At 41.8% G+C, this 212,500-nt stretch overlaps 2 protein-coding genes across 2 annotated transcripts; both read right to left on the bottom strand.

Moving 5' to 3' along the window:
* Positions 1 to 77,709: 77,709 nt before the first annotated feature.
* On the bottom strand, positions 77,710 to 185,251 carry LOC310737433 (uncharacterized protein). The gene is made up of 224 exons (XM_083561761.1): positions 185,238 to 185,251; positions 184,403 to 184,536; positions 184,171 to 184,304; positions 183,915 to 184,009; positions 183,623 to 183,792; positions 183,448 to 183,532; positions 183,205 to 183,351; positions 181,688 to 181,896; positions 181,486 to 181,589; positions 181,206 to 181,324; positions 180,844 to 181,020; positions 180,506 to 180,711; positions 180,313 to 180,413; positions 180,031 to 180,149; positions 179,789 to 179,914; positions 179,494 to 179,687; positions 179,272 to 179,366; positions 179,025 to 179,155; positions 178,737 to 178,861; positions 178,465 to 178,582; positions 178,168 to 178,380; positions 177,765 to 177,935; positions 177,475 to 177,612; positions 177,269 to 177,318; positions 176,953 to 177,079; positions 176,747 to 176,829; positions 176,479 to 176,605; positions 176,042 to 176,232; positions 175,788 to 175,878; positions 175,590 to 175,689; positions 175,319 to 175,491; positions 174,910 to 175,065; positions 174,079 to 174,212; positions 173,847 to 173,980; positions 173,593 to 173,687; positions 173,327 to 173,496; positions 173,152 to 173,236; positions 172,909 to 173,055; positions 171,392 to 171,600; positions 171,190 to 171,293; positions 170,910 to 171,028; positions 170,548 to 170,724; positions 170,210 to 170,415; positions 170,017 to 170,117; positions 169,735 to 169,853; positions 169,493 to 169,618; positions 169,198 to 169,391; positions 168,976 to 169,070; positions 168,729 to 168,859; positions 168,439 to 168,563; positions 168,167 to 168,284; positions 167,870 to 168,082; positions 167,467 to 167,637; positions 167,153 to 167,290; positions 166,947 to 166,996; positions 166,649 to 166,775; positions 166,443 to 166,525; positions 166,157 to 166,283; positions 165,719 to 165,909; positions 165,465 to 165,555; positions 165,267 to 165,366; positions 164,996 to 165,168; positions 164,587 to 164,742; positions 163,744 to 163,877; positions 163,512 to 163,645; positions 163,259 to 163,353; positions 162,967 to 163,136; positions 162,792 to 162,876; positions 162,549 to 162,695; positions 161,032 to 161,240; positions 160,830 to 160,933; positions 160,550 to 160,668; positions 160,188 to 160,364; positions 159,850 to 160,055; positions 159,657 to 159,757; positions 159,375 to 159,493; positions 159,133 to 159,258; positions 158,838 to 159,031; positions 158,616 to 158,710; positions 158,369 to 158,499; positions 158,079 to 158,203; positions 157,807 to 157,924; positions 157,510 to 157,722; positions 157,107 to 157,277; positions 156,781 to 156,918; positions 156,575 to 156,624; positions 156,277 to 156,403; positions 156,071 to 156,153; positions 155,789 to 155,915; positions 155,351 to 155,541; positions 155,097 to 155,187; positions 154,899 to 154,998; positions 154,628 to 154,800; positions 154,219 to 154,374; positions 153,388 to 153,521; positions 153,156 to 153,289; positions 152,901 to 152,995; positions 152,609 to 152,778; positions 152,434 to 152,518; positions 152,191 to 152,337; positions 150,673 to 150,881; positions 150,471 to 150,574; positions 150,191 to 150,309; positions 149,829 to 150,005; positions 149,491 to 149,696; positions 149,298 to 149,398; positions 149,016 to 149,134; positions 148,774 to 148,899; positions 148,479 to 148,672; positions 148,257 to 148,351; positions 148,010 to 148,140; positions 147,722 to 147,846; positions 147,450 to 147,567; positions 147,153 to 147,365; positions 146,750 to 146,920; positions 146,434 to 146,571; positions 146,228 to 146,277; positions 145,932 to 146,058; positions 145,726 to 145,808; positions 145,456 to 145,582; positions 145,019 to 145,209; positions 144,765 to 144,855; positions 144,567 to 144,666; positions 144,296 to 144,468; positions 143,887 to 144,042; positions 143,058 to 143,191; positions 142,826 to 142,959; positions 142,571 to 142,665; positions 142,279 to 142,448; positions 142,104 to 142,188; positions 141,861 to 142,007; positions 140,344 to 140,552; positions 140,142 to 140,245; positions 139,862 to 139,980; positions 139,500 to 139,676; positions 139,162 to 139,367; positions 138,969 to 139,069; positions 138,687 to 138,805; positions 138,445 to 138,570; positions 138,150 to 138,343; positions 137,928 to 138,022; positions 137,681 to 137,811; positions 137,399 to 137,523; positions 137,127 to 137,244; positions 136,830 to 137,042; positions 136,427 to 136,597; positions 136,124 to 136,261; positions 135,918 to 135,967; positions 135,625 to 135,751; positions 135,419 to 135,501; positions 135,149 to 135,275; positions 134,711 to 134,901; positions 134,457 to 134,547; positions 134,259 to 134,358; positions 133,988 to 134,160; positions 133,579 to 133,734; positions 132,734 to 132,867; positions 132,502 to 132,635; positions 132,251 to 132,345; positions 131,959 to 132,128; positions 131,784 to 131,868; positions 131,541 to 131,687; positions 130,023 to 130,231; positions 129,821 to 129,924; positions 129,541 to 129,659; positions 129,179 to 129,355; positions 128,841 to 129,046; positions 128,648 to 128,748; positions 128,366 to 128,484; positions 128,124 to 128,249; positions 127,829 to 128,022; positions 127,607 to 127,701; positions 127,360 to 127,490; positions 127,070 to 127,194; positions 126,798 to 126,915; positions 126,501 to 126,713; positions 126,098 to 126,268; positions 125,816 to 125,953; positions 125,610 to 125,659; positions 125,300 to 125,426; positions 125,094 to 125,176; positions 124,818 to 124,944; positions 124,382 to 124,572; positions 124,128 to 124,218; positions 123,930 to 124,029; positions 123,659 to 123,831; positions 123,250 to 123,405; positions 122,743 to 122,876; positions 122,529 to 122,662; positions 121,400 to 121,494; positions 119,645 to 121,242; positions 116,120 to 116,329; positions 115,955 to 116,039; positions 115,711 to 115,857; positions 112,635 to 112,843; positions 112,432 to 112,535; positions 112,218 to 112,336; positions 111,856 to 112,032; positions 111,518 to 111,723; positions 111,325 to 111,425; positions 111,056 to 111,174; positions 110,814 to 110,939; positions 110,519 to 110,712; positions 110,297 to 110,391; positions 110,050 to 110,180; positions 102,324 to 102,448; positions 100,339 to 100,456; positions 100,037 to 100,249; positions 99,521 to 99,691; positions 95,588 to 95,725; positions 95,395 to 95,444; positions 86,397 to 86,529; positions 85,691 to 85,770; positions 85,444 to 85,570; positions 84,867 to 85,057; positions 84,291 to 84,381; positions 84,047 to 84,173; positions 83,718 to 83,899; positions 83,425 to 83,580; positions 83,118 to 83,251; positions 82,507 to 82,628; positions 82,210 to 82,304; positions 80,955 to 81,192; positions 77,710 to 77,912 (listed from the first exon to the last, which is right to left on the bottom strand). The coding sequence occupies exons 2-224, from the start codon at positions 184,519 to 184,521 to the stop codon at positions 77,833 to 77,835; spliced, it is 31,794 nt and encodes a 10,597-aa protein (XP_083417887.1). The 5' UTR covers positions 184,522 to 184,536; positions 185,238 to 185,251; the 3' UTR covers positions 77,710 to 77,832.
* Positions 185,252 to 185,259: 8 nt separating this feature from the next.
* LOC310737424 (uncharacterized protein) lies at positions 185,260 to 212,491 on the bottom strand (the record flags this gene model as incomplete). The annotated part of the gene is made up of 86 exons (XM_083561753.1): positions 212,478 to 212,491; positions 212,198 to 212,316; positions 211,836 to 212,012; positions 211,498 to 211,703; positions 211,305 to 211,405; positions 211,023 to 211,141; positions 210,781 to 210,906; positions 210,486 to 210,679; positions 210,264 to 210,358; positions 210,017 to 210,147; positions 209,735 to 209,859; positions 209,463 to 209,580; positions 209,166 to 209,378; positions 208,763 to 208,933; positions 208,455 to 208,592; positions 208,249 to 208,298; positions 207,942 to 208,068; positions 207,736 to 207,818; positions 207,465 to 207,591; positions 207,027 to 207,217; positions 206,773 to 206,863; positions 206,575 to 206,674; positions 206,304 to 206,476; positions 205,895 to 206,050; positions 205,064 to 205,197; positions 204,832 to 204,965; positions 204,575 to 204,669; positions 204,283 to 204,452; positions 204,108 to 204,192; positions 203,865 to 204,011; positions 202,348 to 202,556; positions 202,146 to 202,249; positions 201,866 to 201,984; positions 201,504 to 201,680; positions 201,166 to 201,371; positions 200,973 to 201,073; positions 200,691 to 200,809; positions 200,449 to 200,574; positions 200,154 to 200,347; positions 199,932 to 200,026; positions 199,685 to 199,815; positions 199,403 to 199,527; positions 199,131 to 199,248; positions 198,834 to 199,046; positions 198,431 to 198,601; positions 198,123 to 198,260; positions 197,917 to 197,966; positions 197,613 to 197,739; positions 197,407 to 197,489; positions 197,129 to 197,255; positions 196,692 to 196,882; positions 196,438 to 196,528; positions 196,240 to 196,339; positions 195,969 to 196,141; positions 195,560 to 195,715; positions 194,727 to 194,860; positions 194,495 to 194,628; positions 194,240 to 194,334; positions 193,948 to 194,117; positions 193,773 to 193,857; positions 193,530 to 193,676; positions 192,013 to 192,221; positions 191,811 to 191,914; positions 191,531 to 191,649; positions 191,169 to 191,345; positions 190,831 to 191,036; positions 190,638 to 190,738; positions 190,356 to 190,474; positions 190,114 to 190,239; positions 189,819 to 190,012; positions 189,597 to 189,691; positions 189,350 to 189,480; positions 189,064 to 189,188; positions 188,792 to 188,909; positions 188,495 to 188,707; positions 188,092 to 188,262; positions 187,794 to 187,931; positions 187,588 to 187,637; positions 187,281 to 187,407; positions 187,075 to 187,157; positions 186,806 to 186,932; positions 186,368 to 186,558; positions 186,114 to 186,204; positions 185,916 to 186,015; positions 185,645 to 185,817; positions 185,260 to 185,391 (listed from the first exon to the last, which is right to left on the bottom strand). Exons 3-86 carry the CDS (start codon positions 211,902 to 211,904, stop codon positions 185,260 to 185,262), a joined length of 11,298 nt encoding a protein of 3,765 aa, XP_083417879.1. The 5' UTR covers positions 211,905 to 212,012; positions 212,198 to 212,316; positions 212,478 to 212,491.
* Positions 212,492 to 212,500: the final 9 nt, after the last annotated feature.

Here is a 212,500-nt window from a genome sequence, read left to right as displayed (position 1 = left end):
CGCCTCTTTACACTATATAAGAGGCTGCTCAGAGGACTGAATCTTCCCCACTTCTTCCAGCTCGATTAGAGACACACTCAAGCTTTATTTTGATCCTGAATCTATTTTATTTTCAAAGAAAGAATATTTTTTGCAAATACTCTGAACAAGCCTGCCTGAAGAAGGTTCTAAAGGAACCGAAACGTTGCAACGGCTTGTTCCATTTTTATTTGAATCTTGTGAAAAAAAACATTTATTTTGAGAATATTTCTATTTTGTTTTATTTTATTATATTATATTTTCCTCATTTAAACTGAGGCAACTGCTCAGTTTATTTTCAAGCTCTCAGAGAGAATTTGTTTTTCAGGAAAATATTTCTTTGAAAGCACATTTTATTATTTTTATTTAAAATCAGGCAACTGCTTGATTTGATTTTCAAATTCTCAGAGAGAATTATTTTTGAAAAATTAAAAAAAACAAAGATCCTTGATTTCAGTTCTATTTCATTTTATTTCAATACACAAAAGCATTCCAAGTAAATATTTTGTTTAAAACGCAATAGAAAAGCCTTTTGAAAAAATGATTCTGCCAGACAGAGATGGTTGGATGGTTGTCACCCGTGGACGCAGGCGTGCTGTCCAAAACACACCTATGCACCGTCCTCACCACCATACGGGACACCATTCACAAGGAGAGAGGTCATTCTCTTATGCAGATGTGGTTAAATATGGCAATAACCAAAACCTACGTCATGCACAGGGACAAAGGGCCCTCTCCTATGCAAATGCAGTAAAATTTTCAGGCCACACGAGGGCACCAAATACTTACCGTACTGCATCACGTCAGCGGTCTTTCAGACCACAATTTTTTGAACCTCAGGTCCATTGGGGACCTGTCACAATGATTACACAAAAACCAAATCAAACATGGGCAACTCGTCCACAACACCAAAAAAAGCACACACGGCAGAGACAAAATGTGGTTCAAAAGCAATCAGATGACCCGGATTTTGTCATAAAAACCCGTACCATGTTTAAAATTATTAAACTGGTGCATCACAAAAACAATGTGAGCCAAGAACAACCTCCTGCATTGACCAAGATGGAGAAAAATCTATCTGAGGTCATCAAACCAGCTCTGCCAAACCCCACAACACAAGCCCTTATAGATGGTAATGCTAAAAACTGGGCCTATACCACCATGTTGATCCTTAAAAACCATTATGAGGACACATTGGTGGAAGAAATTGCCAAGCTGCAGCACTATCCTTCCCGGGGCTGGGAAGAATGTTTTAACACTGCTGTGTTATGGGCAAAACGAGGGATTGGTAAAAGACTGAGGTATAGATCAATACAGGATGCTCACACACTGATAGGGGACAAATATAAGTTCCCTACACCCACTGCTGATGTGGAGGAGGCGAGAGAGGAAGCAGAGACGCAAAGTGTCCCTGCTGCTTCTTCTCTATCACCTGAAGCAGCTGACGGTGCCATCGCGGTGCAGGCCTCGGTGCATGCCGAGGCCGAGGCACACTCCCTACCAGATCTGTCCACCCAACCAGAACCAATATCTTCCAGAACCACTTCCACCATGACAGATCCACCAAACGATTGGTCGCCTTATAGGGAAGAAGATTCGGACAGTCAGTCCGAAATCGCCCCAGATCCTCCTGCCTCCCCAAAAGCACAACGCACTCCTTGCCCGAGTTCCAATCCCTGTGTTAGATGGGAAGAGGAACTCGTTATTATCGAGGACCAGGGAGAGTGCGAGCAGAATAATGACGGCAGCTCACAAAGGGTGACCCTAAGCCCAGACAAAATCGGCAGCCTTAGAACAGCCACACAGGCCCGTATTAATATGGAGCTCAAGGTGCCTTCTGCAACACCATGTGACTCCAGTGAGGGTGTTCCAAATAGGCACATAAACACACCCAGAAAAATGATAGAGTGGAAACTGACTGTCCGTAAGAAATACCTGGTCATTGGGGATTCCAACCTCTCCAGGATTCCCCCCTTTAAGAACCCAGACCTCCAAATAGAAAGCTATCCGGGGGCCACGTTCAGACACATGGAGGCCGTGATAAACAAAATCCCGGTCTCCAATGATGTTGAGCACCTTATTTTAGCACTGGGCATCAACAGTCGGACTCAAAACGCCAAAGACACTGCCATTAAACAAATGCAGGCGGCGGTAAGAGCGGCGAAAGAAAAATTCCCGGTTGCGCAGATTTGGGTTCCGGAACTGAACTATTCGGGGATGCTCCCAACAAAGGAGCAAACACAACTTAACATCCTGAGTGGTTACATCACGGCCAACCTAAATCATATTCCGGCCCTGCCCAGATCAGAATTCCACACTGAAAGTGACAATATTCATTGGACAGTGAATACAGCCGGAAAAATGCTGGAACATTGGCTTCAACATTTAAATTAAATCTCCCCATAAGCCTACATACACAGGAGGGGAACAAAAATGTGGTTGTTTTAGCCAAAAAAAACAAAATCACTCACCCACAATTCAGCCTGCTTAATAGAGGCCTAACCTTTATTCCAGCATGGAAAATCAGTAAACAATATAACAGGAAGCAAATGCGATATGATCTGCAACAATACCACCGAAGACTAAAATTGGCATCTTATTTTCAAAATGACAAAGATCAAACTCCCCCACCTTTCACACCTAAATCAGACTGGGTCCCACCCATGGATAAACTGCCCACTGAGCTTCTCACCTTGTTTGATACAGACCTTGGATCCTTCAAGAGACACTGCAGACCATGTTGGGAACAACTTAACCTCACTCCTGAGGAAATCAGTGCGCTTGAGGAGTTAAAGGGCAACCAAAACATCGTTATCAAGCCGGCTGACAAGGGCAGTGCAACGGTTATTATGGACCGTGAACAATATCTATGGGAGGGAAACAGACAATTACAGGATAAAAATTATTACAAAAAATTAGACAAACCCATCTATCCAGACACCGTACCCCTAGTCAAAGAAATAGTTCAGATCCTGTATACAAAAAAGCATATAAATGCCAAACAGAAGTCCTATCTCTTGGGTGACACAGAGCCCAGGAGCAGGAGATTCTACATGCTCCCTAAAATACACAAGGATCCGGCCAAATGGAGCAAACCCCATGAAATTCCTCCAGGAAGGCCTATAGTGTCGGATTGCGGAAGCGAAACGTACTATACGGCCGAATTCCTGGACTTTTATTTAAATCCCCTTTCCACGGGCCACCCTAGCTATTTAAAAGACACATATGACTTCATTCAAAAAGTTAAAGGACTTGAAATTCCCCAAGAGGCTGTCCTGTTCACTATGGACATTGACAGCCTTTACACAAATATCGACATCCAGGAAGGAATACAGGCCGTAAAAAATATCTTTAAAAAATACCCAGACAAATCCAGGCCTGATAAAGAACTCATCCAATTATTAGAAATAAATCTAAAAAGGAACGACTTTGAGTTCAATGGGGAATTCTTCCTTCAGATTAAGGGAACAGCGATGGGGAAGAAGTTTGCTCCGGCCTACGCCAACATATTTATGGCAGAATGGGAGACCTCGGCCCTATCCCGAAGCCATAAACGGCCTCTTTATTATTTTAGATATCTTGATGATATTTGGGGAGTTTGGACACACACAGAGAGGGAGTTTGAAGAATTTCTGACAACACTTAACAACCACAACCCATCCATAAAACTGAAATCCTCCATTAGTCAGCTCTCGGTGGATTTTTTGGACACCACGACATACAAAGGCCCGGATTTTAGTTCCACACACAAATTGGACATCAAGGTATTTTTTAAGGAAACAGACACACACGCTCTACTGCACAAGGAGAGCTTTCACCCTAAACACACTTACTCTGGCCTGGTGAAATCACAACTCCTGAGGTTTCGTCGCATATGTACCCGAGAACGGGACTTCGTGGAAGCGACACGAATCCTCTTTAGAGCACTCAGGAACAGAGGTTATAAAAGGTCCTTTTTGAGAAGGATTTTTAAATCCTACCTCACAATAGGAACCCGGGCGGAAGGCACCAGCGTGCCGCTCGTCCTGACATATTCCTCTGTCTCTGTGAAGCTCATCAGGGAGATAAGGTACAATTTTATGCAAATATTGGGACAAACACCAAGATTCAGAGACCACAAAGTCATTGCAGCTTTCAGGAAAAGCAAAAACCTGCAAGACTATTTGGTCAGGGCCAAACTCAATCCTCTCCAGCAGGGAAAACCTAAACATCAGGGACAATACCTGGAACAAAAACAACACATTCAAAACAGATTTACCAAGGAAGTCTTCACCACTCATCGCTCAAGTACAGTGCACAGCAAAAATTGTGTTTACCTAATTTCCTGTAATCAATGTGGAGCCCAATATGTTGGAGAGACGGGAAACACTATCTTGATCAGGATGACACAACACAAACACAACATATTAAAAGAAAAACAAATGGATACTTACCTGGTCAAACACTTCCGGGAGCATGGATGGGAAGCTCTCAGGGTCATGGTCCTACAGGCAAACCCACAATGGTCTGTGCCCCTGAGGAAAAGAGCAGAGAGAATTTGGATTCAGAAACTAAGTACTGTTTATCCCCAAGGCCTCAATGAGAGGTGAATAAAATATTCTTAGGGGGCATTGATGGCCTGTGCAAACAGGTTAGCACCTTCCTCTGACTCTAAACCTAACCCTAACCCTAATTTCTATCCCTAACCCTAAATCCTAACCCTAATTCCTATCCCTAACCCTAAGCCCTAACCTTAACCTAAACCTAACCCTAATTCTAAAACCTAACCCTAACCCTGAATTGTATCCCTAACCACAACCCTAACCCTAACCTTAACCCTAATTTCTATCCCTAACCCTAATTTCTAACCATAACCCTACATCCTAATCCTAACCCCAAAACCTAAACCCAACCCTAACCCTAAACCTAACCCTAATTTCTATCCCTAACCCTAAAACCTAACCTTAACCTTTATTTCTATCTCTAACCCTAACCCTAATTTCTAGGCCTAACCCTAAAACCTAACCCTAACTTCTAACCCTAACCCCAAAACCTAACCCTAACCCTAACCCTAAAACCTAACCTTAACCCTAATTTCTGTCCCTAACCCTAACCCTAAAACCTAACCTTAACCCTAATTTCTATCCCTAACCCTAATCCTAATTTCTAGCCCTAACCCTAAATCCTATCCCTAAACCCTAACCCCAACCCTAACCCTAATTTCTATCCCTAACTCTAAAACCTAACCTTAACCCTAATTTCCATCCCTAACCCTAACCCTAATTTCTATCCCTAACCCTAAATCTAACCTTAACCCTAATTTCTATCCCTAACCCTAAATCCTAATCCTAACCCTAATTTCTAACCCTAACCCTAAAACCTAACCTTAACCCTTAACTCTAACCCTAACTCTAATTTCTAGCCCTAACCATAAATCCTAATCCTAACCCTAAATCCTAACACTTACCCTAATTTCTAGCCCTAACCCTAAAACCTAACCGTAACCCTAATCTCTATCCCTAACCCTAATTTCTAACCCTAATCCTAAATCCTAATCCTAACCCTAACCCCCAATTTCTATCCCTAACCCTTAATCCTAACCTTAACCCTAAACCTAACCGCTAACCTTAACCCCAACCCTAACCGGCCCGTGCCTCATGCCTGTTAAAAACCTAGGGTCATGCAAAATTCTTTAATTCATTAATTATTAATTTAATTATTATTAAATAATTCATTTAATTCATTAATCCTCATCAAATTTCAAAAAATGCCTTTTCTCAATACACTGAAATACAGGTGTATTCTATTGGCTGAGAACTATTTCTTTTTGAAATTGAGCTGGGAAATGGTTCTCATTGGCTCATTTGAATTGGACCCGCCTCTTTACACTATATAAGAGGCTGCTCAGAGGACTGAATCTTCCCCACTTCTTCCAGCTCGATTAGAGACACACTCAAGCTTTATTTTGATCCTGAATCTATTTTATTTTCAAAGAAAGAATATTTTTTGCAAATACTCTGAACAAGCCTGCCTGAAGAAGGTTCTAAAGGAACCGAAACGTTGCAACGGCTTGTTCCATTTTTATTTGAATCTTGTGAAAAAAAACATTTATTTTGAGAATATTTCTATTTTGTTTTATTTTATTATATTATATTTTCCTCATTTAAACTGAGGCAACTGCTCAGTTTATTTTCAAGCTCTCAGAGAGAATTTGTTTTTCAGGAAAATATTTCTTTGAAAGCACATTTTATTATTTTTATTTAAAATCAGGCAACTGCTTGATTTGATTTTCAAATTCTCAGAGAGAATTATTTTTGAAAAATTAAAAAAAACAAAGATCCTTGATTTCAGTTCTATTTCATTTTATTTCAATACACAAAAGCATTCCAAGTAAATATTTTGTTTAAAACGCAATAGAAAAGCCTTTTGAAAAAATGATTCTGCCAGACAGAGATGGTTGGATGGTTGTCACCCGTGGACGCAGGCGTGCTGTCCAAAACACACCTATGCACCGTCCTCACCACCATACGGGACACCATTCACAAGGAGAGAGGTCATTCTCTTATGCAGATGTGGTTAAATATGGCAATAACCAAAACCTACGTCATGCACAGGGACAAAGGGCCCTCTCCTATGCAAATGCAGTAAAATTTTCAGGCCACACGAGGGCACCAAATACTTACCGTACTGCATCACGTCAGCGGTCTTTCAGACCACAATTTTTTGAACCTCAGGTCCATTGGGGACCTGTCACAATGATTACACAAAAACCAAATCAAACATGGGCAACTCGTCCACAACACCAAAAAAAGCACACACGGCAGAGACAAAATGTGGTTCAAAAGCAATCAGATGACCCGGATTTTGTCATAAAAACCCGTACCATGTTTAAAATTATTAAACTGGTGCATCACAAAAACAATGTGAGCCAAGAACAACCTCCTGCATTGACCAAGATGGAGAAAAATCTATCTGAGGTCATCAAACCAGCTCTGCCAAACCCCACAACACAAGCCCTTATAGATGGTAATGCTAAAAACTGGGCCTATACCACCATGTTGATCCTTAAAAACCATTATGAGGACACATTGGTGGAAGAAATTGCCAAGCTGCAGCACTATCCTTCCCGGGGCTGGGAAGAATGTTTTAACACTGCTGTGTTATGGGCAAAACGAGGGATTGGTAAAAGACTGAGGTATAGATCAATACAGGATGCTCACACACTGATAGGGGACAAATATAAGTTCCCTACACCCACTGCTGATGTGGAGGAGGCGAGAGAGGAAGCAGAGACGCAAAGTGTCCCTGCTGCTTCTTCTCTATCACCTGAAGCAGCTGACGGTGCCATCGCGGTGCAGGCCTCGGTGCATGCCGAGGCCGAGGCACACTCCCTACCAGATCTGTCCACCCAACCAGAACCAATATCTTCCAGAACCACTTCCACCATGACAGATCCACCAAACGATTGGTCGCCTTATAGGGAAGAAGATTCGGACAGTCAGTCCGAAATCGCCCCAGATCCTCCTGCCTCCCCAAAAGCACAACGCACTCCTTGCCCGAGTTCCAATCCCTGTGTTAGATGGGAAGAGGAACTCGTTATTATCGAGGACCAGGGAGAGTGCGAGCAGAATAATGACGGCAGCTCACAAAGGGTGACCCTAAGCCCAGACAAAATCGGCAGCCTTAGAACAGCCACACAGGCCCGTATTAATATGGAGCTCAAGGTGCCTTCTGCAACACCATGTGACTCCAGTGAGGGTGTTCCAAATAGGCACATAAACACACCCAGAAAAATGATAGAGTGGAAACTGACTGTCCGTAAGAAATACCTGGTCATTGGGGATTCCAACCTCTCCAGGATTCCCCCCTTTAAGAACCCAGACCTCCAAATAGAAAGCTATCCGGGGGCCACGTTCAGACACATGGAGGCCGTGATAAACAAAATCCCGGTCTCCAATGATGTTGAGCACCTTATTTTAGCACTGGGCATCAACAGTCGGACTCAAAACGCCAAAGACACTGCCATTAAACAAATGCAGGCGGCGGTAAGAGCGGCGAAAGAAAAATTCCCGGTTGCGCAGATTTGGGTTCCGGAACTGAACTATTCGGGGATGCTCCCAACAAAGGAGCAAACACAACTTAACATCCTGAGTGGTTACATCACGGCCAACCTAAATCATATTCCGGCCCTGCCCAGATCAGAATTCCACACTGAAAGTGACAATATTCATTGGACAGTGAATACAGCCGGAAAAATGCTGGAACATTGGCTTCAACATTTAAATTAAATCTCCCCATAAGCCTACATACACAGGAGGGGAACAAAAATGTGGTTGTTTTAGCCAAAAAAAACAAAATCACTCACCCACAATTCAGCCTGCTTAATAGAGGCCTAACCTTTATTCCAGCATGGAAAATCAGTAAACAATATAACAGGAAGCAAATGCGATATGATCTGCAACAATACCACCGAAGACTAAAATTGGCATCTTATTTTCAAAATGACAAAGATCAAACTCCCCCACCTTTCACACCTAAATCAGACTGGGTCCCACCCATGGATAAACTGCCCACTGAGCTTCTCACCTTGTTTGATACAGACCTTGGATCCTTCAAGAGACACTGCAGACCATGTTGGGAACAACTTAACCTCACTCCTGAGGAAATCAGTGCGCTTGAGGAGTTAAAGGGCAACCAAAACATCGTTATCAAGCCGGCTGACAAGGGCAGTGCAACGGTTATTATGGACCGTGAACAATATCTATGGGAGGGAAACAGACAATTACAGGATAAAAATTATTACAAAAAATTAGACAAACCCATCTATCCAGACACCGTACCCCTAGTCAAAGAAATAGTTCAGATCCTGTATACAAAAAAGCATATAAATGCCAAACAGAAGTCCTATCTCTTGGGTGACACAGAGCCCAGGAGCAGGAGATTCTACATGCTCCCTAAAATACACAAGGATCCGGCCAAATGGAGCAAACCCCATGAAATTCCTCCAGGAAGGCCTATAGTGTCGGATTGCGGAAGCGAAACGTACTATACGGCCGAATTCCTGGACTTTTATTTAAATCCCCTTTCCACGGGCCACCCTAGCTATTTAAAAGACACATATGACTTCATTCAAAAAGTTAAAGGACTTGAAATTCCCCAAGAGGCTGTCCTGTTCACTATGGACATTGACAGCCTTTACACAAATATCGACATCCAGGAAGGAATACAGGCCGTAAAATATATCTTTAAAAAATACCCAGACAAATCCAGGCCTGATAAAGAACTCATCCAATTATTAGAAATAAATCTAAAAAGGAACGACTTTGAGTTCAATGGGGAATTCTTCCTTCAGATTAAGGGAACAGCGATGGGGAAGAAGTTTGCTCCGGCCTACGCCAACATATTTATGGCAGAATGGGAGACCTCGGCCCTATCCCGAAGCCATAAACGGCCTCTTTATTATTTTAGATATCTTGATGATATTTGGGGAGTTTGGACACACACAGAGAGGGAGTTTGAAGAATTTCTGACAACACTTAACAACCACAACCCATCCATAAAACTGAAATCCTCCATTAGTCAGCTCTCGGTGGATTTTTTGGACACCACGACATACAAAGGCCCGGATTTTAGTTCCACACACAAATTGGACATCAAGGTATTTTTTAAGGAAACAGACACACACGCTCTACTGCACAAGGAGAGCTTTCACCCTAAACACACTTACTCTGGCCTGGTGAAATCACAACTCCTGAGGTTTCGTCGCATATGTACCCGAGAACGGGACTTCGTGGAAGCGACACGAATCCTCTTTAGAGCACTCAGGAACAGAGGTTATAAAAGGTCCTTTTTGAGAAGGATTTTTAAATCCTACCTCACAATAGGAACCCGGGCGGAAGGCACCAGCGTGCCGCTCGTCCTGACATATTCCTCTGTCTCTGTGAAGCTCATCAGGGAGATAAGGTACAATTTTATGCAAATATTGGGACAAACACCAAGATTCAGAGACCACAAAGTCATTGCAGCTTTCAGGAAAAGCAAAAACCTGCAAGACTATTTGGTCAGGGCCAAACTCAATCCTCTCCAGCAGGGAAAACCTAAACATCAGGGACAATACCTGGAACAAAAACAACACATTCAAAACAGATTTACCAAGGAAGTCTTCACCACTCATCGCTCAAGTACAGTGCACAGCAAAAATTGTGTTTACCTAATTTCCTGTAATCAATGTGGAGCCCAATATGTTGGAGAGACGGGAAACACTATCTTGATCAGGATGACACAACACAAACACAACATATTAAAAGAAAAACAAATGGATACTTACCTGGTCAAACACTTCCGGGAGCATGGATGGGAAGCTCTCAGGGTCATGGTCCTACAGGCAAACCCACAATGGTCTGTGCCCCTGAGGAAAAGAGCAGAGAGAATTTGGATTCAGAAACTAAGTACTGTTTATCCCCAAGGCCTCAATGAGAGGTGAATAAAATATTCTTAGGGGGCATTGATGGCCTGTGCAAACAGGTTAGCACCTTCCTCTGACTCTAAACCTAACCCTAACCCTAATTTCTATCCCTAACCCTAAATCCTAACCCTAATTCCTATCCCTAACCCTAAGCCCTAACCTTAACCTAAACCTAACCCTAATTCTAAAACCTAACCCTAACCCTGAATTGTATCCCTAACCACAACCCTAACCCTAACCTTAACCCTAATTTCTATCCCTAACCCTAATTTCTAACCATAACCCTACATCCTAATCCTAACCCCAAAACCTAAACCCAACCCTAACCCTAAACCTAACCCTAATTTCTATCCCTAACCCTAAAACCTAACCTTAACCTTTATTTCTATCTCTAACCCTAACCCTAATTTCTAGGCCTAACCCTAAAACCTAACCCTAACTTCTAACCCTAACCCCAAAACCTAACCCTAACCCTAACCCTAAAACCTAACCTTAACCCTAATTTCTGTCCCTAACCCTAACCCTAAAACCTAACCTTAACCCTAATTTCTATCCCTAACCCTAATCCTAATTTCTAGCCCTAACCCTAAATCCTATCCCTAAACCCTAACCCCAACCCTAACCCTAATTTCTATCCCTAACTCTAAAACCTAACCTTAACCCTAATTTCCATCCCTAACCCTAACCCTAATTTCTATCCCTAACCCTAAATCTAACCTTAACCCTAATTTCTATCCCTAACCCTAAATCCTAATCCTAACCCTAATTTCTAACCCTAACCCTAAAACCTAACCTTAACCCTTAACTCTAACCCTAACTCTAATTTCTAGCCCTAACCATAAATCCTAATCCTAACCCTAAATCCTAACACTTACCCTAATTTCTAGCCCTAACCCTAAAACCTAACCGTAACCCTAATCTCTATCCCTAACCCTAATTTCTAACCCTAATCCTAAATCCTAATCCTAACCCTAACCCCCAATTTCTATCCCTAACCCTTAATCCTAACCTTAACCCTAAACCTAACCGCTAACCTTAACCCCAACCCTAACCGGCCCGTGCCTCATGCCTGTTAAAAACCTAGGGTCATGCAAAATTCTTTAATTCATTAATTATTAATTTAATTATTATTAAATAATTCATTTAATTCATTAATCCTCATCAAATTTCAAAAAATGCCTTTTCTCAATACACTGAAATACAGGTGTATTCTATTGGCTGAGAACTATTTCTTTTTGAAATTGAGCTGGGAAATGGTTCTCATTGGCTCATTTGAATTGGACCCGCCTCTTTACACTATATAAGAGGCTGCTCAGAGGACTGAATCTTCCCCACTTCTTCCAGCTCGATTAGAGACACACTCAAGCTTTATTTTGATCCTGAATCTATTTTATTTTCAAAGAAAGAATATTTTTTGCAAATACTCTGAACAAGCCTGCCTGAAGAAGGTTCTAAAGGAACCGAAACGTTGCAACGGCTTGTTCCATTTTTATTTGAATCTTGTGAAAAAAAACATTTATTTTGAGAATATTTCTATTTTGTTTTATTTTATTATATTATATTTTCCTCATTTAAACTGAGGCAACTGCTCAGTTTATTTTCAAGCTCTCAGAGAGAATTTGTTTTTCAGGAAAATATTTCTTTGAAAGCACATTTTATTATTTTTATTTAAAATCAGGCAACTGCTTGATTTGATTTTCAAATTCTCAGAGAGAATTATTTTTGAAAAATTAAAAAAAACAAAGATCCTTGATTTCAGTTCTATTTCATTTTATTTCAATACACAAAAGCATTCCAAGTAAATATTTTGTTTAAAACGCAATAGAAAAGCCTTTTGAAAAAATGATTCTGCCAGACAGAGATGGTTGGATGGTTGTCACCCGTGGACGCAGGCGTGCTGTCCAAAACACACCTATGCACCGTCCTCACCACCATACGGGACACCATTCACAAGGAGAGAGGTCATTCTCTTATGCAGATGTGGTTAAATATGGCAATAACCAAAACCTACGTCATGCACAGGGACAAAGGGCCCTCTCCTATGCAAATGCAGTAAAATTTTCAGGCCACACGAGGGCACCAAATACTTACCGTACTGCATCACGTCAGCGGTCTTTCAGACCACAATTTTTTGAACCTCAGGTCCATTGGGGACCTGTCACAATGATTACACAAAAACCAAATCAAACATGGGCAACTCGTCCACAACACCAAAAAAAGCACACACGGCAGAGACAAAATGTGGTTCAAAAGCAATCAGATGACCCGGATTTTGTCATAAAAACCCGTACCATGTTTAAAATTATTAAACTGGTGCATCACAAAAACAATGTGAGCCAAGAACAACCTCCTGCATTGACCAAGATGGAGAAAAATCTATCTGAGGTCATCAAACCAGCTCTGCCAAACCCCACAACACAAGCCCTTATAGATGGTAATGCTAAAAACTGGGCCTATACCACCATGTTGATCCTTAAAAACCATTATGAGGACACATTGGTGGAAGAAATTGCCAAGCTGCAGCACTATCCTTCCCGGGGCTGGGAAGAATGTTTTAACACTGCTGTGTTATGGGCAAAACGAGGGATTGGTAAAAGACTGAGGTATAGATCAATACAGGATGCTCACACACTGATAGGGGACAAATATAAGTTCCCTACACCCACTGCTGATGTGGAGGAGGCGAGAGAGGAAGCAGAGACGCAAAGTGTCCCTGCTGCTTCTTCTCTATCACCTGAAGCAGCTGACGGTGCCATCGCGGTGCAGGCCTCGGTGCATGCCGAGGCCGAGGCACACTCCCTACCAGATCTGTCCACCCAACCAGAACCAATATCTTCCAGAACCACTTCCACCATGACAGATCCACCAAACGATTGGTCGCCTTATAGGGAAGAAGATTCGGACAGTCAGTCCGAAATCGCCCCAGATCCTCCTGCCTCCCCAAAAGCACAACGCACTCCTTGCCCGAGTTCCAATCCCTGTGTTAGATGGGAAGAGGAACTCGTTATTATCGAGGACCAGGGAGAGTGCGAGCAGAATAATGACGGCAGCTCACAAAGGGTGACCCTAAGCCCAGACAAAATCGGCAGCCTTAGAACAGCCACACAGGCCCGTATTAATATGGAGCTCAAGGTGCCTTCTGCAACACCATGTGACTCCAGTGAGGGTGTTCCAAATAGGCACATAAACACACCCAGAAAAATGATAGAGTGGAAACTGACTGTCCGTAAGAAATACCTGGTCATTGGGGATTCCAACCTCTCCAGGATTCCCCCCTTTAAGAACCCAGACCTCCAAATAGAAAGCTATCCGGGGGCCACGTTCAGACACATGGAGGCCGTGATAAACAAAATCCCGGTCTCCAATGATGTTGAGCACCTTATTTTAGCACTGGGCATCAACAGTCGGACTCAAAACGCCAAAGACACTGCCATTAAACAAATGCAGGCGGCGGTAAGAGCGGCGAAAGAAAAATTCCCGGTTGCGCAGATTTGGGTTCCGGAACTGAACTATTCGGGGATGCTCCCAACAAAGGAGCAAACACAACTTAACATCCTGAGTGGTTACATCACGGCCAACCTAAATCATATTCCGGCCCTGCCCAGATCAGAATTCCACACTGAAAGTGACAATATTCATTGGACAGTGAATACAGCCGGAAAAATGCTGGAACATTGGCTTCAACATTTAAATTAAATCTCCCCATAAGCCTACATACACAGGAGGGGAACAAAAATGTGGTTGTTTTAGCCAAAAAAAACAAAATCACTCACCCACAATTCAGCCTGCTTAATAGAGGCCTAACCTTTATTCCAGCATGGAAAATCAGTAAACAATATAACAGGAAGCAAATGCGATATGATCTGCAACAATACCACCGAAGACTAAAATTGGCATCTTATTTTCAAAATGACAAAGATCAAACTCCCCCACCTTTCACACCTAAATCAGACTGGGTCCCACCCATGGATAAACTGCCCACTGAGCTTCTCACCTTGTTTGATACAGACCTTGGATCCTTCAAGAGACACTGCAGACCATGTTGGGAACAACTTAACCTCACTCCTGAGGAAATCAGTGCGCTTGAGGAGTTAAAGGGCAACCAAAACATCGTTATCAAGCCGGCTGACAAGGGCAGTGCAACGGTTATTATGGACCGTGAACAATATCTATGGGAGGGAAACAGACAATTACAGGATAAAAATTATTACAAAAAATTAGACAAACCCATCTATCCAGACACCGTACCCCTAGTCAAAGAAATAGTTCAGATCCTGTATACAAAAAAGCATATAAATGCCAAACAGAAGTCCTATCTCTTGGGTGACACAGAGCCCAGGAGCAGGAGATTCTACATGCTCCCTAAAATACACAAGGATCCGGCCAAATGGAGCAAACCCCATGAAATTCCTCCAGGAAGGCCTATAGTGTCGGATTGCGGAAGCGAAACGTACTATACGGCCGAATTCCTGGACTTTTATTTAAATCCCCTTTCCACGGGCCACCCTAGCTATTTAAAAGACACATATGACTTCATTCAAAAAGTTAAAGGACTTGAAATTCCCCAAGAGGCTGTCCTGTTCACTATGGACATTGACAGCCTTTACACAAATATCGACATCCAGGAAGGAATACAGGCCGTAAAAAATATCTTTAAAAAATACCCAGACAAATCCAGGCCTGATAAAGAACTCATCCAATTATTAGAAATAAATCTAAAAAGGAACGACTTTGAGTTCAATGGGGAATTCTTCCTTCAGATTAAGGGAACAGCGATGGGGAAGAAGTTTGCTCCGGCCTACGCCAACATATTTATGGCAGAATGGGAGACCTCGGCCCTATCCCGAAGCCATAAACGGCCTCTTTATTATTTTAGATATCTTGATGATATTTGGGGAGTTTGGACACACACAGAGAGGGAGTTTGAAGAATTTCTGACAACACTTAACAACCACAACCCATCCATAAAACTGAAATCCTCCATTAGTCAGCTCTCGGTGGATTTTTTGGACACCACGACATACAAAGGCCCGGATTTTAGTTCCACACACAAATTGGACATCAAGGTATTTTTTAAGGAAACAGACACACACGCTCTACTGCACAAGGAGAGCTTTCACCCTAAACACACTTACTCTGGCCTGGTGAAATCACAACTCCTGAGGTTTCGTCGCATATGTACCCGAGAACGGGACTTCGTGGAAGCGACACGAATCCTCTTTAGAGCACTCAGGAACAGAGGTTATAAAAGGTCCTTTTTGAGAAGGATTTTTAAATCCTACCTCACAATAGGAACCCGGGCGGAAGGCACCAGCGTGCCGCTCGTCCTGACATATTCCTCTGTCTCTGTGAAGCTCATCAGGGAGATAAGGTACAATTTTATGCAAATATTGGGACAAACACCAAGATTCAGAGACCACAAAGTCATTGCAGCTTTCAGGAAAAGCAAAAACCTGCAAGACTATTTGGTCAGGGCCAAACTCAATCCTCTCCAGCAGGGAAAACCTAAACATCAGGGACAATACCTGGAACAAAAACAACACATTCAAAACAGATTTACCAAGGAAGTCTTCACCACTCATCGCTCAAGTACAGTGCACAGCAAAAATTGTGTTTACCTAATTTCCTGTAATCAATGTGGAGCCCAATATGTTGGAGAGACGGGAAACACTATCTTGATCAGGATGACACAACACAAACACAACATATTAAAAGAAAAACTAATGGATACTTACCTGGTCAAACACTTCCGGGAGCATGGATGGGAAGCTCTCAGGGTCATGGTCCTACAGGCAAACCCACAATGGTCTGTGCCCCTGAGGAAAAGAGCAGAGAGAATTTGGATTCAGAAACTAAGTACTGTTTATCCCCAAGGCCTCAATGAGAGGTGAATAAAATATTCTTAGGGGGCATTGATGGCCTGTGCAAACAGGTTAGCACCTTCCTCTGACTCTAAACCTAACCCTAACCCTAATTTCTATCCCTAACCCTAAATCCTAACCCTAATTCCTATCCCTAACCCTAAGCCCTAACCTTAACCTAAACCTAACCCTAATTCTAAAACCTAACCCTAACCCTGAATTGTATCCCTAACCACAACCCTAACCCTAACCTTAACCCTAATTTCTATCCCTAACCCTAATTTCTAACCATAACCCTACATCCTAATCCTAACCCCAAAACCTAAACCCAACCCTAACCCTAAACCTAACCCTAATTTCTATCCCTAACCCTAAAACCTAACCTTAACCTTTATTTCTATCTCTAACCCTAACCCTAATTTCTAGGCCTAACCCTAAAACCTAACCCTAACTTCTAACCCTAACCCCAAAACCTAACCCTAACCCTAACCCTAAAACCTAACCTTAACCCTAATTTCTGTCCCTAACCCTAACCCTAAAACCTAACCTTAACCCTAATTTCTATCCCTAACCCTAATCCTAATTTCTAGCCCTAACCCTAAATCCTATCCCTAAACCCTAACCCCAACCCTAACCCTAATTTCTATCCCTAACTCTAAAACCTAACCTTAACCCTAATTTCCATCCCTAACCCTAACCCTAATTTCTATCCCTAACCCTAAATCTAACCTTAACCCTAATTTCTATCCCTAACCCTAAATCCTAATCCTAACCCTAATTTCTAACCCTAACCCTAAAACCTAACCTTAACCCTTAACTCTAACCCTAACTCTAATTTCTAGCCCTAACCATAAATCCTAATCCTAACCCTAAATCCTAACACTTACCCTAATTTCTAGCCCTAACCCTAAAACCTAACCGTAACCCTAATCTCTATCCCTAACCCTAATTTCTAACCCTAATCCTAAATCCTAATCCTAACCCTAACCCCCAATTTCTATCCCTAACCCTTAATCCTAACCTTAACCCTAAACCTAACCGCTAACCTTAACCCCAACCCTAACCCTAACCCTAACCCTAACCCTAACCCTAACCCTAACCCTAACCCTAACCCCAACCCCTCCCTAACCCTAACCCTAACCCCAACCCCTCCCTAACCCTAACCCCAACCCCACCCTAACCCTAACCCCAACCCCACCCTAACCCCAACCCCTCCCTAACCCTAACCCTAACCCCTAACCCTAACCCTAAACCCAACCCTAATCCCCACTCGGATTTTGACATGGTTCCTGGAGCTGCGTCTATTTCCCCTAACCTAACCCTAACCCTAACCCTAACCCTAACCCTAACCCTAACCCTAAACCTAACCCTAACCCTAACCCTAAACCTAACCCTAATTTCTATCCCTTACCCTAAAACCTAACCTTAACCTTTATTTCTATCTCTAACCCTAACCCTAACCCTAACCCTAAACTTAACCCTAATTTCTATCCCTAACCCTAACCCTAAAACCTAACCTTAACCCTAATTTCTGTCCCTAACCCTAACCCTAAAACCTAACCTTAACCCTAATTTCTATCCCTAACCCTAATCCTAATTTCTAGCCCTAACCCTAAATCCTATCCCTAAACCCTAACCCCAACCCTAACCCTAATTTCTATCCCTAACTCTAAAACCTAACCTTAACCCTAATTTCCATCCCTAACCCTAACCCTAATTTCTATCCCTAACCCTAAATCTAACCTTAACCCTAATTTCTATCCCTAACCCTAAATCCTAATCCTAACCCTAATTTCTAACCCTAACCCTAAAACGTAACCTTAACCCTTAACTCTAACCCTAACTCTAATTTCTAGCCCTAACCATAAATCCTAATCCTAACCCTAAATCCTAACACTTACCCTAATTTCTAGCCCTAACCCTAAAACCTAACCTTAACCCTAATCTCTATCCCTAACCCTAATTTCTAACCCTAATCCTAAATCCTAATCCTAACCCTAACCCCCAATTTCTATCCCTAACCCTTAATCCTAACCTTAACCCTAAACCTAACCGCTAACCTTAACCCCAACCCTAACCGGCCCGTGCCTCATGCCTGTTAAAAACCTAGGGTCATGCAAAATTCTTTAATTCATTAATTATTAATTTAATTATTATTAAATAATTCATTTAATTCATTAATCCTCATCAAATTTCAAAAAATGCCTTTTCTCAATACACTGAAATACAGGTGTATTCTATTGGCTGAGAACTATTTCTTTTTGAAATTGAGCTGGGAAATGGTTCTCATTGGCTCATTTGAATTGGACCCGCCCCTTTACACTATATAAGAGGCTGCTCAGAGGACTGAATCTTCCCCACTTCTTCCAGCTCGATTAGAGACACACTCAAGCTTTATTTTGATCCTGAATCTATTTTATTTTCAAAGAAAGAATATTTTTTGCAAATACTCTGAACAAGCCTGCCTGAAGAAGGTTCTAAAGGAACCGAAACGTTGCAACGGCTTGTTCCATTTTTATTTGAATCTTTTGAAAAAAAACATTTCTTTTGAGAATATTTCTATTTTGTTTTATTTTATTATATTATATTTTCCTCATTTAAACTGAGGCAACTGCTCAGTTTATTTTCAAGCTCTCAGAGAGAATTTGTTTTTCAGGAAAAAATTTCTTTGAAAGCACATTTTATTATTTTTATTTAAAATCAGGCAACTGCTTGATTTTATTTTCAAATTCTCAGAGAGAATTATTTTTGAAAAATTAAAAAAAACAAAGATCCTTGATTTCAGTTCTATTTCATTTTATTTCAATACACAAAAGCATTCCAAGTAAATATTTTGTTTAAAAAGCAATAGAAAAGCCTTTTGAAAAAATGATTCTGCCAGACAGAGATGGTTGGATGGTTGTCACCCGTGGACGCAGGCGTGCTGTCCAAAACACACCTATGCACCGTCCTCACCACCATACGGGACACCATTCACAAGGAGAGAGGTCATTCTCTTATGCAGATGTGGTTAAATATGGCAATAACCAAAACCTACGTCATGCACAGGGACAAAGGGCCCTCTCCTATGCAAATGCAGTAAAATTTTCAGGCCACACGAGGGCACCAAATACTTACCGTACTGCATCACGTCAGCGGTCTTTCAGACCACAATTTTTTGAACCTCAGGTCCATTGGGGACCTGTCACAATGATCACACAAAAACCAAATCAAACATGGGCAACTCGTCCACAACACCAAAAACAGCACACACGGCAGAGACAAAATGTGGTTCAAAAGCAATCAGATGACCCGGATTTTGTCATAAAAACCCGTACCATGTTTAAAATTATTAAACTGGTGCATCACAAAAACAATGTGAGCCAAGAACAACCTCCTGCATTGACCAAGATGGAGAAAAATCTATCTGAGGTCATCAAACCAGCTCTGCCAAACCCCACAACACAAGCCCTTATAGATGGTAATGCTAAAAACTGGGCCTATACCACCATGTTGATCCTTAAAAACCATTATGAGGACACATTGGTGGAAGAAATGGCCAAGCTGCAGCACTATCCTTCCCGGGGCTGGGAAGAATGTTTTAACACTGCTGTGTTATGGGCAAAACGAGGGATTGGTAAAAGACTGAGGTATAGATCAATACAGGATGCTCACACACTGATAGGGGACAAATATAAGATCCCTACACCCACTGCTGATGTGGAGGAGGCGAGAGAGGAAGCAGAGACGCAAAGTGTCCCTGCTACTTCTTCTTTATCACCTGAAGCAGCTGACGGTGCCATCGCGGTGCAGGCCTCGGTGCATGCCGAGGCCGAGGCACACTCCCTACCAGATCTGTCCACCCAACCAGAACCATTATCTTCCAGAACCACTTCCACCATGACAGATCCACCAAACGATTGGTCGCCTTATAGGGAAGAAGATTCGGACAGTCAGTCCGAAATCGCCCCAGATCCTCCTGCCTCCCCAAAAGCACAACGCACTCCTTGCCCGAGTTCCAATCCCTGTGTTAGATGGGAAGAGGAACTCGTTATTATCAAGGACCAGGGAGAGTGCGAGCAGAATAATGACGGCAGCTCACAAAGGGTGACCCTAAGCCCAGAAAAAATCGGCAGCCTTAGAACAGCCACACAGGCCCGTATTAATATGGAGCTCAAGGTGCCTTCTGCAACACCATGTGACTCCAGTGAGGGTGTTCCAAACAGGCACATAAACACTTCCAGAAAAATGATAGAGTGGAAACTGACTGTCCGTAAGAAATACCTGGTCATTGGGGATTCCAACCTCTCCAGGATTCCCCCCTTTAAGAACCCAGACCTCCAAATAGAAAGCTATCCGGGGGCCACGTTCAGACACATGGAGGCCGTGATAAACAAAATCCCGGTCTCCAATGATGTTGAGCACCTTATTTTAGCACTGGGCATCAACAGTCGGACTCAAAACGCCAAAGACACTGCCATTAAACAAATGCAGGCGGCGGTAAGAGCGGCGAAAGAAAAATTCCCGGTTGCGCAGATTTGGGTTCCGGAACTGAACTATTCGGGGATGCTCCCAACAAAGGAGCAAACACAACTTAACATCCTGAGTGGTTACATCACGGCCAACCTAAATCATATTCCGGCCCTGCCCAGATCAGAATTCCACACTGAAAGTGACAATATTCATTGGACAGTGAATACAGCCGGAAAAATGCTGGAACATTGGCTTCAACATTTAAATTAAATCTCCCCATAAGCCTACATACACAGGAGGGGAACAAAAATGTGGTTGTTTTAGCCAAAAAAAACAAAATCACTCACCCACAATTCAGCCTGCTTAATAGAGGCCTAACCTTTATTCCAGCATGGAAAATCAGTAAACAATATAACAGGAAGCAAATGCGGTATGATCTGCAACAATACCACCGAAGACTAAAATTGGCATCTTATTTTCAAAATGACAAAGATCAAACTCCCCCACCTTTCACACCTAAATCAGACTGGGTCCCACCCATGGATAAACTGCCCACTGAGCTTCTCACCTTGTTTGATACAGACCTTGGATCCTTCAAGAGACACTGCAGACCATGTTGGGAACAACTTAACCTCACTCCTGAGGAAATCAGTGCGCTTGAGGAGTTAAAGGGCAACCAAAACATCGTTATCAAGCCGGCTGACAAGGGCAGTGCAACGGTTATTATGGACCGTGAACAATATCTATGGGAGGGATACAGACAATTACAGGATAAAAATTATTACAAAAAATTAGACAAACCCATCTATCCAGACACCGTACCCCTAGTCAAAGAAATAGTTCAGATCCTGTATACAAAAAAGCATATAAATGCCAAACAGAAGTCCTATCTCTTGGGTGACACAGAGCCCAGGAGCAGGAGATTCTACATGCTCCCTAAAATACACAAGGATCCGGCCAAATGGAGCAAACCCCACGAAATTCCTCCAGGAAGGCCTATAGTGTCGGATTGCGGAAGCGAAACGTACTATACGGCCGAATTCCTGGACTTTTATTTAAATCCCCTTTCCACGGGCCACCCTAGCTATTTAAAAGACACATATGACTTCATTCAAAAAGTTAAAGGACTTGAAATTCCCCAAGAGGCTGTCCTGTTCACTATGGACATTGACAGCCTTTACACAAATATCGACATCCAGGAAGGAATACAGGCCGTAAAAAATATCTTTAAAAAATACCCAGACAAATCCAGGCCTGATAAAGAACTCATCCAATTATTAGAAATAAATCTAAAAAGGAACGACTTTGAGTTCAATGGGGAATTCTTCCTTCAGATTAAGGGAACAGCGATGGGGAAGAAGTTTGCTCCGGCCTACGCCAACATATTTATGGCAGAATGGGAGACCTCGGCCCTATCCCGGTGCCATAAACGGCCTCTTTATTATTTTAGATATCTTGATGATATTTGGGGAGTTTGGACACACACAGAGAGGGAGTTTGAAGAATTTCTGACAACACTTAACAACCACAACCCATCCATAAAACTGAAATCCTCCATTAGTCAGCTCTCGGTGGATTTTTTGGACACCACGACATACAAAGGCCCGGATTTTAGTTCCACACACAAATTGGACATCAAGGTATTTTTTAAGGAAACAGACACACACGCTCTACTGCACAAGGAGAGCTTTCACCCTAAACACACTTACTCTGGCCTGGTGAAATCACAACTCCTGAGGTTTCGTCGCATATGTACCCGAGAACGGGACTTCGTGGAAGCGACACGAATCCTCTTTAGAGCACTCAGGAACAGAGGTTATAAAAGGTCCTTTTTGAGAAGGATTTTTAAATCCTACCTCACAATAGGAACCCGGGCGGAAGGCACCAGCGTGCCGCTCGTCCTGACATATTCCTCTGTCTCTGTGAAGCTCATCAGGGAGATAAGGTCCAATTTTATGCAAATATTGGGACAAACACCAAGATTCAGAGACCACAAAGTCATTGCAGCTTTCAGGAAAAGCAAAAACCTGCAAGACTATTTGGTCAGGGCCAAACTCAATCCTCTCCAGCAGGGAAAACCTAAACATCAGGGACAATACCTGGAACAAAAACAACACATTCAAAACAGATTTACCAAGGAAGTCTTCACCACTCATCGCTCAAGTACAGTGCACAGCAAAAATTGTGTTTACCTCATTTCCTGTAATCAATGTGGAGCCCAATATGTTGGAGAGACGGGCAACACTATCTTGATCAGGATGACACAACACAAACACAACATATTAAAAGAAAAACAAATGGATACTTACCTGGTCAAACACTTCCGGGAGCATGGATGGGAAGCTCTCAGGGTCATGGTCCTACAGGCAAACCCACAATGGTCTGTGCCCCTGAGGAAAAGAGCAGAGAGAATTTGGATTCAGAAACTAAGTACTGTTTATCCCCAAGGCCTCAATGAGAGGTGAATAAAATATTCTTAGGGGGCATTGATGGCCTGTGCAAACAGGTTAGCACCTTCCTCTGACTCTAAACCTAACCCTAACCCTAATTTCTATCCCTAACCCTAAATCCTAACCCTAATTCCTATCCCTAACCCTAAGCCCTAACCTTAACCTAAACCTAACCCTAATTCTAAAACCTAACCCTAACCCTGAATTGTATCCCTAACCACAACCCTAACCCTAACCTTAACCTAATCCTAACCTTAACCCTAATTTCTATCCCTAACCCTAATTTCTAACCATAACCCTACATCCTAATCCTAACCCCAAAACCTAAACCCAACCCTAACCCTAAACCTAACCCTAATTTCTATCCCTAACCCTAAAACCTAACCTTAACCTTTATTTCTATCTCTAACCCTAACCCTAATTTCTAGGCCTAACCCTAAAACCTAACCCTAACTTCTAACCCTAACCCCAAAACCTAACCCCAACCCTAACCCTAAACTTAACCCTAATTTCTATCCCTAACCCTAACCCTAAAACCTAACCTTAACCCTAATTTCTGTCCCTAACCCTAACCCTAAAACCTAACCTTAACCCTAATTTCTATCCCTAACCCTAATCCTAATTTCTAGCCCTAACCCTAAATCCTATCCCTAAACCCTAACCCCAACCCTAACCCTAATTTCTATCCCTAACTCTAAAACCTAACCTTAACCCTAATTTCCATCCCTAACCCTAACCCTAATTTCTATCCCTAACCCTAAATCTAACCTTAACCCTAATTTCTATCCCTAACCCTAAATCCTAATCCTAACCCTAATTTCTAACCCTAACCCTAAAACCTAACCTTAACCCTTAACTCTAACCCTAACTCTAATTTCTAGCCCTAACCATAAATCCTAATCCTAACCCTAAATCCTAACACTTACCCTAATTTCTAGCCCTAACCCTAAAACCTAACCTTAACCCTAATCTCTATCCCTAACCCTAATTTCTAACCCTAATCCTAAATCCTAATCCTAACCCTAACCCCCAATTTCTATCCCTAACCCTTAATCCTAACCTTAACCCTAAACCTAACCGCTAACCTTAACCCCAACCCTAACCCTAACCCTAACCCCTAACCCTAACCCTAAACCCAACCCTAATCCCCACTCGGATTTTGACATGGTTCCTGGAGCTGCGTCTATTTCCCCTAACCTAACCCAGCCCGTGCCACCCCGAGTTGCTGCACTTGCATGGCCTTCTGCATATTTCCTGAACTGGCTAACTTACCTGATAAGAGAGTGCCAATAATTCTAATTTCATGACCTGAGTGGCCAATTTTGAAAAACACTTATAGAGAATGGAATGTTCGATGAGCACTGTGTTTTTTGGGGGTGCCAGTTAAACCAGTGCCATTTGGGGGTGCCAGCTTATATAAGAAATGTGTAAAACTGTGCAAGAAGGCCGGATGGCTAAGCACTAAATAGCATAATGTAAAACCGTGCTAGAAGGCCGGATGGCTAAGCACTAAATAGCAGAAATACTTATAGACAATGGAATGTTCGATGAGCACTGTGTTTTTTGGGGGTGCCAGTTAAACCAGTGCCATTTGGGGGTGCCAGTTTATAAAAAATTTGTAAAACTGTGCAGGAAGGCCGGATGGCTAAGCACTAAATAGCATAATGTAAAACTGTGCTAGAAGGCCGGATGGCTAAGCACTAAATAGCAGAAATACTTATAGACAATGGAATGTTCGATGAGCACTGTGTTTTTTGGGGGTGCCAGTTAAACCAGTGCCATTTGGGGGTGCCAGTTTGTGAAAAATTTGTAAAACTGTGCAGGAAGGCCGGATGGCTAAGCACTAAATAGCAGAGTGTAAAACTGTGCAAGAAGGCCGGATGGCTAAGCACTAAATAGCAGAGGCCCAATTACTTGGCAAACAGAGTAGCTTGAAGGAAGATTTAAAGCCAGCTTTCGGGAAAGGTAGGGCCAGTTTGGGAAAAAGGAAAAGATATTGCCGCCTGAGAAGTGGGGGGAAAGAGAATGACGAAAGTACTTAGATGGGAAGCTGGTGGGCTAAGTGCTAAATAGCAGAGGCCCACTCACTTGGAAAACAGAGCAGCTGGGAGGATGTTTAAAGCCAGAATGGGGATAAGTAAAGCCAGCTTGGAAAAAGGAAAGGAAAATGGAAAAAGGAAAAGAAAATGGAGAGGCTAAGCCTGATTATGGACCAACAAAAACAAGATACAAACAAACAATGACGCATGAAACTGAATAACTTACCTGATGAGAGCGTTTGGAGCAGCACTGAGTGTGGGGGTGCCAATGTTTTCGAGCAGTGGGGGTGCCAATAGTCCAAATTTCAGGACATGAGTGGCCATTTTTTGAAAAATAATCTAAACAAAACTGAATGTTTAATTAACACTTTTTTTGGGGGGTGCAATTTTAACCAGTGCCATTTGGGGGTGCCATTTGACAAATTCTGTCTTTATCCACTGCCTGGACAAAGGAGGGAAAGAGAAGAAGAAAAAACTGAGAAAGGAAGCTAATGGGCTAAGCGCTAAATATCAAAGACCCAATCACCTGGAAAACAGAGCATCTCGTGAAAAAGGATTAAAGCCAACATGGAAAAATGCAAAGCCTGTTTGGAAAATGGAAAAAGGAAAAGAAAATGGAAGGAAAGAGAAGAAGAAAAAACTGAGAAAGGAAGCTAATGGGCTAAGCGCTAATTAGCAAAGACCCAATCACCTGGAAAACAGAGCATCTCGTGAAAAAGGATTAAAGCCAACATGGAAAAATGCAAAGCCAGTTTGGAAAATGGAAAAAGGAAAAGAGAATGGAAGGAAAGAGAAGAAGAAAAAACTGAGAAAGGAAGCTAATGGGCTAAGCGCTAAATAGCAAAGACCCAATCACCTGGTGAACAGAACATCTCGTGAAAAAGGATTAAAGCCAACATGGAAAAATGTGCAGCCAGTTTGGAAAATGGAAAAAGGAAGAGAAAATGGTAAGTCTATGCCTGATGAAGGTTTATATTAACCGAAACGTTGCAACAGACTTACCGTTAAAAATGACGTCATGGGGATCTGTGAAAAGGCAAATGTCCTGCATTAATGAATGAAATCGAATGTCCTGCATTAATGAATGAAATCAGAAGTCACTGGCTAAAATGAAAAAAGGGGAAACACCCTCCATTTAAAAGGTCAAAAAGGGAAAGGGTTGCTAACAAGGGAAAGAGAGAGTGGGCAAATGTCCACTTCTCGCTAGCAAGAGAAAGAGAGAGTGGGCAAATGTCCAGTTCTCATCCGTAAAACAAAAAAACACACGTTTAAGGGCAATTTTCCTGCCACTTGTCACCGGCGGCGGAGGAGATGTGAGTGCTTAGTGACTTGGAGTAGGCCAGTGCACAACGTGGGCTCCGGGCTTGTCTATATCTGAGTTTCCTTACCAATCCATAGCCCTAACCCTAACCCCAACCCCTCCCTAACCCTAACCCTAACCCTAACCCCAACCCCTCCCTAACCCTAACCCTAACCCCTCCCTGACCCTAACCCCAACCCCTCCCCAACCCTAACCCCTAACCCTAACCCCAACCCCTCCCTAACCCTAACCCTAACCCCAACCCCTCCCTAACCCTAACCCCAACCCCACCCTAACCCTAACCCCAACCCCACCCTAACCCCAACCCCTCCCTAACCCTAACCCTAACCCCTAACCCTAACCCTAAACCCAACCCTAATCCCCACTCGGATTTTGACATGGTTCCTGGAGCTGCGTCTATTTCCCCTAACCTAACCCAGCCCGTGCCACCCCGAGTTGCTGCACTTGCATGGCCTTCTGCATATTTCCTGAACTGGCTAACTTACCTGATAAGAGAGTGCCAATAATTCTAATTTCATGACCTGAGTGGCCAATTTTGAAAAACACTTATAGAGAATGGAATGTTCGATGAGCACTGTGTTTTTTGGGGGTGCCAGTTAAACCAGTGCCATTTGGGGGTGCCAGCTTATATAAGAAATGTGTAAAACTGTGCAAGAAGGCCGGATGGCTAAGCACTAAATAGCATAATGTAAAACCGTGCTAGAAGGCCGGATGGCTAAGCACTAAATAGCAGAAATACTTATAGACAATGGAATGTTCGATGAGCACTGTGTTTTTTGGGGGTGCCAGTTAAACCAGTGCCATTTGGGGGTGCCAGTTTATAAAAAATTTGTAAAACTGTGCAGGAAGGCCGGATGGCTAAGCACTAAATAGCATAATGTAAAACTGTGCTAGAAGGCCGGATGGCTAAGCACTAAATAGCAGAAATACTTATAGACAATGGAATGTTCGATGAGCACTGTGTTTTTTGGGGGTGCCAGTTAAACCAGTGCCATTTGGGGGTGCCAGTTTGTGAAAAATTTGTAAAACTGTGCAGGAAGGCCGGATGGCTAAGCACTAAATAGCAGAGTGTAAAACTGTGCAAGAAGGCCGGATGGCTAAGCACTAAATAGCAGAGGCCCAATTACTTGGCAAACAGAGTAGCTTGAAGGAAGATTTAAAGCCAGCTTTCGGGAAAGGTAGGGCCAGTTTGGGAAAAAGGAAAAGATATTGCCGCCTGAGAAGTGGGGGGAAAGAGAATGACGAAAGTACTTAGATGGGAAGCTGGTGGGCTAAGTGCTAAATAGCAGAGGCCCACTCACTTGGAAAACAGAGCAGCTGGGAGGATGTTTAAAGCCAGAATGGGGATAAGTAAAGCCAGCTTGGAAAAAGGAAAGGAAAATGGAAAAAGGAAAAGAAAATGGAGAGGCTAAGCCTGATTATGGACCAACAAAAACAAGATACAAACAAACAATGACGCATGAAACTGAATAACTTACCTGATGAGAGCGTTTGGAGCAGCACTGAGTGTGGGGGTGCCAATGTTTTCGAGCAGTGGGGGTGCCAATAGTCCAAATTTCAGGACATGAGTGGCCATTTTTTGAAAAATAATCTAAACAAAACTGAATGTTTAATTAACACTTTTTTTGGGGGGTGCAATTTTAACCAGTGCCATTTGGGGGTGCCATTTGACAAATTCTGTCTTTATCCACTGCCTGGACAAAGGAGGGAAAGAGAAGAAGAAAAAACTGAGAAAGGAAGCTAATGGGCTAAGCGCTAAATATCAAAGACCCAATCACCTGGAAAACAGAGCATCTCGTGAAAAAGGATTAAAGCCAACATGGAAAAATGCAAAGCCTGTTTGGAAAATGGAAAAAGGAAAAGAAAATGGAAGGAAAGAGAAGAAGAAAAAACTGAGAAAGGAAGCTAATGGGCTAAGCGCTAATTAGCAAAGACCCAATCACCTGGAAAACAGAGCATCTCGTGAAAAAGGATTAAAGCCAACATGGAAAAATGCAAAGCCAGTTTGGAAAATGGAAAAAGGAAAAGAGAATGGAAGGAAAGAGAAGAAGAAAAAACTGAGAAAGGAAGCTAATGGGCTAAGCGCTAAATAGCAAAGACCCAATCACCTGGTGAACAGAACATCTCGTGAAAAAGGATTAAAGCCAACATGGAAAAATGTGCAGCCAGTTTGGAAAATGGAAAAAGGAAGAGAAAATGGTAAGTCTATGCCTGATGAAGGTTTATATTAACCGAAACGTTGCAACAGACTTACCGTTAAAAATGACGTCATGGGGATCTGTGAAAAGGCAAATGTCCTGCATTAATGAATGAAATCGAATGTCCTGCATTAATGAATGAAATCAGAAGTCACTGGCTAAAATGAAAAAAGGGGAAACACCCTCCATTTAAAAGGTCAAAAAGGGAAAGGGTTGCTAACAAGGGAAAGAGAGAGTGGGCAAATGTCCACTTCTCGCTAGCAAGAGAAAGAGAGAGTGGGCAAATGTCCAGTTCTCATCCGTAAAACAAAAAAACACACGTTTAAGGGCAATTTTCCTGCCACTTGTCACCGGCGGCGGAGGAGATGTGAGTGCTTAGTGACTTGGAGTAGGCCAGTGCACAACGTGGGCTCCGGGCTTGTCTATATCTGAGTTTCCTTACCAATCCATAGCCCTAACCCTAACCCCAACCCCTCCCTAACCCTAACCCTAACCCTAACCCCAACCCCTCCCTAACCCTAACCCTAACCCCTCCCTGACCCTAACCCCAACCCCTCCCCAACCCTAACCCCTAACCCTAACCCCAACCCCTCCCTAACCCTAACCCTAACCCCAACCCCTCCCTAACCCTAACCCCAACCCCACCCTAACCCTAACCCCAACCCCACCCTAACCCCAACCCCTCCCTAACCCTAACCCTAACCCCTAACCCTAACCCTAAACCCAACCCTAATCCCCACTCGGATTTTGACATGGTTCCTGGAGCTGCGTCTATTTCCCCTAACCTAACCCAGCCCGTGCCACCCCGAGTTGCTGCACTTGCATGGCCTTCTGCATATTTCCTGAACTGGCTAACTTACCTGATAAGAGAGTGCCAATAATTCTAATTTCATGACCTGAGTGGCCAATTTTGAAAAACACTTATAGAGAATGGAATGTTCGATGAGCACTGTGTTTTTTGGGGGTGCCAGTTAAACCAGTGCCATTTGGGGGTGCCAGCTTATATAAGAAATGTGTAAAACTGTGCAAGAAGGCCGGATGGCTAAGCACTAAATAGCATAATGTAAAACCGTGCTAGAAGGCCGGATGGCTAAGCACTAAATAGCAGAAATACTTATAGACAATGGAATGTTCGATGAGCACTGTGTTTTTTGGGGGTGCCAGTTAAACCAGTGCCATTTGGGGGTGCCAGTTTATAAAAAATTTGTAAAACTGTGCAGGAAGGCCGGATGGCTAAGCACTAAATAGCATAATGTAAAACTGTGCTAGAAGGCCGGATGGCTAAGCACTAAATAGCAGAAATACTTATAGACAATGGAATGTTCGATGAGCACTGTGTTTTTTGGGGGTGCCAGTTAAACCAGTGCCATTTGGGGGTGCCAGTTTGTGAAAAATTTGTAAAACTGTGCAGGAAGGCCGGATGGCTAAGCACTAAATAGCAGAGTGTAAAACTGTGCAAGAAGGCCGGATGGCTAAGCACTAAATAGCAGAGGCCCAATTACTTGGCAAACAGAGTAGCTTGAAGGAAGATTTAAAGCCAGCTTTCGGGAAAGGTAGGGCCAGTTTGGGAAAAAGGAAAAGATATTGCCGCCTGAGAAGTGGGGGGAAAGAGAATGACGAAAGTACTTAGATGGGAAGCTGGTGGGCTAAGTGCTAAATAGCAGAGGCCCACTCACTTGGAAAACAGAGCAGCTGGGAGGATGTTTAAAGCCAGAATGGGGATAAGTAAAGCCAGCTTGGAAAAAGGAAAGGAAAATGGAAAAAGGAAAAGAAAATGGAGAGGCTAAGCCTGATTATGGACCAACAAAAACAAGATACAAACAAACAATGACGCATGAAACTGAATAACTTACCTGATGAGAGCGTTTGGAGCAGCACTGAGTGTGGGGGTGCCAATGTTTTCGAGCAGTGGGGGTGCCAATAGTCCAAATTTCAGGACATGAGTGGCCATTTTTTGAAAAATAATCTAAACAAAACTGAATGTTTAATTAACACTTTTTTTGGGGGGTGCAATTTTAACCAGTGCCATTTGGGGGTGCCATTTGACAAATTCTGTCTTTATCCACTGCCTGGACAAAGGAGGGAAAGAGAAGAAGAAAAAACTGAGAAAGGAAGCTAATGGGCTAAGCGCTAAATATCAAAGACCCAATCACCTGGAAAACAGAGCATCTCGTGAAAAAGGATTAAAGCCAACATGGAAAAATGCAAAGCCTGTTTGGAAAATGGAAAAAGGAAAAGAAAATGGAAGGAAAGAGAAGAAGAAAAAACTGAGAAAGGAAGCTAATGGGCTAAGCGCTAATTAGCAAAGACCCAATCACCTGGAAAACAGAGCATCTCGTGAAAAAGGATTAAAGCCAACATGGAAAAATGCAAAGCCAGTTTGGAAAATGGAAAAAGGAAAAGAGAATGGAAGGAAAGAGAAGAAGAAAAAACTGAGAAAGGAAGCTAATGGGCTAAGCGCTAAATAGCAAAGACCCAATCACCTGGTGAACAGAACATCTCGTGAAAAAGGATTAAAGCCAACATGGAAAAATGTGCAGCCAGTTTGGAAAATGGAAAAAGGAAGAGAAAATGGTAAGTCTATGCCTGATGAAGGTTTATATTAACCGAAACGTTGCAACAGACTTACCGTTAAAAATGACGTCATGGGGATCTGTGAAAAGGCAAATGTCCTGCATTAATGAATGAAATCGAATGTCCTGCATTAATGAATGAAATCAGAAGTCACTGGCTAAAATGAAAAAAGGGGAAACACCCTCCATTTAAAAGGTCAAAAAGGGAAAGGGTTGCTAACAAGGGAAAGAGAGAGTGGGCAAATGTCCACTTCTCGCTAGCAAGAGAAAGAGAGAGTGGGCAAATGTCCAGTTCTCATCCGTAAAACAAAAAAACACACGTTTAAGGGCAATTTTCCTGCCACTTGTCACCGGCGGCGGAGGAGATGTGAGTGCTTAGTGACTTGGAGTAGGCCAGTGCACAACGTGGGCTCCGGGCTTGTCTATATCTGAGTTTCCTTACCAATCCATAGCCCTAACCCTAACCCCAACCCCTCCCTAACCCTAACCCTAACCCTAACCCCAACCCCTCCCTAACCCTAACCCTAACCCCTCCCTGACCCTAACCCCAACCCCTCCCCAACCCTAACCCCTAACCCTAACCCCAACCCCTCCCTAACCCTAACCCTAACCCCAACCCCTCCCTAACCCTAACCCCAACCCCACCCTAACCCTAACCCCAACCCCACCCTAACCCCAACCCCTCCCTAACCCTAACCCTAACCCCTAACCCTAACCCTAAACCCAACCCTAATCCCCACTCGGATTTTGACATGGTTCCTGGAGCTGCGTCTATTTCCCCTAACCTAACCCAGCCCGTGCCACCCCGAGTTGCTGCACTTGCATGGCCTTCTGCATATTTCCTGAACTGGCTAACTTACCTGATAAGAGAGTGCCAATAATTCTAATTTCATGACCTGAGTGGCCAATTTTGAAAAACACTTATAGAGAATGGAATGTTCGATGAGCACTGTGTTTTTTGGGGGTGCCAGTTAAACCAGTGCCATTTGGGGGTGCCAGCTTATATAAGAAATGTGTAAAACTGTGCAAGAAGGCCGGATGGCTAAGCACTAAATAGCATAATGTAAAACCGTGCTAGAAGGCCGGATGGCTAAGCACTAAATAGCAGAAATACTTATAGACAATGGAATGTTCGATGAGCACTGTGTTTTTTGGGGGTGCCAGTTAAACCAGTGCCATTTGGGGGTGCCAGTTTATAAAAAATTTGTAAAACTGTGCAGGAAGGCCGGATGGCTAAGCACTAAATAGCATAATGTAAAACTGTGCTAGAAGGCCGGATGGCTAAGCACTAAATAGCAGAAATACTTATAGACAATGGAATGTTCGATGAGCACTGTGTTTTTTGGGGGTGCCAGTTAAACCAGTGCCATTTGGGGGTGCCAGTTTGTGAAAAATTTGTAAAACTGTGCAGGAAGGCCGGATGGCTAAGCACTAAATAGCAGAGTGTAAAACTGTGCAAGAAGGCCGGATGGCTAAGCACTAAATAGCAGAGGCCCAATTACTTGGCAAACAGAGTAGCTTGAAGGAAGATTTAAAGCCAGCTTTCGGGAAAGGTAGGGCCAGTTTGGGAAAAAGGAAAAGATATTGCCGCCTGAGAAGTGGGGGGAAAGAGAATGACGAAAGTACTTAGATGGGAAGCTGGTGGGCTAAGTGCTAAATAGCAGAGGCCCACTCACTTGGAAAACAGAGCAGCTGGGAGGATGTTTAAAGCCAGAATGGGGATAAGTAAAGCCAGCTTGGAAAAAGGAAAGGAAAATGGAAAAAGGAAAAGAAAATGGAGAGGCTAAGCCTGATTATGGACCAACAAAAACAAGATACAAACAAACAATGACGCATGAAACTGAATAACTTACCTGATGAGAGCGTTTGGAGCAGCACTGAGTGTGGGGGTGCCAATGTTTTCGAGCAGTGGGGGTGCCAATAGTCCAAATTTCAGGACATGAGTGGCCATTTTTTGAAAAATAATCTAAACAAAACTGAATGTTTAATTAACACTTTTTTTGGGGGGTGCAATTTTAACCAGTGCCATTTGGGGGTGCCATTTGACAAATTCTGTCTTTATCCACTGCCTGGACAAAGGAGGGAAAGAGAAGAAGAAAAAACTGAGAAAGGAAGCTAATGGGCTAAGCGCTAAATATCAAAGACCCAATCACCTGGAAAACAGAGCATCTCGTGAAAAAGGATTAAAGCCAACATGGAAAAATGCAAAGCCTGTTTGGAAAATGGAAAAAGGAAAAGAAAATGGAAGGAAAGAGAAGAAGAAAAAACTGAGAAAGGAAGCTAATGGGCTAAGCGCTAATTAGCAAAGACCCAATCACCTGGAAAACAGAGCATCTCGTGAAAAAGGATTAAAGCCAACATGGAAAAATGCAAAGCCAGTTTGGAAAATGGAAAAAGGAAAAGAGAATGGAAGGAAAGAGAAGAAGAAAAAACTGAGAAAGGAAGCTAATGGGCTAAGCGCTAAATAGCAAAGACCCAATCACCTGGTGAACAGAACATCTCGTGAAAAAGGATTAAAGCCAACATGGAAAAATGTGCAGCCAGTTTGGAAAATGGAAAAAGGAAGAGAAAATGGTAAGTCTATGCCTGATGAAGGTTTATATTAACCGAAACGTTGCAACAGACTTACCGTTAAAAATGACGTCATGGGGATCTGTGAAAAGGCAAATGTCCTGCATTAATGAATGAAATCGAATGTCCTGCATTAATGAATGAAATCAGAAGTCACTGGCTAAAATGAAAAAAGGGGAAACACCCTCCATTTAAAAGGTCAAAAAGGGAAAGGGTTGCTAACAAGGGAAAGAGAGAGTGGGCAAATGTCCACTTCTCGCTAGCAAGAGAAAGAGAGAGTGGGCAAATGTCCAGTTCTCATCCGTAAAACAAAAAAACACACGTTTAAGGGCAATTTTCCTGCCACTTGTCACCGGCGGCGGAGGAGATGTGAGTGCTTAGTGACTTGGAGTAGGCCAGTGCACAACGTGGGCTCCGGGCTTGTCTATATCTGAGTTTCCTTACCAATCCATAGCCCTAACCCTAACCCCAACCCCTCCCTAACCCTAACCCTAACCCTAACCCCAACCCCTCCCTAACCCTAACCCTAACCCCTCCCTGACCCTAACCCCAACCCCTCCCCAACCCTAACCCCTAACCCTAACCCCAACCCCTCCCTAACCCTAACCCTAACCCCAACCCCTCCCTAACCCTAACCCCCACCCTAACCCTAACCCCAACCCCACCCTAACCCCAACCCCTCCCTAACCCTAACCCTAACCCCTAACCCTAACCCTAAACCCAACCCTAATCCCCACTCGGATTTTGACATGGTTCCTGGAGCTGCGTCTATTTCCCCTAACCTAACCCTAACCCTAACCCTAACCCTAACCCTAACCCTAAACCTAAAACCTAACCTTAACCCTAATTTCTATCCCTAACCCTAATTTCTAACCCTAATCCTAAATCCTAACCCCCAATTTCTATCCCTAACCCTTAATCCTAACCTTAACCCTAAACCTAACCGCTAACCTTAACCCCAACCCTAACCCTAACCCTAACCCTAACCATAACCCTAACCCTCTAACCCTAACCCTAACCCTAACCCTAACCCTAACCCTAGAGCAGAGAGAATTTGGATTCAGAAACTAAGTACTGTTTATCCCCAAGGCCTCAATGAGAGGTGAATAAAATATTCTTAGGGGGCATTGATGGCCTGTGCAAACAGGTTAGCACCTTCCTCTGACTCTAAACCTAACCCTAACCCTAATTTCTATCCCTAACCCTAAATCCTAACCCTAATTCCTATCCCTAACCCTAAGCCCTAACCTTAACCTAAACCTAACCCTAATTCTAAAACCTAACCCTAACCCTGAATTGTATCCCTAACCACAACCATAACCCTAACCTTAACCTAATCCTAACCTTAACCCTAATTTCTATCCCTAACCCTAATTTCTAACCATAACCCTACATCCTAATCCTAACCCCAAAACCTAAACCCAACCCTAACCCTAAACCTAACCCTAATTTCTATCCCTAACCCTAAAACCTAACCTTAACCTTTATTTCTATCCCTAACCCTAACCCTAATTTCTAGGCCTAACCCTAAAACCTAACCCTAACTTCTAACCCTAACCCCAAAACCTAACCCCAACCCTAACCCTAAACTTAACCCTAATTTCTATCCCTAACCCTAAAACCTAACCTTAACCCTAATTTCTATCCCTAACCCTAATCCTAATTTCTAGCCCTAACCGTAAATCCTATCCCTAAAACCTAACCCCAACCCTAACCCTAATTTCTATCCCTAACTCTAAAACCTAACCTTAACCCTAATTTCCATCCCTAACCCTAACCCTAATTCCTATCCCTAACCCTAAATCTAACCTTGACCCTAATTTCTATCCCTAACCCTAAATCCTAATCCTAACCCTAATTTCTAACCCTAACCCTAAAACCTAACCTTAACCCTTAACTCTAACCCTAACTCTAATTTCTAGCCCTAACCATAAATCCTAATCCTAACCCTAAATCCTAACCCTAACCCTAATTTCTAGCCCTAAACCTAAAACCTAACCTTAACCCTAATTTCTATCCCTAACCCTAATTTCTAACCCTAATCCTAAATCCTAACCCTAACCCCCCATTTCTATCCCTAACCCTTAATCCTAACCTTAACCCTAAACCTAACCGCTAACCTTAACCCCAACCCTAACCCTAACCCTAACCCTAACCCTAACCCTAATTTCTATCCCTAACCCTAATTTCTAACCATAACCCTACATCCTAATCCTAACCCCAAAACCTAAACCCAACCCTAACCCTAAACCTAACCCTAATTTCTATCCCTTACCCTAAAACCTAACCTTAACCTTTATTTCTATCTCTAACCCTAACCCTAACCCTAACCCTAACCTAAACTTAACCCTAATTTCTATCCCTAACCCTAACCCTAAAACCTAACCTTAACCCTAATTTCTGTCCCTAACCCTAACCCTAAAACCTAACCTTAACCCTAATTTCTATCCCTAACCCTAATCCTAATTTCTAGCCCTAACCCTAAATCCTATCCCTAAACCCTAACCCCAACCCTAACCCTAATTTCTATCCCTAACTCTAAAACCTAACCTTAACCCTAATTTCCATCCCTAACCCTAACCCTAATTTCTATCCCTAACCCTAAATCTAACCTTAACCCTAATTTCTATCCCTAACCCTAAATCCTAATCCTAACCCTAATTTCTAACCCTAACCCTAAAACGTAACCTTAACCCTTAACTCTAACCCTAACTCTAATTTCTAGCCCTAACCATAAATCCTAATCCTAACCCTAAATCCTAACACTTACCCTAATTTCTAGCCCTAACCCTAAAACCTAACCTTAACCCTAATCTCTATCCCTAACCCTAATTTCTAACCCTAATCCTAAATCCTAATCCTAACCCTAACCCCCAATTTCTATCCCTAACCCTTAATCCTAACCTTAACCCTAAACCTAACCGCTAACCTTAACCCCAACCCTAACCGGCCCGTGCCTCATGCCTGTTAAAAACCTAGGGTCATGCAAAATTCTTTAATTCATTAATTATTAATTTAATTATTATTAAATAATTCATTTAATTCATTAATCCTCATCAAATTTCAAAAAATGCCTTTTCTCAATACACTGAAATACAGGTGTATTCTATTGGCTGAGAACTATTTCTTTTTGAAATTGAGCTGGGAAATGGTTCTCATTGGCTCATTTGAATTGGACCCGCCCCTTTACACTATATAAGAGGCTGCTCAGAGGACTGAATCTTCCCCACTTCTTCCAGCTCGATTAGAGACACACTCAAGCTTTATTTTGATCCTGAATCTATTTTATTTTCAAAGAAAGAATATTTTTTGCAAATACTCTGAACAAGCCTGCCTGAAGAAGGTTCTAAAGGAACCGAAACGTTGCAACGGCTTGTTCCATTTTTATTTGAATCTTTTGAAAAAAAACATTTCTTTTGAGAATATTTCTATTTTGTTTTATTTTATTATATTATATTTTCCTCATTTAAACTGAGGCAACTGCTCAGTTTATTTTCAAGCTCTCAGAGAGAATTTGTTTTTCAGGAAAAAATTTCTTTGAAAGCACATTTTATTATTTTTATTTAAAATCAGGCAACTGCTTGATTTTATTTTCAAATTCTCAGAGAGAATTATTTTTGAAAAATTAAAAAAAACAAAGATCCTTGATTTCAGTTCTATTTCATTTTATTTCAATACACAAAAGCATTCCAAGTAAATATTTTGTTTAAAAAGCAATAGAAAAGCCTTTTGAAAAAATGATTCTGCCAGACAGAGATGGTTGGATGGTTGTCACCCGTGGACGCAGGCGTGCTGTCCAAAACACACCTATGCACCGTCCTCACCACCATACGGGACACCATTCACAAGGAGAGAGGTCATTCTCTTATGCAGATGTGGTTAAATATGGCAATAACCAAAACCTACGTCATGCACAGGGACAAAGGGCCCTCTCCTATGCAAATGCAGTAAAATTTTCAGGCCACACGAGGGCACCAAATACTTACCGTACTGCATCACGTCAGCGGTCTTTCAGACCACAATTTTTTGAACCTCAGGTCCATTGGGGACCTGTCACAATGATCACACAAAAACCAAATCAAACATGGGCAACTCGTCCACAACACCAAAAACAGCACACACGGCAGAGACAAAATGTGGTTCAAAAGCAATCAGATGACCCGGATTTTGTCATAAAAACCCGTACCATGTTTAAAATTATTAAACTGGTGCATCACAAAAACAATGTGAGCCAAGAACAACCTCCTGCATTGACCAAGATGGAGAAAAATCTATCTGAGGTCATCAAACCAGCTCTGCCAAACCCCACAACACAAGCCCTTATAGATGGTAATGCTAAAAACTGGGCCTATACCACCATGTTGATCCTTAAAAACCATTATGAGGACACATTGGTGGAAGAAATGGCCAAGCTGCAGCACTATCCTTCCCGGGGCTGGGAAGAATGTTTTAACACTGCTGTGTTATGGGCAAAACGAGGGATTGGTAAAAGACTGAGGTATAGATCAATACAGGATGCTCACACACTGATAGGGGACAAATATAAGATCCCTACACCCACTGCTGATGTGGAGGAGGCGAGAGAGGAAGCAGAGACGCAAAGTGTCCCTGCTACTTCTTCTTTATCACCTGAAGCAGCTGACGGTGCCATCGCGGTGCAGGCCTCGGTGCATGCCGAGGCCGAGGCACACTCCCTACCAGATCTGTCCACCCAACCAGAACCATTATCTTCCAGAACCACTTCCACCATGACAGATCCACCAAACGATTGGTCGCCTTATAGGGAAGAAGATTCGGACAGTCAGTCCGAAATCGCCCCAGATCCTCCTGCCTCCCCAAAAGCACAACGCACTCCTTGCCCGAGTTCCAATCCCTGTGTTAGATGGGAAGAGGAACTCGTTATTATCAAGGACCAGGGAGAGTGCGAGCAGAATAATGACGGCAGCTCACAAAGGGTGACCCTAAGCCCAGAAAAAATCGGCAGCCTTAGAACAGCCACACAGGCCCGTATTAATATGGAGCTCAAGGTGCCTTCTGCAACACCATGTGACTCCAGTGAGGGTGTTCCAAACAGGCACATAAACACTTCCAGAAAAATGATAGAGTGGAAACTGACTGTCCGTAAGAAATACCTGGTCATTGGGGATTCCAACCTCTCCAGGATTCCCCCCTTTAAGAACCCAGACCTCCAAATAGAAAGCTATCCGGGGGCCACGTTCAGACACATGGAGGCCGTGATAAACAAAATCCCGGTCTCCAATGATGTTGAGCACCTTATTTTAGCACTGGGCATCAACAGTCGGACTCAAAACGCCAAAGACACTGCCATTAAACAAATGCAGGCGGCGGTAAGAGCGGCGAAAGAAAAATTCCCGGTTGCGCAGATTTGGGTTCCGGAACTGAACTATTCGGGGATGCTCCCAACAAAGGAGCAAACACAACTTAACATCCTGAGTGGTTACATCACGGCCAACCTAAATCATATTCCGGCCCTGCCCAGATCAGAATTCCACACTGAAAGTGACAATATTCATTGGACAGTGAATACAGCCGGAAAAATGCTGGAACATTGGCTTCAACATTTAAATTAAATCTCCCCATAAGCCTACATACACAGGAGGGGAACAAAAATGTGGTTGTTTTAGCCAAAAAAAACAAAATCACTCACCCACAATTCAGCCTGCTTAATAGAGGCCTAACCTTTATTCCAGCATGGAAAATCAGTAAACAATATAACAGGAAGCAAATGCGGTATGATCTGCAACAATACCACCGAAGACTAAAATTGGCATCTTATTTTCAAAATGACAAAGATCAAACTCCCCCACCTTTCACACCTAAATCAGACTGGGTCCCACCCATGGATAAACTGCCCACTGAGCTTCTCACCTTGTTTGATACAGACCTTGGATCCTTCAAGAGACACTGCAGACCATGTTGGGAACAACTTAACCTCACTCCTGAGGAAATCAGTGCGCTTGAGGAGTTAAAGGGCAACCAAAACATCGTTATCAAGCCGGCTGACAAGGGCAGTGCAACGGTTATTATGGACCGTGAACAATATCTATGGGAGGGATACAGACAATTACAGGATAAAAATTATTACAAAAAATTAGACAAACCCATCTATCCAGACACCGTACCCCTAGTCAAAGAAATAGTTCAGATCCTGTATACAAAAAAGCATATAAATGCCAAACAGAAGTCCTATCTCTTGGGTGACACAGAGCCCAGGAGCAGGAGATTCTACATGCTCCCTAAAATACACAAGGATCCGGCCAAATGGAGCAAACCCCACGAAATTCCTCCAGGAAGGCCTATAGTGTCGGATTGCGGAAGCGAAACGTACTATACGGCCGAATTCCTGGACTTTTATTTAAATCCCCTTTCCACGGGCCACCCTAGCTATTTAAAAGACACATATGACTTCATTCAAAAAGTTAAAGGACTTGAAATTCCCCAAGAGGCTGTCCTGTTCACTATGGACATTGACAGCCTTTACACAAATATCGACATCCAGGAAGGAATACAGGCCGTAAAAAATATCTTTAAAAAATACCCAGACAAATCCAGGCCTGATAAAGAACTCATCCAATTATTAGAAATAAATCTAAAAAGGAACGACTTTGAGTTCAATGGGGAATTCTTCCTTCAGATTAAGGGAACAGCGATGGGGAAGAAGTTTGCTCCGGCCTACGCCAACATATTTATGGCAGAATGGGAGACCTCGGCCCTATCCCGGTGCCATAAACGGCCTCTTTATTATTTTAGATATCTTGATGATATTTGGGGAGTTTGGACACACACAGAGAGGGAGTTTGAAGAATTTCTGACAACACTTAACAACCACAACCCATCCATAAAACTGAAATCCTCCATTAGTCAGCTCTCGGTGGATTTTTTGGACACCACGACATACAAAGGCCCGGATTTTAGTTCCACACACAAATTGGACATCAAGGTATTTTTTAAGGAAACAGACACACACGCTCTACTGCACAAGGAGAGCTTTCACCCTAAACACACTTACTCTGGCCTGGTGAAATCACAACTCCTGAGGTTTCGTCGCATATGTACCCGAGAACGGGACTTCGTGGAAGCGACACGAATCCTCTTTAGAGCACTCAGGAACAGAGGTTATAAAAGGTCCTTTTTGAGAAGGATTTTTAAATCCTACCTCACAATAGGAACCCGGGCGGAAGGCACCAGCGTGCCGCTCGTCCTGACATATTCCTCTGTCTCTGTGAAGCTCATCAGGGAGATAAGGTCCAATTTTATGCAAATATTGGGACAAACACCAAGATTCAGAGACCACAAAGTCATTGCAGCTTTCAGGAAAAGCAAAAACCTGCAAGACTATTTGGTCAGGGCCAAACTCAATCCTCTCCAGCAGGGAAAACCTAAACATCAGGGACAATACCTGGAACAAAAACAACACATTCAAAACAGATTTACCAAGGAAGTCTTCACCACTCATCGCTCAAGTACAGTGCACAGCAAAAATTGTGTTTACCTCATTTCCTGTAATCAATGTGGAGCCCAATATGTTGGAGAGACGGGCAACACTATCTTGATCAGGATGACACAACACAAACACAACATATTAAAAGAAAAACAAATGGATACTTACCTGGTCAAACACTTCCGGGAGCATGGATGGGAAGCTCTCAGGGTCATGGTCCTACAGGCAAACCCACAATGGTCTGTGCCCCTGAGGAAAAGAGCAGAGAGAATTTGGATTCAGAAACTAAGTACTGTTTATCCCCAAGGCCTCAATGAGAGGTGAATAAAATATTCTTAGGGGGCATTGATGGCCTGTGCAAACAGGTTAGCACCTTCCTCTGACTCTAAACCTAACCCTAACCCTAATTTCTATCCCTAACCCTAAATCCTAACCCTAATTCCTATCCCTAACCCTAAGCCCTAACCTTAACCTAAACCTAACCCTAATTCTAAAACCTAACCCTAACCCTGAATTGTATCCCTAACCACAACCCTAACCCTAACCTTAACCTAATCCTAACCTTAACCCTAATTTCTATCCCTAACCCTAATTTCTAACCATAACCCTACATCCTAATCCTAACCCCAAAACCTAAACCCAACCCTAACCCTAAACCTAACCCTAATTTCTATCCCTAACCCTAAAACCTAACCTTAACCTTTATTTCTATCTCTAACCCTAACCCTAATTTCTAGGCCTAACCCTAAAACCTAACCCTAACTTCTAACCCTAACCCCAAAACCTAACCCCAACCCTAACCCTAAACTTAACCCTAATTTCTATCCCTAACCCTAACCCTAAAACCTAACCTTAACCCTAATTTCTGTCCCTAACCCTAACCCTAAAACCTAACCTTAACCCTAATTTCTATCCCTAACCCTAATCCTAATTTCTAGCCCTAACCCTAAATCCTATCCCTAAACCCTAACCCCAACCCTAACCCTAATTTCTATCCCTAACTCTAAAACCTAACCTTAACCCTAATTTCCATCCCTAACCCTAACCCTAATTTCTATCCCTAACCCTAAATCTAACCTTAACCCTAATTTCTATCCCTAACCCTAAATCCTAATCCTAACCCTAATTTCTAACCCTAACCCTAAAACCTAACCTTAACCCTTAACTCTAACCCTAACTCTAATTTCTAGCCCTAACCATAAATCCTAATCCTAACCCTAAATCCTAACACTTACCCTAATTTCTAGCCCTAACCCTAAAACCTAACCTTAACCCTAATCTCTATCCCTAACCCTAATTTCTAACCCTAATCCTAAATCCTAATCCTAACCCTAACCCCCAATTTCTATCCCTAACCCTTAATCCTAACCTTAACCCTAAACCTAACCGCTAACCTTAACCCCAACCCTAACCCTAACCCTAACCCCTAACCCTAACCCTAAACCCAACCCTAATCCCCACTCGGATTTTGACATGGTTCCTGGAGCTGCGTCTATTTCCCCTAACCTAACCCAGCCCGTGCCACCCCGAGTTGCTGCACTTGCATGGCCTTCTGCATATTTCCTGAACTGGCTAACTTACCTGATAAGAGAGTGCCAATAATTCTAATTTCATGACCTGAGTGGCCAATTTTGAAAAACACTTATAGAGAATGGAATGTTCGATGAGCACTGTGTTTTTTGGGGGTGCCAGTTAAACCAGTGCCATTTGGGGGTGCCAGCTTATATAAGAAATGTGTAAAACTGTGCAAGAAGGCCGGATGGCTAAGCACTAAATAGCATAATGTAAAACCGTGCTAGAAGGCCGGATGGCTAAGCACTAAATAGCAGAAATACTTATAGACAATGGAATGTTCGATGAGCACTGTGTTTTTTTGGGGGTGCCAGTTAAACCAGTGCCATTTGGGGGTGCCAGTTTATAAAAAATTTGTAAAACTGTGCAGGAAGGCCGGATGGCTAAGCACTAAATAGCATAATGTAAAACTGTGCTAGAAGGCCGGATGGCTAAGCACTAAATAGCAGAAATACTTATAGACAATGGAATGTTCGATGAGCACTGTGTTTTTTGGGGGTGCCAGTTAAACCAGTGCCATTTGGGGGTGCCAGTTTATAAAAAATTTGTAAAACTGTGCAAGAAGGCCGGATGGCTAAGCACTAAATAGCAGAGTGTAAAACTGTGCAAGAAGGCCGGATGGCTAAGCACTAAATAGCAGAGGCCCAATTACTTGGCAAACAGAGTAGCTTGAAGGAAGATTTAAAGCCAGCTTTCGGGAAAGGTAAGGCCAGTTTGGGAAAAAGGAAAAGATATTGCCGCCTGAGAAGTGGGGGGAAAGAGAATAACGAAAGTACTTAGATGGGAAGCTGGTGGGCTAAGTGCTAAATAGCAGAGGCCCACTCACTTGGAAAACAGAGCAGCTGGGAGGATGTTTAAAGCCAGAATGGGGATAAGTAAAGCCAGCTTGGAAAAAGGAAAAGAAAATGGAAAAAGGAAAAGAAAATGGAGAGGCTAAGCCTGATTATGGACCAACAAAAACAAGATACAAACAAACAATGACGCATGAAACTGAATAACTTACCTGATGAGAGCGTTTGGAACAGCACTGAGTATGGGGGTGCCAATGTTTTCGAGCAGTGGGGGTGCCAATAGTCCAAATTTCAGGACATGAGTGGCCATTTTTTGAAAAATAATCTAAACAAAACTGAATGTTTAATTAACACTTTTTTTTGGGGGTGCAATTTTAACCAGTGCCATTTGGGGGTGCCATTTGACAAATTCTGTCTTTATCCACTGCCTGGACAAAGGAGGGAAAGAGAAGAAGAAAAAACTGAGAAAGGAAGCTAATGGGCTAAGCGCTAAATATCAAAGACCCAATCACCTGGAAAACAGAGCATCTCGTGAAAAAGGATTAAAGCCAACATGGAAAAATGCAAAGCCAGTTTGGAAAATGGAAAAAGGAAAAGAAAATGGAAGGAAAGAGAAGAAGAAAAAACTGAGAAAGGAAGCTAATGGGCTAAGCGCTAATTAGCAAAGACCCAATCACCTGGAAAACAGAGCATCTCGTGAAAAAGGATTAAAGCCAACATGGAAAAATGCAAAGCCAGTTTGGAAAATGGAAAAAGGAAAAGAAGATGGAAGCTAATGGGCTAAGCGCTAAAGCTAATGGGCTAAGCGCTAAATAGCAAAGACCCAATCACCTGGTGAACAGAACATCTCGTGAAAAAGGATTAAAGCCAACATGGAAAAATGTGCAGCCAGTTTGGAAAATGGAAAAAGGAAGAGAAAATGGTAAGTCTAAGCCTGATGAAGGTTTATATTAACCGAAACGTTGCAACAGACTTACCGTTAAAAATGACGTCATGGGGATCTGTGAAAAGGCAAATGTCCTGCATTAATGAATGAAATCGAATGTCCTGCATTAATGAATGAAATCAGAAGTCACTGGCTAAAATGAAAAAAGGGGAAACACCCTCCATTTAAAAGGTCAAAAAGGGAAAGGGTTGCTAACAAGGGAAAGAGAGAGTGGGCAAATGTCCACTTCTCGCTAGCAAGAGAAAGAGAGAGTGGGCAAATGTCCAGTTCTCATCCGTAAAACAAAAAAAACACACGTTTAAGGGCAATTTTCCTGCCACTTGTCACCGGCGGCGGAGGAGATGTGAGTGCTTAGTGACTTGGAGTAGGCCAGTGCACAACGTGGGCTCCGGGCTTGTCTATATCTGAGTTTCCTTACCAATCCATAGCCCTAACCCTAACCCCAACCCCTCCCTAACCCTAACCCTAACCCCAACCCCTCCCTAACCCTAACCCTAACCCCTCCCTAACCCTAACCCCAACCCCTCCCTAACCCTAACCCCTAACCCCAACCCCTCCCTAACCCTAACCCCAACCCCTCCCTAACCCTAACCCCAACCCCACCCTAACCCTAACCCCAACCCCACCCTAACCCCAACCCCTCCCTAACCCTAACCCTAAACCCTAACCCTAAACCCAACCCTAATCCCCACTCGGATTTTGACATGGTTCCTGGAGCTGCGTCTATTTCCCCTAACCCTAACCCTAACCCTAACCCCTAACCCCTAACCCTAACCCTAACCCTAACCCTAAACCCAACCCTAACCCTAACCTAACCCTATCCCTAACCCAACCCCAAACCTAACCAGAAACCTAACCCTAACCCTAACCCAACCCTAATCAAAACCTATACCTAATCCTAACCCCTAACCCTAACCTCAACCCCTAACCCTACCCTAAACCCTCAACCCTAACCCTAACCCTAACCCAACCCCAAACCTAACCAAAAACCTAACCCTACCCCTAAACTCAAACCCCTAACCCTAACCCCATCCCTAAACCCGAACCTCTAACCTAACCCCTAACCCAAACCTTAACCCATAACCCTATAACCCTAACCCTAACCCCTAACCCTAACCCTAAATCCTAACTCTAAACAAACCCTAACCTAAATCCTAACCGCTAACCCTAATCTCTCTCCCTAACCCTAAATCCTAACCCTAACCACTAACTTAAACCCTAACCCCAAACCCCAATGAGAATTAACTCCACATAAAAATGATTTTTCAAGGAGTGGAAAAATCCTCTCTCTGTGTGCCTCTCTGAAAACTAGGGCAGGGGGCGGAGCTTGCTTTGTGTGTGTGTGTGTGTGTGTGTGTGTGTGTGTGTGTGTGTGTGTGTGTGTGTGAGAGTGAGAACTAATCGAGTCAGAGAGCTATAGGATCAACATTGTGGATTTGGTGCTGTTTTTAGAGATTTTTTGGAGAAAATTTAGTTTAGAGTTGGTTAACCTCTTGTGCTCACGCAACCCAGAAGCCTAACTAATAGCTAATTGTTCTCAGGTATTAATGTTTAGCAATAGATAAAATAAAAAGAGAGAAGAGTAACATGACTAACTATACATCATTCTAAAGCTCTAAGTCTCAAGCAGCGATGTTAGATCAGTGTTTTTCAATGGAAAACGTATAACGAATGTATTTGCTGAATGTGTGTAAGCAGTACACAACAACAACATGCATAAAAAAAGTGTTGGACAACCACAAAATAAATTCGGCCTACCAGAAAAATAAAAATTTGAAGGATATGCCAGTCCGAAGCAGGTTACCATCCTCTGAAGAGGATAAAAAGCAACCTACCTCGCCAGTGAAATTTAGGCTAAAACAATGTTTCACAAATCCACAGACCAAAATGATCCATGAGGCCTCACCTGCCTTAAAGCAGGACATGGCCAACTGTGTTTATCTAATCTAGTGCTCAAAGTGCAGTAAACAGAATAGGGGAGACTAGCAACACTTTGACAACTAGGCTGACACAACACCTATACAATGTCAAACATAAGAAAGAGGCCTATACTTTGATTGTCCAACACTTTATTCAGCATGGTATTGGATCCCTGAAGATCATGGGACTTCAACTTAATAAATGGTGGTCTGACAACATAAGGACAAAAACAGAACGATCATTTATTAATAAATTGAGTTCCATGCACCCATGGGGTTTGAATGAACAGTCTAGAGTAATTAAGAGCTCATGTTTATGACTGACAAAACACGAGTTATGAGTGCTTGGTGACTGGGAGGTGGGCCAGCGCACAAAATGGACACTGGGCTTGGCCGGCTCTGTGCCACTTATCCCACTAAACCCCAACCCAAACCCTAATCCAAATCCTAAACCCTAACCCCAACCCCAACTCTAACCAAATCGCTAAACCCAACCCAACTCTAACCAAAACCTAACCCTTACCATAAACCCTAACTCTAACCCCTAAACCCTAACTTTAACCCCTATCCCTAAACCCAACCACAACCCTAACCAAAACCTAGTCCAGCCAGTGCCGTCTAGAGCATTTTCTGGACATGAGAGAGTTTACTAAAAACAATGATAACAACTTAGTAAAACACTAGAAGATGATTACACCCCGATCTGGATAGAATCCTCTGTAAAAATATTTCCATACAATAGGAAAGAAAAAATATTTAATAATTCTTTTGTTAAAATGTAATTATATATTTGTAATATGTTATATATTCATTTTCTTTTCTTTTTTGTGCATTATAAATGTCACATACTCAACCCAGCCATTAGGGAGGCACAAGCCAGTGCACTCTTAGTGCCGGTCCCAAGCCCGGATAAATGGGGAGGGTTGCGTTAGGAAGGGCATCCAGTGTAAAACGTGCAAAATTGAATATGCGGATCACAAATAAGAATTTCATACTGGATCGGTCAAGCCCCAGGTTAACAAAGATCACCACAGGTATCATTAGCCGACAGGGTACCGGTGGAAATTGGGCTACTGTTTGCTGAAGGAGGAGAAGGACAGGAGGAAGACGTCCACAGAGACAGCAGGAAAAGAAGAAGTCTAGGAGAGTGGAGGTTCGTGTTGGTACTTTAAATGTTGGTACTATGACTGGTAAAGGGAGAGAGATAGCTGATATGATGGAGAGGAGTAAGCTAGATATGTTGTGTGTTTAGGAGACCAAGTGAAAAGGGAGTAAGGCTAGGAGCATTGGAGGGGGGTTTAAACTGTTCTATAATGGTGTGGATGGAAAGAGAAATGGTGCAGGGGTGATTCTGAAGGACGAGTACAGTAAAAGTGTAGTGGAGGTGAAGAGAGTTCATGATAGGGTGATGAACGTGAAGCTGGATGTTGAAGGGATGATGATGATAAATGTCATCAGTGCCTATGCTCCACATGTCGGCTGGATAAGATGGAGGGGAAGAAAAGATTCTGTTTCAGAATCTTCAGAAATTCAGAAAAGAGTATGTTTGTCCCTGATGAGCATCTGTGGCAAGGAAAAACTCCCCGAGATGGCATAAGGAAGAAACCTTGAGAGGAACCAGACTCAAGCGGGAACCCATCCTCATCTGGGTTGCACCAAATTTCAATTTGAAGCAGATATACAATGTTGCGGGGTACAGTGATGACGATCAGAAGCAAACTGCACTCCCGAGTCAGTGCAGCAGACCACTGACACCAACTACACTCCAATCCATCCTCAAAGCACCTGTTCTACTCCGGAATTACATGGAACCACCCAAGGTGTTGATGAGAGACCGTCCCAAGCTGCACAGAAGTGTGAAGATCCACGGAGGGGAGAGGGGCAGGAACAGTGGTCACTGGAGCCTCAGGAGCATGTTTAACTCGACCGAGAGAGAGAGAGAGAGAGAGAGAGAGAGAGAGAGAGAGAGAGAGAGAGAGAGAGAGAAGAGGGTGATGGGAAGAGAAGGATATGGATTATTAAGTGTCCCTATTGGTATATGAAAGCTAATGTCACTGTGCAGTTTGGACTCCGGCAAGACTCGCTATGGCAGCATAACTAAAAGGGAGAACCAGAAGGTAACACAGACACGAGGGATCTCTGGACGACAGCATACAAATATACCAGTTTACCAAACACTCTATATCCATGATCCCTCCAGATCTGAGCCTTTACCTAAGAAAAATCTACTGATAAAAGGCTTGACTAAACAAACACCACATTTCCGAAAAATGAAGGACTCCTAACACAAATCAAATCAAAAATCTAATTTTATTTGTCACATACCCATACATACAGGGTACGACATGCAGTGAAATGCTTTTTACAACGGTTCGGCATTAGGGAATAAAATGGGGTGAAAAAAAAAATATAAAAACAAAGAAAAGGAAGGCAGATAAATAAAGTATAAAAACAAAAAAAATATATATGAGGATATAAAGATTAGCAGTTAAACAGTAAACAACAGTAAACAAGTTAAGCATGGTTTTTGATTGATCATAAAGTGTCCGTGTCCAGTCTGGTGTGGTGTAAAGTGTCCATAAGTGTCCGTGTGCAGTAAGGTGTGGTGTATAGTGTCCTTGTGCGAAATAGTGTGGTATAAAAAATAAGAATATAATAAATATGAAAAAAAAGAAAAGAAATGTAAAGTGCACTGTGCCGTGCGAGTCCAGTGTCTAAAGTGTTGTAGCACGAAAAGTGAGATATGTGCAGGGAAAAAGGTCTGATAATGGAGAGAGTGGGCCAGCTTTTTAGATCCTGGGTGTTTCCTGGTTCAAACTCCGAATGGCCTGCAGGAAGAAGCTCCTCCTCATTCTCTCTGTGTTCGCTTTCAGGGAGCGGAAGCGTTTCCCCGAATGCAACACAGAAAAGAGTCCATTGTTGGGATGGCTGAGGTCCTTCACAATCTTCCTGGCTCTGGTCCGGCACCGCGTGCTGTAGATGTCCTGCAGGTTAGGGAGCTCGGTGTGGATTGTACGTTCAGCTGAACGCACCACCCTCTGGAGGGCTCGCCTGTCCTGCATGGTGCTGTTCCTGAACCAGGAAGTAATGCTACCCGTCAGAACGCTCGCAATGGTGCAGGTGTAGAAAGTCTTTAGCACCTGAGAGGGTAGTTTAAAGTCCCTTAAGCGTCTCAGATGGTACAGACGCTGCCGGGCCTTCTTCACCAGGGTGTTGATGTGACAGGACCAAGACAGGTCCTGTGTGATGTGAACACCAAGGTACTGGAAACTGTCCACTCTCTCCACTGGGGTCCCGTTGATGTTTAGCGATTGGTATGACCGCTCCTGCTTCATGCTGAAGTCCACGATCAACTCTTTAGTCTTGCTGACATTCAGGAGAAGGTTGTTCACCTGGCATCATCTCTCCAGGTTTTTAACCTCCTGTAGGTAGGCCGTCTCGTTGTTGTTGGAGATCAGGCCCACCACAACAGTGTCGTCAGCAAACTTGATGATGGTGGTGGAGTTGGAAGTGGCCACACAGTCATATGTGTACAGTGAGTACAGCAGGGGGCTCGGAACACAACCCTGGGGAGCTCCAGTGCTGAGGGTGAGGGTGGATGAAATGTGTTTTCCCACCCATATGGCTTGTGGTCTGTTAGTCAGGAAGTTAGAGATCCTTTGACACAGCGGCAGGCTGAGTCCCAGGACCCAAAACTTAGAGGTGAGTGTGGAGGGAATTATAGTGTTAAATGCTGAACTGTAGTCCACAGCATTTTTTGTGTAATTCCCATATATTTGGTCCAGGTGGCTGATTGTAGTGTGGAGAAGATGTGCAAGAAGATGGTTCTGACGGTACGCAAACTGTAGTGGGTCCAGTGTGTCTGGTAGTGAGGCAGTGATGAAGTCTCTGACCAGTCTCTCAAAGCACTTCATCACTACTGAGGTCAGAGCTACAGGGAGGTAGTCTTTGGCAGGCGGGCTGGGGTTTCTTCGGGACAGGAACAATGGTGGACTGTTTGAAACATGAGAGGACTACAGATTGTTCCAGTAAGAGGTTGAATATCTCAGTGAATACCGGTGCTAGCTGGTCAGCACAGGCTTTCAGAACCCGACCTGTGATGCCATCTGGTCCTGCTGCCTTCCTGGTATTTACTCTTTTGAGCAAAAAAGGTCTTATTGACCTTTCCGGCTCTCTCGGCATGCACGCTGGTTGTGCCACTAGCGGCGCTAGCATGGTTAGCTGCAGCCTCGAAACGAGCGTAAAAGGTGTTTAGCTCATCTCCCAGAGAAGCGTCCGCATTCACCATTCTGGAAGATTTGTATTCATCCATGTTCCCGGTGGCGGGCCCCGTGTTGTAGGCAGCGGAGCGGGATCTTAGAGCGTCGCAGATGGTTTTATCCACCCACAGCTTCTGGTTGGAAAATGTTCTGATAGTCTTTTTTGCACCATATCATCCGCTAGTTTCCCCATGAATCCCACAACGGCTTCCGTAAACATGTTGACGTCATCAGAGCTGCGCCGGAACAGTCTGCGTCATCCAAAGCGTCCTGCTGAGCGGCCACCAATTGGTCAGTCCAGCGCGCGAACTCCCTCTGTACCGGAGCTTCCTGCTTCAGCCTTTGTTTGTAAACAGGCATGAGGAAGATGGCGGCATGGTCTAATTTCCCAAACGGTGGACGTGGTTGTGCCTTGTAGCTGTCCTTGAATGTTGTATAGCAGTGGTCCAGTGTTCTTTTGCCCCTGGTGGGGCAGGTGATGTGCTGATAAAAGTTCGGTAGTGCGCGCTTGAGGTTGGCACTGTTGAAATCTCCTACCACAATGCTGTGTTTGGTGTTGCGTTAGTGTCTCATGTAAGTCCTATACTGCAGTGTCCGTGTCCGCTTGAGGTGGTATATAAACAGCACTGACTATGACCAAACTGAATTCCCGATGTAGATAAAAGGGCCAACATTTGATGGTCAGTAGTTCCAGATTTGGTGTGCAGGAGCGTGAAAGAGGAATGATGCTTGCGCTGTCGCACCAGTGGTTGTTCACCATCAGAAACACTCCACCTCCTCTTGACTTCCCCGACTCCAGTGTTCTGTCCATGCAGTAAACCGAGAAAAACTCGGCCGGCTGGATGGCGTGGTCTGGTACCGCTGGGTTCAGCCATGTCTCGGTGAAGCAGAGAAGGTTGCAGTCCCGAATGTGTCTCTGGAACTTGACCCTTGCCCTGAGGTCATCAAGCTTGTTCTCCAGTGACTGGACGTTGGCTAACAGGATACTAGGTAAGGGAGCGCGGTGTGCGCGTGCCCTCAGCCTGTTCCTGACGCCGGTACGGGTCGCGTCCTTTGTTTATAGAAACACATAAAAGTTCAGAATTTGAAGACTGAAGTGATCGTGAAGGAACATAGGATGAGAGAATATCGGAAAGATAAGGGGGAAAAGAGCATTTAGTGCCTTATAAGTGAGCAGTATGATTTTATATTTTATGTGAGATGAGACTGGCAGCCAGTGAAGATCAAATAATATAGGGGTAATGTGGGCAGATTTTTTATTGGAGGTTAACATTCTGGCAAATGAGTTTTGTATGTACTGTAAATGTGAGATTGAGTGAGCTGATAGACCAGAGAAGAGTGAATTGCAGTAGTCGAGACGGGACCTAATCAGAGCATGCACTAATGTTTCGTGCATCATTTCTGCAGATGAAAGGTGGAGGAAGTATTTTGAGCAGCTGATGAATGAGGAAAATGAGAGAGAGAGAGAGAGAGAGAGAGAGAGAGAGAGAGAGAAGGTTGGATGATGTGGAGTTAGTGAAGCAGGATGTGGATAGGATTAGTAAGGAGGAAGTGAGAGCAGCAATTAGGAGAATAAAGAGTGATGACATACCTGTAAAAGCGTGGAGATGTTTAGGAGAGATGGCAGTGGAGTTTTTAACCAGATTGCTTAACAAGATTCTGGAAGGTGAGAGGATGCCTGAGGAATGGAGAAGGAGTATGCTGGTACCAATCTTTAAGCATAAGGAAGATGTGCAGACCTTGAGTAACTACAGGGGAATTAAATTGGTCAGTCACACCATGAAGTTATGGGAAAGAGTAGTGGAAGCCAGGCTGAGAGAAGAGGTGACCATCTGTGAGCAACAGTTTGGTTTCATGCCGAGGGGGAGTGGTGGCTCCAGTGGTTAAGGCGCTGGATTACTGATCGGAAGGTCGGGGGTTCAAGCCCCGGTATTGCCAAGCTGCCACTCTTGGGCCCTTGAGCAAGGCCCTTAACCCTCTGTGTGCTCCAGGGGCGCTATATCATGGCTGACCCTGCGCTCTGACCCCAGCTTCCAAGCAAGCTGGGATATGCGAAGAACAACATTTCACTGTGCTGTAATGTATATGTGACAAATAAAGGCTATTCTATTCTGGCTATTCCATTATTATTATTAGGAAGAGCACCACAGATGCCTTATTTGCTTATTTGCAAATGTTGATGGAGAAGTATAGAGAAGGACAGAAGCAATTGCATTGTGTGTTTGTGGATTTAGAAAAAGCGTACAACAGAGTGCCAGGAGAGAGTTGTGGTATTGAATGAGGAAGTCAGGTGTATCAGAGAAGTATGTGAGGGTGGTACAGGACATGTATGAGGACAGTGTGACAGCAATGAAGTGTGCAGTAGGAAAGACAGACTGGTTCAGGGTGAAGGTTGGACTGCATCAAGGATCAGCCCTGAGCCTTTTCCTTTTTGCAGTGGTGATGGACAGGTTGACGGACGAGGTCAGACAGGAGTCTCCCTGGACTATGATGCCTGCAGATGATATTGTGATTTGTGGTGAGAGTAGTGAGCAGGTTGAGAAGAGCATGGAGAGGTGGAGGTACATGCTGGAGAGAAGGGGAATAAAAGTCAGTAAGAGTAAGACAGAGTACATGTGTGTGAATGAGAGGTAGGGCAGTGGAGGGGTACGGTTACAGGGAGAAGAGGCGGTGGAGGAGTTCAGGTACCTGGGGTCAACAGTGCAAAGTAATGGAGAGTGTGTTAGAGAAGTGAAGAAAAGAGTGCAGGCAGGGTGGAGTGGGTGGAGAAAAGTGATGGGAGTTATTTGTGATTGTAGGGTATCTGCAAGAATGAAAGGGAAAGTTTATAGGACTGTGGTGAGACCTGCGATTTTGTATGGTTTAGAGACAGTGGCATTGAGTAAAAGACAGGAGGTGGAGCTGGAGGTAGCAGAGCTAAAGTTGTTAAGATTTTCATTGGGAGTGACGAGGATAGACCAGATTAGAAATGAGTTTATTAGAGGGACAGCCCATGTAGGACATTTTGGTGACAAGGTGAGGGAGGCGAGATTGAGATGGTTTGAACATGTGCAGAGGAGGGACATGAGTTATATTAGTAGAAGAATGGAGGATGGAGCCACCATGAAGGAGGAAAAGAGGAAGGCCAAGGAGGAGGTTCATGGATGTGGTGAGGGAAGACATGCAGGTAGTTGGTGTGAAAGAGGCAGATGTAGAGGACAGAGTGGTATGAAGACATCATTTACATTTACATTTGCGGCATTTAGCAGACGCCCTTATCCAGAGCGACGTACAAAAGTGCTTTGAGTCTCTAGTAATGAAAAAATCTACACTGGTACGCAAGATTACAAACTTAATATAAATATAACCCTTGAATTCTACAAGCTTGGAAGTGCTAATATAAGTACTTCAGGAATAGGTAGGTCTTCAGTCATCGCTTGAAAATAGTCAGGGACTATTTCATTCCACCACCTCGGTGCCAGAACAGAGAAGAGCCTTGAAGTGTACTTACCTCTCATTCTGAAAGAAGGAGGTACCAGTTGAGCAGTGCTGGAGGATCTCAGACTGAGCGTCACTGAGGTAAGAGGGTGCTGGTCCATTTTTGGCCTTGTAGGCAAGCATCAGTATTTTGAATCTGATACGTGCAGCTACTGGAAGCCAGTGAAGGGAGCGCAGCAGTGGGGTGGTGTGGGAGAACTTGAGCTGATTGAACACAAGTCGTGCAGTCGTGGATCATTTGCAGTGGACGAATAGCGTTCAGGGGAAGACCTGCCAGCAGAGAGTTGCAGTAGTCAAGTCTTGAAATGACAGGAGACTGAACAAGCACCTGGCCAGCCTGTATGGACAGAAATGTTATATAGAAGAAATCAACAAGAACGAGCATCATTAGCAACATGTGGGAAGAAGGACAGTTCATTGTCTATAGTTACCCCAAGGTTATGAGCAGTGGCTGAAAGGGAGAGCAGAGAGTTATGAAGTGTTATTTGGAGATCTTGACCTGGAGATGAATCACCTGGGATGACCAGCAGTTCTGTTTTGCTGGGGTTGAGTTTTAGCTGATGAGCACTCATCCATGAAGATATGTCTGTCAAGCATGCTGATATCCGAGCGGAAGCTGTGGTATCTGATGGAGGGAAAGAAAAGATTATTTGAGTGTCATCTGCATAGCTTTAATAACAAAACCCATGTGAGGATATGACTTCACCAATGGAGTGGGTATAGAGGGAGAAAAAGAGGGGACCAAGTATTGAGCCTTGTGGGACACCAGTGGTGAGTCTGCCCGGGGCAGATGTGGATCCCCTCCATGTTACCTGGTATGAGCGATCTTCCAGGTAGGAAGCAAACCATTCCCATGCTGTTCCGCAGATACCAAGGCTCTTGAGGTTTGACAAAAGTGTCTTGTGGTTGACTGTGTCAAATGGTGCTGAAAGCACAGATGACACCTTGGCTGACCGAGCAGCATGCAGTTTCTCAGAAACAGCCAAAAGTGCTGTCTCTGTGGAATGTGCTGTTTTGAACCCAGACTGATTAGGATCATGGAGGTTGCGTTACAGAGATTTAGAAAAAAAGGAGAGAAGTGATACTGGTCTGTAATTGTTGATGTCTGATGGATCCAAAGCAGGTTTCTTTAAGATGGGAATGACCCTTGCTTGCTTGAAGGTAGTTGGTTCGTTGCCAGATGACCCATTGATGATTGTGGAGATGAAGGGCAGGAGATCTTGTGTGATGGTCTGAAACATAGTTGAAGGGATTGGATCCAGAGGACAGGTGGTGGGATTGCAAGATTGGATGACTTGCAGTATCTCATCTTCTGTTAAAGTTGAGAAGCTTGACAGAGACGTAGTGGATTGTCGGCTGTGTTGTGTAGTCGTTGTTGGGTAGGAAGTGAAGATCTGGCAGATTTTCTTAATCTTCTTATCATAGAAGAAGGCAAAGTCATTAGCAGTCAGGGAGGATGGAGCAGGTATAGCAGGGGGGTAGAGTAGTTAGGGGGAAGATGTTGTGAAGCTTACAAGGATCATGTGCAGAGGCCTCAAGCTTTTCCTTGTAGAAGGCAGTTTTGGCAGATGTCACCTCGAATGAAAATGTAGTCAGGAGTGCGCGGTAAGATGCGAGGTCTACATCGAGTTGTGATTTTTTTCACTTCCTCTCTGCAGATCTGAGCTCTCATTGATTGCTGCGCAAAACTTCTGACAGCCACGGTGTGGGACAAGAAGTCTTCTTAGGTTTTGTAGTCAAGGGGCAAAGGAGGTCCATGGTTGAGGAAAGAGATGAGAGGAAGGAGTCCGTAGCAACATCTAAGGGTAGAGAGGAAAAGGAGTCAGGGTCAGGAAGAGATGAAAGAGTACAGGAAGCTACAGAGGAGGGAGAGATAGAATTAAGGTTAGAAAGGATAAGAGAGACATGTAAATACTTTTTAAGTTGAATAGGAAGAGTGATTAAAAAGGAAACCAGGTGATGATCAGAGATTGGAAGTGGAGTGGCAGTCATGTCTGTAGCTGGAGTAGGGCGGGTGAAAACCAGGTCTAGGACATTTCCTCCCTAGAAACAGATGATCCGCTGTGGCGACCCCTAATGGAAGCAGCAAGAAGAAGAAGATTTACTTAGTTACCATTCCAGCTACACAAGATGGACATCATTAGATATGACAGAGACACTCATATCTATTGGTGTACAATGCACTCACCTTTCATGGTTCTTAAACCCGGACCCATGCTGGCTGAGCGAGATCCCGAGGGAGAACAAAGGATGCGGCCTGTACCGGCGTCCGCAAGGGAAAGGAGCCGGCGTCAGGAACAGGCTGAGGGAACTCGCACACCATGCTCCCTTATTTAGTATCCTGTTAGCCAACATCAAGTATCTGGAAACAAGCTCGACGACCTCAGGGCAAGGGTCAAGTTCCAGAGGGACATTCGAGACTGCAACCTTCTCTGCTTCACCGAGACATGGCTGAACTCAGCGGTCCCAGACCACGTCATCCAGCCGGCCGAGTTTTTCTCGGTTTACCTCATGGACAGAACACTGGTGTCGGAGAAGTCAAGAGGAGGTGGAGTGTGTCTGATGGTAAACAACCACTTGTGCGACAGCGCGAGCATCGTTCCCCTTTCACACTCTTGCACACCAAATCTGAAACTACTGACCATCAAATGTCGGCTCTTTTATCTACCTCGGGAATTCAGCTCGGTCATAGTCAGTGCCGTTTATATCCCACCTCAAGCGGACACGGACACTGCAGTATGGGATTTACATGAGACACTAACACTTCACCAAACGCAGCATCGGGATGCTGCACTCATTGTGGTAGGAGATTTCAACAGTGCCAAACTTAAGCGCGCACTACCGAACTTTCATCAGCACATCACCTGCCCCACCAGGGGCGAAAGGACACTGGACCACTGTTACACACCATTCAAGAACAGCTACAAGGTACAATCACGTCCATCATTTGGGAAATCGGACCATGCTGCCATCTTCCTCATGCCTGTTTACAAACAAAGGCTAAAACAGGAAGCTCCGGTTCAGAGGGAGTTCACAATGTGGAGTTAAAAGGACAATTTAAAGTATGTTTAAACGTTATTTTGGTTGCCTGAAAAGAAAACGGGAATCCTGAATGCTGAACTGATGACATTTGAGGAAACGGTTTACGGAAAGCCACGAAGAGCACCGGAAAAAGCAGAAGTTGCACCAGAAGGTTGGTGAGCTTGTGATGCGAGCATGCACAGAAAGCGGTAAAGCCATTCATTAAAAAAATTACCTTGACTAAAGAGTTACGGGAGGATGAGGACATTGTGAACCGGAAAGCATGTTAACGATCGGTCAACTCAGGACCCTAATGGTAGGATGGAGGTGCTTTGGAAAAAGTTTGATGCAATTTGTGTGCTAGGAAGACTGTTTGAATTGTTACTGTTTGGTAATTCATATAATCATGTCTGTGTATTTAAAGTGTACAGATTATGTATCATCATGTCTGTGTATTTAAAGTGTACGGATTGGGTATATTTGTGTTAATGCACAGGATGAGATTTGTTTGTAATTATGTATATCTTTCTGTTTTCAACCTAACCTAACCGAAGCTAACCTAATCAAAGCTAAGCTAACATAAGCTAACCCAAGCTAACCTAACATAACTCAATCTAAGCTAAGCTAACCCAAGCTAAAATAACTTAAGCTAACCTAAGCTAAGCTAAATGAAGTTGGATGGAATTAAGCTAAGCTAAACTAAGATAAACTTTGACGCTGAATGTGTTGCTTGTTGGACAACTTAAGTGATTAACTCAGGTTCATCATCCAGCATTGTTTAATGTGATTGAAGTTCATCTTTTGGAAAACTGGCTGCAGCTGTCCAGTGGTTATCAACTGTCAAGTTATCTTAGATTCAGCAGCTGTCCAGTGGTTATCAACTGTCAAGTTTTCTTAGATTCAGCAGCTGTCCAGTGGTTATCTTAGATTCAGCAGCTGCCCAGTGGTTATCAACTGTCAAGTTATCTTAGATTTTGCATGTCAATACTTCCTCTAACTCGAAAAAAAGGACAGTCAACCACAGACACATATCTTGTAATCTACAATTAAACCAGCGGTCTTCACATCTTTGGAAGTGTTGAATAGATAAGCACAGACGGTGTAAAAGCAACAGAAATTGGTGATGTTGGAGTGTCGAGTGGACGAATTAAAGATGGCTGAAGAAGCAGTGGGGAAACCAATTGAGCAGCTTAAAAAGGAAGGACTTCTGCTAAAATTGGTTTTACTAGACAAGTTAACTTCCTCAGGAGGGAAGCTAATGGACTAGTGGAAAAGGAGCTCAGGGAAGAGTTCAATATACTTTCACTTGCTGCAAGGAAAGGTCTTTGAGACTAATGATGACTACAGAGCTGGAATTCTTGCTGACATAGAGGCTGATGAAAGCAAAGATGAGAAAGCAGTACTTTCAGTGCAACAGAACTTCGATATTGGAAAGACAGCAAGTGAGTGCGGTGTTAAGTTCAATGAGGTTAAAGGAGTCGTTCAAGAAAATCTTTGGTTAAGATAAGAACTGCATGAACTGACTGGTGCAATCCACGTGCTGGACTGACCAATCAGTGGCCGCTCTGCAGGATGCCTTGGATGACACAGACTGAGACATGTTAAGGCGCAGCTCTGAGGACGTCAACATGTTTATGGAAGCAGTTGTGGGATTCATCCGGACACTAGCTTTTTGCTCAACCTTAGTGCAGCTTTTGACACCATTGATCATCATCTCCTGCTTGCTAGACTTGAGAACGTTGTTGGAATAAAGGTACCAGCTCTCTCTTGGCTCAGGTCTTATTTGACTGATCGCTATCAGTTTGTTGATGTAAATGGTGAGTTCTCCACACTCTATGAGGTAAAGTTTGGTGTTCCTCGAGGATCTGTCTTAGGCCCACTGCTTTTCTCTTTATATATGCTGCCTCTTGGTGAAATCATTCATAAACATGGGATTCGCTTCCATTGCTATGCTGATGACACACAGCTGTAAATTTCAGCAAAGCCAGATGAGCGAGATCAGCTTAACAATGTTGAGAAGTGTGTAAAGGACATTAGACAGTGGATGCTTAATAACTTTCTTCTGCTCAACTCAGATAAGACGGAAGTACTTTTACTAGGACCACATGCAGCTAGAAGTAAACTTTCCGATTACGTAGCATGGTGTTGGATGGTGTTTCTGATTCAGCGTGTACGGCTGTCAAAGACATTGGTGTGATTATTGACCCGAGTCTTTCCTTTGAGTCTCACGTGTATAATATCACCAGGATCGCCTTCTTTCACCTTAGAAATATTGCTAAAATTAGAAATATGATGTCGTTACAGGATGCAGAAAAACTAGTTCATGCTTTTGTTACATCTAGATTAGACTACTGTAACGCTTTACTGTCTGGGTGTGCGAGTAAGTGCATAAATAAGCTTCAGTTAGTTCAGAATGCAGCAGCAAGAGTCCTCACTAGATCTAGGAAATATGACCACATCACCCCTGTTTTAATCAGTCTACACTGGCTCCCAATTAAATCTCGCATTGATTATAAAATACTACTACTGACGTATAAAGCACTTAATGGTCTAACACCGCAGTATCTGAGTAAACTTCTGTACCAGCATGATCCTCCACACCTACTTAGATCAAAAGGTGCTGGCTATCTGTTGGTTCCTCAAATAATGAAGACTACAGCAGGGGGCAGATCTTTCTCTTATAAAGCCCCACAGTTATGGAACAGCCTTCCAACCAGTGTTCGGGACTTAGACACAGTCTCAGTGTTCAAGTCGAGGTTAAAAACGTATTTATTTAGTCAAGCCTTTTATCAGTAGATTTTTCTTAGGTTAAGGCTCAGATCTGGAGGGAGCATGGATATAGAGTGTTTGGTGAACTGGTATATTTGTATGCTGTCGTCCCCTCACATTCACACGTTTACTCGGGTTTGTTGACGGTCGTGTGGTGGGTCGTCTCTTATCCCAGAGATCCCTCATGTCTGTGTTACCTTCTGGTTCTCCCTTTTAGTTATGCTGCCATAGCGAGTCTTGCCGGAGTCCAAACTGCACAGTGACATTAACTTTTATACAACAATAGGGACACTTAATAATCCATATCCTTCTCTTCCCGTCACTCTCTCTCTCTCTCTCTCTCTCTCTCTCTCTCGGTCGAGTTAAACATGCTCCTGAGGCTTCAGTGACCACTGTTCCTGCCCCTCTCCCCTCCGTGGATCTTCACACTTCTGTGCAGCTTGGGACGGTCTCTCATCAACACCTTGGGTGGTTCCATGTAATTCTGGAGTAGAACAGGTGCTTTGAGGATGGATTGGACTGTAGTTAATGTCAACAGTCTGCTACACTGACTCAGGAATACAGTTTGCTTCTGATCATCATCATCACTGTACCCCGCAACATTGTATATCTGCTTCAAATGGAAATTTGGTGCAACCCAGATGAGGATGGGTTTCCTCTTGAGTCTGGTTCCTCTCAAGGTTTCTTCTTTATGCCATCTCCGGGAGTTTTTCCTTGCCACAGTTGCTCATCAGGGACAAACATACTTACAAAGGACATATATATGTTTAATCACCACATTTTCTGTGTAAAGCTGCTTTGAGACAATGTTCATTGTTAAAAGCGCTATACAAATAAAAATGAATTGAATTGAATTGAACTAGCGGATGATACGGTGCATAAAAACACCATCAGAACGTTTCCCAACTAGAAGCCGTGGGTGGACAAAACCATCCGCGACGCTCTGAGATCCCGCTCCGCTGCCTCCAACACAGGGCTCACCACCGGGGATATGGACGATTACAAGGCTGCGTTCTACAGTGTTTGCAATGTGGTGAAGGATGCAAAGTGGCGCTACTGGAGGAAACTAGAGTCACAGTTCCAACATGGTGGATCTAGGAGCCTGTGGCAGGGACTAAGAACAATCATGGCCTACAGAACACCATCTTCTACAATGGTGAATGCTCTGTCAGACGAAACATCTTTTATGCTCGTTTCCCATTCCATTTTCCGACTGAGGACCATGGCCTCGGATTTGGAGGTGCTGATTTTCATCCCAGCCGCTTCACACTCGGCTGCAAACCGTCCCAGTGCATGCTGAAGGTCCTGGTCTGATGAAGCCAACACGACAACATCATCTGCAAAGAGCAGAGACGAAATCGTTTTGTCACCAAACCGGACACCCTCCGGCCCCTGGCTGCGCCTAGAAATTCTGTCCATAAAAATTATGAACAGAACCGGTGACAAAGGGCAGCCCTGCCGGAGTCCAACATGCACCGGGAACAAGTCTGACTTACTGCCGGCAATGCGAACCAAGCTCCTGCTTTGGTCGAACAGGGACCGGACAGCCCTTAGTAAAGGGCCCTGGAACCCGTACTCCCAGAGCACCCTCCACAGGCCACCGCGAGGGACACAGTCGAATGCCTTTTCCAAATCCACAAAACACGTAAACTGGTTGGGCAAACTCCCATGAACCCTCCAGCACCCTGTAGAGGGTATAGAGCTGGTCCAGTGTTCCACGGCCTGGACGAAAACCACACTGTTCCTCCTTAATCCGAGGTTCTACTATCGGCCGTATTCTCCTCTCCAGTACCCTGGCATAGACTTTCCCAGGTAGGCTGAGAAGTGTGATCCCTCCCAGGCCCGAGTTTTTGCCTCGACAACCACCCGGGCTGCAGTTCGCTTGGCCTGCCGGTACCCGTCAGCTGCCTCAGGAGTCCCACAAGCCAACCAGGCCCGATAGGACTCCTTCTTCAGCTTGACGGCATCCCATACTTCCGGTTTCCACCGCCGGGTTCGGGGATTGCCGCTTTGAAAGGCACCGGAGACCTTACGGCCACAGTTGACAGCTCCGCCCCTCTCTTTACCCGAGTGTTTTTTTACCGTATTCCAAAATGCTTTTGGATTCGCACCACAAAGTGTCAGCCGTTTAAAAAAAAAAACTGCTTTGGGGAGTTTTTCCTTGCCACAGTCGCCACCGGCTTGCTCATCAGGGACAAACTTACTCATAAAGAACATATTCATTTTTAATCACCGCATTGTCTGTGTAAAGCTGCTTTGAGACAATGTTCATTGTTAAAAGCGCTATACAAATAAAAATTAATTGAATTGAATTGAACTTTAGCCTCCTTCACCGCATGTGTGGCCTTGTTCCTGATTTCACTAAATAAAATGTTGTCTTTAACAGAATGTGTCTTCATGCTCTGCGCCAGGCTGTATTTTTTTGCTGAAGCAGAACCACTAGATGACGATTAATCCACGAGCTGTTGCGGTTTTTTAATATGCATCTTTTTGATTGGGGCATGTTTGTTGATCACAGCAGTTAAAAGATCTTTAAACAACAACCATGCATCATTCACTGTAGGAATCAGACTGACTCTATACAAACTTACATGATTCAAATCATGTAAGAAGGCTTGAGTATCAAAATTCTTCAGAATACGTTTAGTAGTGATTGCGACAGGCTGTTTGACAGAAAGTTGTTTTCTAACACAGGCAATGAAACAGTGGTCGCTGAGATTATTGCAAAAAACACCCGATAGGTACATATGTGGGGCGTTTGTAAACACAACATCTGGGCCAGGGTGGACATGAACATTACCAGATATCATAACCAGTAATAGGTACTACAGTAATGTTGTTTTGACAATTCAGTTGTATGCAGTTTATTGGGTAATGCAATAATATTAATGAGCTTTCTCATAATAAAACATGACAGCAGAGCCGGAGTGATGGAAAATCTGTCAGGCATTAACCCAAGGTCTGTAATATCATTAAAGATGCAGAGTCTCTATCATTTGAATAGACTTTGTCTGTTTTACTGCCTAAATAAGCAAGGCCATTTTGTTTGATTGCATATGAAGTAACGCAAGGAACTGAGAGACGTGAAAAAATTGCGGAGAGAATGCAAAATAGTTTGAGTATATCCATAGTTCAATAGAGAACAGAAAAAGTCAAAATGCTAACGAAAAGACCTTATTCCAGAGTGGCATGCACTTACTTCAATGCTATGAACTGACAATTTTCCAGGTAAAGCCACACAACTAACCAGCTAGGCATCCATATTAGCACGCAGTTAGCTAAAGTCCTTAGCTCCCGTCAGCCATCTGCTGGTGATGACTCCTGATGGCGAAGCGGTTCACGTGCACTGGGATGGGAACTACAATCTTTGGATTGCGCACGGGCTCGTCGGAGCGGCTGTTCACGTTCCATGCTTTGATGCGCTTCCACTTGGCATGCCGGTGGTGAAGCTGCCTCCAGATAAATGCGGGGAAAACCGAAGAACTGGTGGTGGATTTGCGTAGGCACAAACACACTTCATAATTTCCATTGGTAAACATTCAGGGAAAGGACATTGTGAGAGTGGACTCTTACAAATACCTGGGTGTTCACCTAAACAACAAACTGGACTGGACAGACAACACTGAGGCAATCTATAAGAAAGGGCAAAGCAGATTCTTGCTGAGAATATGAATATGGCTGAGGAGACTAAGGTCTTTTGGAGTGCAGGGAGAGCTACTGAAGACCTTTTTTGACTCTGTTGTGGCATCAGCCATATTCTATGGTGTGGTCTGCTGGGGTAGCAGCATCTCTAGTGCAGACAGGAAGAGACTGGACAAGCTGATCAGGAAGGCCAGCTCAGTCCTGGGGATTTCTCCTGGACACTGTACAGAAGGTGGGAGAAATGAGGATGGTAGCAAAACTATCATCATTAATGCAGAACGCTTCTCACCCCCTGTATGAAACAGTTACCTCGTATCTTAAGTGTCTGAAGGAGCGATACAGAAGGTTTTTTCTCCCTGCTGCTATTAGAATTTACAATCAAACTGCTCCCAGTGAACCATTAACCATAATACACACTGTTATTACTGTTCAATGGTGTAATAGTTAGTGTTATTACTGTTTTACTGTGTAATAATACTACCCGTGTGCAATATTACCTGCAATTCGTGCAATATTACCTGCAATAATTGCAATACCACCTGTGTGCAATACTACCTGCAGTATGTACTTTTTCCTCATTTGTATTTATACATTGTGTTGTGTATTTACTTGTATACTATAGTATGTCTATTTGTCTATTCTTTTATATATTTGCATTTATTATTTTTTTTTTATGCTGCTGTAACAAAGAAATTTCCCCACTGTGAGACGAATAAATGTTTATCTTATCTTCTCTTCCCTTATCCTATCTTATCTTATCTTATCTTATATCCCTTTATTCGTCCCACAGTGGGGAAATTTCTTTGTTACAGCAGCAAAGGAAATAAATAAAAATAAATGCAAATATATAAAAAGAATATACACATACTATAATATACAGTATATATGTAACCGGTGGCTTGCGCAACCGGTTACAAAATCACTTTTCTGCGTTGTGTAGTGTAGTGGAGACAGACATGGGACAACAGGCGGCGGTTTCACTGGCTTTTATCTGATGTAAAAGAAATAAAAGCAGCCTCTGAGTACAATCACCCTTATTTTGCTCTATAAAACAAATGTGATGTAGATTTAATTACCATGTGCTTTTCATCTCCACATCGGTCAAAGACACAAATATAACTTAAATTGGGCAAAATGACAAAAATAACCACACAGGTAAGTAAAGTAACATAATACACATAATTTGCAATAAAGATATAGACATAAAAGCAACAATTAAAATAAAGATTAATGAGGATTAGCAGGAGCCAAAAATAACCCACCTCTTCCATGCATTAACAAAGCCAAGAGGAAGAGGAGGAGACAAAACAGGAAATTATGTAGGCTCATGATGACATCACAGCAATTAAAGGGGAAAGGTGCTCATTCAGGCAGGTACACCAGATATATGAAAAACCATTTTGTGAGAATTATAATAATCAATACACATGTTTTAACAGAACACTTTCTATACCTGTTACATATACACAGTACAATGTGTTAATAAAATAATGGAAGAAAAAAAGTATGCATTGCAGGTAGTATTTCACACAGGTGGTATTGCACATATTGCAGGTAATATTGCACATATTGCAGGTCATTTTGCACACAGGTAATGTTATTGCACAGCTAAAAAGTAATAACGCTGTTGTATTTTGGTGACTGGTTTTACTGGGAGCAGCTTTGATTGTAAAGTCTAATAGCAGCAGGGAGAAAGGGGGGGGGGGAGTTAGGTGTGTTGTGTATTGACTGTGAGCTGATAGCAGTACAGAGAGAGGTGGGGCTGCAGCTGCTTGCTGTGTAAGCAGAGAGGGGGAATTGCAACAGGGGGGACTGGATGGGGGCAGGGGAGGGTAGCTGATAGAATCTGTTAAAGAATAGATTAAGATCATTCACCCACTTCTGGTTACCCTTAGCCTGAAAGCTGGGCTCCTTATGACCAGTGATGGTTTTGAGCCCCTTCCACACACCGCTGATCCTCCATCTTTCTCCTGTAGCATGATTTTCCTACTTCTTTCTCAATTTTCTCTGGACAGTTTTCAGCTTTTCCTTGTTTCCTGATTTAAACACCCTCTTCTTCTCTTTAAGGAGAGTCTTTATATCAGGGTTGATCCACGGTTTGTTGTTGGGAAAACACTGTACAGTCCTGGTGGGTACAGTATTCTCCACACAGAAGTTGATGTAGTCAGTAATACAGTCTGTTAAACTGTCAATATCCTCCCCATGTGGATTGCACAATTCTTCCCACATAGTTGTTTCTAAACAGTCTTTCAGAGCCTCACTGGTCTCATCAGACCATGTTGTCACTGTGCGGGAGATAGCTGGTTGCCTGCATACAAGGGGTTTGTACACAGGTAGGAGATGAACCAGGTTGTGATTCGATCTTCCCAAGGGGGGGAGGGGTGCTGATGTATAAGCCTCCTTTGAGTTTGTATAGAATAAATCCAGTGTTTTATTGTCTTTGGTGTGGCATGAAACATACTGTGTGAATGTGGGCATAGTGGAGGATGGAGGGGCATGATTAAAATCTCCAGAGATAATGAGAAGAGCATTTGGGCTCTGTGTTAACAGTCTGTTAACAACAGAATGCAGGACATCGCATGCCAATTCACCGTCAGCAGAGGGGGGAATATACGCAGCTATCGCGATAACGTGCGAGAATTCCCCCAGCAGATAGTACGGCCTCATGCTAGCGGCTAACAGCTTATTGTCTTTACAGCAGATCTGCTCTTTAATAGTGATGTGGCCAGTTTTACACCATCTATAATTCACAAACACTGCCAGTCCTCCTCCCCTTCGCTTACCACTCTCCATCGTTCTGTCTGCGTGCAGTAAAGCAAATCCATTCAGAGCCATGGTTGTATCCGGTTTTAGCTTGGTTAGCCATGACTCTGTGAACAGCATGATGCTACATTCCTGGAATTCCCTTTGATGCCGGGTAAGAGCCGCTAGCTCGTCCATCTTGTTGGGTAAAGATCTTACATTTCCCATGACGATGGACGGGAGAGTTGGTCTGTAACGTCTCTTTTTAGTCCGACACATAGCTCCAGCACGGTTTCCCCGTCTTCTCCTTCTTAGCTCATGGGGAATATCCGTTTTTTCTTCGAGTAGCATCGGCGTGTTTTGGAATGCTAACAGCCGATCCCTGGTGTAAACAATAGGACTGTGGCTGTGAACAAAGTTTCCAGATGCGACTGTGAACAAAGTCCAAAGAAGCAGGAAAAGTAGAGAAGGTTGTAGCACAGCAGTTCTACTCACATCTACTGAGAAATAACATTTTTAAAATGTATCAGTCAGGATTTAGGCCTCATTATAGCACAGAGACGTTGCTAGTTAGGGTGGTAAATGACACCATTGCTCATACTATACTGCTTGCTGGACTTGAGAACGTTGTTGGAATAAAGGAAACAGCTCTCTCCTGGCTCAGTTCTTATTTGACTGATCGCGATCAGTTTGTTGATGTAAATGGTGGGTTTTCCACACTCTCTTTTCTCTCTATATGTGCTGCCTCTGCGTGAAATTATTCATAAACATGGTATTCGCGTCCATTGCTATGCTGATGATACACAGCTGTATATTTCAGCAAAGCCAGATAAGAGAGATCAGCTTAACAATGTTAAGGAGTGTGTAAAGAACATTAAAAACTGGATGCTTGATAACTTTCTTCTGTTCAACTCAGAAAAGACAGAAGTACTTTTACTAGGACCATATGCAGCTAGAAGCAAATTTTCCGATTATGTTGAATCTCTGAATGGTGTTTCTGTTTCAGCGTATACTGCAGTCAAAGGCCTTGGTGTGATTATTAACCCGAGTCTTTCCTTTGAGGCTCACGTAATAATATCACCAGGATCACCTTCTTTCACCTCAGAAATATTGCTAAAATTAGATATATGATGTCATTACATGATGCAGAAAAACTAGTTGATGCTTCTGTAACATCTAGATTAGACTACTGTAATGCTTTACTGTCTGGGTGTTGGAGTAAGTGCATAAATAAGCTTCAGTTAGTTCAGAATGCAGCAGCAAGAGTCCTCACTAGATCTAGAAGATATGACCACATCACTCCTGTTTTAATCATCTACACTGCTCCCAATTACATCTCACACTGATTATAAAATACTACTACTGACATATAAAGCATTTAACGTTCTTACACCGCAGTATCTGAGTGAACTTCTGTACCACTATGATCCTCCATGCCTACTTAGATCAAAAGGTGCAGGCTATTTGTTGGTACCTATTATAATGAAGACTACAGCAGGGGGCAGATATTTCTCTTATAAAGCCCCACAGTTATGGAACAACCTTCCAATCAGTGTTCGGGACTCAGACACAGTCTCAGTGTTCAAGTTGAGGTTGAAAACTTATTTATTTAGTCAAGTCTTTTATCAGTACATTTTTCTTAAGTAAAGAAGCAGATCTGGAGGGATCATGGATATGGAGTGTTTGGTGAACTGGGATATTTTGTATGCTGTCGTCCCCTCACTCTCACATGTTCACTCAGGTTTGTAGACGGTGGTGTGGGGGGGTCGTCTCTCATCCCATAAAATCCTTTGCTGGCATAGCGAATCTTGCCAGAGTCCAAACTGCACAGTGACATTAACTTTCATACAACAATAAGGACACATAATAATCCATATCCTTCCTGTCACCCCAATTCTCTCTCTCTCTCTCTCTCTCTCTTTCTCTCTTGGTCGAGTTAAACATGCTCCTGAGGTTCCCATTAACGCCTTCGGTGGTTCCATGAAATTCCATGAGTAAGAGCGGGAGACTCCGGAGTTTTAAGCAATATCAACTTTTAATAAAGGACAGTAAAGCTTATAGTGTATCCTTTCTCAATATATTTGAATTGTTTAATTCAATTCAATTCATTTTTATTTGTATAGCGCTTTTAACAATGAACATTGTCTCAAAGCAGCTTTACACAAATAATGTGGTGATTAAAAGTAAATATGTTCTTTGTAAGTAAGTTTGTCCTTGATGAGCAACTGTGGCAAGGAAAAACTCCCCGAGATGGCATAAGGAAGAAACCTTGAGAGGAACCAGACTCAAGAGGGAACCCATCCTCATCTGGGTTACACCGAATGTCCATTTGAAGCAGATATACAATTTTGCGGGGTACAGTGATGGTGATCAGAAGCAAACTGTAGTCCTGAGTCAGTGTAGGAGACTGTTGACATTAACTACAGTCCAACCTATCCTCAAAGCGCCCGTTCTTACTCCGGATTTTCATGGAACCACCCAAGGCGTTGATGACAAACCGTCCCAAGCTGCACAGAGTGGCCTCCAGTCGAAGAGAACACTATCCAGAGACAGGCCTGGACAAAGTGGGAAGATCCACGGAGGGGAGAGGGGCAGGAACAATGGTCACTGGAGCCTCAGAAACAAGTTTAACTCGACCGAGAGAAAGAGAGAGAGAGAGAGAGAGAGAGAGAGAGAGAGAGAGAGAGAGAGAGAGAGAGAAGAGGGTGACAGGAAGAGAAGGATATGGATTATTAAGTGTCCTTATTGTTGTATGAAAGTTAATGTCTGTGCAGTTTGGACTCCGGCAAGACTCGCTATGGCAGCATAACTAAAATGGTCTGTAGTTGGACAGCTGACATGGGTCAAGGTCAGGTTTCTTAATTAGGGGGTGGATAACTGCCAGTTTGAAGGATTTTGGTACATAACCAGTGCTAATTGAAGAGTTAATTATTTTTAAAACAGGTTCAATTACCTCTGGAGTTATCTGTTCAAAGAAACTTGTAGGCAAGAGATCGAGAATGCAGGTTGATGATTTTGATGAGGAAATTAATTAAATTAAGTCATTCTTATGAATAGGAGTGAAGCTTTGTAATTGATTGTCTGCTATAGTTACACTGCTGTCTACATGGTTACTTGTAAAATATTTGGATTTATATTAACCGTCTGGAGGCTTATTTTTACCAGGTACTGTTAACATTTAAAATTAGGTAGGGCATTTTCAAAATCTGTGGCAGGTTAACACCTCCAAACAATGGGATATGGCACTGAAGGCTAAGGGGTTAAACCAATATGACATATGTAGCTTCCAGAAACAAGCCATACATATCCACAGACACTTTGATTTGATACTAAAATTTAGATTAAATATTAAAATATAGTCATAATTCCACAATCTTAATTTATTACAAATGTAATGTCTGGCACAGGTCATTTAGATTGCATGTCCCAGGCATTCCTTTTAACTCTTGATATCTGCTTTTCAATCAAAGGATGAGCACCACAGCTTACACTTTTATTGAAAGCTTGTATACCACAGTGTCATACCCCCACCCCGGAAGACACAAAGCAGGAAAAAGCAGCATTCAAATGATAACACAAGCCAGTCTCTATAACTTACACAGAACACACACACACACACACACACACACACACACACACACACACACACACACACACACACACACACACACACCACCCCGAAAGCCAGATAACCCCCTGGCCTCTTTGGTTGACTTCACAGGGACCCTCAAACCATAAAACAATTCACTCTCGAAACTTGGCCCCAGTACATCCGTTTGTGACACACACACATATACAGACGCACACACACACACACACACACACACACACCAAAAGGGAGCATTTTTTATTAATTAAATAATAAATAAAATGTCCCACATTACATGGCACAAACATACATCTTGAAGGTATCTTCTCCTTCAAATAAACCGAGTGTTTAACTCTACCTTAATAATAGTTATACTTTAAAAGTTTTAGTAATGTACCACTGTCTTAATGTTGTCTCTTCCTTTTGATGTCAAAGTTGATTTAAAATTATCTTCTCTTTATTTTTATTTTCCTAACAAGGGTGCATTGTATACACCAGAATCTGATGTTGTATTAACATAAGTTATACCTTAAATACTGATATGTCAATAGTATGTTAAATGTTAACTGGTATGTAACGTAACTCTGTTTTAATGCTGTCCTTGCTTTCCATGTCTAATATCAAAATGATCACAAAATGATCTGTTCCTTATTTAACCGTAACCCTAACCCTAGATATATTTTGCAAACAATGGTGCATTTTATTTGATCATGAAATGTACCATACTGTCTTAATACACTTTGGATAAAACTCAAAGTTCTCCAAAGCAAGTATAAACCGGAAACCATGCCCACAAACGCACAAACAAAGGAATTTTCTCCCTCCAGAATTTCAGGCAATAGCATTGGCCATTCCCCCAAAGATGGGTGCGGTTCAGGTCCTTTAAAACATCTTGAACCCAACTAATCAGTCATTCAAGTCAAGCAAGCTCGCTCGCTCACTCGGCTCGATCGGAAATGCTCAGACGCCCGGGGCCCGAAGGCCCGGGGGCCCAAAGGCCTGGAGAGTCGGACGCATAGAACAGCCCAGCAGCGACTCTTCGCGACGAGATCTCAAATCCTTTTTGAGATCTTCCAGCAAGCTTTATCTTCAAGAACAACACCTGCTCTGCTCTTCAGGAGAACCTGTAAGAACATCTGACTCCCTCCTAACCGAATCTTCAAAGATTCCTTTGTCTACCGCATCTGGAATTTTGTGCAAACAAGCCAATGCAAGTAATTGTTTTACCAACCAATTTAGATGCGTGTTTAAGTTTGAGCCCCTTAATTTTAAGGTGAATTTGAATTCTTTTGATGAGTTCTCATTTAGAAATTGATGAATTTTTAAGTTTAAGCCTACCATTCCTTTCCTTTCTTTCTCTCTGTCCTTCTTTTCCATTTCTCTTCCTCCTTTTTCCTAATTTTAACTTTTAGATAATTATTTTTAATTGTACTTTTTTTTTATTATTTATTTATTTTGTATGTTTGTGTATTTAGTTTTATGTTGTGTTTTGTCTCATTCATTAAACACTGTATTTTACATAAGTGATTGTCTTTGAGTACCGCTCACATTTTAAGGTTTCTGCAACATTCGATCTGAACTACATGCTCTATTAATTGTACGGTATAAAGTAAAGGGGGGGTCGCGTCTTTCTTGGCCGGGGAGATACGTATTTTATAGAATTAATAAAATATTATAATTATAACGTTTATTCCTTTACTGTCAATTTAACAACTTAATTAAAATATTTAGGAGTACTTATAACCCGTTATAATTGCTCATGGATATTTCCCTTTTTTCGAGCGAAATTCGCTACACAGATCATTACAGCACCTCCTTTAAAATATTTTCCTGTCAAAGCAAATGTACCTCGACACGTTACTGTGTTACATGTACATTGTCAACTACTGCAGAAAATTTTTGCAAAAATCTACCAGAGTTATCAAAATTAATCAGATCATCATCTGAACCCGCAGAGCTCGATTGGGCTCCGGAAAGTCTAAATTCAACTTTTCGTTACACTCTAGATGATGTAGCTTCCATTAAAATTAAAATGATTTAGAGAAGAAAATTCACACTGTGGTATAATGCTCACACCTGTTTGGAAATAACATTGATGAGGACTCATCATAGCACAGAAACCTTGGTAGTTAAAGTGGTAAATTACCTGCTATCGGCCTCTAATCACTCTTGATATCTTCCTTCTGCTTAACTCTGATAGGACGGAAGTACTTTTACTAGGACCACATGTAGATAAAAGTAAACTTTCCAATTCCCTTTCAGGAACTCAAGCTGCGTTGCAATGCTTCGGGAACACTTCCGCATTGTCTACGCTAGGAATCACGTGTAATCTGTCCAATGGAAGGTGAAGCGTCACCGGCGGGGTGATGTCACAACCAAGAAGCTATAAAAAGCACATGGAGTGAAGCCAGCACCAGCTTTCGTTTGTTCATTGAGCTCTGTGTGTATTTTATGCCTATTGTTTGCCAAATATATAAGGCATCGGAAAGGCTAAGCATACTTTCCGGTTGTGTGTTTCTCCCTGCCTCGGCCATATCACGGGGGCACTCTTTGAGAAGGGTACTCCTTGTGGTTCTGGTCCCACTCTCGCTGAGGCAGAGCCGTGCACCAGCTCCTGGGGTTCACAAATGGACCTCACAGAGGCTTTTGAAACAGGCTTGTCCCTTTTTAAAACCTCACTTGCCCAGTCCAGCTCCCATTTAAAGGCTTTGAAAGCATGCCTTCCAGTGGTTTCTTCCCCCTGCGATGAGAGCATGCAGCTCCACCTCTCTTCCCCCGAAGAGGAGGGGAGGGAGGCAGCGGTTAGCGAGATTAAGGAGCTCATGGCGGTTGTGACACATGAAGCTGGATCTAGCTTGGCTGGCTGATGAGCGTTTTTTGCTTCTGGCTTCACAACCTCTATGTTGAGGTCTACCGTTCTTCCCCGACCTGCACACGAGGTGTCCAGGTCCTGGGCCAAGCCTTTCTCGGCCCGCCCATTTAGTCCCATAAATGGCGTTATATGCTAACATCATGGGGCTGAAAAATCATGGTTGTAGAGGTTGAAGGATGTTCTGGGGAAGTGGCCGTTGTGTAGCTCTATGTCTTTTTATAGAGCCCAGCCCCGGGTCTCTCAGGAACCTGGTACATTAACTCTGCCGCAAAATGTTTTAGGGCATGGCCAGTTTCCTCCTTGGTCTCCGCCCTGCATCGTAGTGGACTAGGAGGACTCGCCTCCTTCAAGGTCACTAGAATTGCACCAGCAAGCCCCATCTCTAGGCATACCGGAGGTCAGTCTGGAGTCCGTCTCCTCCTGGTGGCCCAAAGGAGGCCGGGCAGATCATTGTTTGCAGACCTGGGATCTCCTCTCCTAAACAGGGTGCGCAATAGTCCACTCCCACCTAGAATTATGGAGGTTGTGGATGTGGCCTCTGAGGGGGCACATCTCCGATGGTCCGGTCTCTCCACCAAGGTGGTAGAGACCATTCTCCATTCCAGAGCTCCCTCTACGAGGAGGTCATGTGCCAGAAGATGGTGTCTGTTCACTGTGTGGTGTGTTCAGCACCAATTGGACCCAGTCCACTGCCTGGTTGGTCCAGTGGCGAAGTTCTTTCAGAAACAGTTCTCAAAAGGGTTTGCTCCGTCCACCCTCAAAGTCTACATGTCTGCCATTATGGCATATCATGCCCCTATGGCGGGGCAATCACTTGGCAAAGACTCGTTTTTCACGTTTTTTCTGCAACACCAGGAGGCAGAGGCCCCCGGGCGACCTACAGTGCCTGGGTGGGACCTGGTCATTGTGTTGGAGGCTCTATCTAAGCCCCCATTTGAGCCACTGGCCGAGGCTCCATGGAGAAATCTCACAGTCAAGACTGTGTTTCCAATGGCTATCTGCTAACTGAGGAGAGTAGATGATCTACAGGCCCTCTCAGTGGCCAGCTGTGTCTGGTGCGAGCAATGGACACTTACGTCCATAGGACAAGTCCCTGGAGCAAGTCAGAACAACTGCTTGTCTGCTACGGCCCGCCAAGGAGAGGCCTCCCTGCTAATAAGCAGACTCTCAGCAGGTGGGTTATTGGCGCCATCACGTCTTCCTATGAGTCATCTGTTTGGGGTCAGAGCGCACTCAACCAGGAGTGTGGCCATTCCTGGCTCCTCTGTCCTTCGACCTAGTTGTGCCCATACACACTAGTCAGGGACTGTTAGTCTGGTGGTATTGGAATGTCTCTAGGTTAACGTATGTAACCCTAGTTCCCTGAGGGAATGAGTCGCTGCATCCTCTTGAAACACTGCCGGCTCCATGTGCTTTATATAGCTTCCTGGTTGTGATGTCACCCCCCCTACAGTGACCCTGTGCCTTCCGTTGGACAGATTAAATACGTGATTCAAAGCATGGACAATGCGAAAGCGTTCCCAAAGCATTGCGATGCAGCATCTCGTTCCCTCAGGGAAATAGGGTTACATTTGGTCAGTGTAACCCTAAGCATAGCTGCTGATCATAATATTAACAAGCAGAAGTATTAATTCAATTCAATTCAATTCATTTTTATTTGTATAGCGCTTTTAACAATGAACATTGTCTCAAAGCAGCTTTACACAGATAATGTGGTGATTGAATGTAAATATGTTTGTCTTTGTCCCTGATGAGCAACTGTGGCAAGGAAAAACTCCCCGAGATGGCATAAGGAAGAAACCTTGAGAGGAACCAGACTCAAGAGGGAACCCATCCTCATCTGGGTTGCACCGAATGCCCATTTGAAGCAGATATACAATGTTGTGGGGTACAGTGATGGTGATCAGAAGCAAACATTTCTTCTTGCAAAAGCACAAAAATTAAGAAACAAAAAAATCGATAAACTCAAATCACTTAGTCTCTAAAGAATGCAAATGAAATCAAACAAACTAGCTTTCAGTCCACCACAGTCCACCATTGTTCCTGTCCCGAAGAAACCCCAGCTTGCCTGCCTCAATGACTATTGCCCTGTAGCCTTGACCTCAGTAGTGATGAAGTTCTTCGAGAGACTGGTCAGAGACTTCATCACTGCATCACTACCAGACACACTGGACCCTCTACCGTTCGCTTACCGCCCGAACCATTCTACTGAGGACGCCATTGCTCATCTCCTCCACACTACAACATTTACATTTACATTTGCGGCATTTAGCTCTTGTAATGAATAAATCTACACTGGTATGCAAGATTACAAACTCAATATAAATATAACTTGAATTCTACAAACTTGGAAAGTGCTAATTTAGGTATTTCAGGAAGAGGTAGGTCTTCAGTCGTCGCTTAAAGATAATCAGGGACTCTGCTGTACAGACATCTAGGGGAAGTTCATTCCACCACCTCGGTGCCAGAACAGAGAAGAGCCTTGACGTGTACTTACCTCTCATTCTGAGAGAAGGTGGTACAACGAGCCACCTGGACTACAGAAATAAGAATTATACAAAGATGCTGTTTGTGGACTACAGTTCAGCGTTTAATACCATAATTCCCTCCACACTCACCTCTAAATTGGAGGTCCTGGGACTCAGCCTGCCACTGTTTTAATGGACCTCTAACTTCCTGACAGACAGACAGACCACAAGCCGTACAGGTGGGAAAACACACTTCATCCACCCTCACCCTTAGCACTGGAGTTTCCCAGGGTTGTGTTCTGAGCCCCTGTACTCACTGTACACATATGACTGTGTGGCCACTTCTAACTCCACAACCATCATCAAGTTTGCTGACAACACTGTTGTTGTTGATCTCCAAAAACGACAAGATGGACTACCAACAGGAGGTTAAAAACCTGGAGAGATGGTGACAGGAGAACAACCTTCTCCTGAACATCAGCAAGACTAAGGAGTTGATAGTTGATAGTAGGCGTTCTCACTCTCCAGTGTTCTTTATTGTTGAAAAATGTATGATCAAACTCTTGATGTCACCCAAATGAGGATGGGTTCCCCTTTTGAGTCTGGTTCCTCTCAAGGTTTCTTCCTCATAACATCTAAGGGAGTTTTTCCTTGCCACAGTCGCCACGGCTTGCTCATCAGGGATAAATGCACACCATTCACCTTGACTGTTGATTTATGTAAAGCTGCTTTGAGACAATGTCTGTTGTGAAAAGCGCTATAGAAATAAACTTGACTTGACTTGACTTGATAGTGGACTTCAGCACGAAGCAGGAACGGTCATACCAACTTCTAAACATCAACGGGACCCCAGTGGAGAGCGTGGACAGTTTCCGGTACTTAGGTGTTCACATCACACAGGACCTGTCTTGGTCCTGTCACACTAACACCCTGGTGAAGAACACTACAACACTTTAATCTTTGGACTGTCACTCTAGCTCTGGACTTGCACATCACATTTTTTTCCCCATCCTATTCCCTCATGCCGAACCGTCATTAAAAGCATTTCACTGCATGCCGTACACTGTATGTATGTGTATGTGACAAATAAAAATTTATATATTTGATTTGATATATTCATTTCTCTTTTGTATTTATGTTAATAGTGATACTCTTTTTTTTTTTATCTATTTATTATTTTTTTCTTGCTAATTTGGATTTCAGCTGGAACTTATTTATTTTCAATGTTTTAACCTCTTACTTGAACTAATCATAGGATTAGGTTTCTCATTTGAAATCCTTTCTAGTTTAATTACGCCTTTTATGTACTCAATTTCGAGAATTGTTTTGCCTATTTGAATGTTATAGTCAAGTTTAGAGCTATTGGGTACATAAAAGGCGTAATTAAACTAGAAATAGTTCTGCATATAACAGCCATTAGTGAACAGTTTACTGAATAGTAAACTTTAACAATGATAAAACTATAATAAATGGTGCATTAGGTGCCACCCAGATAAAGGTGGGTTCCCTTTTGAGTCTAGTTTCTCTCAAGGTTTGCTCAACTGGGCCCACCATCATTCAGGGTAAGAGGTAGGTATACATCAAGACTTTTCTGTGTTCATCTCAGGGAGATATTTCTTGCACCAGTCACCACTGGCATGCTCATTAGAGACAAATGTACAATTTATAAGGAACAAGGATTACTCTCCTCATTATTATGTGACACCTAGGAATTTTAATAAAATGTTAAAAAGTTAATAAATTATATAATTCTCCTGGAATAATTTTGAGGTTAAATATATAAAATGAAAATAAAGATTTTAGTGAGATTTAAATGCTTACCTGTGATGCACAAGAGACCCAAAATAGCAATAATTATCTTAAAGATTACAAAAATGCAGCCAAAATATGGGACTAATCAAGACCACTGGAGGAATTAATTGTGGAGAAAACATGGAACAAAAGTAATAAAGGTGAAAAGAAAAATTGTAAACAGGAAATATTAGATGTGTAATGGGACAAAGGTTTCATATAAAGAACAAACCTTATTAAACCTAAAAATGACAGAATACTGGAACAATATTTTTATTTTTAGAAAATAAAATTTATATTAAAATTAAATTAATGTAATTAACTATTAAAAAATGGTAATGTTAATGACATGACAATGATTAGTTATACCCCACACCTTTATTAGATTTATAGACTTAATCGGGTCTACAAACATCTACAGAAAATATATTACAATAATGTTTATGATAAAATCAATTAATTTATTAAAATGTGAGATAATACATTAATATATTCCACTAGAAGTATTGCAAAAAGTTGTATATGTTGAATAACAGCGATTAGATGTATTATAATAATTATTATTAGTAATTAATGAAGTAAATGTTAAGTCATGTGGAACGTTAGGATTCCTGCACACAGGATCAGGAACCATGCTCCAGCATAAAACATAGGTGCATGTGATGCTGAAACACAGAAAGAGAGAAAGAGAGAGAGAGAGAGAGAGAGAGAGAGAGAGAGAGAGAGAGAGAGAGAGAGAGAGAGAGAGTTAGAGCAGTGCAGTGCAGTGCAGTAAAAAAAAATCAGTTTGGGTAACATACACTTCTTTTTATTACACTTTCAGTACTTCAATTCATTCATTCAATCATTTAACTTTTTTTTGGTGTGGAGTATAAAAGCAACAGGATGAGAATTTTAGCCCAGATTTCCCAGTCTAGCTTCTACACAAATATTCAATTTACATTAGATTTATAGCATAGGCAGATGCTCTTATTCAGAGCAAAGTGCAAAGTGCTTTAAGTCTCTATCAATAAATATTTTAACACTGATTTCTTGGGACACAGCCTAAAACTCTGTTAAAAACAATTATTAAAAAGCATTTTTATCCTCAACTCCATCAGATTCTGCAGTGGCTGTAAACTAAACAACCCATTCTTTGTTAAATTCTTTCATTCTTTGAGAATGCCCCGCAATGTCCACGCTCAGAATCACGTGTAATATGTCACCAATAGGCAAGTCGTGACATCATCGGCGGTCGACGTTGCATAAACCAGGAAGCTACAAAACCGGCTGAGCGATGGTAGCGACATTATCTTCTGTTGTTCAGGTAAGCGCTTTGTATGTAAATCTGTGCAGTTATGAGCTTTAAATGCAAGCAGAATTCTGACTGTGTATTCCTTCTTGCCGCGTTTTATTCAGGGGGGATACACACAGCCGATGTGTTGTTTGCTTGCTTAGGAAAATGCTTAGTCAACTGTCAGCATTTTTAGCCGTGCGGCTAGGCAAAGCGGCGCAGAAGGTCACTGGGCTCGCAAGTTTCTTCTTCTGGCGCGTGTAACGCGCTGCTCCGGATTTCTTCCTTTGAGGAGGGAGATTTTTTGGATGCTAGCAAACCCAGGGACTCCTCACATCCTGTGCTGTTTGGGGAGCTCCTAAAGGTAGTGACACGGGCTGTTGCTAAGCTCGAGATAGCTTGGCCTGATGAGAAGCGGAAGCATCCCATTCCCAGCAAGCTGAATGAGCATTTTCTGCATCCCCCAGCACAGCTTTCACCCGGAGCCTACCGTATTTCTTGACCTCCACACCGAGGGGTCTAGGTCCTTGGAGACCCATATGCGGCGCGTACCTTCCCCCACATTCCTAATATGCAACAATAGTAGAGTTAGGGTAGTGCGGCTCTGGGAAGATGCCCAGGGTTGAAGAAATGCTAGCAATGGAAAGCTCTCCCCAGGTGATTTATTGCGAAATGTTCCAGTTAGGTACGGCGCGGGCTGTAGGTCAGTCGTTGTTAGCTCTAGTGGCCACAGAAAGGCTTCTGTGGCTCACCCTGTAAGCGGAGATCCTGACAGGGACAGGGCTTTCCTTCTGAATGCCCCGGGGGCTCCTCCTGGCCTGTTCGGGCAACACTGTAGGTAAGGGCGATCACCAACAGGCTTAGGTGACCACGGCAGGGTTTCAGTGCTAGTTCCCCGCTGCTCTCATGGGGCTGCTCGACGGGCACAGCCCCAGCCCGGCATGGCCAGGCATTGTGAAGCCCAGAAACAGACACTCTAGGCCCAAATAGAAGGAGTCAGCCAACCTGAGGGTGGTCCTCTCCTCAAACAAACGGGCGGTAATGAAGCGGCCCTGACAACCAGAGTGCCCTGCATCAAGGGGGACAGTCTACACCTTGTGCGGTGCCCGTACCTCCTCGTCACCACCAGGAGGCCAGGCTGTTAGCTCCGCCATGGGATGTGCCTTAGAGCGCAGCCTTCCTCTGGCGGGTGCTTCCCCCCCATCTTCGCCTGAAAGATTGCTGCGGATGGCTCATGCTGTAAGCCCTGCCACAGGATGTGCTTTGGGGTGCACCCTACCTCCAGTGGGTATCTCCAGAGATCGCTGCCGATGGACTAGACCCGCAACCTCTCAGAAGGTTCCAACAGCTGCAGGGCACTGCTCCAGCTACTTTGCAAGGCTCAGAGGCCAGCCTTGAGAGGCTGGTTCCTCTGAGGGATTTCTTGGCAGCTTGGGAAGAGCTGCCAGACGTGTCTCTGTCAGTCCTGCGTACGATAGAGAGGGACTACTCGATGCAATTCAGGTCCTCTCCTTCACAGTTGGATGGGTTGTGTCGGCTGGAACCCAAGCAGACTCTGGTCCTGGAGCAAGAAGTACGCACACTCCTGAGGAAAGGGGCCATCTAATTGGTTCCTCCCTCAGTCAGAGAGTCAGGGTAAAACGGGGTCAGGGTAGTACTTCGTTGTTCCGGAGTCGAGGCTCATTTAACCCGGAGTATGGCGGCCTCTACGGCCTGGTCCGCGGGTGTGCCTCTGCTAGACATATGTAACGCTGGCCCGCCCCTTTGTCAGGTATTACGAGTTTGACATCAGAGCCACACCTCGCTCCTCTGTCCTGCATGCTGGTGGTGCCCAGACACACCAGGCAGGGACTGTTCACTACAGTATAATGGTATGCTCGTTCCAAAATTGTTTTGATGCAGCTCGAGTTCCTGAAAGGGAACGTCTCTAGGTTACATATTTAACCCTAGTTCCCTGAGGAAACAAGACGCTGCATCTCGAGCTATACTTCCTGCATCCTTACGCTTACCTTCTCTTTCCTCAGAAGCTAATGTTGCTACCATTGCTCAGCCGTTTTGTAGCTTCCTGGTTTAAGCGACGTCATCCGCCGATGACTTGCCTATTGGCCAGATTTTACACGTGATTCAGAGTGTAGACAACGCAGTGTCTCGTTCCCTCAGGGAGCTAGGGTTACATACATAACCTAGAGATGTTTTTTTTTATGTTCTAATAAAGAGCATGCATCATGTACTATAGTGTTGCTTCAGGCCACTGCCATCTATATTCTAAATACTTATATGTCTGTTGCATCAAACTTTCCAGGAGAATCAACTAAACATTAATATTGTTTTGAGATTGCTGGCAAACAGAAAAAATAATGAAAATACATTATTATGGATCCAATGCAGCAAATTTGGAAAAAGCTTACTGTGTGTGTCAGGTAAACATTCTTACCCTGAGCTGTGATATTGCCAGATGTTGTTTGGTTTGTCTGACTGTTGGTGACAGTAGTGATTGTGGATTGAGATGACTCAGAAGGTATTTTGCCTCCAAAAAGGTTAATATTCAGAGTGTTCAATTCATACTGGTACTGCTGAGCCACCCAAGACCGAACCACAGAGGAGTTTTCAAACAGCTTCAGATCAGCCAAGTTCACTCCGAGTAGACCTTGCACTGTGCTCACATTTATGGCCTAAGATATGAAAATAAACAAAGCAAATTGATATTTAAGGCATATATGATATTCATATGAAATATGAAGCGCTAAAAACACAAACTACAGATCCCATAATGAAGCGCTTCAGCTGCCTTGCCGACTGCTGGGCTACCTGGGAACATTCCCTATGTGTACAACCCTATTGTAAAGTTATTGTGAAGCTGGAGTCTCACAGTGGCGAAGAGAAAGTTGATTCTAAAAACAGAGCCTTTCAAAACCGATGGGAGGCCAAATATATATTTACTGACATTGCCGGTAAACCTATGTGTCTTAATTACAGCGAATGTGGCTGTAATTAAGGAATTGAATCTAAGAAGGAACTACAAGAAAAAACATCAGGAGAAGCTGAGGAACCTGAATGCAGATCAGAAGATACAGAAAGTATAAAAGTTAAAGAAGAATCTGACATTTCAGCAGACGTTTTTCACCAGAGCAATATCACAAAGTGAAGCTGGTGTGAAACAGAGTAGAAATCAGACTCTCATCAGCCGGTTATTTTCTGAGGAAGAGTTTCTGAAGAGCTGCATGATGAAGGTGTGCAATGTCTTGTGTTTGACAGGAGATATTTTTAAGGAGAATAAAATATTTTAAGTTATTTAAAGTTTAAGTTTATATTTTTTGAATGGCATAAGAGTAAAAAAAATCTGATTGTTTTGAATTTTTAACTTTTACTTAAAAGCACAATTTATATATATTTTTTCAGGGTTTTTTGCAGCATGTTCATATTTCTTACTTGTATAATTTTGACAGGAGATATTTTTATGGAGTGCAAAATATTTTATGTTATTTAAAGGTTAAGTTGATTAATTCTGGAATAATATTCCTGTCTTTTTTTATTCATATTTATGTCAAAAAACATAAACTATAAAAATAATTTTTAGTGTGTTCAATAAATGTTCATCCTGTTCTGCCCACAACCTAGTGTGCTTTGAGTTTTAGCAACCTCAGCAATTAAGTTTGACTCCATGCATTAGATGTATTGGTATTTCATACCATAATAACAGCAGGGTTTAGATTCATGAAGGTGGTAATGTCCATGCTGACATTCTTGGACGAAAGAGATTGCAGGTCTTGTACAGGAGCACCTCCTGTAAACACAAACACTCTCCTATATTAGATTTGGAAAGTTTGTGTAACAGCTTGCCTTTATTGCTCTGTAATGAGCATCAGTAAGGATTTTCATTCACAATACTTCAGTTTATTACATTACATGTTTTTAATAATTATTATTAAACCCTTTTCCTCCAAATTTATTCATGGTGTTTGGCTTCGTGTGTGGAGGCTTGTTACCCATGTAAGGTCTCATGAGCTGGTAAGTGTTGGGTTGTCCGCTGAATGAGGAGTTACTGATGATGTACAGAGCAGATTTTTGTTGAATGGAGCATGAGGACAAATCCAGAGTGTTTGCTTTCCTACACAGTAAAAAAGAACTTTAGAATGCAAAAAATAAATAATTCACTTCTGTGTCTGGCTACAAATAAACAGAGGTAGTGATCTGGCAATAATCTCATTTTATTTTTGATCTTTGCTTTTAAGAATATTTTTCAAAATTCCTGAACATGCACTTAAAATAATTTGCCTATAAAGGAAACATATTATTAATGAAAATAATAATATGCACTTCCCAGAGTTTACAATTATGTGGCAGCATGTGTGTGGTAAAGTTTATTAAAGGAGAATAGATGGGCTAAATCTGTACGTAATGTTTAATGATTCTCACATGTGGGTAATCACAGCAACTTTATCTATGCATAGCTTGTTTGTCTTTTCGTGGTTAGTGTGTAAGTGTTTTGCCTGGTGTACAACTTGGTCTCCAAACTGAAGGCAGATTTTTAAATAGGAATCTGTGTATATTGTATATCTACATTTGTCAATGGCTGTACATATACAGGTGAACTTACTTTAGGCTCTCAGCAGTGATATTTTCCAGTAAACTGACATCCAAAGAACATATGCTGGCACCAATTGCATTTATTTCAGCAGTTCCCAGAGTGTGATTAGCCATGCTCAAATACCTCATAATCACTGCTTTACTCTACAACATACAACATTGTGTAATTACTTCATTATTTTACAAACACATGCAAATTATAATTTTATCAAAAACATCCATATATGAGTAGTATTATGTATTTAATGTGTTTCTCTATGTCCTTCTTTCACTCTCAGTCCCTTACACACACACAGAAATTATCACACTATTATTACCATCCCTGGTGCCCAGTTTCCATTATTAGAATTCATCAAAGAGGACAGCGTGTCGATTATAATAATGTTCCACTTGCTAATATCATCAGTAGTTGCCACACGAGATGTTGGGCCTAGTAGCTGTAGCACACTGTCATTAAGGCCTGATGGGTAGATCTACAACACACACACACACACACACACACACACACACACACGCAAACACACAAACACAAACATCATATTTAAATACTTCATGTTCTTAATCTCCTTTGTATACAGCATTTATAAGTCCAGTGTGCAGTGCTACTGACCTGGTTTAGCTTGTTTAGAATGATAGTCTGGAAACTGGTGTCCACTACCTTCTCAGTGATGGCAGCCAGATTTTCTTGCAGGACAGTGGTATTCAAACACAAATCAAACTGAATGGTGTCATATCCCACAGGAAATGATGAGTCTGCAATTGTTATGGGTGTGATGCTGCCTGAGGTGCAGTCTGTTACAGCCAAAAATATGGAAGTAATTCACGTTCAGCAGTGAGATAAATGAAACATGCACTGTAATCCTACACCTGTCCCTGACCACCATTAATAACAAAATAATGTTGTGTCTGAGTTTGTCTTTGTGCTTTAACCACTGTTACCTGCAGCACGATGGGCTCTGGACACTTTGAAGTTGCATTCTATAAAAAACGTTCTCAGTTTATGTATTGGGGTCTTTTGATTCTTCAGAAAGGGCATAAATGACTTTAAAAATGTCCTTTTAATATCCTAAAAGGCAGACAAATAAAAAAAAAAAATCAAATAAATAATCGATAAGCAGAATCTTATGTTTCTTAAAGTACATTAATGATTTATTTTGAAAACATTATGAAAATATTCACATACAGTGCTGAACTGTCCCCAAAATTCTGATTTGAAATAGAGAGGCAGGATGCCCAGCTGCTGCAGAGTCTGTACATTCCACTTTATAGGATTACTGATTGATGATAAACAATATTAATGAGTTTTTATACAATATTATACAATATTTTGTTAAAAATATACATACAATGTTAAATAATGCAACTATTTATATGCCCAGACCACTTTATTTTAGGTTTGGACTACAGTAAATGTTAATCAAAGTTAATTGTTTGCAACAGTGAAAGAGTTAGGGTTATAAGTACCATCAAAGCCTAATTTTAACTAATTTTAAATGACCAAAGTCTGGGTACAAATAATTTTTTTTAAAGTACATATTTTAACATATTTTAACATATACTTAAATTATAACATAAATCTTATATTCCAATCTTTGGTATAATAAAATTTCAAAGGTATCTTTGGTGCTCTTAACTAAGGTTTAGAATCTACCTTGACATACCAAACATCTTAAGCTGGTATAAATGGTCCCTGATTTTTTATTTTATTTCTGGTCTATATTAAAATTTTATATTATTAATATTTAACTCTTAATCTCACCCATAAGCAGTCTTTCCACTGAGGAGCAGTGACTGTACAGCAATGATCTGAGAATCAGAAAGATCTCCACAGTTCTTTAGTTTCTCCAAAATGAAAGGGTCAGAGTTCTGGATGTAGGAGGAGTCCAGTGTGCAGGCCATATTCCCCAGAACCTCCACCTGATCCCTTGTTAGACTCATACCAGATATACCCTAGAACATCACAAATCATTTAGGAAAGACTTACAGGGCCAGAGAGTGATTGTAATGGGCAGGAACATGCAAGGAAAAATACATTAGCCTTATGTGCTATCATTCTGTGCTATCGCTTCCTCTTTATCTAAAAGTAAAATACCAGTAAAATTGAATTGAATTGAATTGAATTGAATTGAATTGAATTAAGTTGAATTGAATTGAACAATGCACAAAAAATTTATGCAAAGTTTTGGGTATTTTTATTCCTTTTTTATGCTCTTAGGTTTCTACGTTAAGAGAGCTATGTTATTAAGAGCTTATAAGTTATTTAGTCACTTTTTTATTTTAATATATTATTTTTTTATATTATAAATAATTTTACAGTTTATATATGTGCTTATTACCAGGCAGGCCTGTGCATTGTTGAACAGGGTGGCTGGTTTGTTGAGGATGGTTGAAGGAACAGAGAAATCTGCACCTCCCAAAGCAGCAAAATATGATCTGCAATGCCCATGCTGCACTTTGTCATAGCTATGTTAACACATAACACACACAAGAAAAAGCTTAACGAACAATGAAACTATTCAGAAAAAAGCAAAGTTTCTATATAGCAACAAAAATAGGTGAAAACAGTGTACACTTTTTACGCACCTGTAGTAGAGTAGCATGTCAAAAGGAACATCGGTAAAGTTCAAAGAGTCTTCTTTCATGATGTTATACATGCATGTCAGCTAAAACAGAGCATAGCTTAAATTATATTCTCTAACATTGAGGATTATTTTATGTAAAGTTATCACACCAATTTAATTGAACAGAAAATAAACTATTAACTGGATATAAAATTACCGAGCATATTTAACTTGGATTTTAGTTTGTCTGCAGGAAACACATTCTAACTCGTAATACAAAATACAATTTTACTGTTACTTCCCTGGAGCTTCTCATCCCTAAATATATTTTATATCTCTTAATGTATTGGAACTTGCCATTGGAATTTTATTTTTTTATTAAAGACAGAGCAAACTTTTATTAATTCTGGTTACAATTAATATTGTGTAATGGTTGTGAAAAAAGTAAGCTCCTGTTTTTACTTGCATACAATTTATTATATAGTGCATGATATACAGATCCCTTTGAATGAGCTGTTACAATAAAAACAATAACATCAATTAAAACAAATTAATTTAGACCTCCTGGTCAGATTGTGAGATTGTAGTACAACTGTGGTGTATTATTATGCCAAATAAAACATAAATATCATAAACAACCTAATAGATAACAGGTGCATAAAATGCTCCACTGTTAACATTCATGATTAAAATGAACAACATCCATAAGAATATCAAAGTGTATTCACCTGAGCCTCTTTTAGGGAGACCTTGTCTCTGCCTGAACGTGGTCTACAGGCTTTCACCAGATCTTGAATTTTTTGCCATGGGAGAGTCTGAACTGAGCTGCATGAGAATCCCTGCAGTACTGATGCTGACAAACTGGGATGATTAACACACACATAGACAAATTTGAACACCCTGGTTTTAAATACCAAACACGTATGCAATAAACTAGTAGCTAAGATGGACAATATGTCTAAAATTTTAGAAAAGGTTTTAGGCACCGCAATAGCATAGCACAGAAACTGCTCTAGTTAAAATCACAAATTACCTGTTTTTAGCTTCAGACCAACGCTCTGTTAGTTTTACTGAATCTTAGTGCTGCATTCGACACTATAGATCGTTATCTTCTTCTAAATCACTTACAGAATTACATCGGCAGGGACAGGCATTAAGATGGTTTAAATCCTAATCCTGGTCATCCTCGTCACTGCCAATGAAAACCTCAACATCTTTAGCTCTGCTACCTCCAGCTCCACCTCCTGTCTTTTACTCAATGCCACTGTCTCTAAACCATACAACATCTCAGATCTCACCACAGTCCTATAAACTTTCCCTTTCACTCGTACTATCTTCTATCACAAATCAATCCTGCTATTACTTTTCTCCACTCACTCCACCCTGCCTGCATTCATTTCTTAACTACTCTAACACACTCTCCATTCCTCTTCTCCCTGCAACCGCACCCCTCCATTTCCCTCTAACAGACTGTATAACTGACTACATTAACTTCTGTGTGAAGAATACTGTACCCACCAAACAAACCGTGGCTCAACCATAATATAATGATATTAAAGAGAAGAAGAGGGTTTTTAAATCAGGAAACAAAGAAGAGCTAAAAACTGTCCAGAGAGAACTGAGAAAGAAAATCAGGAAAGGAAAAGCTTGTTACAGGAGGAAGATGGAAGATCAGCTGCAGCAGAACAATGTCAGCGATGTGTGGAAGAGGCTCAAAACCATCACTGGTCATAAGGAGCCCAGCTCTCAGGCTGAGGGTGACCAGAAGTGGGTGAATGATCCTAATCTATTTATTAACATATTTGATCAGCTACCATCCCCTGCCTTCATCCAGTCCCCCTGCTGCAATCCCCCTTCTCTGCTTCCACAGCAAGGAGCTCCAGCCCCAACTCTCTCTGCACTGCTATCAGCTCACAGTCAACACACAACACACCTAACTTCCCCCTCTCTGCCGATTCCCTTCAGTTATCACACCAACCAATACACACTGCCGCTCACAGACGCCTAGGTAAGATTGGAGCTCAGGAAGATAAAAAAGCAAGGAAGGCTTCGGGCCCAGACAGCATCAGCTCCAGGCTCCTTAAGACCTGTGCAGACCAGCTGTGTGGCATATTGCTGTACATGTTTGACTTGAGCCTAAAGCTGGGAAAGTTGCCACAGCTATGGAAAACATCCTGCATGGTGCCTGTTCCAAAGATGTTCCACCCAAAAGACTTTGGGGACTACCGACCAGTAGCACTGGCCTCGCATCTGATGAAGACATTGGAGAGGCTGGAGCTCACTCATCTCCTACCTCTGGTGAGCCCATCAATAGATACACTTCAGTTTGCCTACCAACCTGGCATTGGAGTGGAAGACGCAGTCATCTTCCTCCTAAATTGGGCTATTTCACAAGTGGAAAAAGCTCGAAGCACTGTGAGAGTCATGTTTTTTGACTTCTCTAGTGCTTTTAACACCATCCAACCTGCGCTCCTGAAGAATAAGACGGTGTACATGGGAGTGGACCATCATCTGTCTGCCTTGATACTGGACAACCTCACAGAGTGACCACAGTATGTGAGGACTCATGACTGTGAGTCTGACATTATTGTCTGCAACACTGGAGCCCCGCAGGGAACGGTTCTAGCCCCGTTTCTCTTTACCGTCTACACTGCAGACTTCAGCTCAGCAACCTGTCACCTGCAGAAGTTTTCTGATGACTCTGCCATCGTTGGTCTGATCACGGATGATGATGACAGGGAGTACAGAGGATTTATACAGAACTTTGTGGACTGGTGCCAACGGAACTGCCTCCAGATTAATGTGGGGAAATCCAAATAACTGGTGTCGGATTTCCGTAGGCACAAACACACTTCATCATTACCACTGGTGAACACTTAGGGTAAGGACATTGTGAGAGTGGACTCTTACAAATACCTGGGTGTTCACCTAAACAACAAACTGGACTGGACAGACAACACTGAGGCAATTTATAAGGCTATCTGTTGGTTCCTCCAATAATGAAGATTACAGCAGGGGGCAGACCTTTCTCTTATAAAGCCCCGCAGTTATGGAACAGCCTTCCTATCAGTGTTCGGGACTCAGACACAGTCTCAGTGTTTAAGTCGAGGTTGAAAACATATTTATTCAGTCAAGCCTTTAATCAGTAGATTTTTTCTCAGGTAAAGGCTCAGATCTGGAGGGAACATTGATATAGAGTGTTTGGTGAACTGGGATATTTGTACGCTGTCGTCCCCTCACATTCACGTGTTCACTCAGGTTTGTTGATGGTGGTGTGGTGGGTCGTCTCTTATCCCAGAGATCCCTCATGTCTGTGTTGCCTTCTGGTTCTCCTTTTTAGTTATGCTGCCATAGCGAGTCTTGCCGGAGTCCAAACTGCACAGTGACTTTAACTCTCATGCAACAATAGGTACACTTAATCCATATCCTTCTCTTCCTGTCACCCTCTTCTCTCTCTCTCTCTCTCTCTCTCTCTCTCTCTCTCTCTCTCTCTCTCTCTCTCTCTCTCTCTCGGTCGAGTTAAACAAGCTCCTAAGGCTCCAGTGACCACTGTTCCTGCCCTTCTCCCCTCCGTGGATCTTCCCACTTCATCCAGGCCTGCCTCTGGATAGTGTTCTCTTTGACTGGAGGCCACTCTGTGCAGCTGGGGAAGGTTTGTCATCAACGCCTTGGGTGGTTCCATGAAATTCCGGAGTAAGAACAGGAGCTTTGAGGATGGATTGGACTGTAGTTGATGTCAACCGTCTCCTACACTGACTCAGGAATACATTTCGCTTTTGATCATCATCACTGCACCCCGCAACATTGTATACCTGCCACAAATGGACATTCGGTGTAACCCAGATGAGGATGGGTTCCCTCTTGAGTCTGGTTCCTCTCAAGGTTTCTTCCTTATGCCATCTCGGGAAGTTTTTCCTTGCCACAGTCGCCAGTCGCCACCGGCTTGCTCATCAGGGACAAACTTACTCATAAAGAACATATTCATTTTTAATCACCGCATTATCTGTGTAAAGCTGCTTTGAGACAATGTTCATTGTTAAAAGCGCTATACAAATAAAAATGAATTGAATTGAATTGAATAAGAAGGGGCAGAGCAGACTCTTTCTGCTGAGGAGACTAATGTCTTTTGGAGTGCAGGGAGAGCTACTGAAGACCTTTTTTGACTCTGTGGTGGCCTCAGCCATATTCTATGGTGTGATCTGCTGGGGCAGCAGCATCTCTACTGCAGACAGGAAGAGACTGGACAAGCTGATCAGGAAGGCCAGCTTAGTCCTGGGGATTCCCCTGGACACGGTACAGGAGGTGGGAGAAATGAGGATGGTAGCAAAACTATCATCATTGCTGTAGAATATCTCCCACCCGCTCTATGAAACCGTTTCATCGTTGAGCAGCTCCTTCAGTGACAGGAGCGTTACAGGTCTTTTCTCCCTGCTGCTATTAGACTTCACAATCAAAGCTGCTCCCAGTAAACCAATCACCATAATTTATAACACAATTTATTTTATAACACAATTTATACCGTAATAACACACTGTTATTACGGTATAACTGTGTAATAATACTACCTGTGTGCAATATTACCTGCAATATGTGCAATACTACCTGCAATACGTGCAATACCACCTGTGTGCAATACTACCTGCAATACGTACATTTTTTTCCTTATTTGTATTTATACATTGTGTTGTGTATATACTGTATATTATAGTATGTGTCTATTCTTTTATATATTTGCATTTATTTTATTTTTTTTCCTTTGCTGCTGTAACAAAGACATTTCCCCACTGTGGGACGAATAAAGGTATATATCTTATCTCCACAGCTTCACGGCAGTCACCGCAGCTTGCTCATCAAGGATAAATGCACACCATTCACCTTGACTGTTGATTTCTGTAAAGCTGCTTTGAGACAATGTCTGTTGTGAAAAGCACTATAGAAATAAACTTGACTTGACTTGAATTATCTTATATTATCTTAAGTAGATGCTGAGACCACAAACATCCCGCACCATTAAGAGACATAGAGGTTTTGGCATGGAGGAGTTGGTGTTGGATCTATGACGATCTTAAATGTTGAGCTATATATATGAGTTGCTCAGTAGCTACTGGTTCAATAATTTCAACTGGCTGTATAAGACCGTAGAAATTACATTACTTACAATCTTACATTCCGTTGCTCATGTTAGTTCTCACTTTTTGTGTTTTGTATTGTTTTTAAGATTTAAAATCACACTCGTGTTCCCCTTCAGGAACTCGAGTTAACCCTAACCCTAACCCTAACCCTATGGGAACGCCCCTGTGTGACCATGCTCTGAACCACGTGTGAAATCTAGCCAATAGGCAAGCCGTGATGTCATAGACAGGCGACGTCGCGTAAACCAGGAAGCTACAAGATGGCTGTGCGGTGGTAGCGACATTAGCTTCTGCTCGTTCAGGTAAGCGCTTTGAGTGTGTTATCTGTGCAGTCATGAGCTTATATGCAGGCAGAATTCTGTCTGCGTGTTTCCTGCTTGCCCCGAATTCATTTCGGGGGGGTGCTTAGCTTGGGAGCGTGCTTAGTCGGCTCTCGAGGGTATCGGTTGTTAGCATTTTAGCCGTGTGGCTATGCGCTTCCGGCTGCGAGGCGAGCTCATGTTCCCCGGGGATTGCACTCGTTTGGCAGTTCCTTCTCTGGTGTGTGTGACGCGGTGTTCCCTATTCTTCCTCCGAGGTGGGGGAATTTTCGGAGAGCACTCTCCGATGTGAGCGCTCTCCCTCGTGGCTTTGGCTCTCGAAGGTATCGGCTGTTAGCATTTTAGCCTTGTGGCTATGCGCTCCCAGTTGCTAGCCGAGCTCCCGTTCCCCGGGAAAAGCGCGTTTGGAAACGGTTCTTTTCCCGGTGTGTGTGATGCGGTGCTCCATATTTCTTCCTCCGAGGTGGAAGAAATTTCGGGAAATTCGGGGAAGCATGCCTGGCGGTTGCTTCTTCTCCCGGTGCGGGCGGCGCAGCATTGCTTGTCTCTCTCTCCAAGGAGGATGAGTTGATGGATGCTGGCGAGCCTGCGGACTCCTTACAGCCTGTGCTGTACATGGAGCTTCTTGAGGTCGTGGCACGGGCCGGGTCTGAGCTGGATCTAGCCGGTCGTGTAGCAGAAGCAGCACGCACCCAGTGAGCTAGATGAGCATTTCCTGCGGCATGTGTCACAGCCTCAGCGCCTTCCCTGATCTGCGCACCGAGGTGTCTGGGTCCTGGGAGGCCCGTGTGCGTGCGTGCTTTTCCGATATTTCTCGCTGTGCGCGAATGTTATTGGAGCTAAGTAGCGCAGCTACGGGACGATGCCGCTTGTGGTAGAGACGCTAGCTAGCTGTCTCTCCCCGAGTGATGCATCTGTGACGGCTATCGGTTTGCCTATGAAGAGCCGCTTGGCTCTGGTGGGTAGGGCTATGCGGCAGGTCAGGCTGCAGGTTGCTTCCACATGATGTGTGTGTTGCAGGCATACCAGGCTGGCCTGCTATGGGGGATGATGCGAGCTTCCTTCTGAGCGCCATGGTGACCCCTCCTGGCCTGACCTGGTGACGCTGTAGGTGAGGGCGATTGCTGGCGGGTTCAGGAGACCGCGGTGGCGTTTCAGTGGTAGTTCCTCCCTGCGCCACAGGGGGTGGCAGCCTCACCCTGGTATGTCCAGGCACAGGGAAATAGCCCAGTGAGAGAGTGTTGCCACCCGATTCCCGCGGGGAGGTCCTAGGGGCCCCTGGTGACACTCTAAGCCTAAGGATGGGCTGGACGACCTGAGGTTCGTCCTTGCCTCTAGTGTACGGACTGTGGTGCATAAGCCTGATGGCTTGCATCTTGGAGGGCGGTGTGCACCTCATGCTACGGTGCTACGGCACTGCCGCGGTTGGTCTCTCGGCCCTGCCACAGGGTGTTCAGGACCCTGCCTCCCTCCAGCGGTTAACTCCCTTATTCCACCCGAAAGTTCGTTGCAGATCCGCCGCCTCTCTGGAGGCTTCAACGGCCGCAGTATGCTGCTCCTGCCGTTCGGGTTCAGGAGGACTGTCTGCTAGCCCTGCCATGGGTCATGTTCAGGGTGCAGCTTTCTCCAGCGGTTTGCTCCCCGTATTCCGCCCGTATGATCGCTGCGGATGGGAAGGATCCGCCACCTCTCAGGAGGTGTGGTCGGCTGCAGAGCACTGCTCCAGCCGCTCTAAATGGGTCAGGGGCCAGCCCTGAGGGGTTGGTTCTCCCTGTGGAGACTTTCTGTCAGTCTAGAGGGCTGCCAGGAGTCTCTCGTGAGTCCTGTGTACTGTGGAGAAGGGCTGCGCAATTCAGTTCGCGTCTTCTCCTCCCCGGTTCAACGGGGTGTGTCCCACCCTGGTGGGACCCGTGCAGGCTTTGATCCTGGGACAGGAATCACGTGCTCTCCTGAGGAAACGGGCCATCGAGGTGGTTCTCTCCTCCTTGTTTAGAGAGTCAGGCTGCTACAGCCTGTGCTTCATTGTTCCGAAGAAGGACGGTGGGTTGCATCCCATTCTGGATCTTCACTCATTGAACCACTCACTTTTGAGGCTCGGCTTCAGGTTTCTCGTTTAGGAAGGTCGTGTCTCAGGTCAAGTCCAAGGACTGATTTGTCATATGTTAGATCTGGAGGTTGCATGCTTCCATGCAGCCGTCCTTCACCGCACACAGGAGGTTCCTGAGGTTGCTTTCGGGGTAAAGCTTACCAATATCGGTCCTTCCATTCGGCCTAGCGCTCTCACCCCGTGCCTTCACAGAGTGCGTGAATGCGGCACTGACCCCACTGCGGCTTTAGGGCATCCGCATTTTGTATTATATCGACGATTGGTTGATGTTGGCTCGTTAGAGCACCAGGCAGTTCGGCATTGAGATGCTGTTCTCGCCTGCATGAAGGTACTGGGGTTCAGACTGAAACGCCGGGTAGAGTGTACTTTCCCCAGCGCGGAGAACCACTTTCTCGGCGTGGTGTGGGACTCGCCGAGTTGCGGGCACGGTTGTCTCCCACCTGGTTTGTAGTCATCCTCATTGCTGTCAGGAGGGTAGGAGCAGGCCAGCCAGTCACTGTGAGGCAGTTCCAGAGGCTGCTGGGTCTCATGTCGGCAGCGTCCAGTGTATTTCCACTCGGCCTTCTCCGCATGTGGCCCCTCCATTGGTGGCTCCGGGGCAGGAGGATTCTCCCCCAGAGGGAGTCTGTATCGTACCATCAAGGTCTCGCGGTGTGCCCTTTGAGCCTTGGTTGCATGGTAGGACCCTACGTTCTGTCCCGAGGCCTCGTTTTAGGGACTCCTTGTCGTCGCATAAAGCTAACGACGGATGCTTCCCTCACGGGGTGGGGAGCGGTCATCAGTGGCCACTCCACCCAGGGTCTGTGGAGCGGCCCACATCTCTTGTGGCACATAGGTTGCCGGAAGATGCTGGCAGTGTTGTTGGGGTTACAACACTTCCTCCCAGTCCTTAGAGATCGCTATGAGTTGGTCCGCACGGACAATACTGCGGTGGTCTCGTACATCAACCACCAGGGGGGCCTCCGGTCTCGCCCTTGCAAACAACTGGCACGGGAGGTCCTCTTGTGGGATGTCTGAGCAGACGCCCTGTCGAGACAGTGGCTGCAATGGGACGGTCTTGGCTGAGGCTACGCCTGTACGCCTTTCCCCTGATTGCGCTGCTCTCGGGAGTTCTGGAATGAGTTCGCCGGGAGGGAGTCTGTCTCCTCCTGGTAGCACCTCGATGGTGGGCGGAACCCTGGTTCACCCCTGCCCGGAGTTGTGGAGGCTGTGGCCCCTGAGGCCGCACGGTTCATAGCGGCTGTTCTCCCTACCGAGGTAGTAGAGGCCCTTCTCCACTCCAGAGCTCCCTCCACGAGGAGGTCGTATGCCGCACGATGGCGACTGTTCACGTCACGGTGTGAGCACCATAACTTGGACCCAGTTAACTGCCCGGTCGGTTAAGTTCTGGAGTTTTTGCAGGTACAGTTTGCCACAGGGGTAACCCCTTCGACCCTGAGGGTTTCCGTGTTCACTGGGTAGGTCCCATTGGTGACACGTTTCCTCCACGGCGCCCGGAGGCTGAGGCCCGGGACGCGACTCAGAGTGCCTGTCTGGGACTTGGCAGTTGCCTTGTCCTGCCTGGAGTTGCCCCCTGGCATGGCCAGGGTGTTTCTTTCCCCGAGGAACGAGACGCTGCGTCTCCATGCCACACTCCCTGCATCCCTGCAGCGCTTACCTTCTCTCTTTGCAGAAGCTAATGTCGCTACCACCCCACAGCCATCTTGTAGCTTCCTGGTTACGCGACGTCGCCTGTCTATGACGTCATGGCTTGCCTTTTGGCTAGATTTCACACGTGGTTCAGAGCGTGGTCACGCAGGGGCGTTCCCATAGCGTTTCGACGCAGTGTCTCGTTCCTTCGGGGAACTATGGTAACGTTCGTAACCTAGAGACGATATCACCCAAATAAGGATGGGTTCCCCTTTTAAGTCTGGTTCCTCTCAAGGTTTCTTTGTTATGAGAGGTTTTTCCTTGCCGCAGTCATCTCAGACTACATCATTAGGGATAAATACCGTCAATCACCTTAATTCTTAAAATTTGTGAAGCTGTCCATTGTGAACAGTGCTATAGAAATAAACCTGAGTTGACGTGACACTAAGATGTTGGTTTCACTGGTTACTTATTCTGGCATGATACATTTATGAAATGAAATAAAAAATGTGTATAGAATTGTATGTTTTTGACATACTCATCTGGATTATCAATGGCACTGGTCACAGCACCAAACAGCATCATAGCCTTGTAAAAGGAAAAATTCAACATTTACTTATTTTTACACATATCCACACACAACAACCTTTATACATCGTAATGTAATACTTTCCATGTTTTGATGTTCGAATTCCTCTCTAAAGTATTTAACTCTGCATGTGTTTTGTTACCTGCTCATGGCTCCAGCTCTTGTTATTAATTAGTGAAACCTCAATAGAGCTCACTGTTGAAAGGAGAACAAGTGGGATATGCATAACTAGTGCATCTGGGACATTCTTGATCACTTTTGTCTGGTCTACAGAGATGACCTGGAGGAAAAATCATAAAATAAAAATAAGTGAACACATATGAACACATATATTCACCTCTATATATATATATATATATATATATATATATATATATGTGTGTGTGTGTGTGTGTGTGTGTGTATATATTTTCATACATACACTATACCAGTCAAAGCTTGGACACAACTTATCAGTGCTTTTTCTTTATTTGTATAGTATATTATATATATATTTATTTTCTTTCACCTGCTTCCATTAGGGGTCTCCACAGCAGATTATCCGCATAAACTTTTCCTTTCACTCGTACAGATACTCTTCTATCACATATCACTCCTGCAATCACTTTTCTCCACTCACTCCACCCTGCCTGCATTCTTTTCTTCGCTTCTCTAACACACTCTCCATTACTTTGCACTGTTAACTTCAGGTAGCCTAACTCCTCCACTTTCTCCACCTCTCACAGAGAGACATCGTGCCTCACCCTGTCCGAAATTTCCGGCCATGCTGCTGGAAGCCTCACTTTTGCCCTCAAGCTTTTTTCGGCGACGCCGTTACTTCGGTAGTCAAAAGGTTTCAGGAAACCTAAAGACAATCAGCGGCGTTCCAGCGCTACCTCCCTCGCCCCAACCTTATGTTTGGCAGATGCAGCCCCAACCTTAACCCAGAGACAGAGTGTCGTGATGCGCTCTCCCCCTGTACAGGTCCCCACATGGCACCCTGGGCCAAAGCCTCATGAGGTGACAGATCTGAGGACTGTAGCACCACTTTCTCTGCACCCGTTTTCCTCCGGCCCCAGGGACCTGGCTCATCTACCCTGCCATGAAATGTGCTTCAGCTCCCTCTCTCCTAGGTTTCCGCCCAGCATCGTTGCGGACCAGGAGGCCTTGTCACTAGAGCTGCATCAAGGCGCTGCCCCGGCTCTAGGCGGACTGGAGGTTAGTCTTGAGAGACTGATACTCTTAAGATAACACCTGGCAGCCTGGATAGCTCTGCCAGACGTGTCCAGATGGGTCGTGCTTCATGACACTTCGACACTTCATGTTTCTCTGCTCTCTCCTTTAGCCACTGTTTGCAACCTTGGGATAACTATGGACAATGAACTGTCCTTCTTCCCACATGTCGTTAATGTGGCTCGTTCTTGTCGATTTCTTCTCTACAACATAAGAAAGATTCGACCATTTCTGTCCACACAGGCTGCCCAGGTGCTTGTTCAGTCTCTTGTCATTTCAAGACTCGACTACTGCAGCTTTCTGCTGGCAGGTCTTCCCCTGAACGCTATTCGCCCACTGCAAATGATCCAAAACGCAGCTGCACGGCTTGCGTTCAATCAGCCCAAGTTCTCCCACACCACCCCACTGCTGCGTTCCCTTTACTGGCTTCCAGTAGCTGCATGTATCAGATTCAAATCACTGATGCTTGCCTACAAGGCCAAAAATGGGCCAGCGCCATCTTTCCTCAAAGACCTCATCACATCTCGCACTGCACCATGCTGTCTGAGATACTCCAGCACTGCTTGACTGGTACTACCTTCTCTCAAAATGAGAGGTAAGTACACTTCAAGGCTCTTCTATGTTCTGGCACCGAGGTGGTGATATGAACTTCCCCTAGATGTCCGTACAGCGGAGTCCCTGACTATTTCAAGCGATGACTGAAGACCTACCTCTTCCTAAAACACTTAAATTAGCACTTTCCAAGTTACATTTATGTTAAGTTTGCAATCTTGCGTACCAGTGTAGATTTATTCATTACTAGTGACTCAAAGCCCTTTTGTACATCGGTCTGGATAAGAGCATCTGCTAAATGCCGCAAATGTAAATGTAAATATCATGCGCACTGTAGAGACTTCAGGGCATCCGTATCCTCAACTATATCGACGATTGGTTATTATTAGCTCGATCAGAACAGTAGAGGTCTGGCATCAAAATGTTGTTCTTGCTCACATGAAGAAACTGGGGTTCGGCTGAATGCCAGGAAGAGTGTTCTTTCTCCATCACAGAGAACCACCTATCTCAGCGTTATATGGGATTCGACAACTATGCACACGCAGCTTTCTTCTGCCCGCATTGCGTCCATCCTTTCGGCGGTCAGGAAGGTGAAAGAGGAGGCCCCCTGTACAGGCTGGTGCACCAGATCCTCCTGTGGGCCCAACTTACATCCCAGGTCGTTTAAATGAATCAGCAGACTCCCTGTCAAGGCAGGTGTCTAGACCCGGGGAGTGGTGCCTCCACCCTCAGGTAATGGAGCAGATCTGGGAGAAGCTTGGCAAAGCCCAAATAGACTTGTTTGCGTCTCTAAAAACATTGCACTGTCCCCTGTGGTTCTCCCTATATCCTCCAGCCCCACTGGGACTGGATGCATTGGCACACCTGTGGAGGAGGCGGCTCCTGTACGCTCCTGTACGGCCCCCCCGTGCTGCTTTTAGGAGTTCTGGAGACAGTTCGCTACAGCAGTACAGTCAGTACAGGAGCAGTCAGGACAGTACGCGTACAGGAGGCGCCTCTGCCACATATATATATATATATATATATATATATACTGAACAAAATTATAAACGCAACACTTTTGTTTTTGCCCCCATTTTTCATGAACTAAACTCAAGGGTCTAAGACTTTATCTAGGTACACAAAAGGCCTATTTCTCTCAAATATTGATCACGAATCTGTCTAAATCAGTGTTAGTGAGCACTTCTCCTTTGCCGAGGTAATCAATCCACCTTACAGGTGTGGCAGATCAAGATGGTGATTAGACAGCATGATTATTGCACAGGTGTGACTTAAGCTGGCCAAATTTAAAGGCCACCCTAAAATGTGCAGTTTTATCACACATCACAATGTCACAAGTTTTGAGAGAGTGCAATTGGCATGCTGTCTGTAGAAATGTCCACCAGAGCTCGTGAATTAAATGGTAATTTCTCCACCATAAGCTGTCTCCAAAGGCGTAACAAACACAGACCATGTGTAACCACACCAGTCCAGGACCTCCACATCCAGCATCTTCACCTCCAAAATTGTCTGAGAGGAGCCACCCGGACACCTGCTGCAACAATTGGTTTGTATAACCAAAATTTGGAAATTTTGGTTTTTACTGTACAGTTCAAAATGCGTGATGCAAATAGTGGTCACACCAGATACTGACTGGTTTTCGGACCCCCCCCCCGGAGCCCCCAAAACAGTAAAACTGCACATTTTTGTTGCGTTTATAATTTTGTTCAAAGTAATATATATATATATATATATATATATATATATATATATATATATATATATATATATATATATATATATATATATATATATAATACATACAGTGGCGATCAAAATTAGAGAACAATTTATAAACAATTGAACAATTCTGAAATTGTTAAATTGCTGCTAATCTGTTTTCAATTGCTGCTAATCTGTTTTCTGCAAAATAATGTTTTTTTTTAAATGCTTAGTTAATTTGTGGAAAAGGTGTTCTGGTAGCATGGTATAGCCAGGACAAAAACTCGTTCAACTGTTGAGCAGTGAAGATGACATTATTTCAGAATTGTTCAATTGTTTATAAATTGTTCTCTAATTTTGATCGCCACTGTGTGTATATATATATATATATAAAATGTATGTTTATATACACAAAATCATTGTGATTTTGGCATCATTGACTGTCTCTGTGTTAGCAAACAGATTTTCCTAGGACAACCTGCAAAAGCTGCCATATTAAGGATGCTCTGTCTGAGATTTTTAATTATGAAGTCATCCTGCCATGAGCAGGGAAAGCATCCTATATATTTTTGCATTATTATAATAAAATGTAATAGATTATAGAATGCACCTGCTGGACATAGGTTTCCTGTAGAATTACTCGAGCTGACTGAATGTTATTGATGAATGTTGGATTCTGGGACAAAGAAAGAACCTCAAAAGATGGGATGCTGAACATGGTTGCAGAGGAAACTCCTTCAATTAGTGTTCCCAAAGATAACAGAGAGGATGAACTGCTAATCTGTTAAACAAAACAATAGCCAATCAGATCAAAACTCAACATGAAGATCACATATTCTCTTTTAATTATATATATCACACATTTTAATGGGTTAACACTACACTTTATAAACAACTACTAAGTTTCGTGGTCATCTATGCAGGTCTGCATCATTATGAACATTTCTGAACATATGTGCTAAGAAATCCAGTGTAATTTGCCTTGTGAAATTTGAAGTTTGTCATGACGGCCCTCAATTATTGTATGTCAAGTAGTTCAATTTGATAATTATTTACTCAAATACAAGGCAATACTCCACTCAATGCAAAAAGACATCATTTTTGTTAGATAATAGTGTACACTCACATCAAAGCCTGAACCAATGATGCTCTGGATGAGGGCATTTGCTTGCCCTTGGTCCCAGCCACTGATGCTACACAGCATAGGCAGAGCACTTTTTATTACATTGGAGGAGGTGGCGCTTATCTGACCAACAGTAAGGCCCACACTCTGTCTGCTAAGCAACTCAATTGTAGTTGCAGACAAAGTAGAAAACTTTGTCACGAGTGTTGCTGTAATCTGAAAGAAAAGGAGGATGGGTAACATAATGTAACAAAATGAATCAATTGTCATGTTATTGGAACTCGTATTAAAAATTAACTGAATACCTCTGGATTGGTTTTACTGCAGAATTTGTTGATGCTTGACAGAATGGTCTGACTCTCTTCAATTCCAAGAGGAGCAAAAACAGAGCCAGGTGATTCACAGAGAAGTATACCTGGTAATCTATAAATAACACACACACACACACACACACACACACACACACACACACACACACACAGAAAGTTTGATGAACATCTGCCACCATATACAGTACATAAATAAAGAACTCATATCTCAGTGGCAACTGCCACTCAAACCTCAACTGATTAGTTGTATAAATTAGATAATTGTAAGATGCTCTGGATAATGGTGTCTGCCAAATATATATATTCTATATATTAATATTCTTACATTTTATTAGTTCAGGGGAGTCCTAATTTTGATGAGTGGAAATAATATGTTTTGTATTTTTTTATTTAGTTTTATTGCAGTGATTTAAATAAATTTTATGAATTTACAAATTAAAATAATGATAATACAAACGTGAAAAGCAGATGTAATTAATCAATGTGTGTTTGAGCTGCATACACTCTATACATTTTTATATAACCTGATAATCCAATTTAGACCAAATCATCTGTCTCCATACCACCCTGTCCTCTACATCTGCCTCTTTCACACAAACTACCTGCATGTTTTCCTTCACCACATCCATGGACCTCCTTCTTGGCCTTCCTCTTTTCCTCCTTCCTGGTAGCTCCATCATCAGCATTCTCATACCGATATAACCCATGTCCCTTCTCTGCACATGTCCAAACCATCTCAATCTTGCCTCCCTCACCTTGTCTCCAAAACATCCTACATGTGCTGTCCCTCTAATAAACTAATTTTTAATCCTGTCCATCGTCGTCACTCCCAACGAAAACCTTAACATCTCCAACTCTGCTACCTCCAGCTCCACCTCCTGTCTTTTACTCAATGCCACTGTCTCTAAACCATACAACATCTCAAGTCTCACCACAGTCTCTCAACTCACAGATACTCTTCTATCACAAATCACTCCTGCTATCACTCTTCTCCACCCACTCCACCCTGCCTGCACTCTTTTCTTCACTTCTCTAACACACTCTCCATTACTTTGCACTGTTGACCCCAGGTACCTGAACTCCTCCACCTTCTCCACCTCTTCTCCCTGCAACCGCACCCCTCCACTGCCCTCCCTCTCATTCACACACATGTACACAACCCCTGACATCTAAAATAGAACCATTTACTATCCTATAAAATCACTTGATTTTACAACAAAATTAAGTTCCTAATTTATAAATTAGTTTTGGCATTGAGTCTCCAAGAATGCACACATTATCTGTGATATATATTTTGTTGTCCACATTGGATTTGCTGACACTGTTGCTTACATTGAATTGGGCTGTAATTTTTTTTTTAAATATACCCATTCCTCATTTTGATGATCAACTTTTGTCAAAGTCTAGGGGCAGCTAAATGTATAGTAAATTCACATTAAATAAATACTTAATTCATAGAGAATCAAACTTAAATCTCCAAAATAGCCCTGGATAAAAATATGAAGATGTAAAAATACTCTTGTTACATGTACTAAAGCTGATATTGTAAACATTGTAAAAGCCTTTCCATTCTTAACTGTTATAACCCCTGACATCTCAAATAGAACCATTTACTATCCCATAAATTCAAAGCAGTTGACCTACCTTAATATTTTTGTACTATAATCCTGAATTGTCACACTATAAAATCTTAAAACAATTACAAAACTTACAAAATTGTTATTTAAGAAGCAATTGCCAACTAAATATTGGGCATATTTAGTATACACTTGAACTAGGCGGGACTTTGATCAGGAATTTGTCAGAACTAAATTAACCTGAAAAATATTTTCCGCAGTGTTATGTCACTCAATTACTTTCATTTGGTGCTAAGTGGTGATTACATTTTGTACTTAGATAGTAGATTAGTAGAAGTAATCGATACTAGATTAGTATTATATAGTGCATGTACAGTGTTTTACCTTAAGGGATTAAACGAGGGATTCTGGGTATATAATCGAGTTGTGTAGTACTCTGTGACGCTGACTGCAATTTTTGAGTTATTGAACAATTGAAGATTTTTTGAATTCTCCAGGAACAGACCAATCTACAGGAAAAGATAAAAACACAATAAACAAACAATTAATGTGTTTACATTTACATTTATTAGTGGTGAGCTGTCAGGGCCAGCAAGGCCTTCTCTGCTGGCCTAAAAACTATCAGAAGCACTGGCCATCATTTACAACCTAAATTCTAATATTTGTTCCTTGAAATTGTATTAATTTATTCTCAACAGTTTATTTTCTTCATTTTGTAGCGTTTCTCTTGGCTGCACTGCTTCCAGTATGTGTATGTGGATGTTAGATTTTTGTCCAATCAGATTTCAGCCTCTATGTGCTGCCATGTCAATCTAATCCACCCAGGGCCTTCAGAATCAGTAGTGCTGGCCAATGTACCTTAAACTATATTAGCAATTGATCTGTTTCTTTAACCAATCTAAACTTCACCTTACAGGGCCACCTAGCCAAGAATAGTGTCAGCATTTTTCTGTCATCTAATTCGTTGGTCAGAAACTTTTACAGCCCAGAGTTAGACTTTTTTATGCCCACAATGGCTGACGGAGGATGAGAAATTTATTTGGTCTCGGACATAGTTAAAAATCCATTTTTAAGGCGGACATTTTCAGAAAAGCTAGACATCGTGATGAGAGGCCAGCCAACCATTAGGGTTGCACAAACCAGTGCACTTTTAGTGCCTGTCCCAAGCCCGGATAAATGGGGAGGGTTGCGTTAGGAAGGGCATCCAGCATAAAACATGTGCCAAATCAAATATGCTGAACACGAAAGAGAAATTCATACCGGATCGGTCAAGGCCCGGGTTACCAACGACCGCCACAGGTATCGTTAGCCAACAGGGTACTGGTGGAAATTGGGCTACTGATGGCTAAAAGGGGAGAAGGAGAAGAGGCAGATGTCTACAGAGACAGCAGTGAAAGGAGAAGTTGAGGAGAGTAGAGGTTCAGGTTGGTAGATATGTTGTGTGTTCAGGAGACCAAGTGGAAAGGGAGTAAGGCCAGGAACATTTGAGGTAGGTTTAAACTGTTCTTTCATGGTGTGGATGGAAAGAGAAATGGTGTAGGGGGAAGAGTACAGTAGTGGAGGTAAAGAGAATTTCTGATAGGATGATGAACGTGAAGCTGGAAGTTGAAGGGGTGATGATAAATGTCTAGATAGATGTCTAGATAGATAGATGTCTAGATGTCTAGATAGATGTCTAGATAGATTGATCATCATCACTGCACCCCGCAACATTGTATACCCGCCACAAATGGACATTCGGTGTAACCCAGATGAGGATGGGTTCCCTCTTGAGTCTGGTTCCTCTCAAGGTTTCTTCCTTATGCCATCTCGGGGAGTTTTTCCTTGCCACAGTCGCCAGTCGCCACCGGCTTGCTCATCAGGGACAAACTTACTCATAAAGAACATATTTACGTTTAATCACCACATTATCTGTGTAAAGCTGCTTTGAGACAATGTTCATTGTTAAAAGCGCTATACAAATAAAAATGAATTGAATTGAATTGAATTGAATAGATAGATAGATAGATAGATAGATAGATAGATAGATAGATAGATAGATAGATAGATAGATAGATAGATAGATAGATAGATAGATAGATAGATAGATAGATAGATTGATTGATTGATTGATTGATTGCAGGTCTACAGTTTTGTTTCTGGTGTCCTTTGACAACTCTTTGGTCTTGGCCATAGTGGAGTTTGGAGTCTGACCTTTTGAGGTTGTGGACAGGTGATTTTTATACTGATAACGAGTTCAAACAGGTGCCATTAATACAGATAACAAGTGGAGGACAGAGGAGCCTTTTAAAGAAGTTGTTACAGGTCTGTGAGAGACAGAAATCTTGCTTTTTTGTAGGTAACCAAATACTTATTTTCCATTTTTTTTTTCAGTTAGTCTCTAATAGTTGAAGTGTGCCTATGATGAAAATTACAGGTCTCTCTCATCTTTCTAAGTGGGAGAACTTGCATGGCGTCTTTCAAAACAAACTTTGCTATCTATCCATCCGTTTTTCCTCTTTTAATAATCCTTAATTGTTTTTGTCTTCCTGACTTGTGCCTGTAGTTAGTTAACTCGACTATAACTAGTGTTGTTTATATTTATTTTCTCTCACTCACATCTCTGTATAATAAATCTGTTCGTGACGATAAGCACTATGCCGGTTGTTTGTCTGCATTCCAGCACAGGTGAGGACTCGTTCGAGTTGCAAACGGTGGCGTTGAGACAAGCCAAGCCCCGATCGAGGACGTCTCCACCTCCACCACCGGCCTTCGAGATCTCGACCGAGAACCGCTTCGTCCCCCTCCCCGAGACGGAACGCGACACTGTTATTCTCGGAGATTCCATCGTCCGGCATGTCCGCGCTACCCGAGCTAAAGGTAAGGTGCACACTCGCTGTTTTCCTGGTGCTCGTGTTCTGGATGTCGCTGCGCAGGTACCCGCGATCCTGAACGAGAACTTCGGAGCGGTTGTTCTCCATGCCGGATCAAACGACACCAGGCTGCGGCAAACGGAGATCTTAAAGAGGGACTTCAGGATCCTGGTGGAGACGGTACGCAGCACATCACCCACAACGAGGATCATTGTGTCAGGACCTCTTCCCACTTACCAGCGAGGGGCTGAGAAGTTTAGTAGACTTTTAGCTCTAAATGAATGGTTACAGTCATGGTGTCGAGAACATAAACTTCTCTTTGTTAATAACTGGAACTGTTTCTGGGAGCGTCCTAGGTTCTTCCGCCCTGATGGCCTGCACCCCAGCAGAGTTGGAGCAGCAGTGCTATCAGATAACATCTCTAGGATACTTCACAACATCTGACTGGTAAGACATCAAGAAATCTTCAACTATAAGAACACGCATACTACAGACCAAATAGTTACAAGTTTACACACAGCCCAGTTTATAGAAACCGTATCTATTCCTCGGGTAGTAAAACCAAGAATTACATACACAAGATCCAGAAATAATCTTATTGCAGTTAAAACTGAAAAATGCCAGATAAACAAACACAACAAAGTTCTAAAGTTCGGTCTTTTAAACATTAGATCACTTGCACCCAAAGCACTGATTGTAAATGAGATGATCACAGATAATAATCTCTCAGCACTCTGTCTCACTGAGACCTGGATTAAACCAGGTGATTATATGGGTCTAAACGAGTCGACACCGTCAGGATATGTTTATAAGCATGAGCCCCGTCAGACTGGTCGTGGGGGGGGTGTAGGAACCATTTATAGTGCTTCTCTTAATGTTAGTCAGAGATTAGGATTCAGCTTTAAATCATTTGAAGTGCTCGTTCTTAAAATTGCACTTTCAGACATGCATAGAAAACTCGCTCTGGTCACCGTGTACAGACCCCCAGGACCCTACGCTGATTTTCTTCATGAGTTTGCTTGTTTTCTCTCAGACCTCTTGATCAGTTTTGATAAAGTGCTGCTTGTAGGATATTTTAATATTCATGTAGATGATGCAAACGATGCCCTAGGATTATCATTTGTCGATTTACTAAACTCTTTTGGAGTTAAACAAAACGTCACCAGACCAACCCACCGTTTTAACCACACACTAGACTTAATAATATCCTACGGAGCAGACGTCACTGATATAGATATTTTACCCCAGAGTGATGACATCACAGACCATTATCTCCTACTGTACACACTACCGGTAGAGCAGATTAACCGTGTTTCACCACGGTATCGACTTGGTAGGACTATTATTCCAACCACTAAGGACAGATTTATAAATAACCTGCCTGATTTATCTCAGTTTCACATTAAACCCATAACTGCTGATCATCTTGATGAGATGGCGAACAACATAGACCTTATCCTGACTAGCACTTTAGACACTGTTGCCCCCATCCGGTTAAAAAAGGTTCGAGAACAAGCACCTGCACCTTGGTATAATAGTCATACGCATGCCCTAAAGAGAACAACACGTAATCTGGAGAGAAAATGGAGGAAAACTAAATTGGAGGTATTTAGAATTGCGTATAAAGACAGTATGCTTAGCTACAGACAGGCGCTAAAAGCTGCTAGAGCTAAACACCTGAGCAAACTCATAGAAAATAACAAAAACAATCCCAGGTTCCTTTTCAGTACAGTCGCTAAATTAACAACAAATCAGGGATCTGAAAAATGTGTTCCATCAAAGTTTAGTAGTGAAGACTTTATGAATTTCTTCACTGAAAAAATAGATATCATTAGAAAAACAATTGTGGCAGTTCAACCTCTGACAGCATCTCCCGACACAATCGTACTTACAACCCCACAACTACACTGTTTTACATGTATAGGACAGGAAGAGCTGTATGATGCTATAATGAAAGCTAAATCAACAACATGTCAGTTAGATCCAATTCCCACTAAACTACTGAAGGAAGTGTTATATACAGTTGGTGAGCCTCTTCTCAATATTATTAACTCCTCACTATCGTTAGGTCATGTCCCTAAATCCCTCAAGTAAGCAGTTATTAAGCCCCTCATTAAAAAACCTAATCTGGATCCAAGCACGCTATCGAATTACAGACCAATTTCAAATCTCCCATTTATGTCTAAGATTTTAGAAAAGATTGTCGCTGCCCAGTTATGTAACCACTTGCAGGAGAACAATATCTTTGAAGAGTTTCAGTCAGGTTTTAGGCCCCATCATAGCACAGAAACTGCTCTAGTTAAAATCACTAATGACCTGTTTTTAGCTTCAGACCAAGGCTACATCTCCCTATTAGTTTTACTAGATCTTAGTGCTGCGTTCGACACTATAGATCATGATCTTCTCCTCGATCGCTTACAGAATTACATTGGTATTCAGGGACAGGAATTAAGCTGGTTTAAATCCTACCTGTCCAATCGTTACCATTTCGTAGATTTAAATGGAGAGCTATCCAGGATAATGCTAGTAAATTATGGCGTGCCACAAGGGTCAGTTCTAGGACCCATGCTTTTTACAATATACATGCTTCCATTAGGAAATATTATTAGAAGGCATGGAATTAGCTTCCATTGTTATGCTGATGATACCCAGCTATATATTTCATCCAAACCAGGCGATACAGCTCAATTAGCTCGCATAACTGAGTGTGTTGAAGAAATAAGAGATTGGATGACCCATAACTTTCTGCTATTAAATTCTGATAAAACGGAGATTTTGCTCATCAGCCCAAAAAATAGTACACAGAAGCTCCAGCATCTCAGCCTGCATTTAGACGGTTGTTCTGTAACTACTAGTTCAACGGTAAAAGACCTGGGAGTTATTTTAGACAGCAACTTATCTTTTAAAAATCACATCAATCAAGTTACAAAAACAGCCTTCTTTCACCTTAGAAATATTTCTAAGCTAAGAAATATGTTATCTATATCTGATGCAGAGAAGCTCGTCCATGCGTTTATGACCACTAGAATAGACAACTGTAATGCATTACTAGGTGGATGTCCTGCATCATTAATAAACAAGCTTCAGTTAGTTCAGAATGCCGCAGCAAGAGTTCTTACTAGGTCAAGAAAATACGATCATATAACCCCAATCTTATCGTCCCTACATTGGCTTCCTATTAAGTTTCGAATAGACTACAAACTACTGCTACTCACTTATAAAGCACTAAATGGTTTGGCTCCCATGTATCTATCCAGTCTCTTAACACGCTACAATCCTTCATGCTCCCTGAGATCTCAAAACTCTGGGCTTCTAGTAGTTCCTAGAATAGCAAAGTCCACTAAAGGTGGTAGAGCATTTTCACATTTAGCTCCTAAACTCTGGAATAGTCTTCCTGACAGTGTTCGGGGTTCAGATACACTCTCCCAGTTTAAGTGTAGATTAAAAACATATCTTTTTAGCAAAGCCTACACATAACACACATCACACACATCACATCACAACCTTGTGCTCCAGAATATATGATCACATGCACATTATCAACTTGTGCTGTTAATATCATGAACAGCAGCTACGCTAATTCCTCTCCACTGCTTCTCTTTCTCTCCCCATCCCGAGGCATCCTGAGGTTTGGCCAGCTCCAGTCACGTCCCACCTCGTGAAGATTATGGACCTATGGATGATCATGGAGAAGTAGATGCCGAGTGTTTAAAGGCCCTGGCATGGAGAAGCTGATGCTGGATCTATGATGATCACAAATTGTTCTGTATTGTTGAAAGATTTATGACCAAACTCTTGATGTCACCCATATGAGGATGGGTTCCCCTTTGAGTCTGGTTCCTCTCAAGGTTTCTTCCTCATATCATCTAAGGGAGTTTTTCCTTGCCACTGTCACCACGGCTGCTCATCAGGGACAAACGCACACCATTCACCTTCACTGTTGTTTTCTGTAAAGCTGCTTTGAGACAATGTCTGTTGTGAAAAGCGCTATACAAATAAACTTGACTTGACTTGACTTGACAATTGGTGGCTGACTAAATACTTTTTTTGCCCCACTGTATGTAAGCATATGTACAGTGAATAAATATAAAGGCTATAACAGTGCAGAGACGTGTGGACATAATTAAGAAGTACAGATAAATTATTCTAAGGCTATGGCATTGAAGACGAATGTGCAGAAGTTAAAGGTTATAAGATTATAGCATTTAAGATGTGCAAGCTGTATATATATATATATATATATATATATATATATATATATATATATATATATATATATATATATATATAATTAAATATATTAAAAAAGTATATTATTAAATAGGGTTAGGGTAAGTTAGGGTTAGGGTTAGTGTAAGGGTTAGGGTAACCCTAACCCTAACCATAACCCTCGCGTTGTGCACGCGCCCCCATCTTGGTCTATGTGTGCTTATCAGTAGGTCATCACAGTGCTTATGCTCCACAAGTGGGTTGTGAGATGGAGGAGAAGGAAAAATTCTGGAGTAAGGTAGATGAAGTGGTAGAAGGTGTACCTAGGAATGTAAGATTGGTGATTGGGGCAGACTTTAATAAGCATGTAGGAGAAAGGAACAGAGGGGATGAGGAGGTGATTGGTAGGTATGGCTTTTAGGAGAGGATTGTGGAAGAGCAGATGGTGGTAGATTTTGCTAAAAGGATGGTAATGGAAGTGGTGAACACTTATTTTAAGGAAAAGAAGGATCACAGGGTGATGTATAGGAGTGGAGGAAGGTGCACACAGATGGACTATGTTACATGTAGGAGATGCAACCTGAAGGAGATTGGGGACTGTAACGTGTTGGTAGGGGACAGTGTAGCTAGACAGTATCAGGAAGTGGTCTGTAGGATTGTTTTGGAGGTAAAGAAGAAGAGAAGGAGAGTGAGGACTGAAAGAAGAATAAGATGGAGGAAAATAAAGGCAGAAATCTGTAGTATGAGATTCAGGGAAGAGGTCAGACAGGGGCTCAGTGGTGGTGGATGATTTGGCAACTACAGCAGAAGTTTTAATTTGGGTAGGTCATTTACAGAGTCTCAAAAGGGGGCACCTAGTAACAGGTTAAGTGCACTTCATCTTTAATGTGTTAGCATAGTGGCAAACATATTACAGTACTGATTGGAAGATTGTAAATGGGGACATGCATACTGTATCCCACTTTTCACTTAAGTTGTTCTCAATAATATAATTAGCAATAAAACTAAAAAAGAAATTGCCTGTTCGTACCCCACTCTGTGTGTGTTACCTTGTTATCTGATATAAATGATTGCAGATCACTGAGGGTGATAAAGGTAATGAAAAATCCAATGTTGTCTGCAAACCAGGCAGTGGAGTTCAGAAAAGGATCTGAGGAGTTATAGCAGCGGGGGCTGGCATCTGCAAAATACACAATCACATGTTGAGACACACATGTAGTGCACACACAAACAAACGGAAATGCTTGTACAGAGAGAACTAGAAAAAAGAAACAAGAAAAATTTAGTTATTCTTACCACCACTGCTCAGATACACTTTTATAGAGCTGTACACATCAGCTTGGGAGAAATCAGCTGCAGAAAAATTGAAGTTGTCCCCCAGGATAGACACCCTGCTCACAAACACATACGTACAGGAGATTTCTTTACTATATGACCTCAGTTTTTTTTCGCCACCAGACATGTGGCAGTGTTTATGATGAAAACCCTGTTTAATGAAACATCCAATAAAGAACTTACAGTTTCCTGTATGACAGACAAGAGGCACCACTGAGCTGGGTGGAGCTGATGAGCTGAGAACTGAGGTAGGGCAGGTAGTGAACCAGTATAACATTAAACCACTGTTCTACATCAGCCTGAGTTGAGGCACTGAGAGCACGAGGCCACACACACTCCAATGTTTGGCTGGCCAGAACTGAGGACAAAACAGGCTCCTGTAGAGAGAAACAGTGATTACTCTATCAGCCATTCCTGGCAGAATAAAGGCAAGTAGTCTACATGGACAAAAATCTAGGTGAAATAAAAACTGGCCTACCATCTCCAGGTACTGATTGGTTCTATTGTAGTTGTCAAGTAGTGTGCAGAGCTCAGAACCATTAACAACTGTGTTTGGTCTGTTCAGGAACTCACTAAGTTCTTCCAGAGAGATGGAGCTCAAGAGCTAGAAAAGACAGAAGAAAGACAAAGCATTAACTACAGATAGTGATGTGCTTAACTCATTGGCTTTCCTACAGTGAGCGAAGCACTGAAGCAATTGATGTTATAGAGCAAACACACCTCTGTCTGTCGGTCATCTGGGATAAGAGACAGGAAGTCTATTAGGTCAGGGAATCCAAAACTGAGGAACAACTGTTTCAGGAACATGTAAAAGCTTCCACCACCATAGCAACTCAGGCCTGCGAAGCAACAGAGGACACTGATGTAAAAGGTCTGTGGTGCATCTAGGACACTCCTGACTTACCCTAACCCTAACATTATCAGCCTGAAATCACATCTTCTTATCACTGCCTACCTAGTAGCCTGAAACAGCAAATAAACACACAAACCTTGGCTGGACTGGTACTTGAGATAGTCTTGTATGTAATTGAAAACAGTGTTGGACTGTGTTGCAGAGAGGTCACTGTACACATTATCAAGTCCGTTCACTCTGTAAATACAGCAAAAGTGGGAAACAAATTCAAATTCTAAAAAGTAACAAAATAATCATTTGCTGTGTTTGTGTTATGAAGAGATGCTCACATCTCTCTGTAGGAGTCACAGCCGATGGTCATGGGGATGATCGACAGGGTGTTTGAACCAATACCAGGAAGTAAGATGGAAAGGTAATTCTGGAACCACAGGGCAAAGTCCTCTGGGCTGAAACGTTGGAAGTGAGGCACCAGATCTAAGAGCGTTATGTTCAGAATGGTGTCTGAAATTGCTGAAGGAATGCTAGTGAGGTTCATCTGCAATCACAAGGTATCATCCATCAATTAGTATGCACAGAATAATGTCTTTTTTGATAAAAAAAAACAAAAACAAAAAAAAACACAAGAAAATAATTTGTGATCTGGTCTTTAGGCAACAGAGATGCTCACTTGTATTGCAGTCTGGCTGAAGTTTGTGAAGAACATGCCAAGTTGATTGAGATCAAAAGATGCGATCATACTGCTAAACACCTCTCTAATCACTAAGTCATTTCCCAACACTCCTGTATCCGCCTGCAGGATGAACTGAGCCTTCTGCTCAATGGACAGTAAACCAAACACTGCAACCTGCAGGAGAAAAAAAACATTCATATCACATTATGTTTACACCAGGTCTTCAAGTAAAACAAATGGACACTGCTTGCAGCAGCTGTCTGTTCTCTTCATCAAAACCCAGAAACCAACTGTTACTACTACAGTCAGCTGCAACTCCACAAGAAACATAAAGTTGGTGCAATTGGGATGTTACTCACACTAGAGAAATTTGCATTTAAAATTTTCAGCTCTGTCAAGGTGGCATAATTGAAGAAACTGCCAAGGTTCGTTAAAAGCCAGTCATTGCTGCCTGAAGTTGTGGAAACACAGCCAGGATCTAGATGGAACCAAGATCATTAGTTCAAGCACGTAAAGACAAGTTAAAAAACTGTCAGTTTTCTGTATTAGAACAACTAAAAGGGGAGTACTTACCTGGTGAGCCATCTTTTGAGAGGAAAGGAAAGATGAATGAAGAAAAGACCAGCTGCTTCTGTTCCTCTGTCATGAGTGATTCTTGACTACTGAGAGCTTCCACACTATGTTGGGTGAGAATAGATAGATTTTTTTTTAACAATTATTTCTTCATGTCCTATATAACACATCTGAAATAAAAAAATTTCATTGTCCATACTTACACAATTTGGTAGGTCTCACAGCTGAATTTTGTGAAACTGAGGCTGGATAGAAAGTCTGTGGACACTGATGAAAACAATGGTCTGAGCCTCATCTGGAACCACTTTGTAACAAAAGTGATATTCTTCAGCTGTGCTGTAGTGAAGTTCTTGATTATCACTTCCGCAAGAGCATTAAGTATACTTGGGTCAGGCTTGGCACTGCTGAGGTTCTACAAAAAAAAAAAAAAAAAAAAAAAAAAAAAGGATATATATATATATATATATATATATATATATATATATATATATATATATATATATATATATATATATATATATATATATATTTTATATATATATATATATATATATATATATATATATATATATATATATATATATATATATATATATCCTTTTTTTTTTTTTTTTTGTGAGAAAGAGAGAGAGAGAGAATTATAGAGAATTGTAGATTGATTGATCTATAAATTACATACATGCATATATACATTGAGCATTATCTTGTATTAAAACGTAGGAGGTAGTGAGTAGAGGCCAGCTCAGTGAAAATATGTAAACATGTAGGATGTTTTGCAGACAAGGTGAGGGAGGCTAGATTAAGACGGTTTGGACTTAATCTTAAACCTGTTGACCGCAGGTACCTGAACTCCTCCACCTTCTCCACCTCTTCTCCCTGCAACCGCACCCCTCCACTGCCCGCCCTCTCATTCACACACATGTACTCTGTCTTACTCCTACTGACTTTCATTCCCCTGTTTTCCAGCACATACCTCCACCTCTCCAGGCTCTTCTCAACCTGCTCCCTACTCTCACCACAAATCACAATATCATCCACAAACATATTCCATGGAGACTCCTGTCTGACCTCGTCTGTCAACCTGTCCATCACCACTGCAAACAGGAAAGGGCTCAGTGCCAGTCCTTGATCAGAATCAGAATTAGAATCAGGTTTATTGGCCAAGTGTGTTGACACACACAAGTAATTTGGTTCCAGCTGTTTGTTACTCTCAAAAGTACAGACATAAATAAAACCTATACATGACAAAACAGACACGACAAGACAAAACAGACTATACAAGACAATACAGACAATGTGAGACAGTATAGACAGTTTGGGTAATACATAGGGATACAGACCAGTAATGTACATAAAGTGTGGGAGTGCATGGTAGTGCAAATGACAGTATTGTGTGCCAGGTATGATTAGAGAGTTTACTATAAAACTTTGTACAGTATATAGCAGCAATAGTGTGTGCAACATATACAGATAGTGTGATGAGTGACACTTCTGTGCAGTACTCATAGATGCGAAGCAGGGAATATAATTATGGTCAGTCGTTAGTGAGGGTGATTGCTTGGGGAAAGAAACTGTTCCTGTGTCTGGCAGTTTTAGTGAACAAAGTTCTGTAGCGCCTGCCAGAAGGGAGGAGCTGAAAGCTGTTGTGTCCAGGGTGTGAAGGGTCATTAATGATTTTTTCTGCCCTGTTTCTGGTTCTTGTATGGTACAAGTCCTGGAGAGTAGTGCCCAGAAACTTGAAGTTCTCCACAGATGACACAGGGATGTTGGATATTGTGACGGGGAGTAGTGTTGAAGGGTGTTTCCTAAAGTCCACTATCATCTCCACAGTTTTGAGTGAGTTTAGCTCAAGGTTGCAGCCATTCTCACCTTGAACCAGTCTGTTGTTCCTACTGCACACTTCACTGCTGTCACACTGTCCTCATACATGTCCTGCACCACCCTCACATACTTCTCTAACACACCAGATTTTCTCATACAGTACCACAACTCCTCTCTCCACCCTGTCGTACGCTTTCTCTAAATCCACAAACACACAATGCAACTCCTTCTGACCTTCTCTATACTTCTCCATCAACAATCTCAAAGTAAATAAGGCATCTGTGGTGCTCTTCCTCTGCATGAAACCATACTGTTGCTCACAGATGGTCACCTCTTCTCTCAGCCTGGCTTCCACTACTCTTTCCCACAACTTCATGGTGTGACTGATTAACTTAATTCTCCTGTAGTTACTCAAGGTCTGCACATCTCCCTTATTTTTAAAGATCAGTCAGTACCAGCATACTCCTTCTCCATTCCTCAGGCATCCTCTAACCTTCCAGAATATTGTTAAACAAACTGGTTAAAAACTCCACTGTCATCTCTCCTAAACATCTCCACGCTTCTACCGGTATGTCATCTGGTCCTACTGACTTTCCACTCTTCATCCTCTTAATCGCTGCTCTCACTTCCCCCTTACTGATCCTATCCACTTTCTGCTTTACATCTCTACACCATCCAACCTTCTCTCTCTCTCATTTTCCTCGTTCATCAGCTGCTCAAAATACTCCCTTCATCTTCTCAACACACATTTTCCTCACTAGTCAACACACCTATCTCCACCACCATGTCTCTTTGTCTTCCTTTCTATTTCCAGATGTCACACCAAATACTTACTCTCCTCCTCTTCTTCTTTACCTCCAAAACCATCCTACAGACCACTATCCGATGCTGTCTAGATACACTGTCACCTGCCAACACCTTGCAATCGCCAATCTCCTTCAGGTTGCATCTCCTGCATAGAACATTGTCCACCTCTGTGCACCTTCCTCCACTCTTATACGTCACCCTATGCTCATCCTCCTTCCTAAAATAAGTGTTCACCACTGCCATTTCCATCCTTTTAGCAAAATCTACCACCATCTGCCCTTCCACATTCCTCTCCTTAAGGCCATACCTACCATTACCTCCTCATCACCTCTGTTCCCTTCACCTACAAGCCCATTAAAGTCTGCCCAATCACCAATCTTTCATTCCTAGGTACACATTCTACCACTTCATCTAATTCACTTCAGAATTTTTCCTTCTCCTCCATCTCACAGCCAACTTGTGGAGCATAAGCACAGATGACATTTATCATCATCCTTTCAACTTCCAGCTTCACGTTCATCACTCTATCAGAAACTCTCTTCACCTCCACTACACTGTACTTTTCTTTTAGAATCACCACCATTTCCCTTTCCATCCACACCATGATAGAACAAAAAATGTGTACTTAAGTACCACAAAAAAAATTCATACCATGTTGTAAACCTTGTCCAGTGCTTCATCCAAAGGCACAGCCAAATTGTGGAAAAAAAGTTTCCAAACTTTTTGTGCGTACTTTATGCTGTCTGTAAATTTACATATTAGCAGTTTTGCTATATCATCAGTAGACAGAACAGAAACCTTGAAACACAACAACATAAACAAAGAAAAAAAAAAAAAGAATTAGAAAAAAATCTATTACAACATGGCTAAAATTCAGAAATTGAATTTGGCTTACTAATGAACAGGCATAGTCAGGGATGCTGAAGTTGCATAGTATCGCAGAAGCATTTCCATACAAGAGCATAGTCTTAATTGCTTGACTGTGGAGAAAAAAATATGAAGCATTATTCTTATATTACTACTCACTTAATTACACTCATTCTTGGTTAACAAAGCTCACCTGTCTACACCTTGACATGGGTTAACTGTAACAAATGAAGTGGTGATGTTGACACTTGATGTAGGAACAGTAGAGGTGGTGTTAATAGCATTACCAGGGGCAGCTGTGCTGATACTGACACTGAAATTGTTTTCAGCAACATTTGCTCCAGGAGAAGTGCTGATATCAAAGCTTGTAGATGGGGCTGCAGTAGTGGTAAGGACTATGTCACTATTAGCAGTTTTGACAGTTGTTCCAGAAGAAGTGCTTATTTCAAAGCTTGTATTTGGGGTAGCATTGGTGTTAAGGTCAACATTAGTAATGGCAGTTATGTTTATATTTGGTCCAGCAGAAGTGTTGATTTCAAACCTTGTATTTGGGGAAGCTGTAGTGGCATAAAGGGCATTGCTAGTGGCAGATATGTTGACAGTAACAACAGAGTTGTTTTCAGTAGAAGTGTTGATATTAATATTTGCATTGGAAGAAGCATTGGTGGTAAGGTCAACATTAGTAATGGCAGTCGTGTTAACATTTGCTCCGGCAGAAATGTTGATTTCAAATCCTTTAGTGGGGGAAGCAGTGATTGTTAGGAGGGAATTGCTAGTGGCAGGTGTGTTGACAGTAATAACAGAATTGTTTTGAGTAGATGTGGTAATTTTATTATTTTCAGGGGAAGAAGTGTTGGAAGTATGGTCGACATTAGTAGCGATATTGGTGTTATTTGCCCCCGAAGAAGTGCTTATTTCAAAGCTTGTATTTGGGGTAGCATTGGTGTTAAGGTCAACATTAGTAATGGCAGTTATGTTTATATTTGGTCCAGCAGAAGTGTTTATTTTGAAACTTGTATTTGGGGAAGCAGTCGTAGAAAAGTTGACATTACTACTGGCAGTAATGTTGAAATTTCCTCCAGCAGATGTGTTGATTTCAAAGATTGTAGCAGCAAAAGCAGTAGTGGTGTGAAGAGCATTGATGATGGCAGGTGTGTTGACAGTAATACCAGAGTTGTTTTGAGTAGAAGTTTTGATATCAATATTTGCAGTGGAAGAAGCATTGCTGGTTAGGACGACATTAGTAATGGCAGTCGTGTTAACATTTGCTCCAGCAGAAGTGTTGATTTCAAATCCTCTAGTGGGGGAAGCAGTGGTGATTAGGAAGGCATTGCTAGTGGCAGGTGTGTTGACAGTAATGCCAGAGTTGTTTTGAGTAGAAGTTGTGATTTTATTATTAATATTGGAAGAAGTATTGGAAGTATGGTCAACATTAGTAATGACAGTGGTGTTGACATTTGCTCCAGCAGAAGTGCGGATATCAAAGCTTGTAGAGGGGGCTGCAGTAGTGGTATGGACTATGTTACTATTGGCAGTCATGTTGACATTTGCTGCAGAAGAAGTGCTAATTTTAAAGCTTGTATTTGGGGAAACATTGGTGGTAAGGACGACATTAGTAATGGCAGTCATGTTTATATTTGGTCCATCAGAAGTGTTGATTTCAAACCTTGTATTTGGGGAAGCTGTAGTGGCATAAAGGGCATTGCTAGTGGCAGATATGTTGACAGTAACAACAGAATTGTTTTGAGTAGAAGTGGTGATTTTATTATTTTCAGGGGAAGAAGTGTTGGAAGTATGGTCGACATTAGTAGCGATATTGGTGTTGTCATTTGCCCCCAAAGAAGTGCTTATTTCAAAGCTTGTATTTGGGGAAGCATTGGTGGTATGGACAACATTAGTAATGTCAGTCATGTTTATATTTGGTTCAGCAGAAGTGATGATTTCAAACATTGTATTCGGGGAAGCAGTCGTAGTAAAGTTGACATTACTACTAGCAGTAATGTTGACATTTCCTCCAGCAGATGTGTTGATTTCAATGATTGTAGCAGCAAAAGCAGTAGTGGTATGAAGATCATTGCTGATGGCAGTCGTGTTAATATTTGCTCCAGCAGAAGTGTTGATTTCAAATCCTCTAGTGAGGGAAGCAGTGGTGGTTAGGAGGGCATTGCTAGTGGCAGGTGTGTTGACAGTGATGCCAGAGTTGTTTTGAGTAGAAGTTTTGATATCAATATTTGCAGTGGAAGAAGCATTGCTGGTTAGGACGACATTAGTAATGGCAGTCGTGTTAACATTTGCTCCAGCAGAAGTGTTGATTTCAAATCCTCTAGTGGGGGAAGCAGTGGTGATTAGGAAGGCATTGCTAGTGGCAGGTGTGTTGACAGTAATGCCAGAGTTGTTTTGAGTAGAAGTTGTGATTTTATTATTAATATTGGAAGAAGTATTGGAAGTATGGTCAACATTAGTAATGACAGTGGTGTTGACATTTGCTTCAGCAGAAGTTCGGATATCAAAGCTTGTAGAGGGGGCTGCAGTAGTGGTATGGACTATGTTACTATTGGCAGTCATGTTGACATTTGCTGCAGAAGAAGTGCTAATTTTAAAGCTTGTATTTGGGGAAACATTGGTGGTAAGGACGACATTAGTAATGGCAGTCATGTTGACATTTGCTGCAGAAGAAGTGTTGATTTCAAACCTTGTATTTGGGGAAGCTGTAGTGGCATAAAGGGCATTGCTAGTGGCAGATATGTTGACAGTAACAACAGAATTGTTTTGAGTAGAAGTGGTGATTTTATTATTTTCAGTGGAAGAAGTGTTGGAAGTATGGTCGACATTAGTAGCGATATTGGTGTTGTCATTTGCCCCCGAAGAAGTGCTTATTTCAAAGCTTGTATTTGGGGAAGCATTGGTGGTATGGACAACATTAGTAATGTCAGTCATGTTTATATTTGGTTCAGCAGAAGTGTTGATTTCAAACATTGTATTCGGGGAAGCAGTCGTAGTAAAGTTGACATTACTAATAGCAGTAATGTTGACATTTCCTCCAGCAGATGTGTTGATTTCAATGATTGTAGCAGCAAAAGCAGTAGTGGTATGAAGATCATTGCTGATGGCAGTCGTGTTAATATTTGCTCCAGCAGAAGTGTTGATTTCAAATCCTCTAGTGAGGGAAGCAGTGGTGGTTAGGAGGGCATTGCTAGTGGCAGGTGTGTTGACAGTGATGCCAGAGTTGTTTTGAGTAGAAGTTTTGATATCAATATTTGCAGTGGAAGAAGCATTGCTGGTTAGGACGACATTAGTAATGGCAGTCGTGTTAACACTTGCTCCAGCAGAAGTGTTGATTTCAAATCCTCTAGTGGGGGAAGCAGTGGTGATTAGGAAGGCATTGCTAGTGGCAGGTGTGTTGACAGTAATGCCAGAGTTGTTTTGAGTAGAAGTTGTGATTTTATTATTAATATTGGAAGAAGTATTGGAAGTATGGTCAACATTAGTAATGACAGTGGTGTTGACATTTGCTTCAGCAGAAGTTCGGATATCAAAGCTTGTAGAGGGGGCTGCAGTAGTGGTATGGACTATGTTACTATTGGCAGTCATGTTGACATTTGCTGCAGAAGAAGTGCTAATTTTAAAGCTTGTATTTGGGGAAACATTGGTGGTAAGGACGACATTAGTAATGGCAGTCATGTTGACATTTGCTGCAGAAGAAGTGTTGATTTCAAACCTTGTATTTGGGGAAGCTGTAGTGGCATAAAGGGCATTGCTAGTGGCAGATATGTTGACAGTAACAACAGAATTGTTTTGAGTAGAAGTGGTGATTTTATTATTTTCAGTGGAAGAAGTGTTGGAAGTATGGTCGACATTAGTAGCGATATTGGTGTTGTCATTTGCCCCCGAAGAAGTGCTTATTTCAAAGCTTGTATTTGGGGAAGCATTGGTGGTATGGACAACATTAGTAATGTCAGTCATGTTTATATTTGGTTCAGCAGAAGTGTTGATTTCAAACATTGTATTCGGGGAAGCAGTCGTAGTAAAGTTGACATTACTACTAGCAGTAATGTTGACATTTCCTCCAGCAGATGTGTTGATTTCAATGATTGTAGCAGCAAAAGCAGTAGTGGTATGAAGATCATTGCTGATGGCAGTCGTGTTAATATTTGCTCCAGCAGAAGTGTTGATTTCAAATCCTCTAGTGAGGGAAGCAGTGGTGGTTAGGAGGGCATTGCTAGTGGCAGGTGTGTTGACAGTAATGCCAGAGTTGTTTTGAGTAGAAGTTTTGATATCAATATTTGCAGTGGAAGAAGCATTATTGGTTAGGACGACATTAGTAATGGCAGTCGTGTTAACATTTGCTTCAGCAGAAGTGTGGATATCAAAGCTTGTAGAGGGGGCTGCAGTAGTGGTAAGGACTATGTTACTATTGGTGGTTATATTGACATTTCCTCCAGCAGATGTGTTGATTTTAAAGCTTGTATTGGGGGAAGCAGTAGTGGTATGAAGGGCGTTGCTAGTGCCAGGTATGTTGACAGTAATACCAGAGTTTTTTTGAGTATAAGTGATGATATCAAAACTTGCTGTGGGAGGTGGGAGGTGGGAAGTTTCAGAAGTAATGACAATGTTAGAAAAGGCAGTTGTGTTGAGATATGCTTCAGCAGAAGTGCTGTTTTTAATGCTTGTATTTGGGGAAGTGGTGGTGGTAAGTTCGACATTACTGCTGGCAGTAATGATGGCATTTGCTTCAGCAGAGGTGCTAATTTCAGACCTTGTAGAGGGGGAAGCAGTGGTGGTGAGGAGGGCATTACTAGTGACAGGTGTATTGATAGTGATTACAGAGTTGTTTTGAAAAAACGTTGCGTGCTCATTATTTTTAGTGAAAGAAGTATTGGAAGTATGGACAACATTAGTAGTAACAGTGGTGTTGACAGTTGCTCTAGCAGAAGTGTTGAAAACAAAGCTGGTAGAGGGGGAAGCAGTAGTAGTAACAAGAGTATTGCTAATGGCAGACAAGTTGACAATGCTGGAGTTTTGAAATAAAGTGGTAATTTCAAAGCTTTTAGTGTGGGAGGTTGTGGTGGTAAGGAGGGCATTTAAAGTGGCAGCTTTCATTGTAGTGTCAGAAGCTGATGTGGATAAAGGAGTGGTTGTGGTGATGATGGCAGTATAATTTTTGATGCTGTTGTTGATGATGCCAAGATTCAGCATATCTAAATCCATTTGTTTCTGCTGTAACACCCAGGACTGAACCACTGAAGAATTCTCAAACAGCTTCAAGCCAGCCACATTTACCCCCATTAGGGCTTGCACAGTTCTTACATTCAGAGCCTAAAACATACACACACACACACACACACACACACACACACACACACACACACACACACACACACACAATGGATTTAAATTCTTAGTTAAAAGACAAAAAGTATATTGTTTTCCTTATTTTAATGTCATATGTAAGAAGTATATTGGTATTTTATACGTTGAGAACAGCAGGACTCAGACTAGTAAACGTTGTGATGTCCATGCAGATGCTATGAGTTGAAAAGGCTTGTATGTCCTCCACAGGAGCTCCACCTACAAAAAGATTTTGAATAAATTGAACTGCAACCATAAAAAGTAAAACTTTTGATATATATATATATACAGCAGGGAAAATAAGTATTTGACACATCAGCATTTTTATCAGTAAGAGGATTTCTAAGTGGGCTATTGACACCAAATTTCCACCAGATGTAGTTTTTAAGCCAAATATTGAATTCATACAAAGAAATCAGAACAATAGCCCACTTAGAAATCCCCTTACTGATAAAAATTCTGATGTGTCAAATATTTATATTCCACGCTGTATATATATATAAAACTATGAAATAAATTATACATTTTTCGTTAATATCTGGCAGAGGACAGATGAAATGACAATTCTGTGTTCCAAATTTTTCTTTTTTTATTCAAAGTTGCTCTTAGACAAAGCTTTTGATGATACTTATCTTCTCTCTGTATTCCATTTCGATTCCGATTACATTTCTTTTGCATTATGTTAGGTATATCCCCCTTAGCATTGTCCTCTATAGCATATCTCAATTGTCCTCTGCTGTCTGTGCTGTTCCTTGTACACCATTTTCTAAATTCCATGTCTTTATATGGGTATTTATTTTAACACTGACACCTAATTACCCAGTTAAAATAAATATTTTTATATATAAAAAATATTTTACAAATAATTTTGAATAAGAAACCTTTTACCTATACCCACAATAGACTCAGATTTGTGTATAGGTTAAAAGAAGTGCTCATATATATATATATATATATATAGGTATATAGCTATGTATTGTAGCACATACACATAAATGTTCAAGGTGTTGTGTGTTCTGGCATGCAAGTAAATTGTTATTTGAATTAAGATTGCATTCCAATGAGCTTGAATCACGTTGGTGCTGCACAACAATTAGAAAAAATATTTTACTATTTAAATATTTTACCATATAAATATAAATATTTGAATCTAGGGGCAGGATTTTATGTGCAGGAATGTGAATTCACTGTGCATTTGGCAAACAATTTGGTGGTTGAACGACTGCTTGACAAATTGAATAGACGTGTTTTACCCAGGTAAGGTATCATGAGCTGGTAGTATTTTGTGGCACTGCTGTGGAGATTGCTAAAAGAAGACTTGACAATGATGTACAGAGTAGATTTCTGTTCAAAGGAACATGAGGACAAATCTGGATAGGGGACCATCCTGCAGAAAGAAAACATTTAACAGTTAAACAACAGTTTGTCTGTGTTTGTGTATGTAGGTACATGTGAGTGTGGACTTACATTAAACTCTCAGGAGTGATATTTTCCAGTATACTGATGTCTAATGTACAGATGTAGGAACCAATGACATTTATTTCAGCACTTCCCAAAGAGTGATCACCCATGCTCAGATACCTCATAATTACTGCTTTACTCTAAAAAAATACACAACCATTTTTGTAGCAAGCACAACAGTATCTAAAAAAAAAATGACAGCTAGAATGATTGATGTAAAACTGGTTAAAAATATTTATGAAACAATTAAGTTATAAATAAACACTAGACCTAAAGCTCAACCTGCTTTCTGAAGACTGTGATATACATGTCCATCTCTATTGTTAGTGATAATATTTTCATCATGTTTTTTATTTTACATGATTTGTAAATTTGAATATCTATTTTTAGTCAATTTCAGTTTCTCTAGCTCTCTCTCTCTCTCTGTCTCTTTCACACACACACACACACACACACACACACACACACACACACACACACACACACACACACACACACACAACCCATCATTACCTTTTCTGGTTCCCAGTATCCATCATTGGAATCCATCAAAGAGGACAGTGTGTCAATCATAGTAATGTTCCACTTGCTAATGTCATCAATTGTGGCCAAACGAGAAGTTGAACCCAGTAGTTGCAGCACATGGTCACCAAGGCCTGATGGGAAAATCTACGTATACACACACGAAATCAACAATTTATAATCAAATCAAAACAAATCTTGTGTGGGGAAATTCAGCATACACACAAAGACAGACTTCTAATTTACAACCCAAAAACAAACCCTATTTGACAGTGGGACACCATGCAAGAATCATATTTATACACAAACTGGAAATATTTTCAGAATTCTATGACTAAAAAGCTGAGACAACTTTTTCTTTCCTGCTGTGTTATACAGTCCAGTATTTAGTGTCTCTGACCTGGTTTAACTTGTTAAGAATGACCGCCTGGAGGCTGGTGTCCACCACTTTCTCAGTGATAGCTGCCAGGTTTTCCTGCAAGACGGTGATGTCCAGATACAGATCAAACTGGATGGCATTAAAACCGAAAGGAAAAGCTCCATCTGCAATTGTTGTTCCTGTTATGTTGCTCACTGTAAGACACACAACAGAGGAATTGAGTGAAGCACACAATCTCAATATGTGTAATACGCTGTACCTCGATGTGTTTTGCCCTGTAGTATACGGTTACCTGTAGTACTTTCTGAGTTGCATTCTGTAAAGAATGTCCTAAGCTTTATCAGTGGGATCTTCTGCTCCCTCAGGACTGAAAATAATTTCCTTTTGACATTCTTCAACAATGCACAAACAGGGACAAAATGTAATCAGTCCAGAAAGTTTAAAGTTGGGTTTATAAATCACAAACACAATGGTGAAACGGTTTACATACAAAGCCAATTGTGTCACAGAGGCCTGATTTGAAATAGACAACCAGGATGCCAAGTTGTTCCACGGTCTGCTCATTCCATGTTGAGGGATTACTGATTCATGATAAACAATGTCAGAGGTCAAAAAAATATCAAATGCAATCTATAGACACACACCATTTCCATTTGTTTTATGTCCTTTTAAAACCAATGATAAAATCATTTTCTACAACATAGATGAAAGATGTGCACAAATGCACTTGAAGCTATGACTCACCCATAAGCAGTGTTTCCACTGAGGAGCAGTGACTGTACAGCGGTGACCTGAGAATCAGAAAGATCTCCACAGTTCTTCAGTTTCTCCAAAATGAAAGGGTCAGAGTTCTGGATGTAGGAGGAGTCCAGTGTACAGGCCATATTTCCCAGAACCTCCACCTGATCCCTGGTCAGACTCACACCAGATATACCCTACAACATCACAACCCATGAAGAAAAGTCACACAGAATCTATAAGAATGGGGGGGGGGGTGTCTTGTGTGGATTCCACTGTTTAGTGTCTATTGTTTAAGCCTGAACATGTTCATATTTTCACTTGTTTTCAACAATGGAATTGCATAAGAGATGAATTGATTATAATTTGATGGCTGATTTGCAGATTTAAGAGCTAATATTGAATGTGTTGGTCTATGAATATTTTACTATGTGTGTATTACCAGGCAGTCCTTTGCATTGTTGAACAGTATGGTTGTTTTGTCAAGGACAGGAGAAAGAACTGAGAAATCTGCTCTGCCAAGGGCACGGAAATATGATTGGCAGTTCACATTCTGTATTGTCTCGTAGCTACAACACACACACACACACACACACACACACACACACACACACACACACACACACACACACACACACACACAGCCAGCATATGACCTTTTTTTCTTGATATCATATACTTGAATACAGTATTTTCTGTATGTGAATATGTTCCACACCTGTAGTACAGAAGCATATCAGAGGGGACATTCATAAAGCTTTCGACTTGATCTTCTTTCACATAGTTGTACATGCAGGTCAGCTGAAACACAGAATGTGTTGTGTGATTGTGTGTTTTCTCATTTACCAGTAAAGGTTTGGGTCTACCTGCTGTCTCTGATTCATTCTGTGTGCAGAATGTGATTGAATATCAGAGTGTATGTACCTGAGCCTCTGTCAGGACGACCTTGTCTCTGCCTGCACGTGGTCTACAGGCTTTGACTAGATCTTTGGCTTTCTTCTGTGGGAGAGTTGAGCTACAAGAGAATCCCTGCAGTACTGATGCTGACAGACTGCAGGGAGAAACACACCCACAGTCACAAATAGACATACACAGTGATGGGTGTATTCACAGAACAGATCTTTACATTAGCTATATTAGATAGACTGTGTGTGTGTGTGTGTGTGTGTGTGTGTGTGTGTGTGTGTGTGTGTGTGTGTGTGTGTGTGTGTGTGTGTGTGTTTTCCTAACTCACTCTTCTGGATTAGTACAGGCACTGGCCACTGCACCGAAGAACATCATAGCCTGGTAAAAATGAAAAAAAGTCTTAACATTTTTTGATGAGTTTTATAGCCTGACATCCAAACAAGTCAGGAAATCAGATTAGGGGAACTGCTGCTATTACAGTCGAGGCATGAGACTTTAGTTTTTCAGTGTAACAAAGTGGGTGGGTTTAAGTACCTGTTCATGACTCCAGCTCTTGTTATTGATGAGTGAAACTTCCACAGAGCTCAGAGATGTCAGTAGAACAAGTGGAATATACATCACTAGTGCATCCGGAACATTTTGTATGACAGAGGTTTGGTCTACAGAGATTACCTGGAACAACGTGTTAGAGCGGACTTCAACAAAGCAACTGCATGTTACTGCACTTTTATAGGAGAAGGTAATAAAGATATGTTTGTGTGTGTGTGTGTGTGTGTGTGTGTGTGTGTGTGTGTGTGTGTAAAACAAAGTAAATACCTTTTGGACAAATGTCTGTTGTAGAATAACTGGGGCTGATAGAATATTAGCAATGAATGTTGGATTCTGAGATAAAGACAGAAGCTCAGAAGATGGGATGATGGATATGGCTGTAGAAGGAACACCACCAATAAGTGTTCCCAATGATACCAGAGAGGAGGCACTGTTGATCTGTGAGAGTAAAACAATCATATCCTTAACTTGAAAACATTTCTGATTCTGAATTTTAGAACTTGTGCAATAAGAAAGAAATTAAATTACAGACCTTTTGGTAACATGGTATAGTTAGTAAATGTATAAACATAAATAGAATATTGACATGGTGATTGTGATCAAAAATGGCAAGCTTTCACTTTCTGTAACATAGAGCAACATTCCTGACAAATGGGCAGTGTACGCTTACATTAAAGCCTGAACTAATGATGCTCTGGATGAGGGCATTTACTTGGCCCTGGTCCCAGCCACTGATGATACCGAGTGTTGACAGAGCACCGCTTATCACATTGGGAGGGGCGGAGTTTATCTGGCCCACAGTCAAGCCCACACACTGGCTTCCCAATGTTTGGATGGTGGCTGCAGATATATCAGGGAACTTTGCTACCAGCACCGCTGTTACCTGAAAGGAGAAGAAGGTTAGAGGTGACTGGCACTACTACACAAGAAGTGATTAGTGAACACACAAGTCTTATTGATTGATTACCTCTGGATTTATTTCTGTGCAGAAGATGTTGATGCTAGTCAGGATTGTCTGAATGTCTGCATCTCCAAGAAAAACAAACATGGAGGCAGGACTTTGACACAGCAGCTCAGCAGGCAATCTATAAAAACACAAACAACCTTTTAGAATGCATACACAGATATTTGCACGTATATATGGTCTTTTACATGTGGGATTTGAATCTATAAAGGGTTGGATAAATAAATTAAATAAACAAATTTAAATTTTGTTCAATGTTGAGGTTTGAGTGGTACCCGAGAGGGCTGAAGTCAGGATTCTGGATGTACAACTGTGTTGTATAATACTCCAAGACACTGGCTGAAATTCCTGGGTTGTTGAACAACTGAAGGTTTTCAGAGTTCTCCAGGAACACACTTGACTAAAAGACACAATAAAACACACATTATCACAGCACTACAAACTGTGTACATTGTGTGATGTAGTTAACAGAAATATGTTTGAATGACTAATATAGATAATTGCAGGTGTGTGTGTGTGTGTGTGTGTGTGTGTGTGTGTGTGTGTGTGTGTGTGTGCGCACTACCATGCTTCCTGATAGAAATGATTGTAGATCACTGAGGGTGATGAAGGTGACGAAGAATCCAATGTTGTCTGCAAACCAGGCAGTGGAGTTCAGAAAAGGATCTGAGGAGTTATAGCAGCGGAGGCTGGCATCTGCAAAATACACAATCACATGTTGAGACACACATGTAGTGCACACACAAACAAACGGAAATGCTTGTACAGAGAGAACTAGAAAAAAGAAACAAGAAAAATGTAGTTATTCTTACCACCACTGCTCAGATACACTTTTATAGAGCTGTACACATCAGCTTGGGAGAAATCAGCTGCAGAAAAATTGAAGTTGTCCCCCAGGATAGACACCCTGCTCACAAACACATACGTACAGGAGATTTCTTTACTATATGACCTCAGTTTTTTTTCGCCACCAGACATGTGGCAGTGTTTATGATGAAAACCCTGTTTAATGAAACATCCAATAAAGAACTTACAGTTTCCTGTATGACAGACAAGAGGCACCACTGAGCTGGGTGGAGCTGATGAGCTGAGAACTGAGGTAGGGCAGGTAGTGAACCAGTATAACATTAAACCACTGTTCTACATCAGCCTGAGTTGAGGCACTGAGAGCACGAGGCCACACACACTCCAATGTTTGGCTGGCCAGAACTGAGGACAAAACAGGCTCCTGTAGAGAGAAACAGTGATTACTCTATCAGCCATTCCTGGCAGAATAAAGGCAAGTAGTCTACATGGACAAAAATCTAGGTGAAATAAAAACTGGCCTACCATCTCCAGGTACTGATTGGTCCTACTGTAGTTGTCAAGTAGTGTGCAGAGCTCGGAACCATTAACAACTGTGTTCGGTCTGTTCAGGAACTCACTAAGTTCTTCTGGAGAGATGGAGCTCAAGAGCTAGAAAACACAGAAGGAAGACAAAGCATTAACTACAGATAGTGATGTGCTTAACTCATTGGCTTTCCTACAGTGAGCGAAGCACTGAAGCAATTGGTGTTATAGAGCAAACACACCTCTGTCTGTCGGTCATCTGGGATAAGAGACAGGAAGTCTATTAGGTCAGGGAATCCAAAACTGAGGAACAACTGTTTCAGGAACATGTAAAAGCTTCCACCACCATAGCAACTCAGGCCTGTGAAGCAACAGAGGACACTGATGTAAAAGGTCTGTGGTGAATTCAGATTGAGCATCTAGGACACTCCTGACTTACCCGAACCCTAACATTATCAGCCTGAAATCACATCTTCTTATCACTGCCTACCTAGTAGCCTGAAACAGCAAATAAACACACAAACCTTGGCTGGACTGGTACTTGAGATAGTCTTGTATGTAATTGAAAACAGTGTTGGACTGTGTTGCAGAGAGGTCACTGTACACATTATCAAGTCCGTTCACTCTGTAAATACAGCAAAAGTGGGAAACAAATTCAAATTCTAAAAAGTAACAAAATAATCATTTGCTGTGTTTGTGTTATGAAGAGATGCTCACATCTCTCTGTAGGAGTCACAGCCGATGGTCATGGGGATGATCGACAGGGTGTTTGAACCAATACCAGGAAGTAAGATGGAAAGGTAATTCTGGAACCACAGGGCAAAGTCCTCTGGGCTGAAACGTTGGAAGTGAGGCACCAGATCTAAGAGCGTTATGTTCAGAATGGTGTCTGAAATTGCTGAAGGAATGCTAGTGAGGTTCATCTGCAATCACAAGGTATCATCCATCAATTAGTATGCACAGAATAATGTCTTTTTTGATAAAAAAAAACAAAAACAAAAAAAAACACAAGAAAATAATTTGTGATCTGGTCTTTAGGCAACAGAGATGCTCACTTGTATTGCAGTCTGGCTGAAGTTTGTGAAGAACATGCCAAGTTGATTGAGATCAAAAGATGCGATCATACTGCTAAACACCTCTCTAATCACTAAGTCATTTCCCAACACTCCTGTATCCGCCTGCAGGATGAACTGAGCCTTCTGCTCAATGGACAGTAAACCAAACACTGCAACCTGCAGGAGAAAAAAAACATTCATATCACATTATGTTTACACCAGGTCTTCAAGTAAAACAAATGGACACTGCTTGCAGCAGCTGTCTGTTCTCTTCATCAAAACCCAGAAACCAACTGTTACTACTACAGTCAGCTGCAACTCCACAAGAAACATAAAGTTGGTGCAATTGGGATGTTACTCACACTAGAGAAATTTGCATTTAAAATTTTCAGCTCTGTCAAGGTGGCATAATTGAAGAAACTGCCAAGGTTCGTTAAAAGCCAGTCATTGCTGCCTGAAGTTGTGGAAACACAGCCAGGATCTAGATGGAACCAAGATCATTAGTTCAACTAATTACACCATTCTAAATTGGCCCTGTTTAGTTTTATTCAGACAAAAGAATCACCCTTAATTCAAGCAGGTGAAAACTAATTCAAAAATGTCAGTTGTCTGTATTACAACAACTAAAAGGGGAGTACTTACCTGGTGAGCCATCTTTTGAGAGGAAAGGAAAGATGAATGAAGAAAAGACCAGCTGCTTCTGTTTCTCTGTCATGAGTGATTCTTGACTACTGAGAGCTTTCACACTATGTTTGGTGAGAACAGATTGGATATTCTCATCAATTATTTCCTCATGTCCTATATAACACATCTGAAGTTCAGAAATTTCATTGTCCATACTTACACAATTTGGTAGGTCTCACAGCTGAATTTTGTGAAACTGAGGCTGGATAGAAAGTCTGTGGACACTGATGAAAACAATGGTCTGAGCCTCATCTGGAACCACTCGCTGATGAAAGTGGCATTCATCAACTGTGCTGCAGTGAAGTCCTTGATTATCACCTCCCAGATAGCATCAAGTATATGTGGGTCAGTCTGAATGCTCTTATCGGTCTACATGACAGAGTGAAAGATTACATACTTCAATGCATATTTCCACAAAACATTTTTTATACTACAACACCTGTCAGTATGATGGCAAGTTTATTCATTCATTTCATTGACTGCAAATTCAATTTTTTTTTTTACCACCACTGGGTCCCAACTCCCTATGTAATACTCCCTTAATCCTAGAATCGGGTGTGGCAGAATGAGCCAAGCAACAGTGAGAATCTGGACTACTGGAGACTCAAACACAATGAAAACAGGGATTAGTTTAGCTCAAACCCACTGGTCTCGGTGCCCCAAAATTGTTCTGCCGATCCCGATGGTTGCAACCTGTTCTTCTGCCAGTGCACCCTCATGCTCCTCTCCCAACCACAAGCATATCCGACTGACCGAACAATGATTGAATATGTAATCCTCCACCTCTCTGGCAAAGCCATTAATTGAGCAACAGACATCCGAGAGTTCCAATGCGCTTGCTGCCCCAGCTATTCGTCATTTTGAAAGGAGGTCAGGTGCCGGTTTGCCCACCGTAGGGTTCAAACAAACTCCCCTGCCTTGGAGTTCCACTGGGGTTGTTGCCCAGCCTCAGTTTCCTGCTGGGAGCATTGCTCCACCTCTGTTTCTGCTAAAGAGGCTGCCCAGCCTTTGTGCCCCTCTGAGAGTGCCAAACAGTCCTAGAGAGAGTGCCAGAGAGGGTGTCTCACCACTCCTGAGCTCCGCAAAGGAGCCTTTGCTCCAAAGACCTGCATAGCGTCCCATAGAGAGCACTCTTCTGTTCCTAATTCTCACAGAGAGTGCCAGAAAAAAGTGACATTTGCGATGCCCTCTAAATCCCCTTCTCCGAAAGGTGCTGCTCTGCCCCCGAGTCCTGCAGATGTCGCCACTGGACCACTACACCCTATTCCCTGCTCCCTATTCCATTGTCCCTATCTGTGTCCTAAATGTTTTGCACCTGTTCCTTGTTAGTCCTCAGTGTATTTAAGTTACCCCTTCAGCTTTTGTTCTTGTTGGTTTATTAACATGTCGTTTCAGGTTGTGCCATGTCGTGAGGTCCGCATGCTGTTATGTTCCTGTGCCCTGATGCTTTTGTTTTGCTGTTATGTACCGGTTTTCTATTTCAAGTCCAATGTTGTTTCTTGAGCCATATGTGACTTTACATTCCAAAGTTTTCTGTTCTTGGGTTTAATGACTTAAGTTAATAAAGAACTGTGAACTTGTCAATTCCGACAGTGTCCCTGCATGTGAGTTCTAACACCTCCCTGAGCGACTTGGATTCGAGACCCAGGGGTGACAAGCAACAATCAAATTTGCATACCATGCTTGAAAACCTTTGCAATGCGTCACCCAAAAAGCCAGCAAAATTTTGGAAGAACAACTTCCAAGCATCTTTAGAGTATTTCAGGCTGCTTGGCAGTTTGCATGTGAGCAGAGTGAACAGATCCTCGGATGACAATACAGCAACCTTAAAAGGCAACAAACAAAGGTTTCTGTGGTCAACTCATTTTCTGCATAACATTAGCAAAGCTGGAAACAGATATTTGATTCACGGAATACTTACCGGTGAACAGGCATAGTCAGAAATGCTAAAGTTACATAGTACTGTAGAGACATTTCCGGATGCAAATTCACTATCAAGTCGGTCACTATGTAGAAAAACAAGAAGAATGTTTTTATTTTTTTCAAAACAAATTCTGTAAAGTTGAGTCCTTTTTCATTTCATAAATAAAACTCACCTGTTTACACCATAACAAGGGTTGCGGTTGATGATGCTAAGATTCAGTGTGTCCAGATCAGTTTGGTTCTGTTGTGACACCCAGGACTGAACTGCTGAGGAGTACTCAAACAGTTTCAGATCAGCAATGTTTATACCCATTAGACCTCTCACTGTGCTCACATTCAGGGTCTGGCAAACAAAAAAGTACTTGTTATCTATTTTATCTTCAGTTTTCAATTTTTCACTACATTTAATTCAAACATTCAATATTTCAGCAACAAATTCTCTGGTTAATATTTTCTTCTTTATACCTTGAAAACAGCAGGGTTCAGACTAATGAATACAGTGATGTCCATGTTAATGTCCTGAGTGGATAAAAATTCGATATCCTCCACTGGAGCACCACCTACAAACACACAAACAAACACACACACACACACACACACACACACACACACCTCAACATGTTCATATGTACAATTAACTTAAATTCAGACACAATTCAGACTTTTTAAAAACATGTATTTTTTAGTCTTCCTGTATGCATGAATGTTTGTTTTACCCAGGTAAGGTATCATGAGCTGGTAGTATATTGTGGCACTTCTGTGAAAGTTGCTAAATGAATACTTGATAATGATGTACAGAGTAGATTTCTGTTCAAAGGAACATGAGGACAGATCTGGAGACAGGAACATCCTGCAAAGAGAACAAAAATTTATATTAAAATTCAGATCATTCTTCATCTCTTTATTTTGTTTGTCCATGTTTGTGTATGTATGTGAGCAGGGACTTACATTAAACTCTCAGGAGTGATATTTTCCAGTATACTGATGTCTAATGTACAGATGTAGGAACCAATGACATTTATTTCAGCACTTCCCAGAGAGTGATCACCCATGCTCAGATACCTCATAATTACTGCTTTTCCCTTAAAAAAATAATACACAAGCGTTTTTGTAGCAAGCACAACAGTATCTGAGAAATACAAAATGTCAGCTAGTATGCTTGCAGTATAAACTTTCTTTCGGCTTCTCCCGTTAGGGGTCGCCACAGCGGATTATCCTTATTCATGAACCGCATGTTTGATTTGGCACATGTTTTTACGCTGGATGCCCTTCCTATTGCAACCCTCCCCATTTATCTACTAAGAGTGCACTGGCTTGTGCAACCCATTACTGGGGTTAGTTCCCTGACCGTATAACTAGTTAAAAACATTTATGAAATAATTCAGTTTTAAATTAACACTAGACCTGAAGCTCTGCCTGCTTTCTAAAAAATACCTTCATATACATTTCCACCTCTATTGTCAGTGATAACATTTTCATCATCATCGTTGTGTACATCATTTGTAAGAAATAAAAACATTTTTGCATTTTTTGTAAATTCTAGTCTCTCTAAAGGGGATTGAACATGCTCTTTGACTGCAAAAGTGTTTTATCTGCAACTATGTCATGATATCTAATCAATGAAGGATCACAGATACTTTCTCTCACCCTCACTAAATCATCCCAGATGAGCTCTATCTCTCTCTCATTCTCTCTCTTTCTCTCTCTCTCTCTCTCTCTCTCTCTCTCTCTCTCTCTCTCTCTCTCTCTCTCTCTCTCTCTCTATCACACATGCACAAACAACCTTTTATTACCTTTTCTGGTTCCCAGTATCCATCATTGGAATCCATCAAAGAGGACAGTGTGTCAATCATAGTAATGTTCCACTTGCTAATGTCATCAATTGTGGCCAAACGAGAAGTTGAACCCAGTAGTTGCAGCACATGGTCACCAAGGCCTGATGGGAAAATCTACGTATACACACACGAAATCAACAATTTATAATCAAATCAAAACAAATCTTGTGTGGGGAAATTCAGCATACACACAAAGACAGACTTCTAATTTACAACCCAAAAACAAACCCTATTTGACAGTGGGACACCATGCAAGAATCATATTTATACACAAACTGGAAATATTTTCAGAATTCTATGACTAAAAAGCTGAGACAACTTTTTCTTTCCTGCTGTGTTATACAGTCCAGTATTTAGTGTCTCTGACCTGGTTTAACTTGTTAAGAATGACCGCCTGGAGGCTGGTGTCCACCACTTTCTCAGTGATAGCTGCCAGGTTTTCCTGCAAGACGGTGATATCCAGATACAGATCAAACTGGATGGCATTAAAACCGAAAGGAAAAGCTCCATCTGCAATTGTTGTTCCTGTTATGTTGCTCACTGTAAGACACACAACAGAGGAATTGAGTGAAGCACACAATCTCAATATGTGTAATACGCTGTACCTCGATGTGTTTTGCCCTGTAGTATACGGTTACCTGTAGTACTTTCTGAGTTGCATTCTGTAAAGAATGTCCTAAGCTTTATCAGTGGGATCTTCTGCTCCCTCAGGACTGAAAATAATTTCCTTTTGACATTCTTCAACAATGCACAAACAGGGACAAAATGTAATCAGTCCAGAAAGTTTAAAGTTGGGTTTATAAATCACAAACACAATGGTGAAACGGTTTACATACAAAGCCAATTGTGTCACAGAGGCCTGATTTGAAATAGACAACCAGGATGCCAAGTTGTTCCACGGTCTGCTCATTCCATGTTGAGGGATTACTGATTCATGATAAACAATGTCAGAGGTCAAAAAAATATCAAATGCAATCTATAGACACACACCATTTCCATTTGTTTTATGTCCTTTTAAAACCAATGATAAAATCATTTTCTACAACATAGATGAAAGATGTGCACAAATGCACTTGAAGCTATGACTCACCCATAAGCAGTGTTTCCACTGAGGAGCAGTGACTGTACAGCGGTGACCTGAGAATCAGAAAGATCTCCACAGTTCTTCAGTTTCTCCAAAATGAAAGGGTCAGAGTTCTGGATGTAGGAGGAGTCCAGTGTACAGGCCATATTTCCCAGAACCTCCACCTGATCCCTGGTCAGACTCACACCAGATATACCCTACAACATCACAACCCATGAAGAAAAGTCACACAGAATCTATAAGAATGGGGGGGGGGGGGTGTCTTGTGTGGATTCCACTGTTTAGTGTCTATTGTTTAAGCCTGAACATGTTCATATTTTCACTTGTTTTCAACAATGGAATTGCATAAGAGATGAATTGATTATAATTTGATGGCTGATTTGCAGATTTAAGAGCTAATATTGAATGTGTTGGTCTATGAATATTTTACTGTGTGTGTATTACCAGGCAGTCCTTTGCATTGTTGAACAGTATGGTTGTTTTGTCAAGGACAGGAGAAAGAACTGAGAAATCTGCTCTGCCAAGGGCACGGAAATATGATTGGCAGTTCACATTCTGTATTGTCTCGTAGCTACAACACACACACACACACACACACACACACACACACACACACACACACACACACACACACACACAGCCAGCATATGACCTTTTTTTCTTGATATCATATACTTGAATACAGTATTTTCTGTATGTGAATATGTTCCACACCTGTAGTACAGAAGCATATCAGAGGGGACATTCATAAAGCTTTCGACTTGATCTTCTTTCACATAGTTGTACATGCAGGTCAGCTGAAACACAGAATGTGTTGTGTGATTGTGTGTTTTCTCATTTACCAGTAAAGGTTTGGGTCTACCTGCTGTCTCTGATTCATTCTGTGTGCAGAATGTGATTGAATATCAGAGTGTATGTACCTGAGCCTCTGTCAGGACGACCTTGTCTCTGCCTGCACGTGGTCTACAGGCTTTGACTAGATCTTTGGCTTTCTTCTGTGGGAGAGTTGAGCTACAAGAGAATCCCTGCAGTACTGATGCTGACAGACTGCAGGGAGAAACACACCCACAGTCACAAATAGACATACACAGTGATGGGTGTATTCACAGAACAGATCTTTACATTAGCTATATTAGATAGACTGTGTGTGTGTGTGTGTGTGTGTGTGTGTGTGTGTGTGTGTGTGTGTGTGTGTGTGTGTTTCCTAACTCACTCTTCTGGATTAGTACAGGCACTGGCCACTGCACCGAAGAACATCATAGCCTGGTAAAAATGAAAAAAAGTCTTAACATTTTTTGATGAGTTTTATAGCCTGACATCCAAACAAGTCAGGAAATCAGATTAGGGGAACTGCTGCTATTACAGTCGAGGCATGAGACTTTAGTTTTTCAGTGTAACAAAGTGGGTGGGTTTAAGTACCTGTTCATGACTCCAGCTCTTGTTATTGATGAGTGAAACTTCCACAGAGCTCAGAGATGTCAGTAGAACAAGTGGAATATACATCACTAGTGCATCCGGAACATTTTGTATGACAGAGGTTTGGTCTACAGAGATTACCTGGAACAACGTGTTAGAGCGGACTTCAACAAAGCAACTGCATGTTACTGCACTTTTATAGGAGAAGGTAATAAAGATATGTTGTGTGTGTGTGTGTGTGTGTGTGTGTGTGTGTGTGTGTGTGTGTGTGTGTGTGTGTGTGTGTGTGTAAAACAAAGTAAATACCTTTTGGACAAATGTCTGTTGTAGAATAACTGGGGCTGATAGAATATTAGCAATGAATGTTGGATTCTGAGATAAAGACAGAAGCTCAGAAGATGGGATGATGGATATGGCTGTAGAAGGAACACCACCAATAAGTGTTCCCAATGATACCAGAGAGGAGGCACTGTTGATCTGTGAGAGTAAAACAATCATATCCTTAACTTGAAAACATTTCTGATTCTGAATTTTAGAACTTGTGCAATAAGAAAGAAATTAAATTACAGACCTTTTGGTAACATGGTATAGTTAGTAAATGTATAAACATAAATAGAATATTGACATGGTGATTGTGATCAAAAATGGCAAGCTTTCACTTTCTGTAACATAGAGCAACATTCCTGACAAATGGGCAGTGTACGCTTACATTAAAGCCTGAACTAATGATGCTCTGGATGAGGGCATTCACTTGGCCCTGGTCCCAGCCACTGATGATACCGAGTGTTGACAGAGCACCGCTTATCACATTGGGAGGGGCGGAGTTTATCTGGCCCACAGTCAAGCCCACACACTGGCTTCCCAATGTTTGGATGGTGGCTGCAGATATATCAGGGAACTTTGCTACCAGCACCGCTGTTACCTGAAAGGAGAAGAAGGTTAGAGGTGACTGGCACTACTACACAAGAAGTGATTAGTGAACACACAAGTCTTATTGATTGATTACCTCTGGATTTATTTCTGTGCAGAAGATGTTGATGCTAGTCAGGATTGTCTGAATGTCTGCATCTCCAAGAAAAACAAACATGGAGGCAGGACTTTGACACAGCAGCTCAGCAGGCAATCTATAAAAACACAAACAACCTTTTAGAATGCATACACAGATATTTGCACGTATATATGGTCTTTTACATGTGGGATTTGAATCTATAAAGGGTTGGATAAATAAATGAAATAAACAAATTTAAATTTTGTTCAATGTTGAGGTTTGAGTGGTACCCGAGAGGGCTGAAGTCAGGATTCTGGATGTACAACTGTGTTGTATAATACTCCAAGACACTGGCTGAAATTCCTGGGTTGTTGAACAACTGAAGGTTTTCAGAGTTCTCCAGGAACACACTTGACTAAAAGACACAATAAAACACACATTATCACAGCACTACAAACTGTGTACATTGTGTGATGTAGTTAACAGAAATATGTTTGAATGACTAATATAGATAATTGCAGGTGTGTGTGTGTGTGTGTGTGTGTGTGTGTGTGTGTGTGTGTGTGCACTACCATGCTTCCTGATAGAAATGATTGTAGATCACTGAGGGTGATGAAGGTGACGAAGAATCCAATGTTGTCTGCAAACCAGGCAGTGGAGTTCAGAAAAGGATCTGAGGAGTTATAGCAGCGGGGGCTGGCATCTGCAAAATACACAATCACATGTTGAGACACACATGTAGTGCACACACAAACAAACGGAAATGCTTGTACAGAGAGAACTAGAAAAAAGAAACAAGAAAAATGTAGTTATTCTTACCACCACTGCTCAGATACACTTTTATAGAGCTGTACACATCAGCTTGGGAGAAATCAGCTGCAGAAAAATTGAAGTTGTCCCCCAGGATAGACACCCTGCTCACAAACACATACGTACAGGAGATTTCTTTACTATATGACCTCAGTTTTTTTCCGCCACCAGACATGTGGCAGTGTTTATGATGAAAACCCTGTTTAATGAAACATCCAATAAAGAACTTACAGTTTCCTGTATGACAGACAAGAGGCACCACTGAGCTGGGTGGAGCTGATGAGCTGAGAACTGAGGTAGGGCAGGTAGTGAACCAGTATAACATTAAACCACTGTTCTACATCAGCCTGAGTTGAGGCACTGAGAGCACGAGGCCACACACACTCCAATGTTTGGCTGGCCAGAACTGAGGACAAAACAGGCTCCTGTAGAGAGAAACAGTGATTACTCTATCAGCCATTCCTGGCAGAATAAAGGCAAGTAGTCTACATGGACAAAAATCTAGGTGAAATAAAAACTGGCCTACCATCTCCAGGTACTGATTGGTCCTACTGTAGTTGTCAAGTAGTGTGCAGAGCTCGGAACCATTAACAACTGTGTTCGGTCTGTTCAGGAACTCACTAAGTTCTTCTGGAGAGATGGAGCTCAAGAGCTAGAAAACACAGAAGGAAGACAAAGCATTAACTACAGATAGTGATGTGCTTAACTCATTGGCTTTCCTACAGTGAGCGAAGCACTGAAGCAATTGGTGTTATAGAGCAAACACACCTCTGTCTGTCGGTCATCTGGGATAAGAGACAGGAAGTCTATTAGGTCAGGGAATCCAAAACTGAGGAACAACTGTTTCAGGAACATGTAAAAGCTTCCACCACCATAGCAACTCAGGCCTGTGAAGCAACAGAGGACACTGATGTAAAAGGTCTGTGGTGAATTCAGATTGAGCATCTAGGACACTCCTGACTTACCCGAACCCTAACATTATCAGCCTGAAATCACATCTTCTTATCACTGCCTACCTAGTAGCCTGAAACAGCAAATAAACACACAAACCTTGGCTGGACTGGTACTTGAGATAGTCTTGTATGTAATTGAAAACAGTGTTGGACTGTGTTGCAGAGAGGTCACTGTACACATTATCAAGTCCGTTCACTCTGTAAATACAGCAAAAGTGGGAAACAAATTCAAATTCTAAAAAGTAACAAAATAATCATTTGCTGTGTTTGTGTTATGAAGAGATGCTCACATCTCTCTGTAGGAGTCACAGCCGATGGTCATGGGGATGATCGACAGGGTGTTTGAACCAATACCAGGAAGTAAGATGGAAAGGTAATTCTGGAACCACAGGGCAAAGTCCTCTGGGCTGAAACGTTGGAAGTGAGGCACCAGATCTAAGAGCGTTATGTTCAGAATGGTGTCTGAAATTGCTGAAGGAATGCTAGTGAGGTTCATCTGCAATCACAAGGTATCATCCATCAATTAGTATGCACAGAATAATGTCTTTTTTGATAAAAAAAAACAAAAACAAAAAAAAACACAAGAAAATAATTTGTGATCTGGTCTTTAGGCAACAGAGATGCTCACTTGTATTGCAGTCTGGCTGAAGTTTGTGAAGAACATGCCAAGTTGATTGAGATCAAAAGATGCGATCATACTGCTAAACACCTCTCTAATCACTAAGTCATTTCCCAACACTCCTGTATCCGCCTGCAGGATGAACTGAGCCTTCTGCTCAATGGACAGTAAACCAAACACTGCAACCTGCAGGAGAAAAAAAACATTCATATCACATTATGTTTACACCAGGTCTTCAAGTAAAACAAATGGACACTGCTTGCAGCAGCTGTCTGTTCTCTTCATCAAAACCCAGAAACCAACTGTTACTACTACAGTCAGCTGCAACTCCACAAGAAACATAAAGTTGGTGCAATTGGGATGTTACTCACACTAGAGAAATTTGCATTTAAAATTTTCAGCTCTGTCAAGGTGGCATAATTGAAGAAACTGCCAAGGTTCGTTAAAAGCCAGTCATTGCTGCCTGAAGTTGTGGAAACACAGCCAGGATCTAGATGGAACCAAGATCATTAGTTCAACTAATTACACCATTCTAAATTGGCCCTGTTTAGTTTTATTCAGACAAAAGAATCACCCTTAATTCAAGCAGGTGAAAACTAATTCAAAAATGTCAGTTGTCTGTATTACAACAACTAAAAGGGGAGTACTTACCTGGTGAGCCATCTTTTGAGAGGAAAGGAAAGATGAATGAAGAAAAGACCAGCTGCTTCTGTTTCTCTGTCATGAGTGATTCTTGACTACTGAGAGCTTTCACACTATGTTTGGTGAGAACAGATTGGATATTCTCATCAATTATTTCCTCATGTCCTATATAACACATCTGAAGTTCAGAAATTTCATTGTCCATACTTACACAATTTGGTAGGTCTCACAGCTGAATTTTGTGAAACTGAGGCTGGATAGAAAGTCTGTGGACACTGATGAAAACAATGGTCTGAGCCTCATCTGGAACCACTCGCTGATGAAAGTGGCATTCATCAACTGTGCTGCAGTGAAGTCCTTGATTATCACCTCCCAGATAGCATCAAGTATATGTGGGTCAGTCTGAATGCTCTTATCGGTCTACATGACAGAGTGAAAGATTACATACTTCAATGCATATTTCCACAAAACATTTTTTATACTACAACACCTGTCAGTATGATGGCAAGTTTATTCATTCATTTCATTGACTGCAAATTCAATTTTTTTTTTTACCACCACTGGGTCCCAACTCCCTATGTAATACTCCCTTAATCCTAGAATCGGGTGTGGCAGAATGAGCCAAGCAACAGTGAGAATCTGGACTACTGGAGACTCAAACACAATGAAAACAGGGATTAGTTTAGCTCAAACCCACTGGTCTCGGTGCCCCAAAATTGTTCTGCCGATCCCGATGGTTGCAACCTGTTCTTCTGCCAGTGCACCCTCATGCTCCTCTCCCAACCACAAGCATATCCGACTGACCGAACAATGATTGAATATGTAATCCTCCACCTCTCTGGCAAAGCCATTAATTGAGCAACAGACATCCGAGAGTTCCAATGCGCTTGCTGCCCCAGCTATTCGTCATTTTGAAAGGAGGTCAGGTGCCGGTTTGCCCACCGTAGGGTTCAAACAAACTCCCCTGCCTTGGAGTTCCACTGGGGTTGTTGCCCAGCCTCAGTTTCCTGCTGGGAGCATTGCTCCACCTCTGTTTCTGCTAAAGAGGCTGCCCAGCCTTTGTGCCCCTCTGAGAGTGCCAAACAGTCCTAGAGAGAGTGCCAGAGAGGGTGTCTCACCACTCCTGAGCTCCGCAAAGGAGCCTTTGCTCCAAAGACCTGCATAGCGTCCCATAGAGAGCACTCTTCTGTTCCTAATTCTCACAGAGAGTGCCAGAGAAAGTGACATTTGCGATGCCCTCTAAATCCCCTTCTCCGAAAGGTGCTGCTCTGCCCCCGAGTCCTGCAGATGTCGCCACTGGACCACTACACCCTATTCCCTGCTCCCTATTCCATTGTCCCTATCTGTGTCCTAAATGTTTTGCACCTGTTCCTTGTTAGTCCTCAGTGTATTTAAGTTACCCCTTCAGCTTTTGTTCTTGTTGGTTTATTAACATGTCGTTTCAGGTTGTGCCATGTCGTGAGGTCCGCATGCTGTTATGTTCCTGTGCCCTGATGCTTTTGTTTTGCTGTTATGTACCGGTTTTCTATTTCAAGTCCAATGTTGTTTCTTGAGCCATATGTGACTTTACATTCCAAAGTTTTCTGTTCTTGGGTTTAATGACTTAAGTTAATAAAGAACTGTGAACTTGTCAATTCCGACAGTGTCCCTGCATGTGAGTTCTAACACCTCCCTGAGCGACTTGGATTCGAGACCCAGGGGTGACAAGCAACAATCAAATTTGCATACCATGCTTGAAAACCTTTGCAATGCGTCACCCAAAAAGCCAGCAAAATTTTGGAAGAACAACTTCCAAGCATCTTTAGAGTATTTCAGGCTGCTTGGCAGTTTGCATGTGAGCAGAGTGAACAGATCCTCGGATGACAATACAGCAACCTTAAAAGGCAACAAACAAAGGTTTCTGTGGTCAACTCATTTTCTGCATAACATTAGCAAAGCTGGAAACAGATATTTGATTCACGGAATACTTACCGGTGAACAGGCATAGTCAGAAATGCTAAAGTTACATAGTACTGTAGAGACATTTCCGGATGCAAATTCACTATCAAGTCGGTCACTATGTAGAAAAACAAGAAGAATGTTTTTATTTTTTTCAAAACAAATTCTGTAAAGTTGAGTCCTTTTTCATTTCATAAATAAAACTCACCTGTTTACACCATAACAAGGGTTGCGGTTGATGATGCTAAGATTCAGTGTGTCCAGATCAGTTTGGTTCTGTTGTGACACCCAGGACTGAACTGCTGAGGAGTACTCAAACAGTTTCAGATCAGCAATGTTTATACCCATTAGACCTCTCACTGTGCTCACATTCAGGGTCTGGCAAACAAAAAAGTACTTGTTATCTATTTTATCTTCAGTTTTCAATTTTTCACTACATTTAATTCAAACATTCAATATTTCAGCAACAAATTCTCTGGTTAATATTTTCTTCTTTATACCTTGAAAACAGCAGGGTTCAGACTAATGAATACAGTGATGTCCATGTTAATGTCCTGAGTGGATAAAAATTCGATATCCTCCACTGGAGCACCACCTACAAACACACAAACAAACACACACACACACACACACACACACACACACACACACCTCAACATGTTCATATGTACAATTAACTTAAATTCAGACACAATTCAGACTTTTTAAAAACATGTATTTTTTAGTCTTCCTGTATGCATGAATGTTTGTTTTACCCAGGTAAGGTATCATGAGCTGGTAGTATATTGTGGCACTTCTGTGAAAGTTGCTAAATGAATACTTGATAATGATGTACAGAGTAGATTTCTGTTCAAAGGAACATGAGGACAGATCTGGAGACAGGAACATCCTGCAAAGAGAACAAAAATTTATATTAAAATTCAGATCATTCTTCATCTCTTTATTTTGTTTGTCCATGTTTGTGTATGTATGTGAGCAGGGACTTACATTAAACTCTCAGGAGTGATATTTTCCAGTATACTGATGTCTAATGTACAGATGTAGGAACCAATGACATTTATTTCAGCACTTCCCAGAGAGTGATCACCCATGCTCAGATACCTCATAATTACTGCTTTTCCCTTAAAAAAATAATACACAAGCGTTTTTGTAGCAAGCACAACAGTATCTGAGAAATACAAAATGTCAGCTAGTATGCTTGCAGTATAAACTTTCTTTCGGCTTCTCCCGTTAGGGGTCGCCACAGCGGATTATCCTTATTCATGAACCGCATGTTTGATTTGGCACATGTTTTTACGCTGGATGCCCTTCCTATTGCAACCCTCCCCATTTATCTACTAAGAGTGCACTGGCTTGTGCAACCCATTACTGGGGTTAGTTCCCTGACCGTATAACTAGTTAAAAACATTTATGAAATAATTCAGTTTTAAATTAACACTAGACCTGAAGCTCTGCCTGCTTTCTAAAAAATACCTTCATATACATTTCCACCTCTATTGTCAGTGATAACATTTTCATCATCATCGTTGTGTACATCATTTGTAAGAAATAAAAACATTTTTGCATTTTTTGTAAATTCTAGTCTCTCTAAAGGGGATTGAACATGCTCTTTGACTGCAAAAGTGTTTTATCTGCAACTATGTCATGATATCTAATCAATGAAGGATCACAGATACTTTCTCTCACCCTCACTAAATCATCCCAGATGAGCTCTATCTCTCTCTCATTCTCTCTCTCTCTCTCTCTCTCTCTCTCTCTCTCTCTCTCTCTCTCTCTCTCTCTCTCTATCACACATGCACAAACAACCTTTTATTACCTTTTCTGGTTCCCAGTATCCATCATTGGAATCCATCAAAGAGGACAGTGTGTCAATCATAGTAATGTTCCACTTGCTAATGTCATCAATTGTGGCCAAACGAGAAGTTGAACCCAGTAGTTGCAGCACATGGTCACCAAGGCCTGATGGGAAAATCTACGTATACACACACGAAATCAACAATTTATAATCAAATCAAAACAAATCTTGTGTGGGGAAATTCAGCATACACACAAAGACAGACTTCTAATTTACAACCCAAAAACAAACCCTATTTGACAGTGGGACACCATGCAAGAATCATATTTATACACAAACTGGAAATATTTTCAGAATTCTATGACTAAAAAGCTGAGACAACTTTTTCTTTCCTGCTGTGTTATACAGTCCAGTATTTAGTGTCTCTGACCTGGTTTAACTTGTTAAGAATGACCGCCTGGAGGCTGGTGTCCACCACTTTCTCAGTGATAGCTGCCAGGTTTTCCTGCAAGACGGTGATGTCCAGATACAGATCAAACTGGATGGCATTAAAACCGAAAGGAAAAGCTCCATCTGCAATTGTTGTTCCTGTTATGTTGCTCACTGTAAGACACACAACAGAGGAATTGAGTGAAGCACACAATCTCAATATGTGTAATACGCTGTACCTCGATGTGTTTTGCCCTGTAGTATACGGTTACCTGTAGTACTTTCTGAGTTGCATTCTGTAAAGAATGTCCTAAGCTTTATCAGTGGGATCTTCTGCTCCCTCAGGACTGAAAATAATTTCCTTTTGACATTCTTCAACAATGCACAAACAGGGACAAAATGTAATCAGTCCAGAAAGTTTAAAGTTGGGTTTATAAATCACAAACACAATGGTGAAACGGTTTACATACAAAGCCAATTGTGTCACAGAGGCCTGATTTGAAATAGACAACCAGGATGCCAAGTTGTTCCACGGTCTGCTCATTCCATGTTGAGGGATTACTGATTCATGATAAACAATGTCAGAGGTCAAAAAAATATCAAATGCAATCTATAGACACACACCATTTCCATTTGTTTTATGTCCTTTTAAAACCAATGATAAAATCATTTTCTACAACATAGATGAAAGATGTGCACAAATGCACTTGAAGCTATGACTCACCCATAAGCAGTGTTTCCACTGAGGAGCAGTGACTGTACAGCGGTGACCTGAGAATCAGAAAGATCTCCACAGTTCTTCAGTTTCTCCAAAATGAAAGGGTCAGAGTTCTGGATGTAGGAGGAGTCCAGTGTACAGGCCATATTTCCCAGAACCTCCACCTGATCCCTGGTCAGACTCACACCAGATATACCCTACAACATCACAACCCATGAAGAAAAGTCACACAGAATCTATAAGAATGGGGGGGGGGGGTGTCTTGTGTGGATTCCACTGTTTAGTGTCTATTGTTTAAGCCTGAACATGTTCATATTTTCACTTGTTTTCAACAATGGAATTGCATAAGAGATGAATTGATTATAATTTGATGGCTGATTTGCAGATTTAAGAGCTAATATTGAATGTGTTGGTCTATGAATATTTTACTGTGTGTGTATTACCAGGCAGTCCTTTGCATTGTTGAACAGTATGGTTGTTTTGTCAAGGACAGGAGAAAGAACTGAGAAATCTGCTCTGCCAAGGGCACGGAAATATGATTGGCAGTTCACATTCTGTATTGTCTCGTAGCTACAACACACACACACACACACACACACACACACACACACACACACACACACACACACACACACACAGCCAGCATATGACCTTTTTTTCTTGATATCATATACTTGAATACAGTATTTTCTGTATGTGAATATGTTCCACACCTGTAGTACAGAAGCATATCAGAGGGGACATTCATAAAGCTTTCGACTTGATCTTCTTTCACATAGTTGTACATGCAGGTCAGCTGAAACACAGAATGTGTTGTGTGATTGTGTGTTTTCTCATTTACCAGTAAAGGTTTGGGTCTACCTGCTGTCTCTGATTCATTCTGTGTGCAGAATGTGATTGAATATCAGAGTGTATGTACCTGAGCCTCTGTCAGGACGACCTTGTCTCTGCCTGCACGTGGTCTACAGGCTTTGACTAGATCTTTGGCTTTCTTCTGTGGGAGAGTTGAGCTACAAGAGAATCCCTGCAGTACTGATGCTGACAGACTGCAGGGAGAAACACACCCACAGTCACAAATAGACATACACAGTGATGGGTGTATTCACAGAACAGATCTTTACATTAGCTATATTAGATAGACTGTGTGTGTGTGTGTGTGTGTGTGTGTGTGTGTGTGTGTGTGTGTGTGTGTGTGTGTGTGTTTTCCTAACTCACTCTTCTGGATTAGTACAGGCACTGGCCACTGCACCGAAGAACATCATAGCCTGGTAAAAATGAAAAAAAGTCTTAACATTTTTTGATGAGTTTTATAGCCTGACATCCAAACAAGTCAGGAAATCAGATTAGGGGAACTGCTGCTATTACAGTCGAGGCATGAGACTTTAGTTTTTCAGTGTAACAAAGTGGGTGGGTTTAAGTACCTGTTCATGACTCCAGCTCTTGTTATTGATGAGTGAAACTTCCACAGAGCTCAGAGATGTCAGTAGAACAAGTGGAATATACATCACTAGTGCATCCGGAACATTTTGTATGACAGAGGTTTGGTCTACAGAGATTACCTGGAACAACGTGTTAGAGCGGACTTCAACAAAGCAACTGCATGTTACTGCACTTTTATAGGAGAAGGTAATAAAGATATGTTTGTGTGTGTGTGTGTGTGTGTGTGTGTGTGTGTGTGTGTGTGTGTGTGTGTGTGTGTGTGTGTGTGTGTGTGTGTGTGTAAAACAAAGTAAATACCTTTTGGACAAATGTCTGTTGTAGAATAACTGGGGCTGATAGAATATTAGCAATGAATGTTGGATTCTGAGATAAAGACAGAAGCTCAGAAGATGGGATGATGGATATGGCTGTAGAAGGAACACCACCAATAAGTGTTCCCAATGATACCAGAGAGGAGGCACTGTTGATCTGTGAGAGTAAAACAATCATATCCTTAACTTGAAAACATTTCTGATTCTGAATTTTAGAACTTGTGCAATAAGAAAGAAATTAAATTACAGACCTTTTGGTAACATGGTATAGTTAGTAAATGTATAAACATAAATAGAATATTGACATGGTGATTGTGATCAAAAATGGCAAGCTTTCACTTTCTGTAACATAGAGCAACATTCCTGACAAATGGGCAGTGTACGCTTACATTAAAGCCTGAACTAATGATGCTCTGGATGAGGGCATTCACTTGGCCCTGGTCCCAGCCACTGATGATACCGAGTGTTGACAGAGCACCGCTTATCACATTGGGAGGGGCGGAGTTTATCTGGCCCACAGTCAAGCCCACACACTGGCTTCCCAATGTTTGGATGGTGGCTGCAGATATATCAGGGAACTTTGCTACCAGCACCGCTGTTACCTGAAAGGAGAAGAAGGTTAGAGGTGACTGGCACTACTACACAAGAAGTGATTAGTGAACACACAAGTCTTATTGATTGATTACCTCTGGATTTATTTCTGTGCAGAAGATGTTGATGCTAGTCAGGATTGTCTGAATGTCTGCATCTCCAAGAAAAACAAACATGGAGGCAGGACTTTGACACAGCAGCTCAGCAGGCAATCTATAAAAACACAAACAACCTTTTAGAATGCATACACAGATATTTGCACGTATATATGGTCTTTTACATGTGGGATTTGAATCTATAAAGGGTTGGATAAATAAATGAAATAAACAAATTTAAATTTTGTTCAATGTTGAGGTTTGAGTGGTACCCGAGAGGGCTGAAGTCAGGATTCTGGATGTACAACTGTGTTGTATAATACTCCAAGACACTGGCTGAAATTCCTGGGTTGTTGAACAACTGAAGGTTTTCAGAGTTCTCCAGGAACACACTTGACTAAAAGACACAATAAAACACACATTATCACAGCACTACAAACTGTGTACATTGTGTGATGTAGTTAACAGAAATATGTTTGAATGACTAATGTAGATAATTGCAGGTGTGTGTGTGTGTGTGTGTGTGTGTGTGTGTGTGTGTGTGTGTGTGTGTGCACTACCATGCTTCCTGATAGAAATGATTGTAGATCACTGAGGGTGATGAAGGTGACGAAGAATCCAATGTTGTCTGCAAACCAGGCAGTGGAGTTCAGAAAAGGATCTGAGGAGTTATAGCAGCGGGGGCTGGCATCTGCAAAATACACAATCACATGTTGAGACACACATGTAGTGCACACACAAACAAACGGAAATGCTTGTACAGAGAGAACTAGAAAAAAGAAACAAGAAAAATGTAGTTATTCTTACCACCACTGCTCAGATACACTTTTATAGAGCTGTACACATCAGCTTGGGAGAAATCAGCTGCAGAAAAATTGAAGTTGTCCCCCAGGATAGACACCCTGCTCACAAACACATACGTACAGGAGATTTCTTTACTATATGACCTCAGTTTTTTTTCGCCACCAGACATGTGGCAGTGTTTATGATGAAAACCCTGTTTAATGAAACATCCAATAAAGAACTTACAGTTTCCTGTATGACAGACAAGAGGCACCACTGAGCTGGGTGGAGCTGATGAGCTGAGAACTGAGGTAGGGCAGGTAGTGAACCAGTATAACATTAAACCACTGTTCTACATCAGCCTGAGTTGAGGCACTGAGAGCACGAGGCCACACACACTCCAATGTTTGGCTGGCCAGAACTGAGGACAAAACAGGCTCCTGTAGAGAGAAACAGTGATTACTCTATCAGCCATTCCTGGCAGAATAAAGGCAAGTAGTCTACATGGACAAAAATCTAGGTGAAATAAAAACTGGCCTACCATCTCCAGGTACTGATTGGTCCTACTGTAGTTGTCAAGTAGTGTGCAGAGCTCGGAACCATTAACAACTGTGTTCGGTCTGTTCAGGAACTCACTAAGTTCTTCTGGAGAGATGGAGCTCAAGAGCTAGAAAACACAGAAGGAAGACAAAGCATTAACTACAGATAGTGATGTGCTTAACTCATTGGCTTTCCTACAGTGAGCGAAGCACTGAAGCAATTGGTGTTATAGAGCAAACACACCTCTGTCTGTCGGTCATCTGGGATAAGAGACAGGAAGTCTATTAGGTCAGGGAATCCAAAACTGAGGAACAACTGTTTCAGGAACATGTAAAAGCTTCCACCACCATAGCAACTCAGGCCTGTGAAGCAACAGAGGACACTGATGTAAAAGGTCTGTGGTGAATTCAGATTGAGCATCTAGGACACTCCTGACTTACCCGAACCCTAACATTATCAGCCTGAAATCACATCTTCTTATCACTGCCTACCTAGTAGCCTGAAACAGCAAATAAACACACAAACCTTGGCTGGACTGGTACTTGAGATAGTCTTGTATGTAATTGAAAACAGTGTTGGACTGTGTTGCAGAGAGGTCACTGTACACATTATCAAGTCCGTTCACTCTGTAAATACAGCAAAAGTGGGAAACAAATTCAAATTCTAAAAAGTAACAAAATAATCATTTGCTGTGTTTGTGTTATGAAGAGATGCTCACATCTCTCTGTAGGAGTCACAGCCGATGGTCATGGGGATGATCGACAGGGTGTTTGAACCAATACCAGGAAGTAAGATGGAAAGGTAATTCTGGAACCACAGGGCAAAGTCCTCTGGGCTGAAACGTTGGAAGTGAGGCACCAGATCTAAGAGCGTTATGTTCAGAATGGTGTCTGAAATTGCTGAAGGAATGCTAGTGAGGTTCATCTGCAATCACAAGGTATCATCCATCAATTAGTATGCACAGAATAATGTCTTTTTTGATAAAAAAAAACAAAAACAAAAAAAAACACAAGAAAATAATTTGTGATCTGGTCTTTAGGCAACAGAGATGCTCACTTGTATTGCAGTCTGGCTGAAGTTTGTGAAGAACATGCCAAGTTGATTGAGATCAAAAGATGCGATCATACTGCTAAACACCTCTCTAATCACTAAGTCATTTCCCAACACTCCTGTATCCGCCTGCAGGATGAACTGAGCCTTCTGCTCAATGGACAGTAAACCAAACACTGCAACCTGCAGGAGAAAAAAAACATTCATATCACATTATGTTTACACCAGGTCTTCAAGTAAAACAAATGGACACTGCTTGCAGCAGCTGTCTGTTCTCTTCATCAAAACCCAGAAACCAACTGTTACTACTACAGTCAGCTGCAACTCCACAAGAAACATAAAGTTGGTGCAATTGGGATGTTACTCACACTAGAGAAATTTGCATTTAAAATTTTCAGCTCTGTCAAGGTGGCATAATTGAAGAAACTGCCAAGGTTCGTTAAAAGCCAGTCATTGCTGCCTGAAGTTGTGGAAACACAGCCAGGATCTAGATGGAACCAAGATCATTAGTTCAACTAATTACACCATTCTAAATTGGCCCTGTTTAGTTTTATTCAGACAAAAGAATCACCCTTAATTCAAGCAGGTGAAAACTAATTCAAAAATGTCAGTTGTCTGTATTACAACAACTAAAAGGGGAGTACTTACCTGGTGAGCCATCTTTTGAGAGGAAAGGAAAGATGAATGAAGAAAAGACCAGCTGCTTCTGTTTCTCTGTCATGAGTGATTCTTGACTACTGAGAGCTTTCACACTATGTTTGGTGAGAACAGATTGGATATTCTCATCAATTATTTCCTCATGTCCTATATAACACATCTGAAGTTCAGAAATTTCATTGTCCATACTTACACAATTTGGTAGGTCTCACAGCTGAATTTTGTGAAACTGAGGCTGGATAGAAAGTCTGTGGACACTGATGAAAACAATGGTCTGAGCCTCATCTGGAACCACTCGCTGATGAAAGTGGCATTCATCAACTGTGCTGCAGTGAAGTCCTTGATTATCACCTCCCAGATAGCATCAAGTATATGTGGGTCAGTCTGAATGCTCTTATCGGTCTACATGACAGAGTGAAAGATTACATACTTCAATGCATATTTCCACAAAACATTTTTTATACTACAACACCTGTCAGTATGATGGCAAGTTTATTCATTCATTTCATTGACTGCAAATTCAATTTTTTTTTTTACCACCACTGGGTCCCAACTCCCTATGTAATACTCCCTTAATCCTAGAATCGGGTGTGGCAGAATGAGCCAAGCAACAGTGAGAATCTGGACTACTGGAGACTCAAACACAATGAAAACAGGGATTAGTTTAGCTCAAACCCACTGGTCTCGGTGCCCCAAAATTGTTCTGCCGATCCCGATGGTTGCAACCTGTTCTTCTGCCAGTGCACCCTCATGCTCCTCTCCCAACCACAAGCATATCCGACTGACCGAACAATGATTGAATATGTAATCCTCCACCTCTCTGGCAAAGCCATTAATTGAGCAACAGACATCCGAGAGTTCCAATGCGCTTGCTGCCCCAGCTATTCGTCATTTTGAAAGGAGGTCAGGTGCCGGTTTGCCCACCGTAGGGTTCAAACAAACTCCCCTGCCTTGGAGTTCCACTGGGGTTGTTGCCCAGCCTCAGTTTCCTGCTGGGAGCATTGCTCCACCTCTGTTTCTGCTAAAGAGGCTGCCCAGCCTTTGTGCCCCTCTGAGAGTGCCAAACAGTCCTAGAGAGAGTGCCAGAGAGGGTGTCTCACCACTCCTGAGCTCCGCAAAGGAGCCTTTGCTCCAAAGACCTGCATAGCGTCCCATAGAGAGCACTCTTCTGTTCCTAATTCTCACAGAGAGTGCCAGAAAAAAGTGACATTTGCGATGCCCTCTAAATCCCCTTCTCCGAAAGGTGCTGCTCTGCCCCCGAGTCCTGCAGATGTCGCCACTGGACCACTACACCCTATTCCCTGCTCCCTATTCCATTGTCCCTATCTGTGTCCTAAATGTTTTGCACCTGTTCCTTGTTAGTCCTCAGTGTATTTAAGTTACCCCTTCAGCTTTTGTTCTTGTTGGTTTATTAACATGTCGTTTCAGGTTGTGCCATGTCGTGAGGTCCGCATGCTGTTATGTTCCTGTGCCCTGATGCTTTTGTTTTGCTGTTATGTACCGGTTTTCTATTTCAAGTCCAATGTTGTTTCTTGAGCCATATGTGACTTTACATTCCAAAGTTTTCTGTTCTTGGGTTTAATGACTTAAGTTAATAAAGAACTGTGAACTTGTCAATTCCGACAGTGTCCCTGCATGTGAGTTCTAACACCTCCCTGAGCGACTTGGATTCGAGACCCAGGGGTGACAAGCAACAATCAAATTTGCATACCATGCTTGAAAACCTTTGCAATGCGTCACCCAAAAAGCCAGCAAAATTTTGGAAGAACAACTTCCAAGCATCTTTAGAGTATTTCAGGCTGCTTGGCAGTTTGCATGTGAGCAGAGTGAACAGATCCTCGGATGACAATACAGCAACCTTAAAAGGCAACAAACAAAGGTTTCTGTGGTCAACTCATTTTCTGCATAACATTAGCAAAGCTGGAAACAGATATTTGATTCACGGAATACTTACCGGTGAACAGGCATAGTCAGAAATGCTAAAGTTACATAGTACTGTAGAGACATTTCCGGATGCAAATTCACTATCAAGTCGGTCACTATGTAGAAAAACAAGAAGAATGTTTTTATTTTTTTCAAAACAAATTCTGTAAAGTTGAGTCCTTTTTCATTTCATAAATAAAACTCACCTGTTTACACCATAACAAGGGTTGCGGTTGATGATGCTAAGATTCAGTGTGTCCAGATCAGTTTGGTTCTGTTGTGACACCCAGGACTGAACTGCTGAGGAGTACTCAAACAGTTTCAGATCAGCAATGTTTATACCCATTAGACCTCTCACTGTGCTCACATTCAGGGTCTGGCAAACAAAAAAGTACTTGTTATCTATTTTATCTTCAGTTTTCAATTTTTCACTACATTTAATTCAAACATTCAATATTTCAGCAACAAATTCTCTGGTTAATATTTTCTTCTTTATACCTTGAAAACAGCAGGGTTCAGACTAATGAATACAGTGATGTCCATGTTAATGTCCTGAGTGGATAAAAATTCGATATCCTCCACTGGAGCACCACCTACAAACACACAAACAAACACACACACACACACACACACACACACACACACACACCTCAACATGTTCATATGTACAATTAACTTAAATTCAGACACAATTCAGACTTTTTAAAAACATGTATTTTTTAGTCTTCCTGTATGCATGAATGTTTGTTTTACCCAGGTAAGGTATCATGAGCTGGTAGTATATTGTGGCACTTCTGTGAAAGTTGCTAAATGAATACTTGATAATGATGTACAGAGTAGATTTCTGTTCAAAGGAACATGAGGACAGATCTGGAGACAGGAACATCCTGCAAAGAGAACAAAAATTTATATTAAAATTCAGATCATTCTTCATCTCTTTATTTTGTTTGTCCATGTTTGTGTATGTATGTGAGCAGGGACTTACATTAAACTCTCAGGAGTGATATTTTCCAGTATACTGATGTCTAATGTACAGATGTAGGAACCAATGACATTTATTTCAGCACTTCCCAGAGAGTGATCACCCATGCTCAGATACCTCATAATTACTGCTTTTCCCTTAAAAAAATAATACACAAGCGTTTTTGTAGCAAGCACAACAGTATCTGAGAAATACAAAATGTCAGCTAGTATGCTTGCAGTATAAACTTTCTTTCGGCTTCTCCCGTTAGGGGTCGCCACAGCGGATTATCCTTATTCATGAACCGCATGTTTGATTTGGCACATGTTTTTACGCTGGATGCCCTTCCTATTGCAACCCTCCCCATTTATCTACTAAGAGTGCACTGGCTTGTGCAACCCATTACTGGGGTTAGTTCCCTGACCGTATAACTAGTTAAAAACATTTATGAAATAATTCAGTTTTAAATTAACACTAGACCTGAAGCTCTGCCTGCTTTCTAAAAAATACCTTCATATACATTTCCACCTCTATTGTCAGTGATAACATTTTCATCATCATCGTTGTGTACATCATTTGTAAGAAATAAAAACATTTTTGCATTTTTTGTAAATTCTAGTCTCTCTAAAGGGGATTGAACATGCTCTTTGACTGCAAAAGTGTTTTATCTGCAACTATGTCATGATATCTAATCAATGAAGGATCACAGATACTTTCTCTCACCCTCACTAAATCATCCCAGATGAGCTCTATCTCTCTCTCATTCTCTCTCTCTCTCTCTCTCTCTCTCTCTCTCTCTCTCTCTCTCTCTCTCTCTCTCTCTCTATCACACATGCACAAACAACCTTTTATTACCTTTTCTGGTTCCCAGTATCCATCATTGGAATCCATCAAAGAGGACAGTGTGTCAATCATAGTAATGTTCCACTTGCTAATGTCATCAATTGTGGCCAAACGAGAAGTTGAACCCAGTAGTTGCAGCACATGGTCACCAAGGCCTGATGGGAAAATCTACGTATACACACACGAAATCAACAATTTATAATCAAATCAAAACAAATCTTGTGTGGGGAAATTCAGCATACACACAAAGACAGACTTCTAATTTACAACCCAAAAACAAACCCTATTTGACAGTGGGACACCATGCAAGAATCATATTTATACACAAACTGGAAATATTTTCAGAATTCTATGACTAAAAAGCTGAGACAACTTTTTCTTTCCTGCTGTGTTATACAGTCCAGTATTTAGTGTCTCTGACCTGGTTTAACTTGTTAAGAATGACCGCCTGGAGGCTGGTGTCCACCACTTTCTCAGTGATAGCTGCCAGGTTTTCCTGCAAGACGGTGATGTCCAGATACAGATCAAACTGGATGGCATTAAAACCGAAAGGAAAAGCTCCATCTGCAATTGTTGTTCCTGTTATGTTGCTCACTGTAAGACACACAACAGAGGAATTGAGTGAAGCACACAATCTCAATATGTGTAATACGCTGTACCTCGATGTGTTTTGCCCTGTAGTATACGGTTACCTGTAGTACTTTCTGAGTTGCATTCTGTAAAGAATGTCCTAAGCTTTATCAGTGGGATCTTCTGCTCCCTCAGGACTGAAAATAATTTCCTTTTGACATTCTTCAACAATGCACAAACAGGGACAAAATGTAATCAGTCCAGAAAGTTTAAAGTTGGGTTTATAAATCACAAACACAATGGTGAAACGGTTTACATACAAAGCCAATTGTGTCACAGAGGCCTGATTTGAAATAGACAACCAGGATGCCAAGTTGTTCCACGGTCTGCTCATTCCATGTTGAGGGATTACTGATTCATGATAAACAATGTCAGAGGTCAAAAAAATATCAAATGCAATCTATAGACACACACCATTTCCATTTGTTTTATGTCCTTTTAAAACCAATGATAAAATCATTTTCTACAACATAGATGAAAGATGTGCACAAATGCACTTGAAGCTATGACTCACCCATAAGCAGTGTTTCCACTGAGGAGCAGTGACTGTACAGCGGTGACCTGAGAATCAGAAAGATCTCCACAGTTCTTCAGTTTCTCCAAAATGAAAGGGTCAGAGTTCTGGATGTAGGAGGAGTCCAGTGTACAGGCCATATTTCCCAGAACCTCCACCTGATCCCTGGTCAGACTCACACCAGATATACCCTACAACATCACAACCCATGAAGAAAAGTCACACAGAATCTATAAGAATGGGGGGGGGGGGGTGTCTTGTGTGGATTCCACTGTTTAGTGTCTATTGTTTAAGCCTGAACATGTTCATATTTTCACTTGTTTTCAACAATGGAATTGCATAAGAGATGAATTGATTATAATTTGATGGCTGATTTGCAGATTTAAGAGCTAATATTGAATGTGTTGGTCTATGAATATTTTACTATGTGTGTATTACCAGGCAGTCCTTTGCATTGTTGAACAGTATGGTTGTTTTGTCAAGGACAGGAGAAAGAACTGAGAAATCTGCTCTGCCAAGGGCACGGAAATATGATTGGCAGTTCACATTCTGTATTGTCTCGTAGCTACAACACACACACACACACACACACACACACACACACACACACACACACACACACACACACACACACACACACACACAGCCAGCATATGACCTTTTTTTCTTGATATCATATACTTGAATACAGTATTTTCTGTATGTGAATATGTTCCACACCTGTAGTACAGAAGCATATCAGAGGGGACATTCATAAAGCTTTCGACTTGATCTTCTTTCACATAGTTGTACATGCAGGTCAGCTGAAACACAGAATGTGTTGTGTGATTGTGTGTTTTCTCATTTACCAGTAAAGGTTTGGGTCTACCTGCTGTCTCTGATTCATTCTGTGTGCAGAATGTGATTGAATATCAGAGTGTATGTACCTGAGCCTCTGTCAGGACGACCTTGTCTCTGCCTGCACGTGGTCTACAGGCTTTGACTAGATCTTTGGCTTTCTTCTGTGGGAGAGTTGAGCTACAAGAGAATCCCTGCAGTACTGATGCTGACAGACTGCAGGGAGAAACACACCCACAGTCACAAATAGACATACACAGTGATGGGTGTATTCACAGAACAGATCTTTACATTAGCTATATTAGATAGACTGTGTGTGTGTGTGTGTGTGTGTGTGTGTGTGTGTGTGTGTGTGTGTGTGTGTGTGTGTGTGTTTTCCTAACTCACTCTTCTGGATTAGTACAGGCACTGGCCACTGCACCGAAGAACATCATAGCCTGGTAAAAATGAAAAAAAGTCTTAACATTTTTTGATGAGTTTTATAGCCTGACATCCAAACAAGTCAGGAAATCAGATTAGGGGAACTGCTGCTATTACAGTCGAGGCATGAGACTTTAGTTTTTCAGTGTAACAAAGTGGGTGGGTTTAAGTACCTGTTCATGACTCCAGCTCTTGTTATTGATGAGTGAAACTTCCACAGAGCTCAGAGATGTCAGTAGAACAAGTGGAATATACATCACTAGTGCATCCGGAACATTTTGTATGACAGAGGTTTGGTCTACAGAGATTACCTGGAACAACGTGTTAGAGCGGACTTCAACAAAGCAACTGCATGTTACTGCACTTTTATAGGAGAAGGTAATAAAGATATGTGTGTGTGTGTGTGTGTGTGTGTGTGTGTGTGTGTGTGTGTGTGTGTGTGTGTGTGTGTGTGTGTGTGTGTGTGTGTGTGTGTGTGTGTGTAAAACAAAGTAAATACCTTTTGGACAAATGTCTGTTGTAGAATAACTGGGGCTGATAGAATATTAGCAATGAATGTTGGATTCTGAGATAAAGACAGAAGCTCAGAAGATGGGATGATGGATATGGCTGTAGAAGGAACACCACCAATAAGTGTTCCCAATGATACCAGAGAGGAGGCACTGTTGATCTGTGAGAGTAAAACAATCATATCCTTAACTTGAAAACATTTCTGATTCTGAATTTTAGAACTTGTGCAATAAGAAAGAAATTAAATTACAGACCTTTTGGTAACATGGTATAGTTAGTAAATGTATAAACATAAATAGAATATTGACATGGTGATTGTGATCAAAAATGGCAAGCTTTCACTTTCTGTAACATAGAGCAACATTCCTGACAAATGGGCAGTGTACGCTTACATTAAAGCCTGAACTAATGATGCTCTGGATGAGGGCATTCACTTGGCCCTGGTCCCAGCCACTGATGATACCGAGTGTTGACAGAGCACCGCTTATCACATTGGGAGGGGCGGAGTTTATCTGGCCCACAGTCAAGCCCACACACTGGCTTCCCAATGTTTGGATGGTGGCTGCAGATATATCAGGGAACTTTGCTACCAGCACCGCTGTTACCTGAAAGGAGAAGAAGGTTAGAGGTGACTGGCACTACTACACAAGAAGTGATTAGTGAACACACAAGTCTTATTGATTGATTACCTCTGGATTTATTTCTGTGCAGAAGATGTTGATGCTAGTCAGGATTGTCTGAATGTCTGCATCTCCAAGAAAAACAAACATGGAGGCAGGACTTTGACACAGCAGCTCAGCAGGCAATCTATAAAAACACAAACAACCTTTTAGAATGCATACACAGATATTTGCACGTATATATGGTCTTTTACATGTGGGATTTGAATCTATAAAGGGTTGGATAAATAAATGAAATAAACAAATTTAAATTTTGTTCAATGTTGAGGTTTGAGTGGTACCCGAGAGGGCTGAAGTCAGGATTCTGGATGTACAACTGTGTTGTATAATACTCCAAGACACTGGCTGAAATTCCTGGGTTGTTGAACAACTGAAGGTTTTCAGAGTTCTCCAGGAACACACTTGACTAAAAGACACAATAAAACACACATTATCACAGCACTACAAACTGTGTACATTGTGTGATGTAGTTAACAGAAATATGTTTGAATGACTAATATAGATAATTGCAGGTGTGTGTGTGTGTGTGTGTGTGTGTGTGTGTGTGTGTGTGTGTGTGTGTGCGCACTACCATGCTTCCTGATAGAAATGATTGTAGATCACTGAGGGTGATGAAGGTGACGAAGAATCCAATGTTGTCTGCAAACCAGGCAGTGGAGTTCAGAAAAGGATCTGAGGAGTTATAGCAGCGGAGGCTGGCATCTGCAAAATACACAATCACATGTTGAGACACACATGTAGTGCACACACAAACAAACGGAAATGCTTGTACAGAGAGAACTAGAAAAAAGAAACAAGAAAAATGTAGTTATTCTTACCACCACTGCTCAGATACACTTTTATAGAGCTGTACACATCAGCTTGGGAGAAATCAGCTGCAGAAAAATTGAAGTTGTCCCCCAGGATAGACACCCTGCTCACAAACACATACGTACAGGAGATTTCTTTACTATATGACCTCAGTTTTTTTTCGCCACCAGACATGTGGCAGTGTTTATGATGAAAACCCTGTTTAATGAAACATCCAATAAAGAACTTACAGTTTCCTGTATGACAGACAAGAGGCACCACTGAGCTGGGTGGAGCTGATGAGCTGAGAACTGAGGTAGGGCAGGTAGTGAACCAGTATAACATTAAACCACTGTTCTACATCAGCCTGAGTTGAGGCACTGAGAGCACGAGGCCACACACACTCCAATGTTTGGCTGGCCAGAACTGAGGACAAAACAGGCTCCTGTAGAGAGAAACAGTGATTACTCTATCAGCCATTCCTGGCAGAATAAAGGCAAGTAGTCTACATGGACAAAAATCTAGGTGAAATAAAAACTGGCCTACCATCTCCAGGTACTGATTGGTCCTACTGTAGTTGTCAAGTAGTGTGCAGAGCTCGGAACCATTAACAACTGTGTTCGGTCTGTTCAGGAACTCACTAAGTTCTTCTGGAGAGATGGAGCTCAAGAGCTAGAAAACACAGAAGGAAGACAAAGCATTAACTACAGATAGTGATGTGCTTAACTCATTGGCTTTCCTACAGTGAGCGAAGCACTGAAGCAATTGGTGTTATAGAGCAAACACACCTCTGTCTGTCGGTCATCTGGGATAAGAGACAGGAAGTCTATTAGGTCAGGGAATCCAAAACTGAGGAACAACTGTTTCAGGAACATGTAAAAGCTTCCACCACCATAGCAACTCAGGCCTGTGAAGCAACAGAGGACACTGATGTAAAAGGTCTGTGGTGAATTCAGATTGAGCATCTAGGACACTCCTGACTTACCCGAACCCTAACATTATCAGCCTGAAATCACATCTTCTTATCACTGCCTACCTAGTAGCCTGAAACAGCAAATAAACACACAAACCTTGGCTGGACTGGTACTTGAGATAGTCTTGTATGTAATTGAAAACAGTGTTGGACTGTGTTGCAGAGAGGTCACTGTACACATTATCAAGTCCGTTCACTCTGTAAATACAGCAAAAGTGGGAAACAAATTCAAATTCTAAAAAGTAACAAAATAATCATTTGCTGTGTTTGTGTTATGAAGAGATGCTCACATCTCTCTGTAGGAGTCACAGCCGATGGTCATGGGGATGATCGACAGGGTGTTTGAACCAATACCAGGAAGTAAGATGGAAAGGTAATTCTGGAACCACAGGGCAAAGTCCTCTGGGCTGAAACGTTGGAAGTGAGGCACCAGATCTAAGAGCGTTATGTTCAGAATGGTGTCTGAAATTGCTGAAGGAATGCTAGTGAGGTTCATCTGCAATCACAAGGTATCATCCATCAATTAGTATGCACAGAATAATGTCTTTTTTGATAAAAAAAAACAAAAACAAAAAAAAACACAAGAAAATAATTTGTGATCTGGTCTTTAGGCAACAGAGATGCTCACTTGTATTGCAGTCTGGCTGAAGTTTGTGAAGAACATGCCAAGTTGATTGAGATCAAAAGATGCGATCATACTGCTAAACACCTCTCTAATCACTAAGTCATTTCCCAACACTCCTGTATCCGCCTGCAGGATGAACTGAGCCTTCTGCTCAATGGACAGTAAACCAAACACTGCAACCTGCAGGAGAAAAAAAACATTCATATCACATTATGTTTACACCAGGTCTTCAAGTAAAACAAATGGACACTGCTTGCAGCAGCTGTCTGTTCTCTTCATCAAAACCCAGAAACCAACTGTTACTACTACAGTCAGCTGCAACTCCACAAGAAACATAAAGTTGGTGCAATTGGGATGTTACTCACACTAGAGAAATTTGCATTTAAAATTTTCAGCTCTGTCAAGGTGGCATAATTGAAGAAACTGCCAAGGTTCGTTAAAAGCCAGTCATTGCTGCCTGAAGTTGTGGAAACACAGCCAGGATCTAGATGGAACCAAGATCATTAGTTCAACTAATTACACCATTCTAAATTGGCCCTGTTTAGTTTTATTCAGACAAAAGAATCACCCTTAATTCAAGCAGGTGAAAACTAATTCAAAAATGTCAGTTGTCTGTATTACAACAACTAAAAGGGGAGTACTTACCTGGTGAGCCATCTTTTGAGAGGAAAGGAAAGATGAATGAAGAAAAGACCAGCTGCTTCTGTTTCTCTGTCATGAGTGATTCTTGACTACTGAGAGCTTTCACACTATGTTTGGTGAGAACAGATTGGATATTCTCATCAATTATTTCCTCATGTCCTATATAACACATCTGAAGTTCAGAAATTTCATTGTCCATACTTACACAATTTGGTAGGTCTCACAGCTGAATTTTGTGAAACTGAGGCTGGATAGAAAGTCTGTGGACACTGATGAAAACAATGGTCTGAGCCTCATCTGGAACCACTCGCTGATGAAAGTGGCATTCATCAACTGTGCTGCAGTGAAGTCCTTGATTATCACCTCCCAGATAGCATCAAGTATATGTGGGTCAGTCTGAATGCTCTTATCGGTCTACATGACAGAGTGAAAGATTACATACTTCAATGCATATTTCCACAAAACATTTTTTATACTACAACACCTGTCAGTATGATGGCAAGTTTATTCATTCATTTCATTGACTGCAAATTCAATTTTTTTTTTTACCACCACTGGGTCCCAACTCCCTATGTAATACTCCCTTAATCCTAGAATCGGGTGTGGCAGAATGAGCCAAGCAACAGTGAGAATCTGGACTACTGGAGACTCAAACACAATGAAAACAGGGATTAGTTTAGCTCAAACCCACTGGTCTCGGTGCCCCAAAATTGTTCTGCCGATCCCGATGGTTGCAACCTGTTCTTCTGCCAGTGCACCCTCATGCTCCTCTCCCAACCACAAGCATATCCGACTGACCGAACAATGATTGAATATGTAATCCTCCACCTCTCTGGCAAAGCCATTAATTGAGCAACAGACATCCGAGAGTTCCAATGCGCTTGCTGCCCCAGCTATTCGTCATTTTGAAAGGAGGTCAGGTGCCGGTTTGCCCACCGTAGGGTTCAAACAAACTCCCCTGCCTTGGAGTTCCACTGGGGTTGTTGCCCAGCCTCAGTTTCCTGCTGGGAGCATTGCTCCACCTCTGTTTCTGCTAAAGAGGCTGCCCAGCCTTTGTGCCCCTCTGAGAGTGCCAAACAGTCCTAGAGAGAGTGCCAGAGAGGGTGTCTCACCACTCCTGAGCTCCGCAAAGGAGCCTTTGCTCCAAAGACCTGCATAGCGTCCCATAGAGAGCACTCTTCTGTTCCTAATTCTCACAGAGAGTGCCAGAGAAAGTGACATTTGCGATGCCCTCTAAATCCCCTTCTCCGAAAGGTGCTGCTCTGCCCCCGAGTCCTGCAGATGTCGCCACTGGACCACTACACCCTATTCCCTGCTCCCTATTCCATTGTCCCTATCTGTGTCCTAAATGTTTTGCACCTGTTCCTTGTTAGTCCTCAGTGTATTTAAGTTACCCCTTCAGCTTTTGTTCTTGTTGGTTTATTAACATGTCGTTTCAGGTTGTGCCATGTCGTGAGGTCCGCATGCTGTTATGTTCCTGTGCCCTGATGCTTTTGTTTTGCTGTTATGTACCGGTTTTCTATTTCAAGTCCAATGTTGTTTCTTGAGCCATATGTGACTTTACATTCCAAAGTTTTCTGTTCTTGGGTTTAATGACTTAAGTTAATAAAGAACTGTGAACTTGTCAATTCCGACAGTGTCCCTGCATGTGAGTTCTAACACCTCCCTGAGCGACTTGGATTCGAGACCCAGGGGTGACAAGCAACAATCAAATTTGCATACCATGCTTGAAAACCTTTGCAATGCGTCACCCAAAAAGCCAGCAAAATTTTGGAAGAACAACTTCCAAGCATCTTTAGAGTATTTCAGGCTGCTTGGCAGTTTGCATGTGAGCAGAGTGAACAGATCCTCGGATGACAATACAGCAACCTTAAAAGGCAACAAACAAAGGTTTCTGTGGTCAACTCATTTTCTGCATAACATTAGCAAAGCTGGAAACAGATATTTGATTCACGGAATACTTACCGGTGAACAGGCATAGTCAGAAATGCTAAAGTTACATAGTACTGTAGAGACATTTCCGGATGCAAATTCACTATCAAGTCGGTCACTATGTAGAAAAACAAGAAGAATGTTTTTATTTTTTTCAAAACAAATTCTGTAAAGTTGAGTCCTTTTTCATTTCATAAATAAAACTCACCTGTTTACACCATAACAAGGGTTGCGGTTGATGATGCTAAGATTCAGTGTGTCCAGATCAGTTTGGTTCTGTTGTGACACCCAGGACTGAACTGCTGAGGAGTACTCAAACAGTTTCAGATCAGCAATGTTTATACCCATTAGACCTCTCACTGTGCTCACATTCAGGGTCTGGCAAACAAAAAAGTACTTGTTATCTATTTTATCTTCAGTTTTCAATTTTTCACTACATTTAATTCAAACATTCAATATTTCAGCAACAAATTCTCTGGTTAATATTTTCTTCTTTATACCTTGAAAACAGCAGGGTTCAGACTAATGAATACAGTGATGTCCATGTTAATGTCCTGAGTGGATAAAAATTCGATATCCTCCACTGGAGCACCACCTACAAACACACAAACAAACACACACACACACACACACACACACACACACACACCTCAACATGTTCATATGTACAATTAACTTAAATTCAGACACAATTCAGACTTTTTAAAAACATGTATTTTTTAGTCTTCCTGTATGCATGAATGTTTGTTTTACCCAGGTAAGGTATCATGAGCTGGTAGTATATTGTGGCACTTCTGTGAAAGTTGCTAAATGAATACTTGATAATGATGTACAGAGTAGATTTCTGTTCAAAGGAACATGAGGACAGATCTGGAGACAGGAACATCCTGCAAAGAGAACAAAAATTTATATTAAAATTCAGATCATTCTTCATCTCTTTATTTTGTTTGTCCATGTTTGTGTATGTATGTGAGCAGGGACTTACATTAAACTCTCAGGAGTGATATTTTCCAGTATACTGATGTCTAATGTACAGATGTAGGAACCAATGACATTTATTTCAGCACTTCCCAGAGAGTGATCACCCATGCTCAGATACCTCATAATTACTGCTTTTCCCTTAAAAAAATAATACACAAGCGTTTTTGTAGCAAGCACAACAGTATCTGAGAAATACAAAATGTCAGCTAGTATGCTTGCAGTATAAACTTTCTTTCGGCTTCTCCCGTTAGGGGTCGCCACAGCGGATTATCCTTATTCATGAACCGCATGTTTGATTTGGCACATGTTTTTACGCTGGATGCCCTTCCTATTGCAACCCTCCCCATTTATCTACTAAGAGTGCACTGGCTTGTGCAACCCATTACTGGGGTTAGTTCCCTGACCGTATAACTAGTTAAAAACATTTATGAAATAATTCAGTTTTAAATTAACACTAGACCTGAAGCTCTGCCTGCTTTCTAAAAAATACCTTCATATACATTTCCACCTCTATTGTCAGTGATAACATTTTCATCATCATCGTTGTGTACATCATTTGTAAGAAATAAAAACATTTTTGCATTTTTTGTAAATTCTAGTCTCTCTAAAGGGGATTGAACATGCTCTTTGAGTGCAAAAGTGTTTTATCTGCAACTATGTCATGATATCTAATCAATGAAGGATCACAGATACTTTCTCTCACCCTCACTAAATCATCCCAGATGAGCTCTATCTCTCTCTCATTCTCTCTCTCTCTCTCTCTCTCTCTCTCTCTCTCTCTCTCTCTCTCTCTCTCTCTCTCTCTCTCTCTCTCTCTATCACACATGCACAAACAACCTTTTATTACCTTTTCTGGTTCCCAGTATCCATCATTGGAATCCATCAAAGAGGACAGTGTGTCAATCATAGTAATGTTCCACTTGCTAATGTCATCAATTGTGGCCAAACGAGAAGTTGAACCCAGTAGTTGCAGCACATGGTCACCAAGGCCTGATGGGAAAATCTACGTATACACACACGAAATCAACAATTTATAATCAAATCAAAACAAATCTTGTGTGGGGAAATTCAGCATACACACAAAGACAGACTTCTAATTTACAACCCAAAAACAAACCCTATTTGACAGTGGGACACCATGCAAGAATCATATTTATACACAAACTGGAAATATTTTCAGAATTCTATGACTAAAAAGCTGAGACAACTTTTTCTTTCCTGCTGTGTTATACAGTCCAGTATTTAGTGTCTCTGACCTGGTTTAACTTGTTAAGAATGACCGCCTGGAGGCTGGTGTCCACCACTTTCTCAGTGATAGCTGCCAGGTTTTCCTGCAAGACGGTGATGTCCAGATACAGATCAAACTGGATGGCATTAAAACCGAAAGGAAAAGCTCCATCTGCAATTGTTGTTCCTGTTATGTTGCTCACTGTAAGACACACAACAGAGGAATTGAGTGAAGCACACAATCTCAATATGTGTAATACGCTGTACCTCGATGTGTTTTGCCCTGTAGTATACGGTTACCTGTAGTACTTTCTGAGTTGCATTCTGTAAAGAATGTCCTAAGCTTTATCAGTGGGATCTTCTGCTCCCTCAGGACTGAAAATAATTTCCTTTTGACATTCTTCAACAATGCACAAACAGGGACAAAATGTAATCAGTCCAGAAAGTTTAAAGTTGGGTTTATAAATCACAAACACAATGGTGAAACGGTTTACATACAAAGCCAATTGTGTCACAGAGGCCTGATTTGAAATAGACAACCAGGATGCCAAGTTGTTCCACGGTCTGCTCATTCCATGTTGAGGGATTACTGATTCATGATAAACAATGTCAGAGGTCAAAAAAATATCAAATGCAATCTATAGACACACACCATTTCCATTTGTTTTATGTCCTTTTAAAACCAATGATAAAATCATTTTCTACAACATAGATGAAAGATGTGCACAAATGCACTTGAAGCTATGACTCACCCATAAGCAGTGTTTCCACTGAGGAGCAGTGACTGTACAGCGGTGACCTGAGAATCAGAAAGATCTCCACAGTTCTTCAGTTTCTCCAAAATGAAAGGGTCAGAGTTCTGGATGTAGGAGGAGTCCAGTGTACAGGCCATATTTCCCAGAACCTCCACCTGATCCCTGGTCAGACTCACACCAGATATACCCTACAACATCACAACCCATGAAGAAAAGTCACACAGAATCTATAAGAATGGGGGGGGGGGGGTGTCTTGTGTGGATTCCACTGTTTAGTGTCTATTGTTTAAGCCTGAACATGTTCATATTTTCACTTGTTTTCAACAATGGAATTGCATAAGAGATGAATTGATTATAATTTGATGGCTGATTTGCAGATTTAAGAGCTAATATTGAATGTGTTGGTCTATGAATATTTTACTATGTGTGTATTACCAGGCAGTCCTTTGCATTGTTGAACAGTATGGTTGTTTTGTCAAGGACAGGAGAAAGAACTGAGAAATCTGCTCTGCCAAGGGCACGGAAATATGATTGGCAGTTCACATTCTGTATTGTCTCGTAGCTACAACACACACACACACACACACACACACACACACACACACACACACACACACACACACACACACACACACACACACACACAGCCAGCATATGACCTTTTTTTCTTGATATCATATACTTGAATACAGTATTTTCTGTATGTGAATATGTTCCACACCTGTAGTACAGAAGCATATCAGAGGGGACATTCATAAAGCTTTCGACTTGATCTTCTTTCACATAGTTGTACATGCAGGTCAGCTGAAACACAGAATGTGTTGTGTGATTGTGTGTTTTCTCATTTACCAGTAAAGGTTTGGGTCTACCTGCTGTCTCTGATTCATTCTGTGTGCAGAATGTGATTGAATATCAGAGTGTATGTACCTGAGCCTCTGTCAGGACGACCTTGTCTCTGCCTGCACGTGGTCTACAGGCTTTGACTAGATCTTTGGCTTTCTTCTGTGGGAGAGTTGAGCTACAAGAGAATCCCTGCAGTACTGATGCTGACAGACTGCAGGGAGAAACACACCCACAGTCACAAATAGACATACACAGTGATGGGTGTATTCACAGAACAGATCTTTACATTAGCTATATTAGATAGACTGTGTGTGTGTGTGTGTGTGTGTGTGTGTGTGTGTGTGTGTGTGTGTGTGTGTGTGTGTGTGTTTTCCTAACTCACTCTTCTGGATTAGTACAGGCACTGGCCACTGCACCGAAGAACATCATAGCCTGGTAAAAATGAAAAAAAGTCTTAACATTTTTTGATGAGTTTTATAGCCTGACATCCAAACAAGTCAGGAAATCAGATTAGGGGAACTGCTGCTATTACAGTCGAGGCATGAGACTTTAGTTTTTCAGTGTAACAAAGTGGGTGGGTTTAAGTACCTGTTCATGACTCCAGCTCTTGTTATTGATGAGTGAAACTTCCACAGAGCTCAGAGATGTCAGTAGAACAAGTGGAATATACATCACTAGTGCATCCGGAACATTTTGTATGACAGAGGTTTGGTCTACAGAGATTACCTGGAACAACGTGTTAGAGCGGACTTCAACAAAGCAACTGCATGTTACTGCACTTTTATAGGAGAAGGTAATAAAGATATGTTTGTGTGTGTGTGTGTGTGTGTGTGTGTGTGTGTGTGTGTGTGTGTGTGTGTGTGTGTGTGTGTGTGTGTGTGTGTGTAAAACAAAGTAAATACCTTTTGGACAAATGTCTGTTGTAGAATAACTGGGGCTGATAGAATATTAGCAATGAATGTTGGATTCTGAGATAAAGACAGAAGCTCAGAAGATGGGATGATGGATATGGCTGTAGAAGGAACACCACCAATAAGTGTTCCCAATGATACCAGAGAGGAGGCACTGTTGATCTGTGAGAGTAAAACAATCATATCCTTAACTTGAAAACATTTCTGATTCTGAATTTTAGAACTTGTGCAATAAGAAAGAAATTAAATTACAGACCTTTTGGTAACATGGTATAGTTAGTAAATGTATAAACATAAATAGAATATTGACATGGTGATTGTGATCAAAAATGGCAAGCTTTCACTTTCTGTAACATAGAGCAACATTCCTGACAAATGGGCAGTGTACGCTTACATTAAAGCCTGAACTAATGATGCTCTGGATGAGGGCATTCACTTGGCCCTGGTCCCAGCCACTGATGATACCGAGTGTTGACAGAGCACCGCTTATCACATTGGGAGGGGCGGAGTTTATCTGGCCCACAGTCAAGCCCACACACTGGCTTCCCAATGTTTGGATGGTGGCTGCAGATATATCAGGGAACTTTGCTACCAGCACCGCTGTTACCTGAAAGGAGAAGAAGGTTAGAGGTGACTGGCACTACTACACAAGAAGTGATTAGTGAACACACAAGTCTTATTGATTGATTACCTCTGGATTTATTTCTGTGCAGAAGATGTTGATGCTAGTCAGGATTGTCTGAATGTCTGCATCTCCAAGAAAAACAAACATGGAGGCAGGACTTTGACACAGCAGCTCAGCAGGCAATCTATAAAAACACAAACAACCTTTTAGAATGCATACACAGATATTTGCACGTATATATGGTCTTTTACATGTGGGATTTGAATCTATAAAGGGTTGGATAAATAAATGAAATAAACAAATTTAAATTTTGTTCAATGTTGAGGTTTGAGTGGTACCCGAGAGGGCTGAAGTCAGGATTCTGGATGTACAACTGTGTTGTATAATACTCCAAGACACTGGCTGAAATTCCTGGGTTGTTGAACAACTGAAGGTTTTCAGAGTTCTCCAGGAACACACTTGACTAAAAGACACAATAAAACACACATTATCACAGCACTACAAACTGTGTACATTGTGTGATGTAGTTAACAGAAATATGTTTGAATGACTAATATAGATAATTGCAGGTGTGTGTGTGTGTGTGTGTGTGTGTGTGTGTGTGTGTGTGTGTGTGTGTGCGCACTACCATGCTTCCTGATAGAAATGATTGTAGATCACTGAGGGTGATGAAGGTGACGAAGAATCCAATGTTGTCTGCAAACCAGGCAGTGGAGTTCAGAAAAGGATCTGAGGAGTTATAGCAGCGGAGGCTGGCATCTGCAAAATACACAATCACATGTTGAGACACACATGTAGTGCACACACAAACAAACGGAAATGCTTGTACAGAGAGAACTAGAAAAAAGAAACAAGAAAAATGTAGTTATTCTTACCACCACTGCTCAGATACACTTTTATAGAGCTGTACACATCAGCTTGGGAGAAATCAGCTGCAGAAAAATTGAAGTTGTCCCCCAGGATAGACACCCTGCTCACAAACACATACGTACAGGAGATTTCTTTACTATATGACCTCAGTTTTTTTTCGCCACCAGACATGTGGCAGTGTTTATGATGAAAACCCTGTTTAATGAAACATCCAATAAAGAACTTACAGTTTCCTGTATGACAGACAAGAGGCACCACTGAGCTGGGTGGAGCTGATGAGCTGAGAACTGAGGTAGGGCAGGTAGTGAACCAGTATAACATTAAACCACTGTTCTACATCAGCCTGAGTTGAGGCACTGAGAGCACGAGGCCACACACACTCCAATGTTTGGCTGGCCAGAACTGAGGACAAAACAGGCTCCTGTAGAGAGAAACAGTGATTACTCTATCAGCCATTCCTGGCAGAATAAAGGCAAGTAGTCTACATGGACAAAAATCTAGGTGAAATAAAAACTGGCCTACCATCTCCAGGTACTGATTGGTCCTACTGTAGTTGTCAAGTAGTGTGCAGAGCTCGGAACCATTAACAACTGTGTTCGGTCTGTTCAGGAACTCACTAAGTTCTTCTGGAGAGATGGAGCTCAAGAGCTAGAAAACACAGAAGGAAGACAAAGCATTAACTACAGATAGTGATGTGCTTAACTCATTGGCTTTCCTACAGTGAGCGAAGCACTGAAGCAATTGGTGTTATAGAGCAAACACACCTCTGTCTGTCGGTCATCTGGGATAAGAGACAGGAAGTCTATTAGGTCAGGGAATCCAAAACTGAGGAACAACTGTTTCAGGAACATGTAAAAGCTTCCACCACCATAGCAACTCAGGCCTGTGAAGCAACAGAGGACACTGATGTAAAAGGTCTGTGGTGAATTCAGATTGAGCATCTAGGACACTCCTGACTTACCCGAACCCTAACATTATCAGCCTGAAATCACATCTTCTTATCACTGCCTACCTAGTAGCCTGAAACAGCAAATAAACACACAAACCTTGGCTGGACTGGTACTTGAGATAGTCTTGTATGTAATTGAAAACAGTGTTGGACTGTGTTGCAGAGAGGTCACTGTACACATTATCAAGTCCGTTCACTCTGTAAATACAGCAAAAGTGGGAAACAAATTCAAATTCTAAAAAGTAACAAAATAATCATTTGCTGTGTTTGTGTTATGAAGAGATGCTCACATCTCTCTGTAGGAGTCACAGCCGATGGTCATGGGGATGATCGACAGGGTGTTTGAACCAATACCAGGAAGTAAGATGGAAAGGTAATTCTGGAACCACAGGGCAAAGTCCTCTGGGCTGAAACGTTGGAAGTGAGGCACCAGATCTAAGAGCGTTATGTTCAGAATGGTGTCTGAAATTGCTGAAGGAATGCTAGTGAGGTTCATCTGCAATCACAAGGTATCATCCATCAATTAGTATGCACAGAATAATGTCTTTTTTGATAAAAAAAAACAAAAACAAAAAAAAACACAAGAAAATAATTTGTGATCTGGTCTTTAGGCAACAGAGATGCTCACTTGTATTGCAGTCTGGCTGAAGTTTGTGAAGAACATGCCAAGTTGATTGAGATCAAAAGATGCGATCATACTGCTAAACACCTCTCTAATCACTAAGTCATTTCCCAACACTCCTGTATCCGCCTGCAGGATGAACTGAGCCTTCTGCTCAATGGACAGTAAACCAAACACTGCAACCTGCAGGAGAAAAAAAACATTCATATCACATTATGTTTACACCAGGTCTTCAAGTAAAACAAATGGACACTGCTTGCAGCAGCTGTCTGTTCTCTTCATCAAAACCCAGAAACCAACTGTTACTACTACAGTCAGCTGCAACTCCACAAGAAACATAAAGTTGGTGCAATTGGGATGTTACTCACACTAGAGAAATTTGCATTTAAAATTTTCAGCTCTGTCAAGGTGGCATAATTGAAGAAACTGCCAAGGTTCGTTAAAAGCCAGTCATTGCTGCCTGAAGTTGTGGAAACACAGCCAGGATCTAGATGGAACCAAGATCATTAGTTCAACTAATTACACCATTCTAAATTGGCCCTGTTTAGTTTTATTCAGACAAAAGAATCACCCTTAATTCAAGCAGGTGAAAACTAATTCAAAAATGTCAGTTGTCTGTATTACAACAACTAAAAGGGGAGTACTTACCTGGTGAGCCATCTTTTGAGAGGAAAGGAAAGATGAATGAAGAAAAGACCAGCTGCTTCTGTTTCTCTGTCATGAGTGATTCTTGACTACTGAGAGCTTTCACACTATGTTTGGTGAGAACAGATTGGATATTCTCATCAATTATTTCCTCATGTCCTATATAACACATCTGAAGTTCAGAAATTTCATTGTCCATACTTACACAATTTGGTAGGTCTCACAGCTGAATTTTGTGAAACTGAGGCTGGATAGAAAGTCTGTGGACACTGATGAAAACAATGGTCTGAGCCTCATCTGGAACCACTCGCTGATGAAAGTGGCATTCATCAACTGTGCTGCAGTGAAGTCCTTGATTATCACCTCCCAGATAGCATCAAGTATATGTGGGTCAGTCTGAATGCTCTTATCGGTCTACATGACAGAGTGAAAGATTACATACTTCAATGCATATTTCCACAAAACATTTTTTATACTACAACACCTGTCAGTATGATGGCAAGTTTATTCATTCATTTCATTGACTGCAAATTCAATTTTTTTTTTTACCACCACTGGGTCCCAACTCCCTATGTAATACTCCCTTAATCCTAGAATCGGGTGTGGCAGAATGAGCCAAGCAACAGTGAGAATCTGGACTACTGGAGACTCAAACACAATGAAAACAGGGATTAGTTTAGCTCAAACCCACTGGTCTCGGTGCCCCAAAATTGTTCTGCCGATCCCGATGGTTGCAACCTGTTCTTCTGCCAGTGCACCCTCATGCTCCTCTCCCAACCACAAGCATATCCGACTGACCGAACAATGATTGAATATGTAATCCTCCACCTCTCTGGCAAAGCCATTAATTGAGCAACAGACATCCGAGAGTTCCAATGCGCTTGCTGCCCCAGCTATTCGTCATTTTGAAAGGAGGTCAGGTGCCGGTTTGCCCACCGTAGGGTTCAAACAAACTCCCCTGCCTTGGAGTTCCACTGGGGTTGTTGCCCAGCCTCAGTTTCCTGCTGGGAGCATTGCTCCACCTCTGTTTCTGCTAAAGAGGCTGCCCAGCCTTTGTGCCCCTCTGAGAGTGCCAAACAGTCCTAGAGAGAGTGCCAGAGAGGGTGTCTCACCACTCCTGAGCTCCGCAAAGGAGCCTTTGCTCCAAAGACCTGCATAGCGTCCCATAGAGAGCACTCTTCTGTTCCTAATTCTCACAGAGAGTGCCAGAGAAAGTGACATTTGCGATGCCCTCTAAATCCCCTTCTCCGAAAGGTGCTGCTCTGCCCCCGAGTCCTGCAGATGTCGCCACTGGACCACTACACCCTATTCCCTGCTCCCTATTCCATTGTCCCTATCTGTGTCCTAAATGTTTTGCACCTGTTCCTTGTTAGTCCTCAGTGTATTTAAGTTACCCCTTCAGCTTTTGTTCTTGTTGGTTTATTAACATGTCGTTTCAGGTTGTGCCATGTCGTGAGGTCCGCATGCTGTTATGTTCCTGTGCCCTGATGCTTTTGTTTTGCTGTTATGTACCGGTTTTCTATTTCAAGTCCAATGTTGTTTCTTGAGCCATATGTGACTTTACATTCCAAAGTTTTCTGTTCTTGGGTTTAATGACTTAAGTTAATAAAGAACTGTGAACTTGTCAATTCCGACAGTGTCCCTGCATGTGAGTTCTAACACCTCCCTGAGCGACTTGGATTCGAGACCCAGGGGTGACAAGCAACAATCAAATTTGCATACCATGCTTGAAAACCTTTGCAATGCGTCACCCAAAAAGCCAGCAAAATTTTGGAAGAACAACTTCCAAGCATCTTTAGAGTATTTCAGGCTGCTTGGCAGTTTGCATGTGAGCAGAGTGAACAGATCCTCGGATGACAATACAGCAACCTTAAAAGGCAACAAACAAAGGTTTCTGTGGTCAACTCATTTTCTGCATAACATTAGCAAAGCTGGAAACAGATATTTGATTCACGGAATACTTACCGGTGAACAGGCATAGTCAGAAATGCTAAAGTTACATAGTACTGTAGAGACATTTCCGGATGCAAATTCACTATCAAGTCGGTCACTATGTAGAAAAACAAGAAGAATGTTTTTATTTTTTTCAAAACAAATTCTGTAAAGTTGAGTCCTTTTTCATTTCATAAATAAAACTCACCTGTTTACACCATAACAAGGGTTGCGGTTGATGATGCTAAGATTCAGTGTGTCCAGATCAGTTTGGTTCTGTTGTGACACCCAGGACTGAACTGCTGAGGAGTACTCAAACAGTTTCAGATCAGCAATGTTTATACCCATTAGACCTCTCACTGTGCTCACATTCAGGGTCTGGCAAACAAAAAAGTACTTGTTATCTATTTTATCTTCAGTTTTCAATTTTTCACTACATAACAAATTCTCTGGTTAATATTTTCTTCTTTATACCTTGAAAACAGCAGGGTTCAGACTAATGAATACAGTGATGTCCATGTTAATGTCCTGAGTGGATAAAAATTCGATATCCTCCACTGGAGCACCACCTACAAACACACAAACAACACACACACACACACACACACACACACACACACACACCTCAACATGTTCATATGTACAATTAACTTAAATTCAGACACAATTCAGACTTTTTAAAAACATGTATTTTTTAGTCTTCCTGTATGCATGAATGTTTGTTTTACCCAGGTAAGGTATCATGAGCTGGTAGTATATTGTGGCACTTCTGTGAAAGTTGCTAAATGAATACTTGATAATGATGTACAGAGTAGATTTCTGTTCAAAGGAACATGAGGACAGATCTGGAGACAGGAACATCCTGCAAAGAGAACAAAAATTTATATTAAAATTCAGATCATTCTTCATCTCTTTATTTTGTTTGTCCATGTTTGTGTATGTATGTGAGCAGGGACTTACATTAAACTCTCAGGAGTGATATTTTCCAGTATACTGATGTCTAATGTACAGATGTAGGAACCAATGACATTTATTTCAGCACTTCCCAGAGAGTGATCACCCATGCTCAGATACCTCATAATTACTGCTTTTCCCTTAAAAAAATAATACACAAGCGTTTTTGTAGCAAGCACAACAGTATCTGAGAAATACAAAATGTCAGCTAGTATGCTTGCAGTATAAACTTTCTTTCGGCTTCTCCCGTTAGGGGTCGCCACAGCGGATTATCCTTATTCATGAACCGCATGTTTGATTTGGCACATGTTTTTACGCTGGATGCCCTTCCTATTGCAACCCTCCCCATTTATCTACTAAGAGTGCACTGGCTTGTGCAACCCATTACTGGGGTTAGTTCCCTGACCGTATAACTAGTTAAAAACATTTATGAAATAATTCAGTTTTAAATTAACACTAGACCTGAAGCTCTGCCTGCTTTCTAAAAAATACCTTCATATACATTTCCACCTCTATTGTCAGTGATAACATTTTCATCATCATCGTTGTGTACATCATTTGTAAGAAATAAAAACATTTTTGCATTTTTTGTAAATTCTAGTCTCTCTAAAGGGGATTGAACATGCTCTTTGACTGCAAAAGTGTTTTATCTGCAACTATGTCATGATATCTAATCAATGAAGGATCACAGATACTTTCTCTCACCCTCACTAAATCATCCCAGATGAGCTCTATCTCTCTCTCATTCTCATTCTCTCTCTCTCTCTCTCTCTCTCTCTCTCTCTCTCTCTCTCTCTCTCTCTCTCTATCACACATGCACAAACAACCTTTTATTACCTTTTCTGGTTCCCAGTATCCATCATTGGAATCCATCAAAGAGGACAGTGTGTCAATCATAGTAATGTTCCACTTGCTAATGTCATCAATTGTGGCCAAACGAGAAGTTGAACCCAGTAGTTGCAGCACATGGTCACCAAGGCCTGATGGGAAAATCTACGTATACACACACGAAATCAACAATTTATAATCAAATCAAAACAAATCTTGTGTGGGGAAATTCAGCATACACACAAAGACAGACTTCTAATTTACAACCCAAAAACAAACCCTATTTGACAGTGGGACACCATGCAAGAATCATATTTATACACAAACTGGAAATATTTTCAGAATTCTATGACTAAAAAGCTGAGACAACTTTTTCTTTCCTGCTGTGTTATACAGTCCAGTATTTAGTGTCTCTGACCTGGTTTAACTTGTTAAGAATGACCGCCTGGAGGCTGGTGTCCACCACTTTCTCAGTGATAGCTGCCAGGTTTTCCTGCAAGACGGTGATGTCCAGATACAGATCAAACTGGATGGCATTAAAACCGAAAGGAAAAGCTCCATCTGCAATTGTTGTTCCTGTTATGTTGCTCACTGTAAGACACACAACAGAGGAATTGAGTGAAGCACACAATCTCAATATGTGTAATACGCTGTACCTCGATGTGTTTTGCCCTGTAGTATACGGTTACCTGTAGTACTTTCTGAGTTGCATTCTGTAAAGAATGTCCTAAGCTTTATCAGTGGGATCTTCTGCTCCCTCAGGACTGAAAATAATTTCCTTTTGACATTCTTCAACAATGCACAAACAGGGACAAAATGTAATCAGTCCAGAAAGTTTAAAGTTGGGTTTATAAATCACAAACACAATGGTGAAACGGTTTACATACAAAGCCAATTGTGTCACAGAGGCCTGATTTGAAATAGACAACCAGGATGCCAAGTTGTTCCACGGTCTGCTCATTCCATGTTGAGGGATTACTGATTCATGATAAACAATGTCAGAGGTCAAAAAAATATCAAATGCAATCTATAGACACACACCATTTCCATTTGTTTTATGTCCTTTTAAAACCAATGATAAAATCATTTTCTACAACATAGATGAAAGATGTGCACAAATGCACTTGAAGCTATGACTCACCCATAAGCAGTGTTTCCACTGAGGAGCAGTGACTGTACAGCGGTGACCTGAGAATCAGAAAGATCTCCACAGTTCTTCAGTTTCTCCAAAATGAAAGGGTCAGAGTTCTGGATGTAGGAGGAGTCCAGTGTACAGGCCATATTTCCCAGAACCTCCACCTGATCCCTGGTCAGACTCACACCAGATATACCCTACAACATCACAACCCATGAAGAAAAGTCACACAGAATCTATAAGAATGGGGGGGGGGGGTGTCTTGTGTGGATTCCACTGTTTAGTGTCTATTGTTTAAGCCTGAACATGTTCATATTTTCACTTGTTTTCAACAATGGAATTGCATAAGAGATGAATTGATTATAATTTGATGGCTGATTTGCAGATTTAAGAGCTAATATTGAATGTGTTGGTCTATGAATATTTTACTATGTGTGTATTACCAGGCAGTCCTTTGCATTGTTGAACAGTATGGTTGTTTTGTCAAGGACAGGAGAAAGAACTGAGAAATCTGCTCTGCCAAGGGCACGGAAATATGATTGGCAGTTCACATTCTGTATTGTCTCGTAGCTACAACACACACACACACACACACACACACACACACACACACACACACACACACACACACACACAGCCAGCATATGACCTTTTTTTCTTGATATCATATACTTGAATACAGTATTTTCTGTATGTGAATATGTTCCACACCTGTAGTACAGAAGCATATCAGAGGGGACATTCATAAAGCTTTCGACTTGATCTTCTTTCACATAGTTGTACATGCAGGTCAGCTGAAACACAGAATGTGTTGTGTGATTGTGTGTTTTCTCATTTACCAGTAAAGGTTTGGGTCTACCTGCTGTCTCTGATTCATTCTGTGTGCAGAATGTGATTGAATATCAGAGTGTATGTACCTGAGCCTCTGTCAGGACGACCTTGTCTCTGCCTGCACGTGGTCTACAGGCTTTGACTAGATCTTTGGCTTTCTTCTGTGGGAGAGTTGAGCTACAAGAGAATCCCTGCAGTACTGATGCTGACAGACTGCAGGGAGAAACACACCCACAGTCACAAATAGACATACACAGTGATGGGTGTATTCACAGAACAGATCTTTACATTAGCTATATTAGATAGACTGTGTGTGTGTGTGTGTGTGTGTGTGTGTGTGTGTGTGTGTGTGTGTGTGTGTGTGTGTGTGTGTGTGTGTGTGTGTGTGTTTTCCTAACTCACTCTTCTGGATTAGTACAGGCACTGGCCACTGCACCGAAGAACATCATAGCCTGGTAAAAATGAAAAAAAGTCTTAACATTTTTTGATGAGTTTTATAGCCTGACATCCAAACAAGTCAGGAAATCAGATTAGGGGAACTGCTGCTATTACAGTCGAGGCATGAGACTTTAGTTTTTCAGTGTAACAAAGTGGGTGGGTTTAAGTACCTGTTCATGACTCCAGCTCTTGTTATTGATGAGTGAAACTTCCACAGAGCTCAGAGATGTCAGTAGAACAAGTGGAATATACATCACTAGTGCATCCGGAACATTTTGTATGACAGAGGTTTGGTCTACAGAGATTACCTGGAACAACGTGTTAGAGCGGACTTCAACAAAGCAACTGCATGTTACTGCACTTTTATAGGAGAAGGTAATAAAGATATGTTTGTGTGTGTGTGTGTGTGTGTGTGTGTGTGTGTGTGTGTGTGTGTGTGTGTGTAAAACAAAGTAAATACCTTTTGGACAAATGTCTGTTGTAGAATAACTGGGGCTGATAGAATATTAGCAATGAATGTTGGATTCTGAGATAAAGACAGAAGCTCAGAAGATGGGATGATGGATATGGCTGTAGAAGGAACACCACCAATAAGTGTTCCCAATGATACCAGAGAGGAGGCACTGTTGATCTGTGAGAGTAAAACAATCATATCCTTAACTTGAAAACATTTCTGATTCTGAATTTTAGAACTTGTGCAATAAGAAAGAAATTAAATTACAGACCTTTTGGTAACATGGTATAGTTAGTAAATGTATAAACATAAATAGAATATTGACATGGTGATTGTGATAAAAAATGGCAAGCTTTCACTTTCTGTAACATAGAGCAACATTCCTGACAAATGGGCAGTGTACGCTTACATTAAAGCCTGAACTAATGATGCTCTGGATGAGGGCATTCACTTGGCCCTGGTCCCAGCCACTGATGATACCGAGTGTTGACAGAGCACCGCTTATCACATTGGGAGGGGCGGAGTTTATCTGGCCCACAGTCAAGCCCACACACTGGCTTCCCAATGTTTGGATGGTGGCTGCAGATATATCAGGGAACTTTGCTACCAGCACCGCTGTTACCTGAAAGGAGAAGAAGGTTAGAGGTGACTGGCACTACTACACAAGAAGTGATTAGTGAACACACAAGTCTTATTGATTGATTACCTCTGGATTTATTTCTGTGCAGAAGATGTTGATGCTAGTCAGGATTGTCTGAATGTCTGCATCTCCAAGAAAAACAAACATGGAGGCAGGACTTTGACACAGCAGCTCAGCAGGCAATCTATAAAAACACAAACAACCTTTTAGAATGCATACACAGATATTTGCACGTATATATGGTCTTTTACATGTGGGATTTGAATCTATAAAGGGTTGGATAAATAAATGAAATAAACAAATTTAAATTTTGTTCAATGTTGAGGTTTGAGTGGTACCCGAGAGGGCTGAAGTCAGGATTCTGGATGTACAACTGTGTTGTATAATACTCCAAGACACTGGCTGAAATTCCTGGGTTGTTGAACAACTGAAGGTTTTCAGAGTTCTCCAGGAACACACTTGACTAAAAGACACAATAAAACACACATTATCACAGCACTACAAACTGTGTACATTGTGTGATGTAGTTAACAGAAATATGTTTGAATGACTAATGTAGATAATTGCAGGTGTGTGTGTGTGTGTGTGTGTGTGTGTGTGTGTGTGTGTGTGTGTGTGTGCACTACCATGCTTCCTGATAGAAATGATTGTAGATCACTGAGGGTGATGAAGGTGACGAAGAATCCAATGTTGTCTGCAAACCAGGCAGTGGAGTTCAGAAAAGGATCTGAGGAGTTATAGCAGCGGGGGCTGGCATCTGCAAAATACACAATCACATGTTGAGACACACATGTAGTGCACACACAAACAAACGGAAATGCTTGTACAGAGAGAACTAGAAAAAAGAAACAAGAAAAATGTAGTTATTCTTACCACCACTGCTCAGATACACTTTTATAGAGCTGTACACATCAGCTTGGGAGAAATCAGCTGCAGAAAAATTGAAGTTGTCCCCCAGGATAGACACCCTGCTCACAAACACATACGTACAGGAGATTTCTTTACTATATGACCTCAGTTTTTTTTCGCCACCAGACATGTGGCAGTGTTTATGATGAAAACCCTGTTTAATGAAACATCCAATAAAGAACTTACAGTTTCCTGTATGACAGACAAGAGGCACCACTGAGCTGGGTGGAGCTGATGAGCTGAGAACTGAGGTAGGGCAGGTAGTGAACCAGTATAACATTAAACCACTGTTCTACATCAGCCTGAGTTGAGGCACTGAGAGCACGAGGCCACACACACTCCAATGTTTGGCTGGCCAGAACTGAGGACAAAACAGGCTCCTGTAGAGAGAAACAGTGATTACTCTATCAGCCATTCCTGGCAGAATAAAGGCAAGTAGTCTACATGGACAAAAATCTAGGTGAAATAAAAACTGGCCTACCATCTCCAGGTACTGATTGGTCCTACTGTAGTTGTCAAGTAGTGTGCAGAGCTCGGAACCATTAACAACTGTGTTCGGTCTGTTCAGGAACTCACTAAGTTCTTCTGGAGAGATGGAGCTCAAGAGCTAGAAAACACAGAAGGAAGACAAAGCATTAACTACAGATAGTGATGTGCTTAACTCATTGGCTTTCCTACAGTGAGCGAAGCACTGAAGCAATTGGTGTTATAGAGCAAACACACCTCTGTCTGTCGGTCATCTGGGATAAGAGACAGGAAGTCTATTAGGTCAGGGAATCCAAAACTGAGGAACAACTGTTTCAGGAACATGTAAAAGCTTCCACCACCATAGCAACTCAGGCCTGTGAAGCAACAGAGGACACTGATGTAAAAGGTCTGTGGTGAATTCAGATTGAGCATCTAGGACACTCCTGACTTACCCGAACCCTAACATTATCAGCCTGAAATCACATCTTCTTATCACTGCCTACCTAGTAGCCTGAAACAGCAAATAAACACACAAACCTTGGCTGGACTGGTACTTGAGATAGTCTTGTATGTAATTGAAAACAGTGTTGGACTGTGTTGCAGAGAGGTCACTGTACACATTATCAAGTCCGTTCACTCTGTAAATACAGCAAAAGTGGGAAACAAATTCAAATTCTAAAAAGTAACAAAATAATCATTTGCTGTGTTTGTGTTATGAAGAGATGCTCACATCTCTCTGTAGGAGTCACAGCCGATGGTCATGGGGATGATCGACAGGGTGTTTGAACCAATACCAGGAAGTAAGATGGAAAGGTAATTCTGGAACCACAGGGCAAAGTCCTCTGGGCTGAAACGTTGGAAGTGAGGCACCAGATCTAAGAGCGTTATGTTCAGAATGGTGTCTGAAATTGCTGAAGGAATGCTAGTGAGGTTCATCTGCAATCACAAGGTATCATCCATCAATTAGTATGCACAGAATAATGTCTTTTTTGATAAAAAAAAACAAAAACAAAAAAAAACACAAGAAAATAATTTGTGATCTGGTCTTTAGGCAACAGAGATGCTCACTTGTATTGCAGTCTGGCTGAAGTTTGTGAAGAACATGCCAAGTTGATTGAGATCAAAAGATGCGATCATACTGCTAAACACCTCTCTAATCACTAAGTCATTTCCCAACACTCCTGTATCCGCCTGCAGGATGAACTGAGCCTTCTGCTCAATGGACAGTAAACCAAACACTGCAACCTGCAGGAGAAAAAAAACATTCATATCACATTATGTTTACACCAGGTCTTCAAGTAAAACAAATGGACACTGCTTGCAGCAGCTGTCTGTTCTCTTCATCAAAACCCAGAAACCAACTGTTACTACTACAGTCAGCTGCAACTCCACAAGAAACATAAAGTTGGTGCAATTGGGATGTTACTCACACTAGAGAAATTTGCATTTAAAATTTTCAGCTCTGTCAAGGTGGCATAATTGAAGAAACTGCCAAGGTTCGTTAAAAGCCAGTCATTGCTGCCTGAAGTTGTGGAAACACAGCCAGGATCTAGATGGAACCAAGATCATTAGTTCAACTAATTACACCATTCTAAATTGGCCCTGTTTAGTTTTATTCAGACAAAAGAATCACCCTTAATTCAAGCAGGTGAAAACTAATTCAAAAATGTCAGTTGTCTGTATTACAACAACTAAAAGGGGAGTACTTACCTGGTGAGCCATCTTTTGAGAGGAAAGGAAAGATGAATGAAGAAAAGACCAGCTGCTTCTGTTTCTCTGTCATGAGTGATTCTTGACTACTGAGAGCTTTCACACTATGTTTGGTGAGAACAGATTGGATATTCTCATCAATTATTTCCTCATGTCCTATATAACACATCTGAAGTTCAGAAATTTCATTGTCCATACTTACACAATTTGGTAGGTCTCACAGCTGAATTTTGTGAAACTGAGGCTGGATAGAAAGTCTGTGGACACTGATGAAAACAATGGTCTGAGCCTCATCTGGAACCACTCGCTGATGAAAGTGGCATTCATCAACTGTGCTGCAGTGAAGTCCTTGATTATCACCTCCCAGATAGCATCAAGTATATGTGGGTCAGTCTGAATGCTCTTATCGGTCTACATGACAGAGTGAAAGATTACATACTTCAATGCATATTTCCACAAAACATTTTTTATACTACAACACCTGTCAGTATGATGGCAAGTTTATTCATTCATTTCATTGACTGCAAATTCAATTTTTTTTTTTACCACCACTGGGTCCCAACTCCCTATGTAATACTCCCTTAATCCTAGAATCGGGTGTGGCAGAATGAGCCAAGCAACAGTGAGAATCTGGACTACTGGAGACTCAAACACAATGAAAACAGGGATTAGTTTAGCTCAAACCCACTGGTCTCGGTGCCCCAAAATTGTTCTGCCGATCCCGATGGTTGCAACCTGTTCTTCTGCCAGTGCACCCTCATGCTCCTCTCCCAACCACAAGCATATCCGACTGACCGAACAATGATTGAATATGTAATCCTCCACCTCTCTGGCAAAGCCATTAATTGAGCAACAGACATCCGAGAGTTCCAATGCGCTTGCTGCCCCAGCTATTCGTCATTTTGAAAGGAGGTCAGGTGCCGGTTTGCCCACCGTAGGGTTCAAACAAACTCCCCTGCCTTGGAGTTCCACTGGGGTTGTTGCCCAGCCTCAGTTTCCTGCTGGGAGCATTGCTCCACCTCTGTTTCTGCTAAAGAGGCTGCCCAGCCTTTGTGCCCCTCTGAGAGTGCCAAACAGTCCTAGAGAGAGTGCCAGAGAGGGTGTCTCACCACTCCTGAGCTCCGCAAAGGAGCCTTTGCTCCAAAGACCTGCATAGCGTCCCATAGAGAGCACTCTTCTGTTCCTAATTCTCACAGAGAGTGCCAGAGAAAGTGACATTTGCGATGCCCTCTAAATCCCCTTCTCCGAAAGGTGCTGCTCTGCCCCCGAGTCCTGCAGATGTCGCCACTGGACCACTACACCCTATTCCCTGCTCCCTATTCCATTGTCCCTATCTGTGTCCTAAATGTTTTGCACCTGTTCCTTGTTAGTCCTCAGTGTATTTAAGTTACCCCTTCAGCTTTTGTTCTTGTTGGTTTATTAACATGTCGTTTCAGGTTGTGCCATGTCGTGAGGTCCGCATGCTGTTATGTTCCTGTGCCCTGATGCTTTTGTTTTGCTGTTATGTACCGGTTTTCTATTTCAAGTCCAATGTTGTTTCTTGAGCCATATGTGACTTTACATTCCAAAGTTTTCTGTTCTTGGGTTTAATGACTTAAGTTAATAAAGAACTGTGAACTTGTCAATTCCGACAGTGTCCCTGCATGTGAGTTCTAACACCTCCCTGAGCGACTTGGATTCGAGACCCAGGGGTGACAAGCAACAATCAAATTTGCATACCATGCTTGAAAACCTTTGCAATGCGTCACCCAAAAAGCCAGCAAAATTTTGGAAGAACAACTTCCAAGCATCTTTAGAGTATTTCAGGCTGCTTGGCAGTTTGCATGTGAGCAGAGTGAACAGATCCTCGGATGACAATACAGCAACCTTAAAAGGCAACAAACAAAGGTTTCTGTGGTCAACTCATTTTCTGCATAACATTAGCAAAGCTGGAAACAGATATTTGATTCACGGAATACTTACCGGTGAACAGGCATAGTCAGAAATGCTAAAGTTACATAGTACTGTAGAGACATTTCCGGATGCAAATTCACTATCAAGTCGGTCACTATGTAGAAAAACAAGAAGAATGTTTTTATTTTTTTCAAAACAAATTCTGTAAAGTTGAGTCCTTTTTCATTTCATAAATAAAACTCACCTGTTTACACCATAACAAGGGTTGCGGTTGATGATGCTAAGATTCAGTGTGTCCAGATCAGTTTGGTTCTGTTGTGACACCCAGGACTGAACTGCTGAGGAGTACTCAAACAGTTTCAGATCAGCAATGTTTATACCCATTAGACCTCTCACTGTGCTCACATTCAGGGTCTGGCAAACAAAAAAGTACTTGTTATCTATTTTATCTTCAGTTTTCAATTTTTCACTACATTTAATTCAAACATTCAATATTTCAGCAACAAATTCTCTGGTTAATATTTTCTTCTTTATACCTTGAAAACAGCAGGGTTCAGACTAATGAATACAGTGATGTCCATGTTAATGTCCTGAGTGGATAAAAATTCGATATCCTCCACTGGAGCACCACCTACAAACACACAAACAACACACACACACACACACACACACACACACACACACACACCTCAACATGTTCATATGTACAATTAACTTAAATTCAGACACAATTCAGACTTTTTAAAAACATGTATTTTTTAGTCTTCCTGTATGCATGAATGTTTGTTTTACCCAGGTAAGGTATCATGAGCTGGTAGTATATTGTGGCACTTCTGTGAAAGTTGCTAAATGAATACTTGATAATGATGTACAGAGTAGATTTCTGTTCAAAGGAACATGAGGACAGATCTGGAGACAGGAACATCCTGCAAAGAGAACAAAAATTTATATTAAAATTCAGATCATTCTTCATCTCTTTATTTTGTTTGTCCATGTTTGTGTATGTATGTGAGCAGGGACTTACATTAAACTCTCAGGAGTGATATTTTCCAGTATACTGATGTCTAATGTACAGATGTAGGAACCAATGACATTTATTTCAGCACTTCCCAGAGAGTGATCACCCATGCTCAGATACCTCATAATTACTGCTTTTCCCTTAAAAAAATAATACACAAGCGTTTTTGTAGCAAGCACAACAGTATCTGAGAAATACAAAATGTCAGCTAGTATGCTTGCAGTATAAACTTTCTTTCGGCTTCTCCCGTTAGGGGTCGCCACAGCGGATTATCCTTATTCATGAACCGCATGTTTGATTTGGCACATGTTTTTACGCTGGATGCCCTTCCTATTGCAACCCTCCCCATTTATCTACTAAGAGTGCACTGGCTTGTGCAACCCATTACTGGGGTTAGTTCCCTGACCGTATAACTAGTTAAAAACATTTATGAAATAATTCAGTTTTAAATTAACACTAGACCTGAAGCTCTGCCTGCTTTCTAAAAAATACCTTCATATACATTTCCACCTCTATTGTCAGTGATAACATTTTCATCATCATCGTTGTGTACATCATTTGTAAGAAATAAAAACATTTTTGCATTTTTTGTAAATTCTAGTCTCTCTAAAGGGGATTGAACATGCTCTTTGACTGCAAAAGTGTTTTATCTGCAACTATGTCATGATATCTAATCAATGAAGGATCACAGATACTTTCTCTCACCCTCACTAAATCATCCCAGATGAGCTCTATCTCTCTCTCATTCTCTCTCTCTCTCTCTCTCTCTCTCTCTCTCTCTCTCTCTCTCTCTCTCTCTCTCTCTCTCTCTATCACACATGCACAAACAACCTTTTATTACCTTTTCTGGTTCCCAGTATCCATCATTGGACCATCAAAGAGGACAGTGTGTCAATCATAGTAATGTTCCACTTGCTAATGTCATCAATTGTGGCCAAACGAGAAGTTGAACCCAGTAGTTGCAGCACATGGTCACCAAGGCCTGATGGGAAAATCTACGTATACACACACGAAATCAACAATTTATAATCAAATCAAAACAAATCTTGTGTGGGGAAATTCAGCATACACACAAAGACAGACTTCTAATTTACAACCCAAAAACAAACCCTATTTGACAGTGGGACACCATGCAAGAATCATATTTATACACAAACTGGAAATATTTTCAGAATTCTATGACTAAAAAGCTGAGACAACTTTTTCTTTCCTGCTGTGTTATACAGTCCAGTATTTAGTGTCTCTGACCTGGTTTAACTTGTTAAGAATGACCGCCTGGAGGCTGGTGTCCACCACTTTCTCAGTGATAGCTGCCAGGTTTTCCTGCAAGACGGTGATGTCCAGATACAGATCAAACTGGATGGCATTAAAACCGAAAGGAAAAGCTCCATCTGCAATTGTTGTTCCTGTTATGTTGCTCACTGTAAGACACACAACAGAGGAATTGAGTGAAGCACACAATCTCAATATGTGTAATACGCTGTACCTCGATGTGTTTTGCCCTGTAGTATACGGTTACCTGTAGTACTTTCTGAGTTGCATTCTGTAAAGAATGTCCTAAGCTTTATCAGTGGGATCTTCTGCTCCCTCAGGACTGAAAATAATTTCCTTTTGACATTCTTCAACAATGCACAAACAGGGACAAAATGTAATCAGTCCAGAAAGTTTAAAGTTGGGTTTATAAATCACAAACACAATGGTGAAACGGTTTACATACAAAGCCAATTGTGTCACAGAGGCCTGATTTGAAATAGACAACCAGGATGCCAAGTTGTTCCACGGTCTGCTCATTCCATGTTGAGGGATTACTGATTCATGATAAACAATGTCAGAGGTCAAAAAAATATCAAATGCAATCTATAGACACACACCATTTCCATTTGTTTTATGTCCTTTTAAAACCAATGATAAAATCATTTTCTACAACATAGATGAAAGATGTGCACAAATGCACTTGAAGCTATGACTCACCCATAAGCAGTGTTTCCACTGAGGAGCAGTGACTGTACAGCGGTGACCTGAGAATCAGAAAGATCTCCACAGTTCTTCAGTTTCTCCAAAATGAAAGGGTCAGAGTTCTGGATGTAGGAGGAGTCCAGTGTACAGGCCATATTTCCCAGAACCTCCACCTGATCCCTGGTCAGACTCACACCAGATATACCCTACAACATCACAACCCATGAAGAAAAGTCACACAGAATCTATAAGAATGGGGGGGGGGGGGTGTCTTGTGTGGATTCCACTGTTTAGTGTCTATTGTTTAAGCCTGAACATGTTCATATTTTCACTTGTTTTCAACAATGGAATTGCATAAGAGATGAATTGATTATAATTTGATGGCTGATTTGCAGATTTAAGAGCTAATATTGAATGTGTTGGTCTATGAATATTTTACTATGTGTGTATTACCAGGCAGTCCTTTGCATTGTTGAACAGTATGGTTGTTTTGTCAAGGACAGGAGAAAGAACTGAGAAATCTGCTCTGCCAAGGGCACGGAAATATGATTGGCAGTTCACATTCTGTATTGTCTCGTAGCTACACACACACACACACACACACACACACACACACACACACACACACACACACACACACACACACAGCCAGCATATGACCTTTTTTTCTTGATATCATATACTTGAATACAGTATTTTCTGTATGTGAATATGTTCCACACCTGTAGTACAGAAGCATATCAGAGGGGACATTCATAAAGCTTTCGACTTGATCTTCTTTCACATAGTTGTACATGCAGGTCAGCTGAAACACAGAATGTGTTGTGTGATTGTGTGTTTTCTCATTTACCAGTAAAGGTTTGGGTCTACCTGCTGTCTCTGATTCATTCTGTGTGCAGAATGTGATTGAATATCAGAGTGTATGTACCTGAGCCTCTGTCAGGACGACCTTGTCTCTGCCTGCACGTGGTCTACAGGCTTTGACTAGATCTTTGGCTTTCTTCTGTGGGAGAGTTGAGCTACAAGAGAATCCCTGCAGTACTGATGCTGACAGACTGCAGGGAGAAACACACCCACAGTCACAAATAGACATACACAGTGATGGGTGTATTCACAGAACAGATCTTTACATTAGCTATATTAGATAGACTGTGTGTGTGTGTGTGTGTGTGTGTGTGTGTGTGTGTGTGTGTGTGTGTGTGTGTGTGTGTGTGTGTGTGTGTGTCCTAACTCACTCTTCTGGATTAGTACAGGCACTGGCCACTGCACCGAAGAACATCATAGCCTGGTAAAAATGAAAAAAAGTCTTAACATTTTTTGATGAGTTTTATAGCCTGACATCCAAACAAGTCAGGAAATCAGATTAGGGGAACTGCTGCTATTACAGTCGAGGCATGAGACTTTAGTTTTTCAGTGTAACAAAGTGGGTGGGTTTAAGTACCTGTTCATGACTCCAGCTCTTGTTATTGATGAGTGAAACTTCCACAGAGCTCAGAGATGTCAGTAGAACAAGTGGAATATACATCACTAGTGCATCCGGAACATTTTGTATGACAGAGGTTTGGTCTACAGAGATTACCTGGAACAACGTGTTAGAGCGGACTTCAACAAAGCAACTGCATGTTACTGCACTTTTATAGGAGAAGGTAATAAAGATATGTTTGTGTGTGTGTGTGTGTGTGTGTGTGTGTGTGTGTGTGTGTGTGTGTGTGTGTGTGTGTGTAAAACAAAGTAAATACCTTTTGGACAAATGTCTGTTGTAGAATAACTGGGGCTGATAGAATATTAGCAATGAATGTTGGATTCTGAGATAAAGACAGAAGCTCAGAAGATGGGATGATGGATATGGCTGTAGAAGGAACACCACCAATAAGTGTTCCCAATGATACCAGAGAGGAGGCACTGTTGATCTGTGAGAGTAAAACAATCATATCCTTAACTTGAAAACATTTCTGATTCTGAATTTTAGAACTTGTGCAATAAGAAAGAAATTAAATTACAGACCTTTTGGTAACATGGTATAGTTAGTAAATGTATAAACATAAATAGAATATTGACATGGTGATTGTGATCAAAAATGGCAAGCTTTCACTTTCTGTAACATAGAGCAACATTCCTGACAAATGGGCAGTGTACGCTTACATTAAAGCCTGAACTAATGATGCTCTGGATGAGGGCATTCACTTGGCCCTGGTCCCAGCCACTGATGATACCGAGTGTTGACAGAGCACCGCTTATCACATTGGGAGGGGCGGAGTTTATCTGGCCCACAGTCAAGCCCACACACTGGCTTCCCAATGTTTGGATGGTGGCTGCAGATATATCAGGGAACTTTGCTACCAGCACCGCTGTTACCTGAAAGGAGAAGAAGGTTAGAGGTGACTGGCACTACTACACAAGAAGTGATTAGTGAACACACAAGTCTTATTGATTGATTACCTCTGGATTTATTTCTGTGCAGAAGATGTTGATGCTAGTCAGGATTGTCTGAATGTCTGCATCTCCAAGAAAAACAAACATGGAGGCAGGACTTTGACACAGCAGCTCAGCAGGCAATCTATAAAAACACAAACAACCTTTTAGAATGCATACACAGATATTTGCACGTATATATGGTCTTTTACATGTGGGATTTGAATCTATAAAGGGTTGGATAAATAAATGAAATAAACAAATTTAAATTTTGTTCAATGTTGAGGTTTGAGTGGTACCCGAGAGGGCTGAAGTCAGGATTCTGGATGTACAACTGTGTTGTATAATACTCCAAGACACTGGCTGAAATTCCTGGGTTGTTGAACAACTGAAGGTTTTCAGAGTTCTCCAGGAACACACTTGACTAAAAGACACAATAAAACACACATTATCACAGCACTACAAACTGTGTACATTGTGTGATGTAGTTAACAGAAATATGTTTGAATGACTAATATAGATAATTGCAGGTGTGTGTGTGTGTGTGTGTGTGTGTGTGTGTGTGTGTGTGTGTGTGTGCACTACCATGCTTCCTGATAGAAATGATTGTAGATCACTGAGGGTGATGAAGGTGACGAAGAATCCAATGTTGTCTGCAAACCAGGCAGTGGAGTTTAGAAAAGGATCTGAGGAGTTATAGCAGCGGGGGCTGGCATCTGCAAAATACACAATCACATGTTGAGACACACATGTAGTGCACACACAAACAAACGGAAATGCTTGTACAGAGAGAACTAGAAAAAAGAAACAAGAAAAATGTAGTTATTCTTACCACCACTGCTCAGATACACTTTTATAGAGCTGTACACATCAGCTTGGGAGAAATCAGCTGCAGAAAAATTGAAGTTGTCCCCCAGGATAGACACCCTGCTCACAAACACATACGTACAGGAGATTTCTTTACTATATGACCTCAGTTTTTTTCCGCCACCAGACATGTGGCAGTGTTTATGATGAAAACCCTGTTTAATGAAACATCCAATAAAGAACTTACAGTTTCCTGTATGACAGACAAGAGGCACCACTGAGCTGGGTGGAGCTGATGAGCTGAGAACTGAGGTAGGGCAGGTAGTGAACCAGTATAACATTAAACCACTGTTCTACATCAGCCTGAGTTGAGGCACTGAGAGCACGAGGCCACACACACTCCAATGTTTGGCTGGCCAGAACTGAGGACAAAACAGGCTCCTGTAGAGAGAAACAGTGATTACTCTATCAGCCATTCCTGGCAGAATAAAGGCAAGTAGTCTACATGGACAAAAATCTAGGTGAAATAAAAACTGGCCTACCATCTCCAGGTACTGATTGGTCCTACTGTAGTTGTCAAGTAGTGTGCAGAGCTCGGAACCATTAACAACTGTGTTCGGTCTGTTCAGGAACTCACTAAGTTCTTCTGGAGAGATGGAGCTCAAGAGCTAGAAAACACAGAAGGAAGACAAAGCATTAACTACAGATAGTGATGTGCTTAACTCATTGGCTTTCCTACAGTGAGCGAAGCACTGAAGCAATTGGTGTTATAGAGCAAACACACCTCTGTCTGTCGGTCATCTGGGATAAGAGACAGGAAGTCTATTAGGTCAGGGAATCCAAAACTGAGGAACAACTGTTTCAGGAACATGTAAAAGCTTCCACCACCATAGCAACTCAGGCCTGTGAAGCAACAGAGGACACTGATGTAAAAGGTCTGTGGTGAATTCAGATTGAGCATCTAGGACACTCCTGACTTACCCGAACCCTAACATTATCAGCCTGAAATCACATCTTCTTATCACTGCCTACCTAGTAGCCTGAAACAGCAAATAAACACACAAACCTTGGCTGGACTGGTACTTGAGATAGTCTTGTATGTAATTGAAAACAGTGTTGGACTGTGTTGCAGAGAGGTCACTGTACACATTATCAAGTCCGTTCACTCTGTAAATACAGCAAAAGTGGGAAACAAATTCAAATTCTAAAAAGTAACAAAATAATCATTTGCTGTGTTTGTGTTATGAAGAGATGCTCACATCTCTCTGTAGGAGTCACAGCCGATGGTCATGGGGATGATCGACAGGGTGTTTGAACCAATACCAGGAAGTAAGATGGAAAGGTAATTCTGGAACCACAGGGCAAAGTCCTCTGGGCTGAAACGTTGGAAGTGAGGCACCAGATCTAAGAGCGTTATGTTCAGAATGGTGTCTGAAATTGCTGAAGGAATGCTAGTGAGGTTCATCTGCAATCACAAGGTATCATCCATCAATTAGTATGCACAGAATAATGTCTTTTTTGATAAAAAAAAACAAAAACAAAAAAAAACACAAGAAAATAATTTGTGATCTGGTCTTTAGGCAACAGAGATGCTCACTTGTATTGCAGTCTGGCTGAAGTTTGTGAAGAACATGCCAAGTTGATTGAGATCAAAAGATGCGATCATACTGCTAAACACCTCTCTAATCACTAAGTCATTTCCCAACACTCCTGTATCCGCCTGCAGGATGAACTGAGCCTTCTGCTCAATGGACAGTAAACCAAACACTGCAACCTGCAGGAGAAAAAAAACATTCATATCACATTATGTTTACACCAGGTCTTCAAGTAAAACAAATGGACACTGCTTGCAGCAGCTGTCTGTTCTCTTCATCAAAACCCAGAAACCAACTGTTACTACTACAGTCAGCTGCAACTCCACAAGAAACATAAAGTTGGTGCAATTGGGATGTTACTCACACTAGAGAAATTTGCATTTAAAATTTTCAGCTCTGTCAAGGTGGCATAATTGAAGAAACTGCCAAGGTTCGTTAAAAGCCAGTCATTGCTGCCTGAAGTTGTGGAAACACAGCCAGGATCTAGATGGAACCAAGATCATTAGTTCAACTAATTACACCATTCTAAATTGGCCCTGTTTAGTTTTATTCAGACAAAAGAATCACCCTTAATTCAAGCAGGTGAAAACTAATTCAAAAATGTCAGTTGTCTGTATTACAACAACTAAAAGGGGAGTACTTACCTGGTGAGCCATCTTTTGAGAGGAAAGGAAAGATGAATGAAGAAAAGACCAGCTGCTTCTGTTTCTCTGTCATGAGTGATTCTTGACTACTGAGAGCTTTCACACTATGTTTGGTGAGAACAGATTGGATATTCTCATCAATTATTTCCTCATGTCCTATATAACACATCTGAAGTTCAGAAATTTCATTGTCCATACTTACACAATTTGGTAGGTCTCACAGCTGAATTTTGTGAAACTGAGGCTGGATAGAAAGTCTGTGGACACTGATGAAAACAATGGTCTGAGCCTCATCTGGAACCACTCGCTGATGAAAGTGGCATTCATCAACTGTGCTGCAGTGAAGTCCTTGATTATCACCTCCCAGATAGCATCAAGTATATGTGGGTCAGTCTGAATGCTCTTATCGGTCTACATGACAGAGTGAAAGATTACATACTTCAATGCATATTTCCACAAAACATTTTTTATACTACAACACCTGTCAGTATGATGGCAAGTTTATTCATTCATTTCATTGACTGCAAATTCAATTTTTTTTTTTACCACCACTGGGTCCCAACTCCCTATGTAATACTCCCTTAATCCTAGAATCGGGTGTGGCAGAATGAGCCAAGCAACAGTGAGAATCTGGACTACTGGAGACTCAAACACAATGAAAACAGGGATTAGTTTAGCTCAAACCCACTGGTCTCGGTGCCCCAAAATTGTTCTGCCGATCCCGATGGTTGCAACCTGTTCTTCTGCCAGTGCACCCTCATGCTCCTCTCCCAACCACAAGCATATCCGACTGACCGAACAATGATTGAATATGTAATCCTCCACCTCTCTGGCAAAGCCATTAATTGAGCAACAGACATCCGAGAGTTCCAATGCGCTTGCTGCCCCAGCTATTCGTCATTTTGAAAGGAGGTCAGGTGCCGGTTTGCCCACCGTAGGGTTCAAACAAACTCCCCTGCCTTGGAGTTCCACTGGGGTTGTTGCCCAGCCTCAGTTTCCTGCTGGGAGCATTGCTCCACCTCTGTTTCTGCTAAAGAGGCTGCCCAGCCTTTGTGCCCCTCTGAGAGTGCCAAACAGTCCTAGAGAGAGTGCCAGAGAGGGTGTCTCACCACTCCTGAGCTCCGCAAAGGAGCCTTTGCTCCAAAGACCTGCATAGCGTCCCATAGAGAGCACTCTTCTGTTCCTAATTCTCACAGAGAGTGCCAGAGAAAGTGACATTTGCGATGCCCTCTAAATCCCCTTCTCCGAAAGGTGCTGCTCTGCCCCCGAGTCCTGCAGATGTCGCCACTGGACCACTACACCCTATTCCCTGCTCCCTATTCCATTGTCCCTATCTGTGTCCTAAATGTTTTGCACCTGTTCCTTGTTAGTCCTCAGTGTATTTAAGTTACCCCTTCAGCTTTTGTTCTTGTTGGTTTATTAACATGTCGTTTCAGGTTGTGCCATGTCGTGAGGTCCGCATGCTGTTATGTTCCTGTGCCCTGATGCTTTTGTTTTGCTGTTATGTACCGGTTTTCTATTTCAAGTCCAATGTTGTTTCTTGAGCCATATGTGACTTTACATTCCAAAGTTTTCTGTTCTTGGGTTTAATGACTTAAGTTAATAAAGAACTGTGAACTTGTCAATTCCGACAGTGTCCCTGCATGTGAGTTCTAACACCTCCCTGAGCGACTTGGATTCGAGACCCAGGGGTGACAAGCAACAATCAAATTTGCATACCATGCTTGAAAACCTTTGCAATGCGTCACCCAAAAAGCCAGCAAAATTTTGGAAGAACAACTTCCAAGCATCTTTAGAGTATTTCAGGCTGCTTGGCAGTTTGCATGTGAGCAGAGTGAACAGATCCTCGGATGACAATACAGCAACCTTAAAAGGCAACAAACAAAGGTTTCTGTGGTCAACTCATTTTCTGCATAACATTAGCAAAGCTGGAAACAGATATTTGATTCACGGAATACTTACCGGTGAACAGGCATAGTCAGAAATGCTAAAGTTACATAGTACTGTAGAGACATTTCCGGATGCAAATTCACTATCAAGTCGGTCACTATGTAGAAAAACAAGAAGAATGTTTTTATTTTTTTCAAAACAAATTCTGTAAAGTTGAGTCCTTTTTCATTTCATAAATAAAACTCACCTGTTTACACCATAACAAGGGTTGCGGTTGATGATGCTAAGATTCAGTGTGTCCAGATCAGTTTGGTTCTGTTGTGACACCCAGGACTGAACTGCTGAGGAGTACTCAAACAGTTTCAGATCAGCAATGTTTATACCCATTAGACCTCTCACTGTGCTCACATTCAGGGTCTGGCAAACAAAAAAGTACTTGTTATCTATTTTATCTTCAGTTTTCAATTTTTCACTACATTTAATTCAAACATTCAATATTTCAGCAACAAATTCTCTGGTTAATATTTTCTTCTTTATACCTTGAAAACAGCAGGGTTCAGACTAATGAATACAGTGATGTCCATGTTAATGTCCTGAGTGGATAAAAATTCGATATCCTCCACTGGAGCACCACCTACAAACACACAAACAAACACACACACACACACACACACACACACACACACACACCTCAACATGTTCATATGTACAATTAACTTAAATTCAGACACAATTCAGACTTTTTAAAAACATGTATTTTTTAGTCTTCCTGTATGCATGAATGTTTGTTTTACCCAGGTAAGGTATCATGAGCTGGTAGTATATTGTGGCACTTCTGTGAAAGTTGCTAAATGAATACTTGATAATGATGTACAGAGTAGATTTCTGTTCAAAGGAACATGAGGACAGATCTGGAGACAGGAACATCCTGCAAAGAGAACAAAAATTTATATTAAAATTCAGATCATTCTTCATCTCTTTATTTTGTTTGTCCATGTTTGTGTATGTATGTGAGCAGGGACTTACATTAAACTCTCAGGAGTGATATTTTCCAGTATACTGATGTCTAATGTACAGATGTAGGAACCAATGACATTTATTTCAGCACTTCCCAGAGAGTGATCACCCATGCTCAGATACCTCATAATTACTGCTTTTCCCTTAAAAAAATAATACACAAGCGTTTTTGTAGCAAGCACAACAGTATCTGAGAAATACAAAATGTCAGCTAGTATGCTTGCAGTATAAACTTTCTTTCGGCTTCTCCCGTTAGGGGTCGCCACAGCGGATTATCCTTATTCATGAACCGCATGTTTGATTTGGCACATGTTTTTACGCTGGATGCCCTTCCTATTGCAACCCTCCCCATTTATCTACTAAGAGTGCACTGGCTTGTGCAACCCATTACTGGGGTTAGTTCCCTGACCGTATAACTAGTTAAAAACATTTATGAAATAATTCAGTTTTAAATTAACACTAGACCTGAAGCTCTGCCTGCTTTCTAAAAAATACCTTCATATACATTTCCACCTCTATTGTCAGTGATAACATTTTCATCATCATCGTTGTGTACATCATTTGTAAGAAATAAAAACATTTTTGCATTTTTTGTAAATTCTAGTCTCTCTAAAGGGGATTGAACATGCTCTTTGACTGCAAAAGTGTTTTATCTGCAACTATGTCATGATATCTAATCAATGAAGGATCACAGATACTTTCTCTCACCCTCACTAAATCATCCCAGATGAGCTCTATCTCTCTCTCATTCTCTCTCTCTCTCTCTCTCTCTCTCTCTCTCTCTCTCTCTCTCTCTCTCTCTCTCTCTCTCTATCACACATGCACAAACAACCTTTTATTACCTTTTCTGGTTCCCAGTATCCATCATTGGAATCCATCAAAGAGGACAGTGTGTCAATCATAGTAATGTTCCACTTGCTAATGTCATCAATTGTGGCCAAACGAGAAGTTGAACCCAGTAGTTGCAGCACATGGTCACCAAGGCCTGATGGGAAAATCTACGTATACACACACGAAATCAACAATTTATAATCAAATCAAAACAAATCTTGTGTGGGGAAATTCAGCATACACACAAAGACAGACTTCTAATTTACAACCCAAAAACAAACCCTATTTGACAGTGGGACACCATGCAAGAATCATATTTATACACAAACTGGAAATATTTTCAGAATTCTATGACTAAAAAGCTGAGACAACTTTTTCTTTCCTGCTGTGTTATACAGTCCAGTATTTAGTGTCTCTGACCTGGTTTAACTTGTTAAGAATGACCGCCTGGAGGCTGGTGTCCACCACTTTCTCAGTGATAGCTGCCAGGTTTTCCTGCAAGACGGTGATGTCCAGATACAGATCAAACTGGATGGCATTAAAACCGAAAGGAAAAGCTCCATCTGCAATTGTTGTTCCTGTTATGTTGCTCACTGTAAGACACACAACAGAGGAATTGAGTGAAGCACACAATCTCAATATGTGTAATACGCTGTACCTCGATGTGTTTTGCCCTGTAGTATACGGTTACCTGTAGTACTTTCTGAGTTGCATTCTGTAAAGAATGTCCTAAGCTTTATCAGTGGGATCTTCTGCTCCCTCAGGACTGAAAATAATTTCCTTTTGACATTCTTCAACAATGCACAAACAGGGACAAAATGTAATCAGTCCAGAAAGTTTAAAGTTGGGTTTATAAATCACAAACACAATGGTGAAACGGTTTACATACAAAGCCAATTGTGTCACAGAGGCCTGATTTGAAATAGACAACCAGGATGCCAAGTTGTTCCACGGTCTGCTCATTCCATGTTGAGGGATTACTGATTCATGATAAACAATGTCAGAGGTCAAAAAAATATCAAATGCAATCTATAGACACACACCATTTCCATTTGTTTTATGTCCTTTTAAAACCAATGATAAAATCATTTTCTACAACATAGATGAAAGATGTGCACAAATGCACTTGAAGCTATGACTCACCCATAAGCAGTGTTTCCACTGAGGAGCAGTGACTGTACAGCGGTGACCTGAGAATCAGAAAGATCTCCACAGTTCTTCAGTTTCTCCAAAATGAAAGGGTCAGAGTTCTGGATGTAGGAGGAGTCCAGTGTACAGGCCATATTTCCCAGAACCTCCACCTGATCCCTGGTCAGACTCACACCAGATATACCCTACAACATCACAACCCATGAAGAAAAGTCACACAGAATCTATAAGAATGGGGGGGGGGGGTGTCTTGTGTGGATTCCACTGTTTAGTGTCTATTGTTTAAGCCTGAACATGTTCATATTTTCACTTGTTTTCAACAATGGAATTGCATAAGAGATGAATTGATTATAATTTGATGGCTGATTTGCAGATTTAAGAGCTAATATTGAATGTGTTGGTCTATGAATATTTTACTGTGTGTGTATTACCAGGCAGTCCTTTGCATTGTTGAACAGTATGGTTGTTTTGTCAAGGACAGGAGAAAGAACTGAGAAATCTGCTCTGCCAAGGGCACGGAAATATGATTGGCAGTTCACATTCTGTATTGTCTCGTAGCTACAACACACACACACACACACACACACACACACACACACACACACACACACACACACACACACACACACACACAGCCAGCATATGACCTTTTTTTCTTGATATCATATACTTGAATACAGTATTTTCTGTATGTGAATATGTTCCACACCTGTAGTACAGAAGCATATCAGAGGGGACATTCATAAAGCTTTCGACTTGATCTTCTTTCACATAGTTGTACATGCAGGTCAGCTGAAACACAGAATGTGTTGTGTGATTGTGTGTTTTCTCATTTACCAGTAAAGGTTTGGGTCTACCTGCTGTCTCTGATTCATTCTGTGTGCAGAATGTGATTGAATATCAGAGTGTATGTACCTGAGCCTCTGTCAGGACGACCTTGTCTCTGCCTGCACGTGGTCTACAGGCTTTGACTAGATCTTTGGCTTTCTTCTGTGGGAGAGTTGAGCTACAAGAGAATCCCTGCAGTACTGATGCTGACAGACTGCAGGGAGAAACACACCCACAGTCACAAATAGACATACACAGTGATGGGTGTATTCACAGAACAGATCTTTACATTAGCTATATTAGATAGACTGTGTGTGTGTGTGTGTGTGTGTGTGTGTGTGTGTGTGTGTGTGTGTGTGTGTGTGTGTGTGTGTGTGTTTTCCTAACTCACTCTTCTGGATTAGTACAGGCACTGGCCACTGCACCGAAGAACATCATAGCCTGGTAAAAATGAAAAAAAGTCTTAACATTTTTTGATGAGTTTTATAGCCTGACATCCAAACAAGTCAGGAAATCAGATTAGGGGAACTGCTGCTATTACAGTCGAGGCATGAGACTTTAGTTTTTCAGTGTAACAAAGTGGGTGGGTTTAAGTACCTGTTCATGACTCCAGCTCTTGTTATTGATGAGTGAAACTTCCACAGAGCTCAGAGATGTCAGTAGAACAAGTGGAATATACATCACTAGTGCATCCGGAACATTTTGTATGACAGAGGTTTGGTCTACAGAGATTACCTGGAACAACGTGTTAGAGCGGACTTCAACAAAGCAACTGCATGTTACTGCACTTTTATAGGAGAAGGTAATAAAGATATGTTTGTGTGTGTGTGTGTGTGTGTGTGTGTGTGTGTGTGTGTGTGTGTGTGTGTGTGTGTGTGTGTGTGTGTGTAAAACAAAGTAAATACCTTTTGGACAAATGTCTGTTGTAGAATAACTGGGGCTGATAGAATATTAGCAATGAATGTTGGATTCTGAGATAAAGACAGAAGCTCAGAAGATGGGATGATGGATATGGCTGTAGAAGGAACACCACCAATAAGTGTTCCCAATGATACCAGAGAGGAGGCACTGTTGATCTGTGAGAGTAAAACAATCATATCCTTAACTTGAAAACATTTCTGATTCTGAATTTTAGAACTTGTGCAATAAGAAAGAAATTAAATTACAGACCTTTTGGTAACATGGTATAGTTAGTAAATGTATAAACATAAATAGAATATTGACATGGTGATTGTGATCAAAAATGGCAAGCTTTCACTTTCTGTAACATAGAGCAACATTCCTGACAAATGGGCAGTGTACGCTTACATTAAAGCCTGAACTAATGATGCTCTGGATGAGGGCATTCACTTGGCCCTGGTCCCAGCCACTGATGATACCGAGTGTTGACAGAGCACCGCTTATCACATTGGGAGGGGCGGAGTTTATCTGGCCCACAGTCAAGCCCACACACTGGCTTCCCAATGTTTGGATGGTGGCTGCAGATATATCAGGGAACTTTGCTACCAGCACCGCTGTTACCTGAAAGGAGAAGAAGGTTAGAGGTGACTGGCACTACTACACAAGAAGTGATTAGTGAACACACAAGTCTTATTGATTGATTACCTCTGGATTTATTTCTGTGCAGAAGATGTTGATGCTAGTCAGGATTGTCTGAATGTCTGCATCTCCAAGAAAAACAAACATGGAGGCAGGACTTTGACACAGCAGCTCAGCAGGCAATCTATAAAAACACAAACAACCTTTTAGAATGCATACACAGATATTTGCACGTATATATGGTCTTTTACATGTGGGATTTGAATCTATAAAGGGTTGGATAAATAAATGAAATAAACAAATTTAAATTTTGTTCAATGTTGAGGTTTGAGTGGTACCCGAGAGGGCTGAAGTCAGGATTCTGGATGTACAACTGTGTTGTATAATACTCCAAGACACTGGCTGAAATTCCTGGGTTGTTGAACAACTGAAGGTTTTCAGAGTTCTCCAGGAACACACTTGACTAAAAGACACAATAAAACACACATTATCACAGCACTACAAACTGTGTACATTGTGTGATGTAGTTAACAGAAATATGTTTGAATGACTAATATAGATAATTGCAGGTGTGTGTGTGTGTGTGTGTGTGTGTGTGTGTGTGTGTGTGTGTGCACTACCATGCTTCCTGATAGAAATGATTGTAGATCACTGAGGGTGATGAAGGTGACGAAGAATCCAATGTTGTCTGCAAACCAGGCAGTGGAGTTCAGAAAAGGATCTGAGGAGTTATAGCAGCGGGGGCTGGCATCTGCAAAATACACAATCACATGTTGAGACACACATGTAGTGCACACACAAACAAACGGAAATGCTTGTACAGAGAGAACTAGAAAAAAGAAACAAGAAAAATGTAGTTATTCTTACCACCACTGCTCAGATACACTTTTATAGAGCTGTACACATCAGCTTGGGAGAAATCAGCTGCAGAAAAATTGAAGTTGTCCCCCAGGATAGACACCCTGCTCACAAACACATACGTACAGGAGATTTCTTTACTATATGACCTCAGTTTTTTTTCGCCACCAGACATGTGGCAGTGTTTATGATGAAAACCCTGTTTAATGAAACATCCAATAAAGAACTTACAGTTTCCTGTATGACAGACAAGAGGCACCACTGAGCTGGGTGGAGCTGATGAGCTGAGAACTGAGGTAGGGCAGGTAGTGAACCAGTATAACATTAAACCACTGTTCTACATCAGCCTGAGTTGAGGCACTGAGAGCACGAGGCCACACACACTCCAATGTTTGGCTGGCCAGAACTGAGGACAAAACAGGCTCCTGTAGAGAGAAACAGTGATTACTCTATCAGCCATTCCTGGCAGAATAAAGGCAAGTAGTCTACATGGACAAAAATCTAGGTGAAATAAAAACTGGCCTACCATCTCCAGGTACTGATTGGTCCTACTGTAGTTGTCAAGTAGTGTGCAGAGCTCGGAACCATTAACAACTGTGTTCGGTCTGTTCAGGAACTCACTAAGTTCTTCTGGAGAGATGGAGCTCAAGAGCTAGAAAACACAGAAGGAAGACAAAGCATTAACTACAGATAGTGATGTGCTTAACTCATTGGCTTTCCTACAGTGAGCGAAGCACTGAAGCAATTGGTGTTATAGAGCAAACACACCTCTGTCTGTCGGTCATCTGGGATAAGAGACAGGAAGTCTATTAGGTCAGGGAATCCAAAACTGAGGAACAACTGTTTCAGGAACATGTAAAAGCTTCCACCACCATAGCAACTCAGGCCTGTGAAGCAACAGAGGACACTGATGTAAAAGGTCTGTGGTGAATTCAGATTGAGCATCTAGGACACTCCTGACTTACCCGAACCCTAACATTATCAGCCTGAAATCACATCTTCTTATCACTGCCTACCTAGTAGCCTGAAACAGCAAATAAACACACAAACCTTGGCTGGACTGGTACTTGAGATAGTCTTGTATGTAATTGAAAACAGTGTTGGACTGTGTTGCAGAGAGGTCACTGTACACATTATCAAGTCCGTTCACTCTGTAAATACAGCAAAAGTGGGAAACAAATTCAAATTCTAAAAAGTAACAAAATAATCATTTGCTGTGTTTGTGTTATGAAGAGATGCTCACATCTCTCTGTAGGAGTCACAGCCGATGGTCATGGGGATGATCGACAGGGTGTTTGAACCAATACCAGGAAGTAAGATGGAAAGGTAATTCTGGAACCACAGGGCAAAGTCCTCTGGGCTGAAACGTTGGAAGTGAGGCACCAGATCTAAGAGCGTTATGTTCAGAATGGTGTCTGAAATTGCTGAAGGAATGCTAGTGAGGTTCATCTGCAATCACAAGGTATCATCCATCAATTAGTATGCACAGAATAATGTCTTTTTTGATAAAAAAAAACAAAAACAAAAAAAAACACAAGAAAATAATTTGTGATCTGGTCTTTAGGCAACAGAGATGCTCACTTGTATTGCAGTCTGGCTGAAGTTTGTGAAGAACATGCCAAGTTGATTGAGATCAAAAGATGCGATCATACTGCTAAACACCTCTCTAATCACTAAGTCATTTCCCAACACTCCTGTATCCGCCTGCAGGATGAACTGAGCCTTCTGCTCAATGGACAGTAAACCAAACACTGCAACCTGCAGGAGAAAAAAAACATTCATATCACATTATGTTTACACCAGGTCTTCAAGTAAAACAAATGGACACTGCTTGCAGCAGCTGTCTGTTCTCTTCATCAAAACCCAGAAACCAACTGTTACTACTACAGTCAGCTGCAACTCCACAAGAAACATAAAGTTGGTGCAATTGGGATGTTACTCACACTAGAGAAATTTGCATTTAAAATTTTCAGCTCTGTCAAGGTGGCATAATTGAAGAAACTGCCAAGGTTCGTTAAAAGCCAGTCATTGCTGCCTGAAGTTGTGGAAACACAGCCAGGATCTAGATGGAACCAAGATCATTAGTTCAACTAATTACACCATTCTAAATTGGCCCTGTTTAGTTTTATTCAGACAAAAGAATCACCCTTAATTCAAGCAGGTGAAAACTAATTCAAAAATGTCAGTTGTCTGTATTACAACAACTAAAAGGGGAGTACTTACCTGGTGAGCCATCTTTTGAGAGGAAAGGAAAGATGAATGAAGAAAAGACCAGCTGCTTCTGTTTCTCTGTCATGAGTGATTCTTGACTACTGAGAGCTTTCACACTATGTTTGGTGAGAACAGATTGGATATTCTCATCAATTATTTCCTCATGTCCTATATAACACATCTGAAGTTCAGAAATTTCATTGTCCATACTTACACAATTTGGTAGGTCTCACAGCTGAATTTTGTGAAACTGAGGCTGGATAGAAAGTCTGTGGACACTGATGAAAACAATGGTCTGAGCCTCATCTGGAACCACTCGCTGATGAAAGTGGCATTCATCAACTGTGCTGCAGTGAAGTCCTTGATTATCACCTCCCAGATAGCATCAAGTATATGTGGGTCAGTCTGAATGCTCTTATCGGTCTACATGACAGAGTGAAAGATTACATACTTCAATGCATATTTCCACAAAACATTTTTTATACTACAACACCTGTCAGTATGATGGCAAGTTTATTCATTCATTTCATTGACTGCAAATTCAATTTTTTTTTTTACCACCACTGGGTCCCAACTCCCTATGTAATACTCCCTTAATCCTAGAATCGGGTGTGGCAGAATGAGCCAAGCAACAGTGAGAATCTGGACTACTGGAGACTCAAACACAATGAAAACAGGGATTAGTTTAGCTCAAACCCACTGGTCTCGGTGCCCCAAAATTGTTCTGCCGATCCCGATGGTTGCAACCTGTTCTTCTGCCAGTGCACCCTCATGCTCCTCTCCCAACCACAAGCATATCCGACTGACCGAACAATGATTGAATATGTAATCCTCCACCTCTCTGGCAAAGCCATTAATTGAGCAACAGACATCCGAGAGTTCCAATGCGCTTGCTGCCCCAGCTATTCGTCATTTTGAAAGGAGGTCAGGTGCCGGTTTGCCCACCGTAGGGTTCAAACAAACTCCCCTGCCTTGGAGTTCCACTGGGGTTGTTGCCCAGCCTCAGTTTCCTGCTGGGAGCATTGCTCCACCTCTGTTTCTGCTAAAGAGGCTGCCCAGCCTTTGTGCCCCTCTGAGAGTGCCAAACAGTCCTAGAGAGAGTGCCAGAGAGGGTGTCTCACCACTCCTGAGCTCCGCAAAGGAGCCTTTGCTCCAAAGACCTGCATAGCGTCCCATAGAGAGCACTCTTCTGTTCCTAATTCTCACAGAGAGTGCCAGAGAAAGTGACATTTGCGATGCCCTCTAAATCCCCTTCTCCGAAAGGTGCTGCTCTGCCCCCGAGTCCTGCAGATGTCGCCACTGGACCACTACACCCTATTCCCTGCTCCCTATTCCATTGTCCCTATCTGTGTCCTAAATGTTTTGCACCTGTTCCTTGTTAGTCCTCAGTGTATTTAAGTTACCCCTTCAGCTTTTGTTCTTGTTGGTTTATTAACATGTCGTTTCAGGTTGTGCCATGTCGTGAGGTCCGCATGCTGTTATGTTCCTGTGCCCTGATGCTTTTGTTTTGCTGTTATGTACCGGTTTTCTATTTCAAGTCCAATGTTGTTTCTTGAGCCATATGTGACTTTACATTCCAAAGTTTTCTGTTCTTGGGTTTAATGACTTAAGTTAATAAAGAACTGTGAACTTGTCAATTCCGACAGTGTCCCTGCATGTGAGTTCTAACACCTCCCTGAGCGACTTGGATTCGAGACCCAGGGGTGACAAGCAACAATCAAATTTGCATACCATGCTTGAAAACCTTTGCAATGCGTCACCCAAAAAGCCAGCAAAATTTTGGAAGAACAACTTCCAAGCATCTTTAGAGTATTTCAGGCTGCTTGGCAGTTTGCATGTGAGCAGAGTGAACAGATCCTCGGATGACAATACAGCAACCTTAAAAGGCAACAAACAAAGGTTTCTGTGGTCAACTCATTTTCTGCATAACATTAGCAAAGCTGGAAACAGATATTTGATTCACGGAATACTTACCGGTGAACAGGCATAGTCAGAAATGCTAAAGTTACATAGTACTGTAGAGACATTTCCGGATGCAAATTCACTATCAAGTCGGTCACTATGTAGAAAAACAAGAAGAATGTTTTTATTTTTTTCAAAACAAATTCTGTAAAGTTGAGTCCTTTTTCATTTCATAAATAAAACTCACCTGTTTACACCATAACAAGGGTTGCGGTTGATGATGCTAAGATTCAGTGTGTCCAGATCAGTTTGGTTCTGTTGTGACACCCAGGACTGAACTGCTGAGGAGTACTCAAACAGTTTCAGATCAGCAATGTTTATACCCATTAGACCTCTCACTGTGCTCACATTCAGGGTCTGGCAAACAAAAAAGTACTTGTTATCTATTTTATCTTCAGTTTTCAATTTTTCACTACATTTAATTCAAACATTCAATATTTCAGCAACAAATTCTCTGGTTAATATTTTCTTCTTTATACCTTGAAAACAGCAGGGTTCAGACTAATGAATACAGTGATGTCCATGTTAATGTCCTGAGTGGATAAAAATTCGATATCCTCCACTGGAGCACCACCTACAAACACACAAACAAACACACACACACACACACACACACACACACACACACACACCTCAACATGTTCATATGTACAATTAACTTAAATTCAGACACAATTCAGACTTTTTAAAAACATGTATTTTTTAGTCTTCCTGTATGCATGAATGTTTGTTTTACCCAGGTAAGGTATCATGAGCTGGTAGTATATTGTGGCACTTCTGTGAAAGTTGCTAAATGAATACTTGATAATGATGTACAGAGTAGATTTCTGTTCAAAGGAACATGAGGACAGATCTGGAGACAGGAACATCCTGCAAAGAGAACAAAAATTTATATTAAAATTCAGATCATTCTTCATCTCTTTATTTTGTTTGTCCATGTTTGTGTATGTATGTGAGCAGGGACTTACATTAAACTCTCAGGAGTGATATTTTCCAGTATACTGATGTCTAATGTACAGATGTAGGAACCAATGACATTTATTTCAGCACTTCCCAGAGAGTGATCACCCATGCTCAGATACCTCATAATTACTGCTTTTCCCTTAAAAAAATAATACACAAGCGTTTTTGTAGCAAGCACAACAGTATCTGAGAAATACAAAATGTCAGCTAGTATGCTTGCAGTATAAACTTTCTTTCGGCTTCTCCCGTTAGGGGTCGCCACAGCGGATTATCCTTATTCATGAACCGCATGTTTGATTTGGCACATGTTTTTACGCTGGATGCCCTTCCTATTGCAACCCTCCCCATTTATCTACTAAGAGTGCACTGGCTTGTGCAACCCATTACTGGGGTTAGTTCCCTGACCGTATAACTAGTTAAAAACATTTATGAAATAATTCAGTTTTAAATTAACACTAGACCTGAAGCTCTGCCTGCTTTCTAAAAAATACCTTCATATACATTTCCACCTCTATTGTCAGTGATAACATTTTCATCATCATCGTTGTGTACATCATTTGTAAGAAATAAAAACATTTTTGCATTTTTTGTAAATTCTAGTCTCTCTAAAGGGGATTGAACATGCTCTTTGACTGCAAAAGTGTTTTATCTGCAACTATGTCATGATATCTAATCAATGAAGGATCACAGATACTTTCTCTCACCCTCACTAAATCATCCCAGATGAGCTCTATCTCTCTCTCATTCTCTCTCTCTCTCTCTCTCTCTCTCTCTCTCTCTCTCTCTCTCTCTCTCTCTCTCTCTCTATCACACATGCACAAACAACCTTTTATTACCTTTTCTGGTTCCCAGTATCCATCATTGGAATCCATCAAAGAGGACAGTGTGTCAATCATAGTAATGTTCCACTTGCTAATGTCATCAATTGTGGCCAAACGAGAAGTTGAACCCAGTAGTTGCAGCACATGGTCACCAAGGCCTGATGGGAAAATCTACGTATACACACACGAAATCAACAATTTATAATCAAATCAAAACAAATCTTGTGTGGGGAAATTCAGCATACACACAAAGACAGACTTCTAATTTACAACCCAAAAACAAACCCTATTTGACAGTGGGACACCATGCAAGAATCATATTTATACACAAACTGGAAATATTTTCAGAATTCTATGACTAAAAAGCTGAGACAACTTTTTCTTTCCTGCTGTGTTATACAGTCCAGTATTTAGTGTCTCTGACCTGGTTTAACTTGTTAAGAATGACCGCCTGGAGGCTGGTGTCCACCACTTTCTCAGTGATAGCTGCCAGGTTTTCCTGCAAGACGGTGATGTCCAGATACAGATCAAACTGGATGGCATTAAAACCGAAAGGAAAAGCTCCATCTGCAATTGTTGTTCCTGTTATGTTGCTCACTGTAAGACACACAACAGAGGAATTGAGTGAAGCACACAATCTCAATATGTGTAATACGCTGTACCTCGATGTGTTTTGCCCTGTAGTATACGGTTACCTGTAGTACTTTCTGAGTTGCATTCTGTAAAGAATGTCCTAAGCTTTATCAGTGGGATCTTCTGCTCCCTCAGGACTGAAAATAATTTCCTTTTGACATTCTTCAACAATGCACAAACAGGGACAAAATGTAATCAGTCCAGAAAGTTTAAAGTTGGGTTTATAAATCACAAACACAATGGTGAAACGGTTTACATACAAAGCCAATTGTGTCACAGAGGCCTGATTTGAAATAGACAACCAGGATGCCAAGTTGTTCCACGGTCTGCTCATTCCATGTTGAGGGATTACTGATTCATGATAAACAATGTCAGAGGTCAAAAAAATATCAAATGCAATCTATAGACACACACCATTTCCATTTGTTTTATGTCCTTTTAAAACCAATGATAAAATCATTTTCTACAACATAGATGAAAGATGTGCACAAATGCACTTGAAGCTATGACTCACCCATAAGCAGTGTTTCCACTGAGGAGCAGTGACTGTACAGCGGTGACCTGAGAATCAGAAAGATCTCCACAGTTCTTCAGTTTCTCCAAAATGAAAGGGTCAGAGTTCTGGATGTAGGAGGAGTCCAGTGTACAGGCCATATTTCCCAGAACCTCCACCTGATCCCTGGTCAGACTCACACCAGATATACCCTACAACATCACAACCCATGAAGAAAAGTCACACAGAATCTATAAGAATGGGGGGGGGGGGGTGTCTTGTGTGGATTCCACTGTTTAGTGTCTATTGTTTAAGCCTGAACATGTTCATATTTTCACTTGTTTTCAACAATGGAATTGCATAAGAGATGAATTGATTATAATTTGATGGCTGATTTGCAGATTTAAGAGCTAATATTGAATGTGTTGGTCTATGAATATTTTACTATGTGTGTATTACCAGGCAGTCCTTTGCATTGTTGAACAGTATGGTTGTTTTGTCAAGGACAGGAGAAAGAACTGAGAAATCTGCTCTGCCAAGGGCACGGAAATATGATTGGCAGTTCACATTCTGTATTGTCTCGTAGCTACACACACACACACACACACACACACACACACACACACACACACACACACACACACACACACACACAGCCAGCATATGACCTTTTTTTCTTGATATCATATACTTGAATACAGTATTTTCTGTATGTGAATATGTTCCACACCTGTAGTACAGAAGCATATCAGAGGGGACATTCATAAAGCTTTCGACTTGATCTTCTTTCACATAGTTGTACATGCAGGTCAGCTGAAACACAGAATGTGTTGTGTGATTGTGTGTTTTCTCATTTACCAGTAAAGGTTTGGGTCTACCTGCTGTCTCTGATTCATTCTGTGTGCAGAATGTGATTGAATATCAGAGTGTATGTACCTGAGCCTCTGTCAGGACGACCTTGTCTCTGCCTGCACGTGGTCTACAGGCTTTGACTAGATCTTTGGCTTTCTTCTGTGGGAGAGTTGAGCTACAAGAGAATCCCTGCAGTACTGATGCTGACAGACTGCAGGGAGAAACACACCCACAGTCACAAATAGACATACACAGTGATGGGTGTATTCACAGAACAGATCTTTACATTAGCTATATTAGATAGACTGTGTGTGTGTGTGTGTGTGTGTGTGTGTGTGTGTGTGTGTGTGTGTGTGTGTGTGTGTGTGTGTGTGTGTGTTTCCTAACTCACTCTTCTGGATTAGTACAGGCACTGGCCACTGCACCGAAGAACATCATAGCCTGGTAAAAATGAAAAAAAGTCTTAACATTTTTTGATGAGTTTTATAGCCTGACATCCAAACAAGTCAGGAAATCAGATTAGGGGAACTGCTGCTATTACAGTCGAGGCATGAGACTTTAGTTTTTCAGTGTAACAAAGTGGGTGGGTTTAAGTACCTGTTCATGACTCCAGCTCTTGTTATTGATGAGTGAAACTTCCACAGAGCTCAGAGATGTCAGTAGAACAAGTGGAATATACATCACTAGTGCATCCGGAACATTTTGTATGACAGAGGTTTGGTCTACAGAGATTACCTGGAACAACGTGTTAGAGCGGACTTCAACAAAGCAACTGCATGTTACTGCACTTTTATAGGAGAAGGTAATAAAGATATGTTTGTGTGTGTGTGTGTGTGTGTGTGTGTGTGTGTGTGTGTGTGTGTGTGTGTGTGTGTGTGTGTGTGTGTGTAAAACAAAGTAAATACCTTTTGGACAAATGTCTGTTGTAGAATAACTGGGGCTGATAGAATATTAGCAATGAATGTTGGATTCTGAGATAAAGACAGAAGCTCAGAAGATGGGATGATGGATATGGCTGTAGAAGGAACACCACCAATAAGTGTTCCCAATGATACCAGAGAGGAGGCACTGTTGATCTGTGAGAGTAAAACAATCATATCCTTAACTTGAAAACATTTCTGATTCTGAATTTTAGAACTTGTGCAATAAGAAAGAAATTAAATTACAGACCTTTTGGTAACATGGTATAGTTAGTAAATGTATAAACATAAATAGAATATTGACATGGTGATTGTGATCAAAAATGGCAAGCTTTCACTTTCTGTAACATAGAGCAACATTCCTGACAAATGGGCAGTGTACGCTTACATTAAAGCCTGAACTAATGATGCTCTGGATGAGGGCATTCACTTGGCCCTGGTCCCAGCCACTGATGATACCGAGTGTTGACAGAGCACCGCTTATCACATTGGGAGGGGCGGAGTTTATCTGGCCCACAGTCAAGCCCACACACTGGCTTCCCAATGTTTGGATGGTGGCTGCAGATATATCAGGGAACTTTGCTACCAGCACCGCTGTTACCTGAAAGGAGAAGAAGGTTAGAGGTGACTGGCACTACTACACAAGAAGTGATTAGTGAACACACAAGTCTTATTGATTGATTACCTCTGGATTTATTTCTGTGCAGAAGATGTTGATGCTAGTCAGGATTGTCTGAATGTCTGCATCTCCAAGAAAAACAAACATGGAGGCAGGACTTTGACACAGCAGCTCAGCAGGCAATCTATAAAAACACAAACAACCTTTTAGAATGCATACACAGATATTTGCACGTATATATGGTCTTTTACATGTGGGATTTGAATCTATAAAGGGTTGGATAAATAAATGAAATAAACAAATTTAAATTTTGTTCAATGTTGAGGTTTGAGTGGTACCCGAGAGGGCTGAAGTCAGGATTCTGGATGTACAACTGTGTTGTATAATACTCCAAGACACTGGCTGAAATTCCTGGGTTGTTGAACAACTGAAGGTTTTCAGAGTTCTCCAGGAACACACTTGACTAAAAGACACAATAAAACACACATTATCACAGCACTACAAACTGTGTACATTGTGTGATGTAGTTAACAGAAATATGTTTGAATGACTAATATAGATAATTGCAGGTGTGTGTGTGTGTGTGTGTGTGTGTGTGTGTGTGTGTGTGTGTGCACTACCATGCTTCCTGATAGAAATGATTGTAGATCACTGAGGGTGATGAAGGTGACGAAGAATCCAATGTTGTCTGCAAACCAGGCAGTGGAGTTCAGAAAAGGATCTGAGGAGTTATAGCAGCGGGGGCTGGCATCTGCAAAATACACAATCACATGTTGAGACACACATGTAGTGCACACACAAACAAACGGAAATGCTTGTACAGAGAGAACTAGAAAAAAGAAACAAGAAAAATGTAGTTATTCTTACCACCACTGCTCAGATACACTTTTATAGAGCTGTACACATCAGCTTGGGAGAAATCAGCTGCAGAAAAATTGAAGTTGTCCCCCAGGATAGACACCCTGCTCACAAACACATACGTACAGGAGATTTCTTTACTATATGACCTCAGTTTTTTTTCGCCACCAGACATGTGGCAGTGTTTATGATGAAAACCCTGTTTAATGAAACATCCAATAAAGAACTTACAGTTTCCTGTATGACAGACAAGAGGCACCACTGAGCTGGGTGGAGCTGATGAGCTGAGAACTGAGGTAGGGCAGGTAGTGAACCAGTATAACATTAAACCACTGTTCTACATCAGCCTGAGTTGAGGCACTGAGAGCACGAGGCCACACACACTCCAATGTTTGGCTGGCCAGAACTGAGGACAAAACAGGCTCCTGTAGAGAGAAACAGTGATTACTCTATCAGCCATTCCTGGCAGAATAAAGGCAAGTAGTCTACATGGACAAAAATCTAGGTGAAATAAAAACTGGCCTACCATCTCCAGGTACTGATTGGTCCTACTGTAGTTGTCAAGTAGTGTGCAGAGCTCGGAACCATTAACAACTGTGTTCGGTCTGTTCAGGAACTCACTAAGTTCTTCTGGAGAGATGGAGCTCAAGAGCTAGAAAACACAGAAGGAAGACAAAGCATTAACTACAGATAGTGATGTGCTTAACTCATTGGCTTTCCTACAGTGAGCGAAGCACTGAAGCAATTGGTGTTATAGAGCAAACACACCTCTGTCTGTCGGTCATCTGGGATAAGAGACAGGAAGTCTATTAGGTCAGGGAATCCAAAACTGAGGAACAACTGTTTCAGGAACATGTAAAAGCTTCCACCACCATAGCAACTCAGGCCTGTGAAGCAACAGAGGACACTGATGTAAAAGGTCTGTGGTGAATTCAGATTGAGCATCTAGGACACTCCTGACTTACCCGAACCCTAACATTATCAGCCTGAAATCACATCTTCTTATCACTGCCTACCTAGTAGCCTGAAACAGCAAATAAACACACAAACCTTGGCTGGACTGGTACTTGAGATAGTCTTGTATGTAATTGAAAACAGTGTTGGACTGTGTTGCAGAGAGGTCACTGTACACATTATCAAGTCCGTTCACTCTGTAAATACAGCAAAAGTGGGAAACAAATTCAAATTCTAAAAAGTAACAAAATAATCATTTGCTGTGTTTGTGTTATGAAGAGATGCTCACATCTCTCTGTAGGAGTCACAGCCGATGGTCATGGGGATGATCGACAGGGTGTTTGAACCAATACCAGGAAGTAAGATGGAAAGGTAATTCTGGAACCACAGGGCAAAGTCCTCTGGGCTGAAACGTTGGAAGTGAGGCACCAGATCTAAGAGCGTTATGTTCAGAATGGTGTCTGAAATTGCTGAAGGAATGCTAGTGAGGTTCATCTGCAATCACAAGGTATCATCCATCAATTAGTATGCACAGAATAATGTCTTTTTTGATAAAAAAAAACAAAAACAAAAAAAAACACAAGAAAATAATTTGTGATCTGGTCTTTAGGCAACAGAGATGCTCACTTGTATTGCAGTCTGGCTGAAGTTTGTGAAGAACATGCCAAGTTGATTGAGATCAAAAGATGCGATCATACTGCTAAACACCTCTCTAATCACTAAGTCATTTCCCAACACTCCTGTATCCGCCTGCAGGATGAACTGAGCCTTCTGCTCAATGGACAGTAAACCAAACACTGCAACCTGCAGGAGAAAAAAAACATTCATATCACATTATGTTTACACCAGGTCTTCAAGTAAAACAAATGGACACTGCTTGCAGCAGCTGTCTGTTCTCTTCATCAAAACCCAGAAACCAACTGTTACTACTACAGTCAGCTGCAACTCCACAAGAAACATAAAGTTGGTGCAATTGGGATGTTACTCACACTAGAGAAATTTGCATTTAAAATTTTCAGCTCTGTCAAGGTGGCATAATTGAAGAAACTGCCAAGGTTCGTTAAAAGCCAGTCATTGCTGCCTGAAGTTGTGGAAACACAGCCAGGATCTAGATGGAACCAAGATCATTAGTTCAACTAATTACACCATTCTAAATTGGCCCTGTTTAGTTTTATTCAGACAAAAGAATCACCCTTAATTCAAGCAGGTGAAAACTAATTCAAAAATGTCAGTTGTCTGTATTACAACAACTAAAAGGGGAGTACTTACCTGGTGAGCCATCTTTTGAGAGG

The sequence above is a fragment of the Silurus aristotelis genome (assembly GCF_946808225.1).
Source record: "Silurus aristotelis genome assembly, chromosome: 2".
Taxonomy (NCBI): Eukaryota; Metazoa; Chordata; class Actinopteri; order Siluriformes; family Siluridae; genus Silurus; species Silurus aristotelis.
Note: the sequence above shows the minus strand (reverse complement) of the source record. Positions and strands in the feature narration are given on the sequence as shown.

Excerpts from the sequence above, each read along its gene's own strand:
- LOC310737433 (XM_083561761.1), bottom strand. The coding sequence starts at position 184,521 with ATGAGGTATCTGAGCATGGGTGATCACTCTCTGGGAAGTGCTGAAATA. Across the intron at positions 137,812-137,927 it reads AGTGTATCTGAGCAGTGGTG|ATGCCAGCCCCCGCTGCTAT; the intron begins GTAAGAATAACT and ends TGTATTTTGCAG. Across the intron at positions 116,330-119,644 it reads ACAGCTTCCCCAAATACAAG|TGACATAGTCCTTACCACTA; the intron begins GTTTGAAATCAA and ends AACTGCTAATAG.